The sequence below is a fragment of the Homo sapiens genome, chromosome 1 (assembly GCF_000001405.40).
Source record: "Homo sapiens chromosome 1, GRCh38.p14 Primary Assembly".
In the NCBI taxonomy this organism is placed as follows: Eukaryota; Metazoa; Chordata; class Mammalia; order Primates; family Hominidae; genus Homo; species Homo sapiens.
In genome coordinates this window covers 19,855,862-20,139,663 of record NC_000001.11, presented here as the reverse complement: position 1 = coordinate 20,139,663, position 283,802 = coordinate 19,855,862, and the positions used below count along the sequence as shown (strand labels likewise).

General features: G+C 44.5%; 6 protein-coding genes, 1 long non-coding RNA gene and 2 pseudogenes across 41 annotated transcripts in view, besides 28 other annotated features; 4 read left to right on the top strand and 5 right to left on the bottom strand.

The window, feature by feature from the left end:
• The window catches only part of PLA2G2F (phospholipase A2 group IIF), an 11,059-nt gene extending 10,718 nt beyond the window's left edge, over nt 1-341 (bottom strand). For all 4 annotated transcript variants that reach the window (NM_022819.4, NM_001360869.2, XM_011541955.2 and 1 more), the window contains exon 1: nt 121-341. In NM_022819.4, coding sequence (NP_073730.3) covers nt 121-236 — 116 coding nt within the window. In that variant the 5' untranslated portion in view covers nt 237-341. The remainder of the gene's footprint in view (nt 1-120) is intronic.
• Nucleotides 12,052-12,241: an enhancer, noted in NCBI's record as "active region_315". NCBI's record gives its function as "activates an Ori minimal core promoter by ATAC-STARR-seq in GM12878 lymphoblastoid cells {active_cell/tissue: GM12878}" and the evidence as "EXISTENCE:reporter gene assay evidence [ECO:0000049][PMID:35858748]".
• Nucleotides 13,201-13,570: an enhancer, noted in NCBI's record as "active region_314". NCBI's record gives its function as "activates an Ori minimal core promoter by ATAC-STARR-seq in GM12878 lymphoblastoid cells {active_cell/tissue: GM12878}" and the evidence as "EXISTENCE:reporter gene assay evidence [ECO:0000049][PMID:35858748]".
• Nucleotides 20,128-27,725, top strand: PLA2G2D (phospholipase A2 group IID). Of its 2 annotated transcripts, NM_012400.4 has the most exons (4): nt 20,128-20,205; nt 23,187-23,331; nt 24,051-24,157; nt 25,405-27,725. In NM_012400.4, exons 1-4 carry the CDS (start codon nt 20,166-20,168, stop codon nt 25,548-25,550), a joined length of 438 nt encoding a protein of 145 aa, NP_036532.1. In that variant the 5' UTR covers nt 20,128-20,165; the 3' UTR covers nt 25,551-27,725. The 2 variants fall into 2 exon arrangements, with proteins under 2 accessions (NP_036532.1, NP_001258743.1); NM_001271814.2 differs by lacking the exon at nt 24,051-24,157.
• Nucleotides 29,981-30,130: an enhancer, noted in NCBI's record as "active region_313". NCBI's record gives its function as "activates an Ori minimal core promoter by ATAC-STARR-seq in GM12878 lymphoblastoid cells {active_cell/tissue: GM12878}" and the evidence as "EXISTENCE:reporter gene assay evidence [ECO:0000049][PMID:35858748]".
• Nucleotides 36,888-37,057: an enhancer, noted in NCBI's record as "experimental_1667 CRE fragment used in MPRA reporter constructs". NCBI's record gives its function as "activates a minimal promoter by MPRAs in K562 erythroleukemia cells, with activity observed for both the introgressed and non-introgressed 1:20429185 variant alleles {active_cell/tissue: K562}" and the evidence as "EXISTENCE:reporter gene assay evidence [ECO:0000049][PMID:34662402]".
• Nucleotides 47,636-47,805: an enhancer, noted in NCBI's record as "experimental_1663 CRE fragment used in MPRA reporter constructs". NCBI's record gives its function as "activates a minimal promoter by MPRAs in K562 erythroleukemia cells, with activity observed for both the introgressed and non-introgressed 1:20418437 variant alleles {active_cell/tissue: K562}" and the evidence as "EXISTENCE:reporter gene assay evidence [ECO:0000049][PMID:34662402]".
• PLA2G5 (phospholipase A2 group V) lies at nt 47,753-111,256 on the bottom strand. Of its 17 annotated transcripts, none has more exons than XM_047422635.1 (10): nt 110,955-111,256; nt 79,972-80,032; nt 70,632-70,791; nt 69,199-69,370; nt 68,720-68,819; nt 68,029-68,175; nt 54,794-54,843; nt 53,437-53,581; nt 49,769-49,875; nt 47,753-49,096 (listed from the first exon to the last, which is right to left on the bottom strand). In XM_047422635.1, the coding sequence occupies exons 7-10, from the start codon at nt 54,831-54,833 to the stop codon at nt 48,972-48,974; spliced, it is 417 nt and encodes a 138-aa protein (XP_047278591.1). In that variant the 5' UTR covers nt 54,834-54,843; nt 68,029-68,175; nt 68,720-68,819; nt 69,199-69,370; nt 70,632-70,791; nt 79,972-80,032; nt 110,955-111,256; the 3' UTR covers nt 47,753-48,971. The 17 variants fall into 17 exon arrangements, with proteins under 17 accessions (XP_047278591.1, XP_047278593.1, XP_047278564.1 ...); XM_047422637.1 differs by lacking the exon at nt 68,720-68,819 and adding an exon at nt 62,850-62,903; XM_047422608.1 differs by lacking the exons at nt 68,029-68,175; nt 68,720-68,819; nt 69,199-69,370 and adding exons at nt 76,062-76,180; nt 84,825-84,872.
• Nucleotides 49,279-49,448: an enhancer, noted in NCBI's record as "experimental_1661 CRE fragment used in MPRA reporter constructs". NCBI's record gives its function as "activates a minimal promoter by MPRAs in K562 erythroleukemia cells, with activity observed for both the introgressed and non-introgressed 1:20416794 variant alleles {active_cell/tissue: K562}" and the evidence as "EXISTENCE:reporter gene assay evidence [ECO:0000049][PMID:34662402]".
• Nucleotides 56,994-57,163: an enhancer, noted in NCBI's record as "experimental_1659 CRE fragment used in MPRA reporter constructs". NCBI's record gives its function as "activates a minimal promoter by MPRAs in K562 erythroleukemia cells, with activity observed for both the introgressed and non-introgressed 1:20409079 variant alleles {active_cell/tissue: K562}" and the evidence as "EXISTENCE:reporter gene assay evidence [ECO:0000049][PMID:34662402]".
• Nucleotides 57,242-57,411: an enhancer, noted in NCBI's record as "experimental_1658 CRE fragment used in MPRA reporter constructs". NCBI's record gives its function as "activates a minimal promoter by MPRAs in K562 erythroleukemia cells, with activity observed for both the introgressed and non-introgressed 1:20408831 variant alleles {active_cell/tissue: K562}" and the evidence as "EXISTENCE:reporter gene assay evidence [ECO:0000049][PMID:34662402]".
• Nucleotides 58,488-58,567: an enhancer, noted in NCBI's record as "active region_312". NCBI's record gives its function as "activates an Ori minimal core promoter by ATAC-STARR-seq in GM12878 lymphoblastoid cells {active_cell/tissue: GM12878}" and the evidence as "EXISTENCE:reporter gene assay evidence [ECO:0000049][PMID:35858748]".
• Nucleotides 58,588-58,637: an enhancer, noted in NCBI's record as "active region_311". NCBI's record gives its function as "activates an Ori minimal core promoter by ATAC-STARR-seq in GM12878 lymphoblastoid cells {active_cell/tissue: GM12878}" and the evidence as "EXISTENCE:reporter gene assay evidence [ECO:0000049][PMID:35858748]".
• Nucleotides 60,904-61,023: an enhancer, noted in NCBI's record as "active region_310". NCBI's record gives its function as "activates an Ori minimal core promoter by ATAC-STARR-seq in GM12878 lymphoblastoid cells {active_cell/tissue: GM12878}" and the evidence as "EXISTENCE:reporter gene assay evidence [ECO:0000049][PMID:35858748]".
• Nucleotides 65,923-66,092: an enhancer, noted in NCBI's record as "experimental_1651 CRE fragment used in MPRA reporter constructs". NCBI's record gives its function as "activates a minimal promoter by MPRAs in K562 erythroleukemia cells, with activity observed for both the introgressed and non-introgressed 1:20400150 variant alleles {active_cell/tissue: K562}" and the evidence as "EXISTENCE:reporter gene assay evidence [ECO:0000049][PMID:34662402]".
• Nucleotides 69,425-69,594: an enhancer, noted in NCBI's record as "experimental_1646 CRE fragment used in MPRA reporter constructs". NCBI's record gives its function as "activates a minimal promoter by MPRAs in K562 erythroleukemia cells, with activity observed for the non-introgressed 1:20396648 variant allele {active_cell/tissue: K562}" and the evidence as "EXISTENCE:reporter gene assay evidence [ECO:0000049][PMID:34662402]".
• Nucleotides 75,374-75,668: a silencer, noted in NCBI's record as "tiled region #6877; HepG2 Repressive non-DNase unmatched - State 7:EnhWF". NCBI's record gives its function as "represses a minimal TATA promoter and a strong SV40 promoter by Sharpr-MPRA in HepG2 cells {active_cell/tissue: HepG2}" and the evidence as "EXISTENCE:reporter gene assay evidence [ECO:0000049][PMID:27701403]".
• Nucleotides 76,199-76,368: an enhancer, noted in NCBI's record as "experimental_1624 CRE fragment used in MPRA reporter constructs". NCBI's record gives its function as "activates a minimal promoter by MPRAs in K562 erythroleukemia cells, with activity observed for both the introgressed and non-introgressed 1:20389874 or rs12028351 variant alleles {active_cell/tissue: K562}" and the evidence as "EXISTENCE:reporter gene assay evidence [ECO:0000049][PMID:34662402]".
• Nucleotide 76,283: a transcriptional cis regulatory region, noted in NCBI's record as "Neanderthal adaptively introgressed variant 1:20389874 (GRCh37/hg19 assembly coordinates) or rs12028351 in the experimental_1624 CRE". NCBI's record gives its function as "modulates activity of the experimental_1624 enhancer by MPRAs in K562 erythroleukemia cells {active_cell/tissue: K562}" and the evidence as "EXISTENCE:reporter gene assay evidence [ECO:0000049][PMID:34662402]".
• Nucleotides 92,409-92,578: an enhancer, noted in NCBI's record as "experimental_1609 CRE fragment used in MPRA reporter constructs". NCBI's record gives its function as "activates a minimal promoter by MPRAs in K562 erythroleukemia cells, with activity observed for both the introgressed and non-introgressed 1:20373664 variant alleles {active_cell/tissue: K562}" and the evidence as "EXISTENCE:reporter gene assay evidence [ECO:0000049][PMID:34662402]".
• On the bottom strand, nt 100,220-100,734 carry LOC100419911 (prenylcysteine oxidase 1 pseudogene; annotated as a pseudogene).
• Nucleotides 120,166-120,335: an enhancer, noted in NCBI's record as "experimental_1580 CRE fragment used in MPRA reporter constructs". NCBI's record gives its function as "activates a minimal promoter by MPRAs in K562 erythroleukemia cells, with activity observed for the non-introgressed 1:20345907 variant allele {active_cell/tissue: K562}" and the evidence as "EXISTENCE:reporter gene assay evidence [ECO:0000049][PMID:34662402]".
• Nucleotides 148,823-149,398: an enhancer, noted in NCBI's record as "OCT4-NANOG-H3K27ac hESC enhancer chr1:20316759-20317334 (GRCh37/hg19 assembly coordinates)". NCBI's record gives its function as "activates a minimal SCP1, AML or CMV promoter by ChIP-STARR-seq in primed H9 embryonic stem cells {active_cell/tissue: H9 hESC(primed)}" and the evidence as "EXISTENCE:reporter gene assay evidence [ECO:0000049][PMID:30033119]".
• Nucleotides 149,399-149,973: an enhancer, noted in NCBI's record as "OCT4-NANOG-H3K27ac hESC enhancer chr1:20316184-20316758 (GRCh37/hg19 assembly coordinates)". NCBI's record gives its function as "activates a minimal SCP1, AML or CMV promoter by ChIP-STARR-seq in primed H9 embryonic stem cells {active_cell/tissue: H9 hESC(primed)}" and the evidence as "EXISTENCE:reporter gene assay evidence [ECO:0000049][PMID:30033119]".
• Nucleotides 150,391-150,560: an enhancer, noted in NCBI's record as "experimental_1574 CRE fragment used in MPRA reporter constructs". NCBI's record gives its function as "activates a minimal promoter by MPRAs in K562 erythroleukemia cells, with activity observed for the introgressed 1:20315682 variant allele {active_cell/tissue: K562}" and the evidence as "EXISTENCE:reporter gene assay evidence [ECO:0000049][PMID:34662402]".
• Nucleotides 159,230-164,233, top strand: PLA2G2A (phospholipase A2 group IIA). Of its 8 annotated transcripts, XM_047422594.1 has the most exons (7): nt 159,230-159,302; nt 159,741-159,857; nt 159,974-160,084; nt 160,785-160,930; nt 161,140-161,284; nt 161,543-161,649; nt 163,821-164,233. In XM_047422594.1, exons 4-7 carry the CDS (start codon nt 160,891-160,893, stop codon nt 163,961-163,963), a joined length of 435 nt encoding a protein of 144 aa, XP_047278550.1. In that variant the 5' UTR covers nt 159,230-159,302; nt 159,741-159,857; nt 159,974-160,084; nt 160,785-160,890; the 3' UTR covers nt 163,964-164,233. The 8 variants fall into 8 exon arrangements, with proteins under 8 accessions (XP_047278550.1, XP_047278549.1, NP_001155199.1 ...); XM_047422593.1 differs by lacking the exon at nt 159,741-159,857 and having other exon boundaries at nt 159,893-160,084; nt 160,753-160,930; NM_001161727.2 differs by lacking the exon at nt 159,741-159,857 and having other exon boundaries at nt 160,005-160,084; nt 163,821-164,229.
• Nucleotides 160,903-161,402: an enhancer, noted in NCBI's record as "H3K4me1 hESC enhancer chr1:20304755-20305254 (GRCh37/hg19 assembly coordinates)". NCBI's record gives its function as "activates a minimal SCP1, AML or CMV promoter by ChIP-STARR-seq in naive H9 embryonic stem cells {active_cell/tissue: H9 hESC(naive)}" and the evidence as "EXISTENCE:reporter gene assay evidence [ECO:0000049][PMID:30033119]".
• On the bottom strand, nt 168,395-168,695 carry RN7SL304P (RNA, 7SL, cytoplasmic 304, pseudogene; annotated as a pseudogene).
• Nucleotides 178,869-178,968: an enhancer, noted in NCBI's record as "active region_309". NCBI's record gives its function as "activates an Ori minimal core promoter by ATAC-STARR-seq in GM12878 lymphoblastoid cells {active_cell/tissue: GM12878}" and the evidence as "EXISTENCE:reporter gene assay evidence [ECO:0000049][PMID:35858748]".
• Nucleotides 190,354-190,648: an enhancer, noted in NCBI's record as "tiled region #3300; HepG2 Activating DNase matched - State 9:DNaseU". NCBI's record gives its function as "activates a minimal TATA promoter and a strong SV40 promoter by Sharpr-MPRA in HepG2 cells {active_cell/tissue: HepG2}" and the evidence as "EXISTENCE:reporter gene assay evidence [ECO:0000049][PMID:27701403]".
• PLA2G2E (phospholipase A2 group IIE) lies at nt 216,047-219,655 on the top strand. The gene is made up of 4 exons (NM_014589.3): nt 216,047-216,144; nt 216,909-217,047; nt 217,260-217,366; nt 219,215-219,655. Exons 1-4 carry the CDS (start codon nt 216,105-216,107, stop codon nt 219,355-219,357), a joined length of 429 nt encoding a protein of 142 aa, NP_055404.1. The 5' UTR covers nt 216,047-216,104; the 3' UTR covers nt 219,358-219,655.
• Nucleotides 218,116-218,668: an enhancer, noted in NCBI's record as "H3K4me1 hESC enhancer chr1:20247489-20248041 (GRCh37/hg19 assembly coordinates)". NCBI's record gives its function as "activates a minimal SCP1, AML or CMV promoter by ChIP-STARR-seq in naive H9 embryonic stem cells {active_cell/tissue: H9 hESC(naive)}" and the evidence as "EXISTENCE:reporter gene assay evidence [ECO:0000049][PMID:30033119]".
• Nucleotides 218,669-219,221: an enhancer, noted in NCBI's record as "H3K4me1 hESC enhancer chr1:20246936-20247488 (GRCh37/hg19 assembly coordinates)". NCBI's record gives its function as "activates a minimal SCP1, AML or CMV promoter by ChIP-STARR-seq in naive H9 embryonic stem cells {active_cell/tissue: H9 hESC(naive)}" and the evidence as "EXISTENCE:reporter gene assay evidence [ECO:0000049][PMID:30033119]".
• A 7,063-nt stretch (nt 219,656-226,718) lies between the features above and the next one.
• OTUD3 (OTU deubiquitinase 3) lies at nt 226,719-257,269 on the bottom strand. Of its 7 annotated transcripts, none has more exons than NM_015207.2 (8): nt 256,930-257,269; nt 249,131-249,279; nt 245,184-245,296; nt 242,002-242,124; nt 235,266-235,397; nt 234,677-234,773; nt 233,048-233,232; nt 226,719-232,094 (listed from the first exon to the last, which is right to left on the bottom strand). In NM_015207.2, exons 1-8 carry the CDS (start codon nt 257,148-257,150, stop codon nt 231,918-231,920), a joined length of 1,197 nt encoding a protein of 398 aa, NP_056022.1. In that variant the 5' UTR covers nt 257,151-257,269; the 3' UTR covers nt 226,719-231,917. The 7 variants fall into 7 exon arrangements, with proteins under 7 accessions (NP_056022.1, XP_005245849.2, XP_024310088.1 ...); XM_005245792.5 differs by having other exon boundaries at nt 235,290-235,397; XM_024454320.2 differs by having other exon boundaries at nt 256,944-257,031.
• On the top strand, nt 250,500-279,453 carry LOC105376823 (uncharacterized). 2 transcript variants are annotated; one of them, XR_947028.3, is made up of 3 exons: nt 250,500-250,540; nt 273,912-274,044; nt 278,909-279,453. It is a non-coding gene; the product is annotated as an uncharacterized LOC105376823 (long non-coding RNA). The 2 variants fall into 2 exon arrangements; XR_947027.3 differs by lacking the exon at nt 278,909-279,453 and adding an exon at nt 274,581-274,967.
• Nucleotides 256,726-257,065: a silencer, noted in NCBI's record as "silent region_362". NCBI's record gives its function as "represses an Ori minimal core promoter by ATAC-STARR-seq in GM12878 lymphoblastoid cells {active_cell/tissue: GM12878}" and the evidence as "EXISTENCE:reporter gene assay evidence [ECO:0000049][PMID:35858748]".
• Nucleotides 257,436-257,485: an enhancer, noted in NCBI's record as "active region_308". NCBI's record gives its function as "activates an Ori minimal core promoter by ATAC-STARR-seq in GM12878 lymphoblastoid cells {active_cell/tissue: GM12878}" and the evidence as "EXISTENCE:reporter gene assay evidence [ECO:0000049][PMID:35858748]".
• Nucleotides 279,454-283,802: the final 4,349 nt, after the last annotated feature.

Below are 283,802 nucleotides of genomic sequence, written 5' to 3'. Positions count from 1 at the left end.
TCCCTTTGGGGTTCTGCCCACCACGTGGACTCTTAGGAGAAAGGGATTCTAGGAGCCAGTCCCTCACGCCTGTCCCTGCCCCTCCCTGGAGGATTCCATCTCAGGGCAACAGGCACCTACCTGGAGGTTCTTGAAGGACAGGAGGCCCCGAAGCGTGGGCCCCTCCACCCAGAGAAGCATCTATCCAGCACCTTCTTTTTGAACCCTTTGGGGTTGGCCTTTGCCCCATCTGCCATGTTGCGGGTTCTGGGGGGCCAGCAACATAGGTCTCAGAAGGTCTGAGATGCGCTCCAGAGGCTGCGGGGAGCAGGCCCCAGCTTCACGCTGCCTCGCACACTGGCAGGGGAGTGGCAGGTGACACATGCCCTAGAAAAAGGAGGCTCCACCTCCTCCTCCCTCCCCCACAGCCCTGCCCACAGCCAGCTGGTACAGTCCCCACCGCTGGGTGCTCTGGTCTGCCTGACTTGGGGGTTTACATACCTGATAGGAGAGTCAGTCTTTCCCCATGCATCTGAAAGGAAATTAGCCCAAAGGCCTCTCTTTCCCCATCTGAAAGATGTTAAAGATAAAACATCACTCAGTGACACTTGTTGAAACACAGTAAGGCAGGCTTTGTTCAAAGGGGCCATGGGGACAGGTGTAGGGCCATGGCAGTGGCTTCCGCAGTGGGGAAGAGAGACTGGACTCAACAGCAGATACAATAAGAAAAAGCGGGAATTCATAGCCAAGGAGCAGGGTGGGGTCTGAGGTTGGAAAGTTAACCAGAAGAAACATCAGGGGTCATGGGGGGTTGGGAGACTCTGGCTAAACCGATCCACCAGGATTCCTGCTGAAGGCAGGTGGGTTGCTCAGACATCACCTGGGGGCCACGGAGGACAAGAAACCCAATCAGATATGGAGGACAAAATTGAGGATTCTACCTAAACCAACTTAGCAGCGTTGTGACATTGCCAAATTTGCCCTTGAAGGGGGCACAATTATCTGACGGAGATCCTGGGGGGCCTGGTTGTCAGCACCATTTGCCTTTTTTGAAGGGGGGTGGTATGTATGAGAAAGATGGGACTGGAGAGAATCCAAGGCAGTGTGAGCTCTGGGAGCCCCTCTCAGGGCTGGGTCACCTGGGCTGAGCTTGGGGGTTTGAGCAGTCGCACTGATAGAAGATCCCATGCCAGTACCACCACTTCCCAGCCGTGAGGCCTTGGTAGGAGAGCTCCCTTCCCTGGTCTCTGAGTTCTCAGCTGTAAGTGCACATAACAAGGCCTCACCGAATGAGGGTGATGCTCATACAAGTCGGGTGTCATGTGGTGGGTTGGGGCAGGTGTAAGTGCCCAGTTAAAGATCTGATTGTTACAAAGTAGAGGGCTGGGCACAGCGTGATCACTCACACCTGCAATCCCAGCACTGTGGGAGGCCAAGACGGAAGGATTGCATGAGGCCAGGAATTTGAGACCGGCCTGGGAAACATAGTGAGACCCCATGTCTACAAACAATAGCAAAGTAGGGGCTGATCTCCAGCCTTGGGGAGAATTGAGATACTGGGAGGGGATGGTAAGGGAGGCAGGAGAAGGTGACTCTTGGAAGTTGACACTGCAAATAATCCCCTCACCTTCAAGTTGATCCATCTCTCTCAATGTCCTCAAACCTGCCAACAAGGGGCAGAAGAGACCCCTGGGGCTTCCCTTCCTGCCCCTAGCTTTGCCAGCCTCCTCTTCTGGCTATACCAAACCACAGTCCACATGTCATCCCCCTCACCCAGCCCCCACCCTTCCTCTGCCCAGCTGCCTCTCTGTGGATCCAAGTCCATCTCCTCTCCAGGAAGTTATCCCGGAAAAACCCCACTGCATCCAGTCACAGGTCCTTGCATGGGAGGGTGTTTGTTTGCATTTGGTGATGCATTCCAAAACATATACAGGTGATGTTACCTGTATATGTTTTGGTTTATGAATCTTGACACTTCCTTCAAACTGGGGATCCTGGAAGGAAGGGGCCTTTGTTTCTTCCAAAAGCCTAGGGCTTCCCCCTTGGGACAAGGCTGCATCTGCTTCATCAGACTGGGAGTGATTGGAAAACAAGACTAGTCTCTGTCTTCACTTGTCTGCACAAAGTTTGGCTTCTATCTTTGCCTCCATTTTCTCAAACACCACTTAATGATGTCACCACACTCCAAAGAAGGAAGAATCGAGAAGTAAGGCCCAGTATGTCCAAATCCTGAAGATACAGCCTCCAACCTGCAGATAACTAGAGCCACTCCAACGTAGGTCGAGGAGGCCAAGGCTGGGGCCGGGGACCCCTGAGAGCCTCTGAGCAGCATCACTGCTACTTTCTCAACTGGAATTCCCACTGGACATGCTGGTTGGGCTGGTCTTCAGAGAGGCTTGATCCTTGAGGAAGAGGACGGGCTCTTCCCTCTCCCTCCACCCTCCCCCTACCAAGCTCAGGGTGCTCAATAATGAGTCAATAATAAACTGGTTGACCCAGTAATTCCACTTCTGGGACTGCAGACCAAATGCCAACTTGAGTTGCTCCTAGAGACACTGAAGGGGTGTTTTCTTGATGCTCCCCCAACCCCATTAGAAGCAACTTAAATTAGGGGTTAGTTAAGCAAATTATTAGCCATCCATCCATAATCATGTTTTCAAATAATATTTGTTGACACAAAAAAACCACCCTGTACTACAAGGTAATAGCATTTTTAAAAAGGAGTTGGTGTACACAGGTATAAAAATTATCTAGAAGGATACAATGTAAAAGCATTAGTAATGGACATCTTTAGACGTGGAATAAATGGTGGTTTTTATTTTTTTATTTGTAATTTTTGGTATTAAGATGAGTATAAAAATACATTCAACAATTACAATAAAATGGCCAATTTCCTCGAAAGGCACAAAGTCACTCAACTGGAAATAGCTGGATATTTATGAAAGCTGCTGAATATATAGTTTAAAATCTTCCCATAAACAAACTCCAGGTCCAGATGGCTTCACTGGTGAACTTGACCAAATACTTAAGGAAGAAGAAACACCAATTGTATTAGTTTGCTAGGGCTGCCATGACAAAATACCACAAATGGAGGGACTTTAATAACAGAAATTTATTTTCTCCCAGTTCTGGAGTCTGGAAGTCCAAGATCAAGATGCTGGCAGGGCTGATTTCATTCTGAGGCCCTTCTCTGTGGCTTGAGGATGCCACCTTCGCTCTGTGGCCTCACGTGGCCTTTCCTCTGCGCATGCCCATCTCTCATGTCTCTTTGTGTGTCTAAATTTACTCATCTTATAAGGACACAAGTCATGCTGGATTAGGACCCACCCTTGATTCCACTTAATCACCTCTTTAAAGGCACTATCTCCAAATACAGCCATATTCTGAGGTACCATGGGTTAGAGCTTCAAATTACACATTTAGGGGAGGGGAAAACAATTGAGTCCATAACACCAATTACACACAAATTCTTCCAGAAAATTTAGATAAAGAAAGTTCTTCCCAATTCATTCTACTAAGCCAACATTATTCTAATGCCAAAACCAGATAAAGACATTACAAGAAATGAAAACTACAAGACTACGATTCCTCATCAACATAGATAAAAAAATTCTTAACAAAATATTGGCAAACGGGCAAATGCTGGTAAACAGGAAAATATACCATGACCTAGTGGGGTTTATCCCAGGAATGAAAGATTGGTTTTGCATTAAAAATCAGTCAATGTAAATATACCATACTAACAGACTAAAGAAGGAAAGCCATATGGTCATCTCAACAAATCCAAGAAAACAAAACAAATGCCATTTGACAAAATCCAACATCCATTCCTGATTTAAAAAACTGTCTGCAAACTGAGACAGAATGGAACTTCCCCAGCTTGAGAAAGGATATCTACAGCTGGGTGCAGTGGCTCATGCCTGTAATTCCAGCACTTTCAGAGGCCAGGGCTGGTGGATCACCTGAGGTCAGAAGTTCGAGACCAGCCTGTCCAACATGGTGAAACCTGGTCTCCACTAAAAATACAAAAATCAGCTGGGTGTGGTGGCACATGCCTGTAATCCCAGCTACTCAGGAGGCTGAGGCAGGGGAATCGCTTGAACCCGGGAGGCGGAGGTTGCAGTGAGCCGAGATGGCGCCACTGCACTCCAGCCTGGGCAACAGAGCCAGACTCCATCAAAAAAAAAAAAAAAAAAAGATAAAGGGCATCTACAAGAAACCTATTGCCAACACCAGGCTTAATGGTGCAAGACTGAATGCTTTTCTCCTGAAGATTAGGAAGAATGTCCACTCTCATCACTTCTATTCTACGTTGTACTGGTGATTTCAGTTAGTGCAACAGCCAAGAAAAGAAATGAAAGGTCTTCAGATTGGAAAGGAAGAAGAAAGTTGATGTCTATTGGCATCAACATAATAGTCCATATAAAAAATCCTGTAGAAGCTACAAAAAAGCTGCTGGAACTAACAACTGAATTTAGCAAGGTTGCAGAATATAAGATAAAAATACGAAATAGTCATAATAATTGTACTTCTACATACTAGCAATGAATAATTGGACACTGAAATTTTAAAAAAAAATTTACAATAATATCCAAAAATGTGAAATATTTAGGGATAAAATTGACCAAAAAACAGATATTGTACATTAAAAACTTTAAAATGAGGCTCGGAGAAATCAAGGAAAACCAAAGTAAATCAAGGGATGTGTCATGCTTATGAATCAGAAGGCCCAATATTGTTACAATGTCAATTCTCATTTGCTCATTAGTCAGTGCACTCTCAATCAAAATCCTAACAGACTTTTCTTGTAGAAATTGACAAGGTGATCCCAAAATTCATATGGAAATTCAAGGGATCTAGAATAGCCAAATCAACTATGAAAAGATGAATAGTATTGCAGGACTTACACTACCTGATTTTAAGACTTATAAAGTGGGCCAGGCATGGCAACTCATACCTGTAATCCCAGCACTTTGGGAGGCCAAGGTGGGAGAATTGCTTGAGCCCAGGAGTTCAAGACCAGCCTGGACAACATAGCAAGACCCCGTCTTCACAAACAAACAAACAAACAAAAATTAGCATGGCTTGGTGGCACACACTTGTAGTCCCAGCTACCCAGCAGGCTGAGGCAGGAGAATTGCTTGAGTCTGGGAGGTCGAGGCTTCAGTGAGCTATGATTGTGCCCTGCATTCCAACCTGGGTGACAGAGTGAGACTCTGCCTTAAAAAAAAGTTACTGTAATCAAGATAGTATGGTATTGATATAAAGATAAACAAATAGGTCAATGGAACAGAATAGATGATTGAGAATCAGACTTACAAATGTGGAAAATTTATTTTTGACAAGGATCCAAAGGGAAGTTCATGGAGAAATAACAGAATTTTCAACCATGTTGCTAGGCCAACTGACTATCAACAGAAAGAGAGAGAAATAGAGAGAAAATAGGGAGAGAAATAGAGAGAAAGAAAGGGAGAGAAAGAAGAGAGAGAAGGAGGGAGAGAGAAAGAGAGAAAGAAACAGAGGGAGGGAGAGAAAGAAGAAAGAGAGAGGATGAGAAGGAAAGAGGGAAACAGAACAGGGATCAGGGGAGGAAGGAAGGGAGAGAAAGACAGAAAAGAAATAAGAATTTCAATTCATACCTCTAACCATATACAAAAATTAACCAAAACTCACCACAGTTCAAGGGTGCTAAGACAATTCAACAGGGAAAAAATGGTCTTTTCAACAAACATTGTTGAGATAACTGGATACCTATATGCAAAAGAATGAAGTTGAACCCCTTCCTTACACCACATACAAAAGTTAACTCAAAATGGATCAGAGACCTAAACGTAAACTATAAACCTTTTACCAGCCTGGGCAACATAGTGAGACCTCATCTCTGCCAAAAAAAAAAAAAGAATGAGCTGGGCATGGGCATGTTTGCACATGCCTGTAGTCCCAGCTATTCAGGAGGCTGAGGTGGGAGGATTGCTTGAACCCAGGAGGTCGAGGCTGCTGTGAGCTGTGATGGTGCCACTGCACTCCAGCCTGGGAAGCAGAGTGAGATTCTATCTCAAAAACAAGACAAAACAAAACAAAACAAACAAACAAACAAACAAAAAATAAACTTTTAGGCTCCGTGCAGTGGCTCACACCTGTAATCCCGGCTCTTTGGGAGGCTGAGGCAGGCTGATCACTAGTGGTCAGGAGTTTGAGACTAGCCTGGCCAACATGGCAAAACCCCATCTCTACTAAAAATACAAAATATTAGCCAGGTGTGGTGGTAGGCACCTGTAATCCCAGCTACTCGGGAAGCTGAGGCAAGAGGATCATTTGAACCTGCAAGGAGGAGGTTGCAGTGAGTCAAGACTGCACCACTGCACTCCAGCCTGGGTGACAGAGCAAGACTCTGTCTCAAACAAAAAGAAAAAAAAAAAAAAACAATAAACTTTTAGAAGAAAACATAGGACTAAGTCTTTGTGACACTGAGTTATCAATGGTTTCTTGGTACATCAAAAGCGCAAGTGACACAAAAAAGATAATTTGAACTTTATCAAAATGAAAAATATGTGTGCTGCAAACTGTACCATCAAGAAAATAAAAAAAAAAAACAGAATGAGAGAAAATATTTGCAAACCATGTGTCTGATAAGGAACTTGTATCCAGAATATCTAAAGAGCTCTTATAACTCAGCAGTAAAAAGATGACAACCCAATCTTGAAAATAGGCAAAAGATTTAAAGACATTTATCCAAAGAAGATAACCTTATGACCAACAAGCATGTGAAATGATGCTCAGCATCATTAGTCATTAGGGAAATGCAAACGAAAACCATAATATGATACCACTTCAGACCCACTAAGATGGCTGCGATCAAAAAGACAGATGATACCAAGAGTTAGTGAGGAGGCAGAGAAACTGGAACCCTCATACATTGCTGATGGAAATGTAAAATGGTGAAGCCACTGTGGAAAACAGCTTGGCAGTTCTTCAAAGCATTAAACATGGAGTTACCCTAAGACCCAGTAATTGCACTCCTAGGCATATACCTGATATGGTTTGGCTCTGTGTCCCCACCCAAATCTCATCTTGTAGCTCCCATAATTCCCATGTGTTGTGGGAGGGACCTGGTGGGAGATGACTGAATCATGGGGGCAGATCTTTCCCCTGCTGTTCTCGTGATAGTGAATAAGTCTTACGAGATCTGATGGCTTTAAAAAAACGGGAGTTTGCCTGCACCAGCTCTTTCTTTGCCTGCTGCCATCCACGTAAGATGAGACTTGCTCCTCCTTGCCTTCCGCCATACTGTGAGGCCTCCCCAGCCATGTGGAACTGTAAGTCCAATAAACCTTTTTCCTGTATAAATTACCCAGTCTTGGGAATGTCTTTATCAGCAGTGTGAAAACGGACTAATACAATGGACATTTGGTTGATGAATAGGGTATATCTATACAAGGAAATATTCTTCAATCATTAAAAGGAATAGAGTAGTGATACATGTTATAACATGGCCGAACCTTGAAAGCATTGTTAAATGAAAGAAACCAGTCACAAAAGTCACATATCACACGATTTTGCTCTATGAAATGTCCAGAATAGGCAAAGCTGCAGAAACAGGAAGTAGGTGATGGTTTCCAGGGGCTGAGAAAAGGGAGCATGTGGTGACAGGGATTGGGGAATGACTACTGATGGGTAGAATTTCTTTTTGTGGTATCAAAAGTGTTCTAAAATTAGAACACTTGCAAATGGTTATAAATGGTTGCAAAACTATGGATACACACACACACACAAAACCCATTGAATTATACACTTGAAATGAATGAATGGTATGGTATATGAATATCTCAATAAAGCTTTTTTTTTTTTTTTTTTTTTGGTAGAGATGGGGTCTTGCTATGTTGCCTAAGCTGGTCTCTAACTTCTGGGCTCAAGCAATCCCCCTGTCTCAGCCTCCCAAACTGCTGGGATTACAGGTGTGAGCCACCACGCCCAGTCAATAAAGCTGTTTTCAAAAGTGAAATATATTATTCAACCTTAAAAACGAAGGAAATTCTGACATATGCTACCCTACAGATAAATTTTGAGGACTTGGGCTAAGTGAAATAAACTGATTGGAAAAGGACAAATACTGTATGATTTTGCCTATATGGGATACTTAGTCAAATTCACAGAGACATAAAGTAGAATGGTGGTTGCCAAGGGCTGAGAGAAGGGGAGAGTGGGGAGTCAGTGTTTAAAGGGTACAGAGTTTCAGTTTTGCAAGATTAAAAGGGTGCTATGGATGGATGGTGGTGATGGTTCCACAACAATGTGAATGTACTTAACGCCACTAAACTGTACTAAAAAATGATTAAGATGGTACATTTTGTGTTGTATTTACTACAATTTAAAAAAATATTTAAAAAATGGATCATAGACCTAGATATAAAACCTAAGCTTATAAAAATTTCTAGAAGAAAACCAGGGAGAAAATTGTTGTGACCTTGGATTAGGCAGATTTCTTAATACAGCACCAAAAGCACAATTTGTAAGAGAAAAAAAATCAATAAAAAGGACTTCATGAAAATTTAACTTCTGGCCGGGCACGGTGGCTCACGCCTGTAATCCCAGCACTTTGGGAGGCTGAGGCAGGCAGATCACCTGAGGTCAGGAGTTCGAGACCAGCCTGACCAGCATGGTGAAACCCCATCTCTACTAAAAATACAAAAATTAGTTGGGTGTGGTGGCAGGTGCCTGTAATCCCAGCTACTCAGGAGGCTGAGGCAGGAGAATCGCTTGAACCCGGGAGGTGGAGGTTGCAGTGAGCTGAGATCACGCCATTGCACTCCAGCCTGGGGGACAAGAGCAAGACCTCATTTAAAAGAAAAAAAAAAAGAAAATTTAACTTCTGCTCTTTCAAGCATCCTGTTAAGATAGTGGAGGCTGGGCACGGTGGCTCATGCCTGTAGTCTCAGCACCTTGGGAGGCCAAGGTGGGAAGATCACTTGAGCCCAGGAGTTTGAGACCAGTCTGGCCAACAAGGCAAAAATCTGTCTCTACTAAAAATACAAAAAATTTAGCCAGGCATGGTGGTGTGCACCTATAGTCCTAGCTACTTGGGAGGATGAGGCACTAGAGAATTGCTTGAACCCAGGAGGTGGAGGTTGCAGTGAGCCGAGATCACACCAGTGGACTGCAGTGCAACCTGGGTGACAGAGTGAGACTCTGTCTCGAAAAAAAAAAAAAAAGATAATGGAAAGACAAATCACAGAGTGGAAGAAAATATTTGTAAAGCACATATTCAATAAAGGACTTGTATCCAAGATATAGAAACAACTCTCAACACTCATTAATAAGAAAATAAACAACCCAATAAAAAATGAGCAAAAGATTTGAACAGACACTTCACCAAAGAAGGTATACAGATTGGCAAATTAGCACATATCATCATTAGTCATCAGATATATAAAAATTAAGAACATGAGATTCTGCTGTGCACCTATTAGAACGCCTACAATTGAAAAAGACTGACCAAATCAAAATGTAGCACAGTTGTAAAGCAACTGAAACTTACCCACACTCGTGGTGGGAAATGTGAAATGGTACAACCACTTTGGAAAACGGGCAATTTCTTATAAAGTTAAACATGCACTTACCATATAACACCCAGTCATTTTACTTGTTGGCATTTACCCAAAAGGAAAAAAAAAAAGCATATGTTCATACAAAGACTAATTCACAAGTGTTTATAACAGCCTCATATTCATAGTAGCCCAGAACTACAAACAACCAAGTGTCCGTCAACTGAAGAAAGGATAAACAAACTGCAATGCATCCATCCAACTAAATACCACTCAGCAATAAAATTCATGCAGCAACGTGAATGAACCTCAAAAGCATTAGGCTAAATAAAAGAAGCCAGATACAAAAATCCTACAAATTGTGTGATTCCATCTATCTGAGATTCTGGAGAGGGCAAAACTCACCTACAGTGACTGAAGTGGACCAGTAGTTGTCACTGGTCCGTTTCTGTCACTATCATACAAATACTTGACAAATGTCATATATTTGTAAAAATTCACAAAACTTCAAATGAATATATTTTTATATAAAGTGTACCTCAATAGTGAGACCCTGTCTCAAAAAAAAAAAGAAAAAGTTTCTAAAATTAGATTGTGGTGATGGTTGCAAAACAGTGAATCTACAAAAAAAAATAATTTTTATAAGAAACAATTTCTACATTTATAACAAAAATATTTAGATAATCACCATTTCACCAAATATTTCCTAATCATTAACCTGTTAACTCTGGAGAGGGAAGCATCAAATGTCATTATTCCCATTTTATGGAGGTGGAAACTGAGGCAGCAAACTGGGAAGCCATGTGTCTCAGCCCCATGAACCAGGGAAGACCCAACTATAGGCGGCTCCCTGAGGACCAGGCCAGTCTCTCCGAGCAGGTCTCTGTCCTGCAGGGATTGCGTGTGCATACCTGGGGTCCAGTGGGAGGGGAGCAGGCAGAAGAAAGGAGCAATGACCTACCGGCTGCTCACCTCCTCCAGGAAGTCTACTATGTATTCATTATTTTCTCTGGCCTCTCTTAACACCTGTATTAGTTTTCCAGCGCTGCCATAACGAAGTCCCACAAACTGGGTGGCTTACACAATAGAAATTTATTTTCTCACAGTTCTGGAGGCCGGATGTCTGAGAGAAAGGTGTCAGTGGGGCTGGTTCCTTCTGAGGCCTCTCTCCAAGCGTGTAGATGGCTACTTTCTCCCTGTGTCTTCACATGATCTTTTCTGTGTGCCTGTCTATGTCCTGATCTCTTCTTCTCATAAGGACACCAGTCATATTGGATTAGGGCCCACTCTAGTAACTTCATTTTAACTTAATCACCTCTTCCAAGGCCCTACCTCCAAATACAGTCACATTCTGAAGTATTGGGGGTTAGGACTTGAACATATTAATTTGGGGTGGGGGACACATGGGCTGTGGTGCTGCCCATGACAATACCATATGGCTCCTGACTGTGGGCCTCTAGGGGGAAAAATTAGACTTAAGGTGAGAAGAACCGGTTCTGGTCAGTCCTTTGCTGGAGACCCTTCTTTTTGGGATATCGAAAATGTTCTAGGCCTGGAGTGTTGGCTCACACCTGTAATCCCAGCACTTTGGGAGGTTGAGGCGGATGGATTGCTTGAGCCCAGGAGTTCAAGACCGGTTTGGGCAACATGGCAAAACCCCATCTCTACAAAAAACACAAAAATTAGCTGGGTGTGGTGGTGCGTGCCTGTAGTACCAGCTACTTGGGAAGCTGAGTTGGGAGGACTGCTTGAGCCCGGGAGGTTGAGTCTGCAGTGATCCGAGATTGCACCACTGTACTGCAGCCTGGGTGACAGAGTGAGATCCTATCTCAAAAAAAAGAAAAAGAAAAAAAGTTCTAAAATTAGATTGTGGTGATGGTTGCAAAACTGTGAATCTGAAAAAACAAAAACAAAAAACACCACCAACAACATTGACTTATACATTTGAGTGAATATCTCAATAAAGCTGTTTTGGTTTGTTTGGTTTTTTTTTTTTTTTTTTTTTTTTTTTTTTGAGACAGCGTTTCGCTCTTGTTGCCCAGGCTGGAGTGCTGTGGTGCAATCTCAACTCACTGCAACCTCGGCCTCCCAGGTTCAAGAGATTCTCCTGCCTCAGCCTCCCGAGTAGCTGGGACTACAGGTGTGCACCACCATGCCCAGCTAATTTTTGTATTTTTAGTAGAGATGGGGTTTCACCATGTTAGCCAGGATGGTCTCGATCTCTTGACCTTGTGATCCACCCGCCTCAGCCTCCCTAAGTGCTAGGATTACAGGCATGAGCCACCACGCCCAGCCAATAAAGCTATTTTTAAAAACAGATTATGTGACTCAGCCTGAAAAAGGAAGGAAATTCTGACATATGCTACAACACAGACGAACTTTGCGAACATTGTGCTAAATGAAAGAAGCCAGGTAGAAAGGGAGAAATGCTGTATGATTTCACCTATGTGAGGTACTTAGTCAAATTCGTAGAGACAGGAAGTAGACCCTGCAGAGCCCCACCAACCTCATCTGCACATGGTAAAAATAGTGCCCAAAATATAAAATGTGCTTCAAGGAGCGAGAAAGATAGAAGATTCTGTGCGTGCCCAAGTGCTATTATTTCCTGTGGAGTGGATGGTGGACCCTTTCAGGCTAACCCTTCTGCCAGATTTCATGAGGCTATGAGCCCCTATGGGATCATATTAACAGGCAGAAATGGCTCTGTCCCACCCACATAAGTCAGCCCACCGGCCCTCCCAAAATAACGCCTTGCCATGTCAGCTGAGCATCTTCAGAAGCGTCTCGGGAGCCCCAGCTGCTCATATCCCTCTGCCCTGCTCCCCTGACCCCAGTGTTGACATCCACTCACAGCTACTCATGGAAGCCTTGGCACCCACAGAGATTGGGCCTACCCCAGGGTGCTGACCTTAGATTCCCCCAAAGCTGCAGACTCTCAGGGTTCCAGGAAAGTCGCCTTGCCTTCCAGCCTCAGAGCCATACACGCTCTGTATGGAAGAGGTGCGTGCCCCCAGTCCCATCCCATGCCACAGTGACACCCTCTATCACCTGTGCCTTGCATAGCCCCTCTCAGTGACCAGAGGGGTGCCAGGAGGTTCTACAGGGTCTCTCTGCAGTACTCCGGCCAAACCCACCAGACAATTATCTTGTTGTCCAGTCAGCCCTCCATTCCAACTCCTCAGGCAGGGCAACCGACTTCTGTGCAAATCAGTGTGAGCCCCTCACCTGCACCTACCGGACAGGCCACCAACTATCTGCACTGCCCAGGTCCCAACCAGCTGGAAAAGTGTCTGGTCACTCTGAGGACACTGTAAGTTCCTGGTGGGCAGGGCCTTGTCTTGCTCCTTCGTCTCTGCACCCTGCACAGTGTGCTGAGTCTGGCTGGGGCTGGCACAGAGTAGGTGCTCAAGAATGTCGGTGGAATGGAATCATGTGCTGGGCTCCTGTAGGACTTCCTGGAAATGTGCTCTTTGCCTCCCTTGAGCTAATACTAATAACAGCACCACCAAGTGCCATTATCGAGTGTTTGTTCTGCACAAAGCACATTGCCAAGTGCCGTGCATGCCCCACGTCTAGGAATCCTCATACCAATCCCACTAGCTGGGTATTATCAGTTTCCCCTGCCCCGTGTAACAGATGAGAAAACAGAGGGGGAGTCAGGATCCATGTCAGGTCTGTCTGACCACCAGGCCTCCTTCTGGATGCCCAGGGTCTGCGGCCTCCCACCAGATGTGGCCTTTATGAAGCAGCAGGGGGCTGGGCTGCATCTAAACACAGGAAAGAATCTTCCAGTAATGACCATCTGGAAGCTGCTGGGCATGGGGATTTCAAATGATTTTGAAAGTGCCTTCTCGTGGCCACTGGCTTGGGAATCCCCCCATTGCATGTGACCAGCTTTGTGTCATTCTGAAACAAGACTCTCTGGGCTTGAGGTGCAGAAAGAGGGCAGTTTGCCCTGCCCCTTGCCTGAGTTTGAACCCTAGACCTTTTCCTCCTGTTACTGACCACTTACCATGTGCCAGTCATGCTACCTGTAATCATGACAACAAGCCTAAAGGAGCTGCATCATTGGTGCCATTTTCCAGTTGGGAAACTGACGCTCAGAGAGATGAAGCACCCCGATCAAAGTAACACAGTTATTAAACTAGAAGCCAAAGACAGAGTTTTCTGATATCAAAGCTGGGGCTTTCTTTCTACTACATGGCCTTGGTTGCTCATAACCTGGAAGGATACCTGATAATTTGGAAGGATGTCCAAAGGACTTCCTGCTGAAGTTTGAACCTATTTTTTTTTAAGAGACAGGGTCTCAGCTGTCACCAAGGCTGGGGTGCTGTGGTACAATCACAGCTCACTACAGCCTCCAACTCCTGGGCTCCAGGGATCCTCCTGCTTCAGCTTCCTGAGTAGCTGGGACTACAGGGGCAAGCCACTCTGCCTGGATAATTTTTATTTTTGATAGAGATGAGGTCTGGCTATGTTGCCCAGGCTGGTTTCAAACTCCTGATCTCAAGTGATCCTCCTGCCTCAGCCTCCCAAAGTGCTAGGATTACAGGCACTACAAAAAAAAAAAATTAAACCATCATCCTCATCCTCATTATTATCATTCAAATGCATGTTAATGTAACATACATCCAGGAAAATGCACAAACCTTAGTGAACAGCGGGATGAATTATTGCAATGCGAACACACCCATGTAACCAACACCAAACAGACAGAACATCAGCAGCACTGCCTGAAGGAAGACCTCTAGTAACCCCCTCTAATCAGCATGCACAGCCGTGGGGAACGCTGTCCTGACTTGTGAAATCACACATGAGCTTGAGTATTGTGGAACGTCGTAGCAATGGAGTCTCACACTCTGTGCTCTTTTGTGTCTGGCTTTATTTTTCGTTCTATGCTTGTGGGATTCATCCATGTCCTTGTGTGTCATTGTGGTTTGTTGACATGGTGTTCTCATCGGTTGACTATACCGCCACAGGTCTCTCCATTCTACTGTTGACAGGCATTTGGGGGGACTCTCGTTTAATCCATTTCCTTTGATTCAGGTGGAGAAAAGTGGGTCACTCTCCCACAAAAGCTAATCTCTCCCTCCTCCCTCTTTCCCGCCCTGGGGAAGCCCTTCTCCTTTGCTTCCCTCTGATCTTGCAAACCTGTGGGAATTTGGAGCTTCATTTCAGATACACTCTGGCAGGCTTTCATGGTGAATGGAACCCGGGCAATGGGACTCTTCTGGTCAACAGGGCTTTGCACGGGAGGTCTCCTGCCATGGGCTGAGAGGATGTGCTGTCACCTAGGGGGGTATTCTTAGGAAGTGAGAAAGAGGGTCCACTTTCTTCTGGTCTGCAGCGAGGGTGGGGGCAGCCAACTTCTAGACTCTGCCAGCTCTTCTGGCTTTCACGGTTGTCTATGCTGGGCGGGTAAGAGAATTCATATGGCAGTGCTCCAAGACACAGTGACTCATCCATGGAATGGAGATTATGACAGTACCTACTTAGACTTATTATATGTGGAGTTCTTAGGGCAGTACCCCCCCCACCCCACAGTAAGGCGGGCTCCAGCAGAGCTGTGGTCTAACCCAAACTCTGCTGTGTACCTGCTGTGTGACCCTGGTCAAGTTTCTAACCTCTCTGAGCTCCAGCTTCCTCACCTGTAATATGGGAATAGCAGTGTCTTCTTCATGGTGTGGCTGTGAAAATCAAATGACATAAGAACTCAGGTCCTGACATATGGTAGAAACTCAGTCGGCAGTAGCTATTTCTAACAGAGTTTCCCCTCTCAGCATCTGATAGCCTTCCTGTTCCCTTCCACCCTCCACCTGGAGAGCTTGCCAGGTTGTGGCTTAACAGTATCATCAATGTTTTTCCAACTGTTGCCAGGGAAGTAAAAACACACAGACTTGCTGATATGTCCCAAGAAACAACGAGGCCCAATAGATACTAAGACCTGCTGATGGGCAGAAGCAAGGGGGTTTCAAATTCACAGACTTTCAGAGAAAGGAAAAGCCATGGAAACCTTTATATATTCATCCTCATTGTTAATTCTTCAAATGCAAATTATATAATGCCTTTTTTTCTTGAGATAGGGTATCGCTCTGTCGCCCAGGCTGAAAGAAGTGCAGTGGCATGATCGTGGCTCACTACAGCCTCAAACTCCTGGGATCAAGCAATCCTTCCACCTCAGCCTCCTGAGTAGCTGAGACTACAAGCCCACATCACCATGTGCCGTGAATTTTACTTCCTCTTCTTCTTTTTTTTTTTTTTTTTTTTGAGATACGGTCTCACTCTGTCACCTAGGCTGGAGTGCAATGGCTCGATCTCGGCTGACTAAAGCCTTGACCTCCTGGGCTCAAGTGATCCACCCACCTCAGCTTCTCGAGTAGCTGGGATTACAGGCACACAAGACCATGCCTGGCTAATTTTTGTATTTTTTGTAGAAACAGGGTTTCACCATGTTGGCTAGGCTGGTCTCGAATTCCTGGTCTCAAACAATCCGCCCACCTCGGCCTCCCAAAGTTCTGGGATTACAGGCATGAGCCACCGTGTCCGACCTCCCAGCTAACTTTTAACTTTTTAGTGGAGATGGGGTTTCACCATGTTGCCCAGGCTGGTCTTGAACTCCTGGGCTCAAGAGACCCACCCACCTCAGCCTCCTAAAGTGCCGGGATTACAGGTGTGAGCCACCACACCCAGCCTCCAAAAATCTTTATGTCTTCTGACCCAGAAATTTCACTTCTGGAAATCTATACTAAAGAAACCATCAAACAATAGAAAAATGCCCAGCAATGACACAAACGACAGAATTAGTAGTTGGAGGACATTGAAAGTTATAACTACAGTTGTCCTCCTTTATCTTCAGGGGATACATTCCAAGACCCCCAGCGGCTGTCTGAAAGCACGGATAGGACCCAACCCTATATAGACTACATTTTTTCATACATGAGCCATACAAATCTATGGTAAAGTTTAATTTATAAATTAGGCATGGTAAGAGATTAATAATGATGACTAATAATAAAATAGAACAATTATGACAATATACTATAATAAAAGTTATGTGAATGTGGTCTCTCTTTCTCTTTCAAGAGAGAGTCACAGCCAGTGTCACGGCTGGGCACTGTGGCTCATGCCTGTAATCACAGCACTTTGGGAGATCAAGGTGGGCAGATCACGAGGTCAGGAGTTCGAGCCTGACCAACATGATGAGACCCTGTCTCTACTAAAAATACAAAAATTATCTGGGTATGGTGGTGCATGCCTGTAGTCCCAGCTACTCGGGAGGCTGAGGCAGGGGAATCACTTGAACCTGGGAGGCAGAGGTTGTGGTGAGCCAAGACTGTACCACTGCACTCCAGCCTGGCGACAGAGCGAGACTCCATCTCAAACAAACAAACAAACAAACAAACAAAAAACCTCAGTGACCTGTATACCACAGGTCACTGAAACTGTGGAAAGAGAAACTGCCAGGAAACTGATAAAGGGGAACTACTGTAGATTCTCTATGTTTAAGGATATAAAAGAAGCCAGGGACAGTGGCTCACGCCTGCAATCCCAGAATTTTGTGAGGCCAAGGTGGGTTGATCACCTGAGGTTAGGAGTTCGAGACCAGCCTGGCCAACATAGTAAAACCTTGTCTCTACTAAAAATACAAAAATTAGCTCGGCATGGGCACATGCCTGTAGTCCCAGCTACTCGGGAGGCTGAGGCACAAGAATGGCTTGAACCTCGGGGGTGGAGGTTGCAGCGAGCTGAGATCATACCACTGCACTCCAACCTGGGCAACAGAGCAAGACTCCATCTCAAAAAAATTTTTTTTTAATTTGAAAAAACAAAGAAAGATGAGCATGTTAAGGAGAAGCACAGAAAATATTTAAAAGACCCAGATTAAATTTATAGAGAGGACCAAATGCACTGAGATGGGAAAAAAACAATGGATAGTATTAACAGCAGATCAGAGAATGCAGGAGAAAAGGTTAGTTACTCCACTTATTTTAAGCAGTGATGATGAGGGTGATGATGATGATGAGGAGGAGGAGGACGGGAGTCACTGCAGCCGACATTTATTGGTCTCTAGCTGTGGACCAAACCCTGTTCAAGTATCATCTTTTCATCCTCACTGTAACGCTATGAAGTAGGTACTGTCATCACCCCTGTCTTACATAGGAGCAAGAGGAAGACACGGAGTTAATAATCAGCTTGCTCCAAGTTAAACAGCCAGAACATCAGGGAGGCCAGGCTGTTAACCCAGTCAGTCTGGGTTTGAATCCCATCTCCCCAGTCCTCTTAACCTCCCATGTTGTGGTTACTGTAATGGCATTCCCTAGATCGGTGAGGCTTGGTGCCATGTGCTTTATGGACATTGTATCTAAATCTCACAGCCATCAGGGAAGGGAGGGACTGTTGACCCCATTTTGCAGATGAAGAAACCAAGGTTCCTGGAGGTGAAGTAATTTGCCTAGGGTCCCACAGTTGGTAAGAGAAGGAGCCAGGATTTGAACCAGATCTGTCTGATCCCAAACCTTGCCTGTTGGATGTGCCCTGGGGCTTCTGGATATGTCTGAGGTAACTCTGAAGATGGGGCTTTTGAGGACGCTTTGTAGCACCAATATGGTGCCTTCTCTCCCTTTAGGGAAAAGTCTTCTGGAATCAACAAAGGGCTTGTGGCTACTTTTGCTCCCATCCCTCCATACCAGATGGAGGGTGGCGTGAGTTCTGACAGGTAGCCACGTGGCCCGCCAAGAGTCCCTGTCTGGAGGATTGTCTATAGGGTAAGGTACCACACTGGTAAGTGCACAAGACTATTGAGCCTACATGGGAGGGGGTGCATCAAAAAATGTGCCAGAGGCATCTGCTTTGCTTGCTGTTGAATTACTTTGTATGTAGATTGTTGACACACATATGAGCTGGTCAGTTGGTTGACTGAGTCAAGGAACAAAGGCAATAATCAGATTTAAAAGGGAGGGAAGAGAAGACAGAGAGAGGGAAGCTCCTAGCAGTGGCTGCTGCTGGCATATTCTTTTGGATGAGCTGATTTGCTGGTAACAGAGGTCAGCCTGGGCATTCTGTCCTTAGACAGCCATCTAACAGGCATCAAAGCTGTGGGAACAAGGTTCTCGGTGGAGCCCCAGTGGCTGACCTTCTCTGTGTCGTGGCCATGTGTGTCCTCCCGTCAGCTCCTCCACCCAAGTTGGGCCGGCTTCACCCCATTTGCCTCATTAGGATTCTCACATGTAAACTAGGGCAGACCTTCTGTAGGGTAAGTTGTCAACACATATCAATTGCCTGCCTTCAAATTGTGTGTGTGCTTTGATTCAGCAAGTCTACATTAGGAGTAGATCCTATGGAAGCAATTCTGGACATGAACTGACTGAAATTTGGCCTTCTTTCACTCTACAGTCTAGATTAGTAAAAAAATATCAGAAGCCACCCATATATCCATCAATGGGGCTTCATTAGATAAATGGTATAGCAGTATAATAATATATATAATAGTATAATGAAATAGGAACCTGCCTTTTTCTTTTTGAGACGGAGTCTTGCTCTGTCGCCCAGGCTGCAGTGCAGTGGCACAATCTCAGCTCACTGCAACCTCTGCCTCCTGAGTTCAAGCAAGTCTCTGCCTCAGCCTCCCGAGTAGCTGGGATTAGAGGTGCCTGCCACCAGGCCGGCTAATTTTTGTAGTTTTAGTAGAGATGGGGTTTCACCATCTTGGCCAGGCTGGTCTTAAACTCCTGACTTCGTGATCCACCCGCCTCGGGCTCCCAAAGTGCTAGGATTACCATCACGAGCCACCGTGCCCAGCCAGGAACCTGCCTTTCACAATGTTACTAGAGAGGAATATTTAGTGACATAGAAATATGTGCAAGTTATATCAGCAAATGAAAAAATAGGCTACGAAGCTCTGCATATATAACATTTTCCTAATTTGGTTGGGGAAAAGTATGGAGAGAGAGAGAGACAGAAAGAGAGACAGGCAGCAACGGGACCACAGAGGGACGTACACCAAAATGTCAATGGTGCTTAATAGGTTTGCAGGTGATTTTAAGTTTATTGTTTAGGTTTTCCAAATCTTCTACACTGAGTGTATGTTTCTTTTATCAAAAAGGGCATGGTGGGGAAGCTAAGGCATGGTGCTCACACCTGCAACCCCAGCACTTTGGGAGGTTGAGGCGAGATGATTGTTTGAGGCCAGGAGTTCGAGAGCAGCCTGGGCAACATAGTCTTGTCTTAAAAAAAAATTGCCAGGCATAGTGGCTCATGCCTGTGGTCTCAGCTTCTTGGAAAGCTGAGGCAGGAGGATTGCCTGAGCCCAGGAGGTCGAGGTTACAGTGAGCTATGATCATTCTACTGCACTCCAGCCTGAGTGACAGAGTAAGACCCTATCTCAAAATATATATATATATATGAATATAAATAAATAAATACATTAAATAAATAGAAAAAAAATGTGTTTAAAACAAAACAAAAACAAAACAAAACTCCCCAGTGCCAGAAAAGTGGAAGTGAAAGAAGCATGTGTTGCCTCCATGAGAGTGGGGGCTGGGAGGGAGGGCTGGGCAAGGCTGGGTGGGGTGCATCTGATATAAGGGGGCAGCCTGCATGGAAAGGGACTGCCAGCATCTGCCTCCACTGCTCTGTGCTGGGATCATGGAACTTGCACTGCTGTGTGGGCTGGTGGTGATGGCTGGTGAGTCGGGGACGGGACCCAGGCTGGGAAGGGAAGGAGGGAGGCCAGTGTACCCCTGTGCTCTCTTTCCCAGATTAGGGGGCTGCTGCTCTGATCCCCAGGAGCCTGGCCCCCACTCCCCAATCCTTCTGCCCCTCTGCAAAGAGCCTTCAGTGGCCGTCAGTCTCCTAGCATGGTAGCTTCAGCCAGAGAGCTCTGGCTGGCCAAGCTGTGCTGCACATCTCTGGACTGCTGTGAAAGTTCAAACTAGAAGTCCAGCACCAGGGTCTGCTGGGCCCATGATGATGACGCTTTGGACACAGGTCACTTCACCCCTACCTCTCCCACTGAATAGGAGCAACCCGTACGAATGCATAGCACTCCATATTTTTAGAGCCGTTTCATGTTCATGATCTGCCTTGAACCTGGGAAGAGGGTTCCCTTGACTTTCGGTGAAGAGGGGGCAATTTCCATTTGATCTTAAGCAGACCAAATATAAAGTGCAGTTGCTAGCAAATTGGCCTTTTTGTCCTCAATCCATCTCAAAATTGTGATTTTGGAAAAGACTTGCATTTTAAAATGTAGTTTTATGTTATCTTGGGACTCTGAAATTCTCTAGAGGAACATGTCTCCAGGATTACAGCAAAAACCATTAGGAAATTTGCAATTGAGCTGCAAAAATTCATCTCTCAGATGTAAAGAGGGAAGACACTGTAGAGATCAAATACACAGATGAACCTGCAGTCAAATGCAGGCCCCGCCATCTCTTAGCAGTATGACTTTAGCCAAATCACCAAACCTTTCAATATCCTCATCTGTAAAATGGGTACAACCCCCTTCACAGGGCTGTTAGAGGGACTCTAATGGGAAAACAGACACTAAGTGTTGAGTAAACTTAAATAATAGCTTCACACATGGCACATGCATGAAAGATGGCAGTGGCACCTCCTCCCACCCACTGTGTCCATCCCTTGGGAGAAGGAGCTTCACCCCTGTCAGTGGCAGCCAAGGGTAGGAAAAGTTACCCAGGCAAGAACGGCTGACAAGCTAAGCCAGTTCATCAACACCTCCCCAGCCACAGCTCCAGCTCCGTTTCTCAGGCTGGGTCCTCCTCACCTTAAAATTATGGCAAGTAAGACCACCCGAAAGCATTCTGAATCAAAGCTGAATGTATTTTTCACATGGCAAGAAAGAGCTGCATCATTCAGGTGTGAGTTCAGTTTATGTATTTCTGAGCCCAGATTGAAAGGGCTATATTTAGGGCAAAAAAAAGAGGACCGGGGTACCCTAAGAAAGGCAAGATTCTGAACGCGGGGCTCTGGTTGATCTGCAAGGTGGACTCTCCGTTTGCAGTTGGGTTCCTTATCATGGAATCTAGGAATCTCTGATGGATTGTGTATGATTCCAGAGGGCCCGGGATCCTTCACCAGTGCAGCCAAAGCTTAGCAAGTCTTCTCTTGTACATGTCTTAACAGCTAGAGGCACCATGTCAAACAGGCGTGGCAACATGGACTCCCACACATTGAGGGGACGTACTGGGGACATGATGGCCCAGTCACTTTGAGTTGCAACCCAAGGCCACCTGTGTGTGGTCTCACTCTTTGTCCACTGCATGAGTTTCTCCCAACCACCCTTCCCAGCCCAACGGTCCCCAATGTGTGGCTCACCCACTGTGTACTATTGACTTCATTTGCCTGAGGTTGGGTGCGGGTTCCATAAGTAAACTCACTCGAAGAGGGGCTGCCCAGCCCAGTCTCCCTGAGACTCTGGGCTCCATCGGGACGTGTGCTCCCTGCATTCTCTAATCATCTCTAGGAGTTGCACACAGGCACAGCTCCATTCCCTTCTGCCATCTGTTTCTCCCAACCTCCCACTTGAATTCATGGACTTAATATATTTTATTTCTCCTAACTCAACATAATGCATTCCTCTCTTCCAGTAAAATAAATTCCCCTTACTATCAATTCTAATCAGCAGTTATTATGAGTGAAATAAAATTATCCATGAAAAGCACTGATTTCTAAATCATGCTGCCTCCCAGAAGACCCACACACTCTCTTTATTACAGACTCAGATTTTTCTAGGGGCTGGAGGTAAGAAGGGTGACTTGGGACCATTCTTCCTATTATGGAGTGGGAAATCAACACCCAGAGACAGAGAATGAAACCAGACTGTTGTAAATGATGAATTCTGGCTCCATTTACCAGCCACTAAGACTCTGAGCAAGTTACTGAGCCTCAAACTGCTCATCTGTAAAATAGGGTTTAAAAATAATATTCATTGTACCAGTGTTGGTTTTAACAAATGAATCACAAGTAAGATGATAACATTTGAGGAAATTGGCTGAGGGGTATACAGGAGCTTTCTATCTTTGCAACTTTTTTGTACATCTGGAATTATTCCAAAATAAAAAGTTTATTTATTTAATATGACAGTAATTATCCAGCCAGATGGAGTCGAGAAATCAATACAAAAGAAGACCTATAGTAAGCACTCAGTAATTGTCACTTTTTTTCCTTGAGACAAAGTCTCACTCTGTTGCCCAGGCTGGAGTGCAGTGGCAAGATCTCGGCTCACTGCAGCCTCCACCTCCCACCTCAGCCTCCCAAGTAGCTGGGACGACAGGTGTCCACCACCACGCCCAGTTAATTTTTGATGTTTTGTAAATACAGGGTGTTACCATGTTTCCCAAGCTAGTCTCAAACTCCTGTGTTCAAGCAATCTGCCCACCTTGGCCTCTCAAACCCGAGATCATGCCACTGCATTCCAGCCTGGGCAATAGAGCAAGACTTTGTCTCCCAAAGTGCTGGGATTACAGACGTGAGCCACTGTGCCTGGCCTGTCGCTATATTTTTAATAGCAGTAGTAGATGTCGTTTTATTATTATCATCATCTGAGGTCACTCATTTGGTCTGGGCAGAGCAGAGGTGCCGTCCTGTGCCCATTGGCGCTGCCCTGAAATTCATCTCCTCTTCTCTCCTGGTTGCTGGGCTGCTTGGCAGGTGTGATTCCAATCCAGGGCGGGATCCTGAACCTGAACAAGATGGTCAAGCAAGTGACTGGGAAAATGCCCATCCTCTCCTACTGGCCCTACGGCTGTCACTGCGGACTAGGTGGCAGAGGCCAACCCAAAGATGCCACGGACTGGTAACTCCTTTCTCAGGGCTGGCAATCCTATACTGTCCCCGACTACGGTACTCTTCTTTTCTCTCCACCCACCTGTTCATTTAGTTGAGTTGAATCCATTTTGTTGAGCATCTACTATGTGCTAAATACCACTGGGTGCCAATACGGTCCCAGCCCTCCTGGAGCTTGCCTTCCAGAAGGTTCCCCAGGGTCCCTGAAGGCCAGACGCCCCCTTGCACTCCCATCCCCTACTCTAGTGACAATGCCCACATTCACTCCCCACTGCAATGGACGTTGGTTTTTAAAGCCCCCTCACCACCTCTTTTTTTCTGTTATCTCATTTGATCTTCATAACAACCCTGGGAGTCAGCTAGAGGAGCGGTGAGAGCCAGCCAGGCCTGGGGACACTGCCACGATCTGCCACTTACAGGCTGTGTGACCTTGGGCAAGTGTCTTGACCTCCCCGAGTCTCAGTTTCTTCATCTCTGAAGAGCGGATAATATGAGTACCTCCATCCCATGGTGGTTTTAAGGAGTAAGAGAGAATGCATAGATAAAGCAAGTGTCTAGTGCATAGGAATCGCTCAAAAAATGTTAGTCATCATGATCCTGAGGAAGACTGCAGCCCTGCAGGCCTTGACTCTTCCCAGGTGGGGACACGGGTTCTTCTCCAGTAGGGGGAGCAGCCAGAGACCCCAGTAGGCTGGGGACCCATGCAGCTGTGCACCCTGTCTGCTCCAGGTGCTGCCAGACCCATGACTGCTGCTATGACCACCTGAAGACCCAGGGGTGCAGCATCTACAAGGACTATTACAGATACAACTTTTCCCAGGGGAACATCCACTGCTGTGAGTACGCAGACCTCAGGGCAGGAGCTGGAGACCCCAGGAAGGGAGATCTGGCCCCCACTGCCTTCACAGCACAGCTACTTGACCTCTCTGTTTTTTTTTTGCATGGGTCCACTGGCTGCAGTTGGGCTGTGAAGAGGCAAGAATGGGTATGGGGGTATGGAGAGGACCCATGGGAGGTTTGGCCCCTTTAGCACCTGGAATTCAGGCCCACGACTGACCAGCTTGGTGACCACATTGCTTAACCTCTCTGAACCTCAGTATCCTCATCTGTAATCTACCCCATTAAGTTATTGCAAGAGCTAAAATGAGACAGACAGAATGGGCCTCACAGGATGCCTGCCATAATAAATTACACAGAGCTACTGATTGGCTGTTACTTTCATCATCACTGATGCTCGTGGCAGCCTGTCGAGGATCGGCAAAACCCTGATTATCTCCATTGTACAGACCAGGAAACCAAAACTAGAGTGGGGAAGTGTCTGCCTCCAACTGACAGAGCCTGGGCTGGAACCCAGGGCACCTGGCCCCTACATCCTTTCCAGCATCACAAGCATAGAAATGTAGCAGGTCCTCAGGGCTGGGAATCTAAAGGGCTCATCACAGCAGCTGCTGTTAATTGAGGGCTTCATAATAATAGTAACAATAATATCCAACATTTATTGAGCACTTACTATAGGCTAAGTGCCTTGTCTTGTTACTTTAACTCTCATGACAGCCCCCTAGGCAACTCTTGCCATTATCCCCGCTTCATGGATAATGAAACTGTGATCCCTCCTGCCCGGGAGTCTTTGCATAGACTGTTGCCATCCCCCACTCCCAAACCCCAGCTTCCTCCAGGAAGAGCAGACCCTTCCGATCTCAGCTCAAAAGGCTCTTCCACCCTGTTTTCTGATCTCCTAGCCCTGCATGGTTCCTCATGTTAACTTTGCATAGTTGTTTTTTTCCTCCCTGTGGTGCTCTAATACCTGCCCCTCTCTCATGTCCCTATCGTTCAGTCCTCTCCTGCCGTGACACGGTAGGTGCTCAACAATTGTTTAATGAATGGGTGAATAAATAACTGAAGGTGCAATGGCACACAGGGAGGTCACGGTACGTGGCCAAGTCATGCAGCTAGAATCGAGGTTGCTGGGACCGGTACCTCTACGACTGAGTAGGAACTGCACTGACTTCAGAGGCTGCTAGACTCATACCTGCCTCTGTCTCGGAAAAGGACAAACACATAGCTCCCCCTTCTCCGTCCACAGCTGACAAGGGAAGCTGGTGTGAGCAGCAGCTGTGTGCCTGTGACAAGGAGGTGGCCTTCTGCCTGAAGCGCAACCTGGACACCTACCAGAAGCGACTGCGTTTCTACTGGCGGCCCCACTGCCGGGGGCAGACCCCTGGGTGCTAGAAGCCCACACCCTCTACCCTGTTCCTCAGCATGGAGCTCTGGCATCCCCACCTCAGTATCTAACCTGAACCAGCCTGGCTTTTCAAACACTCCGGGGGGAGGTAGTCCCAGCCTCCCCCGGAACCCTCTACCAATGCCTTCTGACCTTCTGAAGCTTTCCGAATCCTCCCAGTTGAGGCAGTAGCTGTGTCCTCTGAGGGTGGATGGGAATCTTGGGAGAAGCCCAAGCAAGGGAGCCCTCAGAGGTGGTGTTTGGACCAAAGCATCGGGGTGGGGGAGGGGTCTGCCGCTGTCCCCCACCTGCTGGCCCCCTTGTCCTTCCTCACCCCCTCCAATATAGTCTCGGAGCTACAACCGCAGCAGCCACTATAAAGGGCAATATTGATCTTTCTGTCCATGTGGCTCTATCTTTTAAAACCTCAAGGCCCTCCACTGTCCTAAGATAAAGCCTCTCATAGGCACTGGGGACCCTGCACAGTCTGGCCATGTGACCCTCTCCCCAGGCAAGCTCTGAAGTCCCTGCAGGTGGAGGCCATGCCTGTCTTAAACTCAGTTGCATCCCTGGTGCCCAAAGCAACACCAGAACCAAGAAGGAGCTCCATAAATCCTTCTTGGGTGAAGCCTAGACAAAGCCGCCAGGTCTTGTGGCTCCAGGCACCAGAGCCTTGAGTACTTTCTCCTGCCTCCAGGCATTGGCTCAGGGTGAATTACAAGGGGCTACTGAATGGCTATTACTTTCATCACGACTGATCCCCACCTCCTCAGGGTCAAAGGGCTACTTTCTGGAAGTCTCCCCAGGCTGACTCCTTCTCCCTGACTGCAAGGGCTCACTCCCTCCTCCAAGCTCCCACAATGCTTCATGGCTCTGCCGCTTACCTAGCTTGGCCTAGAGTGGCAAATGGAACTTCTCTGATCTCCCCCAACTAGACTGGAGCCCCCGAAGGATGGAGACCATGTCTGTGCCATCTCTGTTTCCCCTGTTTTCCCACATACTAGGTGCTCAATTCATGCCTGTGAATGGCGTGAGCCCATAATGGATACACAGAGGTTGCAGCAGATGGTGTGGGTACCTCACCCAGATATCATCCAGGCCCAAGGCCCCTCTCCCTGAGTGAGGCCAGGTGTTGGCAGCCAACTGCTCCAATCTGCCTCCTTCCCCTAAATACTGCCCTGGTCTAGTGGGAGCTGCCTTCCCCCTGCCCCACCTCTCCCACCAAGAGGCCACCTGTCACTCATGGCCAGGAGAGTGACACCATGGAGGGTACAATTGCCAGCTCCCCCGTGTCTGTGCAGGATTGTCTGGGTTGAATGACACTCTCAAATTGTTCCTGGGATCGGGCTGAGGCCAGGCCTCTCCTGGAACCACCTCTCTGCTTGGTCTGACCCCTTGGCCTATCCAGTTTTCCTGGTTCCCTCACAGGTTTCTCCAGAAAGTACTCCCTCAGTAAAGCATTTGCACAAGAATCCTTGTCTCAGGCTCTGCTTCTAAGGAAAGAGACTGAAGAGGGACAACTTTTTCCTATGAGGACTCCCAATCTGCCATTTGTGTGTGGCTAGCTGTTTCCAGCCAGGGGGCTGAGGCACCTGCAGTCACCCACACTCTGGGCCTGTGGCACCATCTGTGCCTCAGCTGACTGAGCAGTTCTGAGATGTGGTGACTCATGTGAAGTGGTGTCATAGGAATGAAGGACTGTGGGCGCTGGGTTCAAATTCCAGTTCTATGCACCACTCCAGGTAGGGATACCCATGGGGGCAGCTGTGCCTGTGTGGGGGAACAGGGTAGGGAAATCTCCATACCTTCTCAATTTTGCTGTGAACCTAAAACTGCCATATAAAGATAAAGTCTAGGCCAGGCATGGTGGCTCATGCCTGTAATCCCAACACTTAGGGTGGCTGAGGCAGGCAGATCACCTGGGGTCAGGAGTTCAAGACCAGCCTGCCCAACATGGCAAAACCTCGTCTCTACTAAAAATACAAAAATTAGCCAGGCATCGTGGTGGGTGCCTGTAATCCCAGCTATTCAGGAGGCTGAGGCAGGAGAATCACTTGGACCTGGGAGGCAGAGGTTTCAGTGAGCCCAGATCGCGACACTGCACTCCAGCCTGGGCAACAGAGTGACACTCTGTCTCAAAAAATAAAATAAAATAAAATAAAATAAAATAAAATAAAATAAAATAAAATAAAATAAAATAAGTCTAGTTTTTTTAAAAAAAATTCCACTTATATCACTGACTAACCATGTACCTTACAGGAGGAAACATTCTCTGCATGTAAAGTATAAATGAAAATAAGAAGAGACCAGCCTGGGCAACATAGACCTCATCTCTACAAAAAATAAGAATTTTTTTTTGTTATTGTTGTTGAGACAGGGTCTTGCTGTGTTGCCCAGGCTGGAATGCAGCAGCATGATCGTGGCTCACGGCAGCCTCGACCTCCATGGCTCAAGTGATCCTCCTGCCCCAGCCTCCTGAGTAGCCAGGCACCCGAACACCTGGGTAATTTTTGTATTTTTTGTAGAGATGGGGCCTCACTATGCTGTCTAGGCTGGCCTCAAACTCCTGGGCTCAAGTGATCCTCCTGCCTTGGCCTCCCAACATGTTGGGATTACAGTCGTGAGCCACTGCACTGGACTGAAAATTTTTTAAAAAGAAGAGAATAAGAAGGTGTTCATGTTTGTATTAAATAAGATTAGCGTAGATTAAATTCTTAGCACAGCAGGCACCTGGCACAGGGTATTAACTTTAAATGTTAACGGCATGGTTAATGTTGTTGTTTCGTAGTGACCAGATCTAAAGTCACCCCCAAGAGAAATCAGGAGGAGAAAGTGTCCTCCTCCTTTCCCGCCAAGTCTTCTCTCAGTGACACTGGATGCATTTACTCAAGAGACACCATCGGGAGCTGATGACTCTTATTTGTCTACCAAATTTGGCCCAATAGCTCCCTATGGCTTTGCAGCAACATCTCTCTTAATATTCATGTTGGCTGACTTAGCCATTACGATCCCCATTTTATAATTGAGGACCCTCCTGAGGTCCCACAACCCAAGAAAGGCAGAGCCACAGCTTCGCCCCAGCCTCTTCTTGCTCCGCTCCCTCGCCGCATCACGTTTGTATTGGTTAAGAAGCTTCCAGCTAAAAACTGTGACTCATTGGGCTGAAACAATGCAGGCGTTTATGATCTCACATGATGAGACGTTCGGAGAGGAGGTGGTTCCAAGTCTGGCTCTTCGGAGCTTGATATCATCAGGGCCTGGTTTCCTTCCTGCTCCTGGCAAGCCACCTCTGTGTGTTGGCTTTGCCCTCTAGGTGACTCCCCTCACAGCTCCAAGCTGGCAACCATGATGCCAGCCCGCAGGCCAGGACGTGACAGCATCCAGCCAAGGAGACGCTGTGTCTTCCTCTCTTCCTGTGTCTTTTTGTTTGTTTGTTTGTTTGCTTTTTTGTTTGTTTTTGAGACGGAGTCTCGTTCTGTTGCCCAGGCTGGAGTGCAGTGGCGCAATCTCAGCTCACTGCAAGCTCTGCCTCCCAGCCATTCTTCTGCCTCAGCCTCCCGAGTAGCTGGGACTACAGGCGCCCGCCACCATGCCCGGCTAATTTTTTGTATTTTTAGTAGAGACAGGGTTTCACCATGTTAGCCAGGATGGTCTCGATCTCCTGACCTCATGATCCGCCTGCCTGGGCCTCCCAAAGTGCTGGGATTACAGGTGTGAGCCACCCCACCCGGCCTCCTCTGTCTTTTTAATAAGCCCCCCAGCACCACCCACCGACTTCTCTTCAGGACAGGCCGCCCTAACCCAGAGGTTACCCAAGACAATGGGATGAGCCTGGTTGGTTTAGATTCATTAGGATTTATTTACCCCCAAGACGGAACAGGATCAATGTCCCTGAGGGGTTGGGTAGCTGATGGAATTTGTGTTGGGCGAGCAAGCCCAGAGCCAGGGACTGCAACCCGCTCTCACTTTGGCTGGGAGCAGAGCTGTGCCTGGGGTGCTCCCATCTGTGACCACCTTATCACCAGGGCAGGCTTGATATGTAGTAGGTGATCAATAGGGATTTGTTGAACAAATAAATGAATAATGAATGAATCTCAGATTGGTAAAGACATGGGATTTATTTAGATTAGGAGGCTAGATGCTCAGGTGGGGCCTCAGGCAGCAGGACTTGGAATGTCCCACCCTGCAAGTTCTTGTCCTGGATCAGTGTCCAATGATTGAAATTGGACAAGAGGCAGCAAGGAAGGAGTAATTCCCAGGAGAGCCTCTGTTCTCCACTCACCCCTCTGAGTGCTCCTGGATGGCAGAGGCAGCCACTGTGCTTCCTGTTCCCTCTGGGGTTAGGCTCTGCCCAGTGTGGGAAGTGGAGTGGACACGGAACACCTGTGGTGCCCATTCACCCCTCCTCTTACCTACCTTGAGGTGCTGGTACTGTTACTGCATTTGACAGCTGTAGAAACTGAAACTCCAAGGGTGAGTCACTGGCTGATAAGTGGCAGGGTTGGGATTCGAACCCAGGTATCTCTGGCTCCAGGGCCATGTCCCAGTCTATCTCCCACACTCTTGACTGAGACAGTCCCTGACTCACCCCTGGGTGCTCCTATCGGGGGACTAGCCACACCCAGGGACTACCAGGTGGGGGTGATGTGTGTCAAAGGCAGAAACCTACCCATTGGTGGGTACAAGCCTCAGGCCACCTGGAATGCATGGTTCCACCTCCAGGGGGCCCAGCCCAGGGACAAAGTGACAGGGACGACTTCTCCAAGGCCCTGCCTGTCTTTCTGGCTGGATCCTGCTTCCAAATGCCCATGTTCATTCCCCACATCCTTGCCTTGCTTTGTTGTGCAGGAGGGGCTGGGCTCCTGCCACCCCCTCCCCACCCTATCTCAGTGTCCCCTTGAGGAGGACTAGGGGGCATTCACACTTGGGGTTCCTGACTGAGGTCAGCTGGAGGGTCATCCTGACCTCAGGGCACCAGGGCAAGCTGAATAGCCCATGTCTCCCACTGGCTGGCCTGGCTTGTTCTCTAGAGCTCAGAGTCCCCTATTTTTTTTTTTTTTTAATTTAAAATGAAGAGATTTTTAAAGCAGTTTGTAAAAGCTCAAAGCAAGGTCAGAGAAGGCAGGATGAGGATTCCTCTCTGGTCCCTTTCAGTTTTTGGTTCCTGGCCAAGCCCCGTTCACCTTGGGGCCTCTGCTGGGGGAAGCCTCCCCTGGGTCTTGGCAAGACGGGCTCCTTCTTCACCCAGAGCTCAGCTGAACTGCTTCTCCCTCCAAAAAAATGTCCCTGCCCTCCCAACCGAAAGCAACTACCTCCCACCCTTGGTTACTCCCAGTCTCCCTGCCCTGTTTTAATTCTCTGCTTTACACTTTCTGATGGTTTTCTTAATCAGCATTCAGCAATTCACTTCTCTCACCCCAACAATTGACTGGAATATGAATGCCTTGGACACAGGAAGGACCACAACATTCCCAGCATCTAGAACAATACTGGGGGCATAGGACATTTCTGTTGAATGAATGAATGAATGAATAGGGATTGATAGGAAAGCTCCTGCTATTTCTTTCAGCTGGGCTACTTCCCAGCTGTGTGACCTTGGGCTTGTGGTTTTGTTACAAGAAAGGGGTCCGGATCTGGACCTAAGAGAGGCTTCTGGGATCTCACGCAAGAAGGAATTCAGGATGAGTCCATAGAGTAAAGTGAAAGCAAGTTTATTAAAAAAAATAAAGGAATAAAAGAATGGCTACTCCATAGGCAAAGCAGCCCGAGGGCTGCTGGTTGCCCATTTTTATGGTTATTTCTTGATGATATGTTAAACAAGGGGTGGCTTATTCATGCCTCCCCTTTTTAGACCACATAGGGTAAGTTCCTGATGTTGCCATGGCATCTGTAAACTGTCATGGCACTAATGGGAGGGCAGGAGTGAGGACGACCAGTGGTCACTCTCGTGACCATTTTAGTTTTGGTGGGTTTTGGCTGGCTTCTTTACTGCAACCTGTTTTATCACAAGGTCTTTATGACTCGTATCTTGTGCTGACCTCCTATCTCATTCTGTGACTTAGAATGCCTTAAGCGTCTGGGGATGCAGCCCAGTAGGTTTCAGCCTTATTTTCCCCAGCTTCTATTCAAGATGGAGTTGCTCTGGTTCACACACCTCTGACAGTTTTACTTCTCTGATTCTCAATTTGTGATTAGTAAAATTAACCAATAACACCTACTCTTGAAAGGGAATTTTTGACCAAACCCTCATCTCTTTCCTACTGAGAACTTCCCACCAGTGAGAAGGTTGGGACAGGGTGGAAGGGGTGGGTGGGCAGGTAGGAAAGGCAGGGACATTCTGTCACCTCCCAAGCCTTCTCTCAGGATGATCAGAAATTAGCTCTTCACCCTCTGCCAGGAACACTCCCCCTACTTTCAGGAGGCCATTGAAGTGGGGTCAAAGTGCATTCTGCTCGTGGGCTGCCTCTGCTGGAGCCCCTTCCAGGATCCAGGGCTAGGCTGGGGTGAGAGGAAGCCAAAGCTGTCCCTGTTCCCTCCTCAAGGATTCAGCCCTGAGATGATGCAGCAGCTGTCACTGGCTCTGCGGTAAGCGTCCCTCCCTGCCCCAAACACCAGCCCAGGAACTGCAGAGCAGAAGGAAGGGAGTAAAATTCAGCCATAGTGCTTCTGGCTTCCTGAGAGGGAATGGGAAAATGCCAATTTCTGGGTTCCCGTGTGCTAAGAACCTTATATACATTTTCTCACTTACCCTTCATTCTGCATGACCCAGCAAGGTGGGTATGATTTTTTTTAAAAACGAAGGTGGGTATGATTGGCCACACAGTACAGATGAGGACACAGGTTCTGATGAGTTAAACTTCTTGCCTGAGGTAACTCACTCATGGAGAAGTGGTGGAGGCCACTTTGGGAGGCCGAGGCGGGTGGATCACTTGAGGTCAGGAGTTCAAGACCAGCCTGACCAACATGGTGAAACCCGATCTCTACTAAAAATACAAAAATTAGCTGGGCTTGGTGGCATATGCCTGTAATCCCAGCTACTTGGGAGGCTGAGACAGGAGAATTGCTTGAACCAGGGAGGCAAAGGTTGCAGTGAGCCAAGATCGCACTCCAGCCTGAGTAACAGAGCAAGACTTGGTGTCCCCCCACCCCCTGCCCCCAGAAAGAAATGGTGGAAGCTGGGCAAAAGTGAGCAAAAGCCATGTTAAGCCCAGGGTCCTGGTGCGACCCTCGCCACCCCAGGTAGTGTGCTCCCTACACTGGAACTGTAATAGGTCTGTTGCCTGGTGCACACAGCAAGTTAACACGATGAGACACCAGGTTGCAGCAGAGAAGGAAGTTTAAACTTAGGGTCACCAAACAAGGAGACAGGAGAGAACCTTAAATCCATTTCCCTGAGGAGTTTGGGGCTGGGGTTTTTAAGGGTTTTGGAGTGGGACAAAGTGTGGAGATCATTGAATGGTTGAAGAGTGCAGGTTGATGTCACGGGACAGGGAGAGGAAGAACATGCATTCTCATGCTGATCTCGTTCCTCTGTGAGAGTCTTCAAGCTGGTGGTTGGAATTTGGGGTTTGAAAAATACCCTAAGCAATCCTTAAACTAGTCAGTCTTGTGATTCTAATGTCAGAGATCATATCTATAGGAACAATGGGAATACCAATCAATTGTAGTGTCAGGAATCCTATCTATAGTAACATGAGATGAAAGTGGGTCAGTATCTAGTGCTTTGTGACTTTTAGCAACATGGAAGTGAGCCAATGTGCAGCCTGATTAATGCTTCATTATCACCATATTTCTGTCCAGAATTCTTGAGGATGGCTTCAAAAGCAGCAGGTCTGAAACTTTATGGTGGACAAAAAATCACCCAGGGGAGCAAGTTTACAATGCAGGTTCTCAGGGCCCCAAACCTGAAGAGTATGATTCTGTAGGTCTAGGGTGGAGCCCAGGAACCTGTATTTTGTAAACTGAAAATAAAATTCTAAGGCTCCCCAACCATTGGAATGAACTCCCTCCTCTCAGCCAGGGGCATTCCAAAGTTAGCCTGAAAAACTAGTTTCAGGCCATGATGGGAAGGAGAAGCCAGATATGCCTCATTAAACCCTCCTCCCTTTTGGAATTACTCATAAGACAGGATCTATTAAGCTGATAAGAAACATTTACAATCTATTAACTCTGATGCCTGCTCTCTGGAGTCTTCATCTGCATGATAAAACCTTGGTCTCTACAACCCCTTATCATCACCCAGACGTTCCTTTTTATTGATAATAACTTTTTCAACCAATTGCTAATCAGAAAATCTTTGAATCTGCCTATGACTTGGAAGCCTCTGTTACAAGAAAGGGGTCTGGATCCAGACCCCAAAAGAGGGTTCTTGGATCTCATGCAAGAAGGAAATCAGGGTGAGTCCATAGAGTAAAGTGAAAGCAAGTTTATTAAAAAAGTAAAGGAATAAAAGAATGGCTACTCCATAGACAGAGCAGCCCAGAGGGCTGCTGGTTGCCCACTTTTATGGTTATTTCTTGATGATATGCTAAACAAGGGGTGGATTATTTATGCCTCCCCTTTTTAGAGCATATAGGGTAACTTCCTGACGTTGCCATGGCATTTGTAAACTGTCGTGGTGCTGGTGGGAGTGTAGCACTGAGGACAACCAGAGGCCACTTTTGTAGCCATCTTGCTTTTGGTGGGTTTTAGCTGGCTTCTTTATTGCAAACTGTTTTATCAGCAAGGTCTTTATGACCCATATCTTGTGCCGATCTCCTATCCCATCCTCTGACTTAGAATGCCTTAACTGTCTGGGAATGCAGTCCAGTAGGTCTCAGCCTCATTTTACCCAGCCCTTGTTCAAGATGGAGTTGGTCTTGTTCTAATGCCTCTGACACCTGCACTTCCAGTTGTCCCGCCTTTCCAGCCTGAACCAATACACATCTTACATGTATTGACTGATGTCTTATGTCTCTCTAAAATGTATAAAACCAAGCCGTACCTCCACCACCTCGGGCACATGTTCTCAGGATCTCCTGAGGGCACTGTCATGGGCCACCAGTCATTCATGTTTGGCTCAGAATAAATCCTTCAAATATTTTGCAGAGTTTGACTCTTTTGGTTGACAGTTTTTAACAAGGGCTTCCCAAGATCCTGATGCACCTGGCCAGGGATTACGTGCTGAAAAGCGTGTAGGCCCCCCCTCCTCTATCACCCCCACTATCCCCACTTCCCCTACTCGCAGCACCTGGAGCAGACAGAGACCTGTCTCCATTGCCAACCCAGGGATGGAGCAGCTGTTCACACCAAGGTTTGTCCATCCTCTGTAGACACGGCTCCCTGGGCTGCCAAACTAGAGACCACATTCTAGATCACCTGCACCCAAGCCTGCGAGGTTTCATCTGTCAAGTAGAAGATGGAGGAGGACTATGCTCAGAGCTCAGCTTGCCACAGGTCACCTTCCTGAGGCCTGGTTGAATATTTGCTTTTGGGTTTTTTTTTTTCACTTAATCTAAATTTATTTTATTTTATTTTATTTTTTGAGACAGAGTCTTGCTCTGTAGCCCAGCCTGGAGTGCAGTGGCACCATCTTGGCTCACTGCAACCTCTGCCTCCCAGGTTCAAGTGATTCTCCTGCCTCAGCCTCCCCGGTAGCTGGGATTATAGGCATCCAACACCACACTCAGATAATTTTTGTATTTTTAATAGAGACAAGGTTTTGCCATGTTGGCCAGGCTGGTCTCGAACTTCTGACCTCAGGTGATCCACCTGCCTTGGCTTCCCAAAGTGCTGGGATTACAGGCGTGAGCCACCACGCCTGGCCTAAATTTATTTATTTAAGGGTTTATTTAAGAAGGAAATTCATATCCCTCTGGCATAGGGAAAACAAGTATCGCTTGTCATAAACAGAGGGTGACCATAAAAATAAATATAATTTCACTTAGAGAAAGGTGCCCCCCACGCCTTGCACCAAGGAGAGAAGAGTGATTCTTATCCTTGAAGACGAATTTGCCTAAACTGACCTCACTACAGTAGCTCTTATCTCGCATTAGCTCCCCATGTCTTTCCTAGTCACTTCCCCACAATTTATTGTCCCTCGAAGCCCAAACCCACTTTCCTTTGTTAAAAGGGTACAGAAGCCCTGAGCTTTTTCATTCTGGTCACTTTGGTGTTGATGGGGAGTTGCAGGTCAATGTCAGGGAGAAAGACTTTTCCTCTACTCTTTTATTTTCTTTTTTTTTTTTTTGTGATGGGGTCTCACTCGGTTGTCCAGGCTGGAGTGCAGTGGCACAATCACCGCTCACTGCAGCCTTGACCTTCCTGGTTCAAGCAATCCTCCTGCCTCAGCCTCCCAAGTAGCAGGAACTACAGGCGTGCACCACCACAACTGGCCTTTATTCTCTTATTTTACTGCACTGGGGCCCTGTGAATGAATAACAAAAGACCTATTAGCAGAAGAAAAGGCACTAAATTTCTATTGATATTTAGACACATGAGAGTTCACATAAAATAAGTAAAATTCAAAGATGGGCCCTTGGGACACTGTCCACACTGAGACCTGCTCAGTGGCGTCCAGCACCAGGAAAGCCCTGGGGCGCACAGAGGAGCCACGGTCCCCGTCCCATGAGAGGCTCTGTATTACGGCCGTGGGGAACCAGCTCAGGCTGGCGGGACTGCCCCAAATGCCAGGATCTGAGAGCCTGGTTCAAGTTCTGGCTTCGCCACTAACTTGGGGGCAACCTTAGGTGAGACACTTTTCTCTCTTATCTCTGGGTTTTCCACTCTGTAAAATGAGATGTTGTGAGGTGCAAATTGGGTCATGGATTTGAAAACACTTTGAAAAGCATAAAAATGTGAAAAGGTCTGTGTAGAAGGGAAGTCTGTAAAATGACTCTTTAGAACTTCTACTAGAGGTTCAATAGGACAGTATAGCTGTCTCCAGATAGAGTTTCTTAAGACAGTAACAAATGTGACCATTGCTTGTAGATCTGTGCAGAAGATGTAACAATGACTTGCTTGCAACCCACAAGTTTATTTGAAACCTGAGTAATCTCAGCATCCAGCAGCTGGTTCACTTTGATTTACAGGAAACCAATTATGCAACATTCTGAATTTACTGGATCAACAGTTTAGAACTGATGACTCAAAGAGACATGGTAACTAAAGAATTGTCAGGTTCTCTGAATCAGGCTTGCCCTGATTTAATGAATGAGTTGTTCACTGATTCTTAGAATCGACCATTTTGGAATTGTTGCATAGGTTATTTTGAGTTCCAACTTTTCTTTCTGTAAGGTTTATCTCACTATCCCCCAACTCTTTTGCTGGGCCAGGAATACGTCACTGCCAGGGCATTAACACAATGACCCCAAATTATTTTAAAAAGGTTAACCAAATTATAGGCGTTGTATTCAGTTCAAAAAGGCAAAGAGGTGCATAACACATTTAAAGAAAATGTTCTATCAAAAGATGAAAAATGTTTTAAATAAATTTTTATCATTTTATTTTATATGCAGCAAGGTCTTGCTCTGTTGCCTTGGCTAGAGAGCAGTGGTGCAATCACGTCTCACTGAAGCCTTGATCTCCTGGGCTCAAGCGATCCTGCCACCTCAGCCTCCGGAATAGCTGGGACTACAGGTGCACACCACTGTGCCTGGCTCATTTTTAATTTTCTTTTTTTTTTTTCTGTAGAGATGAGGTCTCACTATGTTGGCCAGGCTGGTCTTGAACTCCTGGCCTTAAGTGATTCTCCTCACTTGGTCTCTCAGTGTTGAGATTGCAGGTGTGAGCCACCATGCCCAGCTTAAATACATTTTTAAAGGAGAAAGCTATAAAATGTCCACATTAGGGGGATGATGATGGTGATGTTTTGTTCTTTACTCTTTAGGAGGGTGCACCTCCCATCCCTCTACCCCTGAGTAGTGCACAGTCCCAAATTTAGAAACCTGGAAAATTAGTACCAGGACCAAAGCTTGTCTCAGCCTCTGGGGATGTCATCAGGTATACCTGTGGATATGTGTGAATAGATCAAGTAAGCTTTGCTCATCTCTTGGTGCAAAATAACAAAATAGCATGTGTGAGTGGCCCATACGGCCCCCCAGGGCTTGTACCCCTTCCCAGTGTCCCACAAGTGACCACCGGTTGCATCACTGGGGAGCTGGTTGACAGATACAGATGTCCAGGCCCTAGACCAGCCGTGTTGATTCCTCTTGGAGCTCTGGTCATTCTGATGCAGCCCTTCTACCTGTCAGTCCCTGGGACAGCCTCAGAATCCACCAGGTCCCAGCTTTCTCCTCTCCCCTAGGCCTGGATTCCTTCTGTCCCAGTGGAGGCTGTGCCTTGCCACTGGGGAGAGGTGCTCACTGAACAGGAGTCACGAGGTCCCCCCTGTGGGAGAAGGGGGCTGAGAGACTGTAAATCAGAGCCTTTACACACAGCGCATGCCAATCTCTGCTGGCTTTGGTGGAGATGGAGCCAAGGGGCTCATGGCAAACTGCCACCTTCCTGCTTAGACATAGCTGCTTTCGTTTTTGTTTTTGAGACAGGGTCTCACTCTGTCACCCAGGCTGGAGTGCAGTGGCATGATTACAGCTCACTGCAGCCTCAACCTCCTGGGTTCAAGCAATCCTCCCACCTCAGCTTCCTGAGTAGCTGAGATTACAGGTGTGGACCACCACACCCAGCTAATTTTTAAGTATTTTGTAGAGACGGAATCTCACTGTGTTGCCCAGGCTGGTCTCAAACTCCTGGGCTCAAGCAATCTTCACGCTTTGGCCTACCACAGTGCTGGAATTACAGATGTGAGCCACCACAACCTCTTGGTTCAACTCAAAATGCTTTCACTGGCCTCCTGTTCTCATCACAGTGTGGAGTTCTTGCTTCTTGCATGTCAGTCCCTGAGAGACTAACAGGTGGTGGTGGAGATGTGGTGGCCTTAGTGCCTAGCCCAGGCCTGGCACACTAAATGTGTGTTGAAGCACTAACTGCGAGTGTTTGAGCGGATGAATCAACAGGATGATGTGGGAACCAGAAGAGAAAGGAGAACCTCTGCTGGGGAAACAGGGGAAGTGCACGAGGCAGCCTACGGGGAGGGAGGGATTTTGCCGTGGGGTAGGGGGACAGGCGTTCCAGGCAGAGGGCACCACCCAGGCAAGGACTGGAAGTGTCGACATGCGCCACTTTGGGACCAGCTGCAGGGCTGTGTGCCCTGGACCCAGCCTGGATCTCCCCACAGGTGCTGTCTCCCGCATGATTGCTGCTACTCCCTCTTGACACCTCACCAGCGCTCCCCTAAGTGGCACCGATGCAATTCCAGCATCACCGGTTGCCACATCCAATGTAGTGAGTGCTTCATGGGGCAGCCTGGGAAGATGAGAAGAGGGGCCACCTTCTGCCCCAGACACCTGTCTTGGCCCCTAGGACTTGGGTTTAGGGCGAATGGCTGGAGTCAAAACTCTTGGGCTGGCGTTTGGTGGTCCTCTTCCATGACAGGTGCCATTGATTGAGCACCTACTGTATATAGGGCCCCATAGCGGATGCTTTATGTGCATTGTCTCATCAAATACTCCCAGCAACCTAGTGAGGAAAGTGTCATTAGCCCACTTGACAGCAGAGACCACTGAGACTTAGATAATTGAAATCACCTGTCTGAGGTCACACGGTGAGGAAACACACAGGGCTAAGATATGAGCCCTGATCTGATTTTAAGGCCCTTACAACACAAGCTCTGCGTGATTTAAACTCAGTGGCTTGGATGTCTGTCCCACAGAGGAGCCAAATAGCTGTGCTTGTGTGGCTAGTTCCTGCGCTGAGTGGTTAGTGAACGTGTTGGGACTGATGCTGTCAGAGGCTTGGAGATTGCAGGCCAGAAGCCCAGTTCCATTTGTTTGTTTGTTTGGGATTTTTGTGTGTGTTTGTTTGTTTGTTTTTTGAGACAGAGTCTTGCTCTGTTGCCCAGGCTGTAGTGCCGTGGCACAATCTTGGCTCACTGTAACCTCCATCTCCTGGGTTCACGTGATTCTACTGCCTCAGCCCCCCAAGTAACTGGAACTACAGGCACCCACCACCACACTTGGCTAATTTTTGTATTTTTGATAGAGACCAGGTTTCACCATGTTGGCCAGGCTGGTCTTGAACTCTTTACCTCAGGTGATCCACCTGCCTCAGCTCCCCAAAGTGCTGGGATTACAGGTGTGAGCCACCACACTCAACCTCAGAAGCCAGTTCTGATCTAATGTTTGAAGACAAAAGAGAAGGATGAGGGGGAGTCCAGGGACATTAAGCCCCAGGGGAGCCTTTGGGGGTTTGTTTAATTAAGACTAAGACACTAAAGCCACTCAGACGCCTGCAACTTCAGAGCCAGAAGGGCCCTGAAAGGTTATGGGAATGAGGCTTTCTCAGATCCTTTTGAAGGCAACCCACAAAATGTAATAAAATTGACATCTGGACCCAGTCAACCCACACATACACAGCCAGCATAGGCACACGATGTGCTGAAGCAGCTCTTTACTACTTGTGATATATTAACACACACATGTGCACACACACTGGATGCAACCCTCTAAACTGATTTCATGACCCACTAGTGGACGGGGATTGCAGTTTTTAAAACATGATCTATCAATTCTTCTGTAAAGATGAGAAGCCGAGGCCCATGACAGGTAAGAAGGCTGCCCAAAGTTAGTACTTGCGCAAAGTCATGACTAGAGCCTGGTGTTTAGTTTCTTTTTCTTTTCTTTCTTTCCCCGCCACTCCCCCGCCCCCTCTTTTTTTTGAGATGGAGTCTCACTCTGTTACCCAGGCTGGAGTATAGTGGCACGATCTCGGCTCATTGCAAGCTCTGCCTCCTGGGTTCACACCATTCTCCTGCCTCAGCCTCCTGAGTAGCTGGGGCTACAGGCACCCACCAACATGCCTGGTTAATTTTTTGTGTTTTTAGTAGAGATGGGGTTTCACCGTGTTAGGCAGGATGGTCTCGATCTCCTGACCTCGTGATCTGCCCACCTCAGCCTCCCAAAGTGCTGGGATTACAGGCATGAGCCACCACGCCTGGCCCCGAACCTGGCATTTAGTTTCTAATACTTCTAGTTACCCAAAACTGTGGTTAATAGAATGTTAGCCCATCTTAGTATGTATGAGGTACTTGGATAATTTGGGGTACAAGACACTGAACTGGACCTCACAGCTACAGAGGGTCTAATTCTGTGCTTCTGAGGAAGTTCAGAAGGTGCTTGAAATGCCTCTGGCCAGTAGAAGACCCAGTGGGAGTCCTGGGGGGCCAGTCTTCCCCCAGACCAGGTTTTCTGTGTTGAGTTCCTAATTCTGACTTCTGCCTCTCACATTGTAAAATCTGACTCCTGGGTGTGGTTCCCCAGAAGACACAGCTGTGACCCCTGCCCTCTGGGCACCACTGATGGCAGTCATGATGTAGAGGTATGCATGGGATTTAACTCGTGGACATTTACTGGGCGCTCCCTCTGTGCCAGGCCCTGTGTCAAGCACAGTGGAGAGTGATGAGAGCAGCGAGGCCTAGGCTCTGTGCCAGTGGGCCCAGCCTTGGGATTTGCAGGGACCCAGGCTCAAATCCCCACTCTGCCCATCTCTGATTGCATGGCCTAGGGCACACGTTCAGCCTCAAATTGAAAGTTACTCCCCCATTAAGTGGGATGATTACACTTAGTTGTTGGGCTGTTGGAGATTCAATGAGATAACCTGTAGGAAAGTCCCTGGCACCTGGTAGACAATCAGCAGGTGGTAGCTCTTATTATTGTTACTGATTTTAAAAATGCGATTAGTAGCTAGAGATAGGGGATGAACATTCCGGAGGGGGAAGAAACAGCAAGAGCAAGGGCAGAAAGGTGGGAAAACCAGAGCAAGAGCAGAGGAGTGGAGGTTTGGGAGGTGGGGAATAACTGGGAATTCAAACTGGAAAGGCAGTGCAGCCACAGCGAAGAACCTTAACTGTCAGGCTGAGGAACTTGGCAATGGGAAACCACTGAAGGCCTTAGAGGAAGGGAGTGATGCAACTGGAGTTCATGAAAGAGAAGGTGGCCAGCAGACCCTTGATTGATAATATTAAACCCCTGCCAGGGAAGACACTGTATAGTTGTGGGCTTTCTAAATTCAGCAAGAAAAGGGGCCCTGGCACCATCCTGGGAAGGTCTTGACACCTGGGTCAGGGTAGAGGTGGGATGGTCTGTCTGTCTGGCCAGAAGTGAGAATCCAGATTTCTTCCCTGGCTGGTCCAGGTTCTGGGAGCAAGTGCCAGAAGCAGATCTGCAAGTGTGACCTGAAGTTGGCTTCATGAGTGCAGCAGCACCTGGACACGTACAATGGTTGGAAGCTCATTTTCAGCAGGAAGCCATGCTAGAAGATGACACTTCCCTGTGGGACACTGGGGGACTGAGTTAAAGACTCTGAGCCCCCTGAGGACACCACCTAGCATGCCAGTCCTAATGCAATGCCCATCACCTTACCCAGCCAAGCCCAGCCCAGGGAGACCTCAGGGACAGTGAGGTCACCGGTGAGCCCAGCTCTCATCCAGACTGCCCACTGCAGATGTCAAAATCCCACAATCACTGTATTGTCTGCCCAACTCATTGGTTCTCTCTGTTTCCACACTGGTATGTGAGCTTCCTGAGGATAGGAGCTGCATCTCAGTCATTTACTTATTTATTCAGTCACTCATTCATTCAACAAACATTTTCCAAGCATCTGCTATGGTCCAAGCATGCTGGCATGTTGATACAGGCACTGGGAAGCCTGTAGCAACCAGGATTTGATATAAGCAACAGAACTACTAGGAGATACCTATATATAAAATAAGAGATGTATTATAGGGATTTAGCTTGCTGTGATTATGGGAGCCAGTAAAACAGTGTGGGTGGGGCTGTTTCTGTTTGTGCTAGTGCTGTGACCTGCAGTCCCGTGTCCCAATTGGCAAGGCAGAGTGGAACTACAAGGATGAGTAGAGCTCTATGAGGACAGACAACGACACCCTTCAGCCTCTCGCTACCCCCACGTCTTCCATGTTGATGATGCAGTGTCTTCCAAGGGAAGCCAGTGCCCTTCATCATGGAACCAAGTATGCTCCTGGCTCCGAAGTAAGAGGAGCTGAAGATCCTCTGCCAGGACCTGGAGTTGCTGCAGCTCCCAGTGCTTCCCCGCACTAACACCATGAGCCAGCACATAAGGGCCAGCATACATTGGCTGCAACAGCATTTCATGCCCTGCTTCGACTATGAGATTGTAAAAATTAAATTACTCCATACCAGTTTCCAAATCTTATGCAAGACATCTCTTGAGACCCATGCTAACCTGGAACTCTGCAGGGAAGGGAATTCTAGGAAATGAAACTTTGGCTTAGTTAAGTGAAATAATACAAACCCCCAAGAGTCCACCCCTTGTTGACTTGGCACCCATATGCACCTCTCCCAAATAAAGGCAATAGCAAGATCATCTTCCTGCCTAACATAATGCAGTTTTCCCTGTATACAATCTAACAAGCTATCCTCTCCCCAAAGTGGATAGAGGATACAAAGTTCTCTTATCCATCTCAATTTCTCATTTCTATTCTAGTTGAGTGACAATCCCCTTTTGATATCCTCTGACTTGAATATTGAGATATAAGGTTAACAACACTGATACACCTTATGTAAACAGCAGCACCCGAGATGGGGCTGCAATGCTGCAGCCATCCACTGTCAGGGAATGGTAGCATATGTGGAGAGCCATCTGTAAAACAGGCCCGGGTCTTTTTCTTTCTCCTGCAATTGGTCACAGGGAACTCGCCATGAATTCATAGGTATAGGTGAAGGAGGAGGCTTGTGGCAGGCACTAGGGCCATGGGCATGCTCACACAACTTACTTGGGCCTTCAGAAGCTATTCAAGCCCGATTTCACAAGACCATTTCCATTTGATTATGCAATTGCTGCTATCCATGCTGAACTTTGTTTTGATGGGCCTGTTAACACCCAGTTCATGATAGGCAACTCAGGTCTCATGATAACTTGGTAACCTGAGGTCAAGCATTCAGTGTCTACCAAGACCTGCTGGCAAGCCAGATACTGTTTCTCAAAAGGAGAGTAGTCCTCTGCAGTTGATGACATGGCTTTGCTCCAAAACCCTTAAGGTCTGCCCTATGCTTTACCCACAGATGCCCCTCTGAGCTTCCATGTAGCATCTCTATGTGCATATACACGTCAAGCACCATTGGATCTGCTGGGTCATACACCCAAGTGGCAGAGCCACTTGCATGGCAGCCTGGACCTTTTTGTTCTGGGCCCCACTCAAAACAAGCAACTATTCAGTTCGATTGGTAAGTGGGTTGAAGTGGTACTTCATTGGTATCACTGGTAAATGGTACTTCAGTGGTACTTTGACCTGAAACATGAGCTACTCTCTAAAATCTGAAGTGCCCACAAGGCACTGTGCTTCCTTCTCAATAGATGGGAGGGCCAGATGCTGTGACTTGCCCTACCTTTTGAAAGGGATATCTCAACATGCCCCAGACTAAAGAACCCCTGGAAAATGCCACTGCAGTAGCAGGCCCCTGAATTCTTGTGGGATTTCTCCCCCCTAAGGCAAATACATGTCATACATGTCATCACCAATGCTGACGTCCTGTGGGATGCAAAGATAATCAAGGTCCCTCTGGACTAGATGATGGCATAGAGCTGGAGAGTCAATGTAATCCTGCAGTTGGAAAGTGTAAGTGTATTGCTGTCCCTGCAAGCTGAGAGCAAATGCTTCTGACAGTTTTACTAATAGGTATAAGGAAAAAGTCATTCTGCAGTGGAATAATTAAAAAATAGGTGCCAGGGGATGTGTTGATTGGCTCCAGCAACAAAACTACAGCAGCTGTGATTGGAGGCATTGCTTGATCAAATTTGCAGTACTCCACTGTCTCTCTAACAGGCATCTGTCTTCCATACAGGCAGGCAAAGAAGCATTCATGTCCTGTATGCAGATTTTATTTTGTAGAGGCAGGGCCTCATTATGTTGCCCAGGCTAGTCTCAAACTCCTGGGCTCAATGAATCCTCCCACTACAGCCTCCCAAAGCACGAGGATTATAAATGTAATCCATCATGACTGGCCCTGTCTGTGGATCTTGAGTGAGATTTTAAAGACTTGAGACCATCACTTTCTTTTTCCAAGTTCTCCAACCCATAATAATATTTTTGTTTCCATTAAAGTGCTCTGTGCCATCAACTACTTGGTCACCCTTGAACAGGTGTGGACAGAGGTGATCATTTAAGTAGCTGTTTTATCTCTTCAGGCTGTGGTCAATCAATGTTCCCCTTACTACTAAAAACCAGTCATTTATGCCTTTAAATCTAATCAAATAAGAAAACCAATTCCAGATGCAATTCAAAGAGCCCATCCTTCAAGCTGTTCCTCAGAAACCTCTCCTAGTACCAAATTCTGAAGAGGTTAAGGAGTTCAGGCAGAAAGGCAGAAGTACTCTCATACGACAATACTTTTTTGGTAGAGATTTGACCTGGTACGGATGGGATTGCTGGCTTAGTCCTTCATAGGAGGCTGTTTCTCCTGTGCCTGGTGCTACAGCCTGAAGTTAGCAGGGCAGACAGTCTGAAACGGAAGATGGGTGTGAAGGGGCAGGGGAGAGCAAGGACAAATTGGAACCTGGGAGGATGCATGGAGCCCAAAAGAACAAACAAGAAACAGATGGGTCTCAATACCTTCCACCCTAGTTTCACTGCCTGTGCACCCTGCAGGGGAAGTTGGCTCCCTTACTTACAGAGCTAAACACACATCTGGCCCAAGAGTCAGAGAAATTAAAGAAATCCAGCAGGCTCGCCCCAGCAAGGCGAGCCAGCAGATCCATGATCCATGGGCCTGAGCCACAAACACAACATGCCCTGCTCCCAAGTGTAAAGAGAATATGACTGCACTTCCCATCTGCCTCCCAAATCTCAACAAAACATCTCTTTGGGCCCTAAACTACAGCAACTAACCAGAACCTAACCCAGAACTCTACAGGGAAAGGAATTCTGGGAAACATAGCTTAGCTAAAGTTACACAATCCAAACTTGCCACACCCACCCTGAACAAAACAAAATGTGTTTTCCTCAGTGCCTGTTGCAAGACCTGGCCCCAGCTCCAAGCTTCCCCTGCATGATGTTCTACTAAGAACACGGTTTTGGGCCGAGGTGGGAGGATCGCTTGAGGCCAAGAGTTTAAGACCAGCCGGGGCAACATAGCAAAAGCCTCAGCTCTACAGAAAAATAAAATTATCAAGGTGTAGTGGTGCATGCCTGTAGTCCTAGTAACTCTGGAGGCTGAGGTGGGAGGATCATTTGAGCCCAGGGGTTTGAGGCTGTAGTGAGTTATGATCACGCCACTGCACTGCAGCTAGGTGACAAAGTGAGACCCTGTCCCTGAAAAAAAAAGAGACCACAGAACATGGCTTTGGGATCAGACAGACTGCTTCCTTCCCACCTCTCTTCCTTATTACCTGTGTGGTCTCAAGCAAAACACTTCACTTTCCCAGTCCTCAGGTCCCACCCATCACATGGGAATGAAAACAGCAGCCTCACTGGGCAGTTAATAATGTCTACATGGTGTCCCGCACAAAGAAGAAACTCCAGCCAGACTCGCTGGCTCAAACCTGTAACCCCAGCACTTTGAGAGGCCGAGGCAGGCAGATCACCTGAAGTCAGGAGTTCAAGTCAACATGGTGAAACCCTGTCTCCACTAAAACCACAAAATTAGCTGGGCATGGTGGTGCATGCCTATAATCCTAGCTACTCGGGAGGCTGAAGCAGGAGAATAGCTTGAACCCAGCAGGCAGAGGTTGCAGTGAGCCAAGACCGTGCCATTGCACTCCAGCCTGGGTGACAAGAGCAAAATTCCATCTGAAGAAGAAGAAGGAGAAGGAGAAGGAAGAGGAAGAAGAGGAGGAGGAAGGGAGGAAGAAGAGGAGGAGGAAGAGGAGGAAGAAGAGGAGGAGGAAGAAGAAGAAGAAGAAGAATATCCATACACCTCCTACCTCATCAGCCCACCTTAGCTCTGTCCTCCTCCCTTCCATCCTGATCAGTGGGCTTTACTTGAGGCTTTTTCAGTTTGGTAACAACTACAAGGGGGCTCCCCGCTGCCCAACCCCTCTGTAGATATGCTTATAGAGATCATTTTACTTATGTTTGGAGGCTCACATTTGTGCCTGAAGCCCAATTCAGATGACAGTAAAGGATCTGTATGTACAGGGCAGTCTGTCCATTAAGGATGTATAAAGATCTAGCTAGGGAGGCATTGCGATCTGGTCTGTATGTTTCCCTAGCTTTCTTAAAATGGGATGACCTCCCTGATGGTTCTCCTGCCAGCCAAGGGATCAGCAAATGCAACAATTGAGGAGAACGCCTTTCCCCAAGTTTCGAGGCTCCCTTTGCTCTCATAATTTCCCCAGAGCTGTTCACAGCAGCCAAGGTGGAAGACAGCAATGGGATCTCCTCCACTGAGGATGAAGCCCAGAGCCCCAGACTGACTGACCACCCGGGGACAGCCTCCAGAATCCAAAGAGGCAGTTGCAGCAGGGAAGACATGGAGCTGGCCCTCAGCTGGAATCCAGGGGTTCCCCTGACGAACCCCTAATGTGGGTGACTCCCTGAACTGCTCCTTTTGTGGGCTGGGGTTGAAGGCAATGTGGGATAGTGGCCAGAGCCCAGAGTTTAAAGCTAGGATCTGAGATCGAATCCTACTTCTGCTGTTGATGTGCTGTGTGACTTTTGGACAGTCTCCTAAAACTTTCTGGGCCTCAATTTCTTGGTAGATAAATGAAGGTTCTCCATGGTTCCTTCCAACTCAATCCCACACCAGCCTGTAGTGTTGCCTTCATAACCTCATAGCATCCTGCTCCTGTGTGGATGCTGGGACTCTGAGCTGGGATGTGCCAATGAGAAGGGCCTGCCCACACCCCCTCCTGCAGAACTTACCAGCAAAACACTGCCCTGCCTCCCACCTGACCCCCATGGGAGAAGGGAGAAGTCTGGACTGGGTTCTCTTCTCTGTCATCCAGAATATCACAATTGAAGGAAAATGGGATTAGAGTGAAGACTTCAATTTCCCCCACATACCCATTCAAAATTGGATCTGGGAAATGGCTTTGATTTTAAATATTTCATGAGCAAATTCAGCATTTAAGTCCCTCCCTGTGTGGCATTGTCAAATATAGACACCGAGTCTAAATCAAACTTTTCTAAAGCACTGGTGCATTCAGGGTAATCTCATAAAATTAAATTTTATTTTGAAAACATTCGACACTAGAGCTTTTTAAATATAGACCTATTTATCATGCAGTTATTTTGGGGTATGTCGGAATAAAGAAGCCATAGGTCCTTTCTTGGAAGGATGTTCCTTTGTTTTGGAATACATCCTTTCTTCTTTCAGTCTTGGTATCAGAACATCCTTTCTTTTATGAATTGATAGACGGGTTGGTTTTTTTAATGTCCTTACTTTGTAAAAAATAAACCCCACAGCTGACACCTATTAAAAAAAAATTCCTGCTGTGTGAAATCCTAGAACCTCAGCATTCTCCATATCAGCATCAAGGTGGGCTTTAGAAGTCTCATTTTACATTGCAAGGAACAAGACAGTTTATTTCTCAAAGAGACTGAAAGTCAAAGAGGTTCAGTAACGGGTCCAAGACCACACAGCTGAAGAAGCCAGCACTGGGATTTGAATGCCACCCTCTCTGGCCTGGAAGCTGAAGCTGGCATAATCACCAGTTATCTTTCCCTGACCCCATCGAGGAAGAATGAGACCCAATACTGGAGAGGACCCCAAGGTGTAAGAAAATTAGCCCAAGAGAAAGCCTGAAGCTCATCCCAGAAAACCCTGCATTTACTAATCTTCCCTTCTGTTTCGGAGATAATGTAGACATCTTTGGGTTTATTGCCCCAGTGGCAGAGAAAGAGGCACCAGCGATCCCCCACAGCAGAGGAAAATGCCAATGTGGTTTTTATTAGCCTTGAGAATGAATTTTATTTAATACCCATACACCAGATTTAGAGAGTCAATTTGGCTCTTCTTGCGTAAAAATTCTCTGGAGGGTGGTGGTGATGATAATCTGATCGCAGAAGCTGAGAAGTAAGTGCATCTCAGGAAAGTGTTCCAACTGGAGCCAGGACGCTGTCTTCAGAGAAGAAAAGAGACACAGCCAACCCTGAGTTGGAGGAGAGCTCTTGGCACCAGAGGGGCTGCCCTCAGAAGTGGAGGCCTAGGGACCCTGGGACCCTACCAAGTCCTATGACCAGAGTCACTCTCCTGGGACTCGCTGGAGGGTACAGTGTGGCCCTGGGGGTCCGCCAAGCTTCGAGAAAGACTGAGGTCTGTGACTTAGGAGCCTCTCTCAGGAACCAGGCAGAGTCAGTACTCTGTGTTGTAGAAAAACAGAACAAAAGTCTTGGTCTGGGAGGAGCTCGCTGGGGAGGCCTAGGAGCAGAGGATGTTGGGAAAGTATTGGTACTGTGGGTTGTAGCTCCGTAGGTTTCTCTTGAGGCAGTAGACGAGCTTCCGGTCACAGGCACAGAGGTTCACATGGCAGAAGGGCCCGGGCTCTGCAAAAGGACACCAAGAGCAGAATGAGGGTGGGAAGAGCATGCTCCAGTCTCAGCAGAGACCCCATGGACTTCCTGCTCCGAGGAGCTTTCAGCCTGATGGAAGAGGCATGGCTCCTAAATCGGGGGAATAGAGAATCTGATGGAAGGGGCACAGCTGCTGCTCAGGGTGAGGTTTCAGTGCAGGAGACAGCTCCTGCCCTCAGGGAGTTCCCAGTCTGATAGAGGAAGCACCTTCCTTCCTCTGGGGGACTCCCAGTCTGATGGTGGAGGCAGCCGCTGCTCTGGAGGAACTCTCATTCTCATAGAGCAGAACCATCCCCAGATTTAGCCTTGAACTCAGAGGCCCTGAGCTTGAATCCTGCTGTGTGCACTGGCAGGCTTTCTAGCTTCCATTTCTTGATGTCTAAAATGGAGAAGCCTAAACATACTCTACAGGTATTTTGTGGGGGAATCAAGAAAAAGGAAGCATGTCAAGCACTTTTGCACCCAGTGGATGATTCAGCCCTACCCTGGGGGTCTGATACAGCTGCAATAATCCTGCTCCTCTCGTCCCAGTTCTGCACCCAACTCCTCCTCCCCCAACAAGATACAGGCTGGCTGTTCTCTAGGGCAGCTGAACTTAAAGTCAGGTGCTCTTCCAATGGCCCGAACGGGAAGCCCCAGCCTTACCGCAGGTGACCACGCCCCACGCGAATCTGTATTTGTAGGACTGTGTGCGAATGTTGCAGCCCTTCTCCTCCAGCCGCCCATAGCAGTGGTCATGCGCCCAACAGCACCTGTCCGTGCAAGAGACTTAGATCCCGAGTGGGAGGGGTGCCCTCCTGACCCCATCCCTAATAGGAGCAAAAATTCAACCATGTCACTTTAGCAGAGGCCACCTTGGTGGACGCGATGTGGCAGGGAGGATCTGGTAGTGTGACTGAGTAATTTCCTGCTCCTCATTTCTAGCCAGCAGGTCATGGACCCTCTTTTTCCTCCTGGTCTCACGACTAGACTACATTTCCCAGCCTCCCTTGCGAGTAGGTGTGGCCACATGATTTGGTCCTGGCCAGGGGAGGTAGGTGGAATTAATACACTCCACCTCCAGACCTGCCCAGACAAACTTCCCACAGTTTACTCCACTGTCCTTCTGCCGCCATCCTTCGGCTGGATGGAGATGACCCAGCAAAGAATTCTGAGGCCATAGGGGATGGCAGAACTACAAGATGGGAGGAGCCAACGTGTGATTCCTACTGAACTGTTATGTGATCCAGAAATAAACTTCTCGTATCACAGGTCCCACATCTGTGGATCAACCAATATGGATGGAAAATGTAAGCAGGCCTATTTTCTTGTGTCTATACTAAACATGTACAGTCTTTTTTCTTGTCATTATTCCCAAACAATACAACAACAACTTCCATAGCACTGACGTTGCATCAGCTACGATAAATAATTTAGAAATGATTTAAAGTATGTGATCGCAGCTGGGCGCGGTGGCTCATGCCTATAATCTCAGCAGTTTGGGAGGCCAAGGCAGACTGCTCAAGTCCAGGAGTTTGAGACCAGCCTGGGCAACATGGTGAAACCCTGTCTCTATTTAAAAATGTATATATAATTAGCCAGGCATGGTGGCACGTGCCTGCAGTCCCAGCTACTCAGGAGGCTGAGGTGGGAGAATCACCTGAGTGCAGAAGGTCTAGGATGCAGTGAGCTGAGATCGCACCATTGCACTCCAGCCTGGGCAACCAGAGTGAGACCCTGTCTCAAAGAAAAAAAAAAATGGTTGGGGGGATACAATCACATAGGTTATATGCAAATACTATGCCATTTTATATCAGGGACTAGGGCATCTGCAGATTTTGGTGTCCACGGGGATCCTGGAACCAGTCCAAGGGATGACTGTATGTTAGGTGTAGCAGATTGCATATAAAAGGTTTTCTTGGTTTACAGAATAATTGAGATCTTACAGAGGAAACACCCAGTTCCTCCTATTACTAATATCTTATATTAGTATGAGACCCATGTTAGAATTAATGAACCAATATTGATACATTATTGATAATTATTCACTAAATAATACATCATTATCTCACTAATTGTAAAAAAAAAAAAGCCATAATTGATTCAGAGTTCCCTAGTTTTTACCTAATGTCCTTTTTCTGTCCCAGGATCCCACTGGGGATCCCATGTTACATTTCATTGTCTTGCCTTTTTTTTTTTTTGAAACGGAGTTTCACTCTCATCGCCCAGGCTGGAGTGCAATGGCGCGATCTCAGCTCACCACCAAAACCTCTGCCTCCCAGGTTCAAGTGATTCTCCTGCCTCAGCCTCCTGAGTAGCTGGGATTACAGGCATGTGCCACCATGCCCAGATAATTTTGTATTTTTAGTAGAGATGGGGTTTTTCCACATTGGTCAGGCTGGTCTCAAACTCCCGACCTCAGGTCATCCACCTGTCTTGGCCTCCCAAAGTGCTGGGATTACAGGCGTGAGCCACCGCGCCCGGCCCATGGTCTTGTCTCTTTAGGCTCCTCTTGGGTGTGGCAGTTCCTCATGCTTTCCTTGTTCTTGACTGTTTTGAGGGGGTACTGGTTAGACATTTTATAAGATGCCCCACGATTGGGATTTGTCTGATTTTCTTTTTTCTCATGATAAGACTGGAGTTTGGGGCCATTTATTTTGTTGCTAAATTGTTCCAGGGTTGGCCACTGGGGGCTCTTTCAGTCAGCACAGGTGCCACTTGTCACATCCCCATCAATGTGGGCTTCCGTTTTGTTTGCGTTTATTTAAGCACTTCCTTACTTTTTGGCACTAAAAGAAGTTCCAGGCTCATCTCGTATATTTCCTGCCTTGGTCCTAGAATTGACCATTTCTTCAAGGAACCCTGTATATATATATATGACTTGGAAGGGGCCTTCTATTGAAGAATGACATTGGAAACTAGATCTAGGCATTAAGTGTGCTTGTTGCTACTGAGATGTCATTTCTTTTAGACCCTCTCCACTGATAGCAAAAGAATGTTTCTATTTGCCCATGTGTATAAAAAAAAAACGTATATGCTACTTGGGAGACTGAGGCAGGAGAACGGCATGAACCCAGGAGGCGGAGCTTGCAGTGAGCCGAGATTGCGCCACTGCACTCCAGCCTGGGCGACAGAGCAAGACTCCGTCTCAAAAAAAAAAAGTATATGATCACACAGGTTATATGAAAATACTGTGCCATTTTATATCAGGGACTAGAGCATCTGCAGATTTTGGTATTCACAGGGGTCCTGGAACCAGTCCGAGGGATGACTGTATGTTAGGTGTAGCAGATTGCACATAAAAAGTATTCTTGGTTTACAGAAAAACTGAGAAGATCTTACAGAGGAAACACCATTTTCTCCTATTACTTACATCTTATATTAGTATGATACTAATATATCCATGATATCTATGCATACTGCTACCTATGCATACTTCCACATGTAAACATCTGTATCTACAATAAGCTAAACAGGAGTCCATACTGATGTCTCCAACTTTAGTCCTTTTGCACATGGATCATTCTGGCTTCCTGCCCTGGCTTATCCCACTCCAACAGTGAGAAACTTGGCCCCAACCATCTGTCCTTCATTTGCTTAATCATCCCTTTCCTTTATATATGTCTAGCAGTATCAGAATTGTTAACCCAGTTGGGTATGCTTTCCAAGGAGCAAAATCTCCCATTTCACATGTTCTTCTAGAACTTTAGCACTTCCCGATCAAGAGGTGGAATCTAGATGCCCTCCCTCTTAAAGCCTTTGTGACTGCTTTGACCAAGAGTACAGTGTAAGTGACACAATGGGATTTCTGAGGCTGACCATAAAACACCATATCCTTTGGTCTTGCAGTTTGGGGTCACTCACTCTTGCAACCCAAGAGTCACCATGCTGGGAGGAATCCCGAACATCCTTGGAGAGGCCTAAGTGACAGGAATTGAGGCCTCTGACCCGCTCCTAGGCCAGGAGATGCTGACCACTTGCCAGCCATAGGAGTGAGCCATCTGGAAGGTGGATTGTCCAGCCTCAGTTGTCCAAGCTGAAGCTGCGACAAGCCATCCCCACAAGCCCTACCCAAATGGCAGATTCATAAGCAAAGTAAATGACCAGTGCTGTATAAGCTACTACATTGAGGACCACTTGTTACGCCACAGTTGACCAACTGACACCTTAGGCCACTGAGATCTTGGGATTGCCAGCTAATTTCTTTGAGGCTTAGTTTTCTTATTTGTAAAATGGTACTTTAATACTCATCTTCCAGAACTGATATGGAATTGAATAAGAAAACATGGGTGCAGAGCCTGGAGCCTAAAGGGCAGTTATAGCGATCAGCTCACCAATCGGTGCCATCCTTGGGGGTTCCTCGGCCGCCCCAGCCGCAGTAACAGCCGTAGAAGCCGTAGTTTGTCAGGGCGTTCTTCCCTGTCACCTTCTCGATCATTGATTTTAGGTCCAGCAAGCCTCCTTGCACAGCAGGCACACCTGGAAGATAGCCCATGTCCCCAGGTGACACCCAGGCAGCCCAGCCCTGCTTTAGGCCCACTGCCCAACATCTCCTACCCTTTCTCCCACCCAGGGCTTGGAGGGACCTGCATGTCTCTTTTTTATTCTCTCCATTAGTGGGAAGGGAGGTGCAAGCAGTATGGAGAACTGGTTAAGAGTTTGGAATTGAAAAATGAGCAGACCTGGGTTCAAATCCTGGCTCTGCCACTAATTCAAAGTATGGTATTGAATGGAGTCAGAGCCTCAGTTTCATCCCCTGGAAAACGGGGACCCCAAATTAGCAGCTACATCTTGGAGTTGTCATGAGGGTTAAAATAAGATCAACTATGTAAATTTTGAGCACGGTGGCAGACACATAGTAAGTGACCATGACATATAAGGTGTAATTCATAATGTATTTGCATGAAGCAGGCAGATAGGAGCTTCCTGTCTCTCTTGGCAATACATCCCTCTTCCCCACCACTCCCTCCCCTCACACCCTTTAGAACATAAGGCAGAGAATCTAAAAGCAGGATGGGACTCTTAGAAATCGCTGAAGCCAGTTCCCTCATCTTACTAATGGGAAACTGAGGCATGGAGGGAAGAGGTGCCCTGTCCAGGGTTTCACAGTGAGCCCAAGGCTCTCTCCTTGCACCAGGCCTCCAGCTCCTCCTGGAGTCTCCAGGGATCTAGCAAGACATCAAGGAGCAGGACAGCCTGTCGGGGGTTGTATATACGGTCACGGGGCCGCAGGATGGGACTAAAGCCATCTATACAGTCACTTCCCAGCTGGACAAGCCTGAGCTGAGAATGACCCAGGAATCATAGGTTGGGATATTTAGATAAGAGTTTTGATTTTTATTTGGATTGATTGGGGGATTTTGTAAATCTTATTTTATTTGCATACAGGGAAAAAATCTGCCTCCTACACTTGCCAGCCACATAACCTCTATGTCCACAACCTTTACACAGCTGAGGTACAATATCTCCTAGGACCCTGCCACAGCCTTACGCATGGACTGCATTAGCCCATGCCAGATGAGGAAGCAGAGGCTCGGAGGCATGAAGGCTCTTGCTGAATGTCTATGCAGTCAGTGCAGAGCCGAGATTCAAACCCAAGTCTCTACGACCTCAATGGCTGGTGTCCTTTTCACCACCCTGTTACTCCCATGGGGTAAAAGTTCATTCGAAGGTCACGGGGCCAGCACTTACTACAAGCCAGGAACCAAGCCAGTGGGAGGAGGCCTTTCATCTCTGGGGTTCTGGAAAAAAAAACACATCCCACAACAGATCTATCAGGCAATGCCCCCGTGGCCCATTCAGATCCCACCCTGGCTCTCCACCAGGCCCCATCTATTCCACTCCCCGTCATGGTGGGCAATAAACAAGATGAGTCCAGCCAGAAAAGATGAGGCAAAAAACTGTAGGTCCACTGAGGGCCCTGGAGGCAGAGGGACAATAATGGAAGCATTTGCAGGGACACTGTCCCTACCACCAGTGCACTTTTAGCCACAAACACCCCAGACATACTCACCCCGTTGGCAAAATGGCTAAAAGGGACCAGAGAATGGGCAGGATTCTTAAATGGAGATTTGGTGGCATACGTGGAGAAGCAGGACTTGATATAACCTAGACATGGCCTTTGATGAAAGATGTAAGACGGAAGAAAAAAATTCCTGGACAGAGAGCACTTGACGCCCACAGCAGGAGGGCAGAAGGAAAGCCGGTGATTCTACATCTCATACTCCTTTTAGCTCACAGTGCTGTAGTTGCCTGTTTTTAAGGATGTCTACCCTGATGGTTCTTTGCAGGCAGAGGCTGGGCGGATGCACACCTCTATTCTACCACTGAGAATAGTGCCTGGCCCAGAGGAGGTGCTCAGCAGTGAAGCCTGGGCTCCCACAATGTGCCAGTGGCTTTCAGGGCCTGATTATGGCTCTTATGGGCCCCAAGCGCTTTTGCCTTTGTAGGCATCTTTCTGCTATATCTTTATATCTATATTCACATAATTATTTTTGACAACTATGATGCTATAAAGAAAAATGTAATCCAAGCTGGATTTATTATTATATATTCATTATTATGTTCATTTCCTTCCTCTTGATTTTAAAAGAATTTATAAAATTAAGACACTCTCCTGGGACCCAGGCACTGTGTCTACCTAAAGAATAAGTCAACCCTGGGGGCTCACGAGAGTGCTGCAGGGTAGGTATTACTGTTCTCATTTTGCCACTGGGAAAGTTGAGGCTCAGAAAGCTCAGGGACCTTGCCAGAGGTCACACAGCCATTAAGCAGTGGAGGCTGGATTCGAGCCGCGTCCTTCTGCACCCCTCACTGCACCACGCAGCCTCCCTTCCCAGAGGCATGAATCCTTTAGGGGTCTGTGTTTGTTCCTTCTCATGCTCTACCTCTCAGGCCAGAGCCCTTGGCTTCACTCCTTAGAATCTGTCTTTGGTAAAAACAGCCATTGCCAGCTTAGAGTCCAGGAAATTCCATGTGTCTCAGGCCAGCACCTGATTCTAATTTGGCTTCTCAGAGGTTCCTTGCCGGCAGCTGCCTGATTGCCTTCCTCCTAGGATCCAAAGTCCTTGTTTGTCCACAGCTCGGCAGGCCTGGGGCTCTCCCCTTCAGTGCTCTGTTGTCTCAAGTCCCTGAGTTGAACGGTCGCTTGTGCCAGAGCTCTACCTGAACCCCTGGCGCCTCCCAAGACCTGGCCTCCAAACATGCTTCAGACTCCCCTGGGCTCCTGGCTACTGGGCTGGCAGGCCAGCCCTTGTCCAGTAGCAACTCTGAATTCCAAGAACATTCCTGAAGGTTCTGTCCACAGCTGGCCTCTGGGACAACCCTTGTCCAGCAGCAACTCTGAATCCCAAGAACATTCCTGAGGGTTCTGTCCACCCATAGCCTCTGCTCCAAGGGCTCCAAACAGCCAAAGAAATGGCCCTAGACCCCACCATTCCACACCAATCTTTCTCTGCTGCTCCCTGGAGCTGTGGCACAAGGACACCACCTGCCACTCACTGAGCACCTCTGGTGTGCCAAGCACTATCCTCTATCTCTCTAAACCCATCAATGACCTTGGCAGGCCCGGTGTCTGTCCTTTTAAACAGTCACTTGTTCAATGAATAACAGTTGTTGATTTTACAGATAAGGAAATTGAGGCTCAGACAATTGAAGTGAGGTCCCCAAGGGTTTAGCCCATAACTGTGAATCTATTTCCTTGACTGACTCTACTCCACTGCCTCTGAGCATCCCTGGGCACTAAACATGCTTTTGATTTTCTATATTTTAGGACGCTTTGACATCTTGGAGGCCAGAGACAGCCTGCTCCTTCCAGGGCTGCTAGTTAATTCCTAGACACCTCAGATGGCTCCTCTGTGAGCATGCCTTTCATATACAGACCAACTGTGACAGTAGGTAGCTGGTCAGACAGGAGCAGGGCAGGAATGTCAGGCAACCATCAGGTGATGGGCAGGAAATTATTAACCATCTCTCTAAAATAATAACTGGTCACAGCCAGCACCAGGGAAAGGTAGTCTCCCAATAAACAGGAATACCTGAAGCAGGTGATCAGCAGCTTCCAGTAAGATCTCAGGAGCTGGGTGAGTGGGCTCACACATGTGCATGAAGAGGCAAAATGGCGGCATTTAACTGGTATATGACCTGCTAGGGACGTTCGGCTGGTAAGGGAAGAACGCCTCAAGGGAGCATGCGTACAACTACAGTCAACACACTGTGCATGCTCCCTCCCAAGTGCTGGCAGGTCACTGAGCGTGCGGACAGCCCACCCCACCAACCCAAGGGAGGAATCAGGGGATAAGGAAAACAAGACCCCTGAAGTATGCCATGTATAAAACCCCAAGTCAAAGGTCAAACAGAACCCCTGAATCTCTCAAGTCGCCTGGTTGGCCCCTCTTCCAAGTGTACTTTACTTCTTTTCATCCCTGCTCTAAAGCTTTTTAATAAGCTTTCACTTCTGCTGTGAAACTTGCCTCAGTCTCTCCTTCTGCCTTATGTCCCTCAGTCGAATTCTTTTTTTTGTCTCACTCTGTCACCAGGCTGGAGTGCAGTGGCACCATCTCGGCTCACTGCAACCTCCACCTCCCAGGTTCAAGTGATTCTCCTGCCTCAGCCTCCCAAGTAGCTGAGATTACAGGTGCCTGCCACCACGCCTGGCTAATTTTTTGTATTTTCAGTAGAGATGGGTTTCACCATGTTAGCCAGGATGGTCTCAATCTCCTGACCTCAGGATCCGCCCACCTCGGCCTCCTAAAGTGCTGGGATTACAGCCATGAGAATTCTTTCTTCTGAGGAGGCAAGACCTGAGGATGCTGAGGCCTGTATGGATACGTCCCACTGCTGACACAACCAGTGCCTTGGTACACCCGGGCCACCTTTCCCTCACTCTCACACTCCAAGCCAAGGTTTCTCCTGCCCTAAATCACCCCAGGGCCAGAAACTGGACAACTAGGGAAGCCTGGAGTTCCACTGACATGATTCAAACTGACCGGTCCTAAACTGTGTCCCCTGCCCCACCAGCCTTTCCCAGAGATCACAGCAAAGGCCCTGGGCGATGCTTCCCGTGGCTCCTCCTGACCTGCCGACCTGGCACTTCCTGCGTGGCCCTGGGTGGAAGCACGCCTTCTTCTGGGAGCTGTAAATAACAAGCTATCTTTTCAATGGCAATCATTTCTTGATCTGTTGGCCTCCCCATACCTGGAGAAAACCCACACCCTGGAAAGAGTAAAAAAGCAGTTTCATGGTGGAGGTGGCAGAGGCATGGAGTGGCTGCCCCGAAGAGTGGAGAGCCATCCACTCAGCAGAGCCCAAAGCGGGCGCCAGGAGGAGGATGTGGACTCAGCTATTTTAATCAAACGACCACAGAGAGGAAGCGCATAGCCGCGAGAGAATTTCAGAGGAGGGCAGCGGTTGCAGTAATGAGAGGGGAGAGAATAGAGACGGACAGCCCATAGGAAGATGTGGAGGCCAGGACGTGGCCAGGTTGCCAAGGGACGGGTCCCCCAAGTCCACATGCAGCAGCTCCAAGACCTCCCAGTTCAGGTCTCCTGGCTGGAAAGAACGCACAGTGCGGAGCCTCATTGCACGGAAGGCACTGCTGAGCCCTCCTGCTGTCTGTGAGAGAGGTGATGGGGGTTCACTCCTCTTCGGGCCCTGCTCCCCTGACCAAGGGGGCCAGGTGTCTCCTCTCATAGCCCCTCTCTCGGCCCTGCTCTCTGCACCTCCCTCAGGCAAAGCAGCCCCAAAGATGAGATTCCTCACCAGTGAGACCTTTTCTCCGTCCTCAGGCCCACAGAAGAGGCCGGGGCTGGGCCCACCTGGTTTTAAAGACCTCTCTGTCACCTCCCACACCCCTGCATGGGCCAGCTCCAAGATTCCTGGTAAGTCACACAGGAAGCCCTACTTCCCCTCACCCTGGCACAACCCCTGGGGATTTTTTTCCATTGTGTATTCAGAAGCAGTTGTTTATTTTGGTTGTTTTTTTGAGACGAAGTCTGGCTTTCCCTCAGACTGGAGGACAGTAGCCCTATCTCAGATCACTGCAGCCTCTGCCTCCCTGGTTCAAACAATTGTCCTGCCTCAACCTCCTAAGTATCTAGGATTACAGGTGCATGCCACTACGCCTGGCTAATTTTTGTATTTTTAGTAGAGACGGGGTTTTACTATGTTGGTCAGGCTGGTCTCGAACTCCTGACCTCAAGTGATCCACCCACCTCACACTCCCAAAGTGCTGGGATTACTGCCACAGAAGCAGCTGTTTTCTGAAGCAGGTCACAGTGCCCAGGTGGCTATCAGGAGGGACAGTGATCAGAGTTGAGCTTGGGCCACCCTCGATCCAGGGCTCTTCCCCACTAAGAACAGGAACCCTGGAATCCCCCTCCAGGGCACAGCCTCCCTCCCACCCACCACACTGGGTCTTTGCCAAGTCCCCCAGCCGTGGGCTCCTGCTCAGATTTTATCCTGTTTTGCTCAGCCTCAACCCAGGAACTGCCAGAGAAGACAGGCAGCCCCGCTCCCGGACTTGCAGCTTTGTCCCCGTCCTCTTCCTCTTGTTCCTAACTTGCCAACCCCCAACTTTTTCTGCCTTGTTCCTGAGCTGGGGTGACTCGGGAGATGCCTGCAGAAACACCACAGAATGTTGCCTGCCACGTCCAGGTGGTAGCCCTTTTTTGGCACCTGACTCTGTGCTAACTTCCTACAGTTCTTCTCTCAGGGAAGGGGAAAGTGCCAGGCTTGCGGTTAGAGAGATGCAAGCTGGAGTCCCAGCTCAGCCACTTAGTATCTGTGTGACCCTGGGCAAGTCACTATATTTCTCTGTTCTTAATGTAAAACATGAGAATTATGAGCCCCTCCAAACCCAGAGGCTCCTGGTGAGGAATGTAGTATATAAAACAAGGCACATGTGGGTCAGGCACAATGGCTCACCCTGGGAGGCTCAGGTGGGAGGATGGCCCGAGCCCAGGAGGTCCAGGTTACAGTGAACTGTGATTGCACCACTGCACTCTAGCCTGAGCAACAAAGCAAGCCCCTGTCTCTATTAATGAATAAATGAATACATAAAAATAAAAATAAGGCATATAAACTAATGTCAGTTGGGGAAGTATATGGCCCAGTGGGTAACATCACAGGCTCTATATCAGCTCCAAGTCCTGGGTTCAAATCCTGGCTTCCTCACCACTAGCCACATCACCTCAGGGCTGACTGAAGCTCATTTGCCTCAGAGAGCTGTTGTTAGGATTAAATGAATTCTTAAATTTATAACTTAGAGCCATAGCAAAGGCAGAGTAATGCTAATAAATCAATGACAGCTCACCTTCTAGAATGTTCTCACAGGACATAAGTAGCTACTAGTATTCTCCATTTTCTACTTCTGTTAATTCCACCCTTCACACCACCACCCCACACACACTTTTTTGAGAAGACTTGGATTTTTTTTTTTTTTTTTTTTTTGAGACAGGGTCTGTCTCTGTCCCCCAGGCTGGAGTGCAGAGACACAATCACATCTCACTGCAGCCTCCACCTCCTGGGCTCAAGCCATCTTCCCTCCTGCCTCTGCCTCTCGAGTAGCTGAGACTACAGTGGGCACCACCATGCCTGGCTAATTTCTTTGTGCATTTTTTATAGAGTCGGGGTCCCACCATGTTGCCCAGGCTAGTCTCGAATTCCTGGGGTCAAGTGATCCTCTCACCCGTGCCTCCCAAAGTGCTGGGATGACAGGCATGAGCCACTGTACCCCGCCAAAGACTTGGATTTTTGGCTCCTGCCTCTACTTGTGTTGACTTCTTTTTCTCTCCCTCTCTCTTGTCATGGTAGCATCAGAGAGAAGCCCCTCCTTAAGGCCCCCATGAACCCTTCTCTTCCTAGGACTAACCACTGGGCTCCCGGAAGAACCCTGTGAATTCAACTCAATATCAAAAATATTTATGAAGTGTCTACTACGTGCCAGGCACTGGGATCCCACGGTGAATGAGACAGAACTTGTGCCTTCACAGAGCTGCCCTTGTGGCTGGTGGGAAACAGATCGTGAAGACAGAAGTAAACACAGATGGTGTCTGGCGGTGATCAGAGCCATGGGGAAGAGTCCTCTCCCCATCCTGTATTTTCGTTTCTTCTTCTCAACCAGTTTCTTCCCCCACCTACGAACACACACCTGCTCCGCCATTCTCAACCAAACAAAACCAAGCCACAAAAAAGAAAAAAAAATCCCTTGCCTCTAGGGACAATTCTACTTCTTTTTTTCTCTAAAAGTCAAATTTCTAAACAGAGAAGGCTGCCCTTCGTCATCCCCCACTCTGAACCCTTCACTGCCTGGCATCTGCTGCATCCTTGAGCTTGCCCTCAGGGACCCCCAAAGCCTGGCATAGCCCAAGCTTGGGGGTCACCTCCTCAGTCCTTCAGGGCACTCATCTTGAAGTCCACCTCCTCCTTCTCGAAACTCTCTCTCCCTCTGGGCTTCACAAGGCTGCACTGTGCCGCCTGCCCTCCTGTGGCTAATCCCCCCATCCCATCTCTGCTGGCCCCCCAAATGCAGGTGTGTTTGTGGGACCTGCCCTCTGGAGTTGCCCTTCTCTGTCTCAGCCACTCTCTGGATGAGCTCATTCGAGTTCAGGGATTTAGCTCTTATTTCTATGCAGGCATCCGGGGGTGTCCCGGACAGAGAAGTTTGGCCCTAGCTTTGACTCAACAAACAATGCTTAATGAAGGAATGACTGAATACAGCAACCAGGAGAAAGCACAATGTCAGATCCAAGATCCAACGTAGGAGAGACGTGTGTTCAAATCTGTGTCTCAGCTGTGACCACTGTGTCACCTGAACCAGCTTTTTCTCCTCTTTGGGTCTCAGTTTTATCTGTGTAAAATAGGATAATCATAGAACCAGACTCACTTAGTAACGCTGATAATTCGATGAGATAAGTCAGGCAGAACGGCCCGGGACAGTGCCTGGCACCCTGTAGGTGCTCAGTAAGTCATAACTACCATAAATATTGTGATTATGTCTTTCCAGTAAACTGAGAACTCCATGAGGGTAGGCTCTGCGTCTGCTTCGCCTCTGTAACCCAACACTTGGCACATAGTAGGTGCTCAGTAAGAGTTTGCTGAGTGAATGCACGACTCCTCTGGCTCCAGCTCCATTCTCACCCCACTGCCCAGTCCACACGTCAAATATGATTACACAGAGATGGATGGATGGATAGATAGACAGATGATAGATAGAGTCTGATATTCTATCCCAATAACCCTTGGGAACCTCAGAACTAAACTCACTGTCCCCTCAAAACAGTCTTTCCCAGTTCCCCTTTCTTGGCAATGGATCCAATCATTCACACTTCGGTGATTAAAGATGCCCCAGCCACTTCCACCTCCAATTGAATGGAAGCCTCTTGAGGGCAAAATTGTCCTCTGATCCATTTCTGATCTTAGCACCTGGAACAATGTCTGACCCATTATAGATCCTCAAGAACTATTTGTAGAACTAATTAAACATCACATAAACACACTTGTTCTCTGTCATTTGCTGGGTCTATCACATGCAGGCTCGCCCCAGGGCTAAAGCCCTGCCAAGGGTAGCCATGGAAACCTGGAAACTCCCTCACCCTGAGAACCTAAGCTGCTGAGATATCCCTGGCCTTGTCAAATGGTTTATTGGCACATGCAACAGGATTACCCAGAGCTCATTGGCAGAAAATCTACATCAAGTCCTCCTCCTCCGGGAAGTCTTCCATGATCCTTCTTTCCACAGGGAGCTTACCTGTCTCTGGAATGTTATAGAACTCATCTGATATGCTGTCCACTCTGGCATTTCCTGTTGGAGGGGATTACAAGGCTGATGGCTCAGAAAGGAATGAGGGAAGAACTCGGTCTTTAATGAACATTTGCTATGCTACAAGTGCAAGGCAAGTTCAGCATTCATGGTATTCCTTAATCTTCACAAAATCTCATGGGGCATTATGATCCCAACGTGTAAGCAAGGAAACAGAGGGGCAGATGTTAGGTACCTCATCCAAGGTCACACAGTTAGTAAAAGGAGGACCCAGAATCGTACACCTGACCCATCTGTCTGTCAAATCTGTGTTCTTTACAAAAAAGGGTTGAGACCCAGTAAGGACATAATGATTGGGATTTTCACAAGACATCTAACCAGAGTGTCACGTGGTTTCCTTATAAACAAGGTGGAAAAGTGAGAGCTGAGTTACAGTTGGTTAAGTTGGTTCAGTGTTCCAATAATTGCCGATGAGTGGAACTGGATTTTTGGTTATAAACTTTCAGCCCAGGGCTCCATACAGCCCTAAGAAATGCTTTGCTTGATCTACACGGTGCTTTAAAAAAAACAAAATGGAATTAGCTGCCAATGTATAAATGCTAAGAGATCCTAGACAGACATCCACATTTCCAGGCCAGGCACAGTGGCTCATGCCTGTAATACCAGCACTTTGGGAGCCCGAGGCAGGCCCGAATTGAGGTCAGGAGTTCGAGACCAGCCTGGCCAGTGAGGTGAAACCCTGTCTCTACTAAAAAGTACAAAAATTAGCTGGGTGTGGTGGCGAGTGCCTGTAATCCTAGCTACTTGGGAGGCTGAGGCAGGAGAATCGCTTGAACCCGGAAGGCGGGGGTTGCAGTGAGCCGAGGTTGCGCCACTGCACACCATCCTGGGGGACAGAGTGAGACTTTGTCTCAAAAAAAAAAAAAAAAAAAAAGAGAAAGAAATCCACATTTCCACATTTCCATTTCCAGTTTCTTTTTAAAAGATCTAGGAATCCTGGGTCTGGACTCCTACAGGCAACAACTGGCCATTGCCAAGAAGTAGCTGCCCCCATAGATGTGGTATGTGTTTTGCTCTGCCCTAGTCCTTAACCACTCCTTACAGTCTTAAGTCTAATCTGCCTCACAATTGCTCTCTGCCTGGAGGAATCACTGGTCAGCCCTCATAAGCCAATACAAGCTGCACACCATGGACTGAGGCTGGATGCATGGTGCCCATGCCCTGGAACGACCACTTATTAGCTGTGTGACCTCTGGCAACTTTCTTAACTGCTCTGTGCCTTAGTTCACCATCATGAATAATTGGGTAAATAATTGTACCTGTCTCATGTCTATGTTCTGAGTTGATACACGGTAGATGTTTAGGCACATAGTAAGGTCTCAATAAATACTGGTTATTTTTAACAGGATGGTGGGACATGCCCCCAAGTGACTGCTCAGAAACTTTCTTCAAGTGTTTAGTAGGAATTCAGGAATGGTGGGAAGGACTGGCCAAAGAGATGGAGCTGGGTAGGTCACAAAGGCCCTTGGGGGTCAGGCTAAGGAGGTTGGATCTTGATCTTGTCCTGATCTTATCCTGATCTTGATCAAGAACAAGATAACCTGAGTTCTATAAGAAGAGAGTGAATAGGCCCTGTCCAAAGACCCCCAAAGCTGAACTGCACAAGGACAGGGTGGGTAACACAGCTCAGCAATCACATGCGTGACCCCCAAACCCAGTACTAGTCACATCACAGAGGCAGTGGTCATCTTTGGCGGTGGTGGCAGGACTGTGGTGCCCAGAACGAGGGTTCCTAGCAGGCCACACCCAGAGGGATGTGCCTGGCCCTGGGCCCCCATGTGAGGAGGCTTAGGAGGTGTCTGGATCACAGGAGACAGAAGGGAGGGAATTGGGGCTGACTTGGGTTTGGAAAGTGGCTGGGGGTACCCAGTCTGTCTCCAAATCTCTGAAGGGCTGTGGGGAGTAGGAGGAATCAGAACTGTCCCATGTGGCTCCAGATTGCGGAACCAACACCCACCAGGCACGGACGCGCTAAGCAGTCAGATTTTGGCTCAATCCAAGAACGTTTTTCTAACAGCTCATGTGTCCTGGGAATTGAATGAGCTGTCTTGGGAGTGGTGAGTTTCCTCTCCCCGGAAGGCACTTTTTATTTGCCACTTTTTAGGAAAAGAAATGTCGCATGGGAGGTGGGCACTGAGTGGGTGGGATATGCCCCCGCTCGACTTCTCAGGAAAAGGAACTTAATCTTTAAGTGTTGGAAACACTTAAAATGCAGACAAGATCTGTCAAAGCTCATGAAGTCAGCTTCGTCAGTTATGAAGCCTCGGTTCTATCCTGTAAAAAATGTTTTTAAAATTACATTTTGCCAAGGTTCAAAAACAAAGAAAACTCATAAGCCCTTCAGTTGCTCCGTAACATGGAGAGAGCTGTCAATTATTTTGTGCTCCCTGCCCTGTAGGACCCCCTCCCTGCAACAGTTTATGCAGGCCAGAGTCGTGTGCAGATATGTTACAAGAGCAATGACCAGCATGAGAGAAGTGGATGGGCTCCAGGATGCCCGCAGGCTCTGACATTCTGTGCTCTCGAATTGACTTATTCTTGAACTCTCTGAGCTTTTCCAACAACAGCTTTTGCATTTCCTGCTCCCCCTGCCTAGAATACTTAGTCCTTGATTCTTTATCCTCCAGGTCTCGCCTTAAATGCCACCTTCTCCAGGAGGCCTCCCCTGACTACCTACCCAAGGTCACCCTGTTTTTCCCCTTCATGGCACTGACCGTCATCTTTAACTCTCTTTTACTTACTTGTTTATGGCTCATGTGCCTTATGCCTGCCCCTAGAATATAGGCATCTGAGGGCGGGAAACATGTTCATCTTGTTCTTTGTTATATTATTAGCAGGTAGCAGAGGGCCTAATGCATATCTTCTTTTTTTTTTGGATGGAGTCTCCCTCTGTCGCCCAGGCTGGAGTGCAATGGTGTGATCTCGGCTCACTGCAACCTCCGCCTCTCAGGTTCAAGTGATTCTCCTGCCTCAGCCTCTTGAGTAGCTGGGATTACCACGCTGGGCTAATTTTTGTATTTTTCATAGAGACGGGGTTTCACCATGTTGGCCAGGCTGGTCTCGAACTCCCAACCTCAAATGATCTGCCTGCCTCTGCCTCCCAAAATGCTGGGGTCACAGGTGTCAGCCACCGCACCCGGCCCCTAATGCATATCTGGTGGCTGATAATTATTTGTGGAATAAAAGAATGATGGGATGGATGAACCAATTAAATGTGGAAGTAGAAGCAGCCCCAAGTGGGTTTCAGCCAGGCTGTAAATTGGCAGCTTCCTGTAAAGATACACACCACTAGTTCTATCTGGGTGTCAGCCTAGCATGCACATGCAGCTTATACATATGTTACAGCTATTGGTTAATAACAGGCTCAAGTTCAACTTTCACCATAACTTTGGCTAAGAAGGCAATCCACACACCAACTTCATAGCAAATACATGTTTTATCTTTGAAAAATGTAATCCATTAAACTGTTCACTCTTAAGAAATCTCCCATGAACTAACCTTCCTTTCTGTCTTTGTTTCTGTTGTTTTTCCTCCACCTAAAATGCTCTCCACTCTCTTTTTCTAACTGGTTAAAATCTACTTGTTTTTCCACATGGTTAATGTCCCTTCTTTTTTTGAGGAGGGAGAAACCCTAGGAAAGGCTGTCACTCTGCCTGGCAAGATCACAGATGGTGCCCAAGGTTCTAGGCTCATGAGCCTGAATCATCTACAATTCAAGGCCGCTCCACCTGCCTCAATCCCAATCCAACCCAGCAAATCTTTCTTGAGCAATTTTGTGGGCAGAGGTCCCGTTAGGCACTACGAGGACCAAATGCAAAGTGAAATCCACCCGTGCAAGCACCGAAAAGTTTCTAACCCAGTGTCTGTCTGTTAAGACAGGGGATGTGGGAACAGGCCTTCAGAATGTCCGTCACGTCTAGAATAACACTGAAACTTTTTCCCTGGGCCTAAGAGGAGGTGCCTCCTCTTTTGAGACACCTTCCCTGATAGCTCCCCAGCAGAGTTCATGGCTTCCTCCTTTTTTCCTGGGTCAATCTTCCTAACCTCTGTAACAGCACATAGCACATCCGCCCAAGTCAGAGGCACCTGTCTCCCCTCACAGGACATGGCCTCGCACAGCTTGGCCCCCAACCTACGCCAGCCTTGCCTTATACCACCCCTAACGCATTCCTGGGAATAAGCTGGATGTGAAGGCTTTTAGTTCCTTAAACTCACTAATTTCAATCTCTCTCTCTCTTTCTCTGTCTCTCTCTCCCTCCCCCTGTTCCCTTTTCATCTGTTATTCCCTCCCTTTCTTGTCTTACTCAACTCCTACTCATCTTTGTAAACTTAACGTACTTATCATTCAATAACTATTTAGCAAGCACGTATCATGTGCCAGGCACTGTTCTAGACACTGGGGATACAGCAAAGAGCAAAACAGCTGAGAACCCTACCCTCATGGCAGAGCTTGCATTCTGGAGGGAGAAGCCAGAAATAGACAAGCGAATAAGTAAAATGTACAGCTTGTCAGGTGGTGATCGATGAAATGGAGAAAAATAAAGCAGGGAGCAGGGTGGGAGTGCTGAGTGTGTGTGTTTGGGGATGGGGACGGGGACTGTTGATGGTGGGAGTGGCCACTTTATTTATTTATTTTTGAGACATCTTGCTCTGTTGCCCCAGGCTGGAGCGCAGCGGTGCGATCTCAGCTCACTGCAACCTCCGCCACCTGGGTTCAAGCAATTCTCCTGCCTCAGCCTCCTGAGTAGGTGGGACTACAGCTGTGCACCATCATACCTGGCTAATTTTTGTATTTTTAGTAGGGACAGGGCTTCACCATGTTGGCCAGATTGGTCTCGATCTCCTGGCCTCAAGTGATCCACCCACGTCGGCCTCCCAAAGTGCTGGGATTACAGGCATGAGCCACCACACTGGGCTGGAGTGGCCACTTTAAACAGGGTGGCCAAGAAAGGTCTTGCTGGGGAGGTGACACTTGAGTAAAGCCGTGAAGGAGCAAGCTATGGGGACATCCTAGGGGAAGAAAGCTCCAGGCAGAGGGAAGAGCAAGTACAAAGGCCCCAGGGTAGGAGTGCACCTGTGAGCTGGGAAACACGGAAGCTGGGTCTACCTTTGCCAAAATGTCTTGTGAATCCATCGCCCTGCCCGGAACTGGATCAACCCCCTGCCCTGAGCTCTCCCAGTACCGTGTGCTCTCTCTCTTCACAGCACCAATCACATTGTGTTGCAATGTCTCTCCCACCAGGCTGTGAGCAACCTGCGGACAGGGACAGTGTCTTTTATTAATACTTTGACATCTCCAGTGCTCAGTGTAGGGCATGATACATATTTATTGATGAAATCAATCAACAAATGAACAAACTAGACTGTGAATCCTTGAGGGTGTCTCATTTATCTCTCCCTGGCAGCACCTAGCACTCTGCATGGCACAGATTGGATCCTAGGAAAAAATGTTTGTTGAATGGCTAATAAAAATAGCTGATGCCTTATTGAGCCCAGATACCACACTAAGTTCTTTATGGGCCTTCTCTCATTTTATCCCTAGGGTGACCCTATGAGGTAGATATTACCATCATATGCACTTTGCAGATTGGGACACTGAGGCTTGAAGAAAAAAAAATGACTCACACCTGTGCCCAGCTGGTCAGTGACAAAGCTCGGAGTTGTCCTGATCCATTTGACTCCTGAGGCCACGTATACTTAGCCCAAAGCTAGACCGTCTTCAGAGAGGGAAGCGAGAGAGAGAGAGAGGGAGAGATGGAGGAAGGGAGGAGAAAGATCTCCCTATAAGGGCATCTTACCCTCCTCTGGGTTTCTTTCTGTGTGTACCGAAGTGTCTGGCACACAGTGGATGCTCTCAACAATTAAGGGATGTTAAATAGATGTCGGCGAATTCTCTCCCTAAAGGGGAATATTTGCCTGTGGTTTAGGTTAAAAAGAAATCCAAGCAAGGCCTCAGATTAACGTAAACACAAGTCCTAACTCAGCCTGTTCATAACTCTCCCTGGTTTTGCCCGTAATTTTAGGTATGACCTTCCGGTAACCTCCATCTTCCCTTGAGGTGTGGCCTGGCCTCCTTAAAAGCCCGCTCTCCAGGCCTGACAATGACAGGTGAAGGACCCTAGCAGCCTTAGAGAGACTCCTTCAACAGAGGCTGTGCCTGCGCACCTCCCCCTGGGCCTCCTCTTGGGCTCTCCACACACCCCCTTCTCCAGTCTCTCCCTCCCAGCTGGCGTCCCTCCACAACCCCCAATTTATGCAGCCCCCATCAGTAACTAACCTCTTTGGCCTGGCCTCAAATCCTGCTCTAGAGGTCTGCTCCCATGAGCAACTTCCTTGGGCAGACCCTGGAGACCCGGGTCTCGCGGGCTCCCCGTCTCCAGTCGGAACATTGGTATCCACAGACCATGGATCCGGGGGGAGTCAAATTCTTGGCCTCCAGAATCTTAAAGCTGTGAATGGGAGTGACCGATGATGAGGACAAACCCGGAGGTGGGGAGGAAAAACTTCTGCCTGGACCCAGCCGGGTAGAACCCTGCTCAGCCCCCGACTGCCTTTGCAGAGGCAGGAAGTCCTGCACAATCAGGGCCTGTGGCTGGCTGTCCTGCCAAAGGGGCTGGGCAGTCACCCAGAGAATTCCAATGCGGGTGGATTTGAGTCCTGAAATATCCAGGTCACGGCTTTAGCCACTTCACAAGCCTTTGCTAATCCCCTCAGCCCGAAGTAACCCCTACCTCAGTCCTGGGCTCAGAACCTTGTTAAGGCTCTGACAGCCTGCTTAGAATCTTGACTATCTGAGTCCCTGGGGGCTCATCAGTCTTGGCGGGGACAAGAACATGAACACAATACTGTATCTAGTATACAGTAAAACTATCTAATATACAAATTTCCCCTATTGTCCCAATAATGGTTTTTATATCCAATTTGTTGGCTTTTTTCCGATCCAGAATCCCAACAAGAATCAGGCATTGCATCTAATTGTTGTGGCTCTTTGGTGTCCTTTAATCTAGAAAGTTCTTTAATCTGGTTTCTTTCTTTCTTTCTTTCTTTCTTTCTTTCTTTCTTTCTTTCTTTCTTTCTTTTCTGAGCTGAGGTCTCACTCTGTCACCCAGGCTGGAGTGCAGTGGTGCAATCTCAGCTCACTGCAGCCTCGGCTTCCTGGGCTTCAGCGATCCTCCCAGTAGCTGGGACCACAGGCACATGCCACCCCATGCCTGGCTAATTTTTTGTATTTTTTGTGGAAAGGGGTTTCACCATATTGCCCAGTCTGGTCTCAAACTCCTGAGTTCAAATGATCCACCTGCCTCAGCCTTCCAAAGTGCTGGAATTACAGGTGTGAGCCACCACGGCCAGACTTAATCTGGTTTCTTCTTTAAAATGACATTGATGCTCTTGAACCCAGACCAGTTGTCTTGCAGAATACTCACCAATTTGGATTTGCCTATTGCTTCCTCATGATTATCAGGTTAAATGTTTTTTGTAAGCATATTGCATAGGTCAGATGAGGGGCATGCACATTTTCAACGTTACCAGTCATTCCTAAAATACTCTCTTCAATGGATGTGCCAGTTTACATTCCTAGCGGCACCATAGCCAGCACTTGATAATATCACATTTGTCAATTCTTCCCAATCTGATGAGTATAAAATTGCGTATCATTGTTTTCACTTGCTTCCCCTAGCTGTTGGTGCAACTGAGCATTTTTACACACACCTTATGGCCATTTGGATTTCTTCTTCAACGAATGGTCTGTTGGTATCTGTGCCAATTCTGGGCCTCTTTGTCCTAACTTCCATCCGGGTCCTTCCTGGCTCTGCTGTGTTGGAGAAGGACGTAGGGGGGAGTGTGTTCCCTCAGGCTTCTGTATCAGCGGCTTCCAGGAGGCAACACATTGGAAAACAAGACAACAAGTGTTTGCTATATATGTTGCAAATATATTCTGTAAGCATGCCAGTTGTCTTTTATTTATGGCATTTTTATAATATAAAAACTTTTGGCCGGGCGTGGGGGCTCACTCCTGTAATCCCAGCACTTTGGGAGGCCGAGGTGGGCGGATCAGCTGAGGTCGGGAGTTCCAGACCAGCCTGACCAACATGGAGAAACCCCGTCTCTACTAAAAATATAAAATTAGCCAGGCATGGTGGCACATGCCTGTAATCCCAGCTACTCAGGAGGCTGAGGCAGGAGAATCGCTTGAACCCAGGAGGCGGAGGTTACAGTGAGCAGAGATTGTGCCATTGCACTCCAGCCTGGGCAACAGAGTAAGATCCCATCTCAAAAAAAAAAAAAAAAAACTACCACTTTTAACTTTCATGCCATACAAGTTATCAATCAGTAATGTTTAGTACCTTGTTTGCAAAGTCCTGCATGCCTCTCTGTAACATGAGTTTAACAATATTTTTCTCAGTATCTTTCTCCTATTGGTTCTAAATTTCGGGGTTTTACACTTAGGGCTTTAATCCTTTAATTCATTTGGAGTTTATTTTCATGTGTAGTATGAGGCAGAAATTTAGTTTTATTTACCCGTAAGGAAAGTCAATGATTCCAGCACCTTTTGTTGAACAGCCCAGTGTTTCCCCTCTGATTTTATTTTATTTTTATGTATTTATTTTTTATTTATTTTTTTTGAGACGGAGTCTCGCTCTTGTCGCCCAGGCTGGAGTGCAATGGCACGATCTTGGTTCACTGCAACCTCCACTCCCAGGTTCAAGCGATTCTGCTGCCTTAGCCTCCGGAGAAGCTGGGATTACGGGGGCCTGTCACCATGCCTGGCTAATTTTTGTATTTTTAGTAGAGATGAGGTTCCACCATGTTGGCGAGGCTGGTCACGAACTCCTTACCTCAGGAGATCCGCCTGCCTCAGCCTCTCAAAGTGTTGGGATTACAGGCATGAGCCACCGCGCCCGGCCTCCCCTCTGATTTTAATGTTTTCTTTATCACGTAAGTTTCCACCTATGCTTAGATCTATTTCTGGGCTTCCCTTATGTTGCTTTGATCTATTTTTCTACACTTGCCCTAATATCACTCTGCCTAATTACTATAATTTTTTTTTTTGTTTGAGACAGAGTCTCACTCTGTCGCCCAGGCTGGAGTGCAGCAGTGCAATCTCAGCTCACTGCAACCTCTGCCTCCCAGGTTCAAGGAATTCTCCTGCCTCAGCCTCCTGAGTAGCTGGGACTACAAGTGTACACCACCACACCTGGCTAATTTTTTGTATTTTTGTAAAGACAGAGTTTCACCGTGTTGCCCAAGCTGGTCTCGAACTCCTGAGCTCAGGCAAGCTGCCCGCCTCGGCCTCCCAAAGTGCTGGAATTACAGGCGTGAGCCACCAAACCTGGCCTAATTACTGTAATTTTTTTTAAGTCTTCATATATACTAAGGAAAATCCCTCTTCTCTCTTCTTTAGACATATTTTGGTTATTCTTTTTTTCCAAGAGATAGGGTCTTGCTGGATGAGATGGCTCACACCTGTAATCTCAGTACTTCAGTACTTTGGGAGACTGAGGTGGGATCACTTGAGCCCAGGACTCGGAGACTAGCCTGGGCAACATAGGGAGACTCCATCTCTACCCAAAATTCAAAAAGTACTTGGGCATGGTGGTGTGCACGTGTAGTCCAGCTACTTGGGAGGCTAAGGTGGGAGGATCGCTTGAGCCTCACAGGCAGAGGCTGCAGTGAGCCATGATTGTGCTACTGCACTGCAGCCTGGGTGACAGAGTGTGACCCTGTCTCAGAAAAAAAAGACAAGGTCTCACTCTGTCACTCAGGCTGGAATGCAGTGGTGTGATAATGGCTCACTACCATCTCGAACTACTCAGCTCAAAAGATCCTGCCACCCAAGCCTCCCAAGTAGCTCGGACTACAGGCACATGTCACCACAGCTGACTAATTTTTTTTTCTTTTTAGAGATGAGGTCTTGCTATGTTGCTCTGGCTGTTTTGGAACTCCTGGCCTCAAGCAGTCCTCCTGCCTCTGCCTCCCAAAGTCCTAGAATTATAGGCATGAGCTACCATGCCTTGCCAAGAGAAATTAAATCAAAAGAAAAATAAAATACCAATATCTTACATATGTACACAAAACAAAAAGCTTCTCTGGTACATAAAAAAAGTTATAACTAAAGTAATAGACCAACTGGAATGATTCAATAGAAAGTTCATAGGAGGCAGTCGTGTGCTATAAAATGGTTTAACAATCAACTCTTGTAAGGAAGGTGGAAATCCCTGATTTGTAGAGTCTGCCAATTTCTTCAGTGTAAATACCCCCAATATGGCTGATCCCAAGTTACCAACATGATACCACTGAATGTGGAGCTGGGAAAAGAAATGTTAAGTTGGACTTTATTAAAATATGAAACTCCTGCTTTGTGAACAATACAAAAGTCACAGACTAAGAGAAATGCTTCCAAAACACATATCTGATAAAGGACTTGTGTCCAAAATATACAGTGAACTCCTAAAACTCAAAAATAAGAAAATGAATAACTCAATTAAAAAATGAGCAAAAGATCTGAACAGACACTTCACCAAAGAAGACATACAGATGACAGTTAAGCATATGAAAACACATTCAATATCATATGTCATTAGAAATTGCAAATCAAAATAACTATGACATACCTACGAGGATGGCTAAAATCCAAAACGTTAACACCACAAATGCTGCCAAGGATGTGGAACAGGGACTCTCATTCAATGCCAGTGGAAATTCAAAATGGCACGGCCACTTTGGAAGACAGTTTGACAGTTTCTTTTGTGCATCTGTGCAGTGGCTATTCACAAGTGTGATTATAGCATACTCCAGTCTCAAACTCCTCGGCCCAAGAAATCCCTCCTGCCTCAGCCTCCTGAGTAGCTGGGACTACAGGTACATGCCACCACACCCTGCTCCAATTTGACAGTTTCTTACAAAGCTAAATATAGTGTTACCATTCAATCCAGCAATTGTACTCCTAAGTATTTACCCAACAGAGCTGAAAACTTATGGTCACTCAAAAACCTGCACACAAATGTTTACAGCAGCCTTATTCATCATTTTCCCAAAATGGATGCAACCAAAAGAGTTTTCAATAGATGAATGTATAAACAAACTCTGATACAGCCATACAATGGGATGCTATTTAGCAATAGTATAAGAAATAAGCTATCAAAAAGAAATAAGCTATCAAATCACAAAAAGACATGGAGGAACATAAAGGCATAAATTAATTCAATCTGAAAAGGATATATACTGTATAACTCCAGCTATATGACATTCTGGAATAATTAAAACTATGGAGACAGTAGAAAGATCAGTGGTTGCCAGGGGTTTGGGAGGACAGAGGGATGAACAGGCAGAGCACAGAGAATTTTCAGGGCAGTGAAACTGTTCTGTAGGATATGGTGATGGTGGATACATGACATTATGCATTTGTCAAAACCCATAGAACTGCACATCACAAAGGTGAACCTTAATGTATACTATGGGCTTTAATAATAATATATCAATATTGAGTCAATTTTAACAAGTGTGCCACACTAATTCATGATGTTAATAAGAGGAAAATCTGTATATGTTGGGATAAGGGGGCGGTATATGGGAACTCTATACAATTCTTATGTAAATCTAAAGCTGTTCTAAAAAGAACCATCTACTAATTTAAAAAGAATTCCTATTGTCATAAATGTCCTGAAGTTATTGCGTGCATTCTCATTACAATGCAAGCATGGTAAATACTTTATTTTCTTCCTTTGTTTCAGGTCTATTTTGTGTTTGACATGTTTTGGTGCTCTCAGGCAGTACATCTCAAATTTTCCTGTGTCTACAAGTCAACTGGGGGATCTTGCTAAGATACAGGTTGTGATCTACCAGGTCTGGGGGAAAGCCTGAGATTTTTACATTTTTAACAAGCTCCCTGGTGATTCCCATGGAGCTGGTACATGGTCCACACTTGGAATAGCAGGACCTACAAGCAGACAAACAAGACTGGAGACCCAGACTCCACCCTTTGTACTCTGTTTTCTTTCTTTTTCTTTTATTGTAGATACAGGGTCTTACTATGTTGGCCAGGCTGGCCTCGAACTCCTGGCCTCAAACAATCCTCCCACCTTGGCCTCCCAAAGTGCTGGGATTACAGGTGTGAGTTACCATGCCTGACCTTGTATTCTGTTTCCTTTTTTTTTTTTTTCCTTTTTTGAGATGGAGTCTCGCTCTGTCACCCAGGCTAAAGTACAGTGGCATGATCTCAGCTCACTGCAACCTCCGCCTCCCAGGTTCAAGCGATCCTGCCACCTCAGCCTCCCATGTAGCTGGGACTACAGGTATGCACCACCATGCCCAGCTAATTTTTTGTATTTTTAGTAGAGACAGGATTTCACCATGTTGGTCAGGCTGGTCTTGAACTCCTGACCTCAAATCATCTGCCTGCCTCAGCCTCCCAAAGTGCTGGGATTATAGGCATGAGCCACCACACCCGGTCTGTATTCTGTTTTCTAAATAAGGAAGAAGAACTATCTAATTTTATGACTATGCTAACCAGTAGTTATATTTTTTTAAAAAATCTTGAAAGGTCTGTTTCCACTGATGTTTCATCCTGAGTCATATCCATTTTCTATTTCCAAAGGCATTGGGATTCCCTGCTCCAACTAAATGAGTCAGTTGAGATCAGAAGTTCATATGTCCAAGTGAAACTCAGCGAAAGGTCCATAATGCTCCCTGGCAGTCAAAGGGCCACTAAGTGTTGGTATTTGCATAAGTCAAGTGCATTTTGCATTCTAGAGGCGATCAAGGTCACTGCCAGAGTTGCCCCAACAATGGCTACTTTGTGGTCAGTAAGAACATGCTGCTTACTTGCTTACTTGAAGGAGAGTCTTAAGCAGGTGGCAAACATGATGAGAGAAGGTGGTTGCACTGGACAGATTTCGTGTTCCCTGATAGCTAGGGCACCGGGCAAAGCCTCACAGAGGATTGGAGCCCCATTTCTGCCATGAACTTGCTGAGCCTGTTTCTCCATCAATACATTGGGATGATTGAGCTCCATCTGTGTTAAGAGCTCCTCCAACTCTGTGTAATTATTTTTATTTTAAACATATTCATTCCAAATCAGGGCCTTGCTCTTCATTTCCCAGGCAAGGGTTTCAAGTTTCCAACTGCAGCCTCTGCACCTACCATGCTCATCCTGCCTTTGGTCCATAGAACAGTGGTCAGATGAGGTGTCTGTCCTTCCAGCTGCTCGACTTCACATCTTAAAGCCAAGGAAGAGTCTAGTTCTGGAGGGGCAGCCTCTCCTGGGCAGGTCAGAAACAACTCCAGGATGTGAGCAAAGATAGAACCTGCTCTTCCCCATCCCTCTCCCCACAGTTTCCACTGACCCCAGCTGGCCTCAGAGACATTTGACTGGAGAAGATCCTGGCTCCATCCTGAGGCCAAAGGAGAATTTACTGCAGTTTGATAGACTCAGAAAGTCGACTGAAAAAATGATGGAATGGGCAGCCATCACTAACCAGGGCACCTATTTGTTGTGAGAAAATCAAACTCTTTTGGTTTTTTTCATTTTCATCTTCATTTTTATTTTTTTAGGGAGGTGGTCTCACTCTGTTGCCTGGGCTAGAGTACAGTGGCGTGATCATAGCTCACTGCAGCCTTGAACTCCCGGGCTCCCATCCTCCCACCTCACCCTCCAGAGTAGCTAGAACTACAGGCACATGGCACTATGCCTGGCTTCAATGTAAACCAAACACAGACTCTCTGAGGGACTATGAGTAGGTGCTTCCCCACGTCCATGGATCTTCTCAGTAGTAAAGCCTGGGCTCTAGAAACTTGGGGCCACAGATCTCTCAGAGATCTGTCCAGTGGTGAGTTGACTGGGGCCCAGACAAGCAGCTTGTCCATCATCTCAGAGTCTCTCGAAGGCCAGGCCTAGAACTCATCTGGCTGCCTTACTACCTGGTGTCTGGAATGGGCCCCCTAGGCACACAGATGTACCATTTATTCATCCAGTCCATCACCCAACACACATTGACAGCGCCCCTTCCATTCCACAGGCCCTGTGCTACATGGTAGGGGAAAAAGAAGGACAGCAGTGTGCCACCTCCCCTGTCCCCTCTGAATTTTGGTGGTTTGTTTGTTTGTTTGTTTTAATACTTAACGAGGTTTCCCTATGTTGCCCAGGCTGGTCTGAAACTCCTGAGCTCAACTGATCCTCCCACTTTGGCCTCCCAAAGTGCTAGGATTACAGGCATGAGCTGCCACACCCAGCCTGCTCTGAGTTTTCAGCTCAGGAGAGGACAGAAGTGGGGACTTGCTTTGATTCCCCTGAAGCCACCAGAGTTTTCCTCTCAGAGGATGTCCCTGCTCATCTTCTGTGTCTGGGAACTCCGCATTGGTTTTAAACTGAAGTTTCTTGCATCTTTCTGGCGTGGGATGTGGAGAGACAGGAGTATGAGATGCTGGGAGTTTCCTGTCTGATGGGAAAGACCATTTCGTATTCTCCAGGGGTTCTCAGTCTGAAGGAAGAGACAGCCTCTGTATTAGGCCATTCTTGCACTGCTATAAGGAAATACCTAAGACTGGGTAGTTTATAAAGAAAAGAGGTTTAATGGCCTCATGGTTCTGCAGGCTTTACAGAAAGCATGATGCCAGCGTATGCTCGGCTTCTAGGGAGGCCTCAGGAAGCTTAGTCATAGTGGAAGGTGGAGAGGGAGCAGGCACATCACATGGAGAAAAGAGGAACAAGCAAGAGATCTCAGAGTGAGAGGTCACTCATCACCAAAGGGATGGCCCAAGCCATTCTTGAGGGATCTGCCTCCATGATCCGAACACCTCCCACCAGGCTCCACCTCCAATATTGGGAATTACATTTCAACATGAGATCTGGGTGGGGACAAACATCCGAACTGTGTTAGCCTCTATCCTTAGAGACCCCCAGGCTTTGAGAAGCCCCTTGTTTGGGGGACAGATAAGATACACAAATACAAATATGCAAAGATGTACAACAGTTTATAAAAAGGCAGAGGGCTGGATTATTGCTGAAGGAAGGATAGGAGGTGGGTTACCCACAGGGGAAGGCCTTTGGAGTAAGATATATGGAAAGAGGGATTCTTTTAGGCCCTGTTTATTTCAAGCACAAAGGAGAAATCTGCTTTCATAATAGTGCTTAGATTTTTTTTTTTTTTTTTTTTTTTTGGAGACAGGGTCTTACTCTGTTGCCCAGGCTGGAGTGCAGTGGTGCAATCACGGCTCACTGCAGCTTCAACCTCCTAGGCTCAAGCAATCCTCCCACCTCAGCCTCCTGAGTAGTTGGGACTACAGATGTGTGCCATCATATCCAGCTTATTTTTAATTTTGTTTCTAAAGATGCGGTCTCCCTAGGTTGCCCAAGCTGATCTCGAACTCCTGAGCTCAAGTGATCCTCCTGCCTCAGCCTCCCAAAGCGCTGGGATTAGAGGTGTGAGCCACCATGCCTGGTATGTGCTGAGAGATTTATAATATGAGTGGGGCAGTCAGGCCAGGGTGGTGTGGATGTGAGATGGCTATTCTGGGGCAACAATTCTTAAAGTAGAAAACAGCATGAAGTATGCTCTCTGGAAAAGATGAAGAGGTAGATTCATTTGTATCCCTGGGTCAGATCCCACAGAGAGGTGAGAGCAATGGAGAGATGAGGCCAATCTGGGAGGAGGTCCGGAATCACCAGGCTGCCTGGTCCATGAAGGGCCATCCAGTCCAGTTTCCTGCTGCAACAAAAGACTTGCTCTAGGCCGGGTGCGATGGCTCATGCCTGTAATCCCGGCACTTTGGGAGGCCAAGGCAGGTGGATCACCTGAGGTCGGGAGTTTGAGACCAGCCTGACCAACATGGAAAAATCCCATCTCTACCAAAAATACAAAATTAGCTGGGCATGGTGGCTCATGCCTGTAATCCCAGCTACTCAGGGGTCTGAGGCAGGAGAATCGCTTGAAACTGGGAGGCAGAGGTGCGCCATTGCACTCCAGCCTGGGCAACAAGACCAAAACTCCATCTCAAAAAAAAAAAAAGAAAAGAAAGAAAGACTTGCTCTATGTAGCCCTAAGTGGGCTGTTGGCCTCCTCCTAAAAGTCATTCTAACACTAGCCACTTGTTTCCTTTGAGTCTTAAAACCACCTGCTAAAAGGAGGTGCTCTTTACATCTAGCCTAAACTGACCACTGCAATCTAATGTCTTTCTGTTGAAAACACTGAACTGGCTGGGCATGGTGGCTCACGTCTGTAATACCAGCACTTTGAGAGGCCGAGGTAGGCAGATCACCTGAGGTCAGGAGTTTCAGACCAGCCTGATCAACATGATGAAACCCCATCTCTACTAAAAATACAAAAATAGCCTAGCGTGGTGGCGCATGCCTATAATCCCAGCTACTTGGGAGGCTGAGGCAGGAGAATCGCTTGAATCTGGGAGGCAGAGGTTGCAGTGAGCCAAGATTGCACCACTGCACTCCAGCCTGGGTGACAGAGTGAGACTCTGTCTCAAAAAAAAAAAAAAAAAAAAAAAAGAAGAAAAAAGAAAGTCAGTAAATAGTGAACTGATTGAAGATAAGGGCTGGTTAACAGTGTTCTACCTCCAAAAGCATGGCTTTACAGTGCCGTAGGTTGAGCCAAGAAGGTCAGTGGCCTATAGCAATCTGGCCCCTGCTGACCTCCAACCTATGTTTCACCCTTTGTGCTCCACTGGGCTGGGCTTTTCTCACTTCCTCAACATCACACTTCCTCCTTGTGTGCAGCCCTAGTGGTTACAGTATTCTCCAGAATCCTTGGGGGTGCTGGAAAAGCAGGTCCTAGACTGAGTTTCCAGAAAAAGACTCCCAGAGTCACATCCCAGAACTGATCTGTTAAGGGAACGGCTGCTTCTACCACAACAAGGAGCTGCTCATTAAATCATGAAGCTGTTGTTCCCACTTCTATCCCCAGAGTCACACCTCTGCTATGACAACCTATACCAGCAAATCCATGCTTTACGTCCTGCCTCTTTTCCCACTCACTCAATTCTGATTTCAATTCCCAAGCAAATATATCTGATAGGCAGAATCTTAAAATGGATGAAAGCTTACCTGCAAGGAAGCCTTAGCCATCATTTTTGCCTTTCCAGCCTCTGCAGAGTAGAAAGGTACACTAGAAGGAGATGAAATAGATGTTGAGCAAGCCAGTTCATAGATAACCTCCACAGTTAATAATCCTTTCATTTATCTGACTGATGCATAACCCTCTTCCCATATTTGTACTTCACTTCCAACTAAGTGGTCCTCCTTTGAGCCTATTGTTCAGTAGCATGAAGACCCTAAAATGGCCATATGGTCTTTCTCTCTCTCTCTTTTTTTTTTTAGACAGGACCTCACTCTGTCACCCAGGCTGGAGTGAGGCAATCAGGGCTCACTGCAGCCATGATGTCCTAGGCTCAAGCTATCCTCCCACTTGAGCTTCCCATGTAGCTGGCACTACAGGCATGTGCCACCACACCCAGCTAATATTTTTTAGTAGAGAATAGGTCTTGCTATGTTGACAAGGCTTGTGTTGAACTTCTGAGCTCAAGCGATCCTCCTGCCTTGGTCTCTCAAAGTGCTGGGATTATAGGCATGAGCCACCACACTCGGTCATGTGAGCCCTTTTTTTTTTTTTTTTTTTTGAGACAGTCTCACTCTATCACCCAGTCTGGGTGATTCTCTCACCTCAGCCTCCTGAGTAGCTGGGATTACAGGTGCACACCACCATGCCTGGCTAATTTTTGTCTTTCTGGCAGAGATGGAGTTTCGCCATGTTGGCCAGGTTGGTCTTGAACTCCTGACTTCAAGTGATCCTCCCATCTCGGCCTCCCAAAGTGCTGGGATTACAGGCATGAGCCACTGCACCTGGCCCATGTGATCATCTTTAACATTCAGTTTAGTTGAACCAATTTTGCACACCCTAATAAAGGCATTCCTCACTTGGCTACTAATATCTTCAGCCTCAAGACTGGGCTGCAGAGGAAGCTGTTGGCCCTGACACAATCAATAAACCAGCTTGTCAAATCGAGAAGCTGCTGCTGGAGCTGCAGCCCCAGAATTTAACACCCCTCCTACACACTGTACTGGCAAAACCACTTCCTGCAGGCTTGACTCACTCAGCCATTAAATCAGTTCTAAATTCAAGGCTCATATGATTGTATCTTATTTACAAATCCTGAATCTCATTCAGAAACCTAGCTGCAAAAGAGACCAGGCATGTTGTCTACAAGTTCACTTTAAATATAAAGACATATATAGATTAAAAGTAAAGGGAAGGAGAAAGATATACCCTACTAATACTAATCAAAAGAAAGCTGGAGTAGCTATGTTAATTTCTGCAAAGCAGATTTCAGAGTAAGGAAAATTATCCGGAATAAAGAGGGGCATTTACATAATGATGAAGAGGTCGATTTTTCAAGAAGACATAACAGTCCTTAATGTGTATGCCCCTCACAACGGAGTGTCAAAATACGTGAGGCAAAAACTGAGAGGACTGCAGGAGAAATAGACAAAGCCACTATTATAGTTGGAGACATAACCACCCTCTCTCAGTAATGAACAGAGCCAGCAAGCAGAAAGTCAGTAAGGACATAGTTGAACTGAACAGCACTTCTAACAGCTGGATCTAAATGACATTTATAGAATACTTCTCCCCAACAACAGTAGAATACACATTCTTCTCAAGTTCATGTGGAACACTCACCAAGATAGACCACATTCCATGCCATAAAACATACCTTAACAAGTGTAAAAGAATAGAAATCATACAATGCATGCTTTTAGACCACAATGGAATTAAACTAGAAATCAGTAACATAAGATAGCTAGAAAATCTCAGAATAATTGGAGATTAAACAACACACTTCTAAATAACACGTGGGTCAAAAAAAAAATCTCAAGAGGAATTTAAAAATATTTTGAACTAAATTAAAATGAAAATATAACACCAAAATTTGTAAGATGCAGTAGGGTGCGGTGGCTCATGCCTGTAATCCCAGCACTTTGAGAGGTCAAGGCAGGTGAATCACCTGAGGTCAGGAGTTTGAGACCAGCCTGGCCAACATGGTGAAACCCCATCTCTACTAAAAATACAAAAATTAGCTGGGTGTGGTGGCACATGCCTGTAGTCCCAGCTACTTGGGAGGCTGAGGCAGGAGAATCGCTTGAACCCAGGAGGTGGACGTTGCAGTGAGCCAAGATTGTGCCACTGCACTCCAGCCTGGGTGACAGAGCGAGACTCTTTAAATATAAAGACATATATAGATTAAAAGTAAAGGGAAGGAGAAATATATACCATACTAATACTAATCAAAAGAAAGCTGGAGTAGCTATGTTAATTTCTGCAAAGCAGAAATTACCCCCCAAAAAATTTATGGGATGCAGTGACAACAGTGTTTAAAGGAAAATGTATAGCATTGAACACACACATTAGAAAAAAAAAAAGACCTAAAACCAATAATCTAAGCTTCTACTTTATGAAATAAAAAAAGGAGAGCAAATTAAGTCCAAAGTAAGTAGAAGAAAAGAAATAACAAAAATTAGAGTAGAAATCAATGAAATTGAAAATAGGACATCAATAGAGAAAAGCAATGACACCAAAAGTTGATTCTTTGAAAATATCAGCAAAATTATAAATCTCTAGCCAGGCAACTAAGAAAAAAGAGAGAATACACAAAAAACTAGTATTATAAATAAATGAGGGGCCATCACCACTGATTCCATGGACATTAAAGGAATAAAAGTAATATTATAAACAACTCCATGCTCAGAAATTTGATAGCCTAGATGAAATGGACCAATTCCTTGAAAGATCCAATTAGCCAAAATTCACATAAGAAGAAATAGATCATTTGAATAGACCAGCATCTATTAAATAAATTGAATCAATAATTAATAACCTTCTAAAATAGAAACTATTAGGCCCAGATAGTTTCACTGGTAAATTCCACCAATATTTAAGGAAAAAATCATATTAATTCTGTACAATCTCTTCCAGAAGGTAGAAGCAGAATGAATACTCCCTAACTCATTCTAGGAGGCCAGTATTATTCTAACACCAAAACTAGACAAAGATATTATAAGAAAGGAAAATTACACACCACCATATCTTAAAAACATAAATGCAAAAGTCCTCAACAAAATATTAGCAAACTGAATCCAATAATGCCCAAAAAGAATTACACACCACAACCAAGTCAGATTTATTCCACACATACAAGGCTGATCCAACATTTTAAAATCAATTAATGTATTCTGTCACATCGACAGCCTAAAGAAGAAAAACAACACAATCGTAGCAATAGATACAGAAAAGGCATTTTACAAAGTCCAGCATTTATTCATGATTTAAAACTCTCAGCAAACTAGGAATAAAAAGGAACTTTCATTGAGTTCCAAAGACTGAGCCTAGGATAGGGGGGCAAGATGGCCAACTAGATGCAGCCAGGAGGAACACCTGCCCTTGAGGGAGTGGGACATTGGGAAGACTGCCACACTCTGAGTGGATCTTTAGAAGGAAGGCATTGGGAGCTACCGCAGTGGGGCAGGATGCTGATGATGCAAGAGGATGTGTATTTTGGGTGGAAGGGGTATGTGGGAAACATTTGTACTTTCAGCTCAATTTTGCTTTGAACCTCGCAGCTCTAAAAAGTAAAATCTTTTAAAAGAAGGGGAAAGAGGGAAAGGGAAATGCAGTGTTTAGCCTTTTAGCCTCTGGAATTTAGGGACAGATACCAGGAGGCTGGAATAAATGTTGAGTGAGCCAAGATGCAGAAAATACTTACCCAGATAACTCCTAAACTCCCTGCAGACCTCAGATAAAATGTCATCTTCCTAGAGAACCTTCTCTGATCCCCAAACTAGTTGAGGACCTTCTGTTCAACATGCTGTTGCAGCACTTAGTTCTCCACTGCACTTACTACACGTATAGGTCAGGGTTCAGTCAGGGAAGCAGAAACATTATGAAGATTAAAGAAGGAGAGATTTATTATGGGAAATAGACCTCCTGCAACTTTAAGAGGAGCTAGGGAAGCAAAAATCTAAAAGACAGAGTGAGACAACCAAAGAAGGGTCACTGCTAGTCCCAAAGCACTGGGTCGGTGGACAAGTTGGATCTACAGGGAAATCTGAGAAACTGTCTCCAATTCCCAGAGTAAGAGGCAAATGGGAGCTTCTGGAGAGGTCTACTAGAAGGGGTTATCCCAGTGCAGCTACCAGCTCTATGGTCCTGCAGCCAAACATCAGGTGGTGGGCCAGAGCTGTAGTTGGTCATCAAGACCAGTGGGCAGTAAGAAAAGCTGGACACAAAGCAGAGGAGAATGAGAACAATTGAAACCACTCCAGAAACCCAAGCACCAGTCTGTCCAGAATTCTGGCTACAAGGACTTGCAGAGAATAAAGGTCACTGATTTATTTCCGCCCCTAAAAATCTTGGGCAAATTTACCTGTTGGCCCACTCTAATCTAGAACCATACGGGAAAGAGAATTCTGGGAGACATAGTTCCCAGATTAACTGAATGGATCATGGAACAATCCAGCACACAATATTCTGTGACTGTGTGGGGGTTTCATCATCTGGCATACGTTTCTCTGTGTTGCCAGATTGAAATGCCATCAGGAAAGGGACTGTTTTTGTTTTGCTCACAGTTGCATTCCCACATAGTACCTAGATTATTGAGTAGGTCCTCAATAAATATTTGTTGGAGGAACAGTGATTTTTTTATTAGGATTTCAGCAATGACTTGGAAAAATTATTTTTTCATTATAAGAGGAATGCCTGCAAAATGGAAAGTCTAATAAAACATTCTGTTGGGGAGGGCATAGTGGAAAAGGCAGTCTCATACATTACTAGTGAGAATGTGAGCTAGTTCAACTATTCTGTAGGGGAATTTGGTATCACCTAACAAAACTACGTATGCACTTACCTTTTGAGCCAGTAATCCCACTTCTAGGAATCTGTCCAGAAGATATAACTGCAATATTATGAAAATACATATGTACAGGTCACCGACTAAAGCAATATGTGTAATTGTGAAACAGCAGAAAAACCCTAAATGTCTATCCTGGGAGAATGGTTGGAAAAATTATAGTACATCCCAACAATGGAGGACTGTAAAAATGAAAGAGGGGCTTAGACCCCACTGAGACAGCCACCAGAAAAGACCTCTCCAAGTTGGGAGGAAAACATTAAACATATTTTGAAAAAAAAAAGAAAAATGATCTCCATCTCTTTATATGAAATGATTTCCCACATCTACTGCTAGGTGAAAATAGCAAAGTACAAAATGATCTATGGTCTCGTATCCATCATATAAGAAAGAAGAGGCTAAAAGAAAATATATGTGTATCTACACATTTATGCAAAAGAATTTCAGGAAGAACCAACCAAAAATGAATGCAGCTACCATGACAGACACACCCTAGAGGGACCTCCAGTGAGTTCACCTTTGAATAATCCTTCCTCCTTTAGTGCAGGAAGAACCTCTGAATTGCTTCTAACTAATGGAATATAGCAAAGGATGTGGGGTAATCAGTCACTTGATTATATTACATTATAGAAGACTCTGCCTTAGCGGATTGAATTGAGAAATTCTCCTGGTGGCCTTGAAGAAGGTAACTGTCATGTTGTAACTGCCTATGGAGAGGACCTCTAGGAGTTGAGGCCATGGAGGAGCATGGAGGAGGACCAAGTGGAGGGTTATGATCTTCACATAGGAACATGGTCCAAACAGCATCTTGTTTGCAGTCTTGTGAGATAACAAATCTAAGTGGTTCTAAGCTGCTTGTTTTGTTTTAAATTTTAAGTTTCTGAAAACTTATTACACAGCAATAGATAACTAATACTGTAAATTAGTTTGTGTAGTATGGTACTATAAAACTGGAAACACATCCTTATTCATTTGTCAAAATCCATGGAATATACAACACAAAGAGTCAACCCTAATTAAACTGTGAACTTTGTTTGATAATATGTCAACATTGCTGCATTAATGGTAACAGAGGTACTGCACAGAGGTGCCATTAACAAAAGATAACTAAATCTGCAGGAGGAGAAGGGAATTAGCTGGAAAGAAGAAGAAAATGGACAGAGAATAGTAGAGACAAGTGAGAAACAACACTCTTCTGAGTATTCCTTTTAGTATGACTTTCATCTTTTTTCACAAGGGAAAGTTTTGCATATCACCCCCCCCCCCGCAAAGTAATACATAATTAAAATCAACTAGGATGTGAATAGAACCCAAAATAGAATACAATCACAAAGAAATATAACTATATGAAAAATAAATTTCATAATCACACTTAAGGGAGGCAGGAAAACAACTAAAAGACTGACCTAAATAACTTCAGAAAACAGTACTTTTATGGTATACCATAAGGCTAAAGATAAAAAGAAATGTACACAAACACTACCTGCTAGTTAGTAAATTTGTTTCTCACAGAGGTATGGATTATCAGTTTTGAAACTTCTTTATTTGTACTACAATTGAACAAATAAGTAAAAATGTTGTAAATTTAAAAATTCCTGTCAGATAAAAGAGTTATAAATTGAAAAAGAGAAGGCTTGAGAATTGTGAAACCTGAATATCTGAGACAGGTCTCAGTTAATTTAGAAAGTTTATTTTGCCAAGATTGATGACACACATCCACGACACAGCCTCAGGAGGCCCTGATGACATCAGGCTAAGGTGGTCAGAGCACAGTTTGGTTTTATACATTTTAGGGAGACATAAGACATCAATCAACATAGGTAAGATGAACATTGGTTTGGTCCAGAAGGGTGGGACTACCCAAAGAAAAGGCAGGACAATTTGAAGTGGGGAGGGGGCTTCCAGGTCATAGGTAGATAACAGACAGATGGTGGCATTCTTTTGAGTTTCGCATTAGCCTCTCTAAAGGAGGCAATCAGATATGCATTTATCTTAGTGGGCAGGGGGTGACTTTGAATAGAATGGGAGGCAAATTTGCCCTGAGCAGTTCCAAGCTTGACTTTTCCCTTTAGCTTAGTGATTTGGGGGCCACAAGATTTACTTTCCTTTCACATTTCCCCCTTTTCTTTTTAAAAATAGTTTGGAGAAAGAATTTTAGAAGAAAATGAGTCTCTAGTCTCAGGTTTTGTCTGATTACTCATGGATTCCTGGATGAGTAGGTCCGAAGTTATTACAAAAGTTCATTTTTTGCAGGTTGTGAAGTCTCATGTCCTCTGAAGAGAAAATACGGGGAGGAAGGGAGAAAAACAACAACAAATGAAAGAACAATCCTGGAAAATCAAGATAGGCCACATTACTCTGAGGTCCATGCATCAGGTATGAAAGTGGCTTATGTATGTAAATAGGTTGCTGTTATTTTCTTCTGAAGTTTGAATTGTCCATCTTCAGTTCACAGAGCTTTACAAAAGCACAGCTTAGTTTTCAGTGACTCCAAATTAGGAAAAATGGAGGAATAAAGAAGGAAAAAAATGGAAAACATTATTTGAAAGACTTGTAGCCAAGAAAAATTATAATTCAATCCAAGGTAAAAACAGGTGTACTATATTTTTTGAAACATAATTTTTCATTCTCCAGTTTCCCATTTTTTTTTTTTTTTTTTTTTTGAGATGGAGTCTCGCTCTGTCGCCCAGGCTGGAGTGCAGTGGCGCGATCTCGGCAGTTTCCCATTTTTAATAAAGAAAAATCATGGTAGGACTGATTTGCTTTATTATACTTGGACTGATTATTTGTACACAGTGCAGCAGCAAGAATAATTATTTTTTACATAGGCTTTTAAATTGGCTTTGATGGAACTTTGTTCCATAGAAGGAATCTCAGATAAAACTTTGTTAAAGCCAAGCCCAGCCATAGATTTTTACCATCAAATACTTGAATTGGGTGAATTCCTCTCCCCTTGAGGTTCCAAGATAAACTTGGGGCTCCTGGGCCTGTCAGAAACTGTCATTCTTTACTTACCTCAGGTCAGGAACCCTGTACAGGGACTGTATAGACTAGGTATGAGGCCAGTTTTCCCAAGGGGCTTTTATTGGCTCCATAACTCAAGTTTGATTCCTTAAAGGAAAGCATGCCATTCCAGTCAAAGCCTTGGCAAAATAACCAGTTTCTCCAATTGTGTCCTATTATAAATGAAAACAGATTCTTACTGCACTTATGCAATTAACTGTATTGCCATAAGTTATGAATACCCACAAATAGTTTCCAAATTCTGGAGAAATCAGGTGGAGATAAACAAATATGTTCTAAATTTTGTTCCATAGGAGTATACTAAATTGTTAAAAGCTGTTAATAGCTCAAAAGAAAATTGTCCTTGACTCTGAAAAAACAAAGGATCAGCAACATTTTAAGCAAAAAGTCAAAAAGATTACTTCAGTCTTCTATTAGTTCAGTCTGTGTAGTTAATTCCTGTTCTGCTTCATATTCATGAACATTTCAGTTCTCCATGAGTCATGACAGTTTTTCTTCTATTCTGATGTCACAATATCCAAAGTTATCAGAAACTTGTATTTAAGAGCACCTGTTAGAGTTTCATAACTGATTATAATAGCATCTTCTAAAGAGGACCTAAACAAGACAATTGTCTGTGGATGACAAAAAGTTTCAGGGCAGCCATAGTCAAAGACACAATTGACAAGGGAATTTATTACCTCTGTGGCACACAATAATTTAACATAACTATTTTAAATGATCATAACTAATTAACATAACATAATTACTATAGATAATATACACTAAGTCAATCAGAATTATAGAAGTTTCCCATGATTTCGGAACACATACCAATAACATATTTATATAAACATAACCCAAAGAAAACCAAACACAATTTCATATTTAACAATATTTCCTGTATAATTTTTATACAAATAAGCAAAATTATGTCATTTTTGGACTTCAGGGAATCTAATATCTTAAAGAATTAATTAGGTCAGAAAAAGACAGAATTTATAATTTGATTTTGGAAAGTTTGTAAAATATCAAAGCTTTAAAACACTTGATATCAGAAGTCATTGTAAAATAAGTCATTCATTTAACCAAAGTGATAACTCAAGTATTTCCCAAAAAAAAGTCAAAAACCTTTATTATTTGAGAAAGGAGACTTCATTTTCCAAACTATAAACCCTAATAAAACAGCATGAAGCCAATTAAATTTGTTTTTCAAAATTTTACAATCTATAAAGTTTTAATCTTGACCATAAAATTTCCATAAGCCTTTTATAACCTTTATTAAAAAGTTGGTTAATGCTTCAAGAAGATCTTGTTAGTCTGACACAGGGTCCCATATGCTGGTCTTGCATCAGTGTGCCTTTGACATTAATGATTAACTTATAGAGAAACTGAACTTATTTTATCTCTCAAAATTGGCCCTTACAATCTCACATGCCCACCTCTTCCATGATAGTCTCTGGGCCTTGAGGAGTTGATTAGCTTTAATTTCTAGCCCTGTGTCTAAGAATGCAGTTTATTTTGATTGGCATCTTCTACTGGGCCTGAAGATGAGGCTTTAATTACTGACAGTGTTTAAGATCTAGCAGGACTTGGTGTCCTTTTTAGACCCAGGAGTCAAAGCCCTGTAACTCAATGTCACAAATACTTAAAAGCACATACAGAAAGATACATGAATATAATAACCTTAATTTTAAAAAATTTTATCTGCCTTTTCCTAAGCAAACCAAAACTTAATAATAATACATAGGAATTGTTTCAATAAACCTTAAAATCTATTAGGCCAGTTACCAAAAGGCAAAAGAAAAGACCTTCTGCACTTCACAGGATATTATGTTGGAAGAAAACATTTCGTTTAGACCTTTAAGAAAACATTGTTAGCATTAGGCCACAACAAATAAAACTTGAGGAAAAAACTTATGTGAGCTGAAAATAAGTTGAAGGAGAGCGTTACTATTTCACACCCTTTAAAAGGAGAGAGAAAACCAAAAATGGTGAGATGTAATAAAAGTTGAACTTTGGGTTTGTATTCATCTGTTCTCATGCTGGCAATAAAGACATACCTGAGACTGGGTAATTTATAAAGGAAAGAGGTTTAATGGACTCACAGTTCCATATGGCTGGGGAGGCCTCACAATCATGGCAGAAGACCAAGGAAGAGCAAAGGGACATGGCAGCAGGCAAGAGCACATAACATGTGCAGGGGAACTCCCCTTTATAAAACCATCAGGTTTTGTGAGTCTTATTCACTATCATGAGAACAGCAAGGGAAAAACCCACCCTCATGATTCAATAACCTCCCACTGTGTCCTTCCCATGATATGTGGGGATCACTACAATTCAAGGTGAGATTTGGGTGGGGACACAGAGCCAAATCATATCAGGGTTAAAAAAAATTAAAAGCTCTTATAATTTATTAAGAATAAATCAATTCCTTAAGAAAATTTCATTGTTCTAACCAATTATTTAGTGTATGAGTTTTTTACATCAAGCTCAGTCTCTAGAAAGATTATAATGTTCCTTTAATTATAGACAACTTGATCGTGTAAAAGCTTTTTAAAATAAATCCTCTTATTGTGACTTACACAGACCATTCATGATATGCCTGGACTTTCTGGTTTGTCCTGAACATCCCTCTTTCTTAAATAACCAGTCATTTTATTCTAGGACTAAATTTACCATACAAGATTCTTTCTCATATAAAATTATGTATCTTTAAGCTTTCTTACCAGAAAAAACCCTCTTTATTTTTATAACTTTCCTTAAACCTCTCTTATTTCCTTGTTCCTTTTACTTTGTTTTATATATAACCTTTAAATAAGCTTTGAATTCGACAAAAATTGTTCAACATTTTTAAAAAGAACACAACTTTTTTAGAAAGAATGTCTTCCTACGAATATATTTTTATTGGAAAATACCCAAATAATGAAATATCTATTACTTAATTTAATATAACTTTAGATTCTAAATTGTGACATTTGTCTACAAGTATTCAGTCCATTACACTTACCTAATTATTTTATTTTAATCATTTGCCTAGATTGTTTATGAAAACTGTCATAGTCATCATTTAAACTTATGGAACCACCACTGCAAAATTATAACAGACCCAGTGAAGAAGATCTGACCTAACTGACTCTATCTTGCTTTTAAACCTCCAAGCTGTTCTTGTTCATACCTGGGCATAGGCCAAACTAACTTTTGGAGGAACTTAGTTTATAGTTTAGCTTTGAAATAAAGATGATAACAGTCCTTTCCCAAAACAAACCTTACTGTCTGTGGACTAGACTGCCTAAAGCCACAAGATTAGAAGTTATGGTAATCTTACTAAATTCAAGATGTAGCTAGTTTCATTAAACAAATATCAATGTCTTATTTATTAGAAATTACACAAGCAAAGATCATTCTGATTGGGGCTTGGTTTAGAGTTTTGTAACCCCTATTCCAAATTTTGATGCCTTATAGTATTTGGTAGGGATATGTATAAAATTTCTTGATTCATAAGCACAAACAAAAATGTATGCTGGAAATTCTTAAGACATTTCTAATATTATTATACTTTACCAACAATTTTAAGGCTATCTTATTTATTAAAGATTTTACTTAAGTTATTAAACTTGAAAAAGCATTTGACTACTCTTTTCTTTTTTCCTGATAAACTATTTGATTCAAGAGCTTTTATTTTCTTAAGCCAATTAATTAGAGCTTTTATATATTTTCAGTAGTGAAACATTGTGTACACAACACATAAATAGATAGATGTGTTAGGCATGCCAATAGAAGTACATCTTATAGAGTCATAAAAACCTCTTTTTTCCCTCTCAGACTTTAAAATTCTTGAAAACCTGTTTCAATAACCTGTATAAATTATTGGTAACCCTAGGCAGTTGTCAGCTAAGTCATCTTAAATTTGCATATCAAAGGAAACAAATCAGGTGAAAATCAAATAGTAAAATTTACATCATTAGGTACAGAGAGAAAAAGTCTAGCATGTTACAGGAAAATTAAAATGGATTGAATTGCCAATTAAACATCAAATTATAGAAATTATAAATGCCTTTTAAATATATACACATACACACACACACACACACACACACACACACACACACACAAAGATCCTATAGCTTTTACTTCAGAACTTTAGCCATGAGATAAACACAAATTCACCAGCTTGCAAACAAAACACCTGTTGGATCCAAACAGTGGTTTTTATCTTAATAGAAAAATAACAGCAGATTTAAAGCAGGCAGAAAATAAAATAGAGAAAAAAAGAGAACTTATGAACTCTATACTTTGCAGGTTGACCTTAGGGCTCTTTTTCTCAATGTAAATGTGCACAAAGACCATACTACTTTCATTTTACATAAACTCTGGCAAGTAGAGATGCCATAAAACCTACAGAGTGCTCACAGAGGAGTCATTCTCTTTGTTTTCTCCTCATTCTTACATCATTTGTTTCCCACTTTTTTTTTTTTTCCTAAAAGGAGGAACTGAGCTGTGGCTTAGGGTTTTTGTGTGGTGGATCAATGTGTGCTTGCTTGTGGGCAGGACTCCACAGTGTGTCACCACTGAGTTGTTTCCACCCTCTTACATGTCTCAGTTTCTCTCTCCAGAGGTCTAGGACTTCAGAGAGGGCTCAAAACGCTGGGCAATCAGCCCTTATATGAGTTTCCTGGATGAGCCTCATTCTTTCAAATTAATTGTTGTTGAGGATTTCCCTGCAGGGCTGCTGCAAATCACAGGGGGTTAAACCCCCAGACACTCCCACAAGGCCCCTGGTTACTCAGGGGCACCTTTTGGCTGGGAGGAGCAAAATGACCTTTCTCTTCAGAGCTGAGAAAACTCAGTCTCTCATTTACCTATGAAAACAACAGTTTCTCACACAAATGCACACAGACAAGCTCATTCAAGATTAATTTTGGGAGAAAAAGTAAATAGAGAAGACCCTTTAGAATGTATCTCCAAACTAGAATTAGGATCCTTAAACAACAACTTCCTAGGAGAAAATAAGAAACAACAGCCAAGACCACTTTCTGTAAACTGTACTCAGCCACCCCTACTTTGTAGCTCCCATTTGCCATAACACATGCCAAGGTCAAATCCTCTCACAGTACAAAGTAATCTCTGGTACCCCCAAAGCCAAAAAGGTCAGCTCATTCAATACAGGAAAACAGAGCTTTAGACCTAAGAAGAATCTGCCCATGACTCTCGAAATTCCACAAAGAAAGAAGAACATCCCAAAAGGGGTGATTGGTGCCTTTGTTCTGAATTATTTAAAGGGGTTCAAGTCATTAAAAGCCTTTTCTAGATTTTTGATGCTGCAGATGGCAAGAGAGGGAAGGAGATATAGGGTGGAAAAAAAGTAAAAGAACTTTTTTTAAGATAGGAAGTAAACACAGAAACCAAGCACATGGTTTTGGGGATTTTTGTTTGTTTGTTTTTTCCTCTTTTGCAGTTGCAAGGAATTTTAACCAAATTAGAGAGGCTTTGTTACCCATAATTTGGAATTCTCACTTGGATTTAACCAAGTCAGGTAGAGTTGGTCAAATCTGATTGGCAAAAGACTGGAAGAAACAACAACAACAAAAAACCAACAATATGATCGCTGAGCACTCTAATGGTAAAAAGAAATTAAGACAAGCTGGTTGTTAGACTTTAGATAAGACAAAACCCAAATTCAGCTACTTACCTAGGGATGGGTCTCAGGCTGAAGACTGTCCTCTACCATCCTAGAAGCAGGAAGAAACTCAAACTCATCCTGCCTGCTGGGAGTGAGCTCAAATTCCATAAAGGAGTTACCTGCCTTCCAACATCATGGAAACAGGAAATCTTGCTTTCCTTGTTGGAAGCAAGTAAAACTCAAAAAAAAAGGATGGGGTGGGTAGAGTTGTACAGCAAAATAAACTTTAGATCTCCACCAAATTTTGGGAGATCAGAGATTCTCTGTGTCACACGCATCCGTGTGAAGAAACCATCAGACAGGCTTTGTGTGAGCAATAAAGCTGTTTATTTCATCTGGGTGCAGCCTGCACATGGACACGCATGACATTTAGTGCTCAGACTTGGATAGGGGAGCCTCCACTGGGAGATCAATCCCCTGTCCTCCTGCTGTTTGCTCCATGAGAAAGATCCACCTATGACCTTGGGTCCTCAGACCAACCAGCCCAAGGAACTTCTCACATTTTAAATCGGGTAAGCAGCCTCTTTTTACTCTCTTCTCCAACCTCTGTCACTATCCCTCAACCTCTTTCTCCTTTCAATTTTGGTGCCACCCTTCAATCTCTCCCTTCTCTTAATTTCAGTTCCTTTCCTTTTCTGGTAGAGACAGAGGAGATATGTTTTATCCATGAACCCAAAACTCCAGTGCCAGTCACGAACTTGGGAAGACAGTCTTCCCTTCATGTTTAATCACTGTGGTGACGCCTGCCTGATTATTCACCCACATTTCAGAGGTGTCTGATCACCGCAGGGATGCTTGCCTTGATCTTTCACCTTGGTAGCAAGCACCACCTCCCCAGGGGGGCAAGTACCACCACCAACCACTTCTCTCCGTGTCTCTACCCTCTCTTTTCTCTGGCTTGCCTCCTTCACTATGGGCAACTTTCCACCCTCCATTCCTCCTGTTTCTCCCTTATCCTGTGTTCTCAAGCACTTAAAACCTCTTCAACTCACACCTGACCTAAAACCTAAATGCCTTATTTTCTTCTGCAATACTGCTTGACCCCAATACAAACTCAACAATGGTTCCAAATAACCAGAAAATGGCACTTTCAATTTCTCCATCCTACAAGATCTAGATAATTCTTGTCGTAAAATGGGCACATGGTCTGAGATGCCTGATATCCAGGCATTCTTTTACACATCAGTCCCACCCTAGTCTCTGTTCCCAATGTGACCCATCCCAAATCCTCCTTTCCCTCCCCTCTGTCCCCTCAGTCCCAACCCCAAACGCTGCTAAGTCTTTTCTATCTTCCTTTTCTACCGACCCATCTGACCTCTCCCCTCCTCCCTAGACTGCTCCACCTCAGATCGCACCCTGCCAGGCTGAATCAGGCTCCAATTCTTCCTCAGCCTCCGCTCCTCCATCCTATAATCCTTCTATCACCTCCCCTCCTCACACCCAGTCTGGCTTACAGTTTCATTCCGTGACTAGCCCTCCCCCACCTGCCCAACAATTTCCTCTTAAAGAGGTGGCTGGAGCTAAAGGCATAGTCAAGGTTAATGCTCCTTTTTCTTTATCCAACCTCTCCCAAATCAGTTAGCATTTAGGCTCTTTTTCATCAAATATAAAAACCCAACCCAGTCCATGGCTTGTTTGGCAACAACCCTTAGACGCTTTACAGCCTTGGACCCAGAGGGACCAGAAGGCTGTCTTATTCTCAACATGCATTTTATTACCTAATCTGCTCCAGACATTAAATACAACTTCAAAAATTAGAATCCAGACCTCAAACCCCCCCCACAACAGGAATTAATCATCCTTGCCTTCAAGGTGTACAATAATAGAGAGGAGGCAGCTAGACAGTAATGCATTTCTGAGTTACAATTACTTGCCTCTGCTGTGAGAAAAAACCCAGCCATACCTCCAGCACACAAGAACTTCAAAATCCCTAAGCCACACATGCCTAAGCTGCAGTGGTCAAGCATTCCTACAGGACCTCCTCCATCAGGATCTTGCTTCAAGGGCCAGAAATCTGGCCACTGGGCCAAGGAATGCTCACAGCCCAGGATTCCTCCCAAGCAGTGTCCCATCTGTGCAGGGACCCACTGGAAATCAGACTGCCCAGCTCACCCAGCAGCCACTCCTAGAGCCCCTAAAGCTCTGGCCCAAAGTTCTCTGACTGACTGACTCCTTCCCAGATCTGCTCAGCTTAGTGGCTGAAGACTTACACTGCCCAATCACCTCGAAAGCCCCCTGGACCATCACGCATGCCTAGCTTCAGGTAACTCTCACAGTGGAGGGTAAGTCCGTCCCCTGCTTAATTGATATGGGGGCTACCCTCTCCACATTACCTTCTTTTCAAGGGGCTGTTTCCCTTGCCCCCATAACTGTTGTGGGTATTGACGGCCAAGCTTCAAAATCCCTTAAAACTCCCCCACTCTTGTGCCAACTTGGACAACATTCTTTTATGCACTCTTTTTTAGTTATCCCTACCTGCCCTGTTCCCTTATTAGGCTGAGACATTTTAACCAAATTATCTGCTTCCCTGACTATTCCTGGACTACAGCCACAGCTCATTGCCACCCTTCTTCCCAACCCAAAGCCTCCTTTGCATCTTCCTCTCATATCCCACTACCTTAACCCACAGATATGGGACACCTCTACTCCCTCCCTGGCAACCAATCACACACCCATTACTAACCCATTAAAACCTAATCACCCTTACCCCACTCAATGCCAATATTCCATCCCACAGCAGGCTTTAAAAGGATTAAATCCTGTTATCAATTGCCTGTTACAGCATGGCCTCCTAAAGCCTATAAACTCTCTTTACAATTCCCCCATTTTACCTGTCCAAAAACTGGACAAGTCCTACGGGTAAGTTCAGGATCTCCACCTTATCAACCAAATTGTTTTGCCTATCCACCCTGTGGTGCCCAACCGGTACACTCTTTTGTCCTCAATACCTCCCTCCACAACTCACTATTCCATTCTTGATCTTAAAGGTGCTTTTTCCATTATTCCCCTACACCCCTCATCCCAGCCCCTCTTTGCTTTTACTTGGACTGACCCTGACACCCATCAGTCTCAACAACATACCTAGGCTGTATTGCTGCAAGGCTTCAGGAACAGCCCCCATTACTTCAGTCAAGCCCTTTCTCATGATTTACTTTCTTTCCGTCCGTCTGCTTCTCACCTTATTGAATATTTTGACAACCTTCTACTTTATAGCCCCTCCTACAAATCTTCCCAACAGGACACCCTCCTGCTCCTCCAACATCTATTCTCAAAAGAATATTGCGTATCTCCCTCCAAAGCCCAAATTTCTTCCTCATCCATTACCTATCTCAGCATAATTCTTAATAAAAACACACGTGGTCTCCCTGCTGATCATGTCCGGCTAATCTCCCAAACCCCAACCCCTTCTACAAAGTAACAGCTGCTTTCCTTCCTAGGCATGGTCAGGTACTTTCACCTTTGGATACCTGGTTTTGCCAACCTGACTAAACCATTACATAAACTCACAAAGTAAACCTAGCTGACCCCATAGATCCTAAATCCTTTCACCATTCTTCTTTCCATTCCTTAAAAACAGCCCTAAAATCTGCTCCCACCCTAGATCTCCCTAACTCATCCCAACGCTTTTCATTACACACAGACAAAGTGCAGGGCTGTGCGGTCAAAATTCCTACACAAGAGCTGGGACCGCACCCTGTAGCCTTTCTGTCCAAACAACTTGACATTACTGTTTTAGGCTGGCCCCCACATTATTCCTAATACCACACCTGACCCCCACGGCTGTATCTCTCTGATCCACCTGACATTCACTCCATTTCCCCATATTTCCTTCTTTCCTGTTCCTCACCCTGATCACACTTGGTTTACTAATGGCAGTTCCACCAGGCCTAATCTCCACTCACCAGCATAGGCAGGTTATGCTATAGTATCTTTCACATCTATCATTGAGGCTACCATTCTGTCCCCATCCACTACCTCTCAGCAAGCCAAACTCATTGCCTTAACTCAGGCCCTCACTCTTGCAAAAGGACTACACGTCAATATTCATACTGACTCTAAATATGCCTCCTATATCCTACACCACCATGCTGTTATATGGGCTGAAAGAGGTTTCCTCACTACGCAAGGATCCTCTATCATTAATGCCTCTTTAATAAAAACTCTTCTCAAGGCTGCTTTACTTCCAAAGGAAGCTGGAGTCATTCACTGCAAGGGCCATCAAAAGACATCAGATCCCATTGCTCAGGCCAATGCTTATGCTGATAAGGTAGCTAAAGAAGCACCTAGCGTTCCAACTTCTGTCCCTCACTGCCAGTTTTTCTCCTTCTCTTTGGTCACTCCCACCTACTCCCCCACTGAAACTTCCACCAATCGATCTCTTCCCATACAAGGCAAATGGTTCTTAGACCAAGGAAAATATCTCCTTCCAGCCTCACAGGCTCATTCTATTCTGTCATCATTTCATAACCTCTTCCATGTAGGTTATAAGCCACTAGCCTGTCTCTTAGAACCTCTCATTTCCTTTCCATCATGGAAATCTATCCTCAAGGAAATCACTTCTCAGTGTTCTATCTGCTAGTCTACTACTCCCCAGGGATTGTTCAGGCCCCCTCCCTTCCCTAGACATCAAGCTCAGAGATTTGCCCCTGCCCAGGATTGGCAAATTGACTTTACTCACATGCCCACAGTCAGGAAACTAAAATACTTAAAATAGATTTTCCACTACCTATCCAAATCCTATAAAACTGCCCCACCCCTATCTCCCTTTACTCTCTTTTCAGACTCAGCCTGTCTGCAGCTAGGTGATTAAAAAGCTTTATTTCTCACACAAAGTCTGTTTGGTGGTCTCTTCACACAGACACAGGTGACACTCTGGAGGGGGTGCTCCCAGACCTCAGCAAATTGTTCTATTGATTTGGGCCATAAACTTAGCTTATGCTGATACCAAGCACCTATAGGAGATTCGTCAAAGATCAGGGGTACCTCCACTCAGAATCCCTTTGTGGTTGCCAAAATGTAAATGCTGAATATCTGAGACAGGTTTCAGTTAATTTAGAAAGTTTATTTTGCCAAGGTTGAGGACACACACCCATGACACAGCCTCAGGAGGTACTGATGATATGTGCCCAAGGTAGTCAGAGCACAGTTTGTTTTTATACATTTTAGGGAAACATGAGACATCAATCAACACATGTAAGATGAACACTGGCTCGGTCCAGAAAGGCAGGACAACTTGAAGCGGGTAGGGGGCTTCCAGGTCTTAGGTAGATAAGAGACAAATCGTTGTATTCCTTTGAGTTTCTGATTAGCCTCTCCAAAGGATGCAATCAGATACACATTTATCTCAGTGAGCAGATGGGTGACTCTGAATAGAATGGGAGGCAAGTTTGCCCTGAGCAGTTCCCATCTTAACTTTTCCCTTTAGCTTAGTGATTTTGGGGCCTCAAGATTTATTTTCCTTTTACAAAATACTTGTTGATATCTTGGATTGGAATTGGAGTTATCAGTATGAATTCATCATTTGAGTAAATGAGTGTGAGTGTTTGTGTGTGTGTGTGTGTGTGTGTGTGTGTATTTGTCAGCTTTGAAGCAATGACATCCCACTAGCAATGAGCACTCTTAGTTCCCAGATATTTGTTTCTAAATGTCATTTTGAGAAAAAGGAAAAAGAAAAGAACCATGACATCTCAGAAAACAAGTGGCTAATTCCAGGGCTTTGAAAGACAGAAGATAAATTTGGGGCATTTTGTGGTGTCAGAAAGTAGGATGTGCTAAAACAAAAACAAAAGCAAAATGATGAGGAGATGCACATAAGTAAGATGGCTGAATAAGACTCTCCATTGCTTATCCCTTTGCATCATCTTGAACAACTATCTGTACAAAAATACCTTCACAAAAGTTAAAGAAACCAGGTGAAAGATTACAGTGCCTGGGTATAGCAAAGGACATATAGTATAGCTTTACTATACTATAGCAAAGGGTATAGTAAAGCAAAATAAACTTTCTAAATAACAAAGGAACACATTGAACAGTGTAGGAAGGACAGTTTTTTGTTTGTGTGTTTGTTTGTTTAATGATATTCTTGTCTATTTTGAACAAAATCTTTAAGGGCAGAATATTTTGAATACAAGAGTAGAAAGAAGACTCAAAACAAAACCCATACCAGTCCATTGTGGTTCTTTGTGAATAGTTTGGTGGTGAGAATGCATTCCACAATATCTAGTTTATAAATTTTATTTTATGGCCCACAGGGTCAAATGAGAGATATATTACAGACGGTTACATTATAAACCTAAGTTTAAGAAACCTGACCAAGCTAATGCTGAAGGTCTATTCTTTTTGTGATCTGATTAAAAGCCTGCAATTCTTGAACTACCTAAAAACTGTACAGAATGGAATATACACAGATACACAGTCAGTATGTAAAGTTCTTATAAGACATGGCACACAAAAAATGGCTTCTCTCTCTCTCTCTCTCTCCACTTCCCCTCACTTTCTCAAATGATATTTCCTATTTATAGGAAATGTTTACAACAAAAGAAGAGCTAGTAGAATCAGACTAAGTAAATTGCAATAAGGAGAGTTGGTGTTAAATCCAGTATTTTTTAATTATTCCATTCCTCAGCAGCAATTTGTAAAGTTTTACTGACATTGATTCTTTGCAACAATGTAGAGCTGAATTGTGGAATAGTTCTCCAAGTGTAATTCCTGTCTATTTAATCCTTGTTTTGTCCTCTATGAACATTACTGGGCCAGATATAACATTGCTTTTGGAAGCTTGAAGAAACCCTGAGGAAACAAGTTTATTGACACCTTCCACTGCTCAGAGGCTAGAATCAGTGATTCTGCCCTCCAAAAGACATTAATGTCCATGCTTTGGCCATAGTTGACCCTCATTATAAGATAAACAATTTCATTGAGGAATTTCTCAGAGAAGCCCTCTCCTCTGGAGCAAAATCACAGCTACAATTCAGGCCTCCGGTCACAAGATGCTGGGGAATGCCTCAGTCACAGATTCTTGCTCGATGGACAACCTACATCCACAGACAGTGAACCTGTAACTCGAGACTCAGGTGCCACAATAGGTTCACAAGACCCTAACTGAGCTTAGGAACCCAGTCCCACAGCCTCTCCAAGCACCTACACCTGGAACCCACACCACCACAACTGAGTGTAGACAATGTCAGATCTGATGCCAAGAGGAATACCCTCAGCTGTTACCCCCATTGTGGGGAAAATGAGAATAGGAGGACTCCAAAAGCCCTTGACGCTGAGGACATCAACAACCACAGGACTGCTGTTACTGCCAAAACTTCTACAGTCTAGGCCACTTAGTTGCCCACTATTATTACTTATCCTTTTTTTCTTTTTTTGAGACAGGGTCTCAATCTGTCACCCATGCCAGAGTGCAGTGTCCAATCATAGTCTACTGCAACTTCAAACTCCTGGGCACAAGTGATCCTCCTCCCTCAGTCTCCTGAGCATCAGGGACTACAGGCATTTACCACCATGCCCAGTTAATTTATTTCTTGTAGAGATGGGGTCTTGTTATGTTGTTATCTCAAACTCCTGGACTCAAGCAATCCTCCTGCCTTGGCCTCTCAAAGTGCTGGGATTACAGAAGGATTTAACCTTACCTAGAGCTGAAATGAATTTAGAGAGCAGAGCAAAATATAAAGTAGAAGAAGCAGCAGGAAGAGTCCTGTGGGCATTCCTGATCCCCAGGAAAGCCATTTCTGACGTTGTCTCACAGGGGTCCTTGGGGAGGGCTGCTAGTGTAATTGGGGAAAGATCACAGGGAGAAGGAAACTTCCAGTTAAATCTTATAATAATTTTGACTAGCTGTGAACTTTCCTGGGCAGATTTTTTTTGGGGGGTGGTGGTGGCAGGGAACAGGATGTGCAGATATGACCACAGAATCCACCGCAGTCAGGGAAGGGCAGGGCCTAAAAGCCCTGCTTGCTTTCTCAACAGGGAGGCTTGTAACCTGGGGCAAAATCTCAGCCCTACTCACCAGCTGCCTGGATATGAACTCAGTGCTGGTGGTGGAGCACAGTGGGAATGAGACTAGTCTTGCTGGCTGCATGGGAACTGGGTGAAGCCTGTCACTGCCAGCTTCCCCCTACTTCCCTGGTGACCTGCATGACACAGCAAAAGCATGCATAATCCCCCTGGGAACCTAATGTCATTGGCCTGAGAACCACATCCCTATCCCCCACAGCCATTGCAGCAAGCCCCACCCAAGGAGAGTCTGAGCTCAGACATGCCTAACCCTGCTCCCACCAGATGGTCCATCTCTACCAGCCCTGGTAGCCAAAGACAAAAAACATAATCTCTTGGGAGCTCTATGATCCCGCCCATTGCCTGAAAAACCTGAATACTTACTTAGGCAACCTTAGGGCAAACTTGTATTCCCCCATACTACCACAGCTGATGGTCTCTTGAAAGCACCAGCCCCTAGCTGGAGGCCAGCCAATGCAAGCCATTATAGCAACTCATAACAGAACAACCCTGCTCCAAGAAAGGAGAAAATAACAGCTAATTCCACTGCCTGTAACATCCTGGCCAACTAGAGGTCCTGAGTCTGTCCATGTGACAATTTCACTGCTAGCACAACCAGCATTCAAGAAAACCAGCACACCAAATAAAACTACAACCAAGGACCCTCACAGAGTCCTCTTCACTTCCTTGCTATCTCCACTGAAGCAGGTGCTGGTATTCATGGCTGAGAGACCTGAAGATGGATCACATCACAGGACTCTTTGAAGGCGTTCCCCAGTACCAGCCCACAGCCCAGGAGCTCTGCTGGATGGCTAGACCCAGAAGAACAATAATGATCACTGTAGTCCCGCTGTCAGGAAGCCCCATCCCTAAAGGAAGGGGGAGAGCACCACATCAAGGGATCACCCCATGGAACAAAAGAATCTGAACAGCAACGCTTGAACCCCAGATCTTTCCTCTGACATAGTCTACCCCAAATGAGAAGGAACGAGAAAATCAATTCTGGTAATATGACAGAGCAAGGTTCTTTAACACCCCCATAAGATCACACTAGCTCACCACCAATAAATCCAAACCAAGAAGAAATCTCTGAATTGCCAGAGAAAGAATTCAGAAGGTCAATTATTCAGCTACTCAAGGAGGCACCAGAGAAAGGTGAAAACCAACTTAAAGAAATTTTTAAAAGGCCAGGTGTGGTGGCTCGTGCCTGTAATCCCAGCAGTTTGGGAGGCTGAGGTGGGCAGGTCAGCTGAGGTCGGGAGTTCGAGACCAGCGTGACCAACATGGAGAAACCCTGTCTCTACTAAAAATACAAAATTGGCCAGGTGTGGTGGCACAGGCCTGTAATCCCAGCTACTCCAGAGGCTGAGGCAGGAAAATCACTTGAACCCAGGAGGCAGAGGTTGCAGTGAGTCGAGATCATGCCATTGAACTCCAGCCTGGGCAACAAGAGCAAACTCTGTCTCAAACAAAAAAAAGAAAGAAATTTAAAAAATAATACAGGATATGGACAAAGAAGTCTCTAGAGAAATAGAAAGCATAAATAAAAAAACAATTGCAACTTCAGGAAATAAAAGACACACTTACAGAAATGCAAAATACACTTGAAAGTTTCAACAATAGAAGAAAGCAATAGAAGAAATATTTTCAGAGCTTGAAAACAAGGCTTTCTAATTAACCCAATCTGACAAAGAGAAAAGAAAAAAGAATTTTTAAAAAATGAACAAAGCCTCCAAAAAGTTTGAAATTATGTTAAATGACCAAACCTAAGAATGAATAATTGGTGTTCCCAAAGAAGAAATCTAAAAGTTTGGAAAACTTATTTGAGGAAACAATTGAGGAAAATTTTTCTGGCCTTGCTAGAGATCTAGACTTCCACATACAAAAAGCTCAAAGAACACCCAGGAAATTCATCACAAAAAGATCATCACCTAGACATATAATTATCAGGTTATCTAAAATCAAGACAAAGGAAATAATCTTAAGAGCTGTGAAGCAAAGGTATCAGGTAACCTATAAAGGAAAACCTATCAGATTAACAGCAGATTTCTCAGCAGAAACCCTACAAGCTAGAAGGGATTGGGGTTGTATCTTTAGTCTCTTTAAACAAAACAATTATCAACCAAGAATCTCGTATCTAGCAAAACTAAGCTTCAGAAATGAAAGAAAGATAAAGTCCTTTTCAGACAAACAAATGCTGAGAGAATTTGCCATTACCAAGCCAGCACTACAAGAACTACTAAAGAGGAGTTCTAAATCTTCAAACAAAACCTTGAAATACACCAAAATAGAACCTTCTTAAAGCATAAATCCCACAGGACCTATAAAACAGTAACACAATGAAATAAAAAAACAAAATAAAAACAAGGTGTTCAGGCAACATCTAGCACAACAAACTGAATAATACCTCACATTTCAATACTCACATTGAATGTTTAAATGACCTATATGCTCTACTTAAAAGATACAGAATGGTGGAATAGATAAGAATTCACCAATCAAGTATCTGCTGTCTTCAAGAAACTCATCTATCACATAAGGACTCACTTAAACTTAAGGTATAGGGGTGGAAAAAGATATTCCATGAAGATGGACACCAAAAGCAAGCAGGAATAGCTATTCTTATATCAGATTGTTAGCCCAAACTGCACCATTTTGTAAGATGCCCACTATTTTGCAGACCTTCGTCAAAGTGAAACATTCCAAAGAGGTTCAGGCTGTGAGAAATAGCCTGTCTCTTATATTCTGCTGGGAGAAAATGCAAGGAACACCACATTCTGCCGGAAAAGGGCCAAAACTCTCATCCTGGGAACACGTTATCAACATTTTCCCAGGCAGCAGGCCATGCCCCGCAACTCCCCTCCCACCCAGGCCTATCAATTGCCCCAGCCTGTAAGTAGTGGTGGGAACTTGGATTAAGTTGGTCTCCCATCTCTATAGGTCTTATGCTGGACATAAAGCCTGGATTTGCTGTTAAGCTGCCCTCTCTCCCTCTCTTTCTGTACCTTTCTTTAACCCTTGCCTTCGCTTCAAAATCTAACATTTTGGGTGCCAAAACCTGGAATGGGGATTGGGTTCTAAATGGGTAAGTCTTCTCTTACAATCTGGAAAGCAGCAAGCAGAAAAAACTAGAACCAGACCTGCTTCCAGATCCTGAGTGGACTCCCTGTTCCCAGCCCCCTTCCCTCATTCTCATCACATCCAACACCTGTCTCCAATTAGTGGGTGACTCTCCTTTTTCCTCCTTTCCAGATCCCTATTTCTTCCAATTCACCAGAAAATCCCAGCGCTGGGTGAGAGGTCTTCCCAGTCACCAGGTGACCATGGCCTGCCTTCTTAGGGGATGCACTCAGAATGTTTGCTGCTCCAGCCTTTCCTCACTATCTACCTTGTTACTTTCTGTTGATCCTGAAGTTTGGAACGTTTCTAGACTCACAATAGCCAAACATCACATCCCAGTCAAAATAACTCTCCAAAACCCCTCCATTTCCCTTCATCAGTCTCAATATCCCCTTAACCCAGCCAGCCTCAGGGGCCTCAAACCTACTATCTGTAAACTTTTACAAGCTCAAGTTCTCAAGCCTGTCAATTCTCCCCACAACACTCCTATCCTGGCTGTCAAAAAAACCAGATGGGTCTTACTTCTTGGTCCAAGATCTTTGAGTTAACAACCAGGCAGTGGTTCCAATCCATCCAGTGGTCCCCAACCCACATACTCTAGTCTCCCATATTCCCCTATCTACCACACACTTTTCTGTATTGGATCCAAAGAATGCCTTTTTTACTATTCCCTTGGATCTGGCTTCCCAAAGTCTTTCTACTTTCACTTGGTCAGATCCTGATACTCACACATCCACCCAACTAATATGGACTTCCACAGGGGTTCCAGAATAGCCCCCTCCTATTCGAACAGGCCTTCACCAAGGACCTAGCTGAACTTCCCCTTGCTCCTAACACCCTCCTCCAATACATCAATAACCTCCTTCTCTGTAGCCCCTCCTTTAACCTGTCCATCCAACACACCACTCAGCTTTTAAAATTCCTCTATAGTTGAGGATATCAGGTCTCACCCACAAAGGCTCAGGTAGCCCAAACCCAGGTCACTTACCTTGGGATTGTTCTAACCCCTAATTCTTTGGCCGTCCCAAATCAACCAAAGGAGCTAATAAGGGACATGTCCCTTCCCTTCATAAAGAAGGGCTTCCTCTCCTTCTTGGGCCTTGTGGGATACTTCCGACTGTGAATTCCCGACTTTAGCTTGCTGGCCAAGCTCCTCTACATGAATTCACAGCCGGAAGTATCTCATAAGGCCCATCCTAGAACCCCTGAACTCAGCTTGCCCCATCAACTACCACTTTAAAAACTTTAAAAAAAAAATGCCCTTTTAATGACCCCAGCACTGGGACTGCCCAACCCCACCAAGCCCTTTACTCTGTATGTACATTCTAACCAAGGCCTTGCTCTTGGACTACTCTGCCAAACATACAGCAACACCCCACAAACTATTGCATACCTCTCAAAACAACTGGACTCTGTCATCCAAGGCTGGCAACTCTGCCTAAAAATATTGGGTGTGGCCACATTGCTGGCCCCAGAGGCACAGAAACTCACTCTCTAACCAACACATTACAATTGCATCTTCCCATAACCTACAGGACCTCATAAGCCATCAATCCCTTCTATCCCTCCTGTCATCTTGCTTATAGCAGGTATATGTCTTATTCATAGGTAACCCTCTAGTCACCCTCCAGAGATTAAAGCTCTTAACCTGGCCACCCTCCTCCCTGTAAACACATGAGCTCTCTCACTCCTGCCTGGACCTCTTAGACTCCCTCTCCTCCCACTTCCAACACATTTTGCAAGCCCTTTTGCAGGGAACACCTACGTGGTTCATTAACGGAAGCTCTTTTAGGGAGCCATGTCCAGCAGCTGGCTATGTCATCATTGCCAAAAACAAACTCCTAGAATCCAATGCTCTCCAGCCCCATACTACCTCTCAACAGGCAGAACTACCTGTCAACAAGAGGAGCTAGTTGCCCATCCTAGCAAAAGGAAAAAGGAAAGGGTTAACCAATTTACACCAATTCCAAATATGCATACCATATCCTACATTCTCAGGTCTTAATCTGGCAGAAAAGGGGTTTTCTAACTACAAAAGGAATCCCCATAGGAAATGGCAAACTCATACACAAACTGCTGGAGGTGGCTGAACCACCACTAAAGGCCACCATTATCTATTGCAAGGAACACCAAAAGGCTACAAATGCCAAAACCAATGAAAACTTCTTAGCAAATTCAGCAGCCTGGCAGGCACCCCTTAAAACCCCATCATTACTGCCCATTTTTCCCAACATACATCCTGTATATACCCAGGAAGAACAAACCTCACTCATCCAGGCTGATGCCATTCAGGAAGGAGGATGGTTTTACCTCAGTAATAAAATTGTCTTGCCCAAGTTCCAGGACCTTCTGTACTTTCATATGTACACAACCATTTTCATACTGGTTACCGCCCCCTATGCCAACTCTTATACACATTCTCCTGCCATGACTGCCAATCTCAAAGATATTACTAAGGCATGTTCCCTTTGCACTCAAACTTCCCCTCAGGGAGCTATCAAACCACCTCCTTTCCCCACACACCAGGCCTGAAGACACCTGCCAGGGCAAGACTGACTGGCAAATCAACTTCACTCACATGACCCCCTGTAAAACAAATCCAGTACCTTCTGACAATAATAGATACATTCTCTGGATGGACAGAAACTTTTCCTACCACCATCAAAAAAAAAAAAACCACACACACACTGTCACTTCTATTCTCTGTATTACCCGCATTATCCTCCCATTTGGACTCCCCTCTTCTATCCAGTCAGACAACAGGCGAGCATTTGTTTCACAGGTTAACCAATAGCTAGCGAAGACTCTAAACATTAAATGGGCATTCCATATTCCTTATCACCACCAATCTTCAGGTAAAATTAAGCAGGCCATTGCCCTTTTAAAACAACAAGTAACCAAACAGTCCCTAGAGGTTAAGATGGCCTGAACTTCACTTCTCCCATTGGCCCTCATGGGTTTATGAGCCATGCCCTAAAATCCCCTCAGCCTAAGCCTATTTAAACTCATGTACAATGCCCCTTTATCCTCCAGAATCTCCCTGTTTCTCCTCCCCCTTCTATACCGGGTAGTTGGCCTGCATGACACCTCACTCAACATCTAATAAGACAGTACACAAACACTTACTTGCCCCAGCCTAAAGGTCCATCATCAAAACACACCTCCCTGTCCCTACAACAAGTGGACTGGGTCTGGATCACAGACTTCTCCTCCTCCCTTCTCCAATCTAAGTGGATGGGTGCTCACCAGGTTATTCTAATTACTCCCACATCGGGAAAGCTAACATCCTTTCTACACGGGATACACCATTCCAAACTAAAAAGAGCACCAAATTTACATCCAGAAATTCCCTCCCCACACCCCCCACCCCAAAATTCTTCCTTTCTTACAGGACTAACCTAGCGGCACTTAACAAAAATTCCAGAAGTTGCCAATCCAGGAGGCCCTGGTCCATAACACTCTCTTCCTCCAATTTCAAATCTTTTATCTGGTACATTGTTTCAGATCTTTCCTGTTATTCCTTCCCCACATCCCTGGATAGACCACTCCTATTTCCTACACTAATCCAGGAGCTATGGCTGCAGGGTATCTTCCAAAATTTCTCTCCCACTCAAATCTCCTTTTGTCTTCTTTGTGAGATACTCTAAGTCTCCACCCCCAGCCTCTGGCAGTAGGGCCCCCTTTGTCAACTTCATACATTACCTCTTAAATCAGTCACGATCCCCTCTTTTTTCCAACTGTTAGATTTGTTTGTCCACACAAATCCAGCTGTTCACAGCCCTTCCTGTTAATCTAACCACACGAACCCGGTCCAAAATAAACCTACATCTCACCTAGTCGGCCAATCCATTCTCTCGACTGCAACCTATATCCTTCAGCCCTATCAGAACCACAATGGCTATTAATTACAAAAACCCATTTCTCTCTCTCCCTCTCTCTGTCTCTCCAAAACCAAACAGCCTTCATCTCCTCCCTGACCAACAAGCCTTCACAGGGGATACCCTTACTAACAACTGTCAGGGAAAGAAAGAGAGATCAGACTGTTACTGTGTCTATGTAGAAAGAAGACATAAGAAACTCCATTTTGTTTTCTACTAAGAAAAATTATTCTGCCTTGAGATGCTGTTAATCTGTAACTTTAGCCCCAACCCTGTGCTCACAGAAACATGTGCTGTGTTGACTCCAGGTTTAATGGATTTAGGGCTGTGCAGGATGTCCTTTGTTAAAAATGTGTTTGCAGGCAGTATGCTTGGTAAAAGTCATCACCATTCTCTAGTTTCGAGTACCCAGGGACACAGTGCACTGCAGAAGGCCGCAGGGACCTCTGCCCAAGAAAGCCTGGGTATTGTCCAAGGATTCTCCCCACTGAGACAGCCTGAGCTATGGCCTCATGGGAAGGGAAAGACCTGACCATCCCCCAGCCCGGCACCCATAAAGGGCCTGTGCTGAGGAGGATTAGTGAAAGAGGAAGGCCTCTTTGCAATTGAGATAAGAGGAAGGCATCTGTCTCCTGCTCATCCCTGGGAATGGAATGTCTCGGTGTAAAACTCGATCATACATTATATTTACTGAGATAGGAGAAAACCGCCTTATGGCTGGAGGTGAGACATGCTGGTGGCAATACTGCTCTTTACCGCACTGAGATGCTTGTGTAAAGTCAAACATAAATCTGGCCTACTCTCACATCAAGGCACAGCTCCTTTCCTTAACCTTATTTATGACACAGAGACCTTTGCTCACATGTTTCCCTGCTGACCCTCTCTCCACCATTACCCTATAGTCCTGCCACATCCCCCTCACCGAGATAGTAGAGATAGTGATCAATAAATACTGAGGGAACTCAGAGACCAGTGCCAGCGCTGGTCCTTCGTATGCTAAGCGCTGGTCCCCTGGGTCCACTCTTCTCTCTCTATACTTTTTCTCTGTGTCTTATTTCTTTTCTCAGTCTCTCATCCCACCTGACGAGAAATAGCCACAAGTGTGGAGGGGCTGGCCCCCTTCAACAACTATTCAACTTGGAAAAACAAAAAGTTGGAACAAAAACTTTATCCAGGATTCAACCCCCACCTTCTCATGGCTTGCCACCATAACCTACAACTTTTGTCTGCCCACCCCTATTGTTTTCTTTCTGTGTAGCACAAACTCTTATCTTTGCCTGCAGGCAAGTTGGTCAGGAACATACACACTGGTGTTTCAATCTCCAGACATTAACATTTTGCCTAACAACCAAACTATTCAGGTTCCTTTCCTAATCTCTATTTCCTCCTCCTCCGCACACACCAGACTAACTATACACATCATCCCCTGTTCGCAGGACTGATACGTAAGTGCTGGGAAGGGAAGAGTGTGGTCCCTTTAAATGATATGGAAGGGGAGAAGGGACGTGCTGGGTAGAGGAAGGCATGGTCCCCGGTAGGGCTCCACTCCCATAAAGCTAGGTGAGGACAGGCATTTGCTGCCCAAATGTTGCATTTCCCAAGACCACCCTCGCCTGCCATGCCCCCATCTTGTGCCTATAAAAACCCGGGACGCTAGCAGGCAGACACACAGCGGCTGCACGTCAAGAGGAGCAGATCAGCGGAAGAACACACAGGCAGCTGGACCTTGAGAGGAGCATATCAGCGGAGGAACATATCAGCGGAGGAACATGTCAGCGGAGGAACATGTCAGCGGAGGAACGTATCAGGGGAGGAACACACGGGTGGCTGGACGTTGAGAGGAATGCACCAACAGGCAATAGCATGCTGGCAGGCCACCAAAACAGCAGAACTACATGGAGTTTGGTGGGGGCAGTCAGAGGAGAGCGCAGGGTGCCAAGCGGCCTGAACCAGGGGAAAACCATCTCCCTTCTGGTTTCCACATCTGCTGAGAGCTACTTCCACTCAGTAAAACCTTGCATTCATTTTCCAAGCCCATGTGTGATCCAAGGATCACAGGATACAGAAAGCCCTCTGTCCTTGCAACAAGGTAAAGAGTCTAATTGAGCTGGTTAACACAAGTCGCCTATAAATGCCTAAACTAAAAGAGCACACTAACACACGCCCACTGGGGCCTCAGCTGTAAACACTCATCCCTAGACACTGTCGTGGGGTCAGAGCCCCACAGCCTGCCCATCTGTATGCTCCCCTAGAGGTTTGAGCAGCAGGGCACTGAAGAAGCAGCTGCAACCCCATCGCACACCCTGCAAGGGGTATGAGGGAACCTTTCTTGTTTCAGACTAAACATCCCTGCTGCACTCAGAACCGTGATAGCAGGTTACCTCTTTCTCAGGGCCCTTAATCTTCCTCCTCTTAGCTAACAATTGGCCCATATATACTCACCTTCATAGCCCAGTCAGTCTCCCAAAAGCTGAACTCCCTTGTCCAGGCAGTCATCCAGAAACACATTGATACCGTCGTTCTCCTCCACTAAGTCCAGTATCAGCGCTTCCAGGAAAACAACTCTAAAGTCGAACACCCACTACTTCAAAACCCAAACCCTGGTTACAGTGCCCCTAATTCGACAGGAAACAGCCAGATAATCAACAACGCCCCTCTTCCTTTTATATTAAAGTAGAAGGCAAGAAAGTCCAATCTGCACCATTTTGTAAGTCCCCCGCCATTTCACAGACCGTGCTTAAAGTGAAATATTCCACAGGGATTCAGGCCATGAGAAATAGCCTGCCTCTTATCATATTCTGCTGGGAGAAAGTACAAGGAACACCACGTTCCACCACAACAAGGGTCAGAAATGCCTCATCCTGGGAACATGTTATCAATATTTTCCCAGACAGCAGGCCATGTCTCCCCAAACCCCTCCTGTCCAAGCCTACAGATGGCCCCAGCCTGTAAGCAGGGGCGGGCACTGACATTAAGCTGGTCTCCTGCCTCTTTAGGTCTTATGCTGGACATAAAGCCTGCACTTAAAACCTAACACAGACAAAACAGGCTTTAAAGCAACAATAGTTTAAAGGAAAAAGAGGGACATTATATAATGATAAAAGGACTAATCCAACAGGAAAATACCACAATCCTAAATACATATCCATCTGACACTGGAGCTCACAAATTTATGAAACAATTACTACTAGACCTAAGAAATGAGATACACAGCAACACAATAATAGTGGGGGACTTCAGTATTCCATTGAAAGCACTAGACAGGTCATCAAGACAGAAAGTCAACAAAGAAACAATGGACTTAAACTATACCCTAGAACAAATGGACCAACAGATATTTACAGAACATTCTACCCAACAGCTGAGGAATATACATTATATTCATCAGCATATGGAACATTCTTCAAGATAGACCATATGATAGGCCACAAAACAAGTCTCAACAAATTTAAGAAAATCAAAATTGTATCAAGTACTGTCAGACCACAGTGGAATAAAATTGGAAATCAATTCCAAAAGAAACCCTCAAAACCATGCAAATATATGAAAATTAAATAATCTGCTCGTGAATGATCAGTGGGTCAACAATGAAATCAAGATGAAAATTTAAAAATTCCTTGAACTGAATGATAGTAACACAATCTATCAAAAACTCAGGGATACAGCAAAAGCAGTGTTAAGAGGAAAGTTCGTAGCATTAAATGCCTACATCAAAAAGTCTAAAGGGGCACAAATAGACCTAAGGTCACATCTCAAGGAAATAGAGAAACAAGAACAAACCAACCCAAACCCAGTGGAAGAAAAGAAATAACAAAGAACAGAGCAGAATTAAATAAAATTGAAACAAAAAATACAAAAGATAAATAAAACAAAAGCTTGTTCTTTGAAAAGATGAACAATATTGATAGACCATTAGCAAGATTCACCAAGAAAAGAAGAGAGAAGATCCAAGTAAGCTCAATTAGAAACAAAATGGGAGATATTATAACCAATACCACAGACATACAAAAGATCATTCAAGGCTACTATGAATACCTTTATGTGCATGAACTAGAAAACTGAGAGGAGACTGAAAAATTTCTGGACATATACAACCTCCTAGATTAAACCAGGAAGAAATAGAAACTCTGAACAAACCAATAACAAGCAGCGAGATAAAAATGGTAATTTTTTCAAAACACAGAAATAAACCCAAATACCTACAGTCAACTGATCTTTGATAAAGCAAACAAAAACATAAAATGGGGAAAGGACACCCTATTCAACAAATGGTGCTGGGATAATTGGCAAGCCACATGTAGGAGAATAAATCTGGATCTTCATCAGTCACCTTATACAAAAATCAACTCAAGATGGATCAAGGACTTACATCTAAGACCTGAAACTATAAAAATTCTAGAAGATAACATTGGAAGAACTCTTCTAGACATTAGCTTAAGCAAGGATTTCATGACCAAGTACCCAAAAGCAAATTCAATAAAAACAAAGATAAATAGATGGGACTTCGTTAAACTAAAGAGCTTTTGCACAGCAAAAGGAGCAGTCAGCAGAGTAAACAGGTAACCCACAAAGTGGGAGAAAATCTTCACAATCTATACATCTGACAAAGGACTAATATCCAGAATCTACAATGAACTCAAACAAATTAGCAAGAAAAAAACAACCCCATCAAAAAGTGGGCTAAGGACATGAATAGACAATTCTCAAAAGAAGATATACAAATGGTCAACAAACATATGAAAAAATGCTCAGCATCACCAATGATCAGAGAAATGCAAATCAAAACCAGAGTGTGATACCACCTTACTCCTGAAAGAATGGCCATAATCCAAAAATCAAAAAATAATAGATGGTGGCATGCATATGGTGAACAGGGAACACTTCTACACTGCTGGTGGAAATGTAAACTAGTACAACCACTATGGAAAACAATGTAAAGATTCTTTAAAGAACTAAAAGTAGAACTACCATTTGATCCAGCAATCCCGCTACTGGATATCTATCCAGAGGAAAAGAAGTCATTATACAAAAAACATACTTGCACACTCATGTTTATAACAGCACAATTCCCAGTTGCAAAAATGTGGAACCAACCCAAATGCCCATCAAACAATGAGTGTATAAAAAAACTGGTATGTATATATATGATGGAATACTACTCAACTATAAAAAGGAATGAGTTATTAGCATTCACAGCAACCTGGATGAGATTGGAGACTATTATTCTAAGTGAAGTAACTCAGGAATGGAAAACCAAATATTTTATGTCCTTACTCATAAGTGGGAGCTAAGCTATAAGGATGCAAATGCATAAGAATGACACAGTGGACTTTGGGGACTCAGGGCAAAGGAGTGAGAAGGGGTGGGGAATAAAAGACTACAAACTGGGTATAGTATATACTACTCAGGTGATGGGTGCACCAAAATCTCACAAATCACCACTAAAGAACTTACTCATGGCCGGGTGTGATGACTCACGCCTGTAATCCCAGCACTTTGAGAGGCTGAGGTGGGCAGATCACAAGGTCAGGGAATCAAGACCATCCTGGCTAACACGGTGAAACCCTGTCTCTACTAAAAATACAAAAAATTAGCCGGGCATGGTGGTGGGCGCCTGTAGTCCCAGCTAATCGGGAGGCTGAGGCAGGAGAATGGCATGAACACAGGAGGTGGAGCTTGCAGTGAGCCGAGATCAAGCCACTGCACTCCAGCCTGGGCGACAGAGTGAGACTCCATCTCAAAAAAAAGAAAAAAAAAAAAAGGAACTTACTCATGTAACCAAACACTACCTGTTACCCAATAACCTGTGGAAATAAAAAATTTTTTAAATAAAATAAAATGCCAACAAAAAAAGGTCCAGGACCAGATAGAGTCACAGCTGAATTCTATCAGACATTGAAATAAGAATTGGTATTTCTCTATCTTTTGGAATTGAAACTATTCCAAATAATGGAGAAAGAGGGAATCCTCCATAAATCATTCTATGCAGCCAGTATCACCCTAATAACAAAACCAGGAAAGGACATAAAAACAACAATAATAAAAACTACAACCAATATCCCTGATGAACATAGATGCAAAAATCCTCAACAAAATACTAGCTAACTGAATCCAACAGCACATCAAAAAGATAATCTACCATGACCAAGTGGATTTCATACCAGTGATGCAGGGATGGTTTAATACACACAAGTCAATAGATGTGACACACCACATAAACAGAATCAAAACCAAAAATCACATGATCATCTCAACAGATGCAGAAAACTCGTTTGACAAAATCAAGAATCATAAAGATTAAAACCTTCAGAAAAATCAGCATAGAAGGGACATACCTCAAGATAATAAAAGCCATCTATGACAAGCCCACAGTCAACATTATACTGAACAAGGAAAAGTTGAAAGCATTTCCCCTGAGAACTGGAACAAGATAAGGATGCCCACTTTCACCACTTCTAGTCAACATAGTTCTGGAAGTACTAGCCAGAGCAATCAGACAAGAGAAAAAGGGCATCCAAATTGGTAAAAAGGAAGTCAAACTGTCACTGTTCACTGATGATATGATTGAACATCTAGAAAATCCTAAAGATCCATCCAAAAAGCTCCTAGATTTGATAAATGAATTCAGTAAAGTTTCAGGATACAAAATCAATGTGCACATATCAGAAGCATTGTTAGACACCAATAGTGACTAAGCTGAGAATCAAGTCAAGAACTCAATCCCTTTTACAATAGCTGTGCACACACACACACACACACATAAAATACTTAAGAATATATCTAACCAAGGAGGTGAAAGACTTCTACAAGCAAAACTACAAAACACTGCTGAAAGTATCATAGATGACACAAACAAATGGAAACACATCCCATGCTCATGGATGGGTAGAATCAATATTGTGAAAAGGACCACACAGCCAAAAGCAATCTACAAATTCAATGCAATTCCCTTCAAAATACCATCATCATTTTTCACAGAACTAGAAAAAACAATCCTCAAATTCATACGGAACCAAAAAAAAAAAAAAAAAAAAAAAGCCCACACAGCCAAAGTAAGACTAAGCAAAAAGAACAAATCTGGAGGCATCACATTACCCAGCTTCAAACTATACTATAAGACTATACTCACCAAAACAGCATGGTACTGGTATAGAAATAAGTACACAGACCAATGGAACAGAATAGACAACACAGAAATAAAGCCAACTTACAGCCAACTGATCCTAGATAAAGCAAACAAAAACGTAAAGTAAGGAAAGGACGCCTTGTCTAACAAATTGTTCTGGGATTACTGGCAAGCCACAAGTAGAAGAATGAAACTGGATCTTCATTTCTCACTTTATACAAAAGTGAACTCAAGGTGGATCAAAAGGCCAGGCATGGTCACTCATGCCTGTAATCCCAGCACTTTGGAAGACCAAGGTGGGCAGATCACTTGAGGTCAAGAGTTCAAGACCAACCAACATGGCAAAACCCCATCTGTACCAAAAAATACAAAAATTACCTGGGCATGGTGGTGCACTCCTGTGGTCCCAGCTACTCAGGAGACTGAGGTGGGAGAATTGCTTGAACGCAGAGGCAGAGGTTGCAGTGAGCCAAGATCACGCCACTTCACACCAGTCTGGGTGACAGAGACCCTGTCTCAAAAAAAAAAAAAAAAAGGATCAAAGACTTAAATCTAAGACATGAACCATTAAAATTCTAGAAGATAACATCAGAAATACCCTTCTAGACATTGGCTTAGGCAAATAATTCATGACCAAGAACCCAAAAGATAATACAACAAAAACAAATATAAATAGATGGGATTTCATTAAACTAAGAAGCTTCTGCACAGCAAAAGAAATAATCAACAGAGTAAACAGACAAGCTACAAAGTGGGAGAAAATCTTCACAAGCTATGCATCTGACAAAGGACTAATATCCAGAATCTACAAGGAACTCAAACAAATCAGCAAGAAAAAAAAATAATCCCATCAAAAAATGAGTTAAGGACATGAATATACAATTCTCAAAAAAGATATGCAAATGGTCAACAAACATATGAAAAAATGCTCAACATCACTATTATCAGGGAAATGCAAATCAAAACCACAGTGCAATACCACCTTACTCCTACAAGAATGGCTGTAATTTAAAATATATATATATGTTGACATAGATGTCGTGAAAAGGGAACAATTTTACACTGCTGGTGGGAATGTAAACTAGTCCAACCATTATGAAAAACAGTATGAATATTCCTTAAAGAACTAAAAGTAGGTCTATTATTTGATCCAGCAATGCCATTACTGGGTATCCACCCAGAGGAAAAGAAGTCTTAATATGAAAAAGACACTTGCACATGTATGTATATAGCAGCACAATTCACAATTGTAAAAGTATGGGACCAACCCAAATGCCAATCAATGAGTAGATAAAGAAAATGTGGTAAATATACATATGTAATATAAAAATATTAAATATAAATATATTATATTTTAATATTATAAATATAAATATATATAAATATATATATACACACACACCATGGAACACTACTCATCTGTAAAAAAGAATGAAATAATGGCATTTGCACAACCTAGATGGTGTTGGAGATCATTATTCTAAGTGAAGTAACTCAGGAATGGAAAACCAAACATCATATGTTCTCATTTATAAGTGAGAGCTAAGCTGTGAGGACACAAAGGCATAAGAATGATATAATGGACTTTGAGGACTCGGGGTGAAGAGTAGCAGGGGGCTTAGGAATAAAAGACTGCTTATTGAGTATAGTGCACACTGCTCGGGTGATGGATACACCAAAATCTCAGAATTCACCACTGAAGAATTTATCCATGTAACCAAACACCACCTGTTCCCCAAAAACCTATTGAAATAAAACAATAAATAAAATAAAATGCTATATGCAATGTAGGTGGCAACTTTTTTTTTTTTTTTTTTTTTGAGACAGAGTCTCGCTCTTTCGCCCAGGCTGGAGTGCAGTGGCACTATCTCGGCTCACTGCAAGCTCCACCTCCCGGGTTCACGCCATTCTCCTGCCTCAGCCTCCCGAGTAGCTGGGACTACAGACGCCCTCCACTGCACCCAGCTAATTTTTTGTATTTTTAGTAGAAACGGGGTTTCACTGTGTTAGCCAGGATGGTCTCGATCTCCTGACCTCGTGATCCGCCCGCCTTGGCCTCCCAAAGTGCTGGGATTAAAGGCATGAGCCACCGTGCCCGGCAGGTGACAACATTTTTGATACACCATCACTAGCAAATAAATTACCATTCAACTTTTGTTTTATTAATACGTACGATATGTACCCTAGTGTTTGTTTAATTTGCATTATTTTTATAATTGACAGTGTTATTTTATGTTGGTAAATTTTATTTTCTTATTATCTTCTGGTTTATTTACTCAGGTCTTAGCATTTATTGCAAATTGCATTAACCTTCTTCCCCTCCCCCCAAGAATTCTGAAGACATTCAAAGCAATAACTTTTATGTGCCAAAAATATCAATCTCTTCTCTATCATATTTGCTTTATTTTTTTCTTTTGTTGATGACGTTTCTTGTGGTGTAGGTATTTAAAATTTTTTCTATCACATCTGTTTATTGTTCTAATTGTTAAAAATCACATATATACTACTTAGGAAGTCTTTCTCCTTCAAACTTTCCAGATGTACTAAACTATCAATTACTTGAGTGTCTATAATTATATTTTCATGGTTGGAGCTTTACATTTAGCTTCTTTATTCATGTAAAGGTATTTTACATGAATAAAGAAAGTTATTCTTTCCCTAATGTTGATAGCAAAACCAACATTATTAAATATTTCTTCTACCTTCAAAAAAATACTAGCAAACTTAATTCAGCAGCACATTACAAAGATCTTTCACTGTTGTCAAGTGACATTTATTCCAGGAATGCAATAATGGTTCAACATATACAAATCAATAAATGTACAACATATCAACAGAACAAAGGACAAAAACCATATGACCATTTCAATAGAAGCAGAAAAACCATTTGATAAAATTCAACATCTCTTCATGATTAAAAAAAAAAACTCCCAACTAGTTAGGTATATAAAAGGAATGTATATCAGCACAATAAAATACATATATTGCAAACCCACAACATACTGAATAGTGAAAAGTTGCCACTTATTGCTTTAAGGTGTGGAAGAAGACAAGAATGCCCATTTTTACAACTTTTATTCAACATAGTACTGGAAGTCCTAGCCAGAGAAACTATGTAAAAAATGAAATAAAAGAATTGGAAAGGAGGAAGTCAAATTTTCCCTGTTTGCAAATGACATAATCTTTTTTTTTTTTTTTTTTTTTTGAGATGGGTCTTGCTGTGTCACCTAGGCTGGAGTGCATTGGCGCTATCTAGGCTCACTGCAACCTCTGCTGCCCAGGTTCAAGCGATTCTCCTGCCTCAGCCTCCTGAGTAGATGGGACTACAGGCACATGCCACCACGCCTGGCTAATTTTTTTTTATTTTTAGTAGAGATGGGGTTTCACCACGTTGGCCAGGATGGTCTCAATCTCCTGACCTCGTGATCCACCTGCCTTGGCCTCCAACAGTGCTGGGATTACAGGGACATAATCTTATATGTAGAAAAACCTAAAAGCCTCACAGAAAAGAGCCTTAGACCTGACAAACAAGTCAGTAAAGTCACAGGTTACAAAATCATATGCAAAAATTAGTATTTTTTCTATATACTAACAACTAACTAGTGGGAAAACATCAAGAAAGCAATTCCATTTATAATGGTTTTAAAAAAAAACCCAGGAGTAAATTTAAACAAGGGATGAAAGATGTCTCCAAGGAAAACTGTAAGACATTGATTAAATAAATTGAAGAGGACACACAAACACACAAAAAAAGACATCTCATGTTCATGGATTGGAAGAATTGATACTGTGAAAATGACCACACTACCAAAAATTATCTACAGATTCAATAAAATGCCTATCAAAATACCAACTGCATTCTTCACAGAAATAGAAAAAAAATACTAAAGATTTTATGGAACCACAAATGACCCTGAATAGTCAAATCAATTCTCAGCTAAAAGAACAAGGCTAGAGGCATCACACCACCAAATGTCAAAATATACTACAAACCTATATTAACCAAAACAGTGTGGTGGCTAGGTACAGTAGTTCATGCCTGTAATTTCAGCACTTTGAAAGGCTGAGATAGGAGGATTTCTTATGGCCAGGAGTTCAAGATCAGCCTGGGCAACAAAGAGAGACACCATCTCTGCCAAAAATAAAAATAAATTTAAAAATAAAACAGGACAGTACTGGCATGAAATCAGACATATAGAGCATTGAAACAGATTAGATAACACAGAAATAAATCCATGTATTTACAGCCTATTCATTTTCAACATAGCCACAAAGACCATTCATGGAGGAAGTGACAGTCTCTCCAATAAAGGGTGCTGGGAAAACTGAATATCCATATGCAGGCAAAAAAAAAAAAAACTAGACCACTATCTCTCACTGTATAAAAAAATCAACTCTAGACTGAGCGTGGTGGCTCACACCTATAATCCTAGCACTTTGGGAGGCCGAGACAGAAAGATCTCTTGAGTCCAGGAGCTTGAGACAAGCCATGGACAACATGGCAAAACTCCACCTTTACAAAAAATACAAAAATTAGCTGGGCATGGTGGTGCATGTCTGTAGTCCCAGCTACCTGGGGGGCTGAGGTGGGAGGATCACTTGAGTCTGGGAGGTCAAGGCTGCAGTGAGCTGAGCTCATGCCACTGTACTACAGCCTGGGCAACAGAGTGAGACTTAGCCAAATAAATAAATAAAGGAATAAATAAACAAACTCTAAATGGATTAAAGATTTAAACATAAGACTCCGAACCATGGAAGTACAAGAAAAAAAACATAATAGGAGGAACAGTTTAGGACACTGATCTGGACAAAGGTATTATGGAGAACACTTCAAAGCACAAGCACAAAAACAAAAATAGACAAATGGTATTACATTAAACTAAAAGCCTTCTGTATAGCAAAGGAAACAAACAGAATGAAGAGACAACCTGAAGAATGGGAGAAAATATTTGAAAACTATTCATCTGACAAGGGATTAATACTAGAATATACAAGGAACTAAAACAACTCAAATAATCCAATTTTAAAATGGGCAAATGACTGAATAGACATCTCTCAAAAGAAGACATGCAGATGCCCAAGTCTGTGAAAAAATGCTCAATATCACTAATCATCAGGGAAATGCAAATCAAAACCACAATGAGATATTATCTCACCCCAGTTAAGTGACTATTACCAAAAAGACAATAATATAACAAATGCTGGTAAGGAAGTAGAGAAAGGGAAACTTATACATTGTTGGTAGGAATGTAAATTAGTACAGCCATTGTGGAAAATAATATGGAAGTTTTTCAAAACACTAAAACTACCAATGGTCTAGCAATCCCACTACTGAGTATACACATCCAAAGGAAAGGAAATCAGTGTAACAAAGAGCTATCTGTGCTCCCATGTTTATTGCAGTACTATTCACAATAGCTAAGATATGAAATCAACCTAAGTGTCTATAAACACATGAATGAAGAAAATGTGGTATATATACATAATGGAATGCTGTTTATCCATTAAAAGAATGAAATTCTATAATTCACAACAATATGGATGAGCTTGGAGGACATTATGTTAAATGAAAAATTCAGGCACAGAAAGGGAAATACTCTATGTTTTCACTAACATATGGAAACTTAAAAAGTTGATCTCACCAACATGGAGAGTAGAATGGTGGTACTAGAGGCAGAAAAGGGAAGGGAAGAGAGGACACTATCAAGGGTTGGCTAATGGATACAAAAGTACAGCCATGTAGGAAGAATAGGTCCCAGTGTTCTATAGCACTATATTGTGACTATAAATAACAACAAATTATTGTATATTTTCAAATAGCTAGAAGAATGGATTTTAAATGTTCTCAATACAAATAAATGATAAATGTTTGTGGTGATGGATATGCTCATTACCCTGGTTTGATCATTACACATATTATATACCTATATCAAAATATCACACTGAGCCCCACAAATAAATACAATTATTATATGTCAATTTAAAAAGTCATAATGAAAGCAAAAAAGCAAACAGAAATTCTGGAACTAAAAAACACAATGAATGAAATGGAAAATGTAATACACAGTATCAACAGTAGACACAAGCAGAAAAAAATCTGTAAACTTGAAGTCAGATTATTTGGAAATGCACCGTTAGAAGAGAAAAAGGAATAAAAAGAAATGAATAAAGTTTATAGGACTTATGGGCAGTATCAAAAAAGCAAATGTTTCAGTTAGAGAAGAGAAACACAAAGAGATACAATGTGTATATCAACAAATAATAGCAGAAAACTTTCCAAATTTTTAAAAAGATATAAATATCCAGGTATAGAAAGGTCAAAAGTCTCCAATCAGATTCAATCCAAACATAACTACATCAAGACATAAATCAAACTGTCAAAAATCAAGGACAAAGAAAAGATCCTGAAAACAGCAAGAGGAAAGAAGCAAATAATATATAACAGAGTTCTAATAAGGCTAGCAGCAAACTTCTCAGCAGAAACCTTACAGGCCAAAAGAGAGTGGGATGATATATTCAAAGTTGCTAAAGGAAAAAAAAATCTGTCAATCAAAAATATAATATCCAGGCTGGGCGTGGTGGTTTACGCCAGTAATCCCAGCACTTTGGGAGACCAAGGCGAGTGGATCACTTGAAGTCAGGAGTTCAAGACCAACCTGGCAAACATGATGAAACCCCATCTCTACTAAAAATACAAAATTTAGCTGTGTGTGGTGGCTCACGCCTGTAATCCCAGCTACTCAGGAGGCTGAGGTGCGAGAATCACTTGAACCCAGGAGGCAGAGGTTGCAGTGAGCCGAGTTCACACCACTGCACTCCATCCTTGGTGAGAATGAGACTCCATTAAAAAAAATCATACCTGGCAAAGCTATTCTTCATAAATGAAAAACAGAAAGGCTTTCCAGATAAATGAAAGCTGAGGGAGTTCATCACCACCTGATTTGTTTTACAGGAAATGCTAAAAGAAGCTCTTTAAGCTGAAAGAAAAGGATGCTAATCAATAACAAGAAAACACATAAGATTCACTGGTAAAGTAAGTACACAGTAAAATTCAAAATACTCTAATACTATACTGGTGGTGTATAAATCATTTATGTCTTTAGTATGAAGGTTAAAAGATAAAACTATTAAAAATAATAATGGCTACAATAATTTCTAAGGGACACACAATATAAAAATTTTTTTAAATTTGTGACACCAAAAATTTTAAATGGTAGAAAGGGCGAATAAAAGTGCAGACCTTATTTTAATGTAGTCAAAGTTAAGTTATCAACTTAAAACGTGTTATAACCATAAAATGCTTTTTGTAAACCTCATGGTAACTACAAAGCAAAAACCTATATGTATGACTCATGAACTACACAGGGGTTAGGGGTACAAACACTCCCACCTCCCCTTGCAGTTGAAAATCCACATATAATTTTGACTCCCCCAAAACTTAACTACTAATAGCCTATTATTGACTGGAAGCCTTACTGATAACATAAACAGTTGATTCACACACATTTTGCATGTTATAAGTATTATGTACCTTATTCTTACAATGAAGGAGTAAGACTTCCAGTCAATAATAGGCTATTAGTAGTTAAGTTTAGGGGGAGTCAAATAATCAAGAGGATATGATTATAAGTATATATGCACTTAACATCAGAACACTGGAATACATAAAGAAAATATTAATAGATCTGAAGGGAGAAATTTAAAAAGATTTAAATCATATCTGGTATCTTCCAACCACAATGGTATGAAAGGAAATCAATAACAATAAATTTTGGAAAATTCACAAATACATGGAAATTAAACAATATTCTCCTGAACAATCAGTGGGTCAATAAATTAAAAGCAAAAATAAAAATAACTTCAGGCAAACAACAATGGAAACACAACACACCAAAACTTACAATATACAGCAAATGCAGTTCTAAGAAGGAAGTTTATAACAATAAATACCTACATAGAAAAATGAAGATCTTAAACAACCTAATATTATAATTCAAGGAACTAGAAAACAAAACAAACTAATCTCAAAGTTAAGAGGAGAAAGAAAATAATAAAGACCAGAGCAGAAATAAGTAAAATAGAAACCAGAAAAACAGTAGAAAAGATCAACAAAACTAAGTTGGTGTTTTGAAGAGATACATCAAATAAACAAACCTTTATCTAGACTAAGAAAAAGAGAAAACTCAAATAAATAAAATCAAATATGAAAAAGGAGACATTACAATTGATAACACAGAAATACAAAAGATCATAAGATACTACTGTGAATAATTAGATGTCCACAAATTGGATCATCTAGAAGTGGATAATTCCTAGACACATACAAACTACCAAGACTGAATCACAAATAAATAGAAAATCTGAACAGACCAATAATGAACAAGGAGATTGAATCAGTAATGAAAAAACATCCAAACAAAGAAAAGTCCTGGACATGATGGCTTTACTGTTGAGTTTCATCAAACACTTAAAAACCTGAAGAAGAGGAAACACTTCCAAATTCATTTTATGAGGCCGTCATTACCACAGTAGCAAAGCCAGACAAAGACACTAAAAGCAAAGGAAATTATATACCAATACCCCTGATGAGCATAGAAGAAAAATCCTCGAAAAATACTACTAAACCAAATTCAGTAGCACATTAAAGAGATTGTTTACCATGATCAAGTGGGATTTACACCAGGGATACAATGATACTTTAACATACACAAATCTATAAATTTGATACACCACATAAACAAAATGAAGGAGAAACCCCATATGATCATCACAGGAAATACAGAAAGAGCATTTGACAAAATTTAGCACCCTTTCATGAAAATACTCTCCACAAATTCGCTATACAGGGAATGTACTTCAGCACAATAAAGGTCATATATGACAAACCCACAGCTAGCATCATACTCAACAGTGAAAAGTTGCAAACTTTCCCCCTAAGATCAGGAACAAGACAAGGTGCTCACTCTTGCCACTGGAAGTTCTAGCCAGAACAATTAGGCAAGAGAAGAAAATAAAAGGTGACCAAATTGGAAAAGAAGTTAAATTGTCTCTGTTTGTAGATAACATAATCTTATATATATAAAACACTCTAAAGACTCCACTAAAAAACCTGTTATAACTAATAAAGGAATTCAGTAAAATTGCAGGATGTAAAATCAACATAAATGTTCTGTGCTTCCAGAGGTTGAAGAATAAATAAATAAATTCAACATACAAAAAGTACCATTTCCATACATTAATAATAAACTACCCTAAATATGAAAATCCAGAAAATAATCCCCTTTTCAAATAGCTATTGCAAAATAAAATACTTGGGAATAAATTTAATGAAAGAAGTGAAAGTCCAGTGCACTAAAAACTATAAAACATTGATGAAAGAAATTGGAGAAGACACAAGTAAATGAAAAAATATCCTATGTTCAAGGACTGAAAGAATTAATATTGTTAAAATGTTCATACTACCCAAAGTGATCTACAGATTCAATGCAATCCCTATGAAAACTCCAGTGGCATTTTTCACAGAAATAAAACAAAAGAGACCCTTGGAAATCACAAGAGACCCCAAATACCCAAGTACTCTTGAGCAAAAAGAACAAAACTGGAGTCATCATACCACCAGACTTTAAAATATACTACAAAGCTATAGTAATCGAAACAGCATGGCATTGGCATAAAAAACAGACACATACATCAACGGAACAGAATGGAGAGCCCAGAAATAAGTCCATGCATTTATGATCAATTGATTTGTGACAAAAGTGCCAAGAACCCTGCTGTGGTTTAAATATTTGTGTCCTCTTCAACATTCATGTTGCAACTTAATCCCCAATGCCATAGTATTAAGAGGTGGGACCTTTAGGGGTTGATTAGGTCATGAGTGTTTCTCCCTCATGAATGGGATTAAGATCCTTATATAAGAGGTTTCAGCATTTAGCCCTTTTTGCCTTTCTGTCCCTTCTGCCATGTGAGGACACAGCATCTGTCCCTTCGAGGACACATCAAAAAGGTGCCATCTTAGAAGCAAAGACCAGGCTTTCACCAAACACTGAACCTGCCAGAGCCTTAATCTTGAACTTCTCAGCCTCTGGAACTCTGCGAAATAAGTTTTTGTTGTTTATAAGTTACCCAGTTTGTGGCATTTTTTTTATAGCAACACAAATGGACTAAGACAGAAATTAGAACTGAGAAGTGACATGTTGCTCTAACAAATACCTGAAAATGTAGAGGTGGCTTTGAAATGGGGTACTGGGTAGAGGCTGGGATAGTTTTTAAGTGTATGCTACAAAAAGCCTGGATTGCTTTAAAGAGAACATTAATAACAATTCTGCTGAAGGCTCCAAAGAAGATAGCTGTAGAGACAGCCGCAGTCTTCTTAGAGATTAGATGGTCATAATCAAAATGCTGGTAGAAATATGAATAGTAAAGAACATTCTGATAAAGTCTTAGATGAAAATCAGGAATGTCTTATTGGAAACTGGAAGAAAAACCATCCTTGTTGTAAGGTGGCAAGGAACTTGGTGGCCTTGTGTCAATGTCTTCATGTTTTGTGGAGGGCAGAATTTGCAAGCAATGAAGGAGGATTTTGGTGGAAGAAATATCTACATGAAGTATTGAAGGAGCAGCATGACTTCTTTTGATTGTTTGTAGCAAAATGTGAGAAGAGAGAAACAAATTAAAGACAGAATTTATAATCAAAAGGCAAGCATAACTTAAAGATTTGGAAAATTCTCAGCCTTCCTGTAAAAAATAAAAAGTCGTGTTTGGGAGAAAATATCAGAAGTGTGGCCAAGTGAACATTTGAAAGAGATTAGTATGGATAGAAGAAAGTTAGATGCTACTTATCAAGACAATGAAAAAATGACCCTGAAGACATTTTGCAGATCTTCAGGGCTGCCACTGAAGGCCTGAGTGTCAGGGCTTTGGAGGCAGAATGGTTTCAAGGGAGGGGCCCAGGGTGCCCATAGGACCGTGGAGCTCACTTCCCTGTGGCATCTCATGTCTCTGCCCCCTGCAGATTGGCTTAGATTTCTCAGCCACCCCACCTTTGGCTCAAATGGGCTAAACTGTGGCTCAGGCCACCCCTCTGGATGCCATGGGGGTAACCCTTGGCAGCCTGCACATGGTGATAATTCTGACAGTGTGCACAGTGCAAGAGGTGTAGAAGCATGGAAGGATACCTCTATCTAGAATTCAAAGTATGTCCCAGAGAGCCTTAGGGCCCAGGAAGAGAACTGCCACAGGGGTGGGGCCGCTGCAGACAGCCTCCACTAAGGCAATGCCCAGTGGGGCCATGGCATCAAGACTGCCACAGAGAGACTCCATAAGGATGTCTGGTGGAACCATGACAGTGGGGTCACCCCAAAGACCACAAAACTGTAGAGCCACCAACGTGCAACTGCAGTCAAGGAGAGTCTCAGGCACTAGACTCCAACCCACGAAAGCTGTAATGTAGGCTGCACCGTGCAAAGTCATGGGGCTCAGTCCCCCAGAGCCTTGGGGACACAACCCCTGCCCCAGTGTGTCTTGGAGGCAGGACGTGGTGTCAAAGATTATTCTCAAGCCTCAAGATTTAATTTTTTTTATCTTGTTGGGGTTGGGACTTACCTGGGATCAGTTACCTTTTTCATCTTTCCTATTTCTTCTTTTCAAAATGAGAATTCCTGTGCCACCACTGTATTTTGGAAGCACATAACTTGTTAGATTTCACATCTAAAGAGGCTCACATCTAGATATTATCTAAATCAAGGAGGAGAATTTGCAATTATCCTCCTTGGTTTAGATGATATTTAGATGAGATTTCTGACTAGTCTCTAAAGTTGATGCCAGAATGAGTTAGGATTTTTTGGTTTACTAGGGTGGAATAAATGTATTTTGTATTTAAGAAAACTATGAACTGTTGGCAGGCAGAGGCAGAGCGATATAGTTTGAGTGTTTGTGTCCCCTTGAAAATTCATGTTGAAATGTAATCCCCAATGCAAAAGTATTAAGAGGTGGGGACTTTAGGCAGTGATTAGGTCATGATGGCTCCTCCTTCATGAATGGGATTAAAGCCCTTATAAAAGAGACTTCATATAGCATTTAGCTCTTTTTGCCCTTCTGACCCTCCCCATGTGAAGACACAGCACCCATTCCCCACCACCCCCTGGAGAACAGAGCAATGAGGCACCATCTTGGTAGCAGAGACCAGGCTCTCAGCAGACACTGAACCTGTAGGCACCTTGATCTTGAACCTAGCATTCGTAAGTGAGAAATAAATTTCTATTGTTTATAAATTACCTGGTTGCTGGTATTTTATTGTAGCAGCACAAATGGACTAAGACAAATGCACAATGGGGAAAAAACAATGTCTTCATAAATGATGTTGGGACTAGATATCCACATGCAGAAGAATCAAATTAGACCCTTATCTCACACCACGTATGAAAATCAACTCAAAATGGATTGAAGTCTTAAATGTAAGACCTGAAAAATTTAAAACTACTGGAAGAAAACATAGTGGGAAAGCTCCATGACATAGGTGGCCAACTGCAACTTTTGGGGAGCTCCCAATCCAATGGGAGGCATCTGCTGCTCAGAAGGAGCTCTTGATCTGATAGAAGACACGCTCCACACCCTAAGGGAACACAGCCGCTGAACTAGCAGCTGGGACTGCAGGCGTGCACCACCACGCCCAGCTAATTTTTGTGTTTTTAGTAGAGACAGGGTTTCACTATGTTGGCCAGGATGGTCTCAATCTCTTCACCTCGTGGTCCCCCCACGTCGGCCTCCCAAAGTCCTAGTATTACAGACATGAGCCATCGTGCCTGGCCCACAGTGAAAAAACTTCTGTTAAGACCCCCAGTCTGTGGTACTTTTTTGTTTTGTTTCTTTTGTTGTTGTTTTTGTTTTTGTTTTGTTTTGTTTTGTTTTTGAGATGGAGTCTCACTCTGTCACCCAGGCTGGAGTACAGTGGCTCGGTCTCGGCTTACTGCAAACTCTGCCTCCTGGGTTCAAGCGATTCTCCTGCCTCAGCCTCCTTAGTAGCTGAGATTACCGGCATGTGCCACCATGCCTGTCTAATTTTTGTATTTTTAGTAGAGACCACGTTGGTCAGGCTGGTCTTGAACTCCTGACCTCGTGATCCACCTGCCTCGGCCTCCCAAAGTTCTGGGATTACATGCATGAGCCACCACACCCAGCCTTTGTGGTACTTGTCTATGGCAGCCTGTAGTAAATTCTCATAATTTTATATTTCCTTGGCATCCATTTTAATATAAGCTGAACTTTCTCATACCAGAAGCAGGGTGCAGTCACCGTTGACAGTTTCTGGTTCTATATTTCATCCCAGTTCCTCTATGGTCAGTCCAGATATCTGCCTTAAACCTCTGCCTCTGGTGACCACCTCTCCAACCTCCTTATGGGACAGCTAGGTACAACATACTTGGCTCACTCCTCTTGTTCCCTACACCCTTCAAGCACTGCTCAGATATGCCACAAGGACCACCTCTCAGCCACAGCATGAACCCATGGAACTTGGCCTACTTGCTCTAAACCCACCAGAGAGAACCCCCCACAGGAACGTGCTTGGGTAATGTGTTGGACCCCAGTAAAGGCTTTGACCTACAGGTCCCTCACTCTCTCTCTCTCTCTCTTGCTTTCTACACACTGGCTGAGAAAAGCATGCATGTTCTGCATCCCCCTTCCTGTTGGTCCTATGAGGCATGCTGTCCTCTTCTCTCTGGGACATGTAAGTAACAAAACTGCTTCTGTTATTCCATGTGCTTTGTTGTGCTGCCTCCTTTGTGTCTCACCTGACCGACACACCTGAACCTAACTGCTTTCCTGGTCAGGCTATATTTATAGCCACCATAAAGAGAGGTGGCTCAACAGGCTCACATCTGAATATCATCATCTAAATGTCATCAAAATCAAGGAGGAGAATTTGCACTTATCCTCCTTTGTTTAGATGATAGTTAGATGAGATTTCAACTTAGACTCTAAAGTTGATGCTGGAATGACTTAAGACTTTTGGGGTTACTAGGGTGGAATAAATGTATTTTGTATGTGAGAAAGATATAAACTGTTGGCAAGCAGAGGCAGAGTGCTATAGTTTGAATATTTGTGTCTCCTTGAAAATTCATGTTGAAACTTAATCCCCAGTGCAAAGGTATTAAGAGGTGGGGCTCTCAAGACCAAATTATGAAGAATTGGTATTTACAAAACACAGCCCAAGCAAGCTAATATATCCAGAGAAAGGAATTGACTGGGAAGGGACACAAAGAAACTTTGTCTAATGTTCTACATTGTGATCAGATGAGGATTACCTGGATGTATCCCTTTGGCAAACTTGCTATATATCAGTAATTTGTTCTTTATTGCTGAGTAGGTTTCTATAGCATGCACATGCTACAATTTGTTTATGCATTCTCCTGATAATGGACATTTTTGCTATTTCCAGTACTGGGGTACTTTGAATAAAATTGTGATGAGTATTCTTTTATAAGTATCTGTGTAAAAATTAAGTTTTTATTTCTCTTAAATAAATACCTAGGACTGGAAATGTTTGCTCAACAGATAAGCTTATGTTTAATGTTACAAAGCAGGTCAAATTTCTTTCCAAAGTGCTTGTTCCATTTTACATTCCCACCAGCAAGGTGTGAGAGTTCTGGTTGCTCTACCTTCTATCCTTAAGCTTTTAATGCTCAACGACCCATCCAACAGAAAAAAAAAAAAAAGGCTCAGTGTCCTTAAGTCCAACCAATCCAGAGTAACCCTTCCTGTGACAATCTTGGACAGCACCAATCAGCTCTCCCCTCAAATTAGAACCTGTTCAAGGAGTGTGCTTAGTGGACAGCCCCAAGCCCATGTTCCTTTGGGATATGCCGCAGTATTCATGAAAAAGCCATGTTCTCCAGTGCTCTTCCCATGATGGTGATGACAGGGGACTAGAGCCAGGTAATTGTTTCCCAGTGCAGGACTCCTCTAATGGGCATAGTTCACCTGAGAACTCCTCATCAGATTGCTGAGACATTCTCAGAGCTGTGCCACAGTTTGAGCTTCTTCCTACCCAATGTTCCTTCCTTTTCTCTCTTCTTTTGAGGTAGGAGGTGGGACTTCACTCCAGAGATGGGGCTTGGACACCAGACCAAACTGAGAACTAAAACAGTATCAGGGTAGAAGTGATACAGAACTGCTGAGCTCCCAGCTAAACCCCACCCTCAAGCTTGGAACCTTGGCCCTAAGTGAAAACAGCTGACCCTTCAGGCTGGGCTGTGTCCACTATTTTCACTTAGGGCCAAGGTTCCAAGCTTGAGGGTGGGGTTTAGCTGGGAACCCAGCCATTCTTTATCAGAAACAGCTTCCCATAAGACACATCCACCAGTGTGCTGTGTCAGTTTACCATTGCCATGGCAACACCTGGAAGTTATCGCTCCTTTCCATGGCAACGTGATGACCCAGAAGTTATCAACATTTTCCCAGAAATTGCTGCATAATCCATCCCTTAATTTACATGTGGTTAAAAGTGGGTGTAACTATGACTACAGAACTGCCTCTGAGCTGCTACTCTGGGCACACTGCCTATGGAGTAGCCCTGATCCTCAAGAAGCAGTACCTCTACTGCTGCTGCATACTGTTGTTTGAATAAAAGTTGCTAACACCACCAACTCAGCCTTGAATTCCTTCCTGGGTGAAGCCAAGAACCCTCCCAGGCTAAGCCCCAATTTTGGGGTTCACCTGCCCTGCTTCAACTTACTCTCTTTCCCTACTCCTTTCTCAATTGCCCCCATTAGCTTTCATGGCTATTTTGCCCCATATATGTCTCACATTTCCAACTACATCTTGGCATCTGCTTCCAGAGGATCAGAACTCACACATCATCTCTCAGGGGGAAAACAAGTAGAGGAGTGGCGAAAACAAGGAAAGTCTTAAGTCTCCCCTACCTAAGAAGCCTACAGATCTCCACTTCTCATCCTTCTTTTAGTTAACCCAAAAAATAAAACACCTAAATAAATAGGTACTCAAGATTGAGATAACTGCCAAGAAGGAAATAAATAGGATTATGTGGAAAAGAGTAAAGAGATGAGGGAGGAAGCTACTTGTTGTAAAAGACATATATGATAAAGAACTATTCTCCAAAATACACAAAGAATTCTTAAAACTCAATAATGAAAAAAAGAACAGGAGATCTGGCAAGATGGCCAAATAGGAATAGCTCTGGTCTGCAGCTCCCAGTGAGACCAACACAGAAGATGGGTGATTTCTGCATTTCCTTTTTTTTTTTTTTTTTTAGTTATATTTTAAGTTCTAGGGTACATGTGCCCATCCCGCAGGTTTGTTACATAGGTATACATGTGCCATGTTGGTTTGCTGCACCCATTAACTCATCATTTACATTAGGTATTTCTCCTAATGCTATCCCTCCCCCTGCCCCCCAACCCATGACAGGCCCCCATGTGTGATGTTCCCCACCCTGTGTCCAAGTGTTCTCATTGTTCAATTCCCACCTATGAGTGAGAACATGCAGTGTTTGTTTTTCTGTCCTTGTGATAGTTTGCTCAGAATGATGGTTTCCAGCTTCATCCATGTCCCTGCAAAGGACATGAATTCATCCTTTTTTATGGCTTCATAGTATTCCATGGTGTATATGTGCCACATTTTCTTAATCCAGTCTATCATTGATGGACATTTGGGTTGGTTCCAAGTTTTTGCTATTGTGAATAGTGCTGCAATAAACATACGTGTGCATGTGTCTTTATAATAGCATGATTTATAATCCTTTGGGTATATACCCAGCAATAGGATCACTGGGTCAAATGGTATTTCTAGTTCTAAATCCTTGAGGAATCACCATACTGTCTTCCATAATGGTTGAACTAGTTTACACTGCCACCAACAGTGTAAAATATTCCTATTTCTCCACATCCTCTCCAGCATCTGTTGTTTCCTGACTTTTTTTTCTTTTTTTGAGATGTGTGGTGTTATTTCTGAGGCCTCTGTTCTGTTCCATTGGTCTATCTCTCAGTTTTGGTACCAGTACCATGCTGTTTTTGTTACTGTAGCCTGTAGTATAGTTTGAAGTCAGGTAGCCTGATGCCTCCAGCTTTGTTCTTTTTGCTTAGGATTGTCTTGGCAATGCAGGCTCTTTTTTGATTCCATATAAACTTTAAAGTATTTTTTTCCACTTCTGTGAAGAAAGTCATTGATAGCTTGATGGGGATGGCATTGAATCTATAAATTACCTTGGGCATTATGGCCATTTTCATGATATTCATTATTCCTATCCATGAGCATGGAATGTTCTTCCATTTATTTGTGTCCTCTTTTATTTCGTTGAGCAGTGGTTTGTAGTTCTCCTTGAAGAGGTCCTTCACATCCCTTGTAAGTTGGATTCCTGGGTATTTTATTCTCTTTGTAGCAATTGTGAATAGGAGTTCACTCATGATTTGGCTCTCTATTTGTCTATTATTTGTATATAGGAATGCTTGTGATTTTTGCACATTGATTTTGTATCCTGAGACTTTGCTGAAGTTGTTTATCAGCTTAAGGAGATTTGGGGCTGAGACGATGTGGTTTTCTAAATATACAATCATGTCATCTGCAAACAGGGACAATTTGAATTCCTATTTTCCTAATTGAATACCCTTTATTTCTTTCTCTTGCCTGATTGCCCTGGCCAGAACATCCAACACTATGTTGAATAGGAGTGGTGAGAGAGGGCATCCCTATCTCATGCCAGTTTTCAAAGTGAATGCTTCCAGTTTTTGCCCATTCAGTATGATATTGGGTGTGAGTTTGTCATAAATAGCTCTTATTATTTTGAGATACACCACATCAATACCTAGTTTATTGAGAGCTTTTAGCATGAAGCACTGTTGAATTTTGTCAAAGGCCTTTTCTGCATCTATTGATATAATCATGTGGTTTCTGTCTTTGGTTCTGTTTATGTGATGGATTATGTTTATTGATTTGTGTATGTTGAACCAGCCTTGTATCCCAGGCATGAAGCCAACTTGATCATGGTGGATAAGCTTTTAGATGTGCTGCTGGATTTGTTTGCCAGTATTTTATTAAGGATTTTTGCATCAATGTTCATCAGGGACATTGGTCTAAAATTCTCTTTTTTTGTTGTGTCTCTGCCAGGCTTTGGTATCAGGATGACGCTGGCCTCATAAAATGCATTAGGGAGGATTGCCTCTTTTTCTATTGACTGGAATTGCTTCAGAAGGAATGATACCAGCTCCTCTTCATACCTCTGGTAGAATTTGGCTGTGAATCCGTCTGGTCCTGGACTTTTTTTGGTTGGTAGGCTATTCATTATTGCCTCAATTTCAGAGCCTGTTATTGGTCTATTCAGAGATTCAACTTCCTCCTGGATTAGTCTTCGGAGGGTGTATGTGTCCAGGAATTTATTCATTTCTTCTAGATTTTCTAGTTTATTTGCATAGAGGTGCTTATAGTATTTTCTGGTGGTAGTTTGTATTTCTGTGGGATCAGTGGTGATATCCCTTTATCATTTCTTATTGCGTCTATTTGATTCTTCTCTCTTTTCTTCTTTATTATTCTTGCTAGGGGGCTATCAATTTTGTTGATCTTTTCAAAAAACCAGTTCCTGGATTCATTGGTTTTTTAAAGGGATTTTGTATCTCTATCTCCTTCAGTTCTGCTCTGATCTTAGTTATTTCTTGCCTTCTGCTAGCTTTTGAATTTGCTTGCTATTTCTTCTGTAGTTCTTTTAATTGTGATGTTAGGGTGTCAATTTTAGATCTTTCCTGCTTTCTCTTGTGGGCATTTAGTGCTTAAATTTCCCTCTATATACTGCTTTAAATGTGTCGCAGAGATTCTGGTAAGTTGTGTCTTTGTTCTCATTCGTTTCAAAGAACATCTTTATTTCTGCGTTCATTTCGTTATTTATCCAGTAGTCATTAGGAGCAGGTTGTTCAGTTTCCATGTAGTTGTGCAGTTTTTAGTGAATTTCTTAATCCTGAGTTCTAATTTGATTGCACTGTGGTCTGAGAGACAGTTGGTTGTGACTTCTGTTCTTTTACATTTGCTAAGGCGTGCTTTACTTCCAACTATGTGGTCAATTTTGGGATAAGTGCGATGTGATGCTGAGAAGAATGTATATTCTGTTGATTTGGGATGGAGAGCTCTGTGGATGTCTATTAGGTCTGCTTGGTGCAGAGCTGAGTTCAAGTCCTGGATATTCTTGTTAACCCTGTCTTGTTGATCTATCTTCTATTGACTGTGGGGTGTTAAAGTCTCCCATTATTATTGTGTAGGAGTCTAAGTCTCTTTGTACGTGTCTAAGAACTTGCTCTATGAATCTGGGTGCTCCTGTATTGGGTGCATATATATTTAGCATAGTTGGCTCTTCTTGTTGAATTGATCCATTGACCATTATGTAATGGCCTTCTTTGTCTCTTTTGATTTTTGTTGGTTTAAAGTCTGTTTTATCAGAGACTAGGATTGCAATCCCTGCTTTTTTTCCTTTCCATTTGCTTGGTAGATCTTCCTCCTTCCCTTTATTTTGCACCTATGTGTGTCTCTGCACGTGAGTTGGGTCTTCTGAATACAGCACACTGATGGGTCTTCACTGTTTATCCAATTTGCCAGTATGTGTCTTTTAATTGGGGCATTTAGCCCATTTATATTTAAGGTTAATATTGTTATGTGTGAATTTGATCCTGTCATCATGACGTTAGCTGGTTATTTTGCCCATTAGTTGATGCAGTTTCTTCCTAGCATTGATGGTCTTTACAATTTGGTATGTTTTTGCAGTGGCTGGTACCGGTTGTTCCTTTCCATGTTTAGTGCTTCCTTCAGGAGCTCTTGTAAGGCAGGCCTGGTGGTGACAAAATCTCTCAGCATTTGCTTGTCTGTAAAGGATTTTATTTCTCCTTCACTTACGAAACTTAGTTTGGCTGGATATCAAATCTGGGTTGAAAATTCTTTTCTTTAAGAATGTTGAATATTAGCCCCCACTCTCTCCTGCCTTGTAGAGTTTCTGCTGAGAGATCTGCTGTTAGTCTGATGGGCTTCCCTTTGTGGGTAACCTGACCTTTCTCTCTGGCTACTCTTAACAATTTTTCCTTCATTTCAACCTTGGTGAATCTGACTATTATGTGTCTTGGGGTTGTTCTTCTGGAGGAGTATCTTAGTGATGTTCTCTGTATTTCCTGAATTTGAATGTTGGCCTGCCTTGCTAGGTTGGAGAAGTTCTCCTGTATAATATCCTGAAGAGTGTTTTCCAACTTGGTTCCATTCTCCCCGTCACTTTCAGCTACACCAATCAAATGTAGAGCTGGTCTTTTCACATAGTGCTGAGACCAGCTCGGTCAGAGAGACATTAACCCAACGGCACTAGAGGAATTAAAGACACACACATAGAAATATAGAGATGTGAAGTGGGAAATCAGGGGTCTCACAGCCTTCAGAGCTGAGAGCCTTGAACAGAGATTTATCAACCTATTTATTAACAGCAAGCCAGTTATTAGCATTGTTTCTGTAGATATTAAACTAACTAAAAGTATCCCTTATGGGAAACGAAGGGATGGGCCGAATTAAAGGAATAGGTTGGGCTAGTTAACTGCAGCAGGAGCATGTCCTTAAGGCACAGATTGCTCATGCTATTGTTTGTGGCTTAAGAATGCCTTTAAGCAGTTTTCCACCCTGGGCAGGCCAGGTGTTCCTTGCCCTCATTCCGGTAAACCCACAACCTTCCAGTGTGGGCATTATGGCCATGATGAACATGTCACAGTGCTGCAGAGATTTTGTTTATGGCCAGTTTTGGAGCCAGTATATGGCCAGATTTTGGGGGGTTTGTTCCCCTGATGTCCCCCTTCTTTGATTTGCAAATCAGTAAAAGCAAAGGCAGCTTTGTCACCGTGAGCTACTTCTCACAGGAGTCAGGATCCACATCTGCAGACTATACAAAAGCACAATCATCATTGAAATTACAGAGCTTCCAAGTGTTTTTATCCATTTTAATGGGTTACTAGCTGCTAATTTGTCTTCAGCTCCTTTAGGCACTCCAGTTCCTGGCATTAAGGTCAGGTGTTGCTGGGATGCTTTAAATATTTGTTCTTTTAATTTTGCAGTATCCAAAGACAAATTTGTAGAGTGTCTTTCTATATGCTTTTTTATTCTTTCCCAAATTTTGATCTTATTAGGAACTATTAATAATTTCCACAAATCCTTGTGTTTAGCTCCTACAGCGGGCCATATCATTTGTGGTAGAGGTGCCACTATACTACCATGGCTCCAGGTAATAGGAACTCTTGCCATACTTCTTATCATTTCTACCATCTGACCGTTTTGTTCAGATCAGCTGAACATAGTGTGGCCATGGCATGCGGACTTGGAGGTGCAATTCCAGCTAAACATCCCCTTAGGGGACCAATTAATAATGATTCCATAGGAATCTTTGCGCAGCACCTCTGCCTGTTCTGCAATGCAATATTCCTAAACAAGTACCTTCATTATTTCTGGCCAGGTTCAATTTTGTTTACAAATAGGTTTTTGAGGGTGGTATGCCTCAATTATAGGAGCAGATTTATTATGTTAAATACTGAGACCAGAAAGCATGTGTAACTGTGTCATAGAGTGATTATATCCAGGCATTATTACCAGCCAGGATTGATAAATATGTCCAATAAGTATAATGGTTCTCTGTGTCAGCCCTTGTTGAAGGAATACTCATGGCAGTGGTGACAACTGCTATCATAGCTACCATTAAATTACTCGTTGCGACTGGTTTTCCTGCTTTCCTCAGGTTTTCTTCCACCATCTGTGACAGCTTCTTGATCTGTCCCCAGGTAATTGGCTGTGTTCAACAGGTGTTGCTCATGACAGTTGGGGTCCTCCTCAGCATCGGTCTCAACATGGCTGCAACCAGAGGGTCCTCAGGATCCTCCTGGAATCTGGCTCATGATAAGGTTTCAGGTGTCTTGATGGTATCCAAATTGGCTGTTGATTTTGGCCTGGAGAAACACAAGCATAACCTCTCCCCCAAGTTATTCTTTTACCTATTTCCCAACTTTTTGTTATTGGATCTCTCCACCAAATCAGTTGTTCTGCTTCCATCTTTGCAGCTGGTTTCTGTAGATGCTGTTCAGCTGCTGATAACATCTGGCTTTTGGGCAGGCTCAAAAAAATTAAAGTTAATAATGCTAGATTCACTTGCATCTGTGGGGTTCCATGTTCTCTGTTTCCCACTTTCTGCTTTTGCAACTGCTGTTTTAGGGAAAGATTCATTCTTTCCACTATGGCTTGTCCTTGAGAATTGTATGGGATACCAGTAATGTGTTTAATATTCCACATAGATAAAAATGTAGCTAGAGCTTGGCTAGTATAGCCTGGGGCATTATCTGTTTTAATAGAACCTGGAATGCCCATCACCGCAAAACACTGCAAAAGGTGACGTTTAACACAGGCAGAAGACTCTCCTGATTGGCATGTAGCACAGACAAAATGAGAAAACGTGACCACACATACATGTACATAAGCTAGTCTCCCAAACGAGGGAATGTGTGACATCCACTTGCCAAAGGGAGTTAGGTTCCAATCCTCAAGGATTAACTCTTCCTGTAAAAGATGAGGAATGTACCATTTGGCAAGTTGGGCATCGCTGGATAATAGCTTTAGCTTCTTTCCAGGTAATGCCGTATCTGCGTTTGAGACCAGAGGCATTAACATGGGTTAAATTGTGAAAGTGTCTAGCATTAGATATTGCATTAGCGACTAGGCAATCAGCCATTTAACTTCCTTCAGTCAAAGGTCCTGGAAGAGGTGTATGAGCCCTAATGTGAGTGATGTAAAAAGGATGCATTCTACTTCTAACTGCTGTTTGCAATTGGGTAAAAAAAGTCATCAGTTGTTCATCTGTATGAATCGTAACTGAGCATTTTCAATTAACTGTGTGGAATGAACCACATATGAAGAATCAGAAATCACATTAATAAGCATATCAGAAGAAGTCAATACTTCAGTTACAGCTACGAGCTCTGCTTTTTGAGCTGAAGTATAAGGCGTCTGGAAAACTTTACTTTTTTGAGCCAAAATAAGAAGCTTTACCATTACTAGACCCATCTGTAAAAATATTCTTGGCACCTTCAATTGGTTTAAATTTAGTTATTTTAGGGAGAATCCAATTAGTTAATTTCAAAAACTGAAACAGTTTCATTTTAGGAAAATGATTATCAAGAATAATCAGCTAAATGGGTTTGCCAAGTAAGACTATTTATAAAAGCTTGCTGTATTTGTGCCTTCTTGAGAGGGACAATAATTTTTCCAGGATCATATCCATGTAATTTAATAATCTGAGTTCTCCCAATCCCTATCATATTAGTGATTTGATCTAAATAAGGAGTTAGAGTCCGTGAATTAGCATGTGGAAGAAAAAGCCACTCAGTATACTAAGTCCTGTTCTTGTACAATAACACCAGTAGGTGAATGCTGAGTTGAAAAAATTAGCAAATCTAGAGTCTTCTCTGGATCTATTCTATTTATTTGAGCTTTATGGATTTGCTTCTCAATTAGCTGTAACTGTGCCTCAGCCTCATTTGTTAATTGCCGAGGGCTAGTGAGACTGGGATTTTCTCTAAGGATAGAAAACAGATTACTCAGGGCATAGGTAGGAATGCCTGGAGCAGGTCATATCCAATTAATGTCCCTTAGTAATTTTTGAAAAGTCATTTAATGTTTTTAATTGATCCCTATGTATGGTTGCTTTCTGTGGCACAGTGGTAGTGTCATTTACTAAGGTCCCCAAGTAAGAGTAAGGAGGAGTAGTATGAATTTTGTCAGGAAATATAACTAAGCCAGCACAAGAAATCGAATTTTGCAAGTGATCTAACATTGGAGTAATATTTCTCGAGTGGGGGCAGCACAAATATATCATCCATAAAATGAATAATGTAACACTGTGAAAATTTTTTACTAGTAGGTTCAATGGCTTGCCCTACATAGGTCTGGCAAATAGTTGGACTGTTTAACATGCTCTGTGGCAACACATTCCAATGATAATGCTTAGCAGGCTGCAGGTTGTTTACTGCAGGAATTGTAAATGCAAACCGTTCATAGTCTTGCTCAGCTAAAGGGATAGTAAAGAAACAGTCTTTTAAATCTATGACTATTAAAGTCAATTTTTTGGAATTATAGCAGGAGAAGGCAATCCTGGCTGTAATGCTCCCATAGGTTGTATAACTGAGTTGATAACTCTTAAGTCAGTTAACATTCTCCATTTACCTGATTTTTTCTTAATTAGGAAAACTGGAGAATTCCAAGTCGAAAATGTTGGAGCTATGTGCCCGTTTTCTAATTGTTCAGTAACTAATTTCTCTAAAGCCTCCAGTTTCTCTTTACTTAGCAGCCATTGTTCTACCCAAATTGGCTTATCTGTTAACCATTTTCAAGGTATAGGTTCTGGAGGCTTAACAATGGCCACCATCAAAAATGATACCTTAATCTTTGGCAAGAACTTTGTCTTTCTGTTTGAAGTGGTTCTTTCAAATCTTGCAAATTTTTTTCTAGTCCCATACCAGGGACATACCACATTTCATGCATTATATGTTGACTTTGAGGGCTATATAATTGTTCTGGAATTAGAACTTTTGCTCCCCATTGCTGTAATAAATCTCTTCCCCATAAATTTATAGGTACAGAAGTTATAATTGGTTGAATAGTCCCATGTTGTCCATCAGGCCCTTCACAATGCAAAATATAACTACTTTGATATACTTCAGGGACTTTACCAACTCCAACTATATTAAATTGAGTGGGTTGAATTGGCCATGCAGATGGCCAGTGCTGTAGAGAAATGATTGAAATGTCCACTCCTGTATCTACCAAACCTTTAAATTTCTTTCCCTGAATAGTTATTTCACAAGTAGGACGTTTATCAGTAATTTGATTCACCCAGTAAGCTACTTTGCCTTGTTTATTTGTACTTCCAAATCCTCCTGTTCATTTAATTTCACTTTTCCCCATTTCCACATACGGCACAATCAGGAGCTGTGCTACGCCCTCTCCTGGCTCTGCTTTCCAGGGAACAGAAGTAGATATAACAATTTGAATTTCCCCATTGTAATCTGAATCAATGACTCCTGTATGTATTTGTACCCCTCTTAAATTTAAACTAGAACTTCCTAGAAGTGATCATATCATACCCTCTGCAAGGGTCCACAGACTCCTGTTGGGACCTTTTGTGGGGGTTCCCCAGGCAGAAGGCTCACAGATTTTGTGCAGCATAAATCTACTGTGGCACTACTGGCTGTGGTGGGGGACAGACATTGTATGGGGGTGAGAGAATGGCCTGCACTGGAAATGCCCCAGTTTAGAATGGGGCCTGGGATGGGCCCCTCATGGTTTTTTCCGAAATCAGGTTCCCTTCTTTATCAAACTTAGAGTGACACTGATTAGCCCAATGTTTTCCTTTTTTATATTTTGGACATATTTCAGACTCAGCAGTTTTCTTTTTTCCCCTGTCTGGCAGCCTGACTCGCTGATTATTTCTACATTCTTTTTTAGTATGAATAGCTTGTTTAAATTCTTTGAGTAATTTAAAAGGAAAAGGCTCAAATGTAGCTATAATATTTCCTTGTTGATCTGGGGGGGTGTATTCTAACAGGGAACTGCCAAGCCTCTAAATCACCCTCTCATCTAGCTTGCTGAATTCCTGCCTGAATAGAACTAAGAGTGATCGCTCAAGGCACTGCTCAAACAGTCACTGGGGCAACTACTTTTCGCCCAGTGTTCTCCGGAAAAGAAAGATCTGGAGGGTCATTTTCTTCAAAATAATGAGGGGGAACACAAGGGTAGGGATGAACCTCTCCCTCCTTTGCCGCTTTAGCTTTAGCTGGCAAATAAACCTGGTCTGTAACCTCTTCTGTTACTTCATTATACTCTCCTTCCTCCGCATCATCAGTGTGAAAAAGTTCCAAGGTGGAATGAATCACAGCCCACACTTGTCCCATTGTTACCCTGATGCTTCCGAGCTCCCCTTCTTACTCACCACGGGGATTGCTTTAAGAGTACTCGGGTGTCCTCCAGCTAGTTCCACATTCTCCAACCATTGCTCTGGTGACCCTTCAACCTGGATTTGAGCCCCCACGATGGACGCCACTTGCCAAGACCAGCTCAGTCGGGGAGACCCTAACCCAGCGGCGCTAGAGGAATTAAAGACACACACACAGAAATATAGAGGTGTGAAGTGGGAAATCAGGGGTCTCACAGCCTTCAGAGCTGAGAGCCTTGAACAGAGATGTACCCATGTATTTATTAACAGCAAGCCAGTCATTAGCATTTTTTCTATAGATATTAAATTAACTGAAAGTATCCCTTATGGGAAACAAAGGGACGGGCCGAATTAAAGGAATAGATTGGGCTAGTTAACTGCAGCAGGAGCATGTCCTTAAGGCACAGATCACTCATGCTATTGTTTGTGGCTTAAGAATGCCTTTAAGCAGTTTTCCACCCTGGGTGGGCCAGGTATTCCTTGCCCTCATTCCGGTAAACCCACAACTTTCCAGTGTGGGCATTATGGCCATCATGAACATGTCACAGTGCTGCAGAGGTTTTGTTTATGGCCAGTTTTGGAGCCAGTATATGGCCAGATTTTGGGGGGTTTGTTCCCAACACATAGTCCCATATTTCTTAGAGGCTTTGTTCATTTCTTTTTACTCTTTTTTCTTTAATTTCTCTTCTCACTTTATTTCATTAATTTTATCTTCAATCACTGACACCCTTTCTTCCACTTGATCAAATCATGTATTGAAGTTTGTCCATGTGTCACCAAGTTCTTGTGCCATGGTTTTCAGCTCCATCAGGTCATTTCAGGTCTTCTCTACACTGTTTATTCTAGTTAGCCATTTGTCTAATCTTTTTTCAAGGTTTTTAGCTTCCTTGCAATGGGTTAGAACAACTTCCTTTAACTCGGAGAAGTTTGTTATTACAGACCTTCTGAAGCCTACTTCTGTCAGCTTATCAAAGTCATACTCCATCCAGCTTTGTTCCATTCCTGGCAAGGAGCTGTGATACTTTGGAGGAGAAGAGGCACTCTGGTTTTTAGAATTTTCAGCTTGTCTGCTCTGGTTTCTCCCATCTTTGTGGTTTTATCTACCTTTGGTCTTTGATGCTGGTGACCTACCGATGGGGTTTTGGTGTGGATGTCCTTTTTGTTGATGTTGATGCTATTCCTTTCTGTTTGTTAGTTTTCCTTCTTAGAGACAGGTCTCTCAGCTGCAGGTCTGTTGGAGTTTGCTAGAGGTCCACTCCAGACCCTGTTTGCCTGGGTATCACCAGCAGAGGCTGCAGAAGAGCAAATATTGCTGCCTGATCCTTCCTCTAGAAGCTTCATCCCAGAGGGGCACCTGCCTGTATGAGGTGTCAGTCAGCCCCTACTGGGAGGTGTCTCCCAGTTAGGCTACACAGAGTTCAGGGACCCACTTGAGGAGGCAGTCTGTCTGTTCTCAGGGCTCAAACACTGGACTGGGAGAACCACTGCTCTCTTAAGAGCTGTCAGACAGGGACGTTTAAGTCTGCAGAAGTTTCTGCTGCCTTTTGTTCAGCTATGCCCTGCCCCGAGAGGTGGGGTCTACAGAGGCAGCAGACCTTGCAGAGCTGCAGTGAGCTCTGCCCAGTTTGAGCTTCCCCAGCCACTTTGTTTACCTAGTCAAGCCTCAGCAATGGTGGACACCCCTTGCCCTGCCAGGCTGCTGCCTTGCAGGTCTATCTCAGACTGCTGTGCTAGCAGTCAGCAAGGCTCCATGAGCATGGGACCCACCAATCCAGATACAGGATATAATCTCCTGGTGTGCCGTTTGCTAAGATCATTGAAAAATCACAGTATTAGGGTGGGGGTGTCCCAATTTTCCAGGTACAGTCTGTCACGGCTTCCCTTGGCTAGGAAAGGGAAATCCCCTGACCCCTTGTGCTTCCTGGGGGAGGTGATGCCCCACCCTGCTTTGGCTCACCCTCCATGGGCTGCACCCACTGTCCAACAAGTCCCAAAGAGATGAACCTGATACCCCAGTTGGAAATGCAGAAACCACCATCTTCTGCATTGATCACGCTAGGAGCTGCAGACCGGAGCTATTCCTATTCGGCCATCTTGGAATGGACTGATTTCTGCATTTCCAACTGGGGTACCCTGTTCATCTCATTGGGTCCAGCCCACAGAGGGTGAGCAAAAGCAGGGTGGGGAGTTGCCTCACCCAGGAAGTGCAAGGAGCCAGGGGCCTCCTTTTCCCAGCCAAGGGAATCTGTGAGGAATTGTGCTACCTGGCCCAGATACTATGCTTTTCCCATGGCTTTTGCAATCCACAGACCAGGAGATTCCCTCGTGTGCATATACTACCAGGGCCCTGGGTTTCAAGCACAAAACTGGGCAGCTGTTCAGGCAGACACCGAGCTAGCTGTAGGAGTTTTTTTGTTTGTTTGCTTTTTTGGTACCCTAGTGGTGCCTGGAACCCCAGTGAGACAGAACCATTCACTGCCTTGGAAAGAGATCTGAAACCAGGCAGCCAAGTGGTCTCACTGAGTGGGTCCCACTCCCACAGAGCACAGCAAGCTAAGAGCCACTGGCTTGAAATTCTTGCTGCCAGCACAGCTGTTTGAAGTCAACCTGGAATGATCCAGCTTGGTGCAGGGAGAGGCGTCTGCCATTATTGAGGCTTGAGTAGGCAGTTTTCCCCAGACAGTGTTAAGGAGGCCTGGAAGTTTGGACTGGGTGGAACTCAACACAGCGCAGCAAAGTGGCTGTGGCCAGACTGCCTCTCTAGATTCCTCTTCACTGGGCAGGTCATCTCTGAAAGAAAGGCAACAACCCCAGTCAAGGGCTTATGGATAAAACTCCCATCTCCCTGGAACAGAGCACCTAGGGGAAGGGGCAGCTGTGGGCACAGCTTCAGTGGACTTAAACATTCCTGCTTGCCAGCTCTGAAGAGAGCAGTGGACCCTTATAAGGAGGGTTCTCCCAGCACAGCACTCAAGCTCTGCGAAGGGACAGACTGTCTTCTCAAGTGGGTCCCTGACCCTCCTGCCTCCTGACTAGGAGAAACCTCCCTACAGGGGTTGAAAGACACTTCATACACTAGAGCTCTGCCTGGCATCAGGCCAGTCCCTCTCTGGGACAAAGCTTCCAGAGGAAGGAGCATGCAGCAATCTTTGCTCTTCTGCAGCCTCCGCTGGTGATACCCAGGCAAATAGGGTCTAGAGTGGACCTCCAGCAAACTGCAGCAGACCTGCAGAAGAGGGGTCTGACTGTTAGAAATAAAACTAACAAACAGAAAACAATAACATCAACATCAACAAAAAGGACCCCCACACAGAAACCCCATCCAGAAGTCATCAGCCTCAAAGATCAAAGGTAGATAAATCCACAAAGATGAGGAAAAACCAGCGTAAAAAATGCTGAAAATTCCAGAAACCAGAATGCCTCTTCTCCTTCAAATGACTGCAACTCCTTTCCAGCTAAGGCACACAACTGGACAGAGAATGAGTTTGATGAATTGACACAAGTCAGCTTCAGAAGGTGGGTAATAACAAACTCTTCTGAGCTAAAGCAGCATGTTCTAACCCAATGTAAGGAAGCTAAAAACCTTGACAGAATGTTATAGAAACTGCTAACTAGAATAACCAGTTTAGAGAAGAACATAAATCACCTGATGGAACTGGAAAACACAGCACGAGAACTTTGTGAAGCATACACAAGTATCAATAGCTGAATCGATCAAGCAGAAGAAAGGATATCAGAGATTGAAGATCAACTTACTAAAATAAGGTGTGAAGACAAGATTAGAGGAAAAAAAATGAAAAAAGCCTTCAAGAAATATGGGACTATGTGAATAGACCAAACCTACGATTGATTGGGGTCCCTAAAGTGACGGGGAGAGTAAAACCAAGCTAGAAAACACACTTCAGGATATTATCCAGGAGAACTTCCCCAACCTAGCAAGGCAGGCCAACATTCAAATTCAGGAAATACAAAGAACATCACTAAGATACTCCTCAAGAAGAGCAACCCCAAGACACATAATTGTCAGATTCTCCAAGGTTGAAACACAAGAAAATATATTAAGGGCAGCCAGAGAGAAAGGTCAGGTTACCTACAAAGGGAAGCCCATCAGACTAACAGGGGATCTCTCTGCAGAAACCCTACAAGCCAGAAAAGAGCGGAGGCCAATATTCAACATTCTGAAAGAAAATAATTTTCAATCCAGAATTTCATATCCAGCCAAACTAATTTTCGTAAGTAAAGGAGAAATAAAATCCTCTACAGACAAGCAAATGCTGAGAGATTTTGTCACCACCAGGCCTGCCTTACAAGAGTTCCTTAAGGAAGCACTAAACATGGAAAGGAACAACCAGTGCCAGCCACTGCAAAAACACACTAAAATATAAAGACCAATGACACTATGAAGAAACTGCATCAACTAATGTGCAAAATAACCAGCTGGCATCATGATGACAGGATCAAATTCACACATAACAATATTAACCTTAAATGTAAGTGGGCTAAATGTCCCAATTAAAAGACACAGACTGGCAAATTGGATAAACAGTCAAGATCCATCAGTGCACTGTATTCAGGAGACTCATCTCAGGTGCAAAGACACACATAGGTTCAAAATAAAGGGAAGGAGGAATATTTACCAAGCAAATGGAAAGCAAAAAACAAACAAACAAACAAACAAAAAACAGCAGGGATTGCAATCCTAGTCTCTGATAAAACAGACTTTAAACCAACAAAGATCAAAGAAGAAAAAGAAAGGCATTACGTAATGGTAAAGGGATCAACTCAATAAGAAGAGCTAACTATCCTAAATATATATGCACCCAATACAGGAGCACCCAGATTCATAAAGCAAGTTCTTAGACACCTACAAAGAGACTTAGACTCCCAAACAATAATTGTGGAAGACTTTAATACCTCACTCTCAATATTAGACAGGTCAATGAGACAGAAAATTAAAAAGGACATTCAGGACTTGAACGCAGCTCTGGACCAAGAGGACCTAATAGATATCTACAGAACCCTCCACCACAAATCAAGAGACTATACGTTCTTCTCAGTACCACATAGCACTTATTCTAAAATCGACCACATAATTGGAAATAAAACACTCCTCAGCAGATGCAAAAGAATAGAAATCATAACAGTCAGCCTCTCAGACCATAGTGCAATAAAATTAGAACTAAGGATTAAGAAACTCAGTCAAAACTGCACAACTACATGGAAACTGAACAACCTTCTCCTGAATGACTACTGGGTAACCAACAAAATTAAAGCAGAAATAACGAAGTTCTTTGAAACCAGTGAGAAAAAAGAGACAACATACCAGAATCTCTGGGACACATTTAAAGCAGTGTGTAAAGGCAAATTTGTAACACTAAATGCCCACATCAGAAAGCAGGAAACATCTAAAATTGGCACCCTTATATTACAATTAAAAGAACTAGAGAAGCAATAGCAAACAAATTCAAAAGCTAGCAGAAGGCAAGAAATAACTAAGATCAGAGCAGAACTTAAGGAGATAGAGACACAAAAAACCCTTCAAAAAAATCAATGAATCCAGGAGCTGGTTTTTTGAAAAGATTAACAAAATAGACCACTAGCCCGACTAATAAAGAGGAAAAGAGAGAAGAATCAAATAGATACAGTAAAAAATGATAAAGGGGATATCACCACTGATCCCACACAAATACAAACTACCACCAGAGAATGCTATAAACACCTCTATGCAAATAAACTAGAAAATCTAGAAGAAATGGATAAATTCCTGGACACATACTCCCTCCCAAGACTAAACCAGGAAGAAGTCAAATCCCAGAATAGACCAATAACAAGTTCTGAAATTGAGGCAGTGATTAATAGCTTACCAACCAAATAAAAGCCCAGGATGAAATGGATTCATAGCCAAATTCTACCAGAGGTACAAAAAGGAGCTGGTGCCATTCCTTCTGAAACTATTCCAAACAATAGAAAAAATCCTGATTCCAAAACCTGGCAGAGACAACAAAAAAAGAAAATTTCAGGCCAATATCCCTGATGAAAATCAATGCAAAAATCCTCAATAAAATATTGGCAAACCGAATCCAGCAGCATATCAAAAAGCTTATCCACCACGATCAAGTCAGCTTCACCTCTGAGATGCAAGGCTGGTTCAACATACACAAATTAGTAAACATAATCCATCACATAAACAGAACCAATGACAAAAACTACATGAGTTCAATAGGTGCAGAAAAGGCCTTCGATAAAATTCAACACTCCTTCATGCTAAAAACTCTCAATAAACTAGGAGTTGATGGAACATACCTCAAAATAATAAGAGCTTTTTAGGACAAACCCACAACCACACACCAGGGCCTTTTGGGGGTTGGGGGGAAAGGGGAGGGAGAGCATTAGGACAAATACCTAATGTATGTGGGTCTTAAAACCTAGATGACAAGTTGATAGGTGCAGCAAACCACCATGACACATGTATACTTATCAATAAACCTGCATGTTCAGCACATGTATCCCAGAACTTAAACTAAATTTTTAAAAAAGAACAATCCAATTAAAAAACTGGCAAGAGACATGACCAGATATCTCACAAAAGGTATACAGATGGCAAATAAGCACATGAAAAGATGCTGAACATGATACGTCATTAGAATTACAAATTAAGGCTGGGCGCAGGGGCTCGCCCCTGTAATCCCAGCCCTTTGGGATGCTGAGGCAGGCAGATCACTTGAGGTCAGGAGTACAAGAACAGCCTGGCCAATATGGTGAAACCCCATCTCTACTAAAAATACAAAAATTAGCTGGGCATGGTGGTGCACTTCTGTAACCCCAGCTACTCATGAGGCTGAGGCAGGAAAATCACTTGAACCCAGGAGGCAGAAGTTGCAGTGAACTGAGATTGTGCCAAAGCACTCCAGCCTGGGTGACAGAGCTAGACTCCATCTCAAAAAAAAAAAAAAAAATTACAAATGAAAACCATGAGATGCCATTACACGCATATTAGAATGGCTAATATCCAAAATACTGACAATATAAAATTGTTACTGAAGTGTCAGGGGTTTGGTCTAGGTCTTGTTGCTTACAGCACAGAAAGTCAATCACCAAGACAGTGAGTACTGCCAGGGAAGAAGGCTTTGATGAGATGCTGCAGCTGAGACAGTGGGAGATCAGTCTCAAATCCACCTGCCCAATCAATTAAAACTGGGAAGTTATATAGCAGGGAAGAAATGTATCCATGTGTAGGAAAACAACAATTAGGAAGGGATAAGGAAGAGGAGTTGGTCAATAGGAAGCAGGTAGTCAGTTAGGTCTATTGGGGGAAATTCAGCCAGATATCGGGCAAAATTCACCCCCGATATTTCATGTAGTTTCTTTTCTATTTTCCCTAAGTGTCAGCTGGTCTGAGAAATAAAGAGACAGACTACAAAAGAGAGAAATTTTAAAGCTGGGTGTCCAGGGGAGACATCACATGTTGGCAGGTTCTGTGATGCCCCACTAGCTGCAAAACCAGCAAGTTTTTATTAGTGATTTTCAAAAGGGGAGGGAGTGGGTCACAGAGATCACATGCTTCACAAGGTAATAGAATATCAAAAGGCAAATGGAGGCAGGACGAGATCACAGGACCACAGGACGGGTCGAAATTAAAATTGCTAATGAAGTTTTGGGCACGCATTGTCATTGATAACATCAGGAGACAGGGTTTGAGAGCAGACAACCGGTCTGACCAAAACTTACTAGGCGGGAATTTCCTCGTCCTAATAAGCCTGGGAGTGCTACAGGAGACCAAGGCTTATTTCATCCCTACAGCTACAACCATAAAAGACAGCCGCCCCTGAAAGCGGCCATTTCAGAGGCCTACCCTCAGGGATGCATTCTCTTTCTCAGGGATGTTCCTTGCTGAGAAAAAGAATTCAGCAATATTTCTCCCATTTGCATTTGAAAGAAGAGAAATATGGCTCTGTTCTGCCCGGCTCACCGGCAGTCAGAGTTTAAGGTTATCTCTCTTTTTCCCTGAACATTGCTGTTAACCTGTTCTTTTTCCAAGGTGCCCAGATTTCATATTGTTCAAACACACATGCTCTACAAACATTTTGTTCAGTTAACGCAATCATCACAGGGTCCCAAGGCAACATACATCCTCCTCAGTTTAAGAAGATGAAGGAATTAAGAGATTAAAGACAGGCATAGGAAATCACAAGGGTATTGATTGGGGAAGTGATAAGTGTCCATGAAATCTTCACAACTTATGTTCAGAGATTGCAGTAAAGACACGCGTAAGAAATTACAAAAGTATTAATTTGGGGAACTAATAAATGTCCATCAAATCTTCACAATTTATGTTCTTCTGCCATGGCTTCAGTTGGTCCCTATGTTCGGGTTCCCTGACTTCCTGCAACATAGTCCATTATGACAGGCAAGGGATCTGGTGTCTTATTGTCCAGATGCAGTTATCTGGTAAGTTTCAATTCCTTGATACTATCTCAGAGGCTTGCTGGTTGGTTTCCTGAGAAAGGAAGTCAGACAAGACAAATGTAACTTTCTCAAGTTTTAAGACTGGGAGAGTCAATTTCCATGTTTATTCAAAGAAACCATAAACATCAGTTCTACAGGACAATTGGGCTGGTTTCAAAATGGCTGGTGAAGATGTGGAGTAATAGAAACTCTCATTCATTGTTGGAGGGAATGCAAAATGGTACAGCCGTTTGGAAGACAGTTTGGTATTTTCTTATGAAAATACACATTAAACTCTTGTTGTATGATCCAGCAATTGTGCTCCTTGATATTTACCCTAATAAGATGAAAACTGATTTCCACACAAAGACCTGCACATGAAATGTTTCAAATCTTTATAGCAGCTTTATTCATAATTGCTAAAACTTGGAAGCAACCAAGTTGTCCTTCAGTAGGTAAATGGATTAACTGTGGTACACACGACAATGTAATATTACTCAATAATAAAAATAAATGAGCTATCAAGTCATCAAAAGACATAGAGGAAACTTGAAGGTATATTGCTAAGTGAAAGAAGTCAATTTGGAAGGCTACATACTGTATGATTCAACTACATGACATTCGAAAAAGGTTAAACTATGGAGACAGTAAAAAGATCTTGGTTGTCAGGATGATGTTTGGGGGAAGGAGGAATAAATAGGCAGAGCATAGAGAATTTTTAAGGTAGTGAAACTACTCTGTCTCATACTGTAAGAGTAGATACATGTCACATTACATTTGCTAAAACCCATAGAGTGTATAATACCAAGAATGAGCCCTAATATAAACTATGGACTTCCTTTGATGTGTCAACATCAGCTCATTGATTCTAACAGAGGTACCACAATGGTGGGGGATGTTGATGGTGAAGGAGGATGTGTGTTTGTGGAAGAGGGAATATGTGGGGACTCTCTGTACTCTCAGATCAAGTTTATTTTGAATGTCACTGCTCTTTCAAAAAGCCTTTTAAAATAAGGAGAGGGAGAGAGAAGGAAATGCAGTGTTTAGCCTTCTAGCCTCTGCAATACTGAGAGACACGCCAGAAGGCTGGAATAAATGTTGAGTGAGCTAAGCCACAGAAACCGCTTACCCAGATAACTCCTAAACTCCCTCCAGACCTCTGGTAAAGTGCCATCTCCTTAGAAAACCTTCTCTGATCCCCCGACTAGTTGAGGGCTCTCTGCCTCATGCTGTCCCAATGGATCATGGCACATGACATTCTATAATTGTGCATGTGTGTGTGTGCATGTGTGTGTGTGTGAGATCATCTGACTGATGTCTGTCTCTGTTGCCAGATTAAAAAATGCTCTCAGGGAAGAAATTGTTTCTGTTTTGCCCACCATGGCATTACCACATAGTGCCTGGATTATTGAGTAGGTCCTCAATAAATATTTATTGAAGGAACAGTGATATTTTTAAAACTGTAAGAAGAATGAACGCAAAATGAAAAGTCTAACAGAGCATTCTGTTGCTGAGGCCATGGAGGAAAAGACAGTCTCAAACATTAGTAGTGAGAATGTGAGCTAGTTCAACCATTCTGTAGAAGAATTTGACATTACCTAACAAAATTACACATGCACTTACCTTTTGACCCAGTAATCCTACTTCTAGGAATCTGTCCAGAAGATACATCTCCAATGTTATGAAAATACACATGCACAGGTTGCTGACTGAATCAATATTTGTAATTGTGAAACACTAGAAAAAACCTAAATGCCTATTCTCGGAGAATGGTTGGGAAAATTACAGTACATTCCCACAATGGAGGACTATAGAAATGCAAGAGGGGCTTTGACCCTGTCAGGGAAGCCACCAGGAAAGACTTCCCTGAGTTAGGAGGAAAAAAATTAAACATTTTTTTTTTTAAAGAAAGAAGATCTCTATCTGCTTATATGAAGTGATTTCCTAGATATACTGTTGGGTAAAAATAGCAAAGTACAAAATGATCTACGATATGCTATCCTTTGTGTAAGAAAGCAGAGTCTAAAAGAAAATAAACATATACCTACACATTTATGCAAAAGATTCAGGAAGAATCAACCAAAAACGAATGAGATTGGCTACTATGATAAACATACCCTAGAATGACCTCCAGTGAGTTTACCTTTGTATAATCCTTTCCCAAAGAACCTGTGAATTGCTTCTAACTAACAGAATACAGCAAAGGATGTGGGGTAGTCAGACCCTTGATGAGGCTACATTATGGAAGATTTCAGTCTTAGCAGATTGGAGTGAGTGATTCTCCTGGTGGCCTTGAAGAAGGGAGCTGCCATGTTGTAACTGCCTATGGAGAGGAAGTCTAGGAGCTGAGGCCATGGAGGAGCATGGGGGCGGACCAAGCAGAGGGGTATGATCTTTACATAGGAACACAAGCCAAACAACTTGTTTGCAGTCTTATGAGATAAGAAACCTATGTTGTTTGTTTGTTTGTTTTTTGAGACGGAGTTTCACTCTTGTTGCCCAGGCTAGAGTGCAATGGCGCGATCTCGGCTCATGGCAACCTCCGCCTCCTGGGTCCAAGTGATTCTCCTGCCTCAGCCTCCCGAGTAGCTGGGATTACAGGCATGTGCCACCACACCCGGCTAATTTTGTATTTTTAGTAGAGACAGGGTTTCTCCATGTTGGTCAGGCTGGTCTCGAACTCCTGACCTCAGGTGATCCACCCGCCTCAGCCTGCCAAAGTGCTGAGATTACAGGCATGAGCCACTGCACCCAGCCAGAAACCTATGTTGTTTTAAGCTGCTAAGTTTGTGATAACTTATTACGCAGCAACAGATAACTAACACAGTTACCTACGGGCCATGGGGAGAGAATGAGGTGGGAAAAAGAGGAAAATGAGAAGATAGTAGGCATGAGTGAGAAGCAACACCTCTGAGTATACTTTTTAGTATGGCTTTCACCTTGTTTCACATGGGAAGGCTTCACATACCCTCAAAAGCAATAAATAATTAAAATCAACCAGGAAAAAGGTAGAGCCCAAAATGGAATACAAATGATAACAAATATATTTATAACTATATGACAAATCAATATAATAACCACTCTTAAGGTAGGCTGCAAGAAAAGAGATAACCTATGTAACTTCAGAAAACAGTATTTTGATGGTATACCACAAAGCTAAAGATACAAATAACTATACACAAATACAGTACTGTAGTTAGTAAATTTATTTCTCACAGTTATGGATTAATAATTCTGAAGCTACTTCAATTGTACTATAATTGAACAAATAAGTAAATATATTGTGAAAAATAAACTTGTCAGAGAAAGGAGTTATAAATAAGGAAGGGGGAGGCTGGGCGTGGTGGCTCATGCCTGTAATCCTAGCACTTTTGGAGGCTGAGGTGGGCAGATCACGAGGTCAGGAGATTGGCTAACATGGTGAAACTCCGCCTCTACTAAAAATACAAAACATTAGCCAGGCATGGTGGCAGGCGCCTGTAGTCCCAGCTACTCTGGAGGCTGAGGCAGGAGAATGGCGTGAACCCGGGAGATGGAGCTTGCAGTGAGCCGAGATGGCGCCACTGCACTCCAGCCTGGGCGACAGAACGAGACTCCATCTCAAAAAATAAAAATAAAAAATAAAATAATAAATAAGAAATGGGGAAGGTTATAATTACCTATATGGTTTTGAACTTTTTTCCAAAAAAATAATTGGAGGTATCGGGGCCACGCACAGTGGCTCACGCCTGTAATCCCAGCTCTTTGGGAAGCTGAGGTGGGTGGATCACGAGGTCAGGAGATCGAGATCATCCTGGCTAACATGGTGAAACCCCGTCTCTACTAAAAATACAAAAAATTAGCCGAGTGTGGTGGCGGGCACCTGTAGTCCCAGCTACTCAGGAGGCTGAGGCAGGAGAATGGTGTGAACCCAGGAGGCGGAGCTTGCAGTGAGCCCAGATGGCACCACTGCACTCTGGCCTGGGCGAAAGGGTGATACTCTGTCTCAAAAAATAATAATAATAATAAGTTTGAAGATCTTGTGGTGCAAGAAAGGAAGTGTTTTTGCCTGAGCTCAGGAGATTGAGACCAGCCTGGGCAATATGGCAAAACCTCTTCTCTAATAAAAATACAAAAAATCAGCCGAGCATGGTGACACATGCCTGTAGTCCCAGCTATTCCGGAGGCTGAGGCACGAGCATTGCTTGAACCCAGGAGGTGGAGGCTGCAGTGAGCTGAGATCACGCCACTGAACTCCAACTGCCTGGGCAACAGAGCAAGACTCTATCTCATTAAAAAAAAAAAAAAAAAAGATGAGAACATGTTAAGACAACATAGGTGTAAACTTAAAGGAACTCTTCATGGCCAAGATGGAACAATTTGAGTTAGAAAATAAATAGCATAGAAAATAAGCCCCTACTAATATAAATGGTTGAATACACAACTAGAAGGAAAAGTTTTGCCCACAGTAGAATTCAAATTCTTCATATAAAAAGAATGAGGAAACCAGGAAAACACCAGTAATAATTGCTACAGCCAAGAACTTTTGATTGATGCTGAAATGGCTACAATTAGTGAGTGGAAGGAGGTATTGAGAGGTGACACCCTGCTGGCAGCCCTTGCAGCCCTCGCTTGCTCTCGGCGCCTCCTCTGCCTGGGCTCCCACTTTGGCAGCACTTGAGGAGCCCTTCAGCCCACCACTGCACCGTGGGAGCCCCTTCCTGGGCTGGCAGAGGCTGGATCCTGCTCCCTCAGCTTGCGGCGAGGTGTGGAGGGAGGGGCGCGGGCAGGAACCAGGGCTGCGCGCAGCGCTTGCAGGCCAGCGCAAGTTCCGGGTGGGCGTGGGCTCAGTGGGCCCTGCACTCGGAGAGGCCAGCCTGCCCTGCCGGCCCCAGGCAGTGAGGGGCTTAGCACCTGGGCCAGCAGCTGCTGTGCTCGACTTCTTGCCGGGCCTTAGCTGCCTCCCCGAGGGGCAGGGCTGGGGACCTACAGCCGGCCATGCCTGAGCCTCCCCTCTCCGCCGCCGTGGGCTCCTGCGCGGCCCGAGCCTCCCCCACGAGCGCCATCCCCTGCTCCATGGCGCCCAGTCCCATTGACCACCCAAGGGCTGAGGAGTGTGGCACACAGCGCAGCACTTGCAGGCAGCTCCACCTGCGGCAGGTGCGGGATCCACTGGGTGAAGCTGGCTGGGCTCCTGAGTCTGGTGGGGACTTGGAGAACCTTTATGTCTAGCTAAGGGATTGTAAATACACGAATCGGCACTCCGTATCTAGCTCAAGGTTTGTAAACACACCAATCAACACCCTGTGTCTAGCTCAGGGTTTGTGAATGCACGAATCGACACTCTGTATCTACCTACTCTGGTGGGGACTTGGAGAACCTTTGTGTCCACTGTATCTAGCTAATCTAGTGGGGAAGTGGAGAACTTTTGTGTCTAGCTCAGAGATTGTAAATGCACCAATCAGCACCCTGTCAAAACGGACCAATCAGCTCTCTGTAAAACAGACCAATCAGCTCTCTGTAAAACGGACCAATCAGCAGGATGTGGGTGGGGCCAGATAAGGGAATAAAAGGAGGCTGCGGAGCCAGGAGTGGCAACCGGCTCTGGTCCCCTTCCAGAGCATGGAGGCTTTGTTCTTTTGCTCTTTGCAATAAATCTTGGTGCAGCTCCCTCTTTGGGTCTACACTGCTTTTATGAGATGTAAGACTCACCGCAAAGGTCGGCAGCTTCACTCCTGAGCCAGTGAGACCACGAACCCACCAGAAGGAAGAAACTCCAAACACATCTGAACATCAGAAGGAACAAACTCCGGACACGCCGCCTTTAAGAACTGTAACACTCACTGTGAGGGACCGCGGCTTCATTCTTGAAGTCAGTGAGACCAAGAACCCACCAATTCCGGTCACAGTATGGTGAGAAAAGGGACATTTGAACCATCTCAAAGTATCTCCCCACAACATATTTATTAATTACAAAAGGAAAAATAGTAACTTTACAGTGGAGAAACCCGTCAGACACCATCTTAACCAGTGATCAAAATTAACATGAGTAGTAGTGAGATATACCAATATCATCGAGAAGGACACCATATCACTTTGTAACATTCTTGCTAAAAATACATAACCTCAATCTGATCATGAGAGTGTATCGGACAAACCCAAAATGGATGACATTCTACAAAAGCTTGACCAGTACTATCTAACAGTATCACAGTCATAAAAGGCCAAGAAAAGTATGGAGATGTCACAGATTAGCAAAAACTAAGGAGATATGAAAACTACATGCAATGTGAGAGCCTGGAAGAAAAAAGACATGAGTAGGAAAACTGGTGAAATTAAAATAATGCCTGTAGATTAGTTAATAACATGAATTTCCTGGTTTCCATGATTGTACAATGGCTATGGAAGATGTTAACATTAGGGAACCTGGGTGAAGGGCATTTTTTCTGTAAGTAAAAATTCCACTTTTGCAATTTTTTTCTGTAAGTAAAAATTTATCTCAAAAAAATTTTTAATGTATGTTCACAAAGGAACATTAGGAAACAGTAGCAGAAAAATTTCAACCGTAATCCTGCAATTAAAAACAACTGCTGGCCAGGCTTGGTGGCTCACGCCTGTAATCCCAGCACTTTGGGAGTCCCAGGTGGGCAGATCATGAGGTCAGGAGATCGAGACCATCCTGGCCCACATGGTGAAACCCCGCCTCTACTAAAAATTCAAAAATTAGCTGGGCGTGGTGGCACATGCCTGTAGTCCCAGCTACTCCGGAGGCTGAGGCAGGAGAATCTCTTGAACCTGGGAGGCGGAGGTTGCAGTGAGCCGAGATCTCACAACTGCACTCCAGCCTGGCGACAAAGCGAGACTCCGTCTCAAAAAAAAAAAAAAAACGAAAACAACAACAACAAAAAAAACCTGCTTATGCAGATATTGATTTGGCAAAAGAAAAAAACTTGTCAATATGCTGATTCTTTTAGTTATTAATAATGCAAGGAAAGTGTTCTGAGCACTGACTAAGCTCAAAGCACCTCTCTTTGAGCACTCCAATCTTATGTAAAATTGCCATCCTCCTACTCCAGATACCCCTCCTCCATCCCTACTGTAAGAATTAAGGAAAGAGGAAAGAAACATGAAAGCTGGCTTGGCAGTCAAGGACAGGTTTATTTTAGAGAGGGGCAGCTGTCTGAGTTAGGTCAGAGGCACACACTTACAGACTAAGAGTTTTTAAGGATTCAGGGTGGGAGAGTTTAACAGAGGCTTGGACTGCTTCTGTGTCTTTTTGTTGTGCCTATCTGGAAGGGAGAGTTTCTGTGTCTGTTCCCATACATCTTTCTGCAGCCTCAGGCATACTCCCCAAGTCTGCTTTTAGCTTTCCTATCTTAGTGCACCTGAAGGGAAAAGAATGTGCTTATTAAGGCTCACTGTTTTACTGGGGCCCATTTTATGAGGGTGAAGTTTGGCAGTTGCCAGAGAAACTTTCCGAACACCTCCCTCTCTGCCCGAGCTGTCTTATCTGTGTTTTATCTGTGTTTTATCTGTGTTTTACTGTCTACTCTTTCTGGCTGTTTGTAGTGAGAAGAGAAATGATTTCCTTGAAATGCATGAGGCTAGAAAGGGAGCTGGAACTTAAAGTGGTGGTGTTTGTCCGAGATGACGGTGCTCCTGCCCTGTCACCTACTGCCTCTCTCCCCATTGCAGTGTCACCACCTATCACATGATGTCATTTACTAGTATGTCTTTTGCTGATTGTCTGTCTCTTTCTGCTTAAGCGGAAGCCCTGTGAAAGTAGAGGTTTCTGTTTGGCTTACTGAGTCCAAGGGCTTGGATTAGGTCTGGGATGGAAGATGAACAAGAGGCCAATTCATGGACTTTGAATTCCTGTAAAACAGCCTGAAATGATGGGAAAAGGAGAGGCTCTATCCGACGTCACCAGAGTCCTTGAGCGTTGGAGTATTTCTTTCAACTGAAGCCTGGACCAGGGCTATCCAGATATACAGAGAGGGAGGCGGTTCTGCCTATTGGAGGAACTACTGTTTCCGAAAGTGCAATGTTTAACAAAGGCAGTGGTCTACCCCGGGGGGTTGAGACCTCTGAACCCTGACGTGGCCATAAAGCCAACTGCTATAGGACTGGCAACCCAGAATAAGAAGAGTGAAGGAAGCCAACAGAGATCCCTGGAGGTTGTGTTAGTTTGCTTCGGCTTTGTATTAGGTACTTTGTGGCTTACACAACAGACATTTTATTGTCTAACAGTTCCAGTGGCAGAAATCAAAGGGCCCAACAGGGTTGATTCCTTCTGAGGGCTGTGAGGGAGAATCTGCTCCATCCCTCTCTCCTAGCTTCCAGTGTTTTCTGGTAATCTTTGCCATTCCTTGGCTTGTAGAAGCTTCACCCTGATCTCTGCCTTCATCTTTGTATGGCCTTCTCCCAGTGTGCCTGCCTGTCTCCAAATTTCCCATTTTTGTAATGACATCTGTCATCTTGGATTAGGGCCCATCCTAGCTGCCCTAGTGATCTCCTCTTAACTAATTATATCTGCAATGACCCTATTTTTAAATAAGATCACATTCTAAGGTACCGGGACTCCAACACAGGAACTGAGAGCAGGAAGGAGGACCACAGTCCAACCCCTTACACAGTCGAGCACTGGAGGTAAATGGTATTCTCGAGAGGAAAGCTGTTTGATGGCTCTTGGGATAGATTAGGTTATGCTCCAGCAACTGCCCATCTCAATTATCATCAGCTTAATACAACAAAAGTCTATTTCTCACTCACACTAAGACCCCTGTGAGCTGCAGGACTTTCTAGGACAACTGTCTTCCGTGCCATGATTCTTACACCCCAGATTGCTTTCATCTTCTGGTTCTACCAGTGGGGCAGGGAAGGGCTGGGGAGTTGCATCTCATAGTCCCCTTGCTGGAGAAACCTGGAAGTGACCCTTCATACCAGTGCTCATGTTTTACCAGTCAGCAGCAGGGCCCTAGGTCTCCATCCCTGCAAGGGGCTCTAGAGTGTAGGGAACAGATGGAATGTTCACAAGCACCACAGCCCCTGCCACAGTGACTTTTTTAGGACTGGTATCGCAGAGTGTTTACTTAAGGCGGTGGAAGCTAAATTCTTAGCATGTGCTGGAGAGCAATGAAAAAGATATTTACTTTATGAATTAAAGCTGGAGTCAGTGTCAGCCCGAAGGCTGAAGGAAAAAGAGCAACAGATCCAGGGAGCATTCACCTGCCCTGTCTCCAAACAGGTGAGGATGGGGAATAAAGTGAAGGCAGTGCTTTGGTGGGAACTTCAAGGATAGCCTCTGGCTTTTTCCAGGTTTAGAAGCTCATATGAGACAGGGGTGGAGGAAAAGAAGAAAGAAGAATAAGAAGAGAAAGTTGAGGCCCTGGCCCAAGTTAGTGGGAAGGGAAATCCACCCCCATTAAACTCTCTCCCTGGTGGACTGTGGGGTGCACACGTGAGGCCTGCACAGGTGCTGGAACATGGTAGAGGCCCAGGACATACTTCCTGTGAATGAATGATTGAGCGGCTGAATGAATGAGTACCACTAAAAGCCCTCTTTTCTATTCCCAAATGCCACATTGAGCAGAAGGGAGCAATCCTTGCTCAGCAATTGGTAGTCCCTTTGGGTGTGCAAATGAGTCCACAGCCTGCAACAGCAGACAGTCTCTGCCCCCCTTAGAGGCGATTGCAGGGAGGTGGCTGACCGTTGATCACACCCAGAGCTGGTTATGGGAATTTACTCCATGGAAAGACTGCAAAACTGCCTGAAATGTGTTTTGGCATCAGCTACTGACACGTAAGGTTTCCCAATCCTCAACTCTGTCCTGCCAGCTGATGAGGGGAAGGAAAGGGATTACCTAGGGGTATGGGCGACCAATCCTGAGTCCACCAACTGACCACGCCCATCCCCAGCCTTGTGCCTCACCTACCCCCAACCTCCCAGAGGGAGCAGCTATTTAAGGGGAGCAGGAGTGCAGAACAAACAAGACGGCCTGGGGATACAACTCTGGAGTCCTCTGAGAGGTAAAGAGCCAGCGAAGCTGATGTCCTGTCAAGAGCAGAATTCCTGCTCATTCGCTGCCTTTGAGAGTGGCTGTGTTGTGCATGCATGTGCATGATTTGATATGTATGAGAGGGTGTGTGTGCATGAGTGTGTTGAGTGAGTATGTGAGTGTAGTGTAAGAGAGGATGTTGGCACTATCAGGTAAGTACGAGAGTGTGTGTATGTGGGCATAGGTGTGTTAACATGTATGTGTTTGGGAACTTGTGTATGTGGAAGGGGTTAGAAGGCCTAGAAGAGAGAGGTTGATGCTTTCATTCTGGAGGAAAATACTGAGGCCGAGCCTCCATGGGTGCCTTGGAGACTCCAAGCCTTGAATCCAGTGTGGGGATATGCAAGCTATGTCTAGCGAGGGACACATCCTCTGACCTCAGGAACCTCCCAGGTAGTTGGGAGGAACCTGGTTCCAACCTCCCAAGAACTCTCAGTCTGATGAGGTACAGGGGAGGTCTCATTAGTGTATCATGGGGTTCTCCACAGGTCTGAGGGCCTGATGTGTGTGAAACCATTCTGCAGAGCTGGGAACGGGTCAGGAGGTGGTTGTGTGTGTGTGTGTGTGTGTGTGTGTGCATTGCTGGAGGGCACTCCTTGTGTGCTCTGAGTGTGACAGAGGAAGTCACCCTGGACTTAGGTTGGATGGGAGAGCATGTCTGTGTGTCTCAGAGCCACCAAGGAGGAGCAGGGGAGCGACGGCCGGGGCAGAAGTTGAGACCACCCAGCAGAGGAGCTAGGCCAGTCCATCTGCATTTGTCACCCAAGAACTCTTACCATGAAGACCCTCCTACTGTTGGCAGTGATCATGATCTTTGGTAAGAGCTGACCCTGACCTCTGAGCATGGGGGGACAGCCCCAGAAGGGAAGCACTCTTGTCCCTTAGTTTTCTCTCCCATTGCAGTGATCCTCTCTCAGGGGGAAAAAAGAAGCCATTTGGGAGGAAGGAGAGTAGCAGAGAGGGGCAGAGAGGGAGGGCGCAGAACCCCATGCCCCATCACCAGACAACTCCCAAATTTCCTTCCAGGCCTACTGCAGGCCCATGGGAATTTGGTGAATTTCCACAGAATGATCAAGTTGACGACAGGAAAGGAAGCCGCACTCAGTTATGGCTTCTACGGCTGCCACTGTGGCGTGGGTGGCAGAGGATCCCCCAAGGATGCAACGGATCGGTGAGGCCACCTATCCCTCCCTACCCTCCTAGACTCTGGCCCAGGCAGGGCTGGGAGCTGCAAAGACAGTGCCGGTTCCTGATGGGCGCAGAGGTCTCAGGATGGCCTGGCTGGAAAAGCAGCCGGCATGTTGGAACTTCTGCTCTAGACTGTTGCAAAGTCACTGGGTCTCTGCCCAGGGTCCAAGGGGGTGAGACCACAGGCACCAGGCCTCCTGGAGCTGTGGGACAAGAGCCCCAACAGGGTGTCTCCTCACAGCTGCTGTGTCACTCATGACTGTTGCTACAAACGTCTGGAGAAACGTGGATGTGGCACCAAATTTCTGAGCTACAAGTTTAGCAACTCGGGGAGCAGAATCACCTGTGGTAAGAGTCCTACCTCACCATCGAGTGGCCCTCATTTGTTTAGACAGTGCTGGGGACTGTGCTGGGCACCAAAGATAGACACAGAGGGACACAGTTCCTGCTTCAGGAAGCTCACGGTTGAGTGGGAAGCCAGGAAAGTGAAAATCCAATGTAGTAAAGACTCCAGTGGGAAGTAAACAAACAGATAAGGCATTAACACAGCCTGAGGCTTGAGGAAGGCTCCTGGAAGGGGTGACCCCTAAGCTGAGTCTGAAAGGCTGTGCAGAGAGTCAGGGAAGAGGAGGGAGCATTCCCAGAAGAGGACACAGCATGGTCAAAGGCACTAAAGGGCACTGTAAGCCATTCTGTACTGCCCAGCAGAAACATGAGGAAGAGGAGCAGTGCTGAGCCATGATGCTGGAGACATAGGAAGGAGCTAGGTCAATCCGGCCCTCCAGGCCGGGCTGTATTTAGGTTTTGCCCTAAAGCAATAGGATGCTATTAAGCAAAGGAGCTACAGGGTCAGATTTGCATTTTAGATGACTCACTGTGGGGACAGGGTCGATGGAGACAAGTGGAAGGGGGGCAGAGAAAGCTATTGCCATCATGCAGGCAAGAGGGAGTAACATCTTGACATAAAACAATGGAGGTCAGGATGGGAAAGGTGGAGAAAAAATCAAGATGCATTTGAGATGGAATCAGCTGAACTGGTGACTGAGTTGGGAGGGATGGGGAGAGGGAGTTGTTGGATGGATATGTGGCTGCATGGATGGCACAACTGTGATAAAGACCATGGGAGCAGGTCATGGTGGAGGGTGGGGAGGAGCAGTTCTATTTCCAGCATGTTGAGTTTAGGGGCCTCCAGCACCCAGGGAGGGGTCCAGCAGGCAGCTGTCTATACAAATGCAGCTCAGGGGAGAATTCAGGACTGGGACACAGATTCAGAAGCCAGCAGCAGAGACCTGAGAGGTGGGTGTGATCACTCATTTGCTGTTTAAAGGCCCAGAAAGGAGACAGAGAAGGGATGGACAGAGAGGGAGAAGGGGAACTGAGCGAGAAGGTCAAGGAGTCAGTAAGGAAATGGTTAGCAAGGGCCAAGTGAACAGGGAGTCCTCCATGAAAAGGGCCAACAAGGCTCCCCTGGATGTTGAGGCAGAAACGCATGAGGGACTCAGGGGAAGCTGTTTCCATGGAGTCGGGAGGGCAAAGCCAGATTAGACCAGGTGGGGGCTGATGGGAAGGCAAATAAAGACAGGAGGCAAAGACAACATTCTGGAGAAAGTTTGGCCCTGAAGGGGAGGAGAGGTGGGTGGCACTGGAAGGCTTTGCTTGGTGTCCCCAGACAGCTGACTCATGAGTGGGATTTGGAAAAAGCGTGGACTCCTGCCCATGGCCTGAGTCCTTTAAGATCAGAAATTATGTCTCCCATCATGGCCTCTCCATAGAGGCATGTATCTTCAGCAGGCGTTAGGTCACAAGCCACATGATGCCAAGCTGACAGTGGCTTGCATAATGGGGATATGTGACTGTCGCATAACTAGAATTCTGGAAGAGTGCAGTGCCAGGCTTGGGGCAGCTTTCCAGCCATGTCATTAAGAATCCAGCCTTCTCCTGGCCTTCAGCTATGCCACGTGGCCAGTGTCTACACCTGGGATGTCAAGAGACAGGCTGCAGGTCCACCCTCCTGGCCTCATACTATGGAAGAGGCTTTCCTTTTGGGCATCTCTCTTTTTGGAGGGAGGAAATAGATCGTTCCCAGAAGCCCCCAGCAGACTTCCCCTTGTTGCTCATTGGTTGGAACAAGGTTACATGATACACAAAGACCAATCACTGCAAAGGAAAAAGGGATGACCCTGCCTGGCTTACACCAATCACAATCTATTCCCAGACCCCCGAGGCTAGGGCTTTGCCTCCTGGACACATCTGTTAGCAAGAGGAAGAGATTATGGCTGTTAGGAAGGCCTTTGAGAAAGTATCCCAGTGCCTGGCTGTGTCTCCACCAGGCTGGAGGCCAGCATCCCAAGGGCAAGAATTCTGTCTCCCCATTGGTCAGAAATATCTGGAGCGCAGGTGTTTGTCTCCAACTAGGAGCTTCTGGAGGACAGGGCTGTGTCTTCTACCCCAGGGTTCCCACAAGAAGCCACTGAATATTAATAAACTCCCATCTTGTGTTTATTTTCTTATGATTTCAGCAAAACAGGACTCCTGCAGAAGTCAACTGTGTGAGTGTGATAAGGCTGCTGCCACCTGTTTTGCTAGAAACAAGACGACCTACAATAAAAAGTACCAGTACTATTCCAATAAACACTGCAGAGGGAGCACCCCTCGTTGCTGAGTCCCCTCTTCCCTGGAAACCTTCCACCCAGTGCTGAATTTCCCTCTCTCATACCCTCCCTCCCTACCCTAACCAAGTTCCTTGGCCATGCAGAAAGCATCCCTCACCCATCCTAGAGGCCAGGCAGGAGCCCTTCTATACCCACCCAGAATGAGACATCCAGCAGATTTCCAGCCTTCTACTGCTCTCCTCCACCTCAACTCCGTGCTTAACCAAAGAAGCTGTACTCCGGGGGGTCTCTTCTGAATAAAGCAATTAGCAAATCATGTATATGTGTGTGTGTATGCATTGCCCTATGCACTGTTAGCATGAGAACAAACAGGGGTAGGGGTTAAAAATACAGGCTCTGAGTCTGGTGTAGTGCTGTGTGCCTGTTGTCCCAGCTGCTCGGGAGGCTGAGGCTGAAGTGCAATGATTGCTTGAGCTCACAGAAGTTCAAGGCCAGCCTGGGCAACACAGGGAGACCTTATCTTTATAAAAACAAAACAAAACAAACGAAAAAAATAGCTTCTGGAGTCAGACTGGCTGTGTCAAATCCCCGCTCCCCCATCTCACTAAGCCTTAGTTCTTTCATCTAGATGGAGATAACACTGGTGCCTCCTGCATGGGCATGTTTGAGAATTAGAATGATGACAAATGAAAAGCTTTGGGTCTGATATGTCTGATAGCTGCCATGACTACTACAAGCGAAACCCAGACATCTCCCTCCCCTTCCCTAGGCAATAGCAGCTCCTACTGGCCTGCTGGGAGAAAGCAGGAAGGTTGGTCTTAATCTGGGAAGCTGTAGTCCAAGTCTTCCGCATGGAATGCTCTTCTCCTGTGTTGCCAGTCTAGTAAGGAGGAAATGTGGGGTGATATAATGCTGGCCACCAGCTGGACCCTGGGGGTGTTATCCCGTCACCAGGGTTGGTTTCCCAGGTGTGCAACCCCTGCAGTCCCATAGCATCCTGTGTTTGGAAGGGTGCCACGCCTGGTTTAATGCTGCGCTGTGGCTATCTGAAAAGTCTTACTAATCTTTAATCAAGAGTTCCTTCCCACACTTCATTTTGCACTGGGCTGCCCAAATTTATTTATTTTTATTATTTTTTAATAGAGATGGGGTCTCGCTATGTTGGCCAGGCAGATCTCAAACTCCTGGCCTCATGCAGTGCTCCTGCCTTGGCCTCCCAAAGTGTTAAGATTACAGGCATGAGCCACTGCACCCAACCCAGTCACACACATAGTGTAGCGGGTCCCACCTTTACTGGGATGCTACTTCCCCTCCTGCTGTTCAGGGTTCCGCTGGGAAATTCCCACCTGGACCAGCTACAGCCCCACCTGTTTCTCCAATAACACGCATCTGGGCTGCTGGGTGTGGATCCCTTCACAAAGGCACCCTGCACAGGGGACACAGGTGGGAGCTGAGTTTCCCACAGGAGAAGGCCCCTGCACAGCCCAGCAAGTTCTGCATTCCCCCAGAGGAGATGCCTTCCCATAATCTGTCTTCCCAGAAGAAGCACCTTTTCTAATTCTGCACCAAATGTTTCATTTGCTGAAGGCGGCCCTGGTCATGTTCACTTTCACACATAGCAAGAGAAATGCACATTAAAATTCCACTGAGATGCCATTTTTATCTATTACAATGAAAAAAATCCAGAAGTGTGACAACTTGATCTACTAGCGAGGCTGCATGGGGAAACAGGCACTTTCATAGGTAGCTGGTGGGAGGGCAAAATGCCCACAGAGGGCAAATTGGCAATATCTATCAAAATTACAAATGTATTTATCCTTTCACTCAGTGACCCCATTTGGAAATTTACCCTATGGATGCAGGCACACACCACACACCCGCACACACACGTGTGCACACACAGAGTGATGTATGAGCAAATTTGTTCACTGCAGCATTGTTCTGAATTGAGCTGGAAATAATCCAAGAGTATGTGTCACGAGAACTAGTTAAATAAATAATGATACCAACTCAAAAAGGGACCCAATGCATTTATATTATGAGGGAAGCTCTCTCTGCTCCAATGGACAAAGGTCTTCAGGATATGGTGGTAACAGAAAAGAGCAAAGAGGAGAATAGTATAAACAGTGTGCCACAATTATGTAGCAAAATACATCTGTTAATATATTTGTGTTAATATTTCCAGTAACACTCAAAGATCATGCAAGAAATTCATCAAAATGGCTATCTTTAGGGGACAAGGCTGGCAAGAAATGAGTCTGGCACAGATGGGGTGACAGAAAGATTTTTTGATACATAACTTTTTATATTGTTTTGATTTTTAACCCTATGAATATATTTCCTATTCAAAAGAAAATTAGCATCATCAAACACACACAAACATTCCTGCGTCTAAGACAGATAACTAACTCTCAGAGACAATATGGTCTAACTCATGGGTTGGCACACTATGGCCTGTGGACCACATCTATGCACTGCCTGTTTTTGTCCAGCAGGCAAGATAAGAATGGTTTTTATGTTTTTTTAATGCTTGAAAAACAATCAGAAGAATCTCTCATACAAAAATGATATGTTAAAATCATATTTTAATGGCAATAAAGTTTTCTCAAAATACAATCATGCTCTTTGGGTTGTAAATTCTCATGCTGGCTTTCACGTGACAACAGTGGAACTGAATCATTGCCACAGAGAACGTATGGTCTTTTGCGAAAGAATTTGCCAATATCCAGTATAATCCAGTGCTTCTTAAACCATTCGTGGTAATGGACCAATTTATTCTTTATTTTTTCCAACTCTGTCTCAAATCAATACTTTTGTTAAATTAAAAATGTACAAAATACAATCCCAGATGTTTTATTATTGGATGCAATAATAAAATTACTCTGTCAAATTGTTTGAAATTTCCTAACATTCTCAATCTCTGTATGTACCTCCCCAGGAAGGGGAAGCAGTTCACAGACCAGCATCGCCCCATGAACCCCAATTGGGAAATACTGGTCGAATTTGAATTGAGGAAAGACAAATGACCTTAATCATTTTTTTTTTGAGACAGGGTCTCACACTGTCATCCAGGCTGGAGCGCAGTGGCGCAATCACTCACTACAGCCTCCATCTCCTGGGCTCAAGTGATCTTCCCGCCTCAGCCTCCCGAGTAGCTGGGACTACAGGTGTGTGCCATCACACCCAGCTAAATTTTTTATGTTTTTTTTAATGTTTTGTAGAGTTGCGGTCTCACCATGTTGTCTAAGTTGGTCTTGAACCCCTAGGCTCAAACCACCCTCCTGCCTCAGCCTCCCAAAGTGCTGGGATTATAGGTATGAGCCACCATGTCTGGACCTTAATGATTTTAGAATTAGCAGTTTGTTTTCATCCTTTGACTTAGAATAAGTACCATTTATTACAATATAAACAGAGTCATTTTCTTTCCAGCTACCCTCATAGACTGCCAGGGTGAGGTTGGGACCATATTACTCCTCAGTGATTCCTCTTTAGCTTCTAAACAGAGGCGGTGAAAAGCTGCTTGAAATAAAGCCTTAGTCAAATGCTTGCCAGGGGCTTTACCTCCATCTTGATCTACGGAAAAGAAAGATCTAGGAAAAGAGTATACATCTCTCCCTCCAGTAAAGACTTTGCATTTCTGGGTATTTATCTAAGAATATTTTCAACATGAGTCTTTGTGTGCAAAATTTTGAAGGCCTTTTATTCCTGAAAGCATTTTTTACAACCTCACATTGAATAACAATTTCGAAAGATATAATATCCTTGGTTCATTTTTTTTCCATTCTTCCTTATTACCTTAGAAGCATTCCTCCATTTCTTCCAATCCCATTCCAATATTGCTAATAAGAAGTCTGATATTAACCTGACTCATCATCTTTGATTGGATATTTGCTCTTTCCCTCTGGAAGCCTGTAGAATTTCTCTTTGTCTTTGATGTTCTTAATTTTCACTGCAATGTGTCTAGTTGACAGTTTTTCTTTATCTGGCCTTTTTGTACTCTGAAGTCCTTTCACTTGTCTTTAATGATAGGAATTTTATATTCATTATTTCATTGAACATTTCCTTCCTTCTCTTTTTCCTGTCTCTTTCTGGGACTTTTACTATCTGGAAGTTAGTACATCTGTACTCCATATCTCTTTGGATTTTTTTAAGAGATAGAGTCTCCCACCCAGCGTGGTGGCTCATGCCTGTAATCCCAGCACTTTGGGAGGCTGAGGGGGGTGGATCACCTGAGATGGGGAGTTCAAGACCAGCCTAACCAACATGGCAAAACCCCGTCTCTACTAAAAATACAAAATTAGCTGGATGTGGTGGCCTATGCCTATAATCCCAGCTACTCAGGAGACTGAGGCAGGAGAATCGCTTGAACCCGTGAGGCGGAGGTTGCAGCGAGCCGAGATCGTGCCATTGCACTCCAGCCTGGGCAACAAGAGCAAAACTCCATCTCAAAAAAAAACAAAAAACAAAAACAACAAAAAAAAAGAGATAGAGTCTCCCTATGTTGCCCAGGCTGGAGTGCCGCAGCTATTCACAGGTGTGATCCCACTACTGATTAGCACCGGGAGTTTCGACCTGCTCCATTTCCAACCTTGGCCAGTTCACCCCTCTTTATGCCACTTGGTGGTCTCCCACTCCCGCGAAGTCATCATATTGATGCCCAACTTAGTGCGGAACACCCGATCTGCACAGCGCATTATAGCCCAAAACTCCTGGGCTCAAGCAATGCTCCTGCATCAGCCTCCCAAGTGGCTGGGACTACAGGCACACACCACTGCATCTGGTTTGAATTTTCCTTGCTATTTTCTCTATTTTCTTTTTATTCTTTTTCCCTAAGAAGACATCTCAATCTAAGCTTCTAACTCTATCTGTGACATTCTTCAGCTAGCTATTCCATTTCAATGATTATACTCTTCCTAAGTAACTTTTATACTTGGGATTTTTTTAAATAATGATTTGTTCTTGCCTGATATTGCTAACATCTTCCCTTATCTACATAAGTATGTTTAACACGCATATTTTAGTTTCTTGCTCATCCACTCTGGCAATTCTGTTTTAGATGGTATGTGTTGACAAGTACATTTCATCTTTCTAGTGGGTGTAGTCTGGGTGTCTCAAGATAAACTTGGGGAAGGGGAAGGGGATGAGTCCAAGATATGATGATTCTCATTTGCTGCCACCCCAGGCAGGTGCTCCTGCTGACAGGGTTTCATCATTGAACATCTGGGAAGCAGCAGCCCTGGCAGGAAGCAGCACTCCAAAGCTGTTACCGGCCCTCCCTGAGATGGGGCAGGGCGGAAGGGGGAACAGTGCAGGATGAGATGAGGGAATGAATGGCTGAGGGCACTTGAGAAGCCTGCATCCATCTGGGTCAATTGCTTACCCAAGCAGGGCTTTGGGACAGCCCTAACATCATCTCTAGGACTTGGGCATTTCAGCTGTTGCTCTAAGATGAAGACGCAAAAGGAGAAAAAGAACAAAACTTAAAGAGCTTCCTCCCAACCTACTTGCTGCTTGCCAAAGCCCACCAATCCACTGCTCCAAGGCACAGCCAACCCCTCTCCCCGAGAACCACACCCAGCAGCCAAGATCAGATTCTAACTTCCTGCAAGACTCTGCAGAGGTTCTTCTGCTATTTCATCATCCAAGATTCTCTCTCAGGCATGTATCTATTAGGCTGGTTTTGGCACAGGGAGCCGGAGCCTATGCTAATTTGCAAACTTGGCAGAAAACAGGGAAATGTATAGCACAATATCTGTGTACCAGTTTAAAAGCCTCCACAGAGAGTCAAACAAACACTAAACATTTTTCAAGAAACCATATATCTAAATAAACATAGGAAGAATAAATTGGTAGTGGAGATGGAAGATCAAGGACTAAAGTGAATAAAATAAAATTGGTACCTTGCAGAAACCAACAATAACAGAGCGTGATGAAGTGAAGCCGTGGTGCACACAGATTAAGGCTTGGTCAGTTATAAAAGCACTTATCCTTTCACTCAGCAAACCACCTCTGGAAATGTACCCTATCAATGCATGATACATAAGCAGTATGTAAGAGACAGCGTGAGAGTGTATCATGTCTCATGTGTGTAAGAGAGAGAGTGAAGACTCAAACCCACAGCTGTCTCCATCTAAGATCTGGTCTTTCCACCTTGACAGTCAGCTGACAGGCCAGCCAGTTGCACCTCTGGGTCCTAGTTTATACCATTGGACCAGAATGAAATACCCATTTCTCAATTATTGCCTTAGCTTGGCTGGATGAATGATGATCACAGATAATCCAAAAATCACTTATATTTCACTTTTGTCCTCAGTTTTAAGATGGAGATAACTAGCACATCCTGCCTAGTTACTAGGGAAATCAAGCCAGGTCCATACCAGGTGGCAGAGAGATGGTTCTTTGAGAGCAAATGTCTTCTGTAGATGATGGAATAGGAGACTAACCAAGTCAATGAATGAGTGAATGGTAGACTAGAAACCAAGCCTGGTTCACTTTTAGCCCCAGGACTGGCCTAGGGCACAGCAGGATGCTGAGATTGTGAGGTTAAAAGAAACTGGTCTGGGCACAGTGGCTCACACCTGTAATCCCAGCACTTTGGGAGGCCAAGGCAGATGGATCACGAGGTCAGGATCCTGGCCTGGCCAATATGGTGAAACCCCATCTCTTACTAAAAATACAAAAATTAGCCAGGTGTGGTGGTGCGCCCCTGTAATCCCAGCTGCTCGGGAGGCTGAGGCAGGAGAATCTCTTGAACCCAGGAGGTGGTGGTTGCAGTGAGCCAAGATCGTGCCACTGCCCTCCAGCCTGGGTGACAGAATGAGACTCAGTCTCCAAAAAAAAAAAAAAAAAAAAAAGAATCTAATAGGCACATCCTACACCCCACAAAGACTACCCCATGAGCCTGTCAGATCCTCCCATGCCCTTCCACTGTGCCTGGTTCCCACACCACTACCTGGGCCCTCTACCATCCTGTGATAGCGCGTGCCCTCACTTCACCCTAGAGTGCAAGGCTGAGGGATCACAGAGTCCTCTTCAACATCTGGTCCAGATGGCCTGAAGGACTTGAATGTAGAAGGGAAGGGAAGGGAAGGAGCTGCAGTCCCTGCTGCTACAGCTGCCTCCACGGTCTTAACAATACGCATCATCCCCTTCCTCTCCACTCATTTCAGATGTCCTTCCCCCTCCATCAGCACTATAGCTTATTTCTTGCTCCTGTAGCAAACATCACCTTCACTCAATAGGATAAACCTAGGCAGGCAACCCAGATAGATTCTGGAAGTGATTCAGGGTCACTTGAGCAAGAAATCCCAGAGTCGCAGACACTCAGATCATGGTTTAGAAGGGAGACCAAGGGCTCCAGCAGGCACATCCCTTGGCCTAGGAGTCCTCACTCTAGGGGAGACGTCCTGGTTCCCAGGCCCAAGGATGGTGCTGCTGCTTGTCTTAGCTCAAGAATGGCTTCCCGGAGAAAGGCTATGTCTTGAGAAAACATGACCTTTTCTGTAGTCACTTTCCACAAGCACATCTTTAGTTTGATTTCCAACTCTTTTATTTGGCCAGCGAGGCGCTGGGCTGTTATTGGTCTCTGAAGACCTTGGAAACCAAAACCCAGACCGTCTGAGCTTCCCACGTGCTGATGAAACCCAACCCAGGGGACTTTTCAAGGGCAAAGCTATGGATGAATTCCATTCCCTGGAGGGAATAAATTACGTCAACCACTTTATGCAGCATGGATGGATGAAAGAACCAGCTGGCCGACCGAGGGATGTTCCCACTCCTCATGTGGGTCATGACCTGGGAGTAACTTTCATCCAAATGAGAGCACGGTGGAGAAAGGCACTCCATAGCCAGGACGGGACAACATGATGACAACAGCAGCAAAAGCATGCCTTGACTACTCCCACTTACTGGAAAATGGACACTGACTTCATGGCAGGTCCTGGGCCAAGCACTTTAAACGTGTCTTCTCATGCAATCCTCTTAACAATTCTATGATAATATTGCTATTCATATCTTCCATTCATTCATTCCACAGGACATCTATTGAGTACATGCAACATTTCTGGCACAGAACCAGGCACTAAGAACACCCCAAAACCCAAACAGGCAAGGCCCCTGCCTCTTGGCACTTACAAGGCACTGACAGGAACAGACGCAGCCAATAAACAAATTTCGAGAGAGAAAAGAGACAGTAATAAGTAATATAAAGAGAATCAAAACAGCAGAATAGGAGAGGGCAGGTGGAAGACAAGGCATGTATTCAGATGGCATGATCAGGAAAGGTGCTGCAGAGATAGCAAAAGGCACTGGAAGCAAGATCACCCATGATATGAAGGAGTCAGCCCTAAGATAATCAAGGAGAAAATTGATCCAGGCAGAGGGAACAGCTAAGGCAAGCATACAGAGGCAGGTCTGAGCCTGACATATTTGAGGACAGAAAGTAGAAAATTGTACTGCAGAACAGAAATAAGAAACCAAAAGAAGGTGCAGTTAGCAGGCAGGAGAGTGTAGAAAATGTGGAAATCTAGGATGTTTAATGCAGCTTGTGTGTGAGATCTCTTCTCAGGCAGATTACAAAAAGACAAAACAAAAAAACCAATTCTAGGAGTCTGGAATAAAATATGTAAATATATGCTCAGCTAGCTGGAAGCTTTGGGAAAGAGAAAGAAAAGGAAGAGAAGGAGGAGGAGGAAACAGGTGCCTCTGGATCAAACCATACCAGAAAGCCTCCAGTCATTTCCGTTACACATGTCAATAAATTTCTTTTATTATTTACACCAATTTGAGTCAGGTCTTCAGTTGCTTAATATTAAAAGTGTCCAGGCCAGCCATGGTGGCTCACTCATGTAATTCCAGCACTTTGGGAGGCTGAGGTGGGTGGATCACCTGAGGTCAGGGGTTCAAGACCAACCTGGCCAACATGGTGAAACCCTGTCTCTACTAAAAATACAAAAATTAGCCGGACGTGATGGTGCACACCTGTAATCCCAACTACTTGGGAGACTGAGGCAGCAGAATCATTTGAACCCAGGAGGTGGAAGTTGCAGTGAGCTGAGATCACACCATTGCACTCAAAGCCTGGGCAACAAGAGCGAAAATCCATCTCAAATAATAATAATAAAAATAAAATAAAATAAAAGTGTCCAAATTGATTTGTATACATTTTTACATTTAATATTTTTCAACCGCCCTGATGAAGTAGCTATTAGTAACTTCCTTGTATAAATGAAAAAACAGAGGTTAGGAAAGATCAAATAATTAACACAAACTCTTACCTAGTTAATGGTAGTTGGGACTTTACCCCAGAGCTCCAAATACTAGCACCTAATTCCAGTGCTACACTACCTCTGTGAAACCCTGAAATCTCAGAATCTTTCCACACCCTACTATCCAAGTGCATGGACAGAAGACAGAGCCAGGAAGTCCCCCACCAGCTAGGAAAAGAGAAGCCGGGCATGGTGGCTCACGCCTGTAATCCCAGCACTTTGGGAGGCCGAGGCGGGCAGATCACAAGGTCAGGAGTTCGAGACCAGCCTGGCCAATATGGTGAAACCCTGTCTCTACTAAAAGTACAAAAATTAGCCTGGTGTGGTGGTGGACACCTGTAGTCCCAGCTACTATGGAGGCTGAGGCAAGAGAAATTGCTTGAACCCAGGAGGCGGAGGTTGCAGTGAGCCAAGATCATGCCAGTGCACTTCAGCCTGGGCGACAGAGCGAGACTCCATCTCAAAAAAAAAAAAAAAAAAAAAAAAAAAAAAAAAAAAAAAAAAGGAAGAGAGAAGAAAGCTTCACTCCCATGGGCTTGAACTTTCAATTTGCAAAAATTTCCAACATGTACAAAGTAACAAAATCACATTGTGAACTCACCTGTATCCATCAACCAGCTTCAACACTTATCAACATTCAGCCTTCTTTTATCATTTACACCTCCAACCACTCTGCACCTCCAATGAATCATCATCATCATCATTACCTTTAGTTCTTTCTTAAAGGTAAAATATATATAGATTGAAAAGCACAAATCACAGCTGAACACGTTTGAGAAACGGATACACCCACATCACCCACATCCCATCACGAGAACATTTCCGTCTCCCAGAAAATTCCCTCACATCCCTTTCCCCTCAACCCCCTCTCTGGATGAATTAGTCGTCTTGCACTACCATAACAAAGTCCCACAGACTGGGGGAGCTTAAACGATAGCGATTTATTTTCTCACAATCCTGGAAACTAGAAAGCTCAGATCAAGCCATTGGCAGGTTGGTCTCTTCTGAGGCCTCTCTCCTTGGCATACAGATGCTGTCTTACCTTGTGTCTTCACATGGTCTTCTCTCTCAGGTGTCCGTGTCCTAACCTCCTCTTGTTTTAAGGACACCAATCATGCTGCATCAGGACCCACCCTAATGACCTCACTTTAACCTAATCACCGCTTTCAAGGGCTGGTCTCCAAACACAGTCAGATTCTGAAGTACTGGAGGTTAGGACTTCAACATACGGATTTTGGGGAATCACAATTCAGCTTATAACATGGAGAAACCATCATTGTGATTATTTTCACCTTAGTTGCCTGTTTTAGAACTTTCTATCAATTGAATCATATATTAGGTGCACTTTTTTTTTTTTGACAAGGTCCCACTCTGTTGCCCAGGTTAGAATGTAGTGGCGTGATCTCCACCTCCCGTATGTGTACTGTTTTACATCTGGCCTCTTCCATTCAGTATAATGATGATGAGATCCATTCATGGTGTTGCACATGTCTGTAATCTGTTCTTCTTTATTGCTGAGTAGCCTTCCATAGCATGCATATGTTACAATTTATTTATTCATTCTCCTGGTAATGAACATTTTTGCTCTTTTCAGTATTGGGATATTTTGAATAAAACTGCTATGACCATTTCTTATACAAGTATCTGTGTGAACATTAAGTTCTCATTTCTCTTGAATAAATACCTAGGACTGGAAATGTTTACTCAATGGATAAGGGTATGTTTAATGTTACAAAGTCAGATCAAACTTCTTTCCAAAGTGCTTGTCCCATTTTACATTCCCACCAGTAAGGTGTGAGAGTTCCAGTTGCTCCACCATCTGTGCTTTACCTTTTAATGCACAATGACCCATCCACCAGGGGAAAAAAAAAGGCTCAATCAGTATCCTCAAGTCCAACCAATCCGAAGTAACTCTTTCTGTGACAACCTTGGACGGCACCACTCAGCTCTCCCTTCAAATGAGAACCTGTTCAAGGAGTGTACTTAGTGGACAGCCCCAAGCCCATGCTCCTTTGGGATCTGCCACAGTACTCATGACAAAGCCATGTTCTCCAGTGCCGTTCCCATGATGGTGATGACAGGGGACTAGAGCCAGGCAATTGTTTCCCAATGGAGGACTCCTCTAATGGGCACTGTTCACATGAGAACTCCCCGTCAGATTGCTGAGACATTCTCAGAGCTGTGCCACAGTTTGAGCCTCTTCCTACCCAATCCTCCTTCCTTTCCTCTCTCCCTTCAGAGGTGTCAGACCTGCTTCCTGATCTGAACACTCTCTCTCCCTACTCCTCCCTGCCTCCTTTATCTTTTAGAGCTGCTTCCCTCCATACATCTCCTGCACTTCGAACTGTATCTCGGCATCTGCTTCCAGAGGATCCAAACTCACACATCATCTCTTGGGGGAAAGCAAGTAGATGAATGGAAAAAGAAGGAAAATCTTTTAGCTCCCTACCCAAGAAGCCTATAGATCTCCACTTTTCACCCTTCCTTTAGTTAACCAAAAAATAAAACACTGAAATAAGTAGGTTACTTGGGACTGTGACAACTGCCAAGACGGAAACAAACAGGATGATGCGGGAAAGGGTAAAGGGAGGAGGGAAGAGCTGCTCTAACTTGGGCGCCATGGAAGGGCTCCCTGGGGAGGTGACATTTCAGCTGGAAACTGAGAGAAGAGAAAAAAGCCATTGTGAAATAACCTTTTAGGCTTTGAGATTGGAACAGACTCATCTCATTCCAGGAGCAGCAAGAAGGCCAGAGTGGCTGGAGTGAAGCGGGCAACAATGAGTTCTCTTCCTGGCTGTCTTGCTCCCCACTGGATCCTGAAACCCCAGAACAGAGCCAGCCATGCAGTAGGTTCTTGAATAAGTATTTGTGAGATAAATAAGTGAATAAGTGAATGAACATGCCCCCTATCCAGAAACGCGTGCACTCGACACGCCTATCACACATTCCCATGCCCTTACACAATTAGCAATGGAGTTGGTTTATTTCAAAGACAAGTGCAACACGACTAAGGGAGTGGACCTAGAAGCAGAAGGAGGACTGAGACCCCATCCAGAGAGCCTCACACACCCCAGCCACCACTGAGGAGCCAAACCCCTGGGACAGGGAATAGGGGTTCAGCCTGGCTTTGGCCATTCTGTTCTTTGGTGGGACCACATCCTACTCCTGCATGGAGAGGCTGGGGGCAGAAAGGGTTTATGGTGCAGGTGGAGGAAAGAAAGCCTCTGTCCCAGACAAGGCTAGAGAGAAGGGGTGGCACTCAGCACTGAGGAACCAGTTTTCACATAAGAAACTGGGGTAGTTGCACATGGTTTTATTGTAGGTGCCGAGGTTGTCAAAGGAACAGTGGGCAGCCTCTCTGTCACAATCGCAGGCTGCCTCCTGGCAGAAGTCGCCTCTGTCTGAAACCAGAGGAAACAGATATCGGGGGGGGGGGGGTGGGGAGGGAAAGACACTGGTCAGTTTTTATTGCTGGACACCATGAGGAGGGACAGAGGATGGAGGAAACTCACCCCTCACCTCTCAGGCTCCTAGACCCGTGGGTACACCCAGTACCTCCCCTCAGAACCTCCTAACCAAGTGGAGGGCAACACAGTCCCTGGCTTCAGGGAGCTCTCAGTCTGATGAGGGAGACCCAGCCTCTGCCCTCCAGGAACTCTCAGTCCACTGGAGGAGACATGGTCTTTCACCAGGAGTCTCCAAGCCTGATGGTGGAGACACAACTGCAACTTTTGGGGAGCTCCCAATCCAATGGGAGGCACCTGCTGCTCAGAAGGAGCTCTTGATCTGATAGAAGACACGCTCCACACCCTAAGGGAACACAGCCGCTGAACTAGGGGAGCCTCACCCTGATGGAGGAGGCCCTGGAGGTCAGGGAGCAGACCCGTAAGGCTTAGCTCAGAGCTTCATCCTAGACTCTAGATCATCAGCCTCAGACTGAGCAGCTCCTCCAGCAAGCCCCCAATGTCTCTCTTCTCCCCTTCACAATCAAACTCTCTAAAAACAAATTATCTGCATTCACTGCCTCTCTTTCCTCAGCTTCCCATCACCCCTGATTCACAGCAGTCTGGCTTCATCCTCACCACTCCATGAAATGTGCACTCCCCCAGGTTCCTATTGGGCCCAGGTCTCTCCCTCCAGGAGTTCCTTTCCATCATTATCACAGGGATCACGCTGCTATTTCTCACGTTAGTAACCACCCCTGGCTGCTCTAACCCCTCTACCTGCTGATGCCCATGACACAGCTCTCTCCCGTTCCACTCCCACCTTCCTGATTGTTCCTTCTCTGCTGCTTTCTGGGTGCTTAAACGTCACCAAATGGGTCATTTCTTTCCATTTTCTTTGGATGACTCTCCGATCCAGGGTCCCAGCACAGCCCCTCCCAAGAGCTGCAGGTGCATACACCAGATGTCACTGGACATCTCCCCCTGGGGGTCCCATGAGCTCCTTATAGTCAACATGGGTCAACCTGAGCTCATCCAGTCCACACAGCCCCATCTAAGACCTTTTCCCAGGGTCTCATCTGGAGATGCCCCCATCTCCACCCAATCTCCACCCAACTGCCCAAGCTGAGAACATGTTAATCACCTTAACAACCACTCTCCTTCCCCCCCAATCCAGGCACAGGTGCATCCGATTCCCCTGCTGCATATCCATCAGGGCCCTCCCCATTTCATTCCCGCCCCTGTCATCATCGCTCTGATTCTGCCTACTGCATCTCCCTTGGGGTGGGGGGTGGGGGTGAGGGAGTGGGGGTGGGGTGTGGGGTGGGGGTGGGTGGGTTTCTGGCTACTTAAGCCTGTCTAGGCCCTTTTATGACCTAAGGCAGCCCTAGTAGGTTTGTTATCATTTGCGATTGAAAGAGCCCTAACTCATACAGGCTTTTGATGGAACCTCACAAAATGATGGAGACTCAGGGACCCCTCAGACCTGCCACTGCCCTGTGGGTCTCTCTCCTGCCTCCACTCCAGAAAGAGAGAGGTTTGTCCTCTTGATATGGCTCCAATGCGTGGAGGAACTCCAGGTTTTTCCTCTTGAGTGGAATTGGAAAAAGCAACAGGGACACACGTGAAGTTGTTTTTTTTTCTTTTTCTTTCTTTTTTTTCTTTTTTATTTATTTATTTATTTATTTATTTTTTGGTTGAGACAAAGTCTTGCTCTGTCGCCCAGGCTGGAGTGCACTGGCGTGATCTCGGCTCACTGCAAGCCCCACTTCCCGGGTTCACACCATTCTCCTGCCTTAGCCTCCCCAGTAGCTGGGACTACAGGCACCCACCACCATACCCAGCTAATTTTTTGTATTTTTAGTAGAAACGGGGTTTCACTGTGTTAGCCAGGATGGTCTCGACCTCCTGACCTCATAATCTGCCTGCCTCAGCCTCTCAAAGTGCTGGGATTACAGGCGTGAGCCACACGCCGGGCCCTGGTGGAGTTGTTTTAAGGAGCAGAGAGTTTAATAGGCAAGAAAGAAGGGGGAAGAAAGAAGAAGCTTCCCTGTACAGAGAACGGGGTGGGGAGGCTCCAAAGCCTAGAGCAGGAACCCCAAGTGGGGTAGAAACCAGCCAGCTATATATAGAGGCTGGAGGAGGCAGTGTCTGATTTGCATAGGGCTCATTTGCATAGGGATTGGTTTAACCAGGCATGTCATTCATGTAGCCCACGAAAAAACTGGCCCTCTCACCCTAGCCTTTTAATATGCAAATGCAGGGTGCCATGATGTTTTACACATGTAGGGAGGGATATGTATGGGTGGCCATGTTGCCAGGCAAGTGTGGGCCAAGGGCAAGAAGAAGGCGGCAGGAATCGTCATGTTTGGGTGGACCCAGTTTCTAATGGCCTGCATTTGCATATCAAAAGTTGCCATCTCGGCTCTAAGAGCAGGGGCTTTACAAGAAAGGTTTCTGGAGATGCTTTAAAAAACGAAAACTGAGAATGATGGTTTGGGGTGGGGGGGGGGTGGAGGGGGAGGGATAGCATTAGGAGATATACCTAATGTTAAATGACGAGTTAATGGGCGCAGCACACCAACATGGTACATGTATACATATGTAACTAACCTGCACGTTGTGCACATGTACCCTAAAACTTAAAGTAAAAAATAAATAAATTAATTAATTAATTAATTAAAGAAAAAGAAAACGAAAACTTCCCAAGGACCATTTTTCCTCTCAATCTGCCTAAAATAATTTCTTAATAACTCCTACAACCCTCTGGGACAGTGCTTTTGGGATTGTGGCCTTTTTGCTGTCATGTCTTTGTGTCTCTCCACCGCACCTACTCTCACTTCACAAAGACTGGTGTGGTGAGGAGCAAATGGACCTCTCAGATCTGAGCTCTGTCACCCACCCACTGGGCCACCCAGAGCAGGTTCCTGAACTTCTCTGAGTCTCCGATTTCCTATATGAACAGAAGACAGCAACAGCTCATTGACTTGTGGGAATAACACGTGATACCACCCCTTCCCTGGGGAAGGAGGGCGCCTCTAAAGCAGTTGGACTGAGGGGCACATAGGTTGACAGGGGATGGGCTTGCAGGACCTCCTTCTGTTTCCTTCTCACTCAGGCTTTTTGAGAGAGGATACTTGGCACAAAACATGTAATTATGCTATAAGAGGACATGAGAGAGATGGATTTGTCCCATAGATGGTCTGCTCTGAAGTATACAAACATCCACTGCTATGCTCCCAAGACAACACCAGCCTCAGACATGAGGACACGCCTTGTGCTGGCCATGCCACAGGCAGCGGAGGACTGGAATTGGGTAGAAAGGGAGGGAAGGAGGGAGGCTGAGAGGAGGCACCCATGAGGAGACCTCGGAACTGATAAGTGGAGCCCAGCCATGCCCAAAGCAAATCACCTCTAGACTCAAAACACTACTAGACTTGAGCCAGGAGCTGTTAGCAGGGCACCTGCGAGCAGAAGGGTGCCACAGCTGGGTGAGAGTCCCGCCCAACCCTCAGCGAGTTGGAATGTCTTCTCAGCCAGACAAGGACAGCAGAGGGCCAAGTGTGGTGACAGCAGGGATCCTCTCAGAGCAGGGAAGGTTCCTGAATGTGCCAGGCCTCTGAGCCCAAGCCAAGCCATCGCATCCCCTGTGACTTGCACGTGTACATCCAGATGGCCTGAAGTAACTGAAGATACACCAAAGAAGAAAAAATAGCCTTAACTGATGACATTCCACCATTGTGATTTGTTCCTGCCCCACCCTAACTGATCAATGTACTTTGTAATCTCCCCCACCCTTAAGAAGATTCTTTGTAATTCTCCCCACTCTTGAGAATGTACTTTGTGAGATCCACCCCTGCCCGCAAAACATTGCTCTTAACTTCACTGCCTATCCCAAAGCCTATAAGAACTAATGATAATCCACCACCCTTTGCTGACTCTCTTTTCAGACTCAGCCCACCTGCACCCAGGTGAAATAAACAGCCATGTTGCTCACACAAAGCCTGTTTGGTGGTCTCTTCACACGGACGCGCATGAAAGAATGGACGCTTCAACCAAGAACAGGGGTTTCACTTTACAGTCTGAATTGATGAGGAAGGGTGGTCCCCCACCCCTGCTCGGGGAGGTCCTTGCATGAGGTTTCAGGGCAGAAGAGGACTGTTGGGGAGTGGTGCTCCCCCCTGCACCAGGCAGCGGGCAGTGTTTGCAAGGAGGCAGTGTTTGCAAGCACCTGATTAAATCTTTCTTCCTTGGCAATACTTGTCATCTCAGTGATAGGCTTTCTGGATGAAGAACAATGTACCAAGTTCAACTCACCACGGAGCCAGAGCTCCGTCATAGTTGGGAGTGGTGAATCTCACTGGGTTTCCTTCTCGCTGGAGGAAGGAAAGTTCCTTGAATGGGATACAGCAGAGATGACAGGACGACGTCAACCAGCCTGAGACCAGGTTCCACCCACAAGTGGCACTGCCTGCACTGTGAACCCCTAGGCTTGAACAACTGGGGACTCGTGGGAGATGTAGGGCAGGTATCAGGGCAAGAAAAACTTGCCTCCTTAAGGATCAAACACCCTTCAGAGAAGCTACAGCCATGGAGACTATGGTAGACTGAATATCCCAAAGATACCTACTTCCTAATCCCTGCAACCTGTGAAGGTAACCTTCTGTGACAGAAGGACTTTGCAGATATGATCAAATCAAGGAATTTGGGATAGGGAGATTATCCTGGATTATCCAGGTAGGCCCTAAATGTAATCACAAACTCCAGAGGGAGTGCGGCCCTGCCTATACCTTGATCCGCACACAGCAAAACTGATTTTTGGATTTCTGACCTCCAGAGCTGTAAGATAATAAATGTGTGTTATTTTAAACCACCGAGTTTGTGGGAGTTTGTTTTACAGGCCTGGGCAACTAAGAGATAGACACACAAATTGGATTAAGGAGATCCTGGAAGACTGGGAAGGAGGTGGGAGATGTCTGCCGGCACAAGGGCAGGCCTTGGGCAGGGAGAAGCTGAAGGAAGTGGAAGCCAGGCCTCCTGGTGGATGGGTAGGGATTGCGGGACAGGCCAGGGAAGCAAGCTGAGAGCCTGCAGGACCAGGAATGTCCCTGCCCCATGCTCAAATCCTTGAGAGGTCCAAGGTCCACAAGAACCTCAGTGCTGTGGGAGTTGATTTGAGTGGAAAAAGAGAAAATCAAGGTAATCAAGAATCAGATCCAGGGAAGCAAACAGGAGAGCACGTGGTGGTGAGATGGCATTTGGAACCAGGTTTGTATTCAAATGTTCAAGGAGAGCAGGAAGAGTGGATGAAAAGTACCAGCTCCAAGACCAGTGCCTTCCCTGTGCATAGTTGAGCCGACTCCTAACAGCTTAGTGTCTGGGAACAGTCACTCAGAATGACATGTGTAAGGGAAGGTGGTGTTAACACCTGGGGAAATTCCTGGACTAGCTGCTCAGAGATTGGGCCTTGCTGAGAATTTTGGAAGTACTGCAACCATGACTGGAGGTGAACTGGCCAGTGCTTTTGCAACTGCACCAAGTTCTACTGGGTGCTGAGCCAGAAATCCCCCAAATTTGGGAATGGTGAATCTCGCTGGGTTTCCACCTCAGGTGTTTCCTCTCTTCCATTACACAGCCAGGTTCCTTCACCCTCCACTACCTCCTTAAAGAACTGGGGGAAATCCACCCAACCCAAGGTCTGCCTTGGGCCAGAGCCAGATAAACAGGCAAGCTGTGAGCCAGGCCAGAGAGGATCTCCCACCTACCACTCAGGGACAAGGAGTTAGGGGTGGATGGAGGGACACTGGTAGTGGGGGGACACAACACCTGTGGTGGGAACCCAGTGACATCTTTGGCAGACTTAAGGCAGCTGCTCAGTAGTTCTGGGAATTGGCAAGCCCCCTCCCTTAGACCTTTATTTGAGCCCATACCCAAGACCAGAATGAAAACAAAGCAAGTATGGCAAAAGGAGCAAAACAGGAGGCAGATTTTGTGTTCAGTGGAGCACAGTTTAATTCATAACCTGTGAGAGTGAAATGTTGTTTTCATTATTATGCTTTCAATATTCTGCAGTATTAAAAAGTCCACATTTATATGAGAGTTGTTTAGAATTATTTTTCCAAGAGGTTGGGGGATTGCCTTTCTTACTTCATTAGTTTTTACTGTTTCTTATTGTGTTATAAACCAAATCGGTACTATTTCTACTTTTTTTTTAATTGATTCTTTCTTTGAGTCCCACACACACTTGACTAGAAGGACTAACCTGTATTTACAGGGCACAGATTCAGACCTATTAGCTTCCTTCAATAAACACCTGTTGAGCACCTATTATGTTCCAGCTTGTTCAAGATTAATGTCGGATAACTCAGACGTCTGGGCCGGGCACAGTGGCTCATGCCTGTAATCCCAGCACTTTGGGAGGCTGAGGCAGTCAGCCCAGCCTGGCTAACGTGGTGAAACCCCATCTCTACAAAAAAATACCGAAAAAAAAAAAAAAATTAGCCAGCTACTCAGGAGGCTGAGGCACGAGAATTGCTTTAACCCAGGAGGTGGAGGTTGCAGTGAGCCGAGATCTGCCACTGCACCCCAGCCAGGGTGACAGAGCGAGACTCCCATCAAAAAAAAAAAAAGATAACAGAGATGTCTGTCCAAGATTCCTGCCCTGGGGTGATGGGTGGGTGTGGGCAGGAGGGGGAAGACAGTCGATGAACAATAAACATAACAAATAAGTAAATTATATAGTACTTTAGAAGGTGATAAATGCTATGGGGAAAGTACCACAGGTTAAGAGGAAAGGGAGTTGCAGGAGGGGTTTTAATTGTAAATAGGGTTAGGGTTAGGGAGGGCCTCATTGAGAAAGTGGCGTTTGAACTAACATTGAAGGACATGAGGGTGTCAACCACACAGATATCTGGGTGAAGAGCCAGCCAAGAAGAGGGAACAATGGATGCAGGGCAGGTTCTTGGCTTTGCTCAGGAAGGAATTAAAGAGCGAGCTGGTGGTGGAAGAAAACAACTTTATTGAGGCAGCAGCGTTACAGCTCTGCGATTGCTCCACAGCAGGGTTACCCCACAGGAAGAGTGTGGAGAGGAGCAGCCCAGGGACAGTTTTGCAGTCGTATTTATACCCACTTTGAATGACATGCTAATTAAGGGGCAGTTATTCAGAATTAGCTAGAAAAAGGGCGGTAACTTCCAGGTGTTGCCAAATTGTCTTGGGGCTGGTGGGCGTGTCTTACAGAGAGGTGTTTTCCATGCCTCTTTCCAGTTTTGGCCAGTCTTCAGTCTGGTCTGAAGTTGGGTCCCTCCGCCTCACAACCGGTGCTGAGGAAGGCTGGGGCGTGCCTGGCATGTTCAAGGACCGGCCAGGGGACTACAGTCCTGCCGCAGGGTGAGCAACAGGATGCAGCAGGGAAAGAAAACAGGGTGTCTGACAATGTGGGGCCTTATTGATCACTAGAAGACTTTTGTCTCTGAGAGAATGGGACCCTCTGCAACACTTTGAGCAAAGTGACAAAGATGTGACACACTAACTGTGATCATGCTGGCTGATGCATTGAGAAGAGATGCTAGGAAGCCAAGGCAGAAGCGAGGGAGGAGGAGCTTATAGCAGTGATACCAGCGAGGGATGGTGGAGGCTCTCACAAAGTGGCAGCTGTGGAGGCAGGGAGAGGTGGTCAGTCTCTGGATATAATGTGATGGGAAAGCCAACAGGACCTGCTGACACTGAATACAGAGTGTGTGAGAGAGAGAGCAATCAAGGATGACTCCAAGGTTTTTAGCCTGAGCAAGTGGAAGCAGAAATTGCCATCAACTGAGATGGGAAAGGTGGAGTGAAGCAGTCCTGTGGGGGCAGATCAGGAGTTCATTTTTGGTTGTGTTGGGTTTGAGATGCTTATTATTAGACGTCCAAATGAGGATGTCAGGTAGACAGTTGAATAAGTGCATCTTGAGTTAGCTGAGCTGCAGGGATTAACTTAGGAGTCATCAGCCAATAGATGGTTTGTATAACCATGAGAGTTGAAAACATCGCTAAAAGAGTAGAAGAAGATAAAAGGTCCAAGGACAGCCCTGGGACACCACCCTGGGCAGAGGCTGGGAAGGAAGAGAAGAAGCCAGGAAGAGAGGGAGGAAGGCAGGAGATTGAAAGGTCCTGGAAGTGGAGACAAGTCATGGCAATGGGTCAAGGAGGAGGAAGGAGCAGCGTGTTCAATACTGCTGATAGGTTCAGTAAGATGAGACTTGAGAGGCAGGCACTGGACTGACAATGTGGTGGTCATTGGTGATCTTCAGAAGAGCCATCATAGCAAAGTTCTGGAAGGAGATTGAAGGATAGGAGTGTGTGTCTCAGTGAAGGTCTAGATCAAAAAAAGGTGGCCCCTTCAAATTGGGTAACTCAGGGAGACTTTGATAAAGGGACTTTTGGCAAAGGTGTGGGCAGGCATAGGGAAAATCCCAAGGAATTGAAACTGACCCAACAGCCCCATAGACAGATCTTTCAAATAAACATATCCAAAAGATAAACATGACCTTTCTGATCTTAAAGATGGAAATGTATATTTGTTTTTTCTGAGTTCCTTCCTCAGGAAAGAACCTTTAGGTCTCTAAGCAAAAAAGTATCAGAGAGCTGAAACCAGATCACCACATTCAAACAAGGAGACTCTGGACCCCTCATTCCTTATGACTACTTCCTTGCCCCTCCCTAGTTCCTGTTTTCTTACACATTGTTACATTTCTTCCCTGCTACATAAACCCCTGGTTATAGATGGTCAAGGAGGTGGATTTGAGACTGAGTTTTCATCTCCTTGGCTGCAGCACCCGATTAAATCCTTCTTCCTTGGCAATACTTGTCATCTCAGTGATTGGCTTTCTGTTTGGCGAGCAGCAGGACCTACATCAAACCCCTGGTGTTTCAGTAACAGAATTTCTAACAGTGTGGTAGATGTTACCATTGCCAAGCCTGAAAAGTCAAGGGAAGGAAATGGCTACTGGAATGCAGAGAGAGTGGTGAGGACAGACACAGAAACTGTGAATTTGAGTGGATGGACACAAACAGCCCACAGCAAGACCCCTCTGTGGGAGGGGTCCAGGGAAATAAATGTGCCAGTCTCATGCTCCTCCCTCCATCTGATTCCCCTGATGGTCCTTCCTGTTGCCAAACCCAACCAGGAGCCAAAGGGCAAGGGGACCTGTAGATGCAGTGATGCAGATCAGCCTCCTGGGATGCACACAAGGCAGGTGGAGCAGGGTGGGGAGCAGAGTTGGGAGGCCACATGGAGACTATCTGGGACAGAGTAGTTTTGAGAGAATGGTGTTTGCTGTGATTATGATGAATTTTAAGGCATTTCACCAATATTGTTTACTGTGCCCAGTATGTGCAATGGCTACAAGAGAAAGAGGTATACAATTATGATGGAAAGGAAAAGAACAATATTTTTTTAATCGGAAATGATAGGATCATGAGAAATGTTACCTGTTTCTATAGGATGAATCTTTCAACAGAATGTTTCTAAGGAACAAATTGTATAACAAGAAAAGAACATGGTGGTGCCAACCAGAAAGAGAAGCCCTCACCCTCTGTCCTCAAACTCCCTCCTCCCATTTGACCCACACTCTCCTGTCTTTTCTCCCACCTCCCTGGCCATTCCTTCTCTGTCTCCACTGCAGACCTCCTCCTCTACTTGACCTCAGATCCCCCAGGCTTGGCTCTTGGTCCTAGTCTCTCCCAATATACCCTCTTACAAGGTGGAATGTGGACACAAAGGCTGGCACTCCAGCAACTATATTGAACCATGAGGTACTATACTCAGAATGGCACAGCAGCAAGTTAGAGGACACCTGTCCTTGATGATTGTGGACTCACTTTTACACTCAAGACTGTCTACTTCCAGATATCTGTGAGAGAGAAATAAACTTCCATCTTGTTTAAGCCACCATCATGTTTTATTTTTATCATTCACAGCTGAACCTAATCCTGATAATACTGCCACCAAACCAAAGCTGAAAATTAATCCCACATTCTATTTCCAATTTCTAATTCAGCCAGTTTCATTTCAGCCTCATTGTCTGGTACAGCCTATCAGAGGTTCTGTGATGAGTTCAAATGAATCAGAAGGATGCTCCAAAAACCAGTTTCAACAATGTGCCCTGCATTTGAATATAAACTTTCTCCCATTACCAAATTCTCAGGAAGTAAAGTCTGAGAATTGCTCTAATCATTTATTCTAAAATGCATATCTTTTCCTCATTTTAACGTCTCTGCAATCTGGATGCATCTTAAAATCGATGTCATCTTACAATTGTCTGACAGGTAGCATTTGTGACCTAGTTTTGTGAAAAACCTTCCATTGATCCTTCAGATAAGATTTTTTAAAAACCAACATGAAAGCATATGAGATTAAAGAAAACAGGGGTATATTACCTTGCAAACTGAAATCCAAGGGGATTATGACCCAAAATTTATTCTCCCCAATTTCAATTCTAGCTAGAGGATTATAGATGCCTGGTCATCAAGATCTCATTTTCCATTTTATGTGTCTGATCAGTCCTCTAACATCTCAACCTTTCTCCTAAGGCAGTGGTTCTCCAACTTGAGCAAGCATCGGAATTACACGGAGCCTTGTAAAAAATATTTCCAGGGCCCAATCCCTGGAGTTTCTAATTCAGTAAGTGTGGGGTGGGGCCTAAAAATCTGCATTCTCACAAGTTCCCAGGTAATGCCAGTACTACTGGTAGGGGACTACATTTTGAGAACCACTATTCTAAGGAAATCTCTTCTATCTTCCTTTATTTTGTTTTTCTCCTTTTCAGATTCTAAAAACCACAAAAACAAAAACTGAGCCACACTTCTGAAATAATTTGGGTTCCTGGTTCCTTTTTAAATTCCCTGTGCAATCTTGATCCCTAGAGACAAAGTGCTGTATTACAAAATGCAAGCCACTCTAATTGCCTTCTTAAGCCTCGAGTCAACAGTAATTGGATTGCATCATTTCTATACCTTAATATAGGTAAACGGCATGTTATAGTTATAATAAGAGTGCCCATTCCTTTTTTCCTTTTTTCTTTCCTTCTTTCCTTCCTTCCTTCCTTCCTTCCTTTCTTCTTCTTTTTTTTTTTTTTTTGAGAAATAGTATCTTGCCTTGTTGCCTAAGCTACAATCACAGCTCACTGCAGCCTTGACCTCCTGGGCTCAAGCAATCTTCCCACCTCAGCCTCCGGAGTAGCTGGGACTATAGGCACACATCACTAAACCCAGTTAATTTTTTTTTCTTTTTTGTAGAGATGGGGCCTTGCAATGTTGCCTAGGCTGGTCTTGAACTCCTGGGCCCAAGTGACCCTTCCGCCTTGGCCTCCCAAAGTGCTAGGAGTGCAGGCATGAGCTACCGCACCCAGCCTTCTTTTTCATTTTTTCTCTGTTATAAAATGTACCATCCTTCCATGAGTGAGTCCAACATTTGGCTATGATATGACTTCTATAACTAAGAAATCCAGAGCCAAATTAAGACTTTGAGTGGAACTGCCCACATGTAGATATGCCATCTAAACTCAAGGCTGATCCCTCCATAGCTGGCTTTTTCAACCTCACCACTATTGACATTTGAGGCTTGATCATTCTTGTTGTGCGGTGGTTGGCCTGGGCACTGTAGGATGATTTGCAACATCCTGGCCTGCACTCACTGGATGCCAGCAGTATCCTCCCAGTTGCAACAAATACATCTCCATACATTGCCAATGTCCTCTGGGGGCCAAAATCACCCCTGATTGAAAACACTGCTCTACAGTTGGGTCTCTTGACTGACGCCACTCAAAACAATGTAAAAGAAATGGAATTCAGGCAGTTCCTCTATACCAACTACACAGGCTTTTAATGCCAAACACTGAAACCCCAGGGGTCTAGAGCAGCACTTCTCAAAATTTAACATGCCGGAAAGTCACCCAGGGAATCTTGTTAAAATGCAGATCCTGATTCAGGAGGTCTATGGGAGGACCTACCTGGGTACTCAAAGTGTGGTCCACATCTTAGTTCCCAACACAGATCGAATGAATCAGAATCTGCATTGTAAGAAATCCCCATTAAAGTTTGAGAAGCGCTCACACCTGTAATCCCAGCAATTTGGGAGGCCGAGGTGGGTGGATCACGAGGTCAAGAGTTTGAGATCAGCCTGGCCAAGATGGTGAAATCCCATCTCTACTAAAAAAAAAATACAAAAATCAGCTGGGTGCGGTGGCAGGAGCCTGTAATCCCAGCTACTCGGGAGGCTGAGGCAGGAGAACTGCTTGACCCTAGGAGGCAGAGATTGCAGTGAGCCGAGATTGCACCACTGCACTCTAGCCTGGGCGACAGAGCAAGATTCTGTCTCAAAAAAAAAAAAAAAGTTTGAGAAGCAGGCTGGGCATAGTGGCTTACGCATATAATCCCAGCATTTTGGGAGGCCGAGGCAGGCGGATCACCAGAGGTCAGGAGTTCGAGACCAGCCTGGCCAACATACTGAAACCCTACCTCTACTAATAATACAAAAAATTAATCGGGCATGGTGGCAGGTGCCTGTAATCCCAGCTACTCAGGAGGCTGAGGCAGGAGAATCGCTTGAACCCAGGAGGTAGAGGTTGCAATGAGCCAAGGTCGCACGCAACCTTGCACTCCAGCCTGGGCGACAAGAGCAAAACTCCATCTCAAAAAAAAAGTTTGAGAAGCACTGCTCTATACAGTGGTGAAGCCTAAGTCCTGGCCTGCAGACGTGGCTGAAGAAACAGGAAATGCAGCAAACCATTGTGCCCCCAGTGTCTGCAGGACTTGCATACAGGAAGCCCCTCTCTCCTCCCATAATGAATCTTTGCCTCCCCTGTGCACGCTGCCTGAAGCCCCCATGGCCCTCTGGCATCTGCTAACCCCAGATATCCCCTGCAGATGTGCAAAGGCCAGTTCCTTGCAGTTCCAGGTCAACTTGCAGTAACCTACAAATTTAGGCTTGCATGGCCCATGACTCTGCTGGATCCTGGTGCTCGCGTTTTGCTAAGTCCCTCCGCATGAAGCTGCCTGTGTCTGATGAGATTGTCACTTGCATCCCCACCTGTATGGGAACAGCAGCTTACTTCAAATGTCACTTCTATTTTGCTTCCTTAGCTCTACTCATGTGTTTTTTTAAGTTCCTAGCCAATACATCAGATTTGGGGTCTGGAGGCAACGTCATTAGAAAATACCTTTTTTCCCTGCCCATTTTTTTTCTCTTTTCTGTTTTTTTTTCTTTTTTTTTACTTTCTTTTTTCTCTTTTGAAAAATTTTTTGTTTGTTCATTGTTTTCTTTTACTTTTTTCTGAGACAGAGTTTTGCTCAGTCACCCAGGCTGGAGTACAGTAGTGTGATCTCGGCTCACTGTAACCTCAGCCTGCTGGGTTTAAGTGATTCTCATGCCTCAGCCTCCCGAGTAGCTGGGATGACAGGCATGCGCCACCACACCCAGCTTTTTATTTTTATTTTTTTATTTTTTGTATTTTTAGTAGAGAGAGGGTTTCACTATGTTGGCCAGGTTGGTCTCGAACTCCTGGCCTCAAGTGATCTGCCCGCCTCAGTCTCCCAAAGTGCGAGGATTACAGGCTTGAGCCACCATGCCTGGCTGTTTGTTTTTTATGCCTGCCCATATTTTTGACCAATTAAAAGACAAAAGAATCAATCAGGTAGAGCTCAAATTATTTCTGATTTTTAAAAACATCAATTAGGGCTAAATTGGAGGATGTAGCTTGTGACTATGGAAACAATGAGCTTCCTAACTCCACACCCCGAATTGGATGACTAACCTACTTAGTCATGGGCAATGCTGAACAACCGGAGGGCCAGAGCCTTTGCAGCTAAGCTGGCCACCCAGCCAGAAGCAGACCAGAGCACATGCCCTCAGCAGGCAGGCAGCACTCAAACAGGAAGGAGAGAGAGGGGCTGAACTGGACATGCCCAGTTTCTTCTCCTAAACTTGTCAATCAGGAAGACTCTTCCAGAGAAGAATGAGGGAATGGATGGAGGGAGATCAGGAGTGTTACACAACGGATGCTCCATACGTCAGAAACAAACAACAGGAACAGAGCATAAGCATTCCCCCATAAGAATGCCCATCCTTTTCAGTAACATGAAACAATCTACTTAGAAAATTTTTTTTAACTTTTATTTTAGGTTCAGGGGTATATGTGCAGGTTTATCATATAGGTAAACTCATGTCACAGGGGTTTGATGTACAGCTTATTTCATCACCCAGGTACTAAGCCTAGTACCCAATAGTTATATTTTCTGCTCCTCTCCCTCCTCCAAACCTTTACCCCTAGTAGGTCCCAGTACCTGCCTTTCCCTTCTTTGGGTCCATGTGTTCTCATCATTCAGCTCCCACTTATAATAAGTGAGAACATGCAGCATTTGAACAAATGGGATCTGATTAAACTAAAAAGCTTCTGCACAGCAAAAGAAACTATCAACAGAGTAGACAGACAATCTACAGAATTGGAGAAAATATTCGCAAAGTACGCATCTGACAAACATCTACTATCCAGCATCTATAAGAAACTTTAACAAATTTACAAGATAAAAACAACACCTGCCGGGCGCGGTGGCTCACGCCTGTAATCCCAGCACTTTGGGAGGCCGAGGCAGGCAGATCACAAGGTCAGGAGATCGAGACCATCCTGGCTAACACGGTGAAATCCCATCTGTACTAAAACTACAAAAAATTAGTTGGGCGTGGTGGTGGGTGCCGGTAGTCCCAGCTACTCGGGAGGCTGAGGCAAGAGAATAGCATGAACCCGGGAGGCAGAGCTTGCAGTGAGCCGAGATAGCGCCACTGCACTCCAGCCTGGGCGATAGAGCGAGAATCTGTCTAAAGAAAAAAAAAAAACCATTAAAAAGTGGGCAAAGGACATGAAAAGACACTATTCAAAAGAAGACATATATGTGGCCAGCAAGTGTATGAAAAAAGGCTCAACATAACTAATCATTAGAGAAATGCAAATCAAAACCACAGTGAGATACCATCTCACACCAGTCAGAATGGCTATTACCAAAAAGTCAAAAAATAAGGCCAGGTGGCTCACGCCTGTAATCCCAGCACTTGGGGAGGCCAAGGCAGGTGGATTGCTTGAAGTCAGGAGTTCAAGACCAGCCTGACCAACATGGTGAAACCCTGTCTCTACTAAAAATACAAAAATTAGCCGGGCATGGTGGTGCATGCCTGTAATCCAGCTACTCAGGAGGCTGAGGCAGGAGAATCACCTGAACCCAGGAGGCGGAGGTTGCAGTGAGCCAATATCGCACCACTGCACTCCAGCCTAGGTGACAGCGATATTCCATCTCAAAATAAATAAATAAAGAATGCTGGGCATGGTGGCTCATGCCTGTAATCCCAGCACATTGGGAGGCCAAGGAGGGTGGATCACTGGAGGTCAGGAGTTCGAGACAAGCCTAGCCAACATGGTGAAATCCCATCTCTACTAAAAATACAAAACATTAGCTGGGCATGGTGGTGCCTGCCTGTAACCCCAGCTACTTGAGAGGTCGAGACAGGAGAATCGCTTGCACTCAGGAGGCAGAGGTTGCAGTGAGCTGAGATCGTGCTACTGCACTTCAGCCTGGGCATCAGAGTGAGACTCTGTCTCAAAAAAAAAAAAAAGTCAAAAAGTTGAGGTTGCAGAGAAAAGAAGTATTTATCTTTCCAATGTTTGAAAGAAAGTCTCCAGTGAGGCCAGATTCTGGTGCCACGTGCCTTTTTATCAAAAATATTCAGTAATTTTTCTTTTTTCTTCTGTTAACATATTTAGGAGCATATTCTCTATTTCTTTGACATGAGTATCCTCTACTTCCTTGGCAGTCATCCATTTGTACTTCATTATCACATAATGAAGTACATTTCATGGTAAATTTCTGGAAAATCAGCACAGTTCGTTCCAAGCCATGGGAGGTTGCTCTCTACTGTGTATCTTCCTCCATTATAGAGTGACTTTATCTCCTTTAATGCTTTTTTTGTGACTTTTTAACCAATGGTGGTAAGTCCTCCATTTCTCATATTCATAAAAGTTCCGAAGTACAGAGTTGAGCTATATTGCATTGTTCTGTAAATGTATCTTGTGTTTCCTTTGCCCACAACCACTTCTCATTGAGTTAAATTCTTAGTATATTCTACTTTTGTTTTTCATTTAGGCAGCTTTTGTCGTGAACTTTGGGCTCTATCTCTTGTTAACGCAGATCCAGAAGAACATCATATCTCAGTTGTCTAATTTTTGTTAACATTTTAACACAAATACTATAGAATTTTATCTTCGGCTCTCCTAAGTGATAAGATAAAGCCTTATCACTTTCTTCCATGTGTTACAGTCATTTCTGTGCCTGTTATCTCCTCTCCAGGTCAACGAATGCATAGGATAAGCTCCATGTTTGATTCATCTTTGCACCTGGACAAAACCTTGCATATAACAGATGCTCAATAAATATTTGAACAAATGACTATTACTGTTTTGTCCATGCTGCTTGGTCCATTTTATGTATGTAATCCTTCAGCTTCCTTCTAGGTGTGCCACAGAGCCTAGTTCTGTGGACTAGCCCGCTCTGATCAGACCCCCTCCCACGTACTGGAACTCCAAAACGCTATCTTACAGATCTCATGCCATGTTGTCTAACTGACTGATTGCTTTTTCCTTCTGTACTTCACCGCCAGCTTTTTGATAATGTTTGAAGTCACTTATCTTATTTCTTTTTATCTGTTCCTGAATCACCTTTGTTTTGTTCTCTCAACAGCTAAAAACTTGACAAATTATTTCAAAGCTTGATCTGAAAATGTTCTGTCGAAGTTTAACAAGCTGAGCCTGGGTAGGAAAAGACTCCAAGCTGTTTTAACCCTTGGTGGGGAGAAATGAGAAAGAGATGGGCCTGAGCTTGGCTGTTAATACTGCACACATGGTATGATTAACACTGTGTAGTCTGGCCTTGGGACACATGATGATGGTGGTGATAAGGACGATTGTGATGATTAGGAGAAGGAGGAGTCACAAGTATGAATTTCTTCCATGACATTCAAACACAAGAAATGTCACACTGCTTTAACTTTCCAAGTAAAATCAGTTTGACTCACCTAACCCAGATGGGTGGACAATTTAAATCATGTTCTGGGGGTAATCGCTTCTTCCTCCCTTGAAGTTGTGTGGGAGTCCTGAGGATTTGCCCAGCCCAGAACATTTCAGAAAGGGTCTCTGTACAGCGTGCCTGCCTTTCCTGGTGATCAGTTGGTGTGTTTGAAGAGTGGGGCTCTACTCTCTCCAAGTCAAAGTTGGGCCCAGGGGTCTTTGCTGAAGTTCCCAAAGCCCAGCACAGGAATTCAGCCTCACCTCTGTGTGCTTCTCACAGATGCTCCTACCCAAGAGTCTCCAGAGTACAAGTAGGACCAGATGTCTTCCACCTCTGAAACCGGGTTAGTTTGGATCCTTTTCCATTTCAAATGACAGGACCCAACTCAAATCAGCCTAACTCACAAATAGAACTATCAGTTCACATAATTTGAAGCTTTAGAGTGGAAGTCAAAGTTGGATCCAAAGATCTTTCTCTTTCTCTCTCTCTCTCTGTTCCTCCCTTAGCATATTGGCTTCATTCTACAGGCAGCCTCTTCCACTCAGTCATGAAAAGTGGTCACTGACAGCTCCAGGCTTGCGTGATCTTCACAGCTCAAGGTCCCAGAGAAAGGGTAGACCCATACGTCAAATCTAATGAAAGACCCTGATTGGTCCAGTTTGAGTTGGGTGCCCATTCCTAAAAATATGCATGTGGCCAGGGATAATGGAGGACAGTGTTTGGGCATCCTGGTTCATAAGTCTACCCTTGTGGTGAAAAGGGCAGGACAGCATGACAGATAGCCCTACAGAGTCACATGAAATGAAAGAGAGGGATGGTTTTTCAAAGTAAAAAGTGGTCATATTACTCAGGGTCCTCTTAGAAGGACAGAACTAATAGGATATATATATATATATATATATATATATATATATATATATATATATACACATATATAGATATATATATATGAGTTTATTAGGTATTAACTTACCCAATCACAGGGTCCCACAATAGGCTGTCTGCAGGCTGAGGAGTAGGGAGAGCCAATCTGAGTCCCAAAATTGAAGAACTTGGATTCTGATGTTCAAGGGCAGAAAGCACCCAGCACAGGAGAAAGATGTAGGCTGGGAGGCTAGGCCCATCTCTCTTTTTCATGTTTTTCTGCCTGCTTTATATTTGCTGGCAGCTGATTAGACTGTGCCCACCAGATTAAGGGTGGGTCTGCCTTCCCCAGCCCACTGACTCAAATGTGAATCTCTTTTGGCAACACCCTCACAGACACACCCAGGATCAATACTTTGCATCCTACAATCCAATCAAGTTGACACTCGGTATTAACCATCAAAGTGGTTGTTATTAATACCAACAAAATAAAGAAGATGTGTCGACACAAACTCCTCCCACTCTCTCTTTCACACACACACACACACACACACACACACACACACACACACACACAATGTATAGAGCCTGGGCATCCAACCTCCCCACTCTTGGCCATACCACTACCACTACCCTCCTGGTGAAAAATCAGAGGGCTTTTCTCTAAAGAATTTCAACAAACAGGGAATAATTAGAGCAACTAGTGTAGACTTTAATGCATGCGATAAAAGATCTCCCGCAGCATTGTCGTGCATTCACCATAAAACAGAACTCACTGGGTAGCAAGCCCCACCTACATGTATGGAGATGTGTATTGTCTTGTTTATAAATATGAACAGACCATCAAGTACCACCAGAAATGGGGAGAAACACTGCAAATGAAGAAGGCCAACATTATCAAATAAGGGAGTTGGGGAATGACCCAGAAGAAATAAAGATAATTCAGGGAGCAGATACTTAAAAAAAAAAAATCTCTCATTGCAACCCTCAGAGGTTCAAGAAAATAATGACATCTAAAAAATGACAATAGAAAGTTATGTTAAAACAATAATTGGGGCTAGGCGTGGCACTTTGGGAGGTTAAGGTGGGTGGATCACTTGAGGTCAGAAGTTTGAGACCAGCATGACCAACATGGTGAAATCCCATCTCTACTAAAAATACAAAATTAGCCGGGCGTGGTGGCGCACATCTGTAATCCCAGCTACTTGGGAGGCTGAGGCAGGAGAATCACTTGAACCCAGGAGGTCGAGGTTGCAGTGAGCCAAGATTGCACCATTGCACTCTAGCCTGGGCAACAAGAGTGAGACTCCATCTCAAAAGAATAAAAAATAAAAATAAAAAATAACAAAGAAAGGTTGAAAGATTAAAGTCATGGAAACTCTCAGAAAGTAGAAGAAAAAGACAATAAAAGAGAAAACGTAATAGAAAAGATAAGGCTGGGCACGGTTGCTCAGGCCTGTAATCTCAGCACTTTGGGAGGCCGAGGTGGGCTGATCACAAGGTCAGGAGATGGAGACCATCCTGGCTAACATGGTGAAACCCCATCTCTACTAAAAATAAAAATAAAAAAATAGCCGGCCGTGGTGGCAGGCACCTGTAGTACCAGCTACTCGGGAGGCTGAGGCAGGAGAATCACGTGAACTCAGGAGGTGGAGCTTGCAGTGAGCCGAGATCACGCCACTGCACTCCAGCCTGGGCAACAGAGCGAGACTCCGTCTCAAAATAAAAAAAGAAAAGATAAGAGATTCAGAGGAGCAAGAGTTAACAATCAGCTGATAGGAAATCCAAAAAGCAAAAAGAGTACAAAAAAAAAAAATTCTCAAAGAAACATGAGAATTTCCCAGAGCTGAAGAATAAGTCCGCAGATCCAACAACCCCACTAAGGGCCTGGCAAAATAGATGGGGAAAAAAGTTCGTGCCTAGTCATATTAATGTTAGAATACTAAAGATGAAGAAAGGACCCTAAAAATTTCCAGAGATAGAAGGGGAAATAAACACGACATCTACAAAGGAATAAGAATCAGACTGGCATCAGACTCCTTGTCATCAGCACCGGATGGCAGAAGGCAACCGAAAAATACCTCCCAAGTCCTAAGGGAAACTACTTTTAGTCTAAAGCAGGGGTCAGCAAACTTTTTCTGTAAAAGGCCTCAGTCACAACTACTCCACTTTGCCAAAACAGTACAAAAGCAGCCATAGACCTTATAGACATGAATGTTCATGGCTATGTTCCAATAAAACTTTATTTACAAAAACAGGTGACAGACTGAATTTGGTCCATGGGCCATAGTTTTCCAAGCCCTGGTCTAGAAGTATACATCTAGTGAAAATATGATGCAACCAAGATATTTTTGGACAAGGAAGGACCTAGAACCTTGCTTTTTTTTTTTCCATAGAAAATGACCTGACAATGCAGTTCATTAACATAAGAAGGTAAGCTAAGGTGAAGATATCAAGTACAAAGAACACTGGGTCTAACCCACAAAGAAAATTTTTAAAAAAAGAAGTTCAAGGATTAAAGGAATGAATGGCAGCTGTGCCTGATAGAAATCTAACGCCAGTCTGAGTCTTACCTTTTAATTTAGAGGGGACATCCAGACAGAGCACAGCCTACTGAACTCTAAGGAACTCTACTGAAGGTGAGGTCCTGTATATTCATGTCATTGACCTCCAAATCAAACAAGACTTTAGTGGGTTGCCCGCCCATTTCATTTCTGGGGACTCCCATGTGGCTCAGCACATGCTCCGAGATCTGATGACTTCATCCAAGATGACCACATCCATTTTCCCCTTGTGATTACTGCCTCCTGGCTGTACCAACCTCGGCATCCCTCAACTGTACTGAAAGAATTTCAGCTGCAACCCTTCCCACTGTCATCCCTGGCCAAGAAACAGAAGTCAGGAATAAGCTTTTTAAAACATTCTTATGCTCCCCTCATCAATCTGGTTCTCAAAGCAGGGATGACAGGAGTGGAATCTGGACCATTTCAGGGAGATAGTGAGAGAGTGCGCAGGAGGCAGGATGCATGGGATAAATACCCTCTGGAGTTCATGTCTCCTAAGTGTTTCATTCCTCCATTCACACTGTCTTCATTGTTCAGACAATCAAGGCTGGCTTTCCACGTCATGTGATGTGAACCAGCACTTGAATTCACCAACCTAGGCAACATTAGGCTCACAGGGGCTGTCCAAATCAGCACATCGAATTGCAGAATCTCAGGTCAGGGCACTCACAGCAATAAATTCAACCTGACCCAAAATTTTATTCTTCATTAGGGAGGCTCAATATCTATTTCCACAGTTTCTCCTCTGATTTTTGAGAATGTAAATCAGCAAGTTCCTTTCATTCTTTCTGGGATAAATCTTCTGTTTTGTATTCTGGCAATCCTAAATTTGAGCTTGCTGTTTATTCACACCTACATTTGTTCACCAAATGCTTAGATGCCTACTCTGTACCAGGCATCATTCTAGGCACTGGCGGGCTGGGGGCGAAACAGAAGAAATAAACAAAGAAATGTTATCCATAATATATTGGGTGGTGCCAGGGATGACAAGTATTTCTCTCTTTAATTAACGTAATGTTGCCGAGGCAACCATCCCATCATGAGGCCTCCCCATTGTTATATGTCAGCAACCACCCAGCCCCCCAAGCTTTGCCCATGGTGAGCAGCTGGCTGTTTAGTGACTGTGGGTATCATGGGCAGTTAGTGCACCCAATCACAGTCTCCTTTCTGCCCGATTCCCTATTTCCCTCAGGGGCTATTGTCTGCAACCCTCATCCTGGTACTAATTTCCATATCAATTAAAGTTCTTTGGTTGCAAGCTATGACAACTTATTCTGGCTAACTAAAGCCAAAAAGCAAGCAAGCTGGATGATTCATGAAACAGGAGGAAGAGCTGATCCACCAGGCCTTGGGAAGGACAGAACCCAGGGAGTCTCGGTAACACAACCTCACAGATAGTCTCTTGAAGACACTGAGGACAGAATGGCTCTGCTACAGAGGCATTAGGCTAATGGATCACTCTGCTGAAGAGGCAGAGTCCCAGGAGAGAGGCCGATTGACTGGCTTGGGTCGTGTACCCACCTTTGGGGGTGGAGCCTCATTGTGATAGGCAGTTCCAACAGGACCACATAGAATGAGAGAGGGGTTTTCCCAAAGGAAAAGTGGGATGATGGCATCAAAGGAAAGGAGAATGAATGTTGAGCAGAGAAATGCAAAGATGTCCACAGGGCTTCTGAGTTTGCGGGGCCTCTGTACCCACACTTCCTACTGCTTCTCCTCCTCGACCATCAGCTGAACCCTGTTCATCCTTCAGGGGTCAGCTCAGGTGACAGCTCATCTCTGTAACTCTCCTTGAAAGCCTCCAGGCAGAATTAATTGTCCCCTTCTCTGTGACGCCCACACCTCTGCTTCAGATGCTCACACATTTGCTTTTCTGTGTCCACTGGGATCAGCACTTAGTCTTGTCATCTTTTCAATCAGCAGAGTGTTAGAAAAGTAAACGTTTGCTAAATGGAATGTGTTCAATTATTTTCTTTCTTTGTAAGGACTTGGTAACCATTAATTTGCACCTATTTTGAGCATCTCCAGGCAACACTTGGGTGGTTGCTCCTGTTCTGGCAATTTCTTTCTGACTTCTGGCAGTGTCTCTATTTGTGTTGTAAGATTTGCTGGGAAGACCAGAGCTAGTTTGCTTTGTCTTTGAGACATGCTCTTTGTTTTGCATCTAATCTTGCTGGTTTTTCTTCCTTTGGTTGTCATTTCTTTTTGTTTAAGGGACTTGTATTGTTTGTTTTGTGTTCTGGCTGACAAGAAAACACCCTGGGCCTTGGTATGCTCTCCTGGGTATCATGATGTATCTTCTGGAAACTGATGACAACAAAATTCATATGCCAAGATTAAGACTCTGGGGCCTAGAGCCTGGGCACGGTGGCTCACGCCTGGGAGGCCGAGGTGGGTGGATCACAAGGTCAGGAGATAGAGACCATCCTGGCTAACACGGTGAAACCCCGTCTCTACTAAAAATACAAAAAGAAAAAAAAAATTAGCCAGGCGTGGTGGTGGGCACCTGTAGTCCCAGCTACCCAGGAGGCTGAGGCAGGAGAATCACTTGAACCTGGGAAGCGGAGCTTGCAGTGAGCCGAGATTGGGCCACTGAACTCCAGCCTGGGAGACAGAGCAAGACTCCATCTCAAAAAAAAAAAAAAAAAAAAAAAAAAGACTCTGGGGCCTAGAGCAAATATCTCCAGAATTGCCCCAATCCAGTTGAGGTTCTTCTGAATTTTTCTCTGAGAGTAGTTTCAGCTCCACAGTTTTATTAAATTGGTTTGGATTTGGTTTTTCTCCTCAACCTCAAAACAGTGAGCCTTTCTCCTCAACCCACTTCCAATTGTAATAGGCATTTCTGAATTTACTATAAATAGTTCTAGAAATGCCCTTGTTTCTGGAAACACAGTAGTGAGAGGGACACACTCTGATTGTTTCAGCAGCATCCCTTTGCCTCTTAACACCTTCCTTCCAGAACCCATATTTCTATTTGGGGAGCCGCTCCTTCCATATTGCACAGCAATTGTGCGGTTGGGTGAACTATTTCCCCGCCCTCAGATCCAAGGGTGGGTCCCAAAGGATAAGTCCCAATCAGCTTCCATCTTATCTCCTTTGCAACAAAGATTGAGCTAGGTTTAATCAGAACAAAGCTAAAGACTTTTATTCAGTGACTGTGGGAAGTTGTGCTTCCTCTGTTCTCTCCATGAGGAAATAGGAGGTCAGTCACGGTGGCACATGCAGTCATCTTCCAACCATGACAGAACCAACTTAAGAACAAAGATGACACTAGGACAGAGCAGGGTAGAAAGAACTGTAAGAGAAACAGCCAGAACCATGACCCAGCCACACCTGAAAGCTTTCAGACCTCTGGAATCTTTGCTGACCTGTGCCAACAAACCATTTTATTGTTTAACTTAGGAAAATTGGTTCTTTTGTCACTTGCAATGGAAAGCACCAATATATAAATATATATTGTCATATAAAAAGTCATTTAATAAATATATATCTTCTTTTATTCATTCAGCACGCATTTGTTGATCACTTATTCTGTGCGAAGCACCAAGGATATAATGATGAATCTTTTACTCTCATGGAGCTTAGCATCTGCAAATGAAGAGAGAATCAAAGAGTCACCAAATTTTTTAAAATGCTAAATAAACTATGATGAGTGCTCTGAGAGAAAAGTACAAATGCCTTAAAAACATGGAATAGATTTCTGTGACAGAGACAACAAAGATTCTGGTTCTTCTTCCTTGGTCATTGGGAGATTATTACTGGAATGAACACAACTGTTCAGACAGCGACTACATTTCCCAGTGTCCTTTGCATCTGAGTGAGGTCATGTGATTTATTCTCCCCAGTAGAATGTGAACAGAAGTGATGGCTATGGCTTTTAGGCTAAATGGTTAAGAAATGGGTGTTTCTCACATATGTTCATTGCATCACTGTTCACAACAGCAAAGACATGGAATCAACCTAAATGCCTATTAATGGTAGACTGGATAAAGAAAATGTGATACATACACACCATGAAATACTACCAGCCATAAAAAAGAATGAGATCATGTCTTTTGCAGGAACATAGATGGAGCTGGAGGTCATTATCCTTAGCAAACTAACACAGGAAGAGAAAACCAAATACCACATGTTGTCACTTATAAGTGAGAGCTAAATGATGAGAACACATGGACACATAGAGGGGAACAAGAGACACTGGGGCCTACCAAAGGATGGAGAGTGGGAGAAGGGAGAGGATCAGGAAAAATAACTAATGGGTACTAGGCTTAATACCTGGGTGATGAAATAATCTGTACAACAAACCCCCATGACATGAGCTTACCTATATAACAAACCTGCACTTGCACCCCTGAACTTAAAAGTTAAATAAATAAGAAATGGGTGTTTTTTTCCGCACCTTCTCTCTTCCCTGTCTGCTGGCTAATGTCAGTGCTCAGGATGACTTTGAAAGCCACACGTCAAAGACAGAAAAGCCTTCATCAACCTGGATCCCTGAAAGGCGGCATGGGCAGAATGCCCCACCCATCACCCCATTTCAACCCTCGCCAACCCGCATTCTCCTGTTACATGAAAGAGAAATAAACTTGTGTTAAGTCACCGAAACTTGGGGAGTTGTTTGTTGCAGCCACTAGCATTATCTTAACTGATATGACTTCTTTGGTGAAGTGACGTCAGTGCTGAGACAGGAAGGAGTTACCTGGTTAAAGAGCAGAGTGTGAGCCACAACATTCCAGGGAATTGTTCCTGGCCAGAAAGGAACAAGGTGCAGATAAGGAATTTGTTTGTTTGTTTGTTTGTTTTGAGACGGAGTCTAGCTCTAGCTCTGTTGCCCAGGTTGGAGTGCAGTGGCACCATCTTGGCTCACTGCAACCTCTGCCTCCCCAGTTCAAGCGATTCTCCTGCCTCAGCCTCCCGAGCAGTTGGGATGACAGGCGCCCACCACCATGCCCCACTAATTTTTTTTGTATTTTTAGTAGAGACAGGGTTTTGTCATGTTGGTCAGGCTGGTCTTGAACTCCTGACCTCAAGTGATCCGCCCGCCTTGGCCTCCCAAAGTGCTGGGATTACAGGCATGAGCCACCAGCAGATAAAGATTTAAAAGAAGGCTGGTGTGTACAACTACCATGTGTCATAGGCTGTGTTGGGCAACCCACTGAGCCATTCCCCAGCATCTATACTGCAATGTGGCTCTCTCTTCTCTACTTGTCTTTTGCCTGGGCAGTTATTCAGTGTGAGGGGTCACTTAATGGTTTTCAGTTATGCCTCATGTATGTCCAATCGGCCAGGCCCTGAGTGTGCAGTGTTCTCAGAGGGGCTGAGTAACTTATTCAAGGTCACAGAACTTCTAAGTGGCAGAACTGGGACTTGAACTCAGGTCTGTTTGTCCAAAGTCCATGGATGTTATCATGGTATGTTAATAGGCAGCCTATTACCTCCTGCTATCGTCTGTAAATTTGGAGATTCGTGAATGTCTTGGGATACATCTACTGTGAATATACCCCCTCCCCATGCATGGATTTGCCATAATTGGAAGCAAAGCAAATCAACATCTTTACTAAGTACCTGCTAATTGCAGGGGCTTGTGCTCAATGTGAGGGAGAAGCAAAGAAACAGAAAGGCAAGAGACCCAAATTTAACCTCGAATTTGGCCACTAACTCCCTGAGTGACTTTCAGCAAATCCCTGCTCCTCTCTAGGCCTCAGTTTCCCCTTATATACTATGAGAGGTTTGGATGACATAATCTCTAAGGCCTCTTCAGGCCTGATACACCCAAGGTCTATAAGTAGAAGACAGTTCCCTCTTTGACCATTCACGTCTCACTGCCCTGCTCCTCTGATGCTACCTAATAACCCTCTGGACTTCACTGTTTGTTGCTTTGACCCCTCGTGCATTGATTCCTATGGAATGACAGGAAGATAGATTGTGACTTTTGCTTAGCGATGGCTCCTATTCACTGTGGTGGCCTCTCTGACATATATCCTGTCCTTCACCCATTGTTTCAGCAGGAAATGGGACTGGCCCCAGGCTTAGTCCCAGGAAGTGGGCTCTGATAAGTGTAACCCATCAGGGGTCACTGGCCATGGTAATCCAAATCTAAGCCAACTACCACTTTCCACTTTCCCAAGCACAAGAATTGAGTCAGTCAGCAAAGGACCTAAGGTGAGCCCATTAGAGCTCTTGCTGATGGTGGAGGAAGAGGTCTGTCTCTTGAATGAGAAAGAGGAAGCAGGTAGCCCCAGGAAGCCACTGGCTGGTGCTCATATCACTACTGTGGGCAACAAAAAAACTCAGAATAAAGGGGACAAATCCAATATGTGGAGGAAAGCAGAAGCAAGTGGAAAATCACAGAGAAACTGAACCTGAGACCTGATCAAACCTAAGCTGAAGGCTGATCTACCTATGGACTCTTTAGTTACTTGTGCAAAAATTCCCTGTAATGGTTAAGCCATTCTTTTTTTTTTTTTTCTGTTCTTTACAACCAGTGGAATGCAAGCTCTGAGAAAGCAAGTGAACTGTCTGTCTTCCTTGCCCTTGCCTAGAATAGCACCTCACATAGTAAGTGCTCAATAATATTTACTGAAAGAATGAATAAGCTGAAACATCTTGGGCTCCAGGAACTTATCATGTCTAAAAGCAGGGACATGAATCTCTATAAAATCTCTATGAAACATTGTCCCTGCCCTCCAGATGCTTCCAGGGTAATCATCAATGTGTGTGTAAGTCAGGGATTGGCAAACTATGGCCCATGGGCCAAATCCAGCCTACTACCTGTTTTTATTATAAATAAAGTTTTATTGGTATATACTCATGCCCTTTTGATTGCCTATTGCCTATGGCTGCTCTTGAGCTACAAGGACAGAGTTGAGTAGTGCAACAGACCATATGGCCCATAAAGGCTTAGAATATATATTATCTGGTCATTTACAGAAGAAGTTTGCCATTGCCTGGTATAAGTCATTTTGAAGCTATCCGAGAATGGTGCTTTTCCCATTAGTCTATGATAAATTGTTTAATGGCCATAAATGCCTCCCATCCCAGCATGTAGGTTTCTTTGTAATGTGACTTTGTTACTCCCCACCTTCAGAGGTGGCATCTATTTCTCAGGCTCCTTGCATCTGGACTGGCATTGTAACTTGCTTTGATCAAATGGATGTGGCAAAAGTGCTGCTGCAGGTGGGCCCCAGGGCCTGGGCTTCCAGAGGTGAAGAAGTTTCTGCCTTTGCCGTCTTGGAAGCCCATCAGGCCACACGAAGGAGTGGCCACACCCCTCATCCTAGTGGAGGAAGGGCACTGAAGTGCCCCAGCTGACAGCCAGCACCAGCTACCAGACATGGGAGTGGGGTCATCTTGGACCTTCCAGCCAAGCCAGCCATCCAGCTGATGACAGCCATCTGAATGAGCCCAGGGGACACCAACAAAGGAACCATACAACGGACCCCAAGAATTGTGAGAAATACAACTGACCCCAAGAACTGCTGTTGCTGGCTGGGTGTAGTGGCTCGTGCCTGTAATCCCAGCACTTATGGAGGCTGAGGCAGGCAAATCATTTGAGGTCAGGAGTTTGAGACCAGCCTGGCCAACATGGTGAAACCCCGTCTCTACTAAAAATACAAAAAAAAAATTAGCCCAGACGTGGTGGCACACACCTGTAATCTCAGCTACTCAGGAGGCTGAGGCAGGAGAATCACTTGAACCCGGGAGGCAGAGGTTGCAGTGAGCCAAGACCACGCCACTGCACTCCAGTCTGGGTGACAGAGTGAAACTCCATCTCAAAAAAAAAAAAAATACTGTTGCTTTAAAAAGCCACTGTGTTTGGGGGTGGCTTGTCACTAGCAACAGATTATTGGAACCCAGCCTCTTTCCCATCTGGCATCCCCCACTAAGATCCCACCAGAGCCAGGGCTATGGCACGATTTAGAACTGCGTGGGTGCCTGCAGTTTCTCTCAGGTGAGAAAACAGAGGCCCGGGGGTGCCTCCCTAGGCTAGGGACAGAGCCAGAAGCCTCATCTCTCGCCACCCCGTGTGAGATTCTTTCCTCCACCCTGTGTCTCGGACTCCTTAGATTCTGAAGGAGTGGTCCCCTCACTGGCGCTCCATTGTTCCCTGGACAAAGACCAACCAGGCCCAGCTGTGCCACTTAACAAAGATGCTGGTGACCTTCTAAAAGATGACAGCAAACCCACGCCATGGACTCCCATTCTTTACTTTCCATCACAGACAAGAGAGCCCAGCTGTGTGATGACAGCTGTGCAAAGCTTGTTCCTACTGGAGGGACAAGCCTCCCAGGCCTTTGGGTGCCCACAGAAGCTCCCTGCTGTGGGGAGCAATACTAGGATGAAAATAGCACAGGGTCTGTCAGAAAAGTGTCCCTTTCTCCTGGGGGACTCCCTGGTCCTCGCCACCACCTGCAGGCTCTAGGCCACCTGCACCAGCTCAAGCAAAAGCCTTTCTGTCAAGGGAATGGGAGGTCAAGGTCCCAGGGTCAGCTTCCCAGCAAATCATGCCCTTCCAGCCCCACCCACCACCAGCCCCAGGTCCTCAGCTTCCTTTCAGCCTTTCCTGGGTGCCATCTCCCTCGGACCACAGGGCCTTTGCACAGGCTGTTCCTCCATTTAAACTCTCTCTACTTCTTTCTCTACCTGGGGAACTTTTTGAGATCCCTGGTCAATCATTTCTTCCACAGAGAAGCCCTCACTGACCCCCTGCCCAGAAGAGACAGCCCCATAAAACACTCTCATAGCCCCATGGAACTTTTTTTTTTTTTTTTTTTTTGAGATGGAGTCTCACTCTGTCACCCAGGCTGGAGTGCAGTGGTGCAATCTTGGCTAACTGCAACCTCCGCCTCCCGGGTTTAAGCGATTCTTCTGCCTCAGCCTCCCAAGTAACTGGGACTACAGGCCCGCACCACCACACCCAGGTAATTTTTGTATTTTTAGTAGAGACAGGGTTTCACCATATTGGCCAGGCTGGTCTCAAACTCCTGACCTTGTGATCCACCCACCTCAGCCTCCCAAAATGCTGGGATTACAGGCGTGAGCCACCACACCTGGCCAACCCCATGGAACTTTCTATCAAGCTACTTACCTCTATCTGTAAGTGTCCATTCGGTATGTAATGAGTAATATCTGTCTCCCCACTGGACTGTAAGCTCCACGAGGGCAGGAACCACACCTGGTTTTGCTCTCTGATGGATGCCCACCACATACTAGGTCCTCAATATAGTTTATTGACTCAAGAAGCAATTAATTCTTCCAGGAATAAGGTTATCCCATTTTGCTTAGAAATCCTTAAAGGTCTGAGGGAAGCAACATAAGGCTGAGTGATGAGATGTAGCAGATAAGGGCCCTCAGCACAGTGCCACCATGTGGGGCATTAACAAATGAGATTCATTTGTTCTGCCATCTTTATTGTTAGGATAATGATGATGATGGTGGTGGTGATGATGATGATGATGGTGGTGGTGTTAGTGGTAATGATTGTGATGGTGATGACAGTGATAGTAATGGTGAGTATGATTACGGTAATTTCATGATGATTATGATGGTGATAATGGTGATGGTGATAATGATGATAATGGTGATGGTGATTATAATGATGGTGATGGTGATAATGATGATGGTGATGACAGTGATGTTGATGGTGATGATAATGGTGATGAGGATGATGATGTGGTGATTTTATTAGTCCATTCTCGCGTTGTTATAAAGGAATACCTGAAACTGAGTAATTTATAAAGAAAAGAGGTTCTATAGGCTGTACAAGAAGTATAGTGGCTTCTGCTTCTCAGGAGGCCTCAGGAAACTTAAATTGTTGGGAAAAGGGCTTGTGGGGTGCCTGTATAAACTGGCCATAAAAATATAGGAAAATAAGTTGTGAAAAGCCACAAAAGGCCTCTGAGGAGGAAAGCCTCCTAATTGCCATCATGTTCCCATGCTCAGAGCGAGACCCGCTCTCTTATTTGTAAACACTGTATTCCAGGAGAAAGACACTCCTTTGAAGCATGGGAATGCGGACAGACATGCAGGCTCCTAGTTAAGCCCACTCCCACTAGCTACTCTCCAATAAGTTAAAGATACACTGAGCACAAGGAGATTCATTTAAACTACTATTGCTATAAATTACACCTATGATGCACTGCCACCCTTTCACTGTTTCACCCTGAACATCTGCTTTTTACATCTAAGTGACTGTACCCAATAAATAGTGTGGAGACCAGAGCTCTGAGCCTTTTGCAGCCTCCATTTTGCAACTGGTCCCCTGGCTCCCACCTTTATGAACTCTTAACCTGTCTTTTCTCATTCCTTTGTCACCACCGGACTTTGGGTACCCTACGGGTGGTGTTGAGGCTGGTCCTCAACATTCTGGCGCCCAACGTGGGGCCTGAAAGAATCCGGTGAAGGAACACTCAAGTGTGTGAAACAGAGGACCAACAGACAAAGGACTCCCAAGGATGAAAAAGTTTCAAGCTCTGCAGGTAAGCGGGGCACTCGGAGAAAGCTAGGGACACAAATGGGACAAACTGAAAGTAAGTACATCATATATTTGAGCTTGCTACAGCAGCTCTTGAAGCATGGTAGGGTAAAAGTTGATACAGAAAAACTTATGGATTTCTTTCATGCTGTGGAACAATTTTGCCCTTGGTTCCCAGAACAGGGAACTTTGGAATTAAAAGATTGGGAAAGAGTTGGAAAGGACCTTAAAGGAGCACATAGAAAGGGAAAGGAAATCCTTTGCCTGTTTGGTCAGTTTGGTCATTGGTGTGTGCAGCACCAGAGCCTTTTCAGACAGATGATGAGGCTGAGTCAGAGGAGGAGAGAGAGGAGTTTAATGATCAGGACTCTGAACCACCTCTACCAAGTACTAACAAAAAGGAGGGTCCAGAGATGATTTCTCCCAATTCCCCTAGTCTCCCTAAACCTACTCAGAAAATTGTTCAGCCCATGCCTCCTTCAGAGGAATGTCCAGAATGGCCACCTCCTCCTCAGCCAAGTGAGTGTAGGGGGAGGGAGCCCAAGACTCAGCTCGCCGTGCCCATTATTGCCTGACCAGCAGTTTGTTATGGAGAGGGGGATATTCAGGCTCATCCTGCAGTTCACTATGGAGAAGGGGCCATACAGGCTTCCATTCATCAGTCACGAGAAAGTGGGGACTTGGAGACTTGGTAGCTTCCAGTGACTATAATACCGCCTCAGCAGACTGGGGGGCATGCTCAGGCTCACTAGGAATCTTTTCCTTTTAAAAGATTAAAAGATTAAAACAAGCAATAGGGCAGTATGGACCTAACTCACCTTATATTCAGACCTTATTACAGGCTGTGGCTTATGACAAATGTCTGTGCCGCTATGATTGGGAGACATTAACTTGGTCTACTTTATCCCCTTCTCAATTTTTACAATTTAAGCCTTGGTGGACAGATGAGGCCACTAATCAGGTGCATAGAAATGCTAGATCTCAGCCACCTGTTAACATTACCTCTGATCAATTGCTTGGAATAGGACAAGCCTGGGGTACAACAGAACAAGATAGTGATGAATGATGAAGCCATTGCATAAATCAGATCAGTGTGTATGAGGGCCTGGGAGAAGATTCAGGATCCCAGTGTTACATATCCCTCCTTTAATTCAGTCAGACAGGGCCCTAATGAACCTTACCCAGACTTCATTGCCTGCCTAAAAGATGCAGCTCAAAAGGCTATCTTGGACGCACATGTCCGAGAGACAATTGTCCAACTATAGGCCTTTGAGAATGCTAATTCTGAGTGCCAGGCGGCCATTAGACCTGTTAAAAGAAAAGCACCAAAAGACAAGGTATTAAGTCAATATATTAAAGCCTGTGATGGCATTGGAGGACATGTATACAAAGCTAACCTCCTAGGCCAGGCAATGGCAGGTTTAAAAGTTGGAAATAACACACAAAAGTTCTCAGGGTCCTGTTAAAATTGTGGACAAATGGGGCATACTAAAAAACAACGTGAGAAGGGTCAAAACAACAAAAACACACGATAACTTTTCCTCAGCCCAAAGAGCTGAATTACAGGCATTGATTACAGTATTAAAAGATTTTAATCAGCCAGTTAATATTCTTTCAGACTCAGCTTATGTTGTGTAAGCTACTCAGCATATTGAAACTGCCTTCATTAAATATATTATTGATGAACAGCTTTATCAATTGTTCAACTCTTTACAAACAACCGTGCATACTCAGGATTTTCCTTTCTATGTAACTCATATCTGAGCACATACCAATCTTCCAGAATGCTTGACTGAGGCTAATGAGCAAGCTGACTTGTTGGTTTCCCCCATACTTACTGATGCCCAAAGTTTCCACTCATTAACACACCTTAACGCAGCAGGACTTAAAAACAAATATCAAATTATGTGGAAACAGGCCAAGGACATTGTACAACATCGTCCTCAGTGCCAGGTACTGCAACTATCCCATCAAGAAACTGGTGTTAACCCTCGAGGGTTGACACCTAACATGATCTGACAAATGGATGTCACCCATGTTGCTGCCTTTGGCAAACTTTCTTATGTCCATGTGATCATAGATATTCTCATTTTATATGAGCTACTTGCCAAACCAGCAAGGCTGCAGCACATATAAAAAGACACCTGCTTTCCTGTTTTGCTGTTGTAAATTCCACAAAAATTAAAAACAAACAATGGACCAGGCTACTTTAGTAAATCTTTCCAAACATTTTTAAAACAATAGAGCATTGAACACAGTATGAGTATCCCCTATAATTCTCAAGGGCAAACGATTGTTGAGTGAGCCAATCGAACCTTAAAAATGCAATTACATAAACAGAAAATAGAGGGAGATAGGGAAAATTCCACCCCTCATATGCAATTACAATGGGCTCTTGTTACCTTAAATTTTTTGAACATCTCCCGGAATCACGTTACTACAGCAGCTGAACAGCATTTAACAGGACAGAAGGTAAATGTTCATGAGGGAAAACCTGTGTGGTGGAAGGACTTTAAAACAAAGTCCTAGGAAAGAAGGAGAGTTATAACTTGGGGAAGAGGGTTTGCTTGTATTTCCCCAGGAGAAAACCAGCTTCCAGTTTAGGTACCTACAAGACGTCTTAAACTCTACCATGAGCAAAATTCCAAAGAAGAGAAAAGGATTTTGGAACCAAGATCTCCACCTCCCAGCATGCCTGATGGCTCGAATGAATGTTTCAGCCGACCAGATGAAGACCAACAAAACCCATCAAGCAAGCCCACCGACTTGAGGACAGATCAAGAGGCTGACCCAGCTTGCAGAAAAAAAACGAAAAGCACAACAAAAACCACTAACCGCAAGTCACCTGATGGTGGCTATAATTGCAGTAATTACTATGGCGGTAAGTCTCCCTGTGGCTACAGCAGACCAAAATTATACCTATTAGGCATATGTCCCATTTCCGCCTTTAATTAGGCCTATCACATAGTTGGAACCCCCAGTTGAGGTTTATATTAATGATAGTGTTTGGATGCCTGAGCCTACAGACCCTCGTGGGCCCTCTCACCCAGAGGAGGAAGGAATGTTAATAAATGTGTCCATGGGTTATCAGTTCCCCCCTCTTTGCATAGGGCCGGCTATCGGTTGCTTAAAAGGCTACTGACAACATTGGCTAGTTAAAATTCCAGGTCATAATCAAAGACCGGTATCCTATCATTTATTTTCTGGATGGAGCCCAGATCATTCACAAAGTTTGGTTCAATTAAAACAGTTCAAGCCCAGAAAAGAGAGGTGTCAACAACCTCAACAATGGTCAAAGAATTTAGAAATATTGATTTGGGAAAAAATTGCATCTCTGATCACGCTGTGGTACTACAAAATAATTTCTATGGAATTGTCATTGATTGGTCCCCTAAGGGGACCTTTGCAGTTAATTGTACCAATGAGAATAATAGATGCAAGACAGGACTAAAACAGATACTACACAATCAAAAAGATGACACTATTTACACTAAAAAACGTGCCCAGTTTCCCATAACTTAGACCGATTTTGGTGCAGCCGGCCCACAACCTAAAATGATTAATCCAATAATGGGCCCTGAACATCCCAAATTATGGAAGTTAATGGCCCAATCTCATATTCAGGTTTAGGAAGAAAAATATTATCTTAAAAAAAAAAGTGAGAGACTTCAATTTGTGTATCAGGTTTCTTCCAACTGAACGGTGCCCATTCAAAGTTGTTTCAAGCCTCCTTTTATGTTGATGGTCGGAAATATTGATATTCGACCTAATTCTCAAACTATTACTTGTCAAAACTGTTGCCTTTTCACGTGTATTGATTCCACATTTGATGTAAAAACATCTGTGTTGCTGGTGAAGGCTAGAGAAGGAGTTTGGATACCGGTTTCCCTCAACAGACCTTAGGAAGCCTCTCCTTCCATTCATATCATCACAGAAATGTTAAAAGGAGTGTTTACCAGAACAAAAAAATTTATTTTTACCCTTATAGCAGTCATTATAGGCCTTATTGCAGTCACAGCTACTGCTGTGGCTGCTAGAATTGCTTTACACTCCTCTGTTCAAACTGCAAAAGATGTAAATAATTGACAAAAGAATTCCGCAAAATTGTAGAATTCTCAGACCCAGATAGACCAACAATTGGCAAACCAAACAAATTATCTCAGACTGTTATTTAGATAGGAGATCGTATAATGAGCTTAGAGCATCGATTGCAAATGCAATGTAATTGGAATACCTCTGATTTCTGCATAACTCCCCATTCATATAATGGTACTAAACATCATTAGAAAAAAGTTAGACATCATCTGGAAGGAAAGAATAAAAATTTAACATTAAATATAGCCAAATTTAAGGAACAGGTTTTTAAAGCATCTCAGGCTCATTTAACTCCCCTGCCTGGAACTAACACACTCTCACTGGAGCTGCTGATGGACTTTCAAATGTAAACGCTCTTAAATGATTTAAGACCACTGGAGGATCAACTATTGCAAATTGTGCTAATGTGTATCTGTTTATACTGTTGGCCTTTAGTCTACAGATGCGAAAGACGCCTCTAAAAAAAAAACCAGACACCACGAACAAGCCATAATAGCAATGGTGGTTTTAAAAAAGGAAAAAGGGGGGCATGTTGGGAAAAGGGCTTGTGGGGTACCTGTATAAACTGGCCATAAAAATATAGGACAATAAGTTGTGGAAAGCCACTAGAGGCCTCTGAGGAGGAAAGCCTCCTAATTGCCATCATGTTCCCATGCTCAGAGCGAGACCCGCTCTCTTATCTGTAAACACTGTGTTCAAGGAGAAATACACTCCTTTGAAGCACTGGAATGTGGACAGACGTGCAGGCTCCTAGTTAAGCCCACTCCCACTAGCTACTCTCTGATAAGTTAAAGATATACTGTTTGAGCACAAAGTAGATTCATTTAAACCACTATTGCTATAAATTACGCCTATGATGCACTGCCACCCTTTCACTGTTTCACCCTGAACGTCTGCTTCTTAGATCTAAATAATTGTACTCAATAAATAGTGTGGAGACCAGAGCTCTGAGCCTTTTGCAGCCTCCATTTTGCAACTGGCCCCCTGGCTCCCACCTTTATGAACTCTTAACCTGTCTTTTCTCATTTCTTTGGTGCCACCGGACTTCAGGTACTCTACAGGTGGTGAAAATTGACACTAATTTTCAGTTGTTTAGAAGGTAACTCCGCAGTGATTCATTGTTTGGGCTCTTGTAACCCAGGCGAGGAGAGCCGGGGGCTGCCAGGAGATCAAAAGGAAATGGTGAACAAAGGTCTCCCTTTTCAGGAGACCATGACTCACAGCTGCTAGGGGAATGGTACTAAACCATTAGAAAACAGCACTAGGGGAATGGTACTAAACCATTAGAAACTGCCCCCATGATCCAATCACCTCCCATCAGGCCCCATCTCCAGCATTGGGGATTACATCTCAATGTGAGATTTGGGTAGGGACACAGATAAAAACCATATAAATGATATTGATGGTGATGAAGATGGTGATGGTGATGGCAATGGTGATGATGATGGTAATATTGATGGTGATGACAATGATGGTGATGGTGATGATGGTAATATTGACGATGATGATACTGATAGTGATTATGATGATGATGATGGTGGTGGCTTCTAAGCTAAAAGGAAGAAGTTTATACTAAGAAAAAAAAGATATCACTGAGAGGCTGGGCCCTGTTCCCTCCACTCACCTCCACCCTAACAACCCTCCATCGTGAAAGTTAAAACCTGTCAAGTAGGGACAGTAATCCCATCAAAGTGCTGGGAGCCCTGGCCAGGCCACATGCTATATCCCAGTGGGAGTAAGTGCCTTGAGCTCCTGGGGCATCTGCTTTCTCCGTGGCCAGGGAAAGGAGAAAAGGAGGGACCCAATATTTATGGCTCCCGGGCAAGGCCTCCTGCAATGGCTTTCCACATTTCATTTCATTTCCATTTCTTCTGGTCTACAACCTTGACAGGACAGTCTAGTTACCTCTATTTTATGGATGATGAAGCTGGACTCAGAGAAGTGATGGGACTGGCCAAGATCACACAGCCCCTAAGTGCAGAAGCCATCACTTAAGCTCTGGTCTTGCTGATGCTTTCTACTGCATTGTGCCAATGGGTGGAGACCATAAAATCAATTACCTTTCCCCAAATGTCTGAACTGTCCTCCAAGAACAAGTCCTACCAACACTCCATCTTTAAACCTCAACTGAGAGCATCTCCGCCTGGAAGCCTGCCTGCCTTTTTCTGCTTGGCTCTGGCCCTACAGTCTTTACTTTTCTGCTACAGGTGTAGACCTGCAGGGACTTGAAGGAGCCCTGTCCTAGCCAGGCCAGGATTCAAAATGGGTCACAAAAAGGATCGTCTCAGAAACCTGGCCCTTCCTGGGAAACACCCCTTATGCCACCACAGGAATGGCTGTGGGCCAAACCTACTAGGGAATCGACGCTAATTTTCAGTTGTTTAGAAGGTAACTCCTCAGTGATTCACTGTTTGGGCTCTCGTAACCCAGGCCAGGAGAGGCAGGGGCTGCCAGGAGATCAAAAGGAAATCGTGAACAAAGGTCTCTCTTTTCAGGAGACCATGACTCACAGCTGCTAGGTGATCCTGGGCAGGTGGACTCACCTCTCTGACCCCTTCTCCCCGCAAGTCTTCTCTGAAACAGGGTGAGAAGAGCCCAGCATGAAGAGAGTCCCAGGAGGAGTTATTAGCAGGAAATGAATGGGAGGGGCAGGGAGAAAAGGGTTTCCTGGGCTTTACTCTTATTTTATTTATTTATTTTTTTCTGAGACTGAGTCTCACTCTTGTTACCCAGGCTGGAGTAAAGTGGCGTGATCTCGGCTCACTGCAACCTGCTCCTCCCAGGTTCAAGCGATTCTCCTGCCTCAGCCTCCTGAGTAGCTGGGATTACAGGCGCATACCACCACACCTGGCTAATTTTTGTATTTTCAGTAGAGATGGGGTTTCACCATGTAAGCCAAGCTGGTCTCGAACTCCTGACCTCAAGTGATCCACCTGCCTTGGCCTCTTAAAGTGCTGTGATAACAGGTGTGAGCCACCGTGCCCGGCCGATAAAAGGTTTTTAACGTAAGAGTATGAACACTCAGCCCTCCTCTCCTTACTCCAAGGCGAAACCTCCCCGGGCCTCTATCCTCCGGCTGGTTGGGGTCAGGGAATTTGTGTCGGGATTCCTTCCAGCCTGTAGGGTGAGACCCAGACTCAGTGGGTTTAGTCTCCTCTCCTGGAACGGAGGCTGGCACCAGGCCCTAGACCAGCTCCTGAAGCCTGGAGCCCGCTGGTTAGGCCGAGGGCTGCAGTACACCGGTTGTCACGGGCCCTGGGCACATCAGCCTTTGTGGGCTCTTCCTCCATATATTAAATGTTATGACTGTCTTGGTTTGAAGACAAATATAATCCAGGTGGGATGGTACTGGTTTTTCTCCTACTTTTATAAGAAAGTAACACATTCTGTTGGGGTTAAAAGTAGTATGGCTGCTAGGCACCACCTCCACTTCGTGCTGGATGAGTTGGCCCAGGTGAAGCCCTTTATGTTGCCTGGGTTTAAATTCTAGCTCATCACTTATGCATGTGCCTCAGTTTCCCTCCTCTGTAAGATGGGGATGACTGCAGCACCCACGTGATGGGGCTGTGGTCCTGCTTGAAAGGGGCTTGGCACAGCGCCTGGTGCATAGCAAGTACTTGGTGAGGGCTGGCTGCCTGGTTGCGTGTGAGTTTTCCATCCTCCTGTGCGGGAGGCAAGAGGGACACCTTCTATCCTCATAATACAGGCAGGAAAACTGAGGTTCCAAGCAAGGGAAAGGACCTGCCCACGGCCGCCTAATACGCAGTGGAACCAGGACTCCAAGGCCACAGACCCAGCGACTCCCAGGCCCTGAACGGTGACGGAGGTGCAGGGTCAGTGATCCCAGTCACAGACCAGAGCAGGAGGGTCGGGGAGGGGAAGCGCCAGGCCAGGCCAGGGCCTCCTGCCTCCGGTTCTGCCCGGGTGGAAACTCTGAAACAGGACGGACTTGGCCCTGGGCACCTCCAGGCTGTGAGAACTGAGGTTTTTCAGTCTCTCTGAGTCTCAGTCAAGTGGAGATGAGGAAAAGATACCAAGAATGACAAGCACCTGGCACAGCCCGCGCCTCACAGCGTGGTCAATGGATGATTTTTTGGAAAGGGTGGGTGATGGGAAGGGTGTGAGTAGAAAGAGCCACGAGATTGCCCGCCATCCCCCACACTGCCTGGAAGCAGAGCCCACAGGCCCCAGCTGGCCCCTCCCCGGGGACTTGGCCAAAGTGTCAGACCTGGAAGAATCGTTGCATCACTGGGCACTCACGGGTTAATGACAGGGAGTGGACAGGACCTGGGTATTTAACTAATTAGGAGGCTCCCTGAGATCAGAGGTGGCCCTGCTGCTTTCTTCTGCTGCCTTTTATGCTCCTTGTGCACCTCCCTTCCCCCCAACCTGGGATGAAATCTCCCCACGTGCTGGTGTTCCTTTGCCTCCTGGGTAAGTGATCTTTGTGACCTTCAGCCTTCTGCCCCATCTGGCAACCCCAAGCTCCCTGGATGCCCCTGAGCCTGGCCCTACCGAGGGTGTGGTGGATGCCAAACACTGGAGGCTGCCCCCTTCCTGCCACCAGGGTGACCCTGAGGCCAGTTTTGCCTGAGCCAGCGGTGGCTGGAGCAGAGGGGAGGAGAATGCAGGCTGGGAGGGGTGAGGGGCATGGGCCAGGGGCTGGCGCTTCCCGGATGGCACACCCTAGGCTCCTTCTCCTATCCTAGCTTCCATGTTTGGCTCCAACCTGCCAAGGTGGGCAGGATTCAGTCCCATGGCTGAGTCAGGAGCACCGGGAAGAATTTGGGGAGGTCAGCTGAGGTGGTCAGGAGACAGGTCCAGTGCCATCTGATGAGACCTGGGGGGACAGAGTGTTCCTGGGTGAGATAAGGGCTGACACCTGGGGAGGACTGGTGGCTGGTGGGGAGCCCCTGGAAGGGGTGAATGAGTGACACTGTAGTAGATAGAAGAGTGGGAGGGGACACTGGGGGCGCTGACACACTGGAGGAGAGGACTAGGGGATGAAGGTGCAACGGATGTCACTGGCAATATTATTACTTATTACCACGGTTGTTGTTGAGAGTGGGTTGCTTTGGGGAGGTGAGCTTAACTGGACAACTGGAGAGATGCCTGTGATCAGATTTGAGGGGACATCAGGGGAAGTTGGCTGCAGAGGGTGGGGCCCTCCCTCTCCCTCTCCCTCTCCCTCTCTGCAGTGGCTCTGGTCACCGGGAACCTGGTTCAGTTTGGGGTGATGATCGAGAAGATGACAGGCAAGTCCGCCCTGCAGTACAACGACTATGGCTGTTACTGCGGCATCGGTGGCTCCCACTGGCCGGTGGACCAGACTGACTGGTGAGGAAGCAGCCTGCAGGGGGACCTCCATGGGGATGGAGGAGCTGGGGGATCCTGGGAGGATCCTGGGAGAAGGAGGGAAGCCTGGGGGCACCTGGAAAATTCAGGCTGATCTCTCCTCTGGGCTGCTTTGGGCTCGGGGGCCCCGAGCAGCCCCTGGTCCAGCCCAGCCTGGCTCACAGGTCCCTCCAGGTCAACCATGACCCTTACAGGTGCTGCCACGCCCACGACTGCTGCTACGGGCGTCTGGAGAAGCTGGGCTGTGAGCCCAAACTGGAAAAGTATCTTTTCTCTGTCAGCGAACGTGGCATTTTCTGCGGTAGGTGGAGAGCCCTGAAGTGACCTAGACACCCTGCGGTGAGGTGGGTGGAGGCAGCTTAAGACAGGAAGCCCCTCCTGATGGTGACCTTGGGCCTTATCAGAGCCAGACCCTGGGCTGGAGGCATGGGGTTTCCCGTTACCACGTAACAGTGGAGACCCAGATGTTCACCAGGCACCCAGGCCAGAGAAGCCCGTACCCCATCAGTGCAGCCCTCAGCCCCAGGTATCTCCCTACCCACAGACACCTCCCAGCTCCAGCCTCTGGAAAGAGGAGCAGAGGGGTCTGAGCTGAGCCAGGGCCCAGAGGAGCTGGACTCAGGCACCCTCCCAAGGCCTCAACAGGAGCTAAAGGTGAAGTCCTTCGGACAGAACGAGCTGGGGCTTTGACTGGGGACAGCAGATGCTGTTTCCAAAGGCTGACTCCTCAATGGGACTGTCAGGCTGGACCCATTTGCTCAGCTGTGCCATGTCCAGTGCCCATTTGGACCAATTAGCTTTCCTTCAGTCCCAGGCCCAGGCAAGCAGCCTCAACCAAGTGAGACTGTCGAGGGACCCCACATGAGAGAGCCAAGCTCTCTCCCTGCCACAAAGCCAGGAGCAGCCTGAAAGAAGGGCAGGGCCTGGTGGGCGGATGCTGCAGCGCGGAAGGATTCGGGAGGTCGCGGCAGACTCAGGTCTCTAAATTCTGTCCTGGCGGCGGGGCAGAGCTGGCTCCATTTCCTCTGCCGCCAACCACTCGGCAGGGCAATGTGCCAGGTACTGAGTCTCTGTCGCTGGGAGTCCATGCAAGGCAGAAGCAGCCACCTGCCAGGATCAGGGCTGAGGGGAGGAGGCAGGTGGGTGGAGACACAAGCTCTGGATTCTACCCAGGGCGTCACCTTCCACCTGCCTGTGACTTTGGACAAGTGATGTAATCCCTGGAAAGCCTCTGTTTCCTCACCTAGAAAACGGAGAGGCTTATACCCACTTCCCCAGCTCAGCCCAGCTCCTGGAAAAAGCCCCCCAAAAGAGGCTGACCGGCTCGGCGTTAAGAGTCCCTTCCAACCCTGGGTGTTGCTGACATAGCGGGCGTGGGCAGAGCCCTGACGGGAGACGAAGGCTCAACTTCAAGAGGGGAAATGAGGCACCTGGCCTGAGCTGTGAGATACAGTCATGGGGACAAAAGGGAGCCAGGGCCACTGCAGGCAGAGGTGACAGAGGCAGCTGCAGTGGAGACAGGAGGAGCCTTCTGGGCCCCTACAGAGCTGATGCCAGCTGGCTCTAGGAAGGACAGGTCAGGGTAGAAGTCTGACTCCCAGGCTGGGTATGGGCAGAAAACTGGGCTCTGTCCACTCTGATGAGGACAGGCAGAGGGCCCTGAGCAGCCTCCAGCTTTGGTCCCAGTGGCTTCCAGCCTAGGCCCACGCCACTCTGGGGCACACATAGCCATCAGATTGAGTTGCTGTCATTTCGTAGCTGTCCTCTCTGCTTGATGGCCACAATCCGCCATCAGCAACGCATCACACAGGGGTGCAGGGGTTGCCTAGAAATCCCCCTGGTCGGGGGCAGTGAGAGTTAGGGAACCACGTGGTGTCCCTAAGGCCGGAGAGAGCTAAGGGCAGTCAGCGTGGGCTTGGGAGAGCAGGGAGGGACAGCGAGGGCAAGCTTCCAGCTTCCCTGGTGTCCTGAGCCACAGTGCGCCCCGCCCTTGTCTCTTGTCTCACCCATCCGTGAAACAACCCGGGAGCTTGGGCTTCCATCAGAATGGAGTTGGTCCAGGTCAAGAACGTGGACCCAGAAGCAGCCAAGAGCTGTCCCACACATATCCTGAGCTTCTGTGGTCCCTGACTCACTTTGTCCCATCCAGCCGGCAGGACCACCTGCCAGCGGCTGACCTGCGAGTGTGACAAGAGGGCTGCCCTCTGCTTTCGCCGCAACCTGGGCACCTACAACCGCAAATATGCCCATTATCCCAACAAGCTGTGCACCGGGCCCACCCCGCCCTGCTGAGGCTATGCTCGGCCTCCCCCCCGTCCCTGGAGGTCCCGCCTCGGGCTGCTGTAGTCCCAGGCCTGGGGAACATTGGCACCAAAGGCCCTCCCTTTGGAAAATTCCTTTCCTGCAAACTCATCCCTCCTTGAGAGCTCAGAGATATGTCCTGGACCATCACTAGCCTCCCAGGCTACCCCTTCTCTGTAGAAAGAACCCTGCCCCAGGAGCCATGGACCCTTCAGCACCCAGAAGACTGTCACTAGCTTCTGGGATCTCAGCTCCCTCTTCTGAATAAGTGAATAATGTTTTCCCATAATTCTAATGTTCTTTGAGTCTCAAATTCTGTCAATCATTCTAGGATTTAATTCACTAGAGTTTCATTCATACATTAATTTTCTGATCACCTACCTTGTGCTGACAGCATGCACTGGAATCAGTGGGAACAAGTCTGACATGGGTGGCCCTGCCTGCAATTCCAGCATTAAATTCTTTTAATTTTCCATGACAGTAAGTTTCTGTGGCTCTCTTTTTCTTTTTCTTTTTCTATTTTTTTTTTTTTTTTTTTTTTTTGAGACAGAGTCTCGCTCTGTCGCCCAGGCTGGAGTGCAGTGTCGCGATCTCGGCTCACTGTAAGCTCCGCCTCCCGGGTTCACGCCATTCTCCTGCCTCGGCCTCCCGAGTAGCTGGGACTACAGGCGCCCGACACCACACCCGGCTAATTTTTTTATATTTTTAGTAGAGACGGGGTTTAACCGTGTTAGCCAGGATGGTCTCGATCTCCTGACCTCGTGGTCTGCCCGCCTCGGCCTCCCAAGGTGCTGGGATTACAGGCGTGAGCCACCGTGCCCGGCCCTGTGACTCTCTTTTTCTAACATTCTACAATCTTATCAAAGATAATGCAATCTCTGGAAGGAATATTTCTGGCCATATGGCTTAATGTGAAAAGCACGAAAAATACCAACCTAAAAATATTGTCCCCACTGTGTCATCAGGCCTCAAATCCCCAACACTGGCAAAGATTGGTTAAGAGTGAGAAGCAGCTCTAGATGGTCTTATCCACACCCCTTCTTTGATGGGCCCCTGGGGGCCAGAGAGGGGATGTTCTACCCGAGGGGGTGTCCCCACTCCCTGGCCCTTCATTTCTTCATGAAGTTGTCATCAGCCACCCACGCTCTGGTATGGCCACGTTAACCAGGCCTGCTGGTTGTAATCTTGGAAAGACCAGAGTGCCCAGGGCCGTTCAGCTGTGAGGACACAGGAAGAGGAGGAGGAAAGGGTTCAGCATCCAGGGCTGACTCCAACCTCCCGATTCTGAAGCCATGAAGAATGTAATGCACTCAAGGATTCCCACCAGGAGGAATGCAGCCTATTCTGGAAGCAATCTATTTCAGCAGATGTTACTTCTAAAGATAGAATTATCTATTATATGCTGATGAAATCTTACAGGACTGGGATTCGCCTGCTCAATGACAGAGCACCTGCCAATGCATTGCACAGGGCAAAGCTCACAGTTGGACACTCAACAAATGACCACTCCCTTCACCCTTCTCAGGGCCTGTGCACAGCATTCAGGACCTTGAGGGCAGGGAGGAGAGCAAAAAAAAATCAAAGGAAGAGCCAGTCATGGTGGCTCACACCTGTAATCCCAGCACTTTGGGAGGCCAAGGCGGGCAGATCACCTGAGGTCGGGAGTTCGAGACCAGCCTGACCAACATGGAGACACCCAGTCTTTACTAAAAATACAAAATTAGCCGGGCATGGTGGTGCAGGCCTGTAATCTCACCTACTCAGGAGGCTGAAGCAGGAGAATCGTTGAACCTAGGAGATGGAGGTTGCGGTGAGCCAAGATCATGCCATTGCACTCCACCCTGGGCAACAAGAGTAGAAACTCCATCTCAAAAAAAAAAAAAAAAAAATCAAAGGGATGTATCGCTGTGACCTTTAAAAGGTGAAGAAGCTCTGTGCTAGCAAAAGGAAGGAGGAGAAGAAAGGGAGGACAGGCGTGTGTACTTTGCTGTTGTAACTGACTCAAATCCTCAGCCAAGTATCACCAGAAGACCATGTCTTAAAGCAAAAACGGCCTGTGTGGGGGAAGAATGCAAACCTCCTTTGCAGGAAAAGTGGTCCTGAGGCGCCCTCTGGTGTCCATTTCATTCAGGCCACTAGGGAGAAACCTGCGCTTGGCTTAAACCTCGATTTCTCTTCCTCAGGTGGGCAAAGTGTGCTTCTGGGCTAGTGAAATTGGTCCCCTCACATTTTCATAAATAAATATACTGAGAAAATGCCAAAGAAGGCCATACAACCATCTGAGGATGATGGCCACTGCAGAAACAGAAAACACAGGGAGAAGGAGCTGATGGGGCAGATTAGAGAGAGGTGACACCTGGGCATGATGGATTTAAGGTACCAATGGGACACCTACCTGATGATCTTAACAGTTGTATAACTGTCCGACGAAACAAACATTGAAACTTAGGAGCAAGATTCCAGCGCAGCCTGCTGTGACCCCTGCTACTCACCCACCCCCACCCACCAAAACCAAGCTGTCTTTTGGCCACAGACCAGCCTTTACTCTTTGCTTTCCCAGGGCTCGATAAATGTTTTGGGTTTTTTGTTTTGTTTTGTTTTTTTGAGACGGAGTCTCGCTCTGTCGCCCAGGATGGAGTGCAGTGGCACGATCTCGGCTCACTGCAAGCTCCGCCTCCCGGGTTCACGCCATTCTCCTGCCTCAGCCTCCCCAGTAGCTGGGACTACAGGCGCCCGCCAACATGCCTGGCTAATTTTTTGTATTTTTAGTAGAGACGGGGTTTCACCGTGTTAGTCAGGATGGTCTCGATCTCCTGACCTCGTGATCCGCCTACCTCGGCCTCCCAAAGTGCTGGGATTACAGGCGTGAGCCACCGCGCCTGGCCAATAAATGTTTGATGACGGGATCAAGGGGCCTGCTTAAATCCTGTTTGCCTATGTGTGCGTATCTAGAGAACCCTTGATACCCAGCAGCAGACTTGCAAAAGAGACTGAAAAAAAGGAAGGGAGAAGCCTGAACTTGAACTGGGAGGTTCCAGGTAGAGCGCTTTGTTCTGCCGCTTTAGCAGCAGTGGCTCTGCTTAGACCTTTGCTATTCAACGTGGTCCATGGGCAGGGGCAGCCGCAGAAGCAGCAGCAGGGATCCTGTTCAAAATGCAGAATCTTGGACCTGACCCCAGACCTGCTGAATCAGAATCTGTAAGTTAACAAGCCCCCCTGATGATTCGTGTGCACATTAAAATCTAAGTGCTGATAAATGGAGTCTCAGTCTCTGCATTTGTCAAATGGAAGTATGACATTTCCCCAGCAGGCTGGTTATGGCAAAGTTTGAGATAACATGCATGAAAATGTACAAATAATGGCTAGCACTGAAAAATCACTCGTGTTCTAGGAATGAATGAATGGATAGTCATTAACAATAGCTAACACTTGCTGTGCACTAGGCATTTGCCAGGCACTGTTGTAAGTGCTTTATGTGTGCTAATTCATTGGATGAGTAAAGTAGGCAACGGGACTGTGTCAAAGCTGGGGAGGGGACATTCTTACCTAAATGTTTCATAGTTTGCCTCTCCAATTTTGATGAGAGGATTTGGATTGGTTTTGCTTTTGTTCCTATTTAGCACCTAACAAAAGCTATGCATGAAGTGCAAAGGTAAAGACCTTCCTCAATTAGTGACCAGAAATCACAGTGGAATTCCCAAGTTCAATGAGGAGTCTGATTAGGATTTCCTGGACATGCATCTGCTTCACTGGGGTTCTTTGCAATGTCACCACCAGAGAACTGAATACTAAAGTTAATTCTTTCCTTCAATAAGTTTTATGCAAATTATGCTTCTGGTCTTTTCCTGGATGCTGGAGATAGACACGAATCAGACAGAGTCAACCAGCAGACAGAAAACAGCAATAATTCTACACTAGCAAGTAATGTGACACCCCTAACAAGAGAGTATCAGGACTAATGGTTCTTAAACCCTCCATCCTTCATCACATCTCCATCCTGTCCACTGATGCCAGCTTCATTTTCCCAGAGCCTGATTTTCATCATGTCACTCCTCTGCTCCTGAACCATCAGTGACTCCCCATTGTCCACCAGCCCCTGGTATTCCAGGCTTGGTGTCATCTGCTTTTCCAGCCTCTTATGCAGCAATATCTATTTACTAAGCTCCTCTGCTGTCCTGCCTTCATATCCTTGTGCAGTAGCTTCTCTCAACCTAAAAGCCTCCCTTGCCCACAGGCACATCACCACGCTAAAATCCATGGGCTTAAAGTGAATCCCAAATGTCGTCTCTTCCTTTATATTCAGAGACAGGGTCTCCCTCTTGCCCAGGTTGGACTGCAGTGGCACGATCATAGTTCACTGCAGCCTTAACCTCCTCGACTCAAGCAAGCCTCCCACCTTAGCCTCCCACGTAGCTGGGACAACAGGTGTGTGCCATCAATTCTGGCTAACTTACTTATTTTTGGTAGAGACCGGGTCTCGCTATGTTGCCAGGCTGGTCTCAAACTCCTGGCCTCAAGCAATCCTCCTGCCTCAGCCTCCCAAACTGTTGGGATTACAGGGATAAGCCACCCTGCCCAGTCCCAAATGTCACCTTTTCTATGATGCTGTTTCAATTGGAGCGGATTTCACCCTCCTTGAACTGCCAAGCTGTGTTTATACCTTTCCTAGAACTGCTTATCCCGTTATTTGGGTCCTTGCATGGTGGCGGCAGACTGCTCTGGGTTCAAATCCTGTCTCTGCTACTAAGCTGTGATCTTGGGACAATTATTTATTCCTGAATAGAACCATCAGCCTCACAGGGTGGTTTTCAAGTTCAAATGAGACCATGTATCCAAAGTGTCCGGGGCATGCTAGCTGCTCCATCTACGCTTGGCCACCTTCTGTATTTTTGCTCTCCAATTGCAAATGTCACACAGTAGATGCTAAACAGGTACCTGTTCAATTGAATTCTGCGCTAATGTCCCCCAAAGGCAGAGATAGATGGTGCAGCATTTTTCCAGGCAGGCGCTACCTGTAACATTGCCAGGTTAGAATGCACACACAGGCCAACTCCAGACACTAAAAAGCCGTCAGGCAGATCTTTGTTGTTTTGGGGTTTTGAGACAGGGTCTCACCCTGTCACCCAGGCTGGAGTGTTGTGGTGTGATAAAGCTCACTGCAGCCTAATACTCCTGAGCTCAAGTGATCCTCCTGCCTCAGCCTCCTGAGTAGGAGGGACTACAGACAGGCACCCAGCCCCAAACCCCAGTAATTTTGTGTGTGCATGCATAGAGACGGGATCTCGCTAGATTGACCAAACTGGTCTTGAACTCCTGAGTGTGAGCAAGCCTCCTGCCCCAGCCTCCCAAAGTGCAGGGATTACAGATGTCAGCCACTGCACCCAGGCCTGATCTTGAGAATCCATTCAGCAAGCACAGCACTACTCTTCCAGTAGTGAAAGGCACATGAGAGGTGTTTCAAGAAGTTCCCAGTCTTTCTCCAAACTGATTATACATCCATAATAAGCTCTGTCCTAAACACTGGAGCATACCCATCCCACTCCTAGGTTTTGCTTGCGCTGGCCATTCAGTCCAACATGTCTTCGCTCCCTATTTCTGTATCCTGTCTCCCCTTTCGTGCCTCGTCCAAATCTCACTTCCTCCACCAAGCCTTCCCGAATTCTCTGAACTCACAGCCCTCTCATCAGTACCTCCTTTATGGCATGTGCTCTCTCCTGGGTCAGTGACGTGTCCACTTTCATTCCCGGACTGGAGGCTTTTTGAAGGCAGGATCCATGACTGTTTCAATGCCCAGAAATAAGGACCCATACAGAGTAGAGGTTCACTAGATGTCAGATGGATTCTTGGATGTTTAGATGAATAAATTGAACAGAAACAATCCTCTGGGGATACCCAAGTCCTTCTACCATAGGGAGGTTCAGACAAGTTTCTCCAAGAAGATAGGAAATGTTTCCTTCTGCCAAGCCAGAATCTGTGAAGTGACAGGACTGGCCTCAAGCCTTTGCAACCAAGTTCTAAATCTCTGCATCTCAATGGTCTGAGAGTGCCCATTCCATCAGCAAAAACCATTCTGTCCAGCCAAAACCATATTGGAGCAGAGCTTTTTATGAACTGTGTCTCAAGACACACACTCTTGTTTCTGTGCATTGGAGGAAGGGAAAGGCCAGAAGCCTGGGGTGGTGACTCGCTGATGCAACTCTAAACACCCAGGTTTTCAGCCAGGCTTTCTCCAAGGTGACCATGAGCGGTTACCAAGAAGGGACAAAGGCACAGCCACTTGTCCCTACCTGGCTCAAGAACACTTCTCTGTCCTTAAAGACTCATCCTATCTCCCACACAGGATCTTACAGGTCACCTGGTCCAACGCTGCCCAAACAGGAAGCCCCTCTAATCCCTAGCAGCAGCCACCTGGCCCCAGCTGAATCCCTGGAATGGGATTAAGGAGGCCATGGAAGTTTTCCAGTGTGCGGGCAGCACCTGGATTGGGACATCACTTTGGACCATAGCAGATTTCCTGGAAGAATCTCAGGTTAAATGGGGTCTGGAATCTGGGCCTCACAGGCTCAGGAACCAGACAGTGTGTGTCTATCCAGAGATGATGGGTCTCTCAGTTGTGGACTGAAGAAGAATCACACAGAGAAGATCACTTGAGAGATTGTGGGAGAATCTGCTTGCAGAAGCTAGAATATTCTTGACTTTCATCCAGAAAACCATCTAGTCCTTTTTTGTGTCAAGGCAACAGGGAGCCAATTCAGAAGGCTGCTTGTTGAATACAAAATGAAGAATGGGAGAATGGGAGTCTCAAGGTCAAAATCATGACATGGTGAGGTCTGCCGAGCCAGAGCCCTTGTGTGGATGGGGCCCCTGCTGGACGCAATGAAGGACTCCCTTCGCTCTGGTTTCCTGTGGACCCTTCTAGGTGAGTTGTGCCCCCAGATGGTACTGTCTGTGCCTTGGCAGGGAGCCTCCTCCTTGAATGGGGTCAAACAATCTTGAGAGTTCTAGAGGAGCCCAAAGTGGCCGCTGACAGACAACTGCTACATATTTAAACAGTTTCAAACTTATCAAGAGATGCTCTCAGATATCAGGCAGAAATCTTAAGTGTGTAGTCCTTAAGAATGACCCTGCCATTGTGTTTGGTGGCTGCATTTAGCTGCACTAAAGCAAAAATCAGCTGTTCTAAGCTTAGTCAGATCCCAAAGTACTATTATACACCTAGAATACTCAATCCAGCACACGCAAACACGCAAAGCTTCCACACAAAGGTCTCCAAAAAGGACATTTCCCAGCACACTCAGCCTCCTTGCATTCACTCAAACGGTGGTCAGATACTGATAAAAACAACTTAAAACTTTGTTTTTAAACTAGAATTTATTGGTATACAAAACTCCATTTCATAGATAAAGTGGCACATCTTTGCAGCTTCTATTGCACCAAGTATCGAAGATTAAAAACACAAAAAAAGAAACATTTGGTTTTGAAAACACTGCAAATAGCCAAGTACAGTACTTTGGTAAATAAAAAATAAAATGGTTCAGATGAACACAATCCGTGGAAAGAAACAATCTAGGGGGAAGGAACTATGGACATCAGACAATGGTCACAATTCTCACCATCGAGCTCCATAGATAAGGCAAGACTTGCTAAGTCTATGGATCACGACCCCATGGAGGTCTTAAGTATCTCCAGACTGAAGCTAGAACAAGTATAGTGCAATTAGAAAGAGAGAAGGCCCCTCCTCCACGGATACATCCACCCCTCTGTAAAGGAGACTGACGCATGCCAACACTTCTACATGGGAAAGGGGAGCCCCCGGGTGTGACGTCTGACTCCTGGCCCTTTTCTTCTTTCCTCTGAGCTTAGTGCTGGTGGAGGCTCTGGAAGAGGCACTGGGGAGGCCAAGGGCCCTTCCTACTATGAAAAATGAACTGTAAGAGTGGGAAAATGTGTGAAGCCTCTTACCAGTACTGCTCGAGGGACCTGCCAGGGATCAAACCGCCAGCTGAGGTCTGTGGCTGAGCTCACATGATTGTCATGGATGGCTGGCAGCCTGCCGCAGGCTGACACGCCAAGGATGAGAGCCAGGCCACAGAGAGTCTGTCCGGCAATCGCCGCCAGCCGCAAGGACTGGCAGTGAGCAGCAGCAGCTCTGGATCACGGCTATGACCTGCTTAGAATAAATTCCCTATGCAAAAGTTCGTAGTTTTACAGAAATAGATTCTTTACACTGGTACCAGCCCCTTCTCAAGTAATTCTGCAAGGATGCTAAACATTTTCATGGAACCACAAAACAGTCCTAACGAGGACAGTAAAGAGAGGGACTCTACAAAGCAGCTGCTTCAAAGACATAGGTCAGAGCCTGAGGTTTTAAAGGAATTTCACCTTGGGAGAGAACTTCCAGGCCAACCACAAGGCACCGCTCTTTCCGGAGGTCCCCATCAGCGGTGTGCGGTAAGCTCTGCATCCTAAGTGCACGTGGTGACTGGTGCTCCGTGTTCTCTCCACGTTACAAATATGACTGTCCCCTTTCTAATATGCGATGGCAGACGTCGTAATTTATGCCATCTAGATCTTCAAATCAATGATGTCATTAAAAAAATACAATTTACTGGCCGGGCAGGGTTGCTCACACCCGTAATCCTAGCACTTTGGGAGGCTGAGGCGGGCAGATCACAAGGTCAGGAGTTTGAGACCAGCCTGGCTAACATGGTGAAACCCCGTCTCTACTAAAAATACAAAAATTAGCCAAGCATGGTGGCACACACCTGTAATCCCAGCTACTCAGGAGGCTGAGGCAGGAGAATCGCTTGAACCCGGGAGGTGGAGGTTGCAGTGAGCCGAGATTGCCCCACCACACTCCAGCCTGGGCAACAAAGCAAGACTCTGTCTCAAAAAAAAAAAAAAAAAAATTTACTTTAGAGCCAGGAAAACATAACTTATAAAAAGTCCATTATTAAATCACCTCAGAACAACTGTCAAAGGCCCCGGAGTTTTAGCAACACTTGTTCTGAAAGCTGTGAATAATGAGAATGGCAAAACAGAAAAACGGCATCAGACTGAGTCTAAAGATTTAACATGGCTAGACAGAGCCTTGAGGTAAGAAAGTGAAGAGCTACGCATCTACCCAAAACGGGAGTCGAAGAGGGCCACTGACGCAACACATTAAAATCAGGAAGCTCCATTCTCTTCCCCCCGCAGAGATCCTTTTGGTCAGGGTAACTTTTAGTCACCTCTGACTAGGAATCCAAGTTTCCTTCAACTGACTGAATATTTCACAGAGGTAAACTGATAGCATTCTATGCTGACCCAGTAAAACCCAGGCAGAGTCTACAGAGTTTCTCAGAATTAGAGAAATTGCACATTGACTACAGGGACTCACTACTAGTACAGTTCAGCGCTGAAGTCCACCTGATGCTACCTGTGTAATATGTGAGCAACTCCCCGACTGAAGGTGGCCCTCCTCCCACCCCACCCCCGACAATCACATCATTTCACACTGAAGCAGCTCCCTGGGGGAAGCAGGGCAGGCATAATAAATTACCCATGGAGAGGCTCCCTCCCAGCCAGCTCCAGCTGCTCCACAAGGGAGATCCCACTTCCCAAGCCCTCAGAATCAAACTGGCATTGGAAGTGTTTTCAGAGCTTAATAAAGAAACTACAGACAACTTCGACTAACATTTAAAATTCTTTCTGCCACAATTTCTCAACCATACTTTGCTCCTGAAAGTGTATGTTCATTATTATTGAAAAACTAAATACACACATACATTCTAACTTTCTAATATCTCCTAGTGGCAACTACATTATCTAGAAGTTATGGTTCTATGCTGCTTTAATACATCTACCTCTCTAGTTCAAAGCTGTTGCCACTAAAATGGTATTTATTTTGACCTCTAAAAAAAAATATTTTCAAAATCCGTAAAACCTTTATATACCGTTTATAAGAGCAGTAAGCAGCTATGCACCACTGCTCCATCCCCTTTCTCCTGACCACACTACAAGCTACCAAGACAATCTCATGTAACATAAATCTCTGCCAGCCAAGATGTAACACAGAGGTTAAGACACATTCAGTTCCTAATAAAGAGTTCACAGGAGCACCTGTACTAGAGTAACAGCTGCTGACAACAGTCATCCCAGGACTAGACATACTGGGCCTCCACTCGGGCTGCCAGTGAAGGAATTTTCAAGTGCCCACTGAGGCAACTAAGCATGTTGATTCCAACCTTCTCATGTACCCAGTGAGACTGAGGCAGTGAAGTCTAAATTGAAACCATTAGCTAGAAGGTATCACTGAAGTTGGATGCATGTACCCGATTCCTAATAATTAACACACTAAACAGACCAACTGTAACTGAAAAGCTGTGAAACCAGTAGTAAAATTACTAAAGCCGTTTGATTAGTTTTTTAAACCACCATTATTATACTCCAGAAATGCTGAAGCCTATTACCAGAATTAGGTAATTTAAAAAATAAATGTTCCCAATATTCTTTAATAACTTTTTAGCAGCTTCTAAAACTTCTAAAACCCAATAGGGCCCAAGGCCACCTTCATTAACCAAGTAAATAAAGCAATTCTACTACTTCTGACAATAAGTCTCTCTTAAGCTGACTGCTAATCTGAATTTCTGGCATACAATCTTATCTTTCTGAGAGGATCTGGCCTCTGCACTCAAGCAGTACAAAACAGACAGGAAAACATCTTCATTCAGAAACACTCAGCCAGTCAGGAATCTGCCCAGAGTTGAAAACCAAGACAACCATAGATCCTAACGCACTCGATCCCACTTCCTTAGAGTAAGGCAACAGAGATCTTTCATTCGTTTGGAATGAGTAGAGTAACACAGCCTCAAGCTCAGGACTCTGCGACGTGCACAGAAAAAAAATGCTGTGTACTTTTTTTAATCTGCTAAATTTTACAATGTACTGTACCCAGGAAGAAACCTAAACCACAATGTCCTAGGAGCAATTCCAAGAGACTACTGATGCTCCAACTACAAAAAGCCACCAAAGTCAAAAACAAAACCAAAAGATACCAGTGAAACTGAAGAAAGCCAAAGGCCTGGTGATAAAGACAATCTGGCGACTCCAGGGCCTACCAAACATTTTAGTTTTCAATTTGCCTCCGAATTTTTATAATTCTGAAATGCGAGGGGTGGGGAAGATAACTAATAATTTACCTTTCAACTCAGCATCAATTATTTGCCCAAGTATTAGGTCCCAAAAGACAAAGATGATCCAAGATGGGCTGCCTCATACGTTATAGTTCTTAAGTTCACATCCACCTAACTCAGTTTTAGGAAAGACGTCTCTCCACTGCTCAAGTCTGTCTATTTCAGAACTGAAGAGTGATTCGAAGGCCTCAACCAAAGTATGTTCTCTTCTCTGCTGGTCCAACCTAAGTCAACCAACCCTGCTGGTCCAACAACTTCCAGCAGATGCTGGAGTTTTCCCAACTTTGAAATGCCAAACAGGGCTTAAATAAAAAGAAATAAATGTAGCATTTTATAAGATTTAATTTCCACAATACTAAGTTTAGCGACCTATAAGGTCAAGTTACCACGTATCTCTCTGAAGGCATCTAAGTCTACAACAGAAGGGAAGAAAATCGTTATTTAAAATGCGAACATGAAAAACCTTATTCTTCCAGGCTTCTCCTATAAAAACATAATTCTTTAGACTCCTCTTAGGCAAAACCCCAGGAGTTCGTCTCCTGTTACAACTATAGACCCTGCTCTACACACTATCAGAATTCCAGAACTGTATCACAAGCAGTAACATGCCATCTCCCCACTGTCAGGAAACAAATACCAAAAACCCAACACCACTATCAACTTCCCAACAAGGCCAGGCCTAATTAACAGTCAGCTGCATTTATCATATGGCTTGAGTGCAAATGAACTAACAGCACCTGCATCCCATCTGAAATAACATCAGAATCAGGAAGGAGAGAAATGCGGTTAATTTCCATCCTGACTGCAGGCCACAACCCTCACGTAACTTTGGGAAAACAATTCCTGAATTATTTTCTGAGTAACTTGGATTAGAAGTAAATCAAAGCATATTCCTGAGTTGGAGATCATTTATAAGCTACCCTATATATCTGTTTGAGAATGAAAGAGAAACTAAGGAAACTTGTCATTCTGAATTTCTAACAATTATTCTAAACTACTCATGAACAATTACAGCAAAACTCACCCCAAATGTTAAGGAAAGATCCTAGGGTCACTGAAGTCTGATTTTCAGGGCAAATAAAGCCACCACTTAAAAGGTTTTTCCTGACCTAACTATCTGCCCCTAAAACTCAGTATTTTAATTTTGTATTACAGAATATGAATGGCCTCACTGCATTTTCATAAAACACCAACATATCACTAATAAAACTTCGAACAAAAAAAGAGGCAGCTTGAACGAAACTAACTCAGTGTGTGAGCTCATGTGTGGGCTTCGTTGGTTGTGTTGCGTTTTATAAAAGGACGGCCTCACTGGAAAGTCTAGCACACAGCAATCCTTTTCCAGCCGCTTCTTACAACTCCCAAGAGGCCAAAGAGTCAGATGTTGAGAGCGGCGAAGGTCTTCACCAAGGTGACCTGCGTGTTCGCCTCTGCTTCGCTTCTGTTATTGTCCCTGTGGCTACCTCTGCTCTCCAGGGCTTTGTGGCGGTGCCTCTCCTCCTGCCGCTTCTTCTTCTCCATCCACTGCTGTTCTCGCCTCTGTTTGTTTGTGACCTGAGAGAGAAGGCCATGGTGGTGAGTAGGAAGCACGGGGGACTCAAGCTGCCACCTGCTAGAAGGGAGATGGTGGCAAAGGGCACAGATTGCTTTTCAGCAGGAACAGGGAAAACCAATCTAAGACGCCAAAGATGATTTACTGTCCACTGCTGCTCAAATTTGCATTTAAATTTATATTTCCTTGCTGAACTAGCAAACAAAATCAATTCCATTCTTCTCTTAAAGAAACCAGCCCTCATCCAGCAAGAGTTGGTAACAAACAAACGTGTCAGAGAACATTTTTCCCCACATAATTTAATGCCCCAGGTAATTCTGACAAAATCCTCAGAAGCTTATTGCATCTCTGCCTCTGCTGTGGCTTTTTACACTGTGGCATTTTGAGCTCAGAACTTCTTGGTGAAAATCTTTAAAATGATTCCAAATTCAGTAAAATGGAAGATGTCACATACTACTTGTGGGAGTGAAGGGCAGGGAGGGAGATGTACCTTTCTGGGAAGCACGTGACAATTTACCAAAAGCCTTTAAAAGATTCATGTATCCATGACCTTTAACCTGTTCATTCCTCTTCTGGGACTTTATTCAAGAAAATAATGCAAAAACCAAAGATTTATACACAAAGGTGTTCATTGCAGATCATGGCATTTATAAAAAACATGGATAAACATGGGAAGAGCCCACATGTACAGTAATGTTAGGTGGGAAAAGGAGGCTTTTCATTTGTACACTGAGGACAATTTCAGGGTGTATTTCCTTCCAACTGTCACGGCATACACCAAACAGGATAAGTGAGGTCATTCTGCTTCTTGATGTAGCTTTATGCATTCCCCAGATTTTCCACACTACTTTTATAAATCAGAAGGAAAATACAAATAAAATTAATCTCAAGCTACCACCACTGCCACAGAATTACACCTGCCCACCACCTGCCCATTCAACCCCATCTTACATACCTTTGCGAGCTGGTTTTTATTTGCTTTGTTTTCTTCACTAGGGCTGGCCTGTGCCTTATTGTTTTCGGTCCTGCCTTCATTTAAGCCCTGATTTCCAAAGATTCTGGCACCACTGCCACCCTCCTCCCACAAAGGGCCACACTGCTTCAGCACTCGACCACTGGGCTCAAGATTCTCTTCTGCATCTTCCAAAGAAAGACATTTCATTAAAACTGAGAACCTGAGAGTTACACAGGGTGATGACTGTATTAATGATTCCAAAATTACCTGGGTCCCTACTTCAGTCATAAGGGAAGTAAGTTTCCTTGAGACAAATTCGAATGTCAAGACAGTGGGAAACATAGGAAGAAAAAGTTGGTAAAAGTTGGAAGATAAATTCTAAAATAACCCACTGACCAGCCTTTTGATCAGCTTCCAACCAGCAGAGTGCTTTTTAGATAAATTATGTCTTAACATGAATTTTTATGGGAAAATCTTTCATTTGCACCCAAAACCCAGAAAAGAAACAGGCTCTAAAGCTGTGCTGTCCAATGTATTAGCCACCAGCTATATGTGGCCATTTACATTTAAATTAAAATTAAACAACATTTAAAACGTAGCTCTCCAGTCTCATTGCTCATGTGGCAGGTACACACTATACTGAACAGCACAGATCACTGGAGGGTGCTGTTTAAAGTCACAAAGACCAAGTTACTTACAGATTTCTAAAAGTACAGCCAATACATAGTGGATAATAAAATACCTCATCACATGGAGCACTATGATGCCAGAAACAGTATCTGACACGTAACATCTGGCAATCAGTATTTATTGATATCATTTTAAATAAATGACTTGAGAAATTAATAAGATGTTACATCCTTTTCTCTTTTTTTTGAGAGGGAGTCTCGCTCTGTTGCCCAGGCTGGAGTGCAATGGTGCGATCTTAGCTCACTGTAACCACCACCTCCCAGGTTCAAGCAATTCTCCTGCCTCAGCCTCCTGAGTAGCTGGGATTACAGGCACCCGCCACCACACCCAGCTAATTTTTGTATTTTTAGTAGAGACGGGGTTTCACCATGTTCGTCAGGCTGGTCTCAAACTCCTGACCTCGTGATCCACCTGCCTCAGCCTCCCAAAGTGCTGGGATTACAGGTGTGAGCCACCACACCCAGCCGTTACATCTCTTTTCTTTCCTCTGAGTCACAAAATTATACTTGGTTCAAATTAAAAAAAAAAAATCAAAATTATCACAAGCTAATACAAATCTAAATATTTCCACCAGAAAAACAAGGTATTTCTCTCTCCATTTTATTTTGGTTATCATTTTGGTCTTCTAAGGCCATCTTATTTCTAAACAGGCTAATTCTTCCCTGATGCGTCCCCCAGCACCCTGTACTCCCAACCCCATTATGTACTATCGCACCAGTTTATCTGTCTCCACTATCCACCCTCTACCCCTGAACTATACTCCCCCTGAAGCAGAGACAGGACCTAGTAAAAAATGTCTACGTACAGAACGTGCTCAATAAACAACTCCTAAATGAATGACAGAACAGTTACCACCTGTGACTTGGTTAAAAAATAAATATTTGGAAAATTACCAACACAACCATTTTGAAGATCTATAAATATTAGTCATGGACTTACTATTTCTCTTCCCTTGGTTCATCCGAAGCACGGCAATTATTGCAGATTCAATATTATAATTTTCAGCTTCCAGGTTCTGGACTATTAAATTAAAATCCTATCCAAGAAACAAACAAACAAAAAAACCACTTCAAAACTCTGGGTATATTTTTCTGCCTAGCTCTACTTCAATAATCATAAACATAAAGATGTAATAGTGAGAATTAACACAAGGTTTCAGGACCTTTTCCATTTAGAAAAATGTCGATTTCCAATAAGGTTGGTCCCTTGAAATAACCGTCTAATGTACACTTATAAATGAATTCCCTCTATAAAACTGCATTTGTACTACTGTAAACACTAGTCAGGAAAAATTAAATCCACATACTTCCTAAGACCTTTGAGCAGTACTGGGTGAAGTCTAGCAAACAACAGGGAAATTAATAAACAGCTCTCATTAAGCCACATACACTAATCAAACTACAAATCTCATGGGCCTATTTTGGCCCACAAGGTGCTGATATGCTAGAGAGGTGCTACGAAACTAAGAAGTAAGCTAGGCACAGCAATGCTTGCTTCTAAATCATTCCTGCAAGACAGAAATACTAACTGAACATCCAGTTGCATTACAAACTTTCTGGACAGCATCCTCTACTTCATCTCTCAGGTCGTCTTCAGAGTCCATTCCCTTTGTCTTGATCTTTTCTCTTTTATTTGATTCATCTTGATGAAGCATCTGAAACTAAAGGAAACAAGTAATAATCAGGGAACTATGTTGAGAATCAAACTATGTTCAGAATCTTTAACACAAGACACTCTAATCTGGAAAAATTCATATATATAGGGGAAAACCTTCTAGAAACAACCTTAAGAGAACAGCAATGACTAGGCTCCATTTTATCCACTCATTGTACTTTGAGTCACAACAGAGGAATTGAAAAGAAAGGCCCAAAAGACAGAATAACTGCTCAGTAAGAAAGGCATTCGCACTCCCATGTCTAAATGCCAACACTGGCAAATGACTGCTGCCTCTGACAGCACACAGTCACCTCAGCTGATTTTCAGAGCCGTGAGCTTAACAGAAAACGATCCTCTATACTCGCACCTGGTGAACTTTTGCACAAAAACGGTGCTGGTCTTGAAGAAACCTACATACAACTTCCCTCTGGTTCCCAAGCCTTATTTGATCATCAGCACGCTTAGAGGTACTGAAGCTCCCGTCCCAGCTGGACAGTCACGGATGAGCATGACTCATCTAACCTCAGGTACATACCACCACACCCAGGGAAACTTGTCAATCCAAATCCTAAAGCCACAAACAACAGTTCACTTGGGATCCATGAGACCTTTACAACCTGGGCCTTAAATCAGAAAAGCTAAAATCATCCCTCTGTAGATGCTCAACCACCTTCTTCTTCTGCTTCCCATTGATGCAGGGAGATAGGTAAATGGGCAAAGACAGTTCTATTTTTTGAATGTAAACATATAGTGGACTCCAGCAATGTACAGTATATTCCTCAGAATGTTAATACAAAACATTCTATTATAAAATTAAACCCTAAGAATTTGACAAAGTTACAGGAGTCTTTGAGCCGGTAGTTTCACAGTTTTGAAATTTAGCCAAAGGAAATAATATCAAATAGAGAAAAGATTTATGGGCCTGGTGCAGTGGCTCACACCTGTAATCCCAGCACTTTGGGAGGCTGATGGGGGTGGGTCACTTGACCTCAGGAGTTCAAAACCAGCCTGGGCAACAAAGTGACATCCCGTCTCTACAAAAAAAATACAAAAGAATTATTTGGACATGGTGGCATGCACCTGTAGTCCCAGCTATTCAGGAGGCTGAGCTGGGAGGATGGCTTGAGCCCAGGAGGTGGAGGTTGCAGTGAGCCGAGATCACACCACTGCATTCCAGCCTGGACAACAGAGCTAGACCTTGTCTCAAAAAAAAAAAAAAAAAAAAAAAAAGAGAAAAGATTCAGGTAAAAGTGCTAACAGTGTTACTTATAGTGGTGAATAACTGGAAACCACCCAAAGGCTTTATAGTATGGATATGGTTAAATAACCACTGTAAATCCACAGAATGATGTCTTCATTCCCACTAAAGGAAGAAACACAATAATCACTCCCCCCATTATTACTTAACAATATTTTGGAGGTAACAGCCAAAGTATTTAGCCAAAATAAATTTTAAGTATAAAATTAAAAAGAAAAAAGTAATCTGTCTTTGTAGATGATATAATTCTGTAACTGAAACAAGAGAATCAACAAAAAACTACTGCAAACCAAAAAAATTACAGCAAATCATATACCTGGGTAAGAATCTAGCATCTAGAATATATTAAAAAACTCTTACAACTCAAAAAGGCAGAACCCAATTAAAAAATAGGCAAAAGACTTGAATAGACATTTTTCCAAAGATATACAAATGGCCGAAAACCACATGAAAAGATGTTCAATGTCATTAGCTATTAAGAAAATGCAATTCAAAACTTTAAGATACTGGCCGGGCGTGGTGGCTCATGCCTGTAATCCCAGCACTTTGGGAGGCCGAGGTGGGTGGATCACGAGGTCAGGAGATCGAGACCATCCTGGCTAACACGATGAAACCCTGTCTCCACTAAAAACACAAAAATTTAGCTGGGCGTGGCGGTGGGTCCCTGTAGTCCCAGCTACTCGGGAGGCTGAGGCAGAAGAATGGCGTGAACCCGGGAGGCGGAGCTTGCCAGTGAGCCACGATCGTGCCGCTGCACTCCAGCCTGGGCGACAGAGCAAGACTCCGTCTCGAAAAAAAACTTTAAGATACTAACTAGGATGACCATTTAAGAAAAAAACATTTGTCAGAGAGGATGAAGAGAAAGCAGAGCCTTCATACATTACCGGTGGCAAGTAAAACAGTGCAGCTGCTGTGGAAAACCGTTTGGCAGTTCCTCAAAATGTTAAATTTAGGTTTATCATATGACCCAGCAATTCCACTCCGAGGTATATCCAAAAAGACTGAAAATAGGTATTTGTAAAAATACTGTACACATATACTCACAGCAGCACTATTCTCAATAGCCAAAAGGTGGGAACAACCTAAATGCTCATTAACAGATGAATGGGTGCACAAAAAATCATCTCTCCAAACAATGGAATATTATTCAGCCATAAAAAAGAATGAAGTACTGATACATGCTACACCATGAATGACTCTCAAAAACATTATACTGAGGGAAAGAAGCCACAAAGAAAAAGTCACATATAATTCCATTTACATAAAATGTCCAGAATAGGCAAATTCATAGAGAAGAAGGGCAGATTGGTGACTGCTAGGGGAGAGGGGGAATTGGGAGTCACTGCTTAATGGATATGAGGTTTTCTTTTGGGGTGATGAAAATATTTTGGGACTAGACAGAAGAAGTGGTTGTACAACAAACACTGCAGATGTACTGAGTACCACTGGACTATATATTTTTAAATGATTAATTTTATGTTATGTGAATTTTGCCTTAACTTTTAAAAAAAGAGGGGTTCTGTGGGATACCTATGTAATTAACATCTTGTTATTAACAGCTCTCACAGACAAATGATAACCAACTAGAAAACATAAAAGATCTCTTTACAATAGACACAAAAAACACAAAACACCTCCTAAGAATAAACTCAACAAAAAGTGGGCAAGATCTATATGAAGAAAATGTTCCTGTGGATCACAAAGTCAATTAAATAATAAAAGACTCAACATCAAAAAGATGTCAGCTTTTCCTTAAATTACTCTATTAATTTAATGAGATTCCAATTTTAAAAAACTCAATAGGGCCGGGCACGGTGGCTCACGCCTGTAACCCCAGCACTTTGGGAGACCAAGTTAAGCAGATCACTTGAGGTCAGGAGTTCAAGACCAGCCTGGCCAACACGGTGAAACCCCGTCTCTACTAAAAATACAAACATTAGCCAAGGGTAGTGGCGAGCGCCTGTAATCCCAGCTACTCGGGAGGCTGAGGCAGGAGAATCGCTTGAACCCGGGAGGCAGAGGTTGCACCACTGCACTCCAGCCTGGGCAACAGGGCAACAGAGCAAGACTCTGTCTCAAAAAAAAAAAAAAAAAAACAAAAAAAAAAACCTCAATAGGATTTCCTTTGAACTAGACACATTGATTCTAACATTCATTTTGTTTTTTTTAAAAAAGACAACATATAAGGAAACTTATAAAAAGAAAATTAATTATGAGTGAAAAATCCTACCAGATTTTAAAATATACCAACTAAAACAATGAGGCATCAACATGTGAACAGGGAGATCAGTGGACCAGAACCAAATGTCTAGGAATAGACCCAAATACATATGGGAATTTAGTATATGGAAAGAAAGTGGCATTTTAAATCAGTGGAGAAAAGATGTATAATTAATCAATGGTTTGGGTACAACTAGGTAATCACAAGGGAAATATAAAGTTGGATCCATAGCCTCCTACCCTTATTTCAATATAAATTTCAGATGAAGCCAAGATTTAATTTTTTTTTTAAGTCAAACTATGAGCTGGGTGCAGTAGCTTACATCTGTAATCTCAACACTTTGGGTGGTCGAGGCAGGAGGGTTGCTTGAGTCCAGGAGTTCGAGACCAGCCCGGGCAACAAAGTGAGACCCTGTCTCTACAAAAAATAAAAAATTAGCCAGGCATAGTGGTACACAGCTGTGGTCCCAGCTACTCAGGAGGATCGCTTGAGCCTGGGAGGTTGAGGCTGCAGTGAAACATGATCATAGCACTGCACTCCAGCCTGGGCGACAGAGTGAGACCCAGTCTCAAAAAATAAATAAATAAATAAAGTGAAACTATGAAAGTACTATTCTAAACTATGGGAGAATTCTTTTTAACCTCAGAGTGGGAAAGACTTTCCCAGTTATGACCCAAAATCCAAAGGGCATATAAGAAAATCGTAACAAATTTAACTATGTAAAAATCTAAAATTCTTTCATAGCAAAGACCACAGGAGAAAGAACAAAAAGACAAATGACAGAGTGCGAAAAACTATTTGCAACTCATATCACAGACAGAGGCTAATTTCCCTAATACATAAAAAGCTCCCCAAAATCATTAAGACAACTTAATAGGAAAAAAATGGAGAAAGAAAATGAATACCATTTACAAAAAATAGAAATATGTCTTAAACACAGGAAAAGATGCATAAATAAGAGAAATGCAAATTAAAACTAGGTTAAGTAAACAATTTTTCCCCTAACAATGAAAAGGATTTAAAAATTTGGTAACACTATGTTGACGAAGTGCACCGTGCAGGAAAAGAGCCACATATTGCAGGTGGGAGTTTAAACCGGTGAAATCTTGTTAGAACGTAATTTGACAATTCACTTATCAACATCCTCTGATGTGGCAAGGACCTTCTAGGAATGTGTCCCACAGATACATGAGTGAAATGAGGTACATAAAAGGTACTGCACATTGCTTATAATAGCAAAGGGTTAGAAACCACCTAAAAGTCCATCAGTAAGTGACTGGTCAAAAATATTATAATGCATCTACAGAACAGAACACTACGCAGCCTTTAAAAAGGATACAGGAAGTTCCTTATGTACTACCATGAATTAAATCCCAAGACATGTTAAATTTAAAAAGCACAGTGCAGGATGTATGTGTGGGATGTGTAGTATGTGTAGGATGCTACAACTAGTGGTGGGGAGAGTAAAAATGGCAAAAGTGGAATATGTGCACATCTATATATATATTTGCTTGGTATGTAAACCACAGGAGATTTTATGATATACTAATACCACTGATTGCATCCAGGGAAAACAGTGTGGCTGAAGTACAAGGGTAGGAGAGTGACTTTGACTATATATCCCATTACATATTTTGAATTCTAATCCATGGACAAATATGACCTATTCAAGAATTAAAATTGCCAGGCACCATGGCTCACACCTGTAATCCCAACATGTTGGAAGGCCAAGGCAGGAGGATCACTTGAGCCCAGGAGCTGGAGGGCAGCCTGGGCAACATAGCAAAACTTCATCTCTGCAAAAAATTAAAAAATTAACAAAGCATGGTGGCGCACACCTGTAGTCCTAGTTACTCATGAGGCCAAGGTGGGAAGATCGCTGGAGTCCACGTAGACAAGCCTGCTGTGAGCCGTGATGGTGCCACTGCACTCCAGCCTGAGCAACAGAGCGAGACCTTATCTCAAAAAATAAATAAAATTGTTTAAAAAACAATGGTTTTGGATCATGTGTAAAAACAGGAAAAAAAGGTTTATGCAATAATGCTAATTTTTTTTTTTTTTTTGAGATGGAGTTTTGCTCTTGTTGCCCAGGCTGGAGTGCAATGGTGCTATGTCGACTCACTGCAACCTCCACCTCCCAGGTACAAGTGATTCTCCTGCCTCAGCCTCCCGAGTAGCTGGGATTACAGGCATGCGCCACCACACCCGGCTAATTTTGTATTTTTAGTAGAGATGGAGTTTCTCTGTGTTGGTCAGGCTGGTCTTGAACTCCCGACCTCAGGTGATCCGCCCGCCTCGGCCTCCCAAAGTGCTGGGATTACAGGTGTGAGCCACCACGCCCGGCCAATGATGTTAATTTTTAAAAACAGGAAACAAAGCTATATAAATAAAATGTCAACCATGTTTTAATGCATTAAATTAATGGAAATCTACCAAAACAGTAACAAAATTTACATTCAGGTAGCTGAGTTGACTTTACATGCTTTTTATTTTCTTCTTTACCTTTACTATAGTTTTCAGATTTCAGATAAGAAGCATGAGTTAGGCCAGGTGCGGTGGCTCACCCCTGTAATCCCAGCAGTTTGGGAGGCCAAGGTGGGCAGATCACCTGAGGTCAGGAGCTTGAGACCAGCATGACCAACATGGAGAAACCCCATCTCTACTAAAAATACAAAATTAGCCGGGCATGGTGGCACATGCCTGTAATCCCAGCTACTAGGGAGGCTGAGGCAGGAGAATCGCTTGAACCCGGGAGGCGGAGGTTGGGTGAGCCGAGATCGCACCACTGCACTCCAGCCTGGGCAACAAGAGCGAAACTCCATCTCCAATTAAAAAAAAAAAAAAGGTGTGGATTAATTTTAAAACATAAAAATAATTTTAAAATTCCATGTATCTTATACACATACAATTGTAACTATCAACTATCAGAAAAAGCAAAATAATAATAAGCAATTTTATCTATCACTCTCACCTAAACTAAGAAATAAAAAATATTTTTAAAATCAGGCCCACAGATTCTCAATGCCAACTTTCTACAAAAACATTACTGGTTTTTAGCGCCAGATATACAGCTCTCAATCTGTTTCCTGTAGGGCGGGGAATACGGGAGAAATCCGAGGCCTCACTCACATCCGTCTGGAGATGTGCAGGTGCCTCTGAGTTGTCATTGATCCTCCGAACACTGTCGTAGTGCTCTCCATACCGATATGCGATGTGTAACTCCCTCACGCTGCTTTTCTCTGTACCACGAATCTGTAGACAAAAGAAGGGGCCATGCCAGTGAGGATCTGAACACTATCAACTTCTGGAGAGAAACACCCACCTGGACTGCTGAGGAAGCCCAGTCAGCAGGTCTATGAGACACTAATTGGGAACACACCTGGGATATGTCACAAGCAATTTCCAAACTACCTCCTTCCTATGCGTGTATGCTTCCGTATGCTTATTTAATATGTAACTCCATGGAAATAAATCATGTAAGAAATTCAAAAACCAGGGGCAGACTTGCGATGAAGTTAAATAAGCTTAAGCTTCAGAGGCTGTATTACCTCTGAGCCCCTCTAATGCACAAGCCCCTTCCAAGGGGAAGGCCCAGGGGCAGATCCAGATTTGTTGAGCTTGAAGCCCTAACTATTTGAAGGCTCTCTTTGAGGAAAAAAAAAATGCAAAATTATAAATATAAAACTGGTAGAACTTCTCCCAAGACCTAGAAAGGGAGTCCTACAAATGAGTGGCCTGATGTTTCATTAGCTTCAAGGTAAATCCACCCCTTTCGTTAAAACGAAAATAGCATTTTCTATTAACCACCTAAATGAGAAACATCAACAACAAACCCAAATCTCCTACCTACGTCAGCTTCAAAACAAAATTACATAAAGTAGTACGGCCTGTAGCGCTCAACCCTGCAGGCGCCACCCACAAGGTATTCTATGTGAACTACACCCCTGACACACAGCACAAGAATGGGGCTCCCTAGAGTTGTGCAGTACAGAAGCCCTAAGGTCTGGGCGTACCCCAAATAAAACTCGCCACGTCCAAAGAAACTCTCATTCTAACTTTGTCCCTTAGAAAGCCCAGTAATGGTTCCTTTGTTTAAACTCCAAAACATCAGCACATTCTTTTTACTGAAAATCACACATAGTAAGATACTGCCCTTACTTTAAACAGTATCCATGGTCTAAAGACAAAGCAAAAACCATGGAACAAACAGGAAGCACACAAGTCTAGATGTCAGTAGCGTGGAAGCTTTTCCAGTAGAATACGCAGATCTCAAGTGCAGAGAGTCTGGTTTAGACACATACAAAATAGAGAGCACCATTTGTCTCCCAGGAAGAGCAATGGGAAAGTAAACAGTTTATTAGAATCTTTGACATAATCCCTAAAGCACTTACATACCTAATAATAATAATATATATATATATTATGAATAGAAAACCTAACTGGAAGAATATTCACCAAATTGTTAACTGTGACTTTCACGGGCAGATTACAGAGGACTTTCACATTCTATGTTACATACATCTAGATTGTTCACAGGAGCACATATTCCAATTATAACCAGAAAAAAAATGTAGGTTTCAATATCTCCATGGTGTGAGTATAAGCCTACTCTTTATTAATGAAAGAGCCCATAACCATGAAAGTAGCAACCAATGCAGTTTCAGTTCTTAAATTTTATAAGATGCTTCACTGGGGTAGGAAGACATAGGGGGATCCAATGGAAATATTAGTAAATTTATTTTAAAAAGATGTACTTTCAATGCTCAGGAATTTATGAAAGAGAACACTACAGAAATAAATTCAAAAAAAAATTTACCTATGCAGAAATGTCTTCCACAACTACCTAGGTAACTAAGAAACTTTGGGAAAAAAGTCATCAATGGAGGAAAAGGCAAGCTGATTACTGAGTTGGTAGTGAGTATTCCCCTTCAAGGTGAGGGTCATTATGCTGTGTATTCAAATGATTTTGTTAACTTCTGCAAAACAGTGTAAGTTTAAAGACAAAAAATAGAACAAAGGGGTAACCAGTATTTTTGCTCAAACATCGCCCTTGGAAAACAGAACCCCATGGAAAATATGATAGCTCTATCTGGTACCCTGATGTCAGGACATCCGCAACACTGCCCCAAAGAACACAAGCAGATACTGTTTCACTCCTGCTCCTTCTATCCCCATAAGGTAAAATTTCTCACCATCCCTGCACTATCTTACTTTGTTGTAGCATAGTTTTGTTAAAAGGACACTGTGCCAGGGACAAAAGGCTGCATTCTTTAATATGACATTCTGGAAAGGCAAAACTATAAGGACAAATCAGAGAATGGGCTACAAGAGGCTGGGTATTGGGGGAGGGGGCCAGTGATTACAAAGTACAAAGAGCCTGGAAGTAACTTTTTCGAGAGTAGACTAGTCTGTGTTGATAGTAGTGGTGGTTACATGACTGTGTTTGTCAAAACACATAGAACTGTATACTTGGAAAAGGATGAAGTTTGCTACATGTAAATTATATCCCTATAAACCTATTTTTAATCAGCAAAGGCTATGACTGAGCAATTTACAAAGGAATATATGCAGGTGTCATATGAAAAAAAGGGCACTGTTACCTTTATGCTAATAACACAGAAGTGTCCGTATATATGTGGATATGGATACATGTGTGTATGTGTTTTAAAAGTGTGTAAAAACATTGTGATATGTTCCTTTCCAGTTATGTATCAATGTTTTTATAGCCAAGTGTGTGTGAATGACAGGAATACTCACTAAAACATTAACAGCAATAACCTCTCTCTGGGTGATTGAATAAAATTTTAAATATAATTTTTAATAAAATTTTTTTCTCTTTACGAGCTTTTTCAATTTTCTAACTTTTCTACAAGTACTGTATTTTAACTTTTTAATTAGAAAAAGTGAGAAAGCGGTGAGTGGTGGAGCAGGGCAGAGTGGGTGGGGAATTAACAGAAACCACATGCTCAGTCTTTAGGAGCTGAGGTACAAAGCAACAGGCAGCACTCTGACTTTAGGGGGTGACAGCCTGTGTTTCCACACTAGGTTCTCTGTCCCCAACCTGCCCAATTAGCTGACTGTTGAATATTTATAGCATTTTAAAAGATTTCTAAATTATACTCCGGACTCCATTTGTACATAGCACAGGGATTACTTCTGAGCCATCACAAGATTTTTGTCTTTGGTTAGGCTCGTAGACCAAGTTACTCCGCATAATTCAATGTTCACAGGTCAAGCCCCTCATCTTCGGATATTCCCAAAGCTGACTTAGAAATAAGAGCTTAAGATAAATGTTTAAATAGGTGACCTACCTGCCACAAAGGGGCATTAAGTTGATGAATCACTACATTCAACTGATGATTTCTTGCAAAGGCTACAATTGCATCATTGCCAGCAAAAGTACCAGGCTTTGCCAAACTGGCCACTGCATGGAAATAGGAAAGAAAAATGACGTCTTTATAGTGGAAAAATCTAAATGCAAACATGCTTTGGTATTTACTGAGTTCCAAATAATAAGAAACAACGATATATATCTGAGAAGTCCATTAACTTTGTCAGAGTCTAGGAATTTAGCTAGTTGAACAATACAAGACTGCTACTCAGAAGAACACTAGTCATTCATAAAGCAAAGATCCATTTATTTCTTCTGCAATAAATGTTTACTGATTACTTCCAATATACTAACTCAATAAAAGGCACTAGAAACATAACAATAAACACAGTAATCTTAGCAGCTTGCATTAGTGAATGGTTGTTATGTGTCAAGCACTGATCTAATCACATCTCATAGACAAGTACTATTATACAAACCATTTTATACATGAGGAAACTCAGATGCAGAATAGCTGAAAACTGTGCCAAGGTCAAAGAGCTGGTACACAGTGGAGCTGAGGTTTCACCTACGCAGCCCAATGCCAAGGTCCTGGCTCTCAGCCACTCCATCAATTTGCCCTCGCGGAGTTCACAACCAGTGAGGGGCAAACAAGATAGGCACTAATGATGCACAAGTACTTCAGGAAGGGCATGTGCAGTAAGAATTTGGCCTTGCCCAAAGAGAGGTCTGGCCTTTATCCTGGGCTCCTGGGAGGTCACTTCTAAACCTCTGGAATTCCCAAAGGTGATGAGAGTGTCTGTTATTCATGACGGGCCTCTCCACCACATCTGGCATCAGACCTTTGTGGTGGTGATAGGGTGAGAGGGGAGACTGAGTTCAACCACTTAGACATGCAGTAAATCAATAAGCAAAACAAAACAAAACAAAAACCTCTGGACACCAAAGTTAGGGTGAGCTTCCCCAGGTGACAATATTCTATGTGTACTGTCACACACAGATGCTATGAGGAGAATATGCCCTGAGGACAACAGAAGCTTCGTGTCTGGAACCTTTCCAGACTGTCCTATGCATCTCTTCCTTTGGCTAGTAGTATTGATCTGCATCCTTTCCCCGTAACAAACCGTAACTGTTAGCATGACAGCTTTCAGTGAGTTCTGTGAGTCCTACTACCATATTATGGAACCTAAGGGAGGTTCTGGGAGACCCCAACTTGTAGATGGTACCAAAAGTTGAGGGAAGTCATGCAAGGACTGTGTTCTCGAACCCTGCAGTTTGGCTAACTCCAGGTGGTGAACATAAGCCAACGTGGAATTGAGGAGCGGGAGGTAAGGTGTATCAGAGGAGCTTCTCAACTGAGACAACTAAGCTAATACCCAAAGGACAAGGAAGAGTTAAGACAGGAGAAATGGATGATGTTCTAAGAAGAGGAGAGACAGACACGAGAGAGAGAGAGAACTCTAATATGGCAGGAACTGAGAATGCTGAGATGGAGAGGTGGAGGAAGTGAGAAAATGTTGGGGGGAATGGCAAGAGATGAGGACAGAGAAATGAGAAAATCCCAGATCATGAAGAACTAAAAAGTCTGGGCTCTATCCTGAGGTCAATAGATGAGTCATCAACAGCTTTTATACAGAGGAAAAACACATTTAGATCCCCCTCTGGCTGTTATGTAGAAAACAGACTGAGGAAATCAAGAGACAATGATACCGAACAGTATGGAGGAAATCTAAGCAAATGGCCACAGAGGTCTGATTTTACGGGGTAGTAGCAGTGAAAGAAAAACTGCTGAGGTAGAGTGATAACATGTAATGAACGGGTAAGAGAAGGGAGGAAGATAAGCATTAAGAATACTCAGGTTCTGACCTGGATACTTGTACAGTTGGGGGAAAGATGTTGCTGATTCTCTGAAGCCACAGTCTAAAAGAAAAGAATAATCCTAAAGATACAGCCAGATGCAAGGGTGACCAGGTCCTTAATAGTATAGTGAACCATTCATTTATTCACTTTATGAATGTCTACCAGATGCCGGGCACTGCCACACCGCAAAACAAAGACACACAGTCCCTGCCCTTGAGAATCTCACAGTACAACAAGGTAGGCAGCACACTGACATTAAAAACAGGTAACTATGACTCAAGACTCACCAATGTAACAAGCCAAGCCTTCAACTGACACACAAAGAGAATGTGCAGACTTCCAGGTTTCTTTTCATTTCTGCTCTGGCCGTCAAAGTGACTTCTTACTTCTGTGATGCTCAAATTCTTAAGCAGCTCCAAGCAACAGGCATGCATAGTGACATTTCAAGAAAACACCTTTCCACTGTTCATCTCAAGTGACTATCACATTGGCAACCGAAGATTTGAGTTCCCTATCCTGTAACACCCCAAAATCCACCATGTGATCTTCACTGACAGTGTTCAAAGTGGAGTTTCACATCACAAACTAAAAACCCGTTTCATCCAAAATGATGTTTTCATTGGATTAATGACACAATTCATTTCGTACAGCACTAAACTACAAAATTTGTCCCATATACAAACATTTAATTTGTAAACTGCTGACTATCCAGTAAACTATGCATATCTGCTAGCCAAAAAGTAATCCCAGGAAGAGGGACCATCTGAACTCAGTGATTGGTACAAACCACCCATTGGAAGTTTTGTTGCTCTGTGTCTGGTGCCTACTGAGTAAGTTCTTTCCTAGTAAGGAATGGGAAACACTTTGGGATCACTGATACCTTTTCTCCCAAATGTCCCCCTCCTGCTGCCCTCTCTCTTGCTAACGGTACAGCCAATTACCCATTCCCTAAGCAGAAACTTCAGAATCACTCTTGTCTCCTCCCTCTCCCCTCCTCACCTCCAATGTGTCCTGTCAATTATACTGCCAAAGTGTGGCTTGGTTTGGGCCTTACTCATTATCCTCAGTAGCTACCTTGATGGAGACCTCCTCTACTCTCATCTGGCCAGTGTGGAGACCTTCTAACTAGTCTCCTTTATCAGTCTCTCTCCCCATCCATTCTTGGCATGGCCTCCAGACTTAGCTCTCTAAAACAAAGGATCAATTCTCTTTCCTGATAACAGACAGAAAAGACTATAAGCCCTGTGATGAAAATGCCATTTGTAAGACATATCAGCAGCAAGCACAGTAGATCCTCAGTAAATATTTGTTGAAATTAAAGTTTACAAGTTCATATGCATTTTCTATAAGATCTATGCCTATTAAATAGGAACCAATTAAAATCACTAACTGACTTGCCTCAAAGAAAACAGATTGTGTTTGGGGTTTGGGTGAGAAATTAACATGATTTTATTGGTTTTTCTAATTTTAAAAGTAATACATGATCATCTAAAAGTCAGAAAAAGTCTATAAAAGATAATTTAAAATACCATAGTCCCATCATCCCCAGATGGCTAACGCTTACTAAGGGCTTATTTTAATTTTGTTATCTAATTTAATCTTCACCAAAAACCCTGTGAGATAGATGCTATTATTATCTCCCTTCTATAGAAGTTTAAAGAGAATGAGTAATTTCTGAAAAATAAGTGAAGCTAAGAATTAACAAACAAAATGTTAGTATCTTTCCAGACTTTTCCTACTGTGTCTGTATACCTTTTAAAAATAGGATCAACCTATACAAGCTATGTTATAGCCTGCTTTTCCCACCCCACAGAGTAAGAAGTCATGAATCGCTTTTCAGGTCAATTAATACCATCATGTTTATTAAGGGCATATACAGCTAAACCTACTGATCCCCAACTACCTAGCATACTGCCGATAACCAAGTAGGCAAACAAATATTTCTTGAATAAATGAATGTCGTGATTTATATAACCAAACCCTTGGCTGGGAGGGGGGAGGATGCCAGTGGACTTAATTACCCAATGCATTACTCCTGAAGGACACAATGTCCCACAGTGAACCTACCATGCTTCTCAAAAGGAATGTCATCTTCTACAAAGGGTTCAAAATCTTCCCGCTGCTTTATCATGTAGTCCACTGTCTCCTGTCTGTGCTTGAGATGATTTCGTGAGTGTCCCTCCAATTGATCACCAAGAGCTCTGAACAAGCAATTGCTGTCAAAACAACAACACGAGTCAAGACCTTTCAAAAATGAACTTAGTTCGTCTAAAACAATGATGCTTCATGCCAGATCATCCATGGAAATATTTTGTGCACACAGAGGTAAAGACTCAACTCTAATAGTCCAGGATTCTTCCAAGACCACGGGGGACAGCATGAGGGCATATTCAACCATATTACCTTCTTGAGAGGCAGCAAACAAGGATTCTATTCCCCATGTACCAGCTGGCTGACTCAGGAGAGTCATCAAACTTCCCTGGGCCTCAGCTGCTTCAACAAGTGGAGCCGGTGATACACTAACCACCTTACTACAAGGTCCAGACCTTATAGGCCATTCCATGCCTAAGGGCTATGATTTACAGATCCTCTTCCAAAATCATGTCCTATCTACAGCCTCTTTTCTAAAACAAGTTCCACTACAGCTACCCAGCTAAGTAATCATTCATTTAACAAATAGTACCCAAAAAATAGCAATTTGTCAAGCTGCCAATACTAACAACTGAACAATACTCTGTTTGAGTCCTAAGAACATAGTGGAGAAAGTCATGAGAAGGAAAGCACTTGGACAACAAACAGTTGTACTATGGAAAGACACTTCCTCCTTGCCTCCTCACTTAGCACCCAGGGAGCAACAATGCCATTGTTATTCCTGCCAAATGAAAACTTTAAACACCACATTTTGTTTCTCTAAAATTAAAATACTGGTAATAAACTGTAAGAGTTATCTTTACTTTCAAACCCCTCAAAGGCTTCTAAATTCCGAACTATCACAAACACAGAGGCTTAGATACACAGAGACTCAAACAAGACAAACACAATCTGGTATCCTTAAAACTACAGAAATAAACAATTCTGAAGCCAAACAGTTGTCCAGTTTTACACCCAACTGTTTACTCTTCCAAATGAAAAACTATGATACTGTAATTCCAAAGTATAAACTCATCACTTTCAGAAAGATTTCATGTCTAAATGTGTAGGAAAAAAGGGGGTTTTGTTTTTCAACTCAGAAAAGTGAATTTTCAACAGAAAGCTATAGAAAGGCTGGAATCTCTTCTAATGTATAAGAATATATACTTTTTTTTTTTTTGCAGGGGAGGGGAGAATTAAGACAGCTTCTATAAATTAAAAACCAAGAAGCTTTCCAACAATCTAAGACAAGATTCTAGAAGGAGTGGAATATAGAGTTCTGTAGGCTAGACTGAGGTGTCTTGCTAAAATCTGACAATGGCAGTCTTTTTTCAACCATGGAGAAAAGTAAGTTAATCGATAAAACAATTTAAATGTCAAGCTTTTCCCTCAAACTTTTCTTAATCAGCATCTGCCACCACTAGCCTATTCTTGAATTTAGTTTAAGAGATGTGATTTATCACAAATTTATGTAGTTATTTTACATTTAATGTACCAAAATTCATGGTATTCTACAGTTACATGTTTGCTAGGAACTTTTAATAACATGAGCAAATGTTCTCCAAAAAAGTAGGTGTAGAACTGTATATGCCACATGAACTCAACCAAGTTCATCTGTACACTATACACATACACAGACACAGAAACACACACAAACGTATGCCAAGAAAACACACAGAAACAACCACTTAAATAGTTCTTACAATGTGCCAGGGACTGTCCTAAACACTTTATATGTATTAAACATGTTGTGTCTCACAACTCTGAGATAGGTCCTATTACCATCCCTCAGGGGAAACCTGCCCAAGGTCACAAAACTAGTAAGTGGTAGGCCCAGGATCCAAGTCCAAATAACGTGGCTCTCGCTCGAATGTCAACACCAAAATGATAGCCATAGTTACCCCTAGGCAGCAGAATTAAAAATAATATTTAAGAGTTTTAATTGTTACATTTTTTAATATGCTTTTCATTACTTACCAAACTTTCTTTGAGCTCACCCAAAACAAGCCAAAATAGACAAATCACTTCCTTTTCTGACAGGATTACAAGGTAATGAACAAACACTCCAGTGACCTGGGTTTCCTTAGGTGAGCCCAATAAGAGCACTCAAGAAACTCATGAGAACAAAGCACCGCTGCCCAAAGGGCCTCTAGGAGATCTGGGCCACTTCCTGAGTTCACACTCTCACCATTACCTATAGCAGGGCTTCTCAATCTCCACATTATTGACATTCCAGGATCATTTTTTTGTTGTGGGAGGCTGTCCTGTGCACTGTAGGAAGTTTAGGAGAATACTTGGCCTCTGCCATTAGCTGTCAGTAGCACATCACTACCTCCCTCCCCATCAGTTGTGACAACCAAAGATGTCTCTAGACATTGCCAAATGTCCCCTGGAGGGCAAAATCATCCCTGCTTGAGAACCACTGTGTTATAGGGATATATGGCAGGTCTCGCATTTGAGTTCACAAAAACAACCAATTACATAAAGAGCACGCAAATGTTTTGAGTGCGCAATAATTTACTATTAGACAATATTGCAACACACGCACCAAAAAACCTAACGTGCTCTCTAGACTGCAGTAATAATAGTAAATGTGCAGAAAAAGGAAAAGGTTTTATTATTTGGGGTCAGACCAGATAGGGTACTGGGTACCATTCTAGTTACTGTATTTTAAGAGAGACGTATTCAGATAAATGATGTGGCTTTAATACAATATGAAGAACTACTAGTGATGTTTGGCCTAAAGAAGGCTCAGGGGGACGTGATCAATACCTCCAACTGTCATGTGAAATTAAAATTATACCTGTATAATAAAACGAAAACCTGGAAGCCACAGAGACATAGATTTTGGCAAATAAAAGGTAATTTCACCTTAGCTCTACGGAGGTAGACTATATAGACTCAGGATTCTGCCAATTTCTATAACTAGCAATTCACAGCAATTGTCTAGATGTGTGTTGTTTAATAGTGGTTGCTAACCGCATGTGACTACTGAGCATCTGATGTGGCTAATCCACAGTGAGGTGTGCTATCAGTGTAAAATACTAGATTCTGAAGCGGTCATATAAGAAAATATGAGAGATCATCAGCCGGGTGCGGTGGCTCATGCCTGTAATCCCAGCACTTTGGGAAGCCAAGGCAGGCGGATCACCTGAGGTCAGCAGTTTGAAACCAGCCTGACCAACACGGAGATACCCCGTCTCTACTAAAAATACAAAATTAGCCAGGTATGGTGGCGCATGCCTGTAATCCCAGCTACACAGGAGGCCGAGGCAGGAGAATCGCTTGAACCTGGGAGGCAGAGGTTCCAGTGAGCCAAGATCGTGCCATTGCACTCCAGCCTGGGCAACAACAACAAACTCTAATGTCTCCAAAAAAAAAAAAAAAAGAAAAAGAAAAAGAAAATATGAGAGATCAATAATTTTTATATTGAATTGTATGTCAAAATAGTATTTTAGATACAATAGCTTAAATAAAATATACTAAAATTAGTTTCACCTGTTTCTTTTTAATGTAGTTACTAGAAAAATTTTAAATCACATACGTGGTTCACATTCTATTTCCCCTGGACAGCGCTGATCTAGATCACTGATTCTCAAAGTGTGTTCCCGGACTAGGAGCATCAGCATCCCCTGGGCAGTTGTTAGAAATGAAAATGCTGGGGCCCACCCAGGCCTACTCAATCAGGCATTCTGGGGTTGGGGCCCAGCAACGTAGCCCTTCCAGGTGTTTTCACTAGCAGTCCAGGTGGTTATGTTGCATACTGAAGTTTGAGAAACACTAGTTGAGCATCTAGACTCTAAATCAGTCACTCTCAATTATGGATGCATATAAGAATCATCTGTAAATTTTTTTTTAAAAAACATCAATAACCAGGCCCCACTCTAAGATTCTGATGTAGTTGATCTAGGGGAGAGCCCAGGCCCTGAATTGTTTCAAAAGTTCCTCCCCAGATATTCTAGTATGGCACCCAACTGAAAACCACTGAGTGAGGCACAAAAGATGGCACTGCTGTTCAGGTGACACAGGCAATAATTAGACAAGATGATGTGTGAATGCCCTTCTACTACTGTGATCCTGCAATATTAAAAACAAAACTAAAAAATAAACTACTTGTTAGTAATAAGATAAACAGCTAAAATTAGTGATTCTTCAATGTTTCAATTTTAGAACACTGCTAATGAGTAATGTAACTCAGAACTACATTTAGTAAGACCCAACTAGATAAGTTCAGAGGGATGTTAATATTGTACTGCCTAATAAATAGAGTTATACATTCTTTTCACACTATAGCCAATCATGTTTTTAAGGAAAACATCAAGGTTAAACTATTTCTTTCTTGCTTTGAAAAATGAATCCAATTTATGTGGGTCCACCTTCCAGACAACACGTGAAATATGAAGCTGGTCCAGGAAGCATTACAAAACCCTCTAAGTAGCTCCCTGATTAATCTACACTAAGCTGACTCAACCCATGTAAAGGCTGTATTACAGGATATTGGTTAATTCATCCCTAAACCCCCTCAGGTTCCAGAATGCTACAGGTACCATATTGCCAACAATGAACATGCTCATAGATACTGTATCAGGCTACTCCAGATTGTAATCAAATCTGAATGAAAACAGGGAACGCTAGAGATGTCAACTATTTTTTAATAGTCTTTAACTTCATTATATTTCACCTGAGTCCTTAATAAACATTAATAAAAGAATCCGTTGTCCAGGCGCGGTGGCTCACACCTGTAATTCCACCACTTTGGGAGGCCAAGGCGGATGGATCATGAGGTCAGGAGTTCGAGACCAGCCTGGCCAACATGGTGAAACCCCATCTCTACTAAAAATACAAACAAATTAGCTGGCTGTGGTAGCAGGTGCCTGTAATCCCAGCTACTCAGGAGGCTGAGGCAAGAGAATTGTTTGAACCCAGGAGGCAGAGATTGCAGTGAGCCAAGATTGTGCCACTGCACTCCAGCCTGGGTGGCAGAGTAAGACTCCGTCTGAGGGGGGTAGAAGAATCTGTTGACACCTGCCAACCCATCACATACACAGGAAACACCATCCCCTGCAGTGATAAAGTCTGTCATCACCACATTCGAAAGGACTAGGATACTGACGAGGGCTGAACCACAGTCCAGCTAATGGAACTCATGTGAAGAACTTGTGAACAGAAGGTGGTTAGCTCCATGAAGCCCACACAAGAGGAAATACGATCATTTTATCTAACACTGTCCGAATAACAGGAACCTTGGAAGAGAGACATGAGCACTCCAGTCAAGCTGGTTTCTGGAGCCTAGCTTCACTGCCCGTTACTTCTACCCTTGTGCCCTACACTACCCGTCACCCTAAACAACCTGTAGATCTCCCAAAAACATCGTGTCCTTGTGCCTCTATATATACTCCTTCTCAGATGGGACCGTTCTCTTGGTGTACTCCTATTGGTCCTTCATGACCCAATCAGAGCATGACACCCTCTGAGAGGCATCTAGCAGTGTATCCAATGAGTATTTACCGAATGAACGAGAAGGACTTCCTGGCCAATTCATAGAGTAGTAGCCTTTTCCTTCTCAATAGTACCATTATAATCAGTCACTGTTACTAAAAATATATCAAACTATATTTTAATTATTTGTATCATCTGTTCTCAAAGTGTGACTCAAGGGACCGGAGATGTGGGAAGGTCTCTGATATGCTTTCAGGGTATCCGTGAGTTCAAAACTAAGATGTAATGTACCTTTTTCATTCTCATTCTCTCACAAGTGCAGTGGAGTTTTCCAGAGGCTACCTGATGCATGAAGTCATCACTCTGATAGCTAATGGAATGTGTGTGTATTCTTGTGTTTTAACTTTGTTTTACTTTCTAATACAGTAAATACTCATAGCTATAACCCATATAAAGTTCTTTCGGTTTCTCAGTAATTTTTAAGAATGCCAAGAGATCTTAAGACCAAAAAAGCTGAGACCCACTGTTACGTGTTTCTACCTTAGGCTATGAAGTCCTTAAGTATCTTAGTCATCAACATATTCCCAGCACCCTACTTAAGGTGTGCTGAATTAACTTGAAAAGTATGCTGTGTGTGTATGGGGGTGTGGGGATAGGGAGCAGAAGTAGTACCCCCAAAGTTTCCCATAACCTTATGAAAGCCCCCTCAAGAGTTTACAACTCCCTGTGCTAATTCCTCCTCATAAGTAACCTTCTATTGAGTACTTCAGTTTCCTGGGCACCCTGACATTGAGAATACCATACCCAGTATAGCAGACACAAGCAATCCAATCATTTGCAAGGAAAAGCCCCAATGTCCCACGCCAATTCCACTGTATTCAATTGGTATTTCTGTTTCTATAAGGGTGTCTTGGGCTTATGCTTAGGCTAGCTGACCTCCCTCTATTATTTTTATATTTCATTCAGCAAAAACGTACTGACTGCCTTCCATGTACCAAGCACTTTGCCAGATGATGGTGAATAAATGTAATCAAGTTCCAACTGCATCTTAAGCAAAAACAGCAACGCAGCAAAGTGTGGTGAACTCTTTGTGAGCAAAAAGAAATCCAATCTGCCTGAAGCAATGAGCATAAACAGGAACGGTGGGAAAGGGAAATTAGGACCAGTTCACAGTCTTAATCAATAAGCTGCAATGTAATGTGAAAATTTTTAAAACACCTTATTCTGCAGTTAATATCTAAGGCAATTCCTGGCCGGGGGTGGTAGCTCATGCCTGTAATCTAGGCACTTTGGGAGGCCGAGGCAGGAGGATCGCTTGAAGCCAGGAGTTCGAGACCAGCCTGGGCAACACAGCAAAATCACCGTCTCTACAAAATAACAATAATAATGAACTAAGGCAATTCCTTATGGTCTTTAATTTCATTTTAGTCTTCCCTCTGCAGGATCTGAGCACTCAAATACGGGGAGGAAAAAAACAAAAGCCAGGCTGTTATTAACACTCTCTCTTCCAAAGTGACACAGCTGACAACCAGACCCCTTTTTACCTGCCCCTGCAATGGGGATCCTAACTGTTCTCCCCTCTTCCTGACCCTTTTCCTTCTTCCATCCATGTTCCTGGAGCCATATCCCCTTTCTTGAAGCTAATTTTCTTCCTCCTCCCCACTCTCCCCCTCCGCGTTCCCTAAAGAAAGCTGGACCTGGATCCAGTCTAAGTCCCAAGAAAGCTTGGGGAAGCACCTTTGCTTACAGAGAAACTGAGGCCCATGGAAGGAAGAATTAGAGAAGCTGCCTTCAGCTCAGTAAACAGGCGACCTAATTTCACAAATGTAAATGGGGGCACCACCCAAAAACCAAGGACTCAAAGGAGGCAAAGCGTTCTACCAAGTGGGGCTTACTCAAACTCCTTCAACTGGTCTTATCGTCATGATAACTGTTTTTCCAATGCCTGGCTCCATCTCATTCCTTCAGAACTCAGCTTAAATGTCACCTTTGAGAGAGCCCTTCCTGGCCACAATCCAGTGGCCCTGCTCCCATATACGGTCTCAGCACCCACTTTCTATTTCGCTCGCGGCGTCTGCCATGATTAGGACCCTTTGGGATCCCCGCGAGCGTCTCGGGGCGAGGGGCTTGTCCGCCTCACTCGCAGCTGGACGCCCTGCACTCGGAGCGTGGCTGGCTCGCGGGAGGCGCCCGGGCCGCCCGAATGAATGGATGGATGGACGCGAGCGGGCAACGGTCGCCAGGCCGAGCCCGGCGCGTCCCCCGGCGCCGCCTCCCTCGCTCCCGGCCCGCCTCACCCGTCCCCCGGCACCTCCCGCAGCTTCAGCCCCAGGGCCTGCAGCTGGTTGGCGAAGCTGACGAACTCCTCCTCGCAGCCGCCGCCGCCGCCAGACTCCGGCCGATTCCGCCGCTCCTTGGCCAGGGCCCGGCGCGCCGCCCGCTCGTCCCGCTTGCGCTCGGCCTCGGCTTTCCGGCTGCCGCTGCCCGGCCGGCTCTTCGCCGCCTGCTTTCGGGACATGGCCTTAGCCTGCAGTCCCCAGCGGCAGGAGGGAAAGGCGCAGGACCCCCCAGCGTCCGCCTCAAGCGTTGGGAAGGTAAAACAGCGCGGGCAACGGAGCCCGGCGACGACTACGCAGCAACCGCGCCTGCGCCGGCGCCCAGCACCCCGGTCACATGATGGAATCCCCGCCTCTTTTGCGGGGCTCGGCGAGCAGACGCCATAGAGAGCTGGAGGGGCACCCATCTTGGTTTGTTCTATTCCGCCCTCTAGTGGTGGATGGTACTCAACGTGAGTGGCAGGAGCGACCGGAGAGGGACCAGAGAGAACAAAGCAGGAACAAGTCAAGCAGAGAAATTAAAGATGATAGAAGAGTGGAACACAGAGCAGCGGCAAAAGTTAGGACCGGAGATGAATAAAAACGATTTAAACTCTTGCTGCGAGCCTACTACAGTTGGATAGGCACTTTCACACGGCTCATTCTTGTTTAATTATCCCCAAATTACAGGAAACTGAATCTGAGTGGTTAAATAATTTCAAGATCACACAGCTAAAAGGCAGAGCTTTGCCCTGGCTCCAAAGCCCGCATACTTGTTTATTTAATCCTGCCCTTCATCTCTCCGCCTTCCTTCGTAACTCAAGGGAGAGGTCGCCCTTCTGTCCAAGACCACTGGAAATCCTAATTCCATCCTAGAGCGACCCACCTAGGTTTGCCTGGACTAGAGGTTTTCTTGGGATGCAGGACTTTCCGTTTTAAAACTGAGACAGACCAGGCTGGGCGTGATGGCTCACACCTGTAATCCCAGCACTTTGGGAGGCCGAGGCGGGCTGACCACAAAGTCAGGAGATGGAGACCATCCTGGCTAACACTGTGAAACCCCGTCTCTACTAAAAATACAAAAATTAGCCGGGCGTGGTGGCGGGCGCCTGTAGTCCCAGCTACTCGGGAGGCTGAGGCAGGAGAATGGCATGAACCCGGGAAGCGGAGCTTGCAGTGAGCCGAGATTGCACCACTGCACTCCAGCCTGGGGGACAGAGCGAGACTCCATCTCAAAAAACAAACAAACAAAAAAACAAAAACAAAAACTGAGGCCAGGTGCAGTGGCCCACGCCTGTAATCCCAACACTTTGGGAAGCCGAGGCCAGGGGATCGCCTGAGGTCAGGAGTTCGAGACCAGCCTGGCCAGCTGGCCAAGATGGTGAAACCCCATCTATATTGCGTGAGGCTGAGGTTTGGAGTACAAATGAATCTGTCACCCAGGTAGTGAGCAAAGTACACAATACACAATAGGTAGTTTTTCAACCCTTTCCCCCAACTGCCTCCCGACTCTTGTATTCCCCAGAGTCTATTGTTCCCATCTTTGTGTCCATGTGTATCCAATGTTTAGCTCCCACTTATAAGAACGTGCAGTATTTGGTTTTCTGTTTCTGCCTTAGTTCACTTAGGATAATGGTTTCCAGCTGTATCCATGTTGCTGTTCTCCCCTCTTCCTGGACATGATTTTGTTCTTTTTTATGGCTGCATAGTATTCCATGGTGTATATATACCACATTTTCTTTATCTAATCCACTGTTGATGCGTACCTGGGTTGATTCTATGTCTTTGCTATTGTGAATAGTGCTGCAGTGAACATACGGGTGCATCTGTCTTTTTGATAGAACGATATATATTCCTTTGAGTATAGACCCAGTAATGAGATTGCTGGGTCGAGTGGTAGTTCAATTTTTAGTTCTTTGAGAAATCTCCAAACTGCTCTCCACAGTGGCTGAACTAATTTACATTCCCACCAACAGTGTAAAAATGTTCCCCTTTTCCCCACAGCCTCAGCAACATCTGCTATTTTTTCTTTTTAACAAAAGCCATTCTAACTGGCATGAGATGGTATTTCATCGTGATTTTGATTTGCATTTTTCTGATGACAATAAGAATGCAAAAGAGAGTTGTAAAGATTAAATAAAAATGTAAAGCCCCAGGCATGAAGTAAGTACCTATTTAATGAAGTTGTTTGAATCAGTTCTCTGGAAATCTCATGAGCTCAGGGGCAAAGACTTTCAAACTTTAGAAACCAGGGAAGAAAGGTTTCTCACCAGCAAATAAGTAAATACAGACTGCTAACATATTGATAGAAAAGCGAACACTTGCCCGTCTTGTAAAAATCTTTTTGGCTGGGCGTGTGGCTCACGCTTGTAATCCCAACACTTTGGGAGGTGGAGGCGGGCGGATCACCTGAGGTGAGGAGTTCGAGGCCAGCCTGTAATCCCAGCTACTGGGGAGGCTGAGGCAGGAGAATCGCTTGAACCCGGGAGGCAAAGGTTGCAGTGAGCCGAGATTGCGCCATTGCACTCCAGTCTGGGCAACAAGAGTGAAACTCCTTCTCAAAACAAAAACAAAAACACAAACAAAAAATCTTTTCTGGCATAAGCCCTTAGCCTTTAGCCCACACACAGATTTTGAATGGGCGAATTTCTCTTCTCAGCGGAGACCTGTGTTAGACAGTGTCTCTAAGTGCAAATCAATGCTGCCTATAAATTATATTTAAAGGCCAAAGGGAAGGAGTATAGTACTTGTAAATAAAATGAATGCTCTGCCCACTTCGCTAGAGTTAATTAAAAGAATCATTGACCCGCACAGTGGCTCATGCCTGTAATCCCAGGACTTTGGGAGGCCAAAGTGGGGGTATTGCTTGAGCCCAGGAGTTCAAGATCTGCCTGGGCAACAAAGTGAGATTCCCCATCTCTGCAAAAAAATTTTAATTAGCTGGGCATGGTGATGCATGCCTGTAGTCCCAGCTATTCGGGAGGGGCTGAAGTTGGAGGATCACTTGAACCTGGGAGTTTGAGGCTGCAGTGAGGTATGACTGTGCCACTGCACTCCAGCCTAGGTGACAGAGCAAGACCCTGTCTCAAAAATAATAATAATAGTAATCAAACCTCATTGGATGGCAGTATAAATTAGTAAAAAGTGTGACTAACAGAATTTTAGTGAAGAAATGCAGCTTTAGGACTTTCAAGAACATACCATCAAGGGTATGGGAAAATGAGAACTCTCGCACACTGCTGTTGGGAGGTAAATTTATCTAGCCACTTTGGAGGGCAATTTGGACTGTATCTGGTAACTTTGGGGTTTTTTTTGTTTTTTTGTTTGTTTGTTTGTTTTGAGATGGAGTCTTGTTCTGTTGCCCAGGCTGGAGTGCCGTGGTATGATCTCGGCTTACTGCAACCTCTGCCTCCCGGGCTGAAGAGATTGTCAGAGATTCTCCTGCTTCAGCCTCCAGAGCAGCTGGGAATACAGGCACACACCACCATGCCCAGCTAATTTTTTTTTTTTTTTTTTTGTATTTTTAGTAGAGGCGAGGTTTCACCATGTTGGCCAGTCTGGTCTCGAACTCCTGATCTCAGGTGATCCGCGTGCCTCAGCCTCTTACTGTGCTGGGATTAGAGGCATGAACCACTGCACCTGGCCTGTATCTGGTAACATTTTAAATGTCTAGTGTCTACATCTCGTGATCTATCCTAAAAATAGAAATATTACATCTCCTCCTAAACTCCTCGTGTGTATCCGTATTCTAAATTTTCCTCGTGCAAGACGATGAACCCCAGGGTATATACTCCGGACAATGTAGCTCCTTCAAAAGTACACTCTCAGACGCAGATAGTCCTAAAGCAAATTACATGCACGTGCACTAGAAGGTATGTCCAAGTGTTGGCAGTTGGCCCGTTCAGGTTCTTGACTTAGCCACGTAAAAGAATTTGAGAGTGAGTCCAAAGTACTCCAAAGAGCAGGCAAAGAAGTTTATTGCAAAGCAAAAGTGATACAGGAGTTAAGAAGAAATCGCGTAGGCAGATAGTAAGGGCATGGGAGTCCTCGGTAAGGCTTTTCTTTTTAATGAAAAGCAGCCCCAAATCATCTTCTAACAGAGTAGCCTGTAAAGTGGAGCTGCAGACACAAACAAGCTGGGAGCTTGCACGGGTAAATGCCACAGGGAACTACCGACTAGACATGTTCAAGATGGCGGCTTCATCGCCTCTTCTCTGCCAGCCACGTGTACAGTAAGGAGCAGACAAGATAGCCTGCCAAGGATAATTTATTTGCATAATAAGATTAGGGTGGGGAACCAGCCTTCCCTGCTATGTAAATGTCACACCTGATTGAACCAATCTGTGAGCCCTATGTAAATCAGACACCGCCTCCTCAAGCTAGACTATAAAATCCAGTGCATCACTACCAACAGTTCTTTTCCACTCGGAGACACCTCTCTCTCCTGAAAGAGCTGTTGCTCTTTCTCTTCTCTTCTGCCTATTAAACCTCAGCTCCTAAACTCCTCGTGTGTGTCCGTGAGCTAAATTTTCCTGGTGCGAGATGACGAACCCCAGGGTATATACCCCAGACAGTGTAGCTGCTTCAAAAGTACACTCTGAGAGGCAAAGCAGGCTGCTAAAAGGGAGAGGCAGCCCCTAGTACCTTACGGGGAATTCCCTTTATGGGAGCTGTACATGCATATTCATGAAATACTGCTGAGGTCAAACATGCAAAGACAGACCTGCAGTTGGCACATGCGCTTAGCATCGACGTGCTCTAACACGCATAACGTGTATCCTTAGCATATAAAACCACCTAGGGGTGTGTTTTTTACTTTTTTGTTTTTTTGAGACAGGGTCTTGCTCTGTCTCCTAAACAGGTGTGCAGTGGCGCCATCACGGCCCACTGCAACCTCCACCCCCCCAGGCTCAAGCCATCCTCCTGCTTCAGCCTCCCTAGTAGCTGGGACTACAGGCGCAAGCCACCACGGCCCGCTAATTTTCTGTTTAATTTTTATAGAGACGAGGTCTTACTATGTTGCCCAGGCTGCTCCCGCCTCAGCTTCCCAATGTGCTCAGATAAGCGTGAGGCACTGCGCCTGGCCTTTTGTTTAACCATTAAAATGAGGAAAAGGTCTGCAAGCTAAACCTTGAGCCTAGCTGCCGATGCGGGACCCCGGAGAAGTCCCTAGCTCCCTCAGGGCAGGCATTTGTAGCTAATAGCTTCTTGGGCTTTTGAAGCTGATTGGCTGGAGATTGGAGAAGCTACAAGAAGAATTAGGGCTTTTTGTTCTCTTTTCCGGGCTGTCTGAGACAGATACCAGGAACTTGTAACCATCTGGTCGGCTGGTATCCTGTGGGACCCTTGCAGAAGAGTTAGGCGTGGGTGCAAAGGATGCGGAAGGAACCCGCGGAGCGTCACACAAGGGGACAAGTCAACATGGCCTTCTAACCTTACTTATCCTGCCTCAGAAGGATGTTTAAGGCATGGTGGTGTGTAAAAACAAATAACTAGAAACAACCTAAATATCCATCAATAGGAAAATGGCTTCTTAAATTATGGAACAGCTATTTATTACATACAACGCAGCAGCATAAAAGAATGAGGTGGTGGATAGATGACGGGTTGTTAGGTGCAGCAAACCACCGTGGTACATGTATACCTATGTAACAAACCTGCACGTTCTGCACATGTATCCCAGAACTTAAAGTAACACAAAAACAAAAAAAGAATGAGGTGGTGGAGAAATGAGGTCGGTCTAGATGAACTCACATGGTTAGCTCTCCTAGGCATGTGGTCAAATGAAAAGTATGGGATCGAATGATCCGTTCAGTGCAGACTTTATGTAAAACTCAACAACATAAGACACAACAGAAGAATTACATGTTTTCTGCAAGTATATGTGTGTACTTTTTTTTTTCCTTTTTTAGTGACAGGCTCTCACTCTGTTACTCAGGCTGGAGTGCAGTGGGGCAACTATGGCTCACTACAGCCTCCAATACCTCGACTCAAGCAATCTTCTCGCCTCTATCTTCATACTCAGAAACATAGAAGATGGTTTGGAAGGGCACATAGCAAATGGATCAGAGTAAGGAGAGAGGAAAGAGTGAAAGTGACCTTATCGTTATTTCATATGTATTTTTAAATGAGGGTATTGTGTTCATGTATTGTGTGCATTATTACAATTAATAAAATTATTATTTTTTTTTTTGAGACAAAGTTTTGCTCTTGTTGCCCAGGCTGGAGTGCAATGGTGCGATCTCAGCTCACTGCAACCTCCACCTCCCGTGTTCAAGCGATTCTCCTGCCTCAGCCCCCATAGTAGCTGGGATTATAGGCGCCCGCCACCATGCCCAGCTAATTTTTTGTATTTTTAGTAGAGATGGGTTTTCACCATGTTGGCCAGGCTGATCTTGAGCTCCTGACCTCAGGTGGTCTGCCCACCTCCGTCTCCCAACATGCCGGGATTACAGGCGTGAGCCACTGCACCCAGCAAAATTAATAAAATAATTAACTTTTCTTTTTTTTTCTTTAAAAGAGACAAGGTCTCGCTATGTTGCCCGGGCTGATCTCAAACTCCTGGACTCAAGCAATCCTCCCACCTCAGCCTCCCAAAGTGCTGGGATTATAGGCATCAGCCACCACACCTGGCCAACAAAATTATTTTTCTAGACTAACAAAATCTATTCTTTCCCTTACATTGAAGCCCTATAGAGTTATCTTGAGATCTACTTTTTCACCTAAAAGGAATTTGCAGTAAGCATGTAGCTTTCCCCTAGAAACAGGCATTTCTGAAGTCTTTAAGAGTTCTTAGCATTTGCTCTCTTGCCCTTCTCACCATATCGCCCCCTAATCAATCTTGATTTTATTGCTAATTTGCTCTTCTTCTGAGGACAAGGTTCTCTAAGCAAAATTAAATATCAAATCAGCCATGTTCAAACTGTCACAGGTTAAGAATTACTAGAATTTGGTGGTTTTTTTTGTTTTTGTTCTTGTTTTTTGAAATGGAATCTTGCTCTGTTGCTCAGGCTGAAGTACAGTGGCATGATCTTGGCTCACTGCAACCTCCACCTCCCAGCTCAAGCACTTCTCCTGCCTCAGCCTCCCAAGTAGCTGGGATTACAGGCATGTGCCACCGTGCCAGGCTGATTTTTGTATTTTTAGTAGAGACAGGGTTTCACCATGTTGACCAGGTTGGTCTTGAACTCCTGACCTCAAACGATCCACCCACTTCGGCCTCCCAAAGTGCTAGGATTACAGGCATGAGCCACCATGCCCGGCCAGGATTACCAGAATTTGAATTCATAATATTTCCCTATATTCGATGGGCACAGGAGACATATGTAGACATCAAAGAATCAGAACAAAAAGCATCCCCTCGGCAGTCTTTATTTTATTTATTGTTATTATTATTATTGTTTTTTGAGACGGAGTCTCGCTCTGTCTGTCGCCCAGGCTGGAGTGCAGTGGCACGATCTCGGCTCACTGCAACCTCCGCCTCTGGGGTTCAAGTGATTCTCCTGCCTCAGCCTCCCGAATAGCTGGGACTACAGGCACATCCTACCACGCCCAGCTAATTTTTTGTATTTTTATTAGAGACGGGGTTTCATCATGTTAGCCAGGATGGTCTCGATCTCCTGACCTCGTGATCCACCCGCCTCAGCCTCCCAAAGTGCTGGGATTACAGGTGTGAGCCACCATGCTTGGCCTTATTTGATTTTATTTTAGAGACAGGATTTTGCTCTGACGCCCAGACTGGAGTGCAGTGGCGTGATTACGGCTCACTGCAGCCTCGACCTCCTGGGCTCAAGCAATACTCCCACCTCAGCTTCCCAAGAGGCTGGGATTACAGGTGCACATCACCACACCCAACTGATTTTTTTATTTTTTCATTTTTTGTAGAGATGGAGTCCCACTGTATTGCCTAGGCTGATCTCAAACTCCTGGCCTCAAGTGATCCTCCCACCTTGGCCTCCAAAAGTACTGGGATTACAGGCATGAGCCACTGCACCCAGCCAAGGCCAGGTCTTTCATTTCCTTATTTGTTCCTAATGTTGTGAAAATGCAACATGGTTTGATTACTGTATTAGTCCATTCTCACACTGTTATAAAGAACTGCCCAAGACTGGGTAATTTATAAAGAAAAGAGGTTTAATTGGCTCACAGTTCTGCATGACTGAGGAGGCCTCAGGAAACTTACAATCATGGCAAAAGGGAAAGAGGCACGTCTTACATGATGGTAGGCAAGAGACAGCAAGTGTGCAAAGGAGGAAATATCAGACACTTATAAAACCATTAGATCTTGTGAGAACTCACTCACTATCATGAAAACAGCATGGGAGACACTGCTCCCATGATCCAATCACCTCCCACCCGGTCCCTCCCTCAACACGTGGGGATTATGGGGATTATAATTCAAGATGATATTTGGGTGGGTTCACAGAGCCTAACCATATCAATTACCTTCCATGACAGTATCCTAACAGGGCACAGGGAAGAATGTTATCAGCAAAAGTCTTTTTTTCCCTCTTTCAGTTACCCTGTGTTTCTGCTTCTGCTTAGATGGTGGTGGTGGTGATGGTGGTGGTGGTGGTGGTGGTGGTGGTGATGGTGGTGGTGGTGATGGTGGTGGTGGTGGTGATGGTGATGGTGGTGATAGTGATAGTGATGTTGAGGGCATGTGTGTGTTTGCATATACGCGCACACACATGTGGAATTCTCTGACTCCTTTTTCTCTCTCTCTCTTTTTTTTTTTTTTTTTGAGATGGCGTCTTGCTCAGTCACCCACTCTGGAGTACAGTGGTGCAATCTCGACTCACCACAATCTTCGCCTCCTGGGCTCAAGCGATTCTTCTGCCTCAGCCTCCCCAAGTTGCTGGGATTACAGGCACATGCCACCACACCTGGCTAATTTGTATGTATTTTTAATAGAAATGGAATTGCACCACGTTGGCCAGCCTGGTCTTGAACTCCTGACCTCAGGGGATCCGCTTGCCTTGACCTCCCAAAGTGCTGGGATTACAGGCATGAGCCACCGCGCCCAGCCTCCCCTGTCTCTTTCTGCCGGCAGTTCCTGTTCTTGATGGCCGTGGGTCATCCTCCGTGTGCCTCTGCCTGTCCCACTTTCCCTCTCCAACTTCCTCCTCTTCCTCTGCATTTCCAGTGCTCCTTTTATCTCACCCACTTAGCATAGGGTGGACCAAAATAAAAAATAAAACAACAGGTTTTGGAGTGGTCAGACAGAATTGAGTCCAGTTCCCACTTCTTACAAGCTGTGTGGCCAGCATTGTTTTCCATAATCTTTCTGAGCTCTAGTTTCTTTGTGTGGAAAAAATGAGAGCAGTTGGGGCTTCTTCTCCGGATTGTTCTGAAGTATTGATATCACAACTCCAGCAAAGTCCCTGGCACCGTAAGTGTTAGTTTCCCTCCTCCTCTTTCCCTTAATTTCTGGGCTTTTTTTTGTTTCCTTCCTCACCACTGCCCATTCTCTCTACTTTCTCCTAAATGGCTATAAGACCAAACTATATTACATATACTAAATTATTCATATGTGTGAAGTGAAGGGTTTAATATCCTTCATCATTCCTTTTCCTAGCCACTAGAAATTGCTAGAAACCTGGCCAGGCACTGTGGCTCACGCCTGTAATCCCAGCACTTTGGGAGGCTGAAGCAGGTGGATCACAAGGTCAGGAGTTCAAGACAATCCTGGCCAAGATGGTGGAAACCCATCTCTACTAAAATACAAAAATTAGCTGCGCATAGTGGCTGCCGCCTGTGATCTCAGCTACTTGGGAGGCTGAGGCAGAGAGTTGCTTGAACCCGGCAGGCAGAGGTTGCATTAAGCTGAGATCACGCCACTGCACTCCAGCCTAGGTGACAGAGCGAGACTCCGTCTCAAAAAAGAAAGGAAGGAAGGAAGGAAGGAAGGAAGGAAGGAAGGAAGGAAGGAAGGAAGAAAGAAAGAAAGAAAGAAAGAAAGAAAGAAAGAAAGAAAGAAAGAAAGAAAGAGAACATTCTGCATTTCTCTCAAGGACAATAAAACAACAGCTATTGTTTGTATGTGACCCTCACTTGATCCATTTCATCATTGGCCCTTAATGGGGAAAATATGGTTATGGGGTGGCAGTGGAGGACTCCTCTTCCTCATGCTCATTCAGTGAACTTGCTGGACCTCGAGCTGTGGGATTTATCTTTTACAGCTCCATAGCAATGTCTTTGTTTGGTGTCTGTGCCAGAGATCCTAATGGCCCACAGTATTTGCAGTCATCGTCATCCTGTGTAAACTCATTATTTACAACTGCATCATCAGCACCTGTGCCAGGACCCCACCCTGGGGCACAAATGAACTAACCAGGTGACGGGAAGTGGAAGGCTGTTCCACAGGCCACACGAGGGGGCAGCAGAAAGACATATTTTGTGATGTGGAGATGAACTGCCGTCAACTCGACTTTCCCCCACGTCTAAGGGAATAGACTTGGCATAAAGCAAAAAAGGCTTATAGAACATAAAAGCACATTGGAAATGATCCTTTTCCAACTTTGCTGTTTTATAGATGGAGAGATTGAGGTCCCAAGAAGGTAAAGTGGATTTGTTGGTCACATTAGCTGGTTACTAGCAGAGCAGGAACTCGAACACAGCCCTCTCTCCCTTCATCATCCCACACTGCCGGGCATGAAGTCCCATCCCCAAGGTGGGCCCAACAACTTCCTCTCTTTTCTCTCAATATACATGGATATTTTTCTGATATGAAAAATACATGTTGGCCGGGAGCGGTGGCTCATGCCTATAATCCCAGCACTTTGGGAGGCCGAGGTGGGTGGATCAACTGAGGTCAGGAGTTCAAGACCAGCCTAGGCAACATGGTGAAACCCTGTCTCTACTAAAAATACAAAAATTAGCCATGCGTTGTGGCGATCACCTGTAGTTCCAGCTAATCAGGAGGCTGAAGCACGAGAATCGCTTAAACCTGGGAGGCGTAGGTTGCAGTGAGCTGAGATCGCGCCATTGACCTCCAGCCTGGGCATCAGAGCGAGACTCTGTCACAAAAAAAAAAAAAAAAAAAAAAAAAAAGAGAAATACCTGCTCATGATAGAAAACCAAAAAAGACATTAAAAATTTAAAAGAAAACAAAATCACCCATACTTGCACTCTCAGGAATAATGATTGTTGCCATTTTGATGTGTTAGGTTGAACCATATGAAATTGCTGATATTTGACAATTTTCAGCCTACAAAAATGACAATTTCATACGGTTTAACCTAATATTTCCTCCCACCTTTTCTCCACGACAAACATAAAATTATTTTAAAATATAAAACAAGGATGAGACTACATGTGTATATTTGTGTGTATTTCTTTAGAGCCTACCTTTTTTTTTTTTTTTTTTTTTTTTTGAGATGGAGTCTTGCTGTGTCACCCAGGCTGGAGTACAGTGGCATGATCTCTGCTCACTACAACCTCCACCTCCCGAGTTTAAGCGATTCTCCTGCCTCAGCCTCCCGAGTAGCTGGGATTACAGGCATGCGCCACCCCGCCTGGCTAATTTTTTGTATTTTTAGTAGAGATGAGTTTCACTATATTGGCTAGGCTGGTCTTGAACTCCTGACCTCGTGATCCACCCGCCTCGGCCTCCCAAAGTGCTGGGATTACAGGTGTGAGCCACCGTGCCTGGCCTAGAGCCTACCTTTTAAAGTGAAGTATTAGCAATTACAAATATATAAAGAGAATAATGCCACATACACTCACATGTCTCCCACTCTTCCCCTGAGAAATAAGATGTCACATATACAATTGAAGCCCGCTATCCACCTCTCCCCAACAGGAGTTCCTCCCTATCACCTTGAGATAACTACTATCATCACTTTGGTATTTATCGCACATTGGTTTGTATCACTAAATCATATGCAGTATTGTTTAGCATTTTTAACTTTATATAAATGAGACCAAGGTAGATGTATCTTCCATGACTTTTATTGTTTATAAAGGATTATATGTACGTATATATATATACACATAGTTTTTTTTTTTTTTTTGAGACAGAGTCTTACTCTGTTGCCCAGGCTGGAGTGCAGTGGTGTGATCTCAGCCCACTACAACCTCTGCCTCCCAGGTTCAAGCGATTCTCCTGCCTCAGCCTCCCAAATAGCTGGGATTACAGGCACATGCCACCATGCCCTGCTAATTTTTGTATTTTTAGTAGAGACAGTGTTTCGCCATGTTGGCCAGGCTGGTCTCGAACTCCTAACCTCAGGTGATCCACCCACCTCGGCCTCCCAAAGTGCTGGGTTAGAGGCCTGAACCACCGCACCCGGCTGAACTGTATATTTTTGAAACTTATCCATGTTGATGATACATGTAGCTTTTGTTCACTCACTTTCAATTTTTTGCTATTAAATATTCAGATTTACTATCTGCCTGACTCCACTAGACAGGAATCTTCCGCGGTGGAGACTCTGTCTTAGTTATCCGTGGCACCCAGGAGGCCCCAGAAATGGCCATTGAGTGGAATGGACAGATGCAGGAAGTGAAAAGCTGAAAATCACTTTGCCAGATAAGCCCAGACTCATCTGTTGAGCACTCAAGGCAGACAGCACTGATAAGAAGGCCCTTGTATCTGGGAGAGGCAGACGTCAAAGCTGAACATTTCTTTATGATGCCTCTCTCAAGTGACAGATTCAGAGTTCTAAGGCATCTGATCCAGAACTGGAGGGGAGGACGGAAGCATCAGGAAAAGCTCCCAGAGAGCCCAGAACTCATTCCTGAAGGATGAGTAGGTTCCTCTCTTCATGGCAACCAGAGCCAGAAGCCCAAATTTATTTTTTATTCTTTATGTTTTTTAGAGAGACAAGGTCTCATTCTGCTACCCAGGCTGGGTTCAGTGGCATGATCATAGCTCACTATAACCTTGAATTCCTGGGCTCAAGCAATCCTCCCACTTCAGCCCCCCAAGTAGCTGGGACTACAGGCACACACCATCATGCCTGGCTAATTTTTTAATTTTTTTGTAGATACAGGGTCTCACTATGTTACCCAAGTTGGTCTCAAACACCTGGCCTCAAGCCATCCTCCCACCTCAGCCTCCCAAAGCACTGGGATTACAGGTGTGAGTCATCGCCCCCAGCCCACATTTTTAGATAAAGGCATTTACTTATATGTCCTCAGGATTCTTTGGTTATACCCATAAAACCAAGTTTTTCAGACCATTAACATGTATGATTGGTAGAAAAATGGCATTGCTGGAGCCATAAAACACAGACAACGAAAAATAACAATTCCTTTGTCAAAATCTACCCACCTCTGATGAGTTCAAAGTTACAGGAATAGTAACAAGTCACAGTGGCAATGAGGCATAGAGGCGAGAGTTTAGGGGCTCTGGAATCAGATGGAGCTGAATCAGAATCCTGGCTCATCCACTTCCTAAATGTGTGACCCTGGGCAAGTCATTCACCTCGTTCAGTTTCTATCTCTTCATCTGCAAAATAGAGATACAAATGTCTACCTTGCAAGTTGATGGATATAACCTGCCTGGCATATAGTGTGTATCCTATAAATGGGAGGAAATCCTATGATCAGACTGGGTTGGCAGAGAACTGCCTTTGACTATTGAAGGTGGACAGGGTTGATGAGAGAGTAAACTCCTCATAGCCATGAAAACCCTGCATCTCACTGTGACTGCTGATACAAGCCACTGGTCCTGTAGAGTAGCTGGGAATCATTCTCAGCCCTCCTCGAGAACACGCCTGTCCTGTGAAGAAGATAAATCTGGTCTGGATGCAGTGGCTCAAGCCTGTAATCCCAGCACTTTGGGAGGCCAAGGTGGGTAGCTCACCTAAGGTCAGGAGTTTGAAATCAGCCTGGCCAATATGGTGAAACACCATCTCTATTAAAAATACAAAAATTAGCCAGGCGTGGTGGCAGACGCCTGTAATCTCAGCTACTCAGGAAGCTGAGGCAGGAGAATCACTTGAACCTGGGAGACAGAGATTGCAGTGAGCCAAGATTACGCCACTGCACTCCAGCATGGGTGACAGAGCAAGAGTTCATCTCAAAAAAAAAAGAAAAGAAAAAAAAAGAAGACATATCTGCTGATAGCCTAGGAAGCTGCTTCCTTTGGCTCTGTGTTCGTTTCTCTTCTTGGAGAAGATGAAAGGAATAAATGGGTACGTATTATATCGGTAAAGTCTAGGAGAGACCCAGTCCTAGAGAGAGGATCTCTCAAATAAAGCAGAAGATTTCCAAGCCCATTTAAAAGTTCACAAAAAATGTCACATGCAAAAGCATAAACCTAAACATCCTGAAAGGAGGGGAAATCCGGTGTTTCCACTACCTACTACTTCCCAGGTGAATATCTCTATAGTTTTCCATTACAAGAAAGAATTGCGGTCAAAATGACCCCCTTGCAGTAGATCTATTCAAATAAAAGAGCATTTAATTTTTGTATTTACAGCTAATCATAATATTACACTCAGTCTCTCCACCCACACACACTTTAAATTAACCTTTATTTCAATTTGCACAGCTAGAACAACTAGAGTTTCTCCATTTTTCTGGTGAAAAAAATGCCATGATTTAAAAGGTACACACCAGGCAGGGCATGATGGCTCACACCTGTAATCCCAGCACTTTGGGAGGCCAAAGCAGACGGATCACTTGAGGCCAGGAATTCAAGACAAGCTTGGCCAACATGGTGAAATCCCATCTCTACAAAAAATACAAAAATTAGTTGGGACTGGTGGGACATGCCTGTAATGCCAGCTACTCGGGCTGCTGAGGCACAAGAATCACTTGAACCTGGGAGGCAGAGGTTGCAGTGAGCCAAGATCATGGTATTGCACTCCAGCCAAGGCAACAGAGCAAGATTCTGTCTCAAAAAAATTAAATTAAATTAAAACTCCTCATCATTTGACTCAATACCTAGCCTCAGAAATAATCATTCAGGCATATATTTTCATGGGAAAGATGACAAGCAACTTAAATGGCTACCCCATAGGGGCTTTTTCAAATAAACAAGGAATTCCGCCATATCATAGAATAATCAGTAACCAATAAAAATAGTCTCATAGAAAATGACAGATCAAATGAAATGAAACGGTGTATGCAATGTGTTATTGGGTGAAAAGAGAAGTTTGCAAAGAGGTGGGGCTCCCATTTTTGGAAAAAGACACACACGTACATACATGCAGAGAGAGAAAGAGAAAATGAAAGAATAGGCATCAAATTAAGTTGATTACCTCTGGGCTCTCAGAATTGGACATGATTTTTACTTTGTTTTGTTTGCATTTTTTGCATGTTTGTATTTTTCTAAATTTCAGACATTAAAATTTTATTACAGTGGTATTTTTTTAAATAAAAAGCATCCCAAAGAAGATGTGAACAACTTTTGGAACACCTGGCCCTTTGCTCTAAGCCTGTTCTCTAAGCTTTCATCAGCACCAGACCTCAACAATTCTAGGGCTGGAGCAGCCTCTCATAGGAAAAGTTCAACTATTTCTTTCTAGAGCAGCCAACCCTAACTTTGATTCTGTCAGGTATGTCATTCGTGACATTATATAAGCATATTATTGGTACCAGGAATTGACATAGCTGCCATACTCATTGGCTTGGCTTGTCCAAAAAGAAAACTGGAGAATACAACTCAGATTTTTAAGATTTTGAGTACTGTTCCTTGGGGACAGTCCACTCATGCTTACAGCTGTGACATTGGCATTACTGTAGCATCAGGAATTTGAGATGGGCTGATTGTCACATGGGTGGCTGAGTCACTTAATTATAGACTAACAAAAGCTACTAGCACTTTGCTATGAAGCTAGAACCCGCCCTTACTCCCCTCTCAGACAGAAATGACCAGCCCACTTTGTGCCATGGTGAATCTATTACATACTCCTTAGATTCTTTGTAACATTCAAGAGCTTTGCAGTCATAAAATGGTAGCCAGGCTGGTCTTCTTCCCAACAATGGTAGTTTACAAAGGTAGTGAGAGCAATGCATTTGGGAACAGATCAAGTGAAAATGTAAAAGTGTCCAAAGAAGTAATATAACACCCCTTTCCCCAACCCAAAAATACTCCCTCCAGCTCTAACATCACCACCTACAGGAAGCCTGTCAGGTTTTCCCAAGCTACTCTTAGACCAAGAACTATCACCTCTTTATCCCCAGATGAGGCCCTGACTTTTGAGAGTCTACAGATGAATGAATGAATGAATGAGTATGTGACTCCGCAAGTACATGAGAGAATGAATATCAGAATGAGTAAGTGAATGTATCTGCTTCAGCAGCATTTGGTAGATATATCTGCTCATTTATTTCACAAAAATTGATGAAGGATTTACTCTATGCCAGATTCTATGATGGGTACTGGGATACTAACAAGATAGACAGGTCCCTGCTTTCAGGGAGTTTATATTATAGTTGGGGAGATAGTCGACACACAAAGAAACAAATGTGTGTATGATTTCAGATGGTGATAGCACTGTGAAGAAAACACATGGGGGTATATGAGACAGAGTGCCTGGGGGTGCTGAATGACTAGAAGATAAGGGCAGCAGGGAAGTCTTCTTTTTGAAGGTGGAATCTAAGCTCTGACTTAGAATGACTGTGTAAGCACTTCTTATGGGCATATGTGACATTACCTTTTTCCTGGGGGGCTCTGGGGAGAATGACTACATCTTATTCATCATTGCATGCTATCAGGTTACAGTAGCAAGCACATGGGATTTGCAACCAGACTACCTGAGTTCAAATTCTGCTTCTACCACTTACTAGCTATGGACCTTGGGTAAGTTACCTAAACATTGAAATCTCAGTTTCCCCACCCAAAAATGGGGTAGGGAATGATGATGATTATGACGATGATAATGATAATACATTTCTAAAAGATATTGCTGTCTGCCCAAAACTCATGCCTCCCCTTCCATAGTGTGAAGTTGTTGCTGAAAAGCGGCTGCCCAAACCTGGGTTCCATTTTCCAGTCTTCTTGTACCCAGATGCAGCCATGGGACTAATTTCTGCCACGGGGACATGAACAGAAGTGACGTGTGTCATCATCCAGGCCTGGATCCCTGAGTCACTGTATGGAGGAAAACTACCCATTGACCAATAACAACTTCATTGGACTAAGTGAGAGAAAAATGAACTTCTATTGTGTTAAACCTCTGAAATTTTAGGGTTTCTGAAACTTTAGCATCTAGTATAACACAAATTAATGCAAACTTTAAGTGCTGTAAAAATCAAATGAGTGTGTCACACAATGCCTACACAAAATGGGCACCAGAGGTTGCTGGCATAAAACAACCGAGGACAGGGCTTTGGGTCCTTTCAAATCAGCCTCATGAGATTTTGACCATGTACCCCTTCTTGTCTTTCTAGAAGGGGATGGTTTTTACTGAACTGGATATTTATTTCTGGGAAGGTTACTGATTATAGGAAGAGTAACATTAGGCCAGAATTACTAACAGTCCCTATGGCTTTATGGCTTTGCAGACTTTTGCATCATCCAGAAAAATGTTTTAATTAACTGAGCATAAAAGAGGTAATCCTGCTCAACAAAATCATTGCTCTCTACTTCAGCCCAGAGCTTGGAGCAGAGCTTGAAAATCAGGAGCTTCCCCCAGGATATAAAACATTTTTTCTCTTTCTCCTTCCTCTTCCTCCAGGACAGTTCTTCTATGATGAGGTCTCTGTAAGACTTTTAGTTCTCAGGCATCTAAGAGTGAAGAAAAGAACCATATGCTTCATGTTTTCATCTACTTGAAAATGAGATAATGAATATAAATCTCCTAACACAGCCAATGACACATCATAGGAATTCAACAAATGGGCATCCTTTTAGTTCATTTAACCCTCACTGTCAACTATGACATGCTTGATATCTTGTCTCGGCCCATAATAAAAATGACCCAGTGGGTATTATTGTCTCCATTTGACAAATAAAAAAACAGAGGCTTAGGGAGTTCAACTATATAGCATTACTGTGTCAAGAAATGTCTGGTACACCAGTTTCATCTGATTTAATTCTCACAATCATGTAGAGAATGCATGAGATTGGTATTATTGTCCCCATTTTGTGGATGAGAAAATTGAGGCTCAAAGAATTTAGATAACTTTAATTCTTGGACAAACATTTTCCAGTACTTTTCTGTGTGCCAGGCTCTGTGCTGAGATGCTGGGGAACCACAACAAAGACATATTCCCTACCCTCCTAGAGCTCACAGTCTGGTGTTAAGAGTTAAGATAAAGAGGCAATGTTGGGCCAGGCGCGGTGGCTCATGCCGATAATCCCAGCCCTTTGGGAGGCCGACAAGGGCGGATCACGAGGTCAGGAGTTCAAGACCAAGCTGGCCAACATGGTGAAACTCCGTCTCTACTAAAAATACAAAAATCAGCCAGGCATGGTGTCGTGCGCCTGTAATCCCACCTACTCGGTAGCCTGAGGCAGGAGAATTGCTTGAACCCGGGAGGCAGAGGTTGCAGTGAGCCAAGATCACGCCACTGCACTCCAGCCTGGGCAACAGAGAAAGACTACGTCTCGGGGGAAAAAAAAAAAAGAGGCAATGTCAACTATGATTTGCTAGAAAATCCAAGTAAGCCTAGGATGTTTTGGGAATAAAGAGGAGGGTCCACCTAACTCAGAACTGGGGAGAGGAGGAGAAACATGAAGTATTTTAGTTTACGTTAGTTGTAAGATAAGATGTGCCCTTGGATAAGATTTAGCTAGAATGGTCATTGCGAAAGAATGTTCCAAGAATAGGAATCACTGGGGCAGTTTCATCATTAGGTGTGGATTTCTTCCTGTTTATTCTTGGGCTTCTTTAAACAAAAGGGAATTGTTGGGCTTCTTGTGTCTGAAGAAATGTATTCTCATTCTGGCACCTTTTTTTTTTTTTTTTGAGACGGAGTTTCGCTCTTGTTGCCCAGTCTGGAGTGCAATGGTGCGATCTCAGCTCACCAAAACCTCCACCTCCCGGGTTCAATCGATTCTCATGCCTCAGCTTCCCGAGTAGCTGGGATTACAGGCATGCGCCACCACACCCAGCTAATTTTGTATTTTTAGTAGAGATGGGATTTCTCCATGTTGGCCAGGCTGGTCTCGAACTCTTGACCTCAGGTGATCCGCCCACCTCAGCCTCCCAAAGTGCTGGGATTACAGGCGTGAGCCACTGCATCCGGCCTCTGGCACCTTTTTTCGTCATTATCTTCAAACATAACCTGTGCTCCCTTGTCTTTTTCCTTCTGAGACTCCAATTATTAAGTTAGACATTTCATGTCATTTACTTCTTCTATATTTCCTGCCTTTTTAATTCCCCATACTGTATCTTAAAAGATTGTCTTTTGACCTGTTTTGACCTTTACAGTTCGTTGCTATTTTTTCTTTAGCTGCGTCTAATCTAACACTAAAACCATCCATTGCATTCTTAGTTTTGGTTCTTATATTTTTCAGTTATGGAATTTCTATTGGTTCTTTTTCAAATATGCTATCACTTTTTATCACTTTCCTGTTTTCTGACAACATCTTCCAACTTGTATCTCCTTGAATGTAGTAAGCATGGTTGTTTTCTGATTGGTCTCTGTTAATTCCATCAACAGTAGTTCCTATGGATCTGTTTCTGCTGTCTGTTGTTTTTCTTGACTCTTGTTCATGGTGTCTCGTCTTTTTTCTGAGATGAAGTCTTGCTCTGTTGCCCAGGCTGGAGTGCAATCGCATGATCTTGGCTCACTGCAACCTCCACCTCCTGGGTTCAAGCAATTCTCCTGCCTTAGCCTCCTCAGTAGCTGGGAATACAGGCACGTGCCACCAGCCCTGGCTAATTTTTTTTATTTTTAGTAAAGATGGGATTTTACCATGTTGACCAGGCTGGTCTCAAACCCCTGACCTCAAGTGATCCGCCCACCTCAGCCTCCCAAAGTGCTGGGATTACATCCATGTGCTACCACACCTGGCTAATTTTTGTATTTTTAGTAAAGATGGGGTTTTACTATGTTGGTCAGGCTGGTCTCAAACTCCTGACCTCAGGTGATCTGCCAGCCTCAGCCTCCCCAGTAGCTGGGATTACAGGCATGCGCTACCACGCCGGGCTAATTTTTGTATTTTTAGTAAAGACGGGGTTTCACCATGTTGGTCAGGCTGGTCTTGAACTTCTGACCTTGTGATCTGTCCGCCTTGGCCTCCCAAAGTGCTGGGATTACAGGCGTGACAAGGCAATGTCTTGTCTCTTCATGTGCCTAGATATCTTTCTTGCTTATTGGATACTGTATTTTAAAACATAATTATTGATTTGAGGCCAAGGATGATGTTCTGTTCTTCCAAAGGGGATTGTCATTAGCTTCTGTCAAACACCTGAGGCTACTGACTGTCTTAGATGATTTAATCAAATTCAAAACATTGAGATTTTCTGGGCCACCCTGATGACTCAAAGACTAGCCACAGTTCAAGCTAGAGTTCAAGCAGATCTCTACAGGCTGACAAAATTACAGCTCAATCATTTAGTGCCTATTCAACATCAGCCAACGTTCCTGGACAAAAGCAGCCTGGAGTATTGGGCTCACCTCTCTGAGATCCTGTCTTTTCCCAGATCTCAGCCAGTCTTCCTCAGTGTCTTGTTAGCTCTTTGACACTTTAAAGATGTTTTTGTATTTTATACAGCTTATTTAGGTATCATCATCTTTCAGCCATTAGATACAGAAACTGAGGGACAGTATGTGCAAAGGCCCAGAGGTCACAAAACTTCTGAGTGGTCAGGCAGGATTGGAACTCAGGGTGTAACTGTTTCAAATACCAGATTCTTACTTCTACACAGCACTGCTCAGTCCACATCATGATGATATACATGGATAAGCTGATGTATAGATGGATAAAAGCTAATACTTACTTACCAAGCCTTTGGCTGTGTCAAACACTCTGTTCAAGCTTTAGATTTTTAAAACTCATTTAATACTGAAAACAATCCTATGAGTTAGGTATTGTCATTACTTCTATTTTACATATGAGGAAACTGAGGCTCAGAAAGATTAGCAAACTGGTGCAAGGTCACACAGCTAGCAACAGTTGAGCTAGAATTCAAACCTGAGAGTCCAACTCAGAGCCTGTGCCCTAACCACAAAGTTTTGAATAAAAGTTCCTTGTTGCCAAGGGTCTGAAAATCATTTATCCTACCACATAGCTTCAGGCACAAATACTAACCCTAGGACCATTGGTTCTCCAAGATTGACCTTCCCAGGTAATACTATACTATTTGTACCCTACACTTGCCTGAGTCCAGATGTAACAAAGTCTTCACTTCCACGTATTGGGAAGCATTGCTTTGAAATCTTCAATTCTGAAAACTGTAACCATCCTCACCGCCTCCATCAGATGTTTTTCTCCAAGGGAGACCAGAACAGTTTACAAGCTAATCAGTTCCTGCCAGACTCATAAATTGGGAGACAAGGGAGGGGCAGTGAAGGGGGAAATGCTTTATTATCCCCATTTTGCAAAGGCAAGTTCCAAGCCAAAGCAGGTGAGTCATCCACAGAGATCAGAATCCAACACCCATTCTGTTCCACCCCCTGAATTCCTTCCTGGAGTGGGGGACTTTACCCCACAGATAAAGCCACTTCTCTTCTCTGCTAGGAAATATGCAAAGTAGACTGTGGGCCTCCCAGGGAGCCAGTGGTGGGAGACAGGTGCATGCCAGGTCCACGAGCCTCCCTAAGAATCAATTGGTCTTATATCCTGAATTTTCGGGGCATGAATAATGATCCAAGCTACTATTAATTAAGCATTTACCACTGTGCTAAAGCATTTTCATGTGTGATTTCATTTAATCCTCCCACAACCCTCTGAAGATTCTATCGTTATCCTCACTTTCAGATTTAAGAAACTGAAGCCTGGGAAGGTAAAGCATTTGCCATGGCCACCTACTTAGGAAGCAACAGGCCTTTGGGTTGACATTTTGAAGTCATTCATCTGACATTCCTTCCCACTGTCTTTCCTTCCCACCTACAGATGTGCTTCTAAACACTAAGAGAACGGGTCAAGGGCAGAGGATTTCTGTGGGATCTGTGCTCACTCATAGTCATGGTAGAGGAAGCTGAATCCCAGAGCAAAGGACACCAGGAAGAGGAGAGGGTTTCTCTGGAAACAGCAGGGTAGGTGCAGGCTGACGTGCTTATTGACATGGCAACCTGAACACACCTGGAGACACCTGCTCCACCACCCAGATGGCCATGAATGGAGCAAGTTCTTCCCACTGTTGCTCTCTTCTCTTTTCTGCAAAGTTACACAAGGGTCAAGTCCCATCAAGGGTCCCATCTCCATCTTTTCTCAAGATGAAGCTGGAAGTCATCTTGCCACTGGGACCCACCCTTTGGAAAGACCTCTGCCCAGACAAGGAAAGTGCTGCCTCAATTGCATGATTTGAGTGACTTTGGGAGGGTATTCCTGTCCCCAAATAGACCTCCTCTCCTGACATGTCACACTGGCCGAAATTCCACTATTACAGCTGTTCTTTTCAGGTAAAAAGAAATGAAACCTCTTTCTAAATATAAACACTCCCAGAAAGGGTACTTGATGTTTGTCGATTGTAATTTTTTCTCACATAAAGATGTTTTTTCCCAGACTTTTAGAATTTCCTTCCATCTGTCTGCTGAGTCTGACTCATGAAAAAAACCCAATAAATATAGTATCTGTTGAATGCTCAAAAAGGACTACACAAATAAACAAGTAGCAGCCCCACATTAGAGAGAAAAGGCAAAGAAAGCCATGCTTAGTCTAACCTGTGTTTTCTAAACCGAGTTGAACACAGATGTGACATCATTACATTAACTTGTTCTTTGTTTTGTTTTTGTTTTTGTTTTTGTTTTTGTTTGAGATGGAGTCTTGCTTTGTCACCCAGGCTGGAGTGCAGTGACACGATCTCGGCTCACTGCAACCTCTGCCTCCTGGGTTCAAGCGATTCTCCTGCCTCAGCCTCCCGAGTAGCTGGGACTACAGGCACAGCCTACCACGCCCGGCTAATTTTTTGTATTTTCAGTAAAGATGGGGTTTCACCATGTTAGCTGGGATGGCCTCGATCTCTTGACCTCGTGATCTGCTCATCTTGGCCTCCCAAAGTGCTGGGATTACAGGCATGAGCCACTGCACTCAACCTGCTAGATGGCTTTTTTTTTTTTTTTTTGAGACGGAGTTTCACTCTTGTTGCCCAGGCTGGAGTGCAATGGCGTGATCTCGGCTCACTGCAACCTCTGCCTTCTGGGTTCAAGTGATTCCCCTGCCTCAGCCTCCCAAGTAGCTGGGATTACAGGCACACACCACCACGCCCAGCTAATTTTGTATTTTTAATACAGACAGTGTTTCTCCATGTTGATCAGGCTGGTCTTGAACTCCTGACCTCAGGTGATCTGCCCGCCTCGACCTCCCAAAGTGCTAGGATTACAGGCGTGAGCCACCGTGCCCAGCCCTACTAGATGGTTTTTAATGCCTCTTTCTAGTGCTCTGTAAGAGAAGAATAGTAAAGAGGAAAGAAAGAGAGCATATGATGGGGAGGAACAATCTGAAAGCCTAAATGAAGATACCAAGCCCATTGGGGCTATTTTGCTTATCTCGTGTATTGTATGAGGTCTACAGATTTTACAACACAGAAAGCAGAAGCAAGAACAGCGACCGTAAAGACATCATCCTGTCGTCTCAGCCTGCACTTCCTGCTACAGCCTTGTCTGTTCAGGGTCTATGCCAAGCAGCCAACACAGTTCCCAGGACGTGGTAGCTGTCCTACAAATGTGTGTTGGTTCAAACATAATTATGCTTTCATCTTAGAAAATGTGGGGGAAATACAAACAAGTATAAAGAAAAAATAACCATTATTCATGATCCCATCTCAAGAAACAGTAACAGAAAATGCTAACAGTTATTGAGTGAATATCACGCACTAAGCACTTTACATGATCTCTCTCATTTACTATTTATATAACCACTGTCAACATTTTAGATTTCCTTCCAGGGTTTTTTTTCTATACATGCCACATATATATTTTTTCTATACATGCTACATATATATGTATATATGTATGTATGTATACATATATGTATGTGTATATATGTAGCATGTACAGAAAAATATATATATATTCAGTAGTTGTACTGTACCCTGTACATATACTTTCTATTCTTCTTATTTTTTCTGATTATCCTCACAAGAGACTTTTGAAATATTGATTTTTTTTCCTCCCATTTTACAGATGAAAACACAGAAGCTCAGGAGATAAATTGCCTAAGGTCAGAGAGCTAATAAATGGCAGAGCTGGGATTTGAACCAAAGCCAGACTGGCAATAATGCCTGGGATTTCACCCCTCACCTACTCTCACCCTTCTTCCCAGGTGCTCTTCAGTGTATCACATAATTGAGAGGTGATGGGCTTCATTTCCCAGGGCATCCTAAAGACTGGGCTTTAACACAGGGCAGGGTGTGGTAATTGCTGTAAATGGCCCAAGAGACCCTTGATTCATACTGCCCTTCTGATGAGGAGACAGCCTGTTGATATCCAGGGACCCAATCAGAGAGGTGTGAGCAGTGCCAGGGTTCATCCGGGGCTGCCATGATGGGAAGCAGGACCAAACTAGCAATAAGTATGATCTGATGAGCATCACTCTTACGACCACCTGGACAGTTCCGCCAGGCAGAGGAGAGAACTGCCAATGTCATGAGTCTAGGGCTGGCAGATAAAATCCAGGACACCCAGTTAAATTTGAATTTAGTCACTTGTTTAACCACTGTCAATATTATAGACATATGTCTAAGTATGGTGACATGCTTATACTAAAATGCTATCTGTTCTTTATCTGATATTCAGATTTAATTGGGAGTCCTATATTTTTATTTGCTAAACATGGCAACCTGAGTAAATGATCCCCCTTTTGCTTTTTTATTTTATTTTATTTTTTCCTCTTCCTCTTTACCCTCCATTTCCACTTCTGTCCTTCTTCCCCACCATAAATACTCAAACTGATTCTGTTTAACCTAAGTCCATCTAACTTACCTTCCATTTGTCTATTTTGATATATGTGTAAATCTTTCACTGTATGGTATTGATTTTTTTTTAATTCACACAAATAGAACCACACTATAAATCTCATTCTTTCCACTTTTTTCCTCAACACTTTCTTCTTGAGATCTATTCATGCTGTGATATGTAAATCTGGATCATGAATTCTAGATTTTACAAAACAGTTCACCGAATATATAGGCCAGGTTTTACTTAACAGTTCCCCAGTGGTAGACAACTAGGTAGCCTCCATCTTCTTGTTCCAGACAATTCTGGGTTAAAGTGTGTGCACATCTGATGGGTGTCAGGTCAATCTCTCATTATTGTAGTTATTTATATTTATCTGGTTATCTTACAGATGTATGTGAGACAGTTTCTCTAGGGTACATTCTCAGAAGTGGGATAGCTGTTTCATAGAGTATATGTGTGTGATATTCAAAATATTTAACAATTGGCTAGGCGCAGTGGCTCACGCCTATAATCCCAGCACTTTGGGAAGCCGAGGTGGGCGGATCACCTTAGGTCGGGAGTTCGAGACCAGCCTGGCCAACATGGCAAAACCCCATCTCTGCTAAAAATACAAAAATTAGCCAGGTGTGGTGGAGCATGTCTATAATCCCAGCTACTCAGGAGGCTAAAGCAGGAGAATCACTTGAACCCGTGAGGCAGAGGTTGCAGCAAGCCGAGATTGCACCACTACACTCCAAACTGGGCAGCAAGAGCGAGAGTCTGTCTCAAAAAATAAATAAATAAAAATTTTAACATCCATCAAGGCGCAGCACTGACCACTTGGAACAGGTGTTGCTGGTGTGCCGTACTGGTATACACCTACCGAATATCTGCCTTGCATACACACAAACATAGTTTCATTGGTACAACTGGAATTACTCAGGAATGGCTTTGCCGGTCTAGACTCCCGTCAGCATTGCATGAAGATCCTCTTTTTTTCACATGCTTGTTACCATTTGAAACTATATTTAAGTTTTGCCAATGTGTTGGCTGTCAAATAAATCTCATCATTGCATTTGTTTGTAGTCCTCTGATTATTTATGAGATTGAATATTTTTCATATACTTATTAGCTATTTAGGTTTCCCCTTTTGTGAATCATCTGTTAATACATTTTGTCCATTTTCCTCTTGTATTTCCATTTTTTCCTTCTGGCAGATATTTAGGAGTTTCTTATATAGCCTGGAACAGTGCTATCCAATAGAAATACAATGTGAGCCACATATGTAATAACAAATGTTCTAATAGCCATATTTACAAGGTAAAAAGAAACACACAATTAATTTTAACAATATATTTTGGCCAGGCATGGTGATTCACGCCTGTAATCCTATTACTTTGGGAGTTCGAGGCAGGTGGATTGCTTGAGGTCAGTTCAAGACCAGCCTGGGCAACATGGTGAAACCCTGTCACTACAAAAAAATACAAAAATTAGCCAGGCATGGTGGCTCGCATCTGTAGTCCCAGCTACATAGTGGAGCTGAGGCAAGAGGATTGCTTGAGCCCAAGAAGTGGAGGTTGCAGTGAGCTGAGATTGCAACACTGAACTCCAGCCTGGGCGACAGAGTGAGAACTTATCTCAAAAAAAAAAAAAAAAAAAAAAAAAATATATATATATATATATATATATATATTTCACATAACATAATGTGTCTCATCTATCGTTTCAACATATAGTCAATACAAAAAATTATTAAGATACATTACAGTCCTTTGTGCATGCTAAGACATTGAAATTTGGTTATATATTTTACACTTCAGCACATCTCAATTTTGACTGTGTCATTATAAGGTGCTCAATACTACATATGGCTGGTAGCAACCATATTGAACAGTGCAGGCCTAGAATCT

What these genes read in the sequence shown, in the direction of transcription:
- PLA2G2D (NM_012400.4), top strand. Translation starts at nt 20,166, where the DNA reads ATGGAACTTGCACTGCTGTGTGGGCTGGTGGTGATGGCTG. An exon ending in CCCAAAGATGCCACGGACTG is followed by an intron (nt 23,332 to 24,050) that starts GTAACTCCTTTC and finishes TGTCTGCTCCAG; the next exon opens with GTGCTGCCAGACCCATGACT. An exon ending in CCAGGGGAACATCCACTGCT is followed by an intron (nt 24,158 to 25,404) that starts GTGAGTACGCAG and finishes CTCCGTCCACAG; the next exon opens with CTGACAAGGGAAGCTGGTGT.
- PLA2G2A (XM_047422595.1), top strand. Translation starts at nt 160,891, where the DNA reads ATGAAGACCCTCCTACTGTTGGCAGTGATCATGATCTTTG. An exon ending in GGCAGTGATCATGATCTTTG is followed by an intron (nt 160,931 to 161,139) that starts GTAAGAGCTGAC and finishes ATTTCCTTCCAG; the next exon opens with GCCTACTGCAGGCCCATGGG. An exon ending in CCCAAGGATGCAACGGATCG is followed by an intron (nt 161,285 to 161,542) that starts GTGAGGCCACCT and finishes GTCTCCTCACAG; the next exon opens with CTGCTGTGTCACTCATGACT.
- OTUD3 (NM_015207.2), bottom strand. Translation starts at nt 257,150, where the DNA reads ATGTCCCGAAAGCAGGCGGCGAAGAGCCGGCCGGGCAGCGGCAGCCGG. An exon ending in CATTCCTTTTGAGAAGCATG is followed by an intron (nt 245,297 to 249,130) that starts GTAGGTTCACTG and finishes ATTTCCATGCAG; the next exon opens with TGGCCAGTTTGGCAAAGCCT. An exon ending in CTGCACATCTCCAGACGGAT is followed by an intron (nt 235,398 to 242,001) that starts GTGAGTGAGGCC and finishes TGTTTCCTTTAG; the next exon opens with TTTCAGATGCTTCATCAAGA.
- PLA2G2E (NM_014589.3), top strand. Translation starts at nt 216,105, where the DNA reads ATGAAATCTCCCCACGTGCTGGTGTTCCTTTGCCTCCTGG. An exon ending in GGTGTTCCTTTGCCTCCTGG is followed by an intron (nt 216,145 to 216,908) that starts GTAAGTGATCTT and finishes CCCTCTCTGCAG; the next exon opens with TGGCTCTGGTCACCGGGAAC. An exon ending in CCGGTGGACCAGACTGACTG is followed by an intron (nt 217,048 to 217,259) that starts GTGAGGAAGCAG and finishes TGACCCTTACAG; the next exon opens with GTGCTGCCACGCCCACGACT.
- PLA2G5 (XM_047422608.1), bottom strand. Translation starts at nt 70,714, where the DNA reads ATGGAAGTTAGGACAAAGAGGCCCAGAATTGGCACAGATACCAACAGA. An exon ending in GAAATCCAAATGGCCATAAG is followed by an intron (nt 54,844 to 70,631) that starts GTGTGTGTAAAA and finishes TTTTTTTTCCAG; the next exon opens with AACCCCAGAGATGAAAGGCC. An exon ending in CCCAAGGATGGCACCGATTG is followed by an intron (nt 49,876 to 53,436) that starts GTGAGCTGATCG and finishes TTGCACGGACAG; the next exon opens with GTGCTGTTGGGCGCATGACC.